General features: G+C 45.0%; 10 protein-coding genes, 2 non-coding genes and 4 pseudogenes across 19 annotated transcripts; 10 read left to right on the top strand and 6 right to left on the bottom strand.

Moving 5' to 3' along the window:
• The first annotated feature begins 18,828 nt into the window (after window positions 1-18,828).
• AQP2 (aquaporin 2) lies at window positions 18,829-23,663 on the top strand. The gene is made up of 4 exons (XM_087813923.1): window positions 18,829-19,301; window positions 22,187-22,351; window positions 22,719-22,799; window positions 23,454-23,663. Exons 1-4 carry the CDS (start codon window positions 18,942-18,944, stop codon window positions 23,661-23,663), a joined length of 816 nt encoding a protein of 271 aa, XP_087670049.1. The 5' UTR covers window positions 18,829-18,941.
• A 7,626-nt stretch (window positions 23,664-31,289) lies between these two features.
• AQP5 (aquaporin 5) lies at window positions 31,290-34,610 on the top strand. The gene is made up of 4 exons (XM_016201079.2): window positions 31,290-31,670; window positions 32,741-32,905; window positions 33,312-33,395; window positions 34,425-34,610. Exons 1-4 carry the CDS (start codon window positions 31,308-31,310, stop codon window positions 34,608-34,610), a joined length of 798 nt encoding a protein of 265 aa, XP_016056565.1. The 5' UTR covers window positions 31,290-31,307.
• A 7,697-nt stretch (window positions 34,611-42,307) lies between these two features.
• Window positions 42,308-44,847, top strand: AQP6 (aquaporin 6). The gene is made up of 4 exons (XM_016201037.2): window positions 42,308-42,810; window positions 43,548-43,706; window positions 43,932-44,012; window positions 44,635-44,847. The coding sequence occupies exons 1-4, from the start codon at window positions 42,469-42,471 to the stop codon at window positions 44,845-44,847; spliced, it is 795 nt and encodes a 264-aa protein (XP_016056523.2). The 5' UTR covers window positions 42,308-42,468.
• A 10,791-nt stretch (window positions 44,848-55,638) lies between these two features.
• RACGAP1 (Rac GTPase activating protein 1) lies at window positions 55,639-79,957 on the bottom strand. 2 transcript variants are annotated; one of them, XM_016201260.2, is made up of 17 exons: window positions 79,846-79,957; window positions 73,003-73,091; window positions 67,474-67,676; window positions 66,037-66,173; window positions 64,997-65,066; window positions 63,289-63,342; window positions 62,569-62,649; window positions 62,109-62,226; window positions 61,418-61,548; window positions 60,581-60,745; window positions 59,234-59,329; window positions 58,953-59,151; window positions 57,580-57,685; window positions 57,287-57,419; window positions 57,010-57,145; window positions 56,209-56,317; window positions 55,639-55,878 (listed from the first exon to the last, which is right to left on the bottom strand). In XM_016201260.2, the coding sequence occupies exons 2-17, from the start codon at window positions 73,085-73,087 to the stop codon at window positions 55,803-55,805; spliced, it is 1,899 nt and encodes a 632-aa protein (XP_016056746.1). In that variant the 5' UTR covers window positions 73,088-73,091; window positions 79,846-79,957; the 3' UTR covers window positions 55,639-55,802. The 2 variants fall into 2 exon arrangements, with proteins under 2 accessions (XP_016056746.1, XP_016056747.1); XM_016201261.2 differs by having other exon boundaries at window positions 73,003-73,087.
• A 2,303-nt stretch (window positions 79,958-82,260) lies between these two features.
• On the top strand, window positions 82,261-82,458 carry LOC107528154 (ATP synthase F(0) complex subunit k, mitochondrial pseudogene; annotated as a pseudogene).
• A 22,495-nt stretch (window positions 82,459-104,953) lies between these two features.
• Window positions 104,954-126,672, top strand: ASIC1 (acid sensing ion channel subunit 1). 3 transcript variants are annotated; one of them, XM_016201080.2, is made up of 11 exons: window positions 104,954-105,315; window positions 105,930-106,125; window positions 122,754-122,904; window positions 123,540-123,667; window positions 123,957-124,107; window positions 124,474-124,530; window positions 124,995-125,148; window positions 125,556-125,647; window positions 126,152-126,231; window positions 126,320-126,424; window positions 126,568-126,672. In XM_016201080.2, exons 1-11 carry the CDS (start codon window positions 104,954-104,956, stop codon window positions 126,670-126,672), a joined length of 1,581 nt encoding a protein of 526 aa, XP_016056566.1. The 3 variants fall into 3 exon arrangements, with proteins under 3 accessions (XP_016056566.1, XP_016056567.2, XP_087670047.1); XM_016201081.2 differs by lacking the exons at window positions 104,954-105,315; window positions 105,930-106,125 and adding an exon at window positions 119,604-120,278; XM_087813921.1 differs by lacking the exons at window positions 104,954-105,315; window positions 105,930-106,125 and adding an exon at window positions 119,604-120,278 and having other exon boundaries at window positions 123,954-124,107.
• Window positions 126,673-129,596: 2,924 nt separating this feature from the next.
• SMARCD1 (SWI/SNF related BAF chromatin remodeling complex subunit D1) lies at window positions 129,597-141,191 on the top strand. 2 transcript variants are annotated; one of them, XM_087814676.1, is made up of 13 exons: window positions 129,597-129,773; window positions 130,441-130,628; window positions 130,901-130,943; window positions 131,038-131,160; window positions 131,637-131,759; window positions 132,811-132,927; window positions 134,181-134,282; window positions 134,566-134,727; window positions 134,822-134,919; window positions 136,316-136,451; window positions 138,045-138,167; window positions 139,255-139,356; window positions 139,488-141,191. In XM_087814676.1, the coding sequence occupies exons 1-13, from the start codon at window positions 129,597-129,599 to the stop codon at window positions 139,539-139,541; spliced, it is 1,548 nt and encodes a 515-aa protein (XP_087670802.1). In that variant the 3' UTR covers window positions 139,542-141,191. The 2 variants fall into 2 exon arrangements, with proteins under 2 accessions (XP_087670802.1, XP_087670803.1); XM_087814677.1 differs by lacking the exon at window positions 131,637-131,759.
• Window positions 141,192-143,898: 2,707 nt separating this feature from the next.
• Window positions 143,899-150,010, top strand: GPD1 (glycerol-3-phosphate dehydrogenase 1). Its single transcript, XM_087814678.1, has 8 exons — window positions 143,899-144,152; window positions 144,555-144,732; window positions 145,521-145,661; window positions 146,244-146,382; window positions 146,633-146,745; window positions 147,413-147,646; window positions 147,864-147,970; window positions 148,910-150,010. Exons 1-8 carry the CDS (start codon window positions 144,112-144,114, stop codon window positions 149,004-149,006), a joined length of 1,050 nt encoding a protein of 349 aa, XP_087670804.1. The 5' UTR covers window positions 143,899-144,111; the 3' UTR covers window positions 149,007-150,010.
• A 1,802-nt stretch (window positions 150,011-151,812) lies between these two features.
• On the top strand, window positions 151,813-154,802 carry COX14 (cytochrome c oxidase assembly factor COX14). The gene is made up of 2 exons (XM_016201082.2): window positions 151,813-151,957; window positions 154,390-154,802. Exon 2 carries the CDS (start codon window positions 154,398-154,400, stop codon window positions 154,569-154,571), a length of 174 nt encoding a protein of 57 aa, XP_016056568.1. The 5' UTR covers window positions 151,813-151,957; window positions 154,390-154,397; the 3' UTR covers window positions 154,572-154,802.
• A 4,877-nt stretch (window positions 154,803-159,679) lies between these two features.
• LOC107528157 (protein odr-4 homolog) lies at window positions 159,680-161,615 on the bottom strand (annotated as a pseudogene).
• Window positions 161,616-167,627: 6,012 nt separating this feature from the next.
• CERS5 (ceramide synthase 5) lies at window positions 167,628-196,799 on the bottom strand. Of its 3 annotated transcripts, none has more exons than XM_087814675.1 (10): window positions 196,577-196,788; window positions 181,247-181,352; window positions 180,054-180,184; window positions 179,321-179,378; window positions 177,296-177,346; window positions 176,533-176,625; window positions 175,112-175,240; window positions 174,907-175,013; window positions 170,852-171,008; window positions 167,628-168,548 (listed from the first exon to the last, which is right to left on the bottom strand). In XM_087814675.1, exons 1-10 carry the CDS (start codon window positions 196,771-196,773, stop codon window positions 168,399-168,401), a joined length of 1,179 nt encoding a protein of 392 aa, XP_087670801.1. In that variant the 5' UTR covers window positions 196,774-196,788; the 3' UTR covers window positions 167,628-168,398. The 3 variants fall into 3 exon arrangements, with proteins under 3 accessions (XP_087670801.1, XP_087670800.1, XP_087670799.1); XM_087814673.1 differs by lacking the exon at window positions 167,628-168,548 and adding an exon at window positions 169,819-169,974 and having other exon boundaries at window positions 196,577-196,799; XM_087814674.1 differs by lacking the exon at window positions 176,533-176,625 and having other exon boundaries at window positions 196,577-196,799.
• Window positions 178,458-178,589, bottom strand: LOC148093860 (small nucleolar RNA SNORA51). The gene has a single exon (XR_015714151.1). It is a non-coding gene; the product is annotated as a small nucleolar RNA SNORA51 (small nucleolar RNA).
• A 2,665-nt stretch (window positions 196,800-199,464) lies between the features above and the next one.
• Window positions 199,465-275,686, bottom strand: LIMA1 (LIM domain and actin binding 1). Of its 2 annotated transcripts, XM_016201267.2 has the most exons (11): window positions 275,652-275,686; window positions 251,699-251,840; window positions 237,755-237,800; window positions 230,459-230,926; window positions 220,771-220,855; window positions 219,027-219,175; window positions 216,014-216,121; window positions 212,567-212,624; window positions 210,631-210,740; window positions 203,290-203,423; window positions 199,465-201,740 (listed from the first exon to the last, which is right to left on the bottom strand). In XM_016201267.2, exons 2-11 carry the CDS (start codon window positions 251,815-251,817, stop codon window positions 200,726-200,728), a joined length of 2,292 nt encoding a protein of 763 aa, XP_016056753.1. In that variant the 5' UTR covers window positions 251,818-251,840; window positions 275,652-275,686; the 3' UTR covers window positions 199,465-200,725. The 2 variants fall into 2 exon arrangements, with proteins under 2 accessions (XP_016056753.1, XP_016056752.1); XM_016201266.2 differs by lacking the exon at window positions 275,652-275,686 and having other exon boundaries at window positions 210,631-210,743; window positions 251,699-251,833.
• On the top strand, window positions 245,447-245,939 carry LOC107528264 (large ribosomal subunit protein uL30m pseudogene; annotated as a pseudogene).
• A 1,200-nt stretch (window positions 275,687-276,886) lies between the features above and the next one.
• LOC148093858 (E3 SUMO-protein ligase KIAA1586-like) lies at window positions 276,887-279,338 on the top strand (annotated as a pseudogene).
• Window positions 277,555-277,662, bottom strand: LOC148093859 (U6 spliceosomal RNA). The gene has a single exon (XR_015714095.1). It is a non-coding gene; the product is annotated as a U6 spliceosomal RNA (small nuclear RNA).
• Window positions 279,339-284,401: the final 5,063 nt, after the last annotated feature.

Genomic DNA, 284,401 nt, shown 5'->3' with positions numbered 1-284,401 from the left:
AGGGATTCCCCCATCATAGTAAATGCCAGAACTGCTAATGCCAAAATTGTGTTATTTGTATAGGTGTACATTTTGTATTTTACCTCCTTAATCTTAAGTGTCTCCAACCCCTCTTAGGCCTCTGTTCCTCCCAGGTATTGGCCTTTCCTTTCTTACTCCTTCCAGGGCCTCCAGGTCTTGGTAGCCTGGAGGGAAGGGGAGGAGAGCAGCTAGAGAGCTGGTGGCCAGGGATGCAGTGGCTTAGAGTACAGCATCCAGGGGGGAGGGGGGGAATAGGACCCCCATGAATAACTGTCCCTGGAATCCATATTGTTGACCACTCCTTCTGAGCTTCTCGCTGGGACTCCCAAGGTAAATGAGACTGTCTCTGCTCTCTGGGGATCCCAGCCAGAGATGAGGTGCAAGGGGTGGAGTTGGGTACACATACACAGAAAATTCTAACACATGTACAATGTATTATTTGAAATTTTTCAGTGGCTGACGTTGTGAGAAGGTGGAAAGGTTCATAACCCCCAGGGATACAGAGTTCAGCTGGTCACTAGCTACCAGTTGGAGACTCTGTGCAAATCAGTTAATCTGTCCTTTCAGGCCCTGGAAAGCACTGGGATCAATACATTTCTTTTTTTATTCTCACCCAAGGATATTTTTTCCATTGCTTTTCAGAGAGAGTGGAAGGGAGAGATAGAGAGATAGATAGAGAGATAGAGAGAGAGAGAGAGAGAGAGAGAGAGACATCGATGTGAGAGAGACACATCGATTGGTTGCTTCCTGAATGCACTGTGAAAAAGGCATAGAATGGATGGACTGCACTATGTTTATCTGTTCATCTATTGATGGACACTTGGGTTGTTTCCACCTTTTGGCTACTGTGAATAATGTTATAAATATTAGCATACAATTGTATGTTTGAGTCCCCATTTTCAATTCTATTGGGAATGGAATCGGAGTGGAATTGCTGGGTCATATGGTAATTCTGTTTACTTTTTGAGAAAGCATCACACTGTTGTCTATAGTATGAGAGTAACATTGCCATGTATGAGGGTTTCAGTGTCTTCACATCCTTGCCAACATTCGTTATTGTCTGTGTTTTTTATTACAGTCAACTGCATGGGTATGAAGTGGTATCTCATTGTGGTTTCTATGTGCATTTTTCTGATGACTAATGATGTTGAGCATCTTTTCAAGTGCTTGTTGGCCATTTGTATGTATGTATGTACAGGATGTCCCAAAAAATATCTATTCAAATCCTTTGCCAATTTTTAAATTAGGTTGCTTTTTTATTGAGTTAAAAATATTCTTTATATATTTTGGATATTAGACTTTATCAGAAACATGATTTGCAAATATTGCCTTATTATATTGGTTGTTTATTTCCTGTTCTTGATGGTGTCCTTTGAAGCACAACATTTTTAAGTTTTGATGACTTCTAATTTTTTTTTTTTTTTTGGTTGCTTGTGCTTTAGATGTCATATCTAAGAAACCATTGCCTAACCCAACGTTAAAGAGACTCCTGTTTTCTTCTGAGAGTTTTATAGTTTTACCCTGTACATTTAAGTCTTTGATCATTTTGACTTAATTTTAGTATAAGGGTCCAAATTCATTCTGTTGCATGTACATATCCAATTGTCCCAGCATCATTTGTTGAAAAGATTATTTCCTCATTGATTTGTCCTGGCACCTTTGCTGAAAAGCAATTGCCCATAAACATATGGGTTTATTTCTGGACTGTCAGTCTGCTCCATTGATCTGTTATATCTGTCCTATGCCAACACCATGCAGTCCTGATACTTGATACAGACTGCACTGCGGCTTTATAGTAAGTGTAAGTCAGGAAGTGTGATTCTTCCAACTTTGTTCTTTTTTAAAAAAAGATTTGTTTTGACCATTCTGAGGCATGAATTACTTTTATCAAAGGGAAAAAAATATATTACTATGAACAAAATCTTACATATTCAGTTCATTACCATCCAAATACTACCTACTCTAGGGAACTTCCTCAGACTCTCCATTCAGGATCTGCCTTCCTCTGACTGGCTTGTTAGTATTTCTCTTAGAGCATTTTGTATTCTCATGGAGTTGCTGGGATCACCAATCTCACTGGAAGACAAGTTCTTTGGAAGCAGGGGTCTTGTCTTATTTACCTGAAAATATTTCACAGGGCTCCTGGCATAGAGCCTAATGTTGTGAAGGGGCTGAGTATGTGCTGAATGAATGAATGGGTCAATAAATGAATGCTGTCAAGTCAATCATATAGTTCACATTCTTATCAGAACCTGGGCAAACATTCACACAAAAAAAGGGCTTAGGAAATGCATTCATGAAATTCATGGCTATACCTCTATAGACAAGTGTAGTCATGTGTTGTTTCACCTGAGATTTCCTTAGTTTATTATAGTTATTATAACACTTGTCAGTAAGAGAGAAAAAAATGTGCCTGAATTACTGGAGAATTATGTGTGAATTGCATACTCAGGCAATTCCACAGCCAGGGCCTAGCCTCAATCAATACTGTAACGCAATCACAGACAGGTCTTATCAAAGCATCAGATCTTGCTTAATCAAAAAGATTATTAGCCTTTGAATTAGCACTCCAAACAGGGCTCTTAATTAATCTGCTAATGGTTTTTGTTGTTTAAAGGGATTAACTCTAATCTCAGAGCTCCATGCACATATTTGTCCCTTAAACAATCAAGGGAGAGCTAGGGTTTGAGTTCCTGCCCTCAGTTCACACATGGAGACAGCACACACACCACCATTCTGAGTCTGGGGCCAGTGCAAGGTCACAGAGTGGGCCCAGAGCAGAAGAGTAGGAGTAATTCTGCCTGGGAGGCAGGGAGGTATCAGGCCACATGAGACCTTTGAACTGAGCCTGGAAGCCTACCCAGGATGTTGCCAGGTAGAGACAAGGATTGGAGAGTTTCAGGCAGGGTGGGCAAGGTTCCAGGCAGATGGACCACCTAGAGCATAGGCATGTTCCCAGGCATACACCTGCACCAACACGCACACGTACACTCAGATGCATCCTTGTCTGACAAGGGCCAGTCAGAAATTATCTGGAAGATGATGTCGTCATGTCTGCTCGAGTCAGACCACAGCTCAAACCCCCACCAGGCTCTGGGTTCTAGCTGTCCTTTTCTCAAGAGTGCATTTAATGTCTGCCATTCCTTGCTTTCCTTCCCATTGATAGAGGCCCTATCTTTGCGACCAAGCTGGGCACTCCCTTCAGGGTCCTTATTCACTGCAAACTGAAGCACTAATTCAGGAGGCTGTGTGTGAACTGGGCCAGAGGTTATTGGTCCAATGAAGCTCCTGCCGCCGCCGATGAAGCCTTTGGCTGACCAGCCAAGTGGTGGGGGCAGGGAGAGCTCTACAGCACTCAGACCACTGACCGGGTGTAGCTTTGTCCAATATTTAAAGCATTTCTTAGAAACATTCCCAATGTGCTTTCTTTCATCAATCAATGATAAGTACTTATTGATCATGTACTTTTAAAGTCTTTTAATTGGAGTAGTGTAAGCATACATTAAGATGTACATGTCATTAGTGTGCACAGTCGGAGAACATTTTCACACACTGAACACACCTGTGTAGCCAGAACCCCGATCAAGAGACAGGATGTGACCAGCACCCTAGACCTCTTCGCGTTGCCCCTCTCAGTCATCACCGCCCTCAAGGATAACTGCTGTCTTAGCTTGTGACAGCATAGATCAATTTTATCTGGTGTTGTACTTCATATAAATAGAATGCTATAGTATGAACTCTCTTGGCACTTATCCTTGATCAAATAGATTGGTCAAAGACTCAAGAGGGAAAGTGAGGGGTGTTTGAAAGACTAGTTCTCACCCTGGCCAGATAGCTCGGTTGGTTGGAGTGTCATCCGATTCGTCAAAGTTTCAGGTTCGATCTCTGGTCAGGGCACATACAAGAATCAACCAATGAATGCATAAATAAGTGAAACAACAAACTGATGTTTCTCTCTCTTTCTCTCTCTCTCTCTCCCTTCCTTCCTCTCTTCTTCTCTCTCTAAAATCAATCAATAAATAAAAATTTTAAAAAAGAAAAACTGGCTCTCATGAGGATTAAGGACCCACAAATGTAAAATGGAGTAAATTGTGTAGCTGAGGTACCCGGGACAATGAGGAGGGCAGGTTGCCTGGTGGAAAGTGTTCTGGTCTAGGAGTCAGACATTTTTGTGCAAATTTGATATCTGTTCACAGTTTGGTGCGCAACCTTGGAACATCTCTTTGCCTCTCTGGACCTCGATTGCATTCTCTGCAGGGCTGGAGTGGTTAATAGTTTCCTACCTTTTCACCAGCAAAAACACCTTCTGTTATCTATTCCCACCCCTACTGCTGCCATGGAGGTCATGCTTTGAAAAATGTTGCCGACTGAGCAGACTGCATGTAAGTAATGATTAATTTGTTTCCCCATTTCTTGTAAACGGAAGATGTATGAAGCCGACTCAGATCTGCAGCAGATAGGAGCAGTGCCACCCTGGGTTGATAGAATCCCAGGAAAGCAGAGGCTCTTTATGGCTGAGTTACTCGATTGCAGCCTCGTGTCGGAAATGTTCAGAGCCTGGTGCACCCGATGAATCATAACAAACAGCTTGAGAACCTCCATTCTAGCCTTCATGCAGCCCCATGCCCAGGAACCACTGACAGACAATCACTAACTTTCCTTCCAGCTCTGATAAACCAAGGATCTGGGGGTTGCCCAGTTACCCCTGGGACTGATTGCAGTTGTGGAATCTGGACCTCTCTCCTCTCAACCTGACCTCAACCCGCAAGCTTATTCTGTGTCTTTTACCCCAGGAGAGGGGACCCCTGCCTACACTGCTGGACAAGTCCTGGAGGTCCAGGGCTGTCTCCTGTTGCTCCATGAGACTATTTTGGAACCTGCTGATGGCACTTGAATACCTGCAACCACCATCCCCGAGAGAAGGCCAGTGTTCTCTTCAGGAAGGTGGCCCACCTCCTCCTCCAGGGCTGGCTGCTCAGAACTCAGACTCTGGTTCCTCACTTCCCTCTACACATCCCCACTAGCTCTCTACTTTCCAGCCCTGCCCCCATTTCTGTCTATGACCCAAAGGTGGGATGAAGTCTGCTTGAGAACAGGAATTGTGCTTGTTGGTGGGGGCAGAACCACAGCCAGAATAAGTCAGAATCTGTCTAGAGCTGAAGGCAGAGATGGATTTGGTCAAAGGGAACTTCTCGGCAACGGGGACTCAAGCATGGACATGGGAGTGTGGGCAGAGGTATACGGAACAAGGTGTTCTTGGGGCCGGGGCATTGTATCTGGGACAGTCTCCAGGTGGTATTCTAGGCAGAATGAGGGTGTGCAGGGCACCCCTTCTAGAGGAATGAAGTAACTGGAAATTGTCTAGGATGATAAATCAGGGAGGGGAGAGGGATGCAACTGGTGGAGGATGGGACAATGTGCAATGAGTTGAGTATTCTGAGAACTTGGAACTTGATATAAGACATCTAGAAGCCTTGGTTGGACATGTGAACATGCCTGGAGCAGATAGCTGGATGGCCAGTGTACATGACCCATTTCCACTGTCTTCAAGGCAAGCTGCTGGACCTTCGTACAGTGTGGTACAGAGGAAATTGAGAGGTGTAGCCTGAGGTGTCACCTTGGGGTAAAGAAGTGCTTGTCTACTAGTCCACCTGAGTAAGAGAAGTAATTTCTGGAACAGTGTAACAGATGAGACTGATGATCTGGTTATAGGAAATGCCATATGAGCATGTGCTCTGGCTGGCACAGCTCTAGAAAATAAAGGTGACGAGTTGTGATCCTTACCCTCAAGGAGCTGAGCTTGTGGTGGAGAAGGCAGATCATGGAAAACTGTAAAGATATAGAGCTTGAGAAAGGCTATGATGGTGGTGAGGTGGGCAGTGTCTAGAGTCCGTTGTGTCTGAATTGCATTTTGACATATGAAGAGTTCTCCAAGGGATGAAGTGGGCACATACGCAGAGGCTCAAAGACTCTGATGAAAGAATAAGTTAGAATGAGTTAGAATGAGAAAGAATTCTAACCCTGAGTTAGAATCTGATGGAAGTTATGGGCCCTTTCAGAAACACACACGCACACACACACACACACACACGCACAGCAATAATCAAGGACACTGAATTTTGGGGCAAAGCTAAATCTCAAGAACAAGGACCCCAGTCAGGGCACAGCCTGTCCATGGGTAGTGGTTAAGGGTGACTCTCGGACACGGCTGGACTGCTGGTGGAAGAGGGAGGCGAGCTTCGGCAGAAGTTGCTTCCCTGAGACTGAGCCGTGCTGAGGGTGTGGCTGAGGTGGCTATGGGAGGAGGAACCTGGCGAAGAAGGCAATGGTGGTGAACACCTGAGATGGTAGTTAGTGGTGGTTCAGATCACGAAAGTGGGGGTGGCAGTGGTGGTTGCGGTGAAGGCAGTGCAGTATGGAGGTCAAGGGCATTGGTTTCCGAGTCCAGCAGACCTTGATTTGAGCTCCAGGGGTGGCTGTTATCACCTTAGAGATGACCTGGAACTCGGCCTTCAACAGTGGCTTCTGAGGGGCTGGGGCTGGTGAAGGTCAGCATTCCCCAGGGAGCTTTTTCAAAGTGAATGTGTCACCCTTCCCATTCTCACCCCTGCCTAACTCAGACAGTATGGCCTCCAGGGAGGTGGGCAATTGCATTATGAAAAGCCTTCCAGGTAATTCTGATCCATCCTGGTACTTTGTCTTTCTCCCCCAGAACAACTGCCCAGAATGGTCATTGAAAAAGGAACAGGATACTGTTCCTCTGAACTAATTCGACCACTATCATCTCAACCCAGCCCAACTCAACCAACTAGCTCATTCATTCAACACATTTTTAGTGAGGTTCAGTAATGGGCCTGGCCGTGGGCCAGGTGTTGGAGACACACACCCAGCTCTATATCATCCATGGCAGGGGAGGCAGGTCAGAGCAGAGACATGGCAGCACTTTGTCAGCTCTGTGACAAGGATAGTCCTAGTACTAGTGCTCTAGGAGCCCCCAGGAAGGGCAGTCTTGGGTCATCAGGGAAGGTTTCCCAAAGGAAGAGTAGGTCGGGGCAAGGAGCCAGCCAGTAAGGTAGAGAAGGCCTTTCAGGAAGAAGAAGCCACCTGTACACAGCCTGGAGACACGAAAGAACAGACAGTTCAGGGAAGGGCAAGTAATCCAATTGTGGCCTGTGTGGAAAGAGAGGTGGCTGGGGAGGTCAGGGGGTCAGAGTTCATCCTACGGGCAGGAGTGGGGGCGTCTGAGTCTGAGGGAGTTGTCCGGTGAGATGTGGTTACTCTGGAGACTAGATGGTCCTGGAGAGAGGGGTCCCTGGGGTCAGGTTGTGGATCAGTTGGCTATTCTGGGGATCTCAGCAAGAGATTCTAAAGCCTGAATGAAGAGAGTGTCCAGGGCACTGGATTCCCCAGAACTGCAGCCCCAGTATGCTGACCCCTCTTTAGGGGCCCGCAGAGGGGATTGTTTGGGAAACCTTGTGTCCAGCCTGCACCATCTGAGCTGTGAGTTCGTGTGGCCATCCGGCTTTCCCCCACTTTTCGTCCTCTGCTTCGTCTTCCCTCTTTCCCTCCCCAGTCTTCCCAGTGCCCTCTGACAAGCCTTCCTATTTCCTCAGCATCATCCTCAAACCTCCTCCCTCCCTCCTCACCGCCCTGGAAGTCCAGCTCTCCTGCTGGGCGCTGATGGTCCACATCTGCTCTGTTCATTAACGTTCTCAATTCCAAAAGCCTTCCCATCTCCAGTTTAGTCTCCCACCCACAGCCACACCCTGGAGCTTGTCTTTCCTAAAACACCTGCTCTTCTCAAAGCTTAAATGAAATGTCCTACTCAGTGGACACATCCCTCTGTGCTTCTGGTTCTGACTCCCTCATTCCCACCTGCCTGTCCCAGAGTCTCACTCGCATAGACCTCCAGCCCCCTATTACCCACACCCCAAGACCCTCTGGCCTTCACAACCTTCCCTGCTTGCCACCCCTGCCCAGTTGCCCCTTGTACCCACCCAACACCCCTGGACTGATGGAGCTGCTATCTTGGTTTCCACCCCCAGGCTGCTGCACCCAACAGAGAGCAGCAAGCCACTGGACATCCTGGCCTCTTCCCTCAAAAGGCTCTTCCACCCCTCCTGTTGGCCCCTTTCTGTGCTTCACTGCAGCTCTTTCAATCCCTCTCCAGTGCCCCCAGCCCACCTCTCCCAGTCTCTCCAAGCAGCTGATCTTGCTCCTTATTTGCAAAGAAAACAGGAGCCATTAGATGGAAATGCCCTCAAGTTCCTGCCACCCACCTTTACATTTTCACATCATCGGTACCCCACCTTCCTTCCTTCTGTAACATGGCCCTCCTCCTGACCAGGACCAGCTTGGGGTCTGGACCCCAACTCCTCCCTCTTCCTTGGACGTGGAGCACCATCTGTTCTCCCCTCCTCACACCCCTGTCTCCAACACATTCTTCCCCAGCTCCTCCCATAATCATTGAAAGCCCCCTGTCCTCCCCCCCGCCTTACCCCCCACCCACTGCCTCTGGCTTCTGCAGCTCCCCAAAACCTGCTCTTACCCAGCCAGAAGCACCTCACCATCAGAACATCAGAACTCATCTCATCATTCCCCCCAGCCTGCTCCTCCTCCAGGGCTCCCCATCTCGGTAAAGGGCAGCAGGGTCCAACTACATACCAGAGTCATTCTGTACTCCCCCCTCCCTCAATTTCCACATCCCACCACCCACCACATCCCCAAGGCTTCTCTTTGACATCCCCAGGATCCATCATTATGCTTGTTATGTGCCTGGCACTGACCCTGCACCTTCTTGGCATGTTACTCTTCCAGGTATTTGACAAGCGTTCCTTACAAAGCCCAACCAGGCAGCCCTGGTTTGACTCACACTCACGATTCCAACTCAGGTCATTGCGCCACTTTGCACTTGACTTCTCTCATCCTAATACCAATAATTGACCTGAAGTTCACCCTTCTTGTCCAACTCTGTCTCACCACCTAAGGTGCCTGGGAGTTTGGTTCTTCCTCCTCAGGGCCATCTCTGGCTTCTGTTGGCTTCATGCTGACCTGTTGTTGACAATTATGACGAGGAGTCATGGCAGCTATGAAGGCTCAATTGTGGCAGTGGCAGTAACAGGGAAACCTTCTGAGATGGGGCTGGTGGAGGTAGTGAATCTATTAGAATTCCCTTAGGAATTTATTAATTTATGCACTCAATAAATATTTATTGAGTGCCTATGTCAGGCATTGAGGTAGATTCTAAGGATACATCAAGGATGAAAAAATATACAGGTTCCCCTTTCTCTCCAGGAGCTTATAGTTTTTGGGGGGAGCATTCATCATATAAATGTAATTATGACCAACACAAGTGTTCCACTGGAATGGCACATGGTATTTAAGCATGTGATAGGGAGACTTGGTTCTCTCTGAGAAAGTGATGGTTAAGCTGAGGTCCAAAGACTAAAGATGTGTTAAGTATGAGAAGAGAGGAGAGACAAGCATCCCAGGTAGAAGGACCAGCATGTGTAAAGGCCCTGGGGGAAGCAGAGGAAATACATGGGACAGGAAGTCCAGTGTGAGTAGGACCGCACAGCACATACTTCTTAAAACTGTAAAATAAGATAACACAAAATTCACCAGTTCACCCATCTCAAAACATTTTAACTCCATGGTGTTTAATAAATTCAGTGCTGTGCAACCACTACCACTATCTAGTTCCAGAACATTTCATCACCCCCAAAGGAAGCCCTGTACCCACTGAGCAGTCACTCCCCATTCCTCTCTTTTCCCAACCCCTGGCAACCACTCCTCTATTTACTGTCTCTATGGATGTGTCCATTCTGGACATTTCATATAAATGAAATCACACAACTTGCGGCCTTTGCGACTGGCGTGTTTCACTCCACGTGTTTTCGAGGTGATTAGTGTGGAGCATGTATCTGTACTGCATTCCTTTTGGAGGCTGAATAATAGTCCATCACATGGACATACTGCATTTCGTTTATTCTTCACTAGTTGGTTGGGACTTGGGTTTTCTCCACCTTCTGTCCACTGTGAAGAGCGCTGCTGCGAACACGTGTGTACTAGTTTTCGTTCGAACACCTGATTTAAGCTCTTCGGATATGCACCTACGAGTAGAATCGCAAGGTCGTGTGGTAGCTCTGTGTTTAGCGTTTTGAGGAACGGCACTCCCTTTTCATGGCACTCGTTTGACATAACTTCATGCCGTGGTGATAAGAAAGGGCTAAAGATGACATCTGCAAGTAAACACTATTTTCTAAAATTTACCATTTCTTTTCATCTCTTTTCATTCAGGTGGTTTAGAGTGGAGGAGGCCAGGCTGAGAAGGGTCATTTAATAAGCTTCCCACAGACTGAAGTCACTGCCCACACCACCAGCCCTGCCAGGCCAGGGATCTTTGTCAGTTTTGTTCCCTGATATAGCTAATGGCCTAGGACAGTACTTGGCACACAGCTGGTGCTCAATAATATTTGTTCCATGAATAGAAAAATAGAGTGAACTATTTCAAGTGTCCTAAAATCCCAAGAAAGCAGACATTCCGCACATAGAACCAGAGAGAATGGGCCACCATTGCAGCCAGAAGGGAGGTGGTTAGAGAAAGCAAGGATTTCCCAGAGCCACTGCCTTCAGCCCTTGGGGAAGCCTGGGCTCATATTTCTGAGCACTCGCCACCTGCAGGTCCTCTTACATTTGTTCACCCGGAAGCCTGGAGAGCCTGAGTGGCTTTGGATTCCACAGCCTGGAAGCCTAAGAGGTGGCAGCAAGGTCGTCCCCCAGCCTCCTGGACGTCCAGGTCTTGCTCCCTTGGTGGGCACAGCAGTCCCTCCATACCAGGCCCTGGGGGCAAAGTCAACCGAGGGATCCCAGGGTCCCTCAGAAGCGCTGTGGAGAGCTCCCTGTTCTCCCTTCCCCCAGCAGAGGCCGGAGGGAGGAGGGACGGATGGCAGCAGAGCGTGCAAATTGGAGGCTGATATTGAATTGCAGCAAAATGAGCAGAGGATCAGGTGCCCCACCTGGACCCACCCCAGAGAATACCAAGGCCTGGGCTGGTTCTCGTGAGAAGCTAGCAGGCCCAGGCCCAGGCCCAGGCCCAGGCGGAATCACGGTCGGATGAGCAGGGGTCATGAGGCAGGTGGCTGGGCCCAGGGGCAGGAGACACCATTGGTCTGACTGAGGCCTTCGCTACCTGGGCCCTCCATCCCTGGCCTGGGCATCTCACATTCCACAGAGCTCCTCCTGGGTTCTGGGGGCAGAGCTGGCCAGATTGGGGGGATCAGAACCAGGCCAAGACCGTTTTGCAGACCCTGCTTTCAGGGAGGGGTGGATGGGAACACACCCAAACACCCAGGATTCTGAGAAAGTCGGGGAAGGCTTCCTGGAGGAGGCTGAAGGGTGTGGGGCTGGCTTGGGATCAGGAAGATCTGAGTTTGAATTATTACTTAGGTAATTCTTAGCTGTTGGACCTTCGGCAAACAGTTCATTCTACAAATATATTTTTGAGCATCTACTCCATGCCAATCATGTGTTAAGTTTGGAACTGCAAAGTTGAATTCAATACAGTTCCTGTCCTCCAAGCTTAAACAAATCATCCAGGGCAGCATGATCCATGCTGCCATGGAGGTGAAGCGGGGTGCTGTGGCATAGGGGGCAGAGGAGATGGTGGCCAGCTTAATGCCCTTTAGCCTCCCTTAGCCTAATCCATGAAATGGGGTTGTTTTATACCTGCTTCACCACAGAGTTGAGATGACTGGTGGAGAAAAGGAGAGGGAACCTTGCTCAGTGCCTCACACAATTAATGGGCAGGAAGAGGCACTAGGCTGTCAGGGGCGGAGGACAGGGAAGGTCAGGAGGGGGCTCCAGGGTGGGAGGAAGGTGAGCGGGGTGGTTTGGGAGGAAGAGAGAGATCCTGTGCAGAGTCTGAAGAGGGTCCTGCAGGCCATCCAGTTTCAAGAGCCCATGGATGCTGGAGGTAGACGCTGGGGAGCCAGGGTGGTTCCGCTGCAGCTGTTCTGAGTGGGGAGTCAAACAGGTTTGGGTGACCTTTGCGAGAAAGATGGTGGATTGCTGCCCACAACCCTTCCAGTTTGTTGCCACCCTTTCTCTGGTATGACCCTGGGTTGGCCTGGCCCTGGTGTTCACAGCTCCTCTTTCTCCCTATAGGGTGGAGATGCCAGCTCTCCTGGGCCAGCTGGCAAACACTTTCCTCTCTGCCTCCAGCCCTGCTTCCAGGGTGAGTGGAAGCCCAGGGGGCCACCAACTCACCCTCAGCTCCTCAGGGCCTCCAGCCTGGTCAACCTCCCTCAAATGTGATGGGGGAGCAAGCCAGGGACAAGAAGTAGCTCAGTTAAGGGTGAAGCAGTATGCCCTCCTGAACCTCTTCCTCCCACCTGGTCTCCTCTCCTGCTAGATTCCACAATACTCCCAGTTGCCCTCCTGTAAGGAGGCTTTATTAACCTGCAGCCCGGTCTTCTCCATGCTGCAGAGCTATACGGGACTCCATTAGTCAGCTTGTCCAACCCTCTCTCTGTGCACAGACTCCTGCCACAGCTTCCCCAGTGCTTGCACAGCCGTTTTTGGACTCCTCCAAGCAACTGGGAACTCAGTATGCACAAGGCAGGGTTATTAGAAAGGTGTCCCTGCCCCCACCCCCTTACCCACACCTAATCCTTTCCAAATGAGGACAAACTTGTTTCTGACCCCTCCTCACCCACCAATGCACAAATGCACACTCCCTCTCTCTGCCCAAGCTCTGAAAATCAACTTCTCTCCTGAATCAGGTCCCTGAAGAATGATGTCATGTGGCTGCAACCTGGAAATTGCAGGGCAGGGTGGAGGTAAGCTTGGGGGCACAAGCGCTGGTGGTTTTGCTCATTTATTCACTTGACAAACATTTACTGAGCATCTATAATGTGCGAGGTCCTGTGCGAGGCATGGGGGTGGGGGTGCAATGGTGAGCAAACTCAGATATGGTCCCTGCTCTCTGATCACAGTCCACAGGAGGAGTAAGACACTGAAGAGATAATTACCAGCCTCTGAGTGATACAAAAAGTCAGGGCACACCATTGGTGATATTCCTGGGAGGGTGTGATATTGAGGCTGCAGGAAGTCCTCTCCAATGAGAAAGCAAATTTTTAAAAAATTGTTTAGTGTCTTAATCCTCTAGAAGCCATAAGTAGAGAAGCAATTTTTAAGACAGGATTGAAAGTGTTTTTCAAGCTGTGAGTGGCAACCCATTAATGAGTCATGAAATCAGTTTAGTAGTTGTGACCTGAATAACTTTTTTAGTGAAACAGAGTAGAGGAATTTAAAACATCACATTTAGGAAATACTAGTTTGTGAAATGTTAGTTTTGGTTATATCTCTAGCTCTATCTTTCTATCCAGATAATGTTATGAATTAGGATATTAAATGTATTTCCTCTTGCAGGTCTTGATCCAAAAGGTTTGAAAGTCAGTGGCCTGGAGTTTGAGGAAGAATTAGTCATGAGAAAATAGTGGTGACACATATACCAAGCTGAGGGAACAACACATTTCAGGGCCCAAAGGTGAAGGGGATGGAAGAAGGACATGCCAAGCACAAGGCCCGCCTTGTCCTGTGGTCAGTGGGGAGCTATGGGAGGTTAGGTGGGCTTTCATCCTCTTCGTCCCCGGGCCCCACCCCATGGGTAGTAGGGAGACTGCAAGAAGCTGTCTTTGTGTCCCCTAGGAGCCTGGACCTTCAACCTTCCCTGCCCTCACCTGGCCTCCACTGTCAGAACTGCCTGTCCTTTGAGCTGGGTTTAGAGAACAAAGTCAGCCAGTCACTGGGGGGAAAGCCTGAATGTCTGGATGAGACCTGTACTCACAGCTTGTCTCTGCTACTTACCAGCCCTGTGGTCTTGGGAAACCTTTATAACCTCTCTGTGCCTCAGTTTCCTCCTGTGTAAAATGGAGCTTAGACAACTCATCCCCAAAAGTTCCTGTGAGGATTTAGTTTGGAACCCAGATGTCCCCAGGCCTTCAGTCGCCTGGGTTCTCCTTTGTTTTCACATAGAATAGAGTTGCCAGATTTAGCAAATAAAAATACAGGACATCCACTCAAATTTCAATCTCAAATAACAAATTGTTTTCTAGCACAAGCATGTCCCGCAATTGCTTGGAATTACTTATGCTAAAAATTTTATCATTTTTCTGAAATTCACATTTACCTGGTAATCCTGTATTTTATCTGGCCACCTTACATCGAAATACAATGGCTTGCGCTCTGTCCCAGAGCTGCACGGATCCGACACCCTACAATGCTTCGCAGGCTCCCGGCGGGCCTGAGCCCCGGCCTCCCACCTCTCCCGCCAGCTGCCGCCGGGGTCTGCTCCTTCACACCGTCCCACTTCGCCCGACTGTGGATCTGCCCCGTCCCTTCTCCCTCCTTCCCCTCAGTCCAGCCTCCAGGCTGTGATGCGTGACCCACTTTTACCGACCTTGTGGGGAGAATGGAGGGCATCCGCGTCTCAGCTCAGAGCAGGAAACACACCTCACATCAGCCTCAGACAGGCCGGGTCCTGAACTCTGTCACTGCGCTCCCACGTGCGGCATCCTCGCTGACACAGCTCCCCACACGCACCTCTTTCTGCTTCCACTTTTCCAGGGGCTCAGCCCCCTCCTTCAAGCCACCAGTAAACATCACCCAACTCCTTGGTGTGTGTTTTTGTTGTTGTTGTTGTTTTTAGTCAGAGGTCCTTTAGCATTCTTTCTCACTTCTTTCCCGTCTTGATCATTTCAAGAGGCGAGGTAGTGATTCATTTTCACAATCTAAAAGTCCTCTTGAAGCCAGACTTCTGGGGTTCTAATTCTGCCTCCCCACTCATAGCTGTGTGACCTCCAGAAAGTTACCTAACCTCTCTCTGCCTCATTTTCCTCATTTATAAAAAATGGGATGTTTAGCCCCAGCTGGTTTGGCTCAGTGGTTAGAGCGTTGGCCTGGGGACTGAAGAGTCTCAGGTTCGATTCCTGGTCAAGGGCACGTACCTCGGTCGCAGGCTCGATCCCTGGCTCTGGTCTGGTGCGTGCAGGAGGTAACCAATCTATGTGTCTCTCTAAAAGCAATGGAAAAAACATATATATATCCTCGGGTGAGGATTAAAAAAAAAAAAAAGGATGTTTAGCTCATAGGATTGCTGTGAAGATTAAGAGAATTAATATGTGTACAAATATCTAGAGCATTTAATGACAGAGTGAGCTCTAAATGTGTGTTTAATATTATAACTGCTATACTTAATCAATCCTAAGGTGTTCTCTTTTTTTTCTCATTTTAATGTATCTTACAATTGTGTTGTCTTACAGCACCTGGGAGTGGTTGTCACTCCCTGTTCATACTTAAGTGGTCAGGTAAGTTCCGTACCTTCTCATTCCTACATCCGTTCAGTTTAATTGCTATTTACATGTCTTCAGGGAGGCTACACTGTGGTTTCACAGTTAAACACAGAGTTATTGTGCATGCACAAAGACAAGAAAATAGAGGAGCACAGCAAGAATTTAATGTTAGTGAAGCAAATAGTTAGCGTTGAAGGACAATTCCATATTTTCTTGCAAAACAACAGCCAAGTGTTTCATGAAACCTAAGAAAGGAAGAGCCCGTAAGTAGATGAAACTGGTGTTTTATTACTGACAAAGGGCAACATGATTGCCAGTCAAATGTGAAGCAAGAAAACACATGCGATAGAATTTACAGAAGGAATATCCCACGCTTGGAAAGAAATTCTGGAAACAACAGTGGATGATCTCATAAAAAATGGCGCATAACTACACTGCTGATGGCACAGAGGTGACACTGCAGAAGAACACTGGGGACTCTGAATCAAAATGGGATTTAGGGAAGTTGGACTCTGAATGTGAAGAAGACTTAGGACTGCAGTTGACCCTTGAACAACGTGAGGATTGGGGATGCCAACCCCCTGTGCAGTTGAAAATCCAAGAACAAATTTTTACTCTCCCCAAACTTAACTATAAATACCCTACTATTGACAGAAGCCTTACTGACAACATAGTCAATTAACACGTTTTGTATGTTATATGTATTATATACTATATTCTTACAATAAAGTAAACTAGAGAAAAGAAAATGTTATTAAGAAAATCATAAGGAAGAGAAAAATATTTACAGCATTTATTGAAAAAAATCCACATGTAAGTGGACCCGTGCAGTTCAAACCGGTGCTGTTCAAGGGTCAATTGCAGTTCAGCTGATTTATTTTGCCTATAATTTCCTTTTCTATGCATGCACAAGACAGATTTTGACTTAAAAACTGTTATCTAAATAAATATATAAAAACTTCTTTTAATAAACACAAAATAAAGATTGTTTTTTAAAAAAGCATTTTCCTTTCCTCACTTTTTGAAATTATTTTTAATTGCTATAAAGCACCATCCTAGTAATTTTTAAGTGCACCGTTTGATTGTATTAAGCACATTTACATTGTTGTGCAACCACTATCACCATCCATCTCCAAAAAAGCCTTCTGTCATACTCTAATTAGCAGTGCATCACACAATCGATGGCCCCTCGGACCTCTTAAAGATACCACATAGTGGTCACTGGAGACAAAATGGAGCTCTCCCCTTGGGGGTGCTCCACTGCCTGCCAGGAAGCAAGGCTTGAACCCCGCGGCTTTGACAGGACACCTTTCTCCCTGGCCCAAAGGCACAGAGTAAGGACCCAGTCACGATTGGCATACTCCTCCTCCCAGACTTGGGCCCAGAAATGACGTGGCAAGTCACAGTCTTTTCCTCCCTCTGCATCTCTTCCCAGAGCATTAGGAATGCCTGAGGCTGGGAAGGGATGGCTGAGAGCAGAGAATGAGGTGCCAAGTAAGAGCTGTGCCCTGGAAAAGGAAAGGGGGCCGGGCAAGTCGAGAGAGGAGCTTTACCTGGAGTCACTGGAAAACTCCTGGGTACTGGACTCAGAGTGGGTAGGCGGACATGGGGAGCGTGGGGTTCATGTCCACCCCAGACCCCAGTCCCTCTGGGTTCCTCTCAGCCAGAGGCAGGGGTAGGGAGAGGTTATCTTCATTCAGGATATAGTTGAGCATCTACCTGTGTGTCAGACACCATTCTAGGCACTGGAAACACACCAGAGAACAAACCCCACAAGAATTCCTGATTTTTTGGCCCTTCTGTATTGTGTGGTCATTTTCTTCTTTCTGCCTTCCTCTTCTCCTCCTCTCTAGCAGGATTCACTAGTCCCTATATTTGGGTGACACATTTTCAATTGCAAAATATTTCCCATTCATTATCTTGCTCCATTCTCAAAATAACTTTGTGGGGTGGGCTTCCTTACTCCCATTTTGCAAACAAGGAAACTGAGGCTCAGGGTGTGACTGGCAATGTAGGGTGTGGAATACTCTCCAGATCAGGTTCCAGTCCCAGATTAGCCACTAACTTGCTGGACCACCTTAGATGAGTCACTTGCCCTCCCTGGACCTCAATGTCCCCCCGTGATACAACACAAGGGACTCTACTTTACAGTCTCCAACCTGCCCAGATTTCCATTCCTGGGACTGGGACTTGCATAGGGACCTGCTGTTCAGGAGGTAGAGCAGGGTCCAAAAGCTAGTCCTCCTGATGGCACTCTGAGCCTGACCCTACCTTTTGGTCTCTGGGAAAGGGAGCAGGGATGGAGGGATTAGGGAAGAGTGGGGTGTCAGCCCAGGGACTCCCAGGCCTAAATGCATCCTAGACTCTGGGCTGGAGCAGCATTGGTGGCAGAAAGTGGCATTGCCTGATGCTGGGCTGAGTGGGCACGGAGGCTGGAGAGTTGCTCCATGAGCCTGCACAGCTCACTGCCTCACAGAAATGCCCTCCCCCAGAGCTCTGTGTGGCTCTGAGCTCCAGGGGGTGCCTAGAGTCTCACAGCTTCTGGAACCCTAAGGTGTAAGTTTGGGGAGACTTATTCTCCTCCTCGGAGTATAAATAATACTATTAATAACAGCTGATATTGATAGCTTACTGTGGGTCAGGCACGGCTTTGAGCACCTTATATACATTATTTTATTTAATCCAAACAGCTATCCAATAAGGTAGTTATAATCCCCTTTTTACAGAGATGAACGAGAAGCGGCTCACAAAGATGGACGGGGGTGCTGCTAGAATGGAAGCCTGCAGGTGGCTCCGTCAACCCCAGGTTGACTCCATCACCCAGGGCCAGGGTCCCAATGCCACTGAAACTCCCTGTCTCTAGGCTGTGGGAGCCGCTGTTTGGCTGGGGTTCCAGGGAGTGGTGCAGCTTAATAACTTGTGGGTGACTGACTGTAAGAAAACAAGCACAGAAGAGACAAAACCTTTGTGCCTTGGAAGGTTCATTTCACAACCAACCAGTTGTTTTCCTTCCCCTTCAAGAAGAAACAACTGGAGGTCAGACAGCAGGGAAAGCTTCCCAGTCAATAGAAGGGGTAGCGTTGGCATCCTCTCCCCTGGTCAGTTTTGGGTGAGCTGTTGCCCCTGCCTTGGCCAACAGTTTGTGTCAGAGAGACGGGTTTTGACAAATCTACAGAATCCCCAACACAGAGCCTATGGGGGCCTGGGGAGGCCCTGGGGCAACAGCCCTGGGGTAACGGAGGGGACAAACACGGAAAACCGGGGGACGTCAGTCCTTATCTGGAGCTATTAATGGGGAACATTAGTCAGCTGTGAAGGCCAAGATGGGGTGATAGGCATGTGGTGGGCAGGGGTGGGGAGTGGGGGCAGGGGGTAGCCAGAGAGGAGACGAGGTATTGGTCTAAACTCCACCTCCGCCCCACGTGTCCAAGTGGAGGATGGAAGGATCCTGTAAATGCCCATGACCCAGCCTCCCCAGAAACCCTGAGAGAGAGGGAGGGAGAGAGGGAGACAGCCACAGCCTCCTGCCCCTGATACAGCTGGGCCAGCCACGAAAGTCTCCACAGCATGTGGGAACTCCGGTCCATAGCCTTCTCCAGGGCCGTGTTTGCAGAGTTCCTGGCCACACTCATTTTTGTCTTCTTTGGCCTGGGCTCAGCCCTCAACTGGCCTCGGGCCCTGCCCTCTGTGCTGGAGATCGCCATGGCCTTCGGCTTGGCTATTGGCACCTTGGTGCAGGCCCTGGGCCACGTCAGCGGCGCCCACATCAACCCTGCGGTGACTGTGGCCTGCCTGGTGGGCTGCCACGTCTCCTTTCTCCGAGCTGCCTTCTACGTGGCTGCCCAGCTGCTGGGGGCCGTGGCAGGAGCTGCTCTGCTCCATGAGATTACACCAGCAGACATCCGAGGGGACCTGGCTATCAATGCAGTGAGTAGCTGGAGCTTCATCTCTTCCACAAGGGGCAGATGAGATGGGAGGGAACAGGTCTGGGTGAGGGTCTGGGTGGGGAGAGAGAGATGGAGGGAGGCTGCAGGGGTGGTGCGTAGAGGTGCTGGAACCAGGTACACGGCTGCCATAGTAGAACCAGGGCGGGAAGGCGCAATAGTGCCGGAGCTGAAGCAGATACCCACGGTTCTGCTGGTACCTTCTGCCCCTCCTCATGGAGGAAGACGCCTGCATTACAGTGAGAACTGGGCTAGAACGCAGCCGAGGACAGGGTCCCAAGGTAGACGTGCTTTCTGAGCTGGGAGGAACCTCAGAATGTGAGCCCCGAGGGTCTTCTAGAGGGAAGAAGGACCCAACTTTTCTTCAGCATGTACTGTGTGTAGGCCTCATGGTAGGGGCTGCTCACAATCCTCCAGTTGAAATCTCGCAACAGCCCTGTGAAGTAGAGATGGGTAAATCCTTTCTTAAGAATACGGAAACTATGGCTGAGAGGGAAAGTGCCAGAGCCAGACTTCAAACCCAGGCTTGACTGCAAAACCCATGATCTTTCGACCTGATCCATCACCTAAGCCTTGTTTTGCAAACAAGGAAACTGAGGCTCAGAGGAGGGAGGTACAGGCCAAAAGTTCTACAGTGTGTCAATACCAAAGAAAGTACCAGAGCCCAGGGGAAAGCTGAAGGGGCAATGTCTCTCCAGACCCTGGAGCACGTGAGCTAAATGCTGATTTTATGAACAGTGGCTAACCGGGCACCTTGGGTGCTTTGGGAGCTGAGGGCGATGCTGCAGCCCCCCTCCATGCTCCCACCCTCCCCTCTCATGGGTCTGTGCCCCTTCAGCAGAATCCTCACTCCACCCCCCATCCAAGCCCAGACAGCAAGTGCCTCTTTCGTGTCTTAGTTTCCTGCATATCTTGGCCTGCTCTGTCCCTGAGCCACTAGATAAGAGCTCTGGTTTCTCTGAAGAGCCCTGCACAGTCTCTGTGGCCACCCTCTCCTCTGCATGGGCGGCCCTTTCTCATACAAAGGGCAGAGGTATCCCAATTGGGTACTTCTCTCTTCTTCCAAATGGAAAACGTAATGAGGCTGGGGGCTCAAGACTGAGAAAAGGTTAGAGTGACCATGGCACAGGACAAACTGAAGAGTGTGACCATTTTCATCAAGGACAAAATTAGTTTAGCTGGCAACAAGGAGAGGTTCAGTTAGACCGAAAGAGGAACTTCCTGAGAACACGGTCAAGAAAGTCTCAGCATGTGACTGGGGGATCTCCTCTAATAGCAGGGCAATGGGATTGCTAAGAGGACATGGGGACTCTCAGTCCTGCTCCTCCATCATTTCACAGTTGACTGAACCCCTCATAGTCAGCATTTACTATCTTGAGGAACTAAGAACCCTGCTGGCTGGAAGGGGCAGCAGTGGGGCTGAATTACCCTGAAGCTAGAGGGAACCAGATGACCTTAAGGTTGTCCCAGGTGTTTTCTGAGCTCCCTAGAAAGGCCAGTTGGCCACCAGGACGTTACCATTGATGGGTACCTGCTTTGTGCCAGGCCAGCCATCATCTCACTCTGTATAATGCTGTAAGGTGAATTCTGTGATCCCTCTACCATGAGTGGTAAAAATTTAGGCGCAGCGTTCAACTGATTCAAGTCAAACCAGTAAGTGTCAGCACCTGGAAATGGACCCAGAGATCTGACACCAAACCCACATCCACACTGTCCCAGAGCAACCATTTACCAGCAAGAACAGGGCTAGGGCTCTGCCCTTGTCATTTCCAGTCCTCACACAGGCCTCCAGAATTTTGTTATCCCTATTTTAGAGAAGGACAAACTGAGACTGAAGTAAACAAGGCCCATGGTAAGTCAGAGGCTTCCAAAGTGTCTGCCTTCAAAGCTCTTTTCACTGTTCTCCACTAGAGGCTCTGACATTGGATCACAGGGGATTGAGATTAGACCCTAGAGAGACCCAAGAGTGACAGCCCAATGGCTAGCACCCAAGGGTGGGGGTTCAGGGCCTGAAGAAAGAGCATGGGAGGTGAGTGCTGTCACAACTCCACCCAGTTCAGAGCCCAGCCCCAGAGGGCAGGGTGTAAGGCACAAAATGACAAAACCCAGAGAGAAATCCAGTCCTGGGTGTGGTCCAATTATGAAATTACCTCTTTGCTTGGCCCCAAGTTCTCTCATTATCCAAGGCAGGGTCCACTGGGACCGTGGGCACCCCACATGGGTATGGAGGCATCATAATGTAGGGCTTCTACACCCCTACCTCAGCCTCCTTTGCAGGGAGCAAATCCACAGGGCAAAATTGAGGCCTGAAAAGCAGTGGGGAACAGGCAAAGTCAAGGAGAACAGGCAAAGGTTAGAAGAAAGAGTCACATGCTAGACTTGTGGGGGAAGGGTATGCGCTAGGACCATCCCCAGGCCCAAGTCCCTGTTTCTGGGAGTCCTTTGACCACAAGAAGAAAGACGATAGGGCCCTGGTTATACCATTATCTTATGGAATAGGGAGAGAGGAAGGCCTTCCTGTTACCTGGTCTAAAGCTTCCTGCTGTATTCAAAACCCCTTCTCTTCTTGCTCTTCAAGAAACAGAAATTCTGAACTCAGCATAATTTTCCACTCACATGGTAGGCAGATAAAATCTAATGGGCTATGGAGTCATTTTTCCTACCTCTGGCTGGGGAATCACTGGCAGTCTCTGGGTCCATCCCTCTGCCTTTGAGCCACTGGCCCAGGAAGAAGCCATCAGTGGTTTGGACTAACGTGTCTGGCTGCCAGCCAGCCCAGAAGCCTCTCTGGAATCTTGACTGCAGGTGGGCAGGAAGATGGAGCCAGTGCTGGGAGCATGTTCACTGTTTCCTCCTCTCTGTCCCCAGCTCAACAACAACACAACAGGTGGCCAGGCCGTTACTGTGGAGCTTTTCCTGACCCTGCAGCTGGTGCTCTGCATCTTTGCCTCTACAGATGAGCGTCGTGGAGACAACCTGGGCACCCCTGCCCTATCCATTGGCTTATCTGTGGCCCTGGGTCACCTCCTTGGGGTAGGTCATGGCCACTGGTTCCAGCCTCGCCAGACACACAGACTTTCCCCCAAAGAAACAGACCCACAGACCACTCTAGAGACAGATACACAGAGTCACCCAAAATGGCACACACAAAGGTCCCCAGAGGGACAGATACAGATTCCCAAGAGGGACAGACACAACCCAGAGGGTTTGACTGCCAGATACCTGAAAAGGACAGTATCACTCCAGCCACAAAGGAATAGAGCCCTGTAAATATAACATGAACTTAGTTGCCGGTGGTGCGGACTTCCTTTAGGTTGAGGTCAAGCCCTGGAGAGGGGGGCAGGGACTCCCCGCCCAGTCCCCCCTCCCTTCTCTCCCTCACTCCTGCCTCCCATTGTAGATCCACTACACTGGCTGCTCCATGAATCCTGCCCGCTCCCTGGCTCCAGCCGTTGTCACCGGCAAATTTGATGATCACTGGGTAATGCATGAAACCTCCCTGCTTTTCCTCCCCTCCCCCAGAAGCCCTTCTCAGCGAGGGCTGGAGCAGAGTGGGGTGGGGGCCCAGCAAACCCTCCTGGGCCCCGGGGTCCCACCCTGCGGGCCTGCTGCGGACAGACTCAGTGTCCCCGCCTGTGGGTGAGGAGATTCGCAGTTCTGGCCTCGCTGGCTTCTGGGGAGGATTAGGTGAGGCTACTGATGTAAAACACATCACTCAGTGCCTTCGACCTCGAAAAACGGCAATATTTATGTTCACACGTATTTTTATTTAGCACTTTACTAGTGCTGTATGTGCCAGGTCCTTTTCTAAGTGCTTTGCAAATATTAACTCGTTTAGTTTTCACAACAAGCCTAGGCGGTAAGTATTATAATGAAAAGAGACGGTAAATAACGTGTCCAAGTTCACGCACACGGTCGGCTTGGGAATTCGCACCCTTAACCAACTCACAAGTCATTTCAATTACAAGATACGCACTTTATAACCGTGCGAGGCCCCGTCTCCACGCGAGGCGGGAGAGGGGCAGGTCCCGGCCCGGCGCGCGGGGAGCCGCGGAGCCCGCACTGGGGGGGGGGGGGGGGGCGCCCCGCTGCCCGCACCCCGCGCGCCCTGCCAGCCGCCCTCCCGCTCCCACAGGTCTTCTGGATCGGACCCCTGGTCGGCGCCATCTTGGGCTCCCTCCTCTACAACTACGTCCTGTTCCCGTCCCCCAAGAGCCTGTCGGAGCGCCTGGCCGTGCTCAAGGGGCTGGAGCCCGACGCCGACTGGGAGGAGCGCGAGGTGCGGCGGCGGCAGTCGGTGGAGCTGCACTCGCCGCAGAGCGTCCCGCGGGGCAGCAAGGCCTAGGCGCCCGACCGGCCCCACGGCCGCACCCCAGGCTCGGGGAGCTCAGAGCGGCCGCCTGCGGGCCCAGGTCGTGCCTGGGCTCCGGGGGCACCCGCCGCCCCCCCATCGGCCCCTGCCCAAAAAGAAGGGCCCACCCACCCCGCCGCGCCCCTCGCCTCCCGGGGTCCAAAGTTGGCCCCCACGGCAGAGTAGCTGCTTCCAGGACGCGCATGGCCTCGCCGGGGCTGCGGGGGTAGTGGACAGCCTGCCAGACCCCTGTCTAGAGACTGCCGGCTGGAGAGTAGTCGACCCTCTAGCTTCTTGCAGGGAGCTGGGGACTTGGGGACCGAGCTGGGAAAGGAGGGCCGGTGAGCGGGCGGGGGAAGATTCTGGAGAACCTGCCCCCAGTAGTGGGTGGGGTTGAGGGGGGAAGTATACAGACCCCCGCCTTGGGGTGTCTGGGAATGGGATTTTGCTAGTGTGCAAGTGTGTGTTCATTCTCGAGTGCCTCTCTGTCCCCAGATGCAGGGTTGTGCATGCTCCTGAGTGTGAGCAGGTGTGCCCGTGGTGGTGCAAGTGTGCAATGGCTGGCGGCCTCTCACTTCCCCCTTGACCCCTTCCTCCCCCGCTGCAATAAATCCACTTCCTCTGCAGTGGATGAGTCCTTGCCAGTGATGGTCCCCAGGAGTTGTAAGAGCCGCTCCTGGAAAATTCCCCCAAGCTGCAGCACTGGGCCACAAGACTTGTCAAGACCCATTGCTAGAGGCAGAGAGGTATCAACCAGAGACCGGCTCCCTCAGAAGTGGCCTCTGGAAAAAAGGAAAATTGGGAGGCCAAGGACCTCCTTTCTGCCCTGAGGGTGGATCTCTCCAAGGGAGAAAGCAGGTGTGTGCAGGTGACCCCAGACCTAGAGATTAGCCTACCACTGTGACAGAGAAATCAAAAGCTTTTTGTGGGCCCCTGGCTTTTGTCTTGGGAGAGGGGGGAATTTGCAATTAGACACTTCTTGAAAGGAGACACTTCATTTTGCAAATGAGCTCTCTCATCCTGCACACATCTACGGCTGGCTGGGCAAGGCACTTAGGCACGAAACCACAGGCACCAGGCAATAGCCCTCCATCACCCATCCCACCGCAGGTCCCCCTCCCCAAGCAGCAGCTGTTCGTCCCCAGGAAGCTCTCCTCCCTTCTTCAGCCCCAGTGGTCCCTTCCTTCCATCCCCCACCGCAGGACAGTTGTGGAGAGAGCAGCCTAGCACTCTCAGAACCAGAGAAGGGAAATGACTTGTCCAGGCAGAGGCAGGTCTGTGTCTAGAGCCTGGGCTTCTAACTTTCTAGGCCAGTGCATTGGCTCTCAAATGAGATTAACTGGGGTTAAGTGAGATGATGCATGTAAAGATGCTGTGTGAACTGCAATTCCTCATACCATTTTCACTCATTATTGAAATCATTTCATTATTTCTGCCTCCTGCAGCTAAAATAAAGAAGGAGTCTGACCCTCCTCCTCTTTTACCTCCTTTAGTTGGTAGTCAGAGCAAAGGAGAGCCCTGGGAACCCCAAGGTGCAGGTGGGAGAGAGGCTTGGTCCAGCCTTTTAACCTCTACTGATCTGAGTGCACCCTGACCTCTCCTTCCTTTCCTCCCACCACCCAAACCATCCATTCGCTCCTCCCACTCCAGCCTGCTGCATAGCTAACCTAAGAATCATACCCTGAGCCCCTTCTGCATGCTCTCTGTTGCCTTCATGTTTTCAAGGCTTTTGTCTATATCTGTCCCACACTGCACCAAGCACCCACTGTGCCCTGGAGCCTCCAGCCCCTTCCTGCCCTCCTCTCTCTTCAGAGATGGACTGAGTACAAGGAGCATTTCTGTAATGGTGCCCACCTCTGCATCTGTCATTTTTGTCTTCCTTGACCAGAGCTCTCTTTGGGGTCAGAAAAAGGCTGCCCTGGGTCATAGGTGCTATGGAGATGATTCTCCCAAACTCCCTGGAGAGCTGGTGACAGCCGCCTGGCCTCACTACTGGAGGAGGGGTCGAGTCAGAGACCAAAGTGACCTCCAAGGCTGTACTCCTCATAGCTGAGTGTCCTTGCTCTGGAATTTCAAAGACAGCAGGGCACTGAGCTGTGAGCCAAGGCTGGATGTGTCTCAGGCACCCCATCCTCACCCCACCTCTCCTCAACATATCCCTTTAGAAGTTGCCAAGAATTTCTTTCTATGTCTGTTCCCCTTCCAGGATTTTATCTCCCCCAGAACTAAATCTAAGATTCCACCACATCTATCCCTGATTGCCCAGAGTGAGTTCACTAAAGTCAGAGGTCAAAGCAGAATTCAAAGTGGTGGGGATGGAGGACTGACGCCTATTGAGTATCTCTTGTGTGTCAGCCTCTGTGCTTGGGTGCTTTATATGCATTTTCTCACTTAATCCTCCAAAAACTTCAGGCAGGTTAGGGAAGGACAACGGCCCTCAGTCATGCAAGGTTTTATTTCCAAAGCACTCCCTTATCTCAACCCTGTGAGACAAGCAGAGCAAATACAGTCATGTACCGCATAGTGACATTTAGGTCAACAACTTACCACATATGCAGTGGTGGTCCCATAAGATTATAATGAAGCTGAAAATTCCTATCATCTAGTGACAATCGTAGCCGTCATAACATCGTAACATCACAGCACAACACATTACTCACACATTTGTGGTGATGCTGGTGTAAACAAACCTACTGTGCTGCCAGTCATATAAACGTTTAGCGCACACACAGTTACTGGATTTATACCATCTGGATTTGTGTGAATTCACTCTGTGATGTTCACACAAGGACAAAATTGCCTAACAATGCATTTCTCAGAATGTATCCCCATCGTTAAGTGGCACATGACTGTACTATTCTTCCTCTTTTATAAATTAATAAACCGAAGCCAAGAAACTGGTCTAAAGTCACTATGTAGTGACTTTATGTAGCAGAGACAAGAACTGAGACCTTTTATTCAAAACCCCATGATCTTTTCACTCAGAAGTCAGAGACCAGGTCTGGTCTGAGGCAAGTTATAGGCCCCCCTTGGAAGCCCCTGGCAGAAACCAGAGCACACAACTGAGCCTGTTCAGCCCAGCCCACAACTTGTGGTGGATACAGGGCCTTGGGGAGGGCTGTGGCAGGGCAGGAATAAAATGACAAAGAACAGAGGGATGGTCCCCACCCTTGAAGAGCACCCAGTGTGGAGGCAAATGGAAATCAGACACATCTCAAACCAGCATAGAGGCAGGTGGAGAGGTCCCTAAGCTAGGGACAGAGAAGGCTCTGAGCTGAGGGTAGGAGGCAGCTGACCACTGGGCCCAGCAGCATCCATTCCCATACTCCAACTTTGTGCCAGATAAAGACTTTGCACCTGCAAATGTTGCTTGGATCTTGATTTGTATCTTTAAGCTGTGATTCTGTATATATGCAATGTTTCCCAACTAGACTGTAAGCCCTTTGGGGGCAGGGCTCCTATCAGTTCTTGGATGGCATTCTCCTGTCTATCTTTCCTCATCCGTCTTGTCTGGCACAGTGCTCTGCATATAGTAAGCTCAATAAATGCTCATTTGCAAATAAGTGCTGTCTCTTCCACAACTTAGAAATGGTCAGTATGGTCCAAAGCATGGGAAGAGAGACTGGGGTCTCTGGCATGTCCTGAGCTCCCCAGAGCTGCTGTTAGGAATGGCACAGAGGGGATTTCAATGCTCAACTAATTCGTGGCAAATTTCTACTGCCAACCTGGCCAGACGGGCATCCCAGGCTTTGTGACCCAGGTGGTACCATGGAGAGGACACCAAGGCATGGGTAGGCTGTGTGGCCTGAAGACAGAGCAAAGAAAAGCCCCTTTGGTCCCTTCATGCTGGCTGTAGCACTGTGCTGTGAAATCAGGGCAGGACCTCCAGGATCTGGGACAACACCCAATATTCAATATGTTCAAAACTGACCACCTGCTCTTCTCTCCAAACCTACTCTTCCCATCTGTCCTTTCATCTCAACTGATAACTACTCCATTTTTCCAGCTGCTCAAGCCACAAAGCTCATTATCCTTAGCTCCTGGTTCTCACACGCCACATGAGCTTCGTCAGAGAATCCTGTCGGTTCTACCTTCACAAGGGATCCAGAATCCAATCACCCTCACCTTAGGTCCAGGCCACCATCATCTCTCCCCGGATAGGTCCCTATCTATCTCCCTACTCCCATTCCTGCTCCTCCAGTCTCTTCTCAACACTACAGCAGAGAGGTTGTGTTAAGAACTTTGTCAGATGACACCAGTCCTCAACTCAGTGATCTTCACTTGATCTTCACTTGATCTCTCGAGTGAAGCCTGCAGTTCCTTTGGTGGTGCACAGGTCTGCCCACCTCCACCACCTCTGTCCTCACCTCCTTAAGCTCTCTCTTGCTCCCTCTGTTCCAGCAACACTGGCAGCTCCCTCTGCCTGGAATGTTCTTCCCTCCAATAAGTGCATGGTTCTCTCCCTCTTTCAAGTCTTTGCTCAGATGTTACCTTCTCAGTAAGACCTACACTGACACCCCTTTAAAATTTCAAAGAAACTCCACTTCTGCACCAGCACATATCCTATTTTTCCACAGCACTTACCAGATTCTACTGTACTATATAGTCTACATATGTCCATTATTTGTTTTCTGTCTCCTTTCACTAGATTATTAGCTTCACAAGGCAGAGATGTTGTCTGCTAGCTCATAGCTAGATCCCCAATGTCTAGAACAAAACCTGGTACATAATAAATGCTCAATAACTCTTTGTGGAACGATTGAATGACTATTCCCCAACACTGGGGATATATGGAGCCCCAGGGTCATCACCTCCTGCCAGTTACCTTACCATTTATACCCCTAGCCCTCCCAGAGAGTACAGGGGTCCCTATGTCAGGAAAGGAGGGAAGGAGCCCTCCCTGGGAGATTCTAACTCTCCCTGTCACAAATAAGAGACCCATGTCCCAGCCCACAAAGGTCCCAGGGCAGCAGTCCTCTGGCACTAATAGGTTGGGGGCGCAAGTGCTCAGAGAAAAGACAATTCCAGGATGTAGGAGCTCCAATAGTTTTTTGTGACAACCTGGGGACAGAGTGACCCTGATAGAGAGTTGGAAGAGATGGAAGGATTTCCAGCACAGGCCTAGGAAACATAACCAGTTGCCCTATCTGAGTAATCTTGACAGACCAGGTCTCCTTCAGCCACACCAGGCCCATTCCTGATGACACTGCAGGTCCCATCTTCAGGTCACTGTGTGACTGACTCTGGACCTCTGAGTCTAGGTTTCCTCACAGGTAGTTCAGAATTGAATCACACAGTGGAGGCCAAAGACCTTGGTAAGATGTAAAGGATTGGGGCCAAATCCTCAAACAGGAGGTTCCCCTGGTGACCCAGCCTCCCATGAGCACTTCTGAGTCCTTCCCACTCCAAGACAATGGGAGTATGAGGCCTGTGGATTCATGAAGACAGTGCCCAGAGAGAAAAGGTAAGAAAGAAGGTGGAAGGGTGCAGACTGGAGGCAAGTTCAACAGCCAAGGGGCCTGGCCCTCAAAGCCTGTGGGGTTATCAGGGTCCTTGTTCCAGTCTGGGCCAGGCCCACAACAAGCCCTGAGCCCCAAACCCAGATGAAAATCCTGTATATAGCTGCCATGCTCTGCCAGGAGCAAGGCCCCAGGACCCATGGCAGAAAGGACAGACAGACCTCCTGCCTTAAGAGGAGAGATGTGGGGGAGGAGCTGCTCCAGCAGGAAACACCAAACAGAGCAGGAACAATAGCAGGGTTTCTTTGGTCCCTGTTTTCCTTGGCCTCTTAGCTGCCAAGGAACCCAGACACTGAACCTCTAGGCCCTTGGCTTTCCTCCCGGTCCCTCCCCTTAGCCCCTGCCTGACAAACTGCTAGAGAAGCACCCGTTCTTTCCCTCTGCTGCACCCTCCACCGTAGCTCCACACAGAGCCTTGAGGGGGCTTTTAAATTATAGTTGCAACACGAGGAAACTTTACTTAGCCTTACTCTGCACCAGGCACTGCCCTTCTTCCCAAGGACACACTTAATGGGGGGGAGGGGGAAAGGGGAGGGGGTCTTTAGTGCAGCTCCTCTCCTGGGATCCTGAGGGTAATTCCCTGCCCCTCCTCCAAGCCCTGGAGGGCCCTCCAGTCCCATTCCTCGCGAGCCTGGCCTGGAGACAGGAAGAGGGAGAGGTAGGAGGAAAGGTGGATAGCAGCTGGGAGCTCAGAGAAGGGGCCAAGACAGGAGGAGGGGCGATGGGAACAGGGAGAAAGTGTCACCCAGTCCAGGGGTGGGAGGACCTGACTTTGGGAGCACCAAAGAAGACCACATGTAAGAGAGACAGATATGGAAATGAGGTAGAGACAGACAGAAACCAAAAAAGTCACAGAAATTGAGGGGCAGAGGAAAGGTGAAATAGACGATAGAGGGGCTGGGACAGAGAGTAAGGCTAAGACTGTCAAAGGAACGGGGGAAGCAGAAATGGAAAGGGAGAGAGAGGGGGAGAGACCGAAGGGCAGGGAGACTGAGGAGAAAAGCAAAAAGCCTGAAAAAGAACAGGCAGTCTTTGGAGAAACAGACTGAAGGAGAAAGCCCGTGGAGGGGCGGAGAGATTGCAAGAGGGAGAGAAATCAAGGCCGAGTGAGGGCTTGAAAGACAAGGAGACTAAAGAGACTGAGAGGAGGGGAGCAGAAGGCGGAGGGGAAGGAAACCCTGAGATCTAGAGCGCGGGCGCTTCTGAGGAAGGTGGGAGAGCTCAAGGCCGGGCGTGGGAGGTCAGGGGTGCCCTGCATCCCCACACGCACACCCCGCTCCGACCCGACTCCCAGAGCCTCTCCCCTGACGTAGCACCGACCGGCCACGCGCCCGCCCGGACCATGTGGAAAGTGAACCCCTGGCCCCCAAGAGAGCCGTGCTGGAGGGGTTGGGACCGTTACTGAGCAGAGGGCGCTTCCCGGGGTCCCTTGCCTCCTTCCAGGGCTGCGGGGGGTCCCGGATGGCCGGGGGCCCGGCAGGCTGGCACGGCGCCCGCTTTTCCCAAAACGCCCCCCTTCTGCCCCCAAGGCCCTCCGGGAATCTCATCGCTCCAACCCCGCCGGGGTGAGGCTGCGTGAGGATGCCGGGGTCGCAGGAGGAAGAGGAGGAGCTGGACCCAGGGCCCGAAGAGGAGAAAAGGGAAGACCGCGGCCGGAGATAAAGCCCGGTGGAGGCAGCCGGCCGGAGGTCCGCAGGACGGGAGAGCCGGGCAGAGTGTCCGCAGGAATCCCCGCCAAACCGAGCGGAGCGGAGCGTGGGAGCCGCCGGAGCGCACCACGCGCGGGTCCCGGGCCGCGGGGCCGGTCTACACCGCCGCCTGGGCCAGGTGGCCCGGGCAGGTCGCACGCTGCTCCCGCGGGAGAGCGCGCGGGGCCCGGGGCGGTGGCGAGCCCGGGGCGGCCGCGACGTGCGGTCCCTGAGAGCGGCGCTGGCTCCGGAGCGCGGGAGCCGCCCACCCGCGCCCCCGCCCCCGCCCCCACCCCCGCCCCCGCCCCCCCCCGGCCCGGCCCGGGGCGCCCGCCCTCTATATAGCGCACCCGCGGGGCGCGCGCCGGGCCGCCAGCCGCGCACAAGCCCGGGAAGCGCTCCACGCCTGCCGCTCGGCCCCCACGGCCACCATGAAGAAGGAGGTGTGCTCTGTGGCCTTCGTCAAGGCTGTGTTCACTGAGTTCCTGGCCACCCTCATCTTCGTCTTCTTCGGCCTCGGCTCGGCCCTTCCGTGGCCGTCAGCGCTGCCCAGCACCCTCCAGATCTCGCTGGCCTTTGGCCTAGCCATAGGCACCCTGGCCCAGGCCCTGGGGCCCGTGAGCGGCGGCCACATCAACCCGGCCATCACACTGGCCCTCTTGGTGGGCAACCAGATCTCCCTGCTCAGGGCTGTCTTCTACGTGGTGGCCCAGCTGGTGGGCGCCATTGCTGGGGCTGGCATACTCTATGGGCTGGCACCAGTCCGTGCCCGGGGCTCTCTGTCCATCAATTCGGTGAGTGCCCACGGGGCTGGGGGTGGGGCAGGGGCCCTGGGGTGGCCTCCGGACCAGGCCCCTATACCCCATCTCAAGAATGGACGCCACTGAGTGGGCCGGTGCACACTCTTGAAGGGAAGGTGGCCTCCCAAGGCCAGGAAGGTGAATGCCCAGGCTGGTGTGTGTCCCTGCCCAGCCTCCCTGGTTCACACCCACCTCCTCTGCCTGCTCCCCTCCTGCTGCCCCTTCCTAGCCTGTATCGTGGTGCCTACTGCGCCTCCTTTCTTGCTGAAACTTCTGCCTTTTCTCCTGTCTCTCCCCTGAGTCCTGCCTTCCTCTTGTGCCCCTCACAGCTCCCCTCTGTTCCTCAGTTGAGTGGTTTCATGGAACCATCAGAGAGATGGGCTGCAGTCTTGGCTTCTGCTGACCCTGGCCCCTCTGGGTCTCGTTTTCCTCGGCCATTACATGGGGATGGCCATCACAACAGATGTCACGGGATCCCATTTAGAGACCGTTCGTGTGAATTCCTAATTCTGTTCCAATTCGAGGATCTCTGTTGAATATTGGTTCCTGTTCCTGGCCCCCTGATGCCTCCCCCCCCCCCCCCGAAGCCCCAGAAGCCCCAGACTCAGCCCTCATGTCCCATGCAAACTGGGTTCATTAATCAAACATAGAGGAGGATTTTCTCGGCCATTGTCAAGCCATGAGTCAGCGGCACTGGAGAGACGGGTTTGAGGTTGGCTCTGGCAGTGGATCAGGCACCGGCGGAAGATGGGCTGGGGGTGCAGTAGACAAACTGGGCAGCTGCCCACAGGAGGGAGTGTAAATGCCAGTTTGTGGGGGTTGGAGACTGGGCAGAATCCTTGACAGGACTGTGTCCAGGAAAAGCTCCCCTCATTCCACTCTTGGGCCACAGGCCTGCACTCCAAGCTTTGCACACTGTGATATATGTAGTCTCTCTAGCACATGACCTCCCTGACTTGGCGTGCACTGGGTTGTAGGTGTCCTTGGAGGCCCTAAACCCATCTCTCCAAGCCCCAGGCCATAGAGGCAGAAGAAGGCGGGTCCTAACTCACATTTCCTTGCAGCTCAACAACAAGACAACACCTGGCCAGGCCGTGGTGGTGGAGATGATTCTGACCTTCCAGCTGGCTCTCTGCATCTTCTCCTCTACCGACTCCCGCCGCACCAGCCCTGTGGGCTCCCCAGCCCTGTCCATTGGCCTGTCTGTCACCTTGGGCCACCTTTTGGGGGTGAGCAGAACTGCCACATGGCTGGGATTGTGGGGAGCCCCTTAGGGCAAATAATGAGCCTGAGAGCAGTACCACCCCAGACCAATGAGCCCTGCAGTTTGGGCCTGGAGTGGGGTTGCTGTACTCTGTCCCAGACTTGAGGCCCCCAAACCTTCTCTAGCCTGAGGGAAGATAGGAATAAGTGGGAGTTGGGGTGGGGGCAGGAAACTAAGCCCAAGTTCAGAACAGAGAAGAGAGGAGCAGTGTGTAGGAACCTGTGGAGGGAGAGGTCACCAGCCTAGGAACTGGAGACCTTGAGTTGGAGATCTGGCTGAGCCCTGGACTGTTGGGTGACCCTGAAAGAGCTGGGGGACCTGTGGGAATAGACATGCAGTTTGCCCTCCTCACCACCTCCCTCTCTGTCTAGATCTATTTCACCGGCTGTTCCATGAACCCAGCCCGCTCTTTCGGCCCCGCAGTGGTCATGAAGCAGTTCAACCCTGCACACTGGGTGAGTCTGGGCATCTCCTTGGGTCTCTGGCAGTGAGGGCCTGGACACCCAGCTGTGGCTATCTGGACTTTCTGGGTGCTGTGGACCCAGAACTTGGGGGTGGGCCTGGGGAGAGAAGGGATAGGGGAACAGGATGCAGCCAGAACACCAGCAGAAGTAGATTTATATGGACACGGAGACCCTGGGTGGGGTGGCAGTGGGGACTATGTGTGTCTGTCCCTCTGGGTAAGGGAGGGGATCTCTACCTCTAGGTTGATCTCTGAGGATTTTGTCTGTCCCTCTGGGAGTTTGTGTGTCTGTCCTATCTGATGTTTTATTTATCTGTCTCTGTTGAGGGGTTGGGATAGTCTTCCTTCCTGTGGGTCTGTCCCTCTGGACAATCTGAAACCTCCTTTGAGAGCTCATGGTCTCCCTCCAGAGTCTGTCTCTATCCCCATGCGAAAGGGAGAAGAGTTCTGTTCATCTCTCTGAGGATCCATGTGTCTGTTACCTCTGAAGGTTCATTTTTCTTCCTTTTTTTTCTTTTTTAAAAAATATATCTTTATTGATTTCAGAGAGAGGAAGGGAGAGGGAGAGAGAGAGATAGAAACATCAATGATGAGAGAGTCATTGATCGGCTGCCTCCTGCATGCCCCCAGCTGGGGATCGAGCCCGCAACCCGGGCATGTGCCCTGACCAGGAATCGAACCCCGATCGCCTGGATCCTAGGTTGACTCTCAACCACTGAGCCACACCTGGCTGGGCGGGTTCATTTTTCTTTAGGGTGGGATTCGAGGGGGCCTGGCCTCTGGGGATCTGGTCTATCTCCTTTAAGGATGTGGGTGTCTGTGGTCCATGTCTGTATCATTGGGGAGAGGGGTGTCGGTACATCTGTCCCTGAGGTGGGAGGAAGTCTTTCCTTCTGGGGGTCTGGAAGTATGTCTGTCCATCTTCCCTGAGGGTCCATGAGTCTGTTTGCTGGAGGAGAGGGGAGTTGTTGGTCTCTGAGGCCTAGGGCTCAGCCCCCTGATGCTGTCCTGTCTCCACCAGGTATTCTGGGTGGGGCCCATCGTGGGGGCTGCCCTGGCTGCCATCCTCTACTTCTACCTGCTCTTCCCCAACTCCCTGAGCCTGAGTGAGCGTGTGGCCGTCGTCAAGGGCACGTATGAGCCTGAGGAGGACTGGGAGGAGCAGCGGGAGGAAAGGAAGAAGACCATGGAGCTGACCGCTCACTGACCAGCGTCAGACAGAGGCCAGCCCCTCATCCTGAACTGCAGGGGGGGGAAACACACAAAAACAAACAAAAAAACATGACAGCAAAGCTTCCTTCCCCCACAGGCTGGGTCCTCTGGGCTTGGGGAGGAGGTACTGGCTTCCCAGGCTGCAGTTAGAAATGGGAGCAGGAACCCATGATGGAACTCTAGGGGTGGGGGCCCGGTGCTGGGGTCTGACAGGGAGGAGTGTCTCCCTGTGACAGGGCAGGCTGCTGTCATGAGGTCAGACCTCAGAGATTGTGAACAGAGCACCAAGCTCACAGGGCGCCCCAGGGGCAGGCCAGGAAGGGGTGGCCTGCATTCTTCATCCCCCACTCACCCCAGCCCCTCCTCAAGAGCCAGAGGGATCCCAGCCCCTAGGATGGCAGAGGCTGACTCTCTCCAGAGCTCCTTAGGAGGGAGACAGTCTGGTTCATTAAATACTGCCTTATTTATTTCTGCTTATAGATGCATGGGCTAGGGCTGCTGGTGTTTGGAGTGGGGGCTTCCCAATAAACCACTGACGTTCATGTTCAGCTTCATCTCTTCCCAGAAGCCTCTCCTTGGGACACTCTGGTTCATTACCTCTCTCCTCTTCATCACCCCACACCCTCCCCTAGGCCCCACAGTCCTCTGGGCAAAGACAAGAAAGATGAGGTCAGGGGAGGCCTAGAGTCAGATATAGGGGCGGAAGACCAAGAGAGGGGGATGGGGGGAGGGAGAGAGACCAAATATAGAAAGAGAGCTACAGGTCAGGAAGAGGCAGTGGGAGCAGAGAAGGAGGCATTCTCTTCACTCAGCCTCTCGCCTGCACATCCCTCCCACCTCAGGTATGTCAAGTCCCTGCCACTTGAGGAGAGTGTGCCAGGCAGGGTAGAGAAGAAGTGAACCAGCCTGCAGCCCCTTGAGATGCCAAGGGGGTGACCCACTGTGTCATCGGGGAGGAGGCACAGCCCTGGACTTCCCTCTTTACACTTCAGTGTTCCGAAAAAGAGCTATGTTGGAAGCCTGTGCTTAGAGACAGGAGCATGCCCCTGCCCTCACCACACACACACACACACACACACACACACACACACACACACACACTCACACAGAAGCTGCACCTGGCACAGCTCTTTTCTGGTCTCCTCTTCCCTGTCTCTTCAGGCCGGTGTCCGAGCAATCTTCCCCTCTGGGCCCGCAGCTCTGCCCTCGCTGACTCTTGTCTCCTTGCCACTGACACTCCTTAGGAAACTTCCTTAGCTCACCAAGCCTCCATCTATTAAGCTATAAAATGAGGATTAAAACTGCTTCCCTCACAGGTTGTTGTAAGGATCAGATGGGATCAGGGAGTGAGATTTCTAGGACTGCTGCTCTCCGTGGGGAAAGGATGGAATGCAGATGAGCAGTTCAGGATACAGCCCTGCATGGGGTCCACCTCTTTTTTTTAAAAAAAAATATGTTTTTATTGATTTTAGAGAGGAAGGGAGAGGAAGAGAAACATGATTGGCTGCCTCCTGCACACCCCGTACTGGGTATGGAGCCCAAAACTTGGGCATTGGGGTGACACTCAACCACTGAGCCACACCGGCTGGGCTGGGGTCCAAGTCTTGATGCTCATCTTTGGGTAACATAAACTCTCTGACTTTTAATTGCCTCATCTGTAAAATGGGGTTACTTGTACTTATAGGTGGTTGTAGGATAAAACGAGACAATGGATGGAAATGAACCCTTGTACAAACAGGGCCGGGCACTTCAGGGCGAGTGCTCAGTGAACAAGTGTGAAGAGAAACCAGCATGTACGCACCTAGGACCCTGGCCACGACCTGGTTCTGGGCCTCTGCTCTCGTGAGAGTGTTTGAACCTGGGCTCCAGTTTTTCTCTTGCGTGGGAACCTTGCCCCACAGCCTTACAGTCTTCAGTTTTGCCTCAGAAGAGGAGGGATAAGAGATGGAGCAGAGAAGAGGTGGAAGAGTCTATACACCCTGCTGGCAAGGGTCAGTCCCAGGGGGTTGGGGTGAGGGTACCAGCTCCCCAGCCCTCCTCCACACTTCGGTCTAGTATCTGTGAGTGGGAGCTGCAACCGCCCTGCCCTGCCCTGCCCTGCCCGCCTCATCAGCATGCAGTTAACACAGAAAGGCAGTATGCGTGGGAGAACCTGTGGAAAGGAGCAGAGCCTCCCCCCCCCCCCCCCCCCCCCCGCAGCTCGGGCCTCCACCCAGTCCCGGCCGCAACTGCAAGCTCCGACCAGAAGGGGGGGACCTCCTCCACCGAATGCACAACTGCTGCGAGTCTTTCGCGAATCCTGGGTCTGGGCTCCAGCCTGATGGGGCGTCGGGGTGGAGGACACGGGGAGTCTCTCAGGCCTGGGTTCCCTAGGGCCACCAGGAAACAGCTATTCTCAGCGAACTCCCACCCCACTATCCCACACGGGGTGCAGAAGAGAGGGAATCCCTTTCTCAGTTTCCACAAGACTTAGATGCAGGCACAGCCATGACTGGGAGGCTGGCCTCTCACCCCCCTCCCCCCCCCCCAAGCCCAGCAACTAGCGTACTAGCGTTCCTTTCTCTGACAGGTGGGCCGGTGGGGGACAGACCTTCGGGGGTGGGTGAGGCACCCAGTCCGAGGGAGTTACCGGCTCCACAAGAGGGAGAGGGTCACCTAGGGTTTTGGACGGACAAGTTGAGGCAGCCGGGCTTTGTGGCCAGCAGAGGGCGCTGTGCTCCGCGGTGGCTGATCCTCCACGTGCTGCTAGCTCCGGGCCCACAAAGACCTGCGCGCAGCGGAGCGCGCACACCCAACCCCGCACATCCACACCGACCTTCAGGCGCCCAGGGGCTGCGTTTTCTCGGCATGCGCTGCTCACTCCGTGCGTTTGACAGCCACGCCAACCCCCATTCGTGCTTGGGCTCCATGTGCTCTCCGAGAGGCACACGTGTGTGTCACACCCGAGCGTACATGCTCAGTCACCCCTCTAACCTCCGCTCCACCTGGAGATGGGGCCCAGGAAGAGCCTTGATTCTCCTCCAGGAGGCTTCCTGCCCCTCCCGCTCCCCCTCTGCCCAGGAGCCGCCAGTTTTCACCAGGTAGGAAAGTAGACATGGCGACATGGTGGAGAGATGGAGAAGGACTGGGGTAAAGGCAGAGAATGGTCAGAAGGTTGGCTTTCTAGAGGGATGGAAAGGAGGGGTTGCTGGAGGGCCAGCTCTCTCGGCCCCTCTCTGAGTCTCAGTTCCCTCCCTGTGCGGAAGAGATCAGACTTCCTTACCTGTCACGCTTTGTGGGGTTGGTAAGATGATGTGAGGGACGCTGTCTCGAATTCCCTTTCTGTCATGCGCTTATTGTCTCCCCTCCTCTCTTCTGATACCTTCATCCTTCTTGCCCCCCCACCTCCCCCAAGCCCTGGTCCTCAGTCAGAGCTCACAGTGCCCCTTGTGTGTGCCCACATGTGTGTGTGTGACATGTGTGTGCGTGCACACGAACACCCTTCCCACGGAGATGCCCACCCCATCAGCCTGGGGAGCCCAGAGACAGGCCTCCGGGAGGTTACGAGCACACAGCCGCCAGACAGGCAGCCAGCCAGGTGTGGGGCCTCAGCGAAAGGCCTTTGAGCATGAGTGACCTCAAAGTGTGGCGCTAGAGCCCAGGACAGGCTGGGCCTGGCAAAGTGCTGGCTGGAACTGGACCAAGCCCTGGCCAATGCCTGGCTGGCCCCAGGGGGTGAAAGACCTTGTCCCAGGCCAGGCAGGGCCCCAAGAGGCTCTGTTCTAGGCCAGCCAGAAACAAGGGTGACCACTGCTCTTAATGCTCTCAGCCTCCAGGGTCCAGAGCAGGGGCCACAGGGGCTGCTTGTCCTGGAGCTGCCACAGCAACCAAGACCTTCCCACCCCAGCCCAGTCCTCACAGCTGTCTCACCAGAGAGGAGAGGAGAGTGGCAATTCTAATAACCAACATTTTCTGACTCAGAGACACTCTCCTAGGTACTGACACATGGGGAGGTGGGAATTTTAATCTCCATTTTATAAGGGGAGAAACAGAAGTTAAGCATCGGTTAGGGGTGCAATGTGCATGGCAATGTTCAAATGCTTTCTCTTGTGTCTTATCAAAGGTCTCAGCAGAGAGACTTTCCTGTCATGTGGTGCCTGGTATACAGGCACAGAAACTGAGGCTAGGTAAGATGTAGGGACTGGTGTCTGTCCCCAATCCCTGTATGGCCCTGTCCAAGGGGATGGAAGAAGAGAGATGCCCTAGAGGTTCTTTGGGACAGCCCCTAGGCAGGGAACCAACCCACTGTGTCAGGGAGGAATGTCACCCACACTGCCCATTCCTTCATTCCTCGAGTATTTTTTGAAAGAATCCTCTAAGCCAGGAAAGCACGGGAGCCTGTGCTGGAACAGTGGTGGCAGTGAGGACCAAAGCCAGAAGTAGCCTCTGGCTTTCTTTGCTCAAGCCCAACTTCTCCACACAGCTTGCCCTGATTCTGCTGGAACGGAATATCAGGACAGACTTCATGGAGGAATTGGACTTGAACAAAGTCTTAAAAGAGAGACAAAGAGGAAAGGCATTCCAAATTCATGGTCTCTCCACTATTTCAGGATTACCTGGCATGTTATAAGAAGAAGCCAGGAGAGGGAGAAGTGCAAACCACAGATGATACTAGGGATGGCTAAGAGATGGCCCCCATTGCTCAGAGAGCCAAGAACACCGGGAGGGGCCCTGGACTCAACAAGAGAGAAGGGCTGCCGCTTCTCCAGGGGCACAGGGAAGCTGGTGAGGGCATGGGGCAGCTACCAGTGAGTGTGTGGCTGGGAGGAAGGGTGGGAAGAAGTATTACTTGCTAGCTTGGCTTTCCAGGTGGGACAGGAAGCAAGCTGATCTGCTAGAGGAAAGCCAGAGAGAGTAGGGAAAGTTGAAGTAGGCCTTAAAGAATGGGGAGGGAGACGCCGAGGGATGGCATGAAGATTGTGGAACAGAGCTGCGATCCCTGCTGAGGCCAGAGACCGTGGACTTGTCATGGCAGCAGTCTGCGTGGCCGGGCGAGCGTCCCCAGCAGTGCTCAGCAGGGCCCACGGTAGGCAGAGGGGTGCGAGGAGAATGAGAACGGAGAGATGCAGGTGTGTGGTGGGGGTGGGAAGAAAAGGGAGGTAGGACAGTGGGACACCAGGTGGGACGCCAGGGCACCTGGCTGGAGGAGGTAGCATCAAGCCAGGGGCCTGGGAGAACAGAAAGGGGATGGGGGAGGAATTTTACTGTGACTGAATGGCGGAGTGTGGGTGGACAGAGCCTGTGATCAGAGCTGGGATGTTGCACTGGAAGATTTCAGAGGGCCCGGTCCCAGGTGAGAGTGGGTCTAAGACCATAAGAATAGCCAGCTGAAAGGAAGCAGATATGAAAGTCACCTGCCTCCAGGAGGTCAAGAAGCCGCTGAAGCACAGCCAGCCCAACATCGGGCCACCCACTCCTCCTGCTTCATCGCTCTCCAATAAAAGCACAGGCTTAGCTAAAAAAGAAAAAAAAGGAAAGGAAAGAAACTTTTATTCACTCATTCATTCGTTCGACAATTACTTATTGAGCACCTACTATGACCAATCCCTGTGCAAGACACTACATGTAGGGATGAGAAAAACTTGGCTCCTGCTCCCTCAGGAGTTCACCGCCTCACTGGGGAGACACAGTGACACCTTGACAACATCCCATGGTGAATGGAGTGCGGGAAAATGCCCAGGTGTGGTGGGAGCACACATAGGGGCCTCACCCAGGAGGGGGGTAGGTGACATCAGAGCTGAGCCTTAGGGATGGGTTAGAAGTTACCCGAGCAAAGGAAATGGGAAGGGCTCCCCAAGAAGAAGAGAGAGCATCCTCCAAGAAGTGACCTGTTTGGAGTGTTCCAGAACCGCTGGCCTTTTGGTAAGGCCAGAGGATCAAGAGCAAGGCAAGGTGTGGGGAGAGGTGAGGTAGGAGGAGCAGGATCCCAGAGGGCCTTGGAGGCTGCACGGAGCTCACCGAGGGGACAGAGGCTTTGAAGGGGTTTTAGCAGAGGAGCAGCAGGATCAGATTTGCATTTTAGAAAGATCACTGTGGCTGCAGTGTGGATAATTGATTGGAGCAGAGCAAGGGAGCAGACAGAGAGAATGGTTAAAGGCTGCAGGGCAGCAGGGATGGCAAGAAGAGAGCGCAGTCAAGAAATATTCAGGGCTCAAAATCAGCAGGACTCGGCGCCTTTAGTGGACGAGGCAGGAGGGCGAGAGGGGTCAAGGGTGCTTCCCGGGTGCCTCCAACTGAGCTGGAGGAAACAGGAGTGCGTTTGGGGGAAAGGGAGAGAGGAGGATCTCATTTTGAGACAGGTTGCATTTGAGGGGCCTGAGGACAACCAGGGACATCCACTGGGCAGGTAGATATGTCCAGGGGTGAGGTCCTGGCACCCAGATGTGGTTAACAGGTGAAGATGTTATTTTAACAGCTCAGCAGATTCTTCTTAGGTGGGGAATACCTTTGTTGGAGTAAATACCTTGATATACTTCTAAAGATAAAAGGACAGAGCCTAGCCCTAGCCGGTTTATTTCAGTGGTTAGAGCATGGGCCTAAGAACTGAAGAGTCCTGGGTTTGATTTCAGCCAAGGGCTTGTACCTCAGTTTCAGGCTAGATTCCTGGCCCTGGTCAGGGCTCATACAGGGGGAAACCAACTGATGTGTCTCTCTCACATCAGTCTCCCTCCCTCCCTCCCCTCTCTCTGAAAAGCAATGGAAAAAATATCCTTGAGTGAAGATTCAAAAATAAAAAAAGGAAATTGGAAAAAAAAAAAAAAAGACAGAGCCTAGGGCATGGTGCCCTTAGGGCCTTAGGGCCAGCATAGCCACAAAAATGGCTCAGCTGCCCTGTGCAAGACCTAAGAAGTATTGTTTTGGCCCCTGAAGAGAAGGGGGGGGGGGGCTGAGGAGGGAGAGAGAGTGAGGAAAACAGAAAGAGACAGAGAAGTAGGTGCATGACCAGTGGAAATTTCCGTGGGCACGCAGCAGGGGTGCCCACAGCCATGTGTGGCATCTGAGGAGCTGTGGAATAAACCCGTCTTCCATCTGCCCCCTCTGCGTCCCCACAGACCCACGTCCTTAGTAAACTCTATTCACATCTGCCTCTTGTGAGTGGGGTTTTAGGTGGGAATGGAGGAGAAAGCTTCATTTCACATCTGGATTTATGGGGTACAGATAGTGTGAGCCCATCTGGAGGCAGAGCTTACAGGCAGAGGGGCCAGGAGAACAGGAACCCCCCTTTCCTCCCCTCCCCCCCCACCAGAATGCACAGGACCCTCTGGAGCAGGCCTTGGACTTGGGAATGGGAGTGATCTTGCTTTACCTAAGCTCCCATCAGGGATGTGAACACCCTGGAATCCCATGCACCTGTGGCTCACAGGCTGGGCCTCCATGCACAACACAGTCGAGCTTGGAAACCTCCCTGGAGGTTCCAGACCAGCGACCCAAGACGCCCCCCCCCCACACCCCCCGCTGTCAGGTGAGCTCAGGGGAAAACAGGCATGTGAGCGCCACCCCTCATGCCACCTCCACCCCTCCTACCCACCCAGACGCACATAACCCCTCCATCTCCATCCTTGCCAGTCTGCCCAGCGCAGTCCTGGGGCCGCAGTGCAGTGGAGGAGCTACAGGTGGGGCCAGCGAAGCCTCTGCACAGCGAGATGGCCAGAGCAGGCCAGAGACAAGAGACCAGAGGAGGCAGAGGAGACCAGAGGCAAGGCAAACAGGGAGAGCCCTGTGAGCAGAGGCGGCAGCAGGCAAAACTCCAGGACCTGCACACAGTGGAGCCAGGAGGGTGCAGCTTGGCCAGGGTACTGGGGTGCCGGCTGTGGATGGCCATCAGCAAGGCGCTGTTTGCCGAGTTCCTGGCCACAGGGCTGTACGTGTTCTTCGGCGTGGGCTCGGCTATGCGCTGGTCCTCAGCGCTTCCCTCTGTGCTACAGATCGCTATCACCTTCAACCTGGCCACGGCCATGGTGGTGCAGGTCACCTGGAAGGCCAGTGGGGCCCACGTCAACCCTGCGGTGACACTGGCCTTCCTCGTGGGCTCCCAAATCTCCCTGCCCCGCGCTGTGGCCTATGTGGCTGCCCAACTGGCAGGGGCCATTGTGGGGGCTGCTTTGCTTTACAGGGTCACACCAGGGGACATCCGAGAGACCCTTGGGGTCAACATGGTAGGTGCAGGGGGGCACCTGGCAGGGCCAGGGAGGGAGTTGTCTAAATAGGTGGTAAGGGTGGAGGCAGGGCGGAGGAGAGTGGCAGGGAGGTGCTATGCGGGGCCCTGGGACCCAGGGGAATTGGACCGTGTGTGGCTTTAGCACAGGCAGAGCAGAATAGGATTGTGGCTTGAGGAACAGCCACACTAAGGGGCAGGAGTCGAAGGACCAGGCAGATAAGGGTTGAGGGAGCCAAGGAAGGCTGAGGCTGGGGGCTAGGGGGGCGGCAGGGACCCTGCAGGCACTTCATCTCCCCACTCCCCCCCCCTTCCTGTGTTCCCTGCTCCTCTGCTTTCCCATGTTCCTCCCTCTCCAGCACCCTAAGGCCTGTTTCACCACCCCCTACCAGATTCCCCTAATCATCTCTGTTTCACCCACTTCCCCAAATCTCCTCCTTCCCAGGTCTCCCACCCAGGTCTCCTCCCAATCAGCTCACAAACATGCACCCCAGCTTCTCTGCGCCTCCCCTTTCCCACTAGTTCTGAGCCCCTGATGCTCCCCTAAATCACTGGCCCCAGTTAACCTTTGGGGTAGGAAGGGTAACACTACTTCTGCAGGGCTGGCCCCGACCCCGCTGCACAGTTCTCCTTAAGTCCTGTCACTGGCAGTGGTGAGGTCTCCCCCTTACAGTGAGGACATGGAGGGGGGTGTCCCTGGCAGAGCCCCTGTGGACTCCAGATAACCCTCTCACCCAGGTCCAGAGCAGTGTCTCAGCTGGCCAGGCGGTGGCAGTGGAGCTGGTTCTGACCCTGCAGCTGGTGCTCTGTGTCTTTGCTTCCACCGACAGCCGGCAGACAGCGGCTTCCCCGGCCGCCATGATTGGGATCTCCGTGGCACTGGGCCACCTCGTCGGGGTAAGGGGCCAAGGGCACGCCACGCATATGCACACATTGCTCCTTCCTGGGGGGGGGGGGGGGGGGGGGCGGTCTGCAGGGGCCCCAAAGGCCAGGAAATGCCCCTCCCTGAATCCCTCATGCCTTGGGCCGAGGCTGTGCCCCACACTCCAGGCCCAGGCTGCGGTGCTGCAGAGGCCAAGGCTGGAGCTGGGTCTGCACCCTGAACCCGCAATCACTCCCCAGATCTACTTCACCGGCTGTTCCATGAACCCAGCCCGCTCCTTTGGTCCTGCTGTCATCATTGGGAAGTTCGAAGTCCACTGGGTGAGACCCTCAACTGGCAGCCATGGCAGGGGAGGGGGGCCGAGAAGGGACAACCCGGACAGGCAGACAGGTCTCTCTGCCACAGGCCACCTTGACCCCTGAGGGAGGTTTCCCTGAGCTCAGAAGACTAGGGCGAGGATCCTGGCTTCTCCTTCCTTTCTTCCCAGCATCAACAGCCCGGGCACCCAGTACATTGGCTAGAAATGGGCCAGGCGGGAACCGCAGCCCCAGCCTCAAGCCCTGGCTGTTTCCTTATTCACTTTCTCCAGCTGGACCGATTTCCAAACTTGGATAAAGAGAAAGGCACCCAGAAATAGAAACGCACAGTAGCAAAGGCAGGAACAGCTTTAGCCAGGGCTCTGGGATGGTACAGGGGAGGCGAGAGGAGGGACAAAGGGCGGTGAGGAGACTGGGCCTGCCCTGGAGGAGGCAAGATTCCCTCACTTTCAGGGACTCGGGGTGGGGCGGGCAGGACTTGTGCTTCTCAAATTTGTCACCTTTTAGACAGCTCCAGGCTTCCTGGGAGACCAATTCAACACTGGGGAAGCAAGCAGGGGGCCCAAAGCCACCCGGTGATCCTGATAGCTCACAAGCCCCATGCCACTTCTCTCTGCCTCTTCAGATCTTCTGGGTGGGACCCCTGACAGGGGCTGTCCTGGCTTCGCTGATCTACAACTTTATCCTGTTCCCTGACACCAAGACCCTGGCCCAGCGGCTGGCCATCCTCAAAGGCACCTCAGAGGTGGAGAAAGTGGTAGGAGTGGAGCCCCAGGAAAACGAATCCCAGTCCAATCCAGGGGACACCAAAATAGAGACTGTGTGTCAGATCGCATAGAACTTGGCCCCTGCCCCCAGCTTCTGAGAAGAGCCCTGTATGTGGGCAGCATGCCTTGTATGACCGGATTTCAGGTTTTCTGAGGGGAAACGGGTTTTTTAAGGGTGTGTAGGAAGGCTTGGCCTCTTGTCCTAATAGGTTGGGCAGGGGATGCCAATCCCTCTCCCAGGTATTACATTTCTAGATAGAATATGGGGAGCAAATCTGTTCAGTTTCCTCCTCCTACATCTCTAAATGGGACAGGGCAGAAGGAGGCAGGGGAATTTATGACTGCCCTCCCCCTAGCTCACCCATCTGGACTCCAGATCTCCAGGTCTTGGAAAAAAAGGAATTAGAGCCCAGATAGCCAGTCTGCTTAGATAGAGGGCTAAAGGGACCTCAGGGAACCCCAGCTTCTTACCCTCCTCTTGGGAAGGAGGGGCCAAACCTGTCAGAAGACTCAGAGCTCCTCAGAGGGATCTCTGCTCTTTGGTGTGGTTTGGGGGGCTATGGCTACCCCTTCAGACTGGGGGCTTCCTGAGGACAGTGATTACCCTCCCAATAGATGTTCACTCCTCGCTCCTCCAAATGCTCAGGAGAGGTCCCCATCCTTGGGGAGGGCTGGCACAGAGAGGAAACTTTTCTTGGGTTAGCAGAGGGGCAGGCTGTAGGCAAGGGTGGTTTGAGCCAGAAGGGCCTTTTCCAGGGCAAGCTCTTCTAGGTGCTTGCCCTCCTCCCACCCCACAGTCCCATTCATAGGAACAATTCTGAGGGGGGAAAGCCCCAGCCCAGCCCTTGGTCCATGTCCTGGGCCACAGAAGCTGTCTCCAGCCTCATTTTCAGATCTGCCAGGACCCCCCAAAAGCTGTTGAATAAGTCCCAAGGATGGTGGGAATGACCCAGGAAACCAAGATTTTGAGTTCAGTGCCTCTGAAGTACTACCTGAGTCTCAGCTGGTTTGTTAGTTAGTATTTCCAAGGTGCTAAATCGACTGTGCCCATGACCTGTGGTCCTATCTGGATTTCAGCTTCCTCAACTATTAAATGGGCACAAGCCTCCCCCAGAGACTGCTGTGAAGACAAACAAGAAATTGGAAAATGTATTTGGAAGTTACAATGTTAGAAAAACAAAGCCAATAAATGATTATTGTTGCTATTACTGTAATTATTGGGTTTGAATACAATTGCTGTTGGTAATGGGAGGGAAGAAGGGAGAGAAGGAGATAATTGAGAGGAAGGAAAAGAGTTTTTCTCATTTCATCTGCTCCCGTTATGGGGGCCCTGCCTCCTTCTCTGCTGGACCTACTGACCTGGGAGTGTTGTATGTGCCAGGTGAGTGTGTGTGGAGCTTTGTGAGGAGGAGGGGGGTTGTTGGGGGAGGACCCTGGAATGAAGAGACAAGCCAATAAAAGTCAGTTCTTCTCATCTCTATGGCGCCCATCACCATGGTATCCTGAGATGCAGCAACCAAATCCATAAAGTAGATAGGTCCTTTTCCATGATGTCTCCAAAGGGGCTGGGGGTTGGGGAGGGGCTGCCAAAGTCTTCCAAGGGCTTGGGTGGCAGGGCCCAGCCTGTGACCAGCACAGTAACAGTCCCCAGCACTCGTGGTCACAGCAGCCGTGCTCACAGTTCTCTGATACTGTCAGTGCAGAGTACTGTTCACATCTCTCTGAGCTGGGCCACACTCATCCATCTTCATGATCTTTCCAAGCCCAGGGCTTCTTGTGCCCTTTTATGAGCAGGGACAGTTGGGCCTGTGTGTGTGTGTGTGTAGGATGTGATTGACTTGCTAAAGGTCACCCAGCTTAGTACCACAGCCCCCTAAGGTCTCCCCAGCTCCCAGCTTAGAATTTCCCAAAATAGCGCTCCAGGGGCCCTTATACAAGCTGCAGCCAGAGGATGGAAGGAGGCAAGAACTAGAAGGTAGAAGGGCTGGGGGGGGGGATCCTGCTGCAGGCCCTTAGGCTCCTAGACAAATGATCTCTGCATTCCCAGAGCCCGGCACACACTGGGTGCTCAATAAAAGTCTGATGAATGAATGACTGAGGCTGGGCGACTGGGAGGGAGGGGAGGTAGTGATTGATCAAGAAGGGGGGAATTCAGGAGTCACAGCTCCAAATGAGCCAAGATGACAGCAGCTGGGGAGCCTGTGCTTGCGGGCAGTGGTAGCTGGGAAGAGGGCGCAGTCACACTTGAGTCCCCACCCTTACTCCAGAGCCAACTGTCCCAGGAATTTTGGGCCAAAAGGGTAAGGGTGATTGGCTGAAGAGAAAGCTGGGAGCTATTTTCACAAATAGTTCTTTGAAGCTATGCTGTCAGAATAGACTAGAACAAGGAGACAAGCTTTCGAGAAGTGAGGAATTAGGTTAGAATCTGAAGAGCATCCAAAGTTAGACAGGAGTGAGTAACCAAAGGTGAGCTTCTCCTCTGCAGCCTTTAATAGGACAGCCGGCCATCTGTTTGGATGAGGGAAGGTCTGGTCTTCAGGGAGCCAAATCTCAGTTGTTCTAGCCAGGGGCAATGGGCTCCACAGTCACAGCCCCTGGCCTTGGGTGGGAGGTGGGGAGCACAGGGAGGACAGAGACCCAATCAGGCAGACCCTTGGTGTGCACTCCCTTCCTCCCATTTGTCAGGGGAAGTTTTTAATTAATGGTGTGTAATCTGATCTGGCCCTTCTCCCTGCTGAGCACTGCTTTCAATCAGCAGAGCCATCTGCAATTGCAATTCATAATTCTCCTCAAAGGGAGGGGGACTCCGGACGGGTGCCTTGGTGATTAATACAATTAGCCTTTTATGTTGATGATTGTCTTAGCAGGAGCAGATGATGCCGGCGCAGAGCCTAGGCTGTTGCTTCCCCATTGGCTGGCAGGAAGCCCCTCTCCGCTTCCCACCCCCACTGCTACCTCGGGTATAAAGAGGACAGATCTAATCTGGGACTACACTGGGAAAGGGGGAGAGCCCACGAAGGGGGCAGGTTCTGGGACACATTTTGGGCCCCTCAGACTGAGGGGAGAGGAGGAGCTAGATGATGATCCAGAGACTTACTTTGCAAAGAAAATCATTTTGACCTAAAGGATTCTGTACACCAAGGTTAAAAGGCTACAAAACGGTACACTAAGGGTTGAAAGGGTTGAAAGAGTTTAAATACAGGCTCAGGCACTTAAGAGCTGTGTGCACTTGAGCAAGTTACTTAAGGATCCTGAGCCTCACTTTTCTCATCTGGAAAATGGAGTCTGTTCCCAAGAGGCCGGAAGAACTACGTGGGGAGGTGTTCCGCACCAAGCCTGGCACAGTCAGGTCGCAATCAGCGGTGGTGGATTTCATCCGTCGCAGTAGGCTGCCATGCCCTCTGCCAGCGAGTCTGGCTGTTTTTCCTGTGGTTTCTAACACAGCCCAGCTATCAGTAAAGAAGGAATCACTTCCTCTCCACAACCCAGGCTTAGCTTGAGCAAAGGAGAGAGTATGTGAGTATGAGTGTGTTTGGGAGTGGAGGACCCCGAGGAAAGAGTCAAGAATCAAACCCAAGAAAGAGAAATAAGGACTCCTCAGAACAGAGACCTGGAGCACTGCAGTGCTGGGAGCTGGTTCGGGGAAGATGCAGGGAATGAGGGTAAGGAAGCTAGGCGGGTATAAAGGGCTAAAAAGAAGTAGGGCTTGGAGCATCTGGAATCTCATATGGCAGCTAAGTAAACAAAAAAGGAGCAGTCATGAGCTAAGGGTTTAAGGGGCAGCACAGATTAAAATCTGTGATCTCTGATTTGTAGTAAGGTCAAGTGATCAGGAACAAGCTTTTTTTTTTTTCAAAGAATAGTTTATTAGATTTTTAGAGAGAGAAGATGGAGGGAGAGGGAGAGAAACATCGATGTGAGAGTGTAACATCAATCAGCTGCCTCCTACATGCCCCTTCCCAGGGATCAAGCCACAACCCAGGTATGTGCTGACTGGGAATCAAACCAGCCACTTTTCTGTGCATGGGATGACGCCCGACCAACTGAGCCACACTGGCCAGGGCCTGACTGGGGTTTTGATGGGAGACTCCACTGGGTCAGGAGAGGGGATCATCTCAGTCTCCCTGGGCCCCCAAGTGCTGTTCTCCAAGATCTGGAGCTGCATGAGAGGAGAGCTCCTTATCAAAAGAAATGTTAACCTGCAGCCAGTGCCAGGCCTGGCAATGTTGGTGGGGAGGGGAAGGGGGGGCTAATCAAGATGAAGCATTGGGCCAAGCTGTGGGCACTCAAGCAGCTGGGGCAGGGGGTCCACACAGCCAAGATCTGTAATCACGTCTCAGGGAGGGGCAGCTACACCGAGGAGCAGTCACATATTTAGCAAAAGCTACAGAGAGGAGGAATGGTTCCTGAAGGGGACTTGAGGGTGGGGAGCCCAATGGCACTAATTAATAAGCAGCAGTTAATGGGCAGAAAAGAGCTCTGTTTCAGAGCTCTGATTAAGTCAGATAAAGGGGCAGTTGCTGCCAGAGCTGGAGGCCAGAGAGGCAGGGCCCAGCCCAGCCCGCAGTCAGAGGAGTCTGGTGTCTGGTTATGGAACACCAGGCTGGAGGTCCTTCCTTGGCCTGGAATATGCTCCCGGGCCCTCTAGCTGCCTCTCCATCCTGAGATCCAGCTTTAATGCCATCACCTTGCAGGCTCTTAAGCCTCCAGTTCCCTCCCTTCTCTGAGCTCCCACAGCACTCAGCACCCATTCTCCATCCTGGCACCCGACACGTTACTTCACCTCTCTCTCTACCAAATAGAAAGACCTTCTTAAACAAAATTCTACTTTTAGTCTACTTCTCATCTCAGGGCAACAGTTTCCTTAACTTCTGTCCTTTTCTTGTCTTGGTTCCCAAACCATGGCCTTCCAGTTTCAAGAGAGGAAAAGCCCTCCTCTGGTATTGTGGATTTGGTGAGCAAATTGGACAAAGGATTGCAATAAGCACTCCCAACTCTCTGCCCAGAGTATCTAACACCTCTGATGTCTTGTGTTGCAGCACCCTGAATGTTTCAGTCCTATATGGTGATTTCAGAACTCCACCAGGATGTTATTATTTTGGTCTTGGCCTTACTGATTCACAATGGCTTCCCCCTCTTTCCTGACTCAGGGGTCATATGTAATGGCTCTGGGGGTCGTGACTGGGACAGATGTTGATCCTATCTTGCACATGCTTTGTGCCAGATGTCCTGGGACTGAGCCTTGCTTTTCCTATACCTCAGCTTCTCTCAGACCTGAGAACTCCCTGTTTTAATCTCTCCACAGCTAAGTAGCAGGTTCCCTGGCCTTCACATCTGGAGTAGCCAATAGCCTATCTCCCACAAGCAGCTAACACTTCCAACCCAAACAACATTGACAATAAGATGCAAAACCATTTTATGAGCTACTAAGAAAGAAAAATCACTGCATTATATTTGTAAGATGCCATTGATTATAGGATAGCCCAATTCTCAGAGATACTAAAGTATATATTTTAAGTGCATCTTATGAGCAGGAAAATGATCATTTCTCTCTCAAATCTTGGCTCTTTAAGTTAGATTTTAAAGAAAAGGGGAATGGAAGGCCAAAAGGGTACCACACTGGAGGGTTTCAAGTCTTCTTCCTCTAAGGGGATGGATACTATTGCCCTCATATGCTGTCAACTCATCTGCACATCTGTTGGAGCCCAGCTTTTAAAGACCCAGACCACCCCTCACTGTGAACATCTCCTCTCCCTTAGTGCCAGGGAATCTGCTAAAGAGAAGCTAAAGAGAACCCCACTCTTCTCATGGAGACAAAACAAAGCACAAGCCATGCCAAGCCAGGATCACCATTTTTGAGATCATCGCCTAGCACTCCAACACCATTTATCCAACCACTTCCCACCATACTGGGTTATCTGCCCCAGAGCCTCCAGGCCATTGCCATGAGAAGATGCTAAGATTAGTCATTTCCTCCTAATCTGGCCAAGACAGCTCTGTTAAGCTGCTGACTGCAGGCAGTTCCCGTTAAAGCAAAGCAGCTGGAAAGGGGCTTAGCCCTTTAATGCCAGCAGCTGTATCTCCACAGTGTTGCTGCTCTGCTGAGGGGCTGGACACTGTCCAGAAGCATCAGGCATTTAGCCCCAGTCAATGTATATTAACCTAGGAGGAGAGAGCAGTGAGCTGCCTGGGAGTAGGGGAGGTGGTTCGTTTAAGCACCTCCACCCCCAGGCTTTGCTTTCCAATGAGGAAGAAAAATTCCAGCCCCTTTGTCTCTGTCGCTCTACTAAAATCTGAACAAACTATCATCTTGCAGGCAGAAAGAGCTTTCTCTGTGGCAGGAGCAACTCCATTTCAAAAACTCACCTAAGGACAGATTCACTTGTTAGTTTTGACATTAACCACAAAGTCAGTCTCCTTTAAGCTGATTTTTTTCTCTGAGGTCTTAAGTATTCTTTTGATCTCAGGTATGCATACATGTGGACACAACAGACTGACTACCTCTTCTTGGAGAGCACCAGGCCCCAGGGTTGAAGAAGAAAGCTGAACAGCTCTCAGAAAGCCCTGGCACAGAGCAGGCTGCTGAAGAGAGATCACTCAAAGACTTCTCACTCAAAGCCAGATGGTGAACATGAGACGGGGTGAGAGCTAACGCCACTCAGGGGAAAAGCCAATAAGCTAATCCGCTGACACGTTTCTACAAGCAGGCTGATGGCTTTGGTTCAGAGACTTGCCTGTTCTTGGCTCTGAGCTTCAGAGCACACAAGATGCACATGAATGGCCTGAAAACACACTCCCATAAGGAGCAACCTCAGGCACCCACACCGGCTCTTCCCCCTTCTTCCACACAGAAAACAGCCCTGGATCACCAAGCACAGGTCTCCCATGCTACCAGACAATAACCCTAACCATTAAGACACTCCCCTGTCCCCAGTGCTTTCCCCAGAGATCTGGGCCTCCCTGCTCTGAGTTCTGTTGAGAGTACATAAGCAGATCCACATACAGCCCTGGGTAGAATAATTTACATATCTAATACTATATTAACAAACCCAGATGTTGAAGAAGTCTGAAACAACAAGCACCACAACTGACCTCCAGAGTGGGACTGCAATCCCCAGGTTCTAATCCCAGCCAAGCTACAGATGTGGGAATTTGAGCCAAATTCTCTCTGAATTTGTCAATTGAGATGACATCACCAATACTGCACACTGCACATGGGCGTGGTGAGATCGAGAAGATGATAAATGAAAGCAATCTGCATACTGTAAACCACATTATTTTTCCTAGAGGCTCTGTGGGGAATCGACTCCTAAATCCATCTTCACTGATGACCAGAGAAGGTATGAACTGGCAAGTGCTTGATTAGAAGTCTTAACTATTCACGTACATGTGCCTGAGCCTAGCACACAGATGGTACCCAACTGTGTGAGATGTGAGAGTACTGACTGCTATATAAAAACGATGCAACTAAATGCAGCTGGGCAAGAGTTACAGAGAAGGTAGACAAAAGGGAAAATTCCTGCTTCCAACTCAGTCCCTGAAAAGTGGCCTCCTTTCCCATCCCACATGACTGCAGAGGAGAAGGCTCCCACACACTACAAGGTTATTCCTGGTGATGTCAAGCTGTCTTCCGCCTGACTTCGTGAACAGAAACCATCAACAAATACAGACTCAGAACCGGAGTCTAATAAATTATACAAGGACATCCTGGACTAGTGCCTTCACTTATTTACAAAACATACCAGCTACAGGGAGTAGATTGTTAAAATTAAACTTAGGTTAAGTGGCCATTCTCCAAATCCTGTTTATACTAAAAGCACAATGACTACCATGCCCCAACCCTGCATGCTTAAAAAGCTTTGTGCATCATTGGCTTCAACTTCAACCTGAGTCATGACCAAGACTAACATCCAAGCACATTAATCAAGAACCTACTGTGTGAGCAATGGCAACTTGAACACCGAACTCTGCTATCCTTGCTCCTCACATCTGGAAGACAAAACAGCTTTCTCCCTGCTCATGCTGAGAGTCTGGGAAAAGGTGACGCATGATTATGCAAACTGTTTGGTGTACCAGGCACAGCAGTGGATCTCCCAAATGCTTTTCCAATAGGAAATCATATACCATATGTATATGCATATGTACCTGTCTATCTGAAGCTGAGGTGGGTAGGGAGGCCCTACTGTAACAAAAATTAAAAACCAGCAAGCCTGGTATCTGTGTTCCTTGTACTCACCCAGCACTACTTGTCACTTTGTGCTATCCAATAATTTAACCATGAATATAAGAATTCGAGACCCCTTTAGCCCTGGCCAGTGTGGGTAAGCGGTTAGAGCATCGGCTCATGTAATGAAGGGTTCCGGGTTTGATTCCCAGTCAAGGGCACATACCTGTGTTGTAGGTTTGATCCCCGGCCCCGGTTAGGGTACATGCAGCAGACAACCAATTGATGTTTCTCTCTGCCCCCCCAATATATCTAAAATCTATGGGAAAATATCCTTGGGTAAGAATTAACAAAACAAAAAGAATTCAGGACCCCTTTCAATGGCCATAGGTTCAGTGCAGTCAAAAAGTGACTATTTTTGCCACAGTAAATCAATTGAGCACCCTATAGTCCTCCAATTGAAACCCAGATGCCTTTTTGCCTTCTATTTCTGAAAGCAATGAATTCACCTTTGTGAGGAAGAAGTCATTAAACACCCAGTAATAAATGCAAATTGTTGCTGCTGAATCAAACCATGTAATGCTTTCCCAGTTAAATAAACATCAAACTTAGGAGTCATACATAGACTGATGGAGAACAGATTTAAAGATTCTGGTTATTAGCAAGTGGGACAGCCAAGTTCAACTACATTAAAGGAGCAAGAGGCAGCAGCAGAAAGGGTTCAGAGCAGGAGACAGAGGTGACAGCCACTCCAAAGCACTGAACCCTTTCCACAGATCTCACCCAAGGAAGTATAATTTAATTAAGAAAGCCCTTGAAAGTGGAAAGTCAAGCTGTTCCGCATGAAGTGCTGTTAAAGAAGTTGAAGGTGGGTACATATTTCCCTTTGCTAATATCAGAATTATTTCCACGGCTAAGGTCTCCTGGCCTAGCCCAAAACTGAGCAACTGGCTGCCAGTATTTGACACACAGGGCCATTTCCTTTTTCCTTAATGGGCCATCAGTTCCTGCATAGGGAAGCCTTGCCTTCACTAACATTATACAATCCATTTACTTCCTCTGCATTAGTGACTTAAAATGCACCTTGGGGAGATACTACAGAACAGCAAATATGGAGCCGGGCCAACACTAGGCTTGCAGACATGTAAGAAAAGGGATGGCACTTAGGACAAAGTTTAAAAAAACAAAACCTAACAGGCATGTGCATGCAAAGGTGGGGAAAGGGGAGAAGGGACTCATCCTCGTCAATTTGCTGAGGCAGATGGGCCCTGCTGTGAGAGCTGCCACCTCCTGGGAAAAAAGCCAGTAGGTTGCCTCCTCTCTCCGCAGTTACATATTAAGCCTGCAACTGTTTACGTTCAATCTCAGACACATTCTGTTCACCAGCTCAGAGTTCCGAGTGCAGGTGCCCTCAGTTAATCATCCCAGCTCACTCCAGAGTCACTCCCAGCAGTGAAGGATGTTCCTTCAAGGCAGCCAGCCAGCCAGAGTCGTGGTTTTTTTTAAATCTGCACCATTCTGGTCTCTAAAGACTTGTTTAAAAATTTGTTTGTTTTTGTTTAAAGTAGTTTCTTCAAATTAGAGGATAACAGTCACAGGGACAATTCTAGGACTTCAATCTGGACAACGATAGAGACAATGAGAAACAAAGAAACAAATTCCTGCTTGTAGTAAAGTTTGAGTGGGGGAGGGAATGGAGATGAACAGACTCAAAACACTTTGAGGGAAAAATATTTTCTTAAAAAAGGTGTTAACGGTTCCTTTCCAGGACAAGAAAACCAACCTCACATTCATTTTGAAAAAACTATTTACTTTTTTCCAAATATTATTTCAAATATGTGTTTTACAGACAAGGGTCAATATGGATCATAAATGTTCTATAGAAGAAAGCGTTTTTATAGACATGAAAATAATTTTAATAAAAGAAAATACTCATATTTATCTAGATGTGGCTATGTTACACAGGAAGGTTTCAACATCCAAAGTGCAAAGACAAAATGACTGTGGCTTTTCTTGCCACACAAAATATTGACAATCTCCCCTGTAGCCTACTCTCAATTGTTAGTGGGATGCCAAGTAGACAGCATACTGACCTCTAGGGCTCCAAAAGACAGGCTGGGCTCAAACATCAGAATAAATTCAACTCATGAACAAACTGGCCTTGACCCCAACCAAACCCAAAGTCCAGCCAGAGGCCCATTAGAGATAAATACAACAAGTGTCACTTTTACAAAGTTGTGCCACTTAACACTATTAAACCTAATCCATCCAAATTAAAGCTAAGTATACACCCACCACTAGTTCTGTCCTCACCCTATCCATTTTTATGAAGGCTCCATGTTATAGCTCCAGTTCATCATGGGGAAAGGGCAACGTTCAAGTTCTCAGGAGCCATCCTAAATCCTCTGTCCAAACCTGTTTTTACCCTGCCCTCCCACCTCCCACTGAGGAAAGTCAATTTTACTAAAGAGGTAGGGCTTCTGTCATTGTCTCGTGGAAATAAGTTCTAAATAACACCAGAGAAAGGTCATTCTGTGAGCAGCATTTAGCTTTAAGCCAAAGGGACGAGACCTCCACTCCACGGCCCCCCCAAATCACAATGAATTTCATGCTACCCCTCTACCCCATAAAGAGCTCCCATCTAAAAGCTCCCAATGACAGCACAAGGTGTTGATGTTACATTACTTGAGAAGAAGAGGAAGATATATATAGTTTTAATAAAACCCCCATGCACAATTAAACTTGATTAAAAGCCTGGAGAATGCTAAAAGTAGTAACGAGTACAGGAGGCTGCAGAGCAGAGAGTACAGGTGTGCCGTTCCTTGCAGTCAGTAAACGCTGGTAGTAACAGGAAACATGACTTCACTTGAGCATTGGAGAAGCAAAAAAGTTGCCTTGTCGTCCTAGGTTGGTGGCAGACTTGCTTTTGCTCCCAAATCTAAAGAAAAAGAGAATAAACTGGAAAAAGTAGTCTATAAAAAAATGGTAAAGGAATAACTATAATATGAGGATGTAATCAACTAAAAGGAGAAACCCCTCAAAAACTACTCTGTAAGCTACTCAGTTATCTGAAATGTGAGGGGAAACAGTAAAGACCATTAGACAGACCCTATGAAAAAGGGGGATCCTTATGGCTCCAGGTTTCCTTTTAGTCTGTTGCTAGCTAAGATCTAATTCAATCTTTCTTTCAATTAGCTTCAGTATAATGGGAAAGAAATCTAAGGGAGCAGAAATTTTTTATTCTCCTAAGCAGGCCAATTCTGCATACCTGGGTGTGTTCCTGGTGAGGGTGGAACGGACTCTCTGCGACAGGGAGCTGGACGAAGGAGTCTTGAGAAGCTGATGCTCAGGAGTGGTCACAGGCCCCAGTAAACTCACTTCAATTAAAGTTAAGACATATTTTTAAAGGAGGGGGGGAAAAGAAAGCACCCATGTAGATGGCCAGTTTTAAGCTGAAATCCCTGTGAAGCACATAAGACCGAAGGCTAGAGACCTAGCAAAGTCCCAGAGATCATTTCTGTCATCATGTAATACACCAGTGCATCTTTTGAACTATGGAGGCAACTGCTCAATGAATTGCTGACATTCACTTCCTGATTTAGGCATTCTCAAACTTTACTTCACAAATCTAACATCTGACCACTTGATTTTTACCCATATTAGAAAAATTAATCTGCTACCTTATAATGAAAGAACAGATCTCCAATGCCAGTGGGGATGGAATGAAACCACCTCATACACTTTTGGTGGCAATACAAACTGGCAAAGCTTTTAAACAATCAAGTTGGTAAAACATATCAAGAAACATAAGAATAAATTATATATAAATTAATATTATATCTATGTGTTTAAAAATTTCCATATGGGTAACAAAAAATATAAAAGAATTTTAAAAAATCAGGATAGTAGAACTGTATAAATTCTCCTTTAATGTTAGAATTCTCAAAATGAATTTAATTTTTATTGAAAAATAGGAATTTCAAACAACTCTAGCAAAGGCAGGGAGAGAGCACATGACCAAAACTGGAGAGGGAATAAGGTCCTTTAAAAAGCACAACTTAAGCCTTACCTTTAATATCTGGTGTCTGCGGTGTTGAAAAGGCATTTGAGTTTTCAATGACATGCATGGGGTCAATGTTCTCTTGTTCCACCATCATGAACTGACTCCAGTATTCCAGGGGCAGTGAGAGCAAGCGTTCTAGCACCTGAAAGCCACCAAATATGTTAGTAAACTTCCAAATCTCAGGGTTTACCTCTCACCGGTCTCTCATGTTATCAGGTCACACAAGTTCATATATATATATATGTACACACACACACATATATATGTATATATGCTTGCCTACCTTGGGCTGACGCTTGATATCCTGTAACATTGTCACTGGGTCTGGATTGGGCACAGCATGGGCAACTATTGTAGGGCCAAAGACTTTAGCCAGATTGGCAACATCCATTTTAGTGTTTGGACTCTGAGCCACTCTAAGAAAAAGGGCATTAAGTTAGAAGACTTGCTCCTCCACTTAAACACAGACGAAGATATAAGTGCTACAAGAAAACAATTCACCTCCCTGACACAAACCCAGCTGTCTTCCCTTGGAAAATTCCCTAACTCCCAGAAACAACTTTCTGCTGTACTCACCTCTGCAAGTGAATCATGAGGAAAGCTAATGTGTCTCTGTTGGCCTGGGGCAGCTCACCAACAGCCTGGTACATGGCAGCTATGCTGTTGTCCTCATCTGTGATTTCTGTAAATGAAAAGAAAGCACCAAGAGGCCTAAGACTGCTTTCCCTTGACAGCAGGCTTCCAAGTTATCGACCACAAAGTCTCATCTATACAGTAAGCTTCTGAAACTTCTGATTAGGTTCATGACTACATCAGACTCTAGTTTCATTAACAAGCAGGATACTGGCCAACAGGTCAATATTAGAAATCAGAACTTTTAAAAAACCCGGTCTTGCAGTTAGGGAAAGCAGCTAGCAACCCATGTGTCAGGAAGGCAGACATACAACTGCTATGACTACAATGAACAAGAAGGTATTGGTTCATAAAACATGCTTATGAGCCTACTATGTGCCAGGTACTATTGGAGGAGTTGGTCAAAAAGCAAATATCTATCAGGTAGTAATACATGTAATAAAATAAAGCAGGCAAGAAGCTAGAAAGTAACGGGAGCTGTTAATTTAGACAAGGTGGTCAGGAAAGGGGTTTCTGAGGACAAGATATCCAAAAAGAAACCTGAAAGAAATAAAGAAGCAAATCATGCAAATATCACTTCAAGCTGAGACAACTAATTTGAAGGCCTCAAGGAGGGTTGTTACGTTCTAAGAATTGCAAGATTTACACTGTAATTGGAGAGGAAAGAAAGAAGGGAAGGGTATAAAAGGAAATGATGTTGGAGACATAACCAGGAGCCAAATTATGTAGGACCTTTGGGCCATGCAAAGGACTGGGTTTTATTCTGCGAATGAAGGGAAGTCATTGGAAGACAATGAGGACAGAAGGGACATCATGTAATTTAAATGTTAAAAGAACCACTCTAGCTACTCTACGAGGATCATACCATAGAGGGCAAGAGTAGAAATAGGAAAAACAGGAGATTCTTACATCACTCCAGAGCGAGGGATGTTAAGAGTGGTAGTAGCAGGAGGCGTGACAAATTTCGAATTTAACCTACATTTTACAAGACCTTTGCAGACAAGATTTGCCAATGGATTAAATGTGGAGTGTTAGGATAAGGAATTAAAGATGGTTCTAAGTTCAAAAGGCCAACCTAAAACTTGACCATACAACAACAAAAAGCAACAATAACAAAAACCTGTAAGAGCTCTATACAGTTTAGACAGGAAGAAAACAGGCAAAGGCAACATGATATAGTTATTTATCCATCAAAGTACCTGAATATATACTACGTTTCAGGCACTTTACTAAATGGGGATAAAACTGCAAAGAAAAGAGGCAAAAATTCCTGCCCCTTGTGGGACTCACACTCAAGTGTTGAGATCTGTCCTTACCTGCTGCTTCCATAAAGGTCTTGTTCAGCCGAAAGGTCAGAAGGGGTTCTTTGAGGTTCCGAAGGAAGTCTTTCAGGAAGCTACAGATAGCATGGATGTCATCCACTTTGCTGAGGAGGGGTACAGTTTTCACTCTGAGAAATTTCTCTTTCAGTTCTTTTACTGTGCGGTCACAGCCTGAGACCCGATACAGACCTGTCTATTATTGAGATGACACTCTCAGTTAAGAAACTCCTGTTAACACAAGTAACAAACTCACCCTCTCCTAGATTCACACTTACCTCGGTCAGCCCCCTCTGCTCAATCTCATTTACACAGTGGACAATAATGGAGGGGATCATTGGAGAAGTCTGGGACACATAATCTGCCAGTATTCCCTGAAAAGGGAAAGTTTTAAGTTATCATTTTGACCATTTAGACCAGCAGATCTAGACCAGTGGACAGAACCATCTCCAGACTAATAACTCAGGCTAGGACATCATGTCTACTTTAAAATTCCTATTCCCAATGCATATATTAGAACAGAGACACTCAATTATTTTTCCTACCTCCACACCAGGACTGATTTATGGTCACAGATACCACACTCTTCATGAACAAGCAATAAAACCACTAGCTACAACTGCGTCCTTGCTTCTCTTCTACTCAAGGGCATCAGAAAACAAGCAATGAGATTACAGGTATGGCCTTTAATATAAACTAATTTGTTACTTTAAAAAAGAAAACCTTTTAAATTATTCTTAGTAAGGAAAATAAACACAACTCAATTGCTTGTGACACAACCCTACTTATAGGGAAGAACTCCATGGTACTATATCAGAGTACAGAAAATTTGTACTAAAAAATCTTTGCACAAAAAATCTTTGCACAGATAAGATTTCTTAAGATTAGGGGAAAATAGCATTTAATTAGCTGGGGGTTGGGTAGTAGCTAACTCACTTTGCTTTGACTTGCTAATGTTGCTTGTACAATAAATGCTTTCTTAATGGATTGAACTGATTTTTCAAAATAAGCAACCTAATCTTAATATCCTAGTGTGGAGTATCTCTAACGTAAGAGAAAGGATATTCACAAATGAAATTATATGTTGGCTAGGATTTGATTCAAAATAATTCACTGGACAGGGCCAAGAGGAAGAGATGGAAATATTGATAAATCAAGACTGGACATGAATTAGTAATTATGGAATTTGAATGACAGAAACCAGGGATTAGTTATACTAATCTTTCTATTTTTGTATATATTTCAAATTTTACAAAATAGGATAGGATGAGGAGGGGAGGGAAAGGAAGGAGAGGGAAGAGGAAAGAGGAGAAAAGGAAGGGGAGGGAGGGAAGGAGAGGATGGAAACAGGGGAGGGAGGAAGTGTGAGGAGGGAAGAAGGGAAGGGGAAAGGGGATGGGAGGGTGGGGAGGGAGGGCAGGTAAGGAAAGAGGAGTGTGATCTAGAAAGGTTATGAGACAGACAAACCCAAACAGGACTCAAATGCAAGTTAACATTTTATAATTTCTATTCATTATTCATGGAAGAAAACATACTTGGCATCATTAATTTTAGAACAAAAATTGACATTCAGCTTTGGAAAAGCTAAGAAGCCATAACACAATGATGCTTCCCATAGGTCGTACCTCTCCAATCTTAACAGGTGTTCCTATCAGGGTAGGAATGCAGGGAAGGGGACAGCGGTCCCGACATTCTGGATGAGAGACAACACGACAGTCTCGACACTTCAGAGACAGCTTGCCAAATTTTATTCGCTTTCCACACGGAACACAAGATTCAGGTTTAATAACCTGAGAATGAAACAGGCAGAAGGAAAAGAGTGGTGTGAATTAGAAAATTATCAACATCATCAACCAACGTTAAGCACTTAGCATGTGATGAATAACTTTCTAGTCCTTTTACGCATATCTGATTAATTCTCATAATAACCTTAAAAAATAGGTATGGTTTTGTTTAACAAATAGAAGCAAAAAGAGGCTAACCTGCATAAGGTCATCCAGCTGGAAGGGAACAGTGAGTGTACAGTAATGGAAAGAACTTGTTTACAAGGAGTCAGAAAATCTCCAAGTTAACTATGCCACTTACTGTCATGTGGCCCAAACAAATCAGTCAACTCCTCTGAGCCTGTCCATTTGCTTGGGTTTTTATGAGGAGATCAAATGGGACAAAGTTAAAATGTGCTATTTATTTAATAAGCATAAAACATAAATGTATATCACTAAGAAGCACAAACTGCTTCTCAAAAGTTGCTTCCTTTGAATTTAGTATTCCTCCCAGCATGGAAAGCTACACATCTTTTGTAATTCAGCAGTGGCCCCTGCAGAGTGGGACTGGAAGGAAGAAGGAAATTAGACATTTAACTTTATAACACTAGAGTAATGAAATTTGTTCCTGGTATAGATTACTCTCACAATTAAAACATTAAAGGTGCTCAAAAGAAAAAGGAGCAATCACAGATTTACCGTCTTAGAGACAAAGTCATGCAGACGCATTCCCCCGTTACTCTGGGGAGTGCTGGAACCGTCTGTCTCAGTTCTTGGCTCCAGCGGCCTGCTGCTCAAGGTGGAGTCACTATTCCAAGGCTGTAAAGTACCTAGAAAATAACCAACTTTAACCTTAAGTCTTAAGTATTTTGTTCCTTCTAAATTTTAAGCTCAATTTTAATATAATTGGTAGATAACCAAAAATCTGTAACCATAATCAGAAGTGAATAGCCTTTTATTTCATTGCCCTGGCTGGTGTGGCTCAGTGGGAGCATAATCCCAAACACCAAAAGGTTGTAGGTTTGATTGCCAGTCAGGGAACATACCCAGGTTGAGGGTTCAATTCCTGAGTTGGGGTGTGTACAAGAGGCAACCACTTGGTAATTCTCTATCACACCAATGTTTTTCTCTCTCCCCTCTCTCTCGCTCCCTTCCTCTATTAAAAAAAAATCAATAAAAAAATTTTTAAAAAAAGAAGTGAATATAATGGCTACACACACAAAGTATCAGGAATAACAAGTTACGCACTAGTGGCATAGGCCAGGCTAGAATTCTAAGGTAGAGCTTGACACAGTGTTCTGGCCATCAGTAAGCAGCAGTAAGAAATTACCCAATACATCCAATCCCAGCCAGTTGTTTATATAGACAATTCAGCCACAACCCGGCAGACCTGTTTTCCTTCGGCTTCTCGTCCAATATGGAACAGTTTCTATAGTGGATGTAGCTTCAATGGGCCCACCATCATTGGGAACAGTCACTGTAGTTTTTGCAACTATGGATTCATTCCCCTGAAACAAAAGTTGCAATGAGGGAAGGACGAACATTTGAATCTAATTTCTCCTCCACTACAGGGTTTTGGAACACTTGAAAAATTCCTGAGTCTTTGTCAGAACTTAAGGCCCAAATCACTATTAAGTCGAAATCTCATACTTTAGAACAGAAATATGGGCCACATACAAGCAACTAAGTTGTTTACTTAATCAGACTTATTCCACTCATATGGATGATAAGGATCCTATTATATAAAAAACTCTCACCAACATTTCTCTTAAAATAATACTTGCAATGCTGAGGGCCACTAATATTTCATGTGTTCAAGACCACAACTCTCTTGGCCTGACTATTCTTACCTGGTCTGCTGTGGAGCCAATGGAACGAGTTTTCTTTATAGGTCCAGGGGGACCATCAATGAACTGTCGGCTATTGGAGCGCTAAAGGGGGGGCAAACACCAATAACTTTAGTGCCAAGCAGATCTGAAGCACAGAAGATAAACTTATTCCATTAAACAAACTGGATCCAAGTCCTAGGTTCCAGGGTTATGGTAAATAACAAACAATGTGCTCTCCTTCATTGCCTATTTCCATATGAAGCTTAAATTGTACCACCAAAAAAAATGTCTTCAGTTCCCTTGAAGTTTGTAAGCTTTGGAAAAATTAAGATCACAGCACCAGAGAAAGTAGAGCTGTAATCCTTTTTAAGGACATGAAATCTTTGGAAACATATTAAGTACCCTAAACAAGCACACAAAGACAGATCTCTGCATATCCTGTTATACATACATTTCACCTGAAGCTTTCATTAGAAAACAAAAGTCCTGCGTAAAAATTCATATCACAACTCAAAACAAACTTAAGTACATCCTTTTCCACATGATGACTGAAGTGCAAGCAGCCCAGAACAGTAAAATGGGACAGGATTCTGTCCTGAGTTACCACCCCCAGCACGGATTTATTTGGAACATGTTTAACAATGGGTAGAGCAACATGTCAGAAATGCAGTATTGTGGCAGAATTTCCAGACAAAACTCTTTTATTATTGTTACTTTATTAAAAGAAAAAGAAATACATACCCTCTTTTCTCTCTTCTTCAGTTTGAAAGTCTTTACCAAAGAAGAATCCCAATCCTGTTGACAATTACACTGTATTAATTTCTTTCTTTAGTTAGGCCTCCCCTAAACCCTGTACAAATAAATTTACAGAGAACTTTAAAGGCTTCTTGAGTCAGACTCCCTAACTTACAAGTCGAGGAAAGGGAGAAGAGGGGTAGTGTCTCAAGTTCTGTAGCTATAAAGCTGTAGTAAGTTAATATGTTTTCTTTCCAAAATTGAAGCTATTATAATAGAATCAGGAATCAATACCACTGAGGCAAGAAAAGGTTAAAGAATCAACCTCTGCCGTGATTATCTCCAGTTCCTGGTCCTTTGTTTCTGATTATTTTTGTAATTGGTTTTAGAACTTAGAGAATGTTAGGCACTATACTGATCCTGTTAGATGTGATCCTTCCTCTTAAGGGACAGCTGTTGTCTAATCAGATGTTCTGTACAATATAGCTACTTAAAAAGTTCTAGTTTAGGTTTCACTTCTCTCAATCAGCTCTTTCGTGGGCCTAAAAGATATTCACCACTGAAGAATTATTTGTCTTTTACTGTGGTCTAGCTTCCCTTCCTTATTTTAACCGTGTGCATTCATATTTAGCAGCTACCTGTGAGACTTCCTTACTCCTGATAATCCCTGAAAACACAAAACCCAGAAACAGTTGTATATAGCAAATTGTAGCTTAGCTAAATAAATTTAACCTCATGGTCAAATAATTTAACTACTAGTTGCTTGATTCAGCTTCAGTTATGACAGATATCATAGCATAGGTCTAGCTCCAAAATTATCTATTAGTATGTTTTAGTTTTATTATACATCCCAGACCTATTATTATTCCTTATTTCAAAAAGGTGATACCAAATATTTATATCTATAAAATGGCAATTATTTCCCTAGTCAAACACTTAATATGGACAGAAAACTCCTAGCCCATGTAACAAGTAGTTGTCACTTGTTTGGCTATCATCAGAAAACCAACCTCCAATAGCCTCCTGATTTAGTTTTGTTTGCTAGCTTTCAGTCAGTAAAACAGGAAAACTAATGAACTACGAGTTCCCTGAACATCAAAGATTGAAATATCAGGAGATGACCTTTCATGCAGAAACACCATCAGAAGTTAAGAGAATAGTGTTGTCCTACAAAAGCAGGGTAACAAAGAGTTTAGACACGCTATCCATTGTTGATCAAAACATTATATAGCCCCTGGAAGCTGTCATCAGTCTTCTGGCTGAAGCTCCAGAGCACTGGTCTTCCTTGTAATTGTGAAGTATAACTAATTTTCCCTCAAGAACCAAACTAATTCAGAAATAAGGCACAAGTCTATTCTCCCTAAGAGCAACCAATAAGCCCTGACTGAACAGAATTTTGCTAATTTTTTTTATTGCTAGCTGGGGCTTTAATAAGTCAAGATATAACCAATTAAGAGGACATGCAGCTCACAAATCCATTAAACAAATTTAACCTCATGCCAAATCCTGAATTCTATATTCTCACTTCCAGAAACTAAAAAAATATATAAGCTGGTCTCTTATACTTTGTGTGGATTTATATTTTAAAATGCTAGCTCAGTATCTCTAACACATCAATTAATAACACAGTAATAAAGGAATTCCAGGAGGACAGCAGAGATATTCCTGAGGGAGCAGAAATATAAATAATTCTCAGAGATCAAATGTTCATTACCAGAGATTCATCAGTCTTGTCAAAGCTGATATCTGATAAAATGGAACCAGATTCGTCAATGGTTGACAGTCTATTGAGTGAAACAATACAAAGTTAGACACAGAAGACTATGGAAAGTAAAATCCACCAATACCCAGAACAAGTTACCGAACAAGTTACCTAACAGGTCAGGCAATGTCAGCAATTTCACAGCAATGCCTTCCTTCTGGAGATATCTCAAAGCCCAGACCTTAGTGTGGCGGGTTGCTTTTTATGGTTTTGTGAAAGAGTGTGTGTGCATGAACAAGTTCACATGCAGCACAGTTGCTTTTTCAGCAAAGGCCTTATAACTACAGCTGAAAATTACAGTCAGGGGTATGAGTTCTATTCCCTACTGAGTTTGTAATACAGGCTACTAAAAATTCACAAGGCAGAAGAGTGAAGTTTAATTTGATCCCAATTGTGGTTGCTTTCTACAAGAGAGAGTATTACCCAGCATTAGCTTTTTAAGAAATTAAGCCCGTACATCTTCTTAGTTATAAAGATTCCCCATAAAACAACCAGGCAACAAAATAAATAGCTCTAAGAGTGCTGACCTTTCCCTACATATTGTATTGGGGGTGTTAAATTCAAAGCCTAGTTGAGACTACTTTTAAAAAAGATGCAGTGGAACCAAAATTACTGTCTGGTGTTGGCTCACAGAAGGACTCTCTAAACCAGAAGAGCTACAAGCGCTCTCTGGAGAGTAAACACTGAAAGTATTGCTGAACTGCCACTTTCACCTTTAGGTTTCTTGGCAATCTGTAGGATTAGTTATTGATGTGCAATTTAGCACCAACATCAAAATTTTACCCATGGTGAAACATCTTAAGGAAAGATTAAAAAAACAAAAGAAATAGGGAGGCCCCTGTGCCTTTATTTCCCACCCACCCTTCCTCCAAAGTCTTTTCTGCTTTATTCAGCACATATTCCAGAAACAGTTTATTTAAGAGTTCAGATAACAAGAACTTCTGACAGCTGTATTGCTTGTGATCAGATAACAACAGCTGCAGTTCCCCCACCTTTTGTTCCCAGCATTGCCGATGGATGCTTGGCCTCTGTTGAGAAAAGCCAGAGCTGATTTTTGCTCCTCGCTTAGCTGAATGCTGCCAGATGTGTCACACATGAGCATCTCTCGGATCAGCTGAATCTGTCTTTCCTACAGACCAAAGCAGAGTAAAACATCCTAACTAACCAGGGGAGAAAGCTTCACCTCAAATTTATGGGATGGGCAGACCAGAAGACATTAAAATACAGCATTATGCAAATGAGCCTTCAGGAAGGCTGCTACACCAATAGCATATTAATTCACGTCAAGCCCAGACTGTGTCTCTGATTTCTGACTAGTAAAATGAACTCCATCTAGAATAGTGGGGTTTCTGCTACAAGACATTTAGATCAAACTGCTAATCCAAGAGGACAGAGTATTGCAAAATGAGCATCCCAAAATAGATTTTGCATAGCAAAAACACTTTAGTGTCATTTTATCAGGACAATTATTGGCTTCTTCTACAGATCAAAGCAGCCACCCACCTCTCTAAATGGTGGAGCAAAATGTATTAAAATGGATACAAAGCTGTGACACACTAGAACCAGACAATCTGAGCTTACTGAGGCATCTAACACTGTACCAAGGTGGATTAGTGCCTCCTAGTAAAGGGTTTTCTTTGTACCATGACCCACCTTGGTATATCAAAATGAAAGTGTTCTATGTTAGCCACACTGCTCAACTTGTTGAATATGTCTAGCCCTTTACCTTGAATCAGGAGCAGTGGTGAAGGAAAGACTTAGAGCTGCCTTAACTGTATCAATGACAAATACTAGCTATTGATATAAGCTATAGTTATATCAATACTAGTTATATCAATACTAGTTATAACTATATTGATATAGTTATATCAATACTAGCTATTGATATAAGGATGAGGATATTCTGGGTGGCATGAGAAGTGGCCAATTGTCTTGTGACTGATCAAGTATGATAGAATTTCCCTCCTCTTCCCCCTAATTTTAATTCTTTAAATTCTCATTTGAAATCTGTCTATTAAGTAATAGTTTTAAATCTAAAAAAGGAAAAAATTTAATTTTCAACCTATGGAGAACAGGATTATTAAGCTGCAATTTCAGCTTCAAACACAAGTTACTAATGGACAGGTTGCTTTTAGTTCTTTAATATGGAATAAGAAGCTGGATATTTCTGGTAAGCGGAAACATTATCAGACCCTGGTCGGGTAGCTCAGTTGGTTAGAGCATTGTCCCGATATGCCAAGGTTGTGTATTCGATCCATCAGGGCATGTAAGAATCAACCAATGAATGCATAAATCGGTGGAACAACAAATCAAAGTTTCTTCCCCCCACTACCACTTCTCTCTCTCTAAAATATCAATTAAAAAAACAACATGATCAGATGCTGCGTCTCCCTCCCCCATGGTAACAGTTCTAAAAAATCAATACACACCATCTTTTCACAGTCGGCCTCAGCTCGCTGTCTCCGTTTGATCTCTACATCCACCTGATTGCGTGCATGCTTGAGCTTAACATCCAGAGCACTACGCTCAGTCTCTGCTTTCATCAAAAGATCCTTGTATTTCCCCAGCTCGTGGTCTGTTCTCTGCCACTTTTTACGGAAATCCTCAAAGTCCTTTGCCAACTGGATGAATTCTAAAGAAAGGGGGGAAACTTTAATAATTCAAGCACCAAACAGTATAAACGCTCTCATAAATTGAGTCCTCTGGTTAGTTTTACTCCAAATACATAATTAAGGGACCAACTAAACTGTGGGTAAACCCAGAGCAGATCTTGGATATACGTTCATCACTCTAGATGAGAGCTTTGTGGGGAGCAATTCCTGTTTCAATAGGCCACTTGCTTTGGTTTAGCCAGTGGCATCTGCTATGGAATAAGTAACTCATTAGTCACCTGGCTCCAGATGCAACACCAACACTGAAAGCTCCTTAACAGAAGGCAATCAAAGGGGGATACCTTTGGGGCAGCTGTCACGCACCAGGACAGTTACAGCTATAAAACAAAATCGGTCTCCTTTAGAGTCATCTATTGCTGTGCCAGAGAGACCTTAAACAACAAACTCAAATGTAACTGTTGTGGTATGCTCCAGTAGATATAGATTAATATTACAGATGTCTAGGCCTGCAATTCCATTCAGCTATAAAGTTATACAAATATTGATTTGAAAGTAAAGAGCCAATTTGTTTTTTAACACTGCCCTGAAGGGTATATAAACATCCCAGTTAGAAAGATATAGGAAAAAAGACCATTCTAGCTTTGGGTGGATCACTGATAGAATAGGACTCTCTTCCAAGGTCTGCAATGACCGTATCACTTCCAGGGCAGTACCTCAAAGCATGAAAACCCTAGTGGCATTCATTCTTATCATCCGCTATTGGCAAAGACTTTTCTTTACAATGCCTTACTATTTCTCTTTAACCTCAATCTATCTCTAATCATCACCTTTCACCAGTATCATGGAGGACGTTTCAAAGGTGTACATCTGCTGTTGGTCAAACTAACCCAGTTTACAGCTGAAACTAGGTCAAATTCACACAAGGCTAGCAGATTCTTAGGTAGTAAGGGCACTTTTTTTATTTGAATTTAACCTAAGAGCACAGAAACAATATAGTCCCTTTTAAAGCAACTTTAATAATTTGACTAAATTTCATACTTACAAATTAAAATTAGGGTACCAATTCAATCTACAGAAACCAAGTCTTACACATAAGGAAACTTTAGTTTTTAGCAAAAAAAGGTTTTAGCAAAACAAGAATGACCGGCCAGCTAGTGTTGCTCAGTGGTTGAGTGTCAACCCTGGGACCAAGAGGTCACCGGTCCAATTCCTGGTCATGGCACATGCCCGGGTTGCTGGCTCTCCCCCAGTAGGGGGCATGCAGGAGGCAGCCAATCAACATTTTTCTTTCTCTCGCTCACTCTCTCTCCCCCCCTCTCCCTTCCTCTCTCTAAAATCAATAAAAATATTATATATACATGTGTGTGTGTATATATATATATATATGTATATGTATATGTATATATGTATATATATGTGTATATATATATACACACACATACACACACATACACACACACACATAGTGCTATATGCACACACAAATATTTAGGACATTGAAAAATAATTTGAGAATGAAAAGATTTCCATTTCACCTAATTTTGTTGGCTTTTTTGTTCTTTAGGATACTCCTTGATAAGTTTTATTAAATTTAGGTTTTCATTCCTGTTCAGTTGATTGGAATACATTACAGGTCTCACTGAATTGGATGATGGAACTCAAACCAAATAAAGTATCAGTTAATTTCAAGGAAAAAGTTCCTATTTTAATAGTACAAATTATTAAATTACCAGCAGTTAAACTTAGTTTATTAGATTGAAACCAGAACATTTGCATACATGACTGTTATTACGTGTGCTTTTTAATCCTCACTGAGAACATGCTTAGAGAGAAGAAGGGAGTGAGAAAGAGAAAGAAAGAGAGAAACATCGATTGGCTGCCTTCCGTACATGCCCCAACTGTGGATCAAACCCCCAACCCAGTTATGTGCCCTGACCAGGAACTGAACCAGCAATCTTTGGGTGCACAGCACAATGCTCAACCAACTGAGACACTCTGGCCGGGCTAAGTTATTACTGTTTACATACAATTCTGTTATGAACTAAGTTTGGTATGAAGGGTCAAAAGGCCCTTTAGACCACAGAACAGGAAAAACTCTGATGTTGGAGATGAACACACCTGGGCCTTTTTTTGGCCAGTTTGTGGACAACAATTCGACTTGGTACTAGCCCATCGCATAGTACACATTCAAAAGAGTTATTAAATTCAAACTATCTCCTTATAAATTATGAAGTGCAGCGTGGCGGGCATCGCTCAGTGGTTGAGCAATGACCTATGAACCAGGAGGTCACAGTCCAATTCCCTGTCAGGGCACATGCCCAGGTTTCGGGCTCGATCCCCAGGGCAGGGCTTGCAGGAGGCAGCTTATCAATGACTCTCTCATAATTGATATTTCTATCTCTCTCCCTTTCCCTTCCTCTTTCTGAAATCAATAAACACTTATATATTTATTTTAATTCTAAAATGTGATTAACAAAAAGGAGAAAGGAGAAGGGACTTTTCCTTCACACAAATTGAGGATAATCTTTGATTCATTAAAAAAAAAAATCAGGATTTGGTTTGTATTTCAGCAAAGATTAAAGCAGTTAAGAAATCTTGTTTTCTCAGTTTACTCCTCCTGGGGCCTTTGTTCTTGGGCCCTATATCCTCCCCACTACCCTCAACGCTTCTTAAGAGCAATTACCATGTGTCTCTTTTGCTCTTTTGTTGCTAGTGCCTTACACTCTGCCTAGTACATAGTATGCATTTAAATATTCATTGAACGAATGAATGAAGAATTTCTGTTCAGATCAAATTTAAACTCCAGGGACCAAGCCCGCCTTACCAATCTAATCAAGCTTACCTCCAACCAACACACAATACTCTCTAGTTAATGCAGTTTGTCCCTGCCCCAGTACAGACCCATGCTCATTTCTGCCTTTTCTCACTTGTGATGAAGCTATGCACTCCAAATGGAATGCCCTACCTACTCTTCATGTACCCATTTTTCTAGTCCCATCTGCTCTATGAATCCTTTCCTAATTTGTTTGTTCCACATTAAATTCTTCTCTACTTCCCACAAGCATATATTTTGATACTTGTATTATCTTCTGTTTCATGAGAAAGAATCCTGTCTCTGAAACTTAAATACTGTAATCTTCTTGAAGATAGGCACCATATCACACACACTTCAGTATCGCCTAATGTGAAGCATAGCATAAACCTAGCATGGTGTTGGTATACAATAGGCACCTGATAAATACTATTATATTTATTCCTAATTTATACACCAACATCAAAAAATTCAGGCAGCTTGTAATAAAATAAAGATAAAAACCATGTAGACTGGGGAAAACAAAGATAACAAAATACCTAGGATATTAAAATCATTTTATTTGAATATTAACCTTCACTCTGATCTTTCTTGGACTTAGCTTGGAAAAAGACTGTACAAAAAGGAGAAATTTGAAGTTATGATGAAACTCAAGAGTAAAGAGTCGGGATACTTGGGCATGGGAGGAATTCTTAGGATCAAAGAAAAGGACAGAGACTGGGGTGGTTGCAGAAAGAAGACTCTAGAGTCTAGAAAACACTAAGTCACTTTAGTTCCTCAAAAGCCAACATTCCAAGTTAGGGATTTAAGAGGAAGACAAAACCTCCATTTTATAACAGAAATCAATGGGAAGATATACATTTGCTTATAAAATATGGGTATCTGTAAAAATAAATATCTTGCATATTTTTTGGCATAGTTACTTCCAAAGTATTTTCACAACTAGTATCTCACTTTATGCCCAATCCTCACAGTATTCCCACAAAGAAGATAAAGACATTTAAGTTCCTATTTTACAGATAAACAGACACAGCAATAACCATTAAAAGCCAGCACTAGTTACTGAGACTCCAAACCTCAGATTCCTCTCTCTGCCCCCACATCCTACCAGCTGCCTCTTCCTAAAGATCTTATTCTCACAATTTCTCCTACTCATTTCTCCTTATTTCCATCTTCATAACCACCATCCCAGTCAGAACTCCTATGGCGTCTTTCCTGAGCAATGGCAACCATGTCCTCCTCGCCTCCACCTCTAATGCAACCTCCAACTCTACAGGGTAATCTTCCAACTGCATAGCTCTGAGTATGTCACTCCCTCTTACTCCTAGTCCCCTCAAACCCCACACCCTCTTGCCTCCACTCAGGGTGTTCCCCTGACCCTAAATCTCTTTCATCTCTGTCTTTTGGTATCCTACCCTATATCTAAGGATCAACTCGAACCCTACTTTTCTCCATGAAGCCGTTTAGTCACCCCATTCTCTCAGCTCGACATGTGCTAGAGGCTGTGATAGGTTCTCACTAAATATTTGCTGAATGAACCTGAATTTTAAGAGCCCTTATTCAATACTCTTCCCCACCAAACTCCAAAGTAATCCATCGTCTGAGATGATGTGATCTCAAAAAGAAGCCTAATTAGTATGCCATGATGGTTACTGAGCTGGTACCAGATGATAGGGTCATGCAACAGCTATTAGAGAAAATAGAATATTGTTTTGAAAGGCCTGTAAGTGGATAAGAGCTATTAAAAACATCAATCAAATTAAAGGAAATACTGAATGGCCTAAGCAAGATGCCATATTAAATACTGTAGGGATTTTTTTTTAAGTTTAAGACATAGTTCTTACATTACTTTTATATCAATGAGGCTGACTTAAGAGCAACACTTATTAAGTATTAATAAAAACCTGAAATAGGCGAGGATGGCAACACAAAGAGAAGATGGTACAGAATAATTCCCACAGATCACTTAAGTCAGTGCTACCAGCCCCCCTTCCTTTCTCACTAATCTACTTCACTGATGACTGTTTATCACCACCTTCTTTTTCTCCCTAGCTCTCTACCCAAGCTCAATCCTTTATTACTAGGCATCAAATATATGAAGTAGGTCAAAATGAATAATCCCTCCTTCAAAAAAGAGTTGTAACATTTTTCTCCTCTTCAATTGAAAATGTTCTATAGAACACAGGGAAAGCCCAGGATAAAAAAATGTAGACAACTACTCTCTAAAAAAAAAACAACATCCTTGAAAATTCAGTAGATTTTGCCAAAAATGAAATTGGTAAGTGTTTAGTGAAAAAAGAATCTTGATTAAAAAAAAAAAGTCTGGATAAAACCCACTTAAGAACTATAGAAAAAAGTGGCCATTTAGAATGAGTATCCCTTAAGCTTTAACCATGGATAAGTGACCATCACTTTCTTTTTAGGTAACCCAAATGGAAAACAATTTTCAGATTGGAACACACTTCAGCTTTGTAGAAAATCCAAGTCTGAAATCTGTTTTCTCCCTTCACACAGGCCAGCTCAGAATGACTTACGGAGTTCATTTCCTTCACTGAGAATCTCCACCCGGCGTACAAGCTGCTCAAACAGATTCCGCAAATTCAGCATCGTAGTATCCATCTTTCTGCCAAGAAATCAAATATACATTAGGGGTCCTGCCTTCTCCCCAAGACAAAAGATTCAGTCACAATCCAGTACAGTCATCAGTGACTAACATCTGGTCTCTTTCATTTGTAGCTACTGTTGTAAGAATCACAAGTCAACAACTTGTGTAATCCTTATTATAAAAACAAAGTTGGAATGTTTAATACTCATTTGAAAATTAGAAAAGCATTTCAGACCTCTGAATATAATACCCCCTTCCTGCCTACTGCTTTTCCTCCACTCTGCAATCACTACATAGAGCTGAGAGGAAAGCAATTAAGGACAAGCAGCTCAGTTGATTACTAGGTGACCAAATACAAAATGTGGTTCTTAGTCAAGCATATTGATTAATAACATTTCTGCCACTTTAATCCTTCTGGACATTGAAGACCTTTAAGATAACTTAAAGATTTATTTTTAATTTCATTTTTAGCTAGTACCCCTGTTGCATCTGCCTTTAAAATGCAGGACACGGTCAGCACATTTCCTACCAACAGCACAGATGACGTCACACGAGTGATTAAGTGGGGAAATCGCCAGCTCAGCAGCACAAGAATTATTTCTGTAATGCAGGGCTCTCTGCTGGACTGCGTGCAGGGACTATGTCTAATAAATTTATACTAAGTATAGGCAAAGGCTTATGTTATACCACATTCTGGCATCAAGGAGACAATACACCACCTTCACAGTTAGAAGGGCAAACGAAAAATCATTTGCTACTGTGTTCTGTATAGTGAATTTCAGGCTTTGTATCCCCCCCCCCCCCAAAGACCTGCTGATATTATATTAAAAATGGTGTCCTTACTAGCAGTTCTGCTCCGAATAGGCTTTAACTGGGAACACTGAGAAAATAAGGCCTTCATTTAACAGTCAAGAAAGAAAGACATCAACTGGATATTACATAAACTACCAAGGAAATAAAATAAAAAATCAAATTTCATTTAAAAACTTAATGTCCTCAGAAATGCCTTCTTATGTTTTGCCTAATCACCCCTTCAACTTTCTAGTCCAAGTCCTTATTTCATGCTCTAAATAAAATTTGAAGAACTCTTTTATGAAAGTTTAGTGATTTTAAAATGTTTATAAAATTATACCATATGCTGTGAGGGCACAAAAGAAACACACACAAAGGACAAAAGGAATATATAAACATAAAGGTATTTTCTATTAAATGCTACAGAATTATTCATTTGTACTTGTATGATGATTGCTCTAATAGCAAAAAAAGCTTTCAATTCCAAGCTTAGATGCAATATATACCTGAATCAGGGCAGGAAACCAAGATTTTCAAATGGCAATGTATCTGTTCCAAGCCACATAATCACAGCAAGCTGCTAAGCAACCGACCAACAAGTTTATTACAAAGATCTTTCTCTAAACTAAGAACAAAACTAAAATAATAGCATTGAAACTGGCAGGAAGAGATCTGGAAGTTATGGAGAAGCCCATGGATTTAACCATATGACAAAACAGGCAAATATACTCAAATGCTAGGAGACAGAAGCAGGAATGGGGCATTTAGAAGCCTACTCAAATGATTTCCTTTGGCTCCCAGTAAAAATGGAAGGCACTGATCACTTTTTTTTAATATATCTTTATTGATTTCAGAGAGGAAGGGAGAGGGAGAGAAAGACATAGAAACATCAATGATGAGAGAGTCACTGATGGGCTGCCTCCTGCACGCCCTTTGCTAGGGATTGAGCCAGCAACCTGGGCATGTGCCCTGACCGGGAATCGAACCTCAACCTCCTATATCATGGGTCGATGCTCAACCACTGAGCCACATCCAGCCGGCAGACACTGATCACTTTTAATACAGGACATTGATTTCTTATCTCAGCATTCATCTGTATATTCTGAGACTATAAGACAGTAAACTCAGTACCTAGAAAAACTTCTAAGAATGCAGACAAGAAAAATTTCAGTGCAACTAGTATACTGAAAACTGGTTGTTAAAAAATTTTTTATCAGGAAGTTTTTATGTCTTAAATGACAATACAACAACCTGATCCTTTTCTCCTTTAAAAGAAAACCTCACATTTTCTCAAGTTCCTCTAGTCCATTATTCTTCTTCCCTATGTTTTTTGTGCATACCACTCCCTAGAGTGAGGGTTTGGAGGAGGTACTCTGTCTTTGTTAATCCTCACCTGAAGATTTTTTTTTTCCATCGCTTTTCAGAGATAATGGAAGGGGGAAGAGGAGAGAGAAACATCAATGTGAGAGACACATTGACTGGTTGCCTCCCTCAGGAGCCCCGGCTGGGGGTGAGGAACGAACCTGCAACCGAGGTACCTGCTGGTCACCTTTCAGTGTGTGCATGGGTGGAGGAAGGCACTTGCTGTAAACACGGAGTCACACTGGTCAGGGAGGGAGGTATTCTCTTGAAAACACAACCTGATTCCTGAAAAGCCTAAGGACACAGAGAACCTACCTGTGGACATCTCATCATAGTAACTGTTATCACACATAACTACACTATTCTCCTAATATGATGCCTAGTGCCTAGGAAATAGTTGTTTAACTGAACTCCAGTGCTATACTGTAAAACAGCAAAGAGGTAACCCTAACTCTTTCAGACCGCCATTGTCTCCAAATTTAGAATTTTACAGTTACAAGTAGTTTGATTATGGATTTTTCTCTATTATTCTCTCTCAACACCAGACATTCCTACAGTTCAATCTTCCAACCTCTCAAGAAATATATCAAACTATCCCACTTTAATCATTAACATCTCTACAGACTACTCACCCATTTATCTCACCAGCCCTAGCCTCTACTCTCCTAACGCCAATTATGGAGCTCTCAATTTGCTCAGGATGCCCCAGATGCTGGGCTTGATTTTGAGATATTAGTCTATTTTTCCCCTCATATATATAAAGTAAAAAACATAACATTACAGTAAGCTAAAGCTATTATTGAAAACAAAATTATAAATTTAGTGTAGCCTAAGTGTATAGTATTTATAAAGTTTACAGTAGTGCACAGTAATGTCCTAGACCTTCACATGCACTCACCACTCACTCACTGACTCACCCAGAGCAACTTCCAGTCCTGTCAGCTCCATTCATGATAAGTGCCCTACATGGCTGTACCATTTTTATCTTTTACACCATATTTTTACTGTATCTTTTCTGTTTAGATACACAAATATTTACCATTGTGTTATAACTGCCTACAGTATTCAGTACAGTACCATGTGGTACAGGCTTGTAGCCTAAGAGCAATATACATATAGTCTAGATGTGTAAGTAGGCTATACCATCTAGGTTTGTTTAATTGCACTCTATGATGTTCGTGCAATGAAAACCACATAAGGACATATTTCTCAGAACATATCCCTGTTGTGAAACGACATAGGACTTTATTATCAATTCCCCTATCCACTGACCTAAGCTACCTTACTGACTCCCAATTTCGATTCCTTAATTTTATCATTCTCCCAGTCACTCAGTTCTAAACCTCAGAATCACCTAAAGTTAGTCCCTTTCTTACAAGTATAATCACCAAACCTTGTGTATTATTACCATCCCCTCATCACTTGCAGGTCATCATCACTCACTTCAATAGCTTTGCTCAGTTGGCACTCAGGCACATACACCTTGCACTCTAACTTTACCATGTTTCTACCCTATGTCTCAGATAAACTATAAATTTGAGAAGAGAAACATTACATTTGGCACTACTGTACTATGCATACATATAACTTTGGGTGAGTCAATTTCTGAGACACATCGATAAACAGGAACAATAACAGATGTTCTAGTTACCTCACAGAATATTATCAATTAATGTAGTTAAAAGTTTTATAATATACAAATTGAACTTTATCATAAAAATATAGGGTATTATAGTAAGTATGAAATTTTTGTTTTTCCTTTGGTCTGACAGTTGTTATTTACACTATAGAATAGTGATTACCAAATCATAGCTGAAACTCAGACCAAGAAGAATGGGGGATAGCAAAATTTGACCAGGTCTAGGCTCTTAAACAAGCTGTTCTACATGAGGCTTGTCGTGTCTGAAGAGTTAGTTTTTCCTCTAAAATAGGTTTACTTAGGGTAACCAAAAAATAGCACTAGGAAAATATAATCCTCTTTTCTTTAGACACTAGGGGACTATCATTCATTTTTACTAACATTCTATAGAAGTGACTCTCAGGAATTAAAAATTTTTATAGAAGACAAAAGTATCTTTTTGCATCAGTACTAACTGTGATATCACAGCCAAACTGTAACTCGAAAAGTTAAAACTTACTCATCCTATTCAATGTCGATTGAAAATGGTTTTAATTTTCCTGCTGGGTGACATTTTCACCCTCATGAATACTTCTTTATTTCTCCCCCTTTATTATTTAGCTCCATAGCTAGGAGATACACTAATGTGAAAGGAAACAAAAACAATGTCATATTGCTTTGCAGCTGTAAAACAGCTGTCACTTTTCACTACCGAGGCGGTTGCCTTTTGGGAAAGCTGAAATGACCCGTGTGGAGCAAGGAAATCAGTTTGTACAGCACTTTAAGCAAAAAGGTGCTAGAAAATCTCAGCTGTTATTGATAAGCCCCAGAGGTGGAGAAGTCACTGTTACAGGTTCCCAATCTGTGAGTATCCCTAAGGGAGCAATTTTGCATCACCGGGAAACAGTCTCAGCTTGATATGATTGCTTTGAGTCCCCAATTTAATTTCAATCACCCAGCCAAGAGACAGACATCTTCCGTCCTTCAGAATAACAGACTACTACAGATCTTTACTGTAGAGTATCCTGGGGGAAGTCTCTATTCTCTTCCTCCCCCTACAAACAACATTACTAAGAGACCTATACATCATAGATTTTAGATGCATCAAGGGTGTTAAATATTGTAAGACAAAGCAATGGAAGATTGCCTGAATTTTTCAGGAAGAGCTTTAATGAAAAACATCCTCACAAACATTACTAAATTTGGAAATCCCCAAGAAATCAACAATATAGGTTCTCTGCTACCAAGGAAAACCATTCCCCAAGACAGTCTAAATACTACAGGATTCTTTTATATGAAAGCATTTCAGAACAGTTCTTTTCCCCAAATGTCCAGCTTTTGCTTCACCATATAGAAAGCCCCTATATAACTGGCAGACAGAAGGAATATCTTGAAGGGGAAAAAATGTTCTTATGAGCAAATCAATTGCACAGAGAATAAATAGACTGTCCTGGGTCCAACAGGAATGGAAACTAAAAGAAAAGGACGAGTTGAATTATTATTTTTCAGAAAATTATTACCAGTTCAGTATATTAAGTTCTCCTTTTCTTCTGTGAATTCCCTTTATGAAGTGATCCATTCTTCAACATCTAGTATAAGTCTTTACCAACTCACGGAAGCATTCCCTAACCATTTCTCCAAAATGATCTCGTCTTTACATTTATTTAGCAAATATAAAACATTGCCTCATACTGTGAATTTTCTATGTTCAAAAAAATTAATTTTAATGGTGAAACTAAAACCTCACCACCCTAAATAACTATATGCACCTCCTTATCTGATCTTTGCCCATTATGCACTCATTTATTTCATAGAATTACAATCATAAATTGTACATAATTTTGTTTTGCTTTCTTCTATCATGTTTCCATTAAGTTCCAAAAAGTTGATGAACAATTATTCGTTTTGCTGGTCTATTCTTTGGATATTTAGGTAATTTCCAGTTTTTTTAGTTACATCTGCCTGGAACTTCCTGCATAGTCACTCCTCACCTCCTTCAAGTATTTATTCAAATGTCATTTCTCAGTGAGGTCTTTCCTAGACGTCCTATTTTAATCCTCATCAGAGGATATGTTTGTTTTTGGATTTTTTTACTGATTTTTAGAGAGAGAGAGAGGAAGGGAGAGAAACATCGATGAGAAATATTGAACAGTTGCCTCCAGTGTGCGCCCTGGGGATCGAACCTGCAACCTTTTGGTGTTTGGAATGATCCACCAACTGATCCACCAGGCCAGGCCTAGCCACCCTATTTTAAACTGCAGGCTTCCCTCCAACACTTTTCTGCTTTATTTTGCTCCAAAGCACTTATCTCCATCTAACATACTTACTTACATATTAACTTACTTTGTTTATTGTCTGTCTCCCCAAAAGTTTAAGTTCTAAGAAAACAGAGATTTTTGTCTGTTTTGTTCATGGCTGAGCCCCTAGTACCCAGAACAGTACTTGACACTTCGCAAACGATTAATAAATATTCGTTGAATGAATGAATTGAATATCACCGTAGACAGTGTTTTTCTTCAGGTGGCTGTGTTCCTTAGATTTCCAAGGCTGGGATTACTATATCAGAGGGTAAAAACATCTTATGGCTCTTAATAAATACTGCCAAAATATTTTCTAAAAGGGTTGTACTAATGTACAGTACTTTCAGCAGTGTGCAGGCCTACTAGATTCACCAGTTACCTTTTTAAGTTCTATCACCCCCAAATAAACCGCAAGCCCCTTTAAGACCAAATAAGACTGTCTTGTACTTCACATTTTGCACTTAATAAATACTTGTTGAATGATTAAGCTACAGAAAAGGCGCCTTCTCATTAAAGAGAAGGATAATCACATTTCTTTAAAAGGGGAGGCGGCTTATCTTCCCACCCACCCCACATTCTGCCTACGAATGAAATCCTGTGAAGAGAAATGTACGTGAAAATATAAATGTAAGGCCTCGCTGTTACTACGGCTAAGAATTAGGATGAGAAGGGCAAGACGTCATTGCCTCGGTCAGCTTACCTAGACACAAGTCCACAAGGGAAAGGAACTCCACTTTCAGCCGCCGCGGCCTCTCACATACCAGGGTCCTTCTTTCGAAAAAGCCCTGTTCCTCCGAAAACGATGGGAGTACTACCCCCCAAACTCCCAAACTCTTATCTAGGTGACAGCCACGTCTTTGGGGTGGCCCCTGCCCCGTGCAAGCCACCACCTTTTCAAAAAGACGCCGCGGCTTTCTACAAAACACGGCACCAGGAGAGAAGCCCCCACTCCTCAGCCACCACCCATTTAGGCCGCTCGGGCTCCCGGCCCCGCTAGAGTCCCAGGGGAGGGGTTGTAGGTGCCGCCTTCTCCCCGCCACCCGCGGTGGCCACGGCTCACCGCTGTCGACGCTCTCCCTCCTACCACAAACTCCGCGCCAGACCAACCTCTTCTCGCAGACCCCTGAACCCCCTTAGCCGGGTCCGCCAGGCCCCTCCTGGGTTGGTTGCCTTCCGCTTCCCTCCGCGCCGCACCCAACGGCAGAGCGGCACCGCGCCGCCAGCTCTAGTTTGAAATCCTGCACCAACCAATCACAGAGAAATTTATTCCTCCCGCGCTGCAACGCACGCGCATCGGGGCCACGGAAGGGGCGGGGACAGAATTAAGCATGCGCATTACCACAGAGAGACGCCAAAGGTAGTCATTTTGACTAAGGTCAAGAGTTTTGGCTTTCTCCTCCCTCCCCCGCCCCTCTATGCCCCGCCCCCCACGCTCTTCCCTGAAGCCGTTGGGGAAGCCATGCTGACTATGGGCCGGTGGTAGCTCTTGAGTACAAATTCTTGGCCTCACTGTTTTCTCCAGGCAGGGACAGGGCTTTTAGAAACTATCAACTTAGTGTCCGGTCTGGCTGTTGAATAGGAAGAAATCTGGAAGGAGATAGAACAGCAGTCACTAGCAGCCGTATTTACTGAGCTATATAATGCCTTCGTTCACTGAGGCATTCATCCAGGTTTTAATTTGACACCCGCTTATTAAGTGCACCAAAGTTGTAACAAGCGCTCGACTAGCTGGGAATTGGAAAAATAAAGATGATGTGATCTCTGCTTTCCAGTATCCACGAATGAAGGAGACAGCTCCCGGGTAAACAAAAATAAATACAAAATGAAAGTGCTATAATTCCATTTAATAAATGTTCATGTAGAACTTGGCATTGTGCTAGGTCGGGGCTTTCACACTTTCTTTTCTTCTAGGACCCACGGTGAGAAATCATTCTACATTACAACCAGGTATCACAGAACTCTGCTTAACCTGAACTTTTCTATCCTCTTTTCCCCTCCCGTGTTAGTTGTTCTTACTTCATTGAATTTATTAGTCAATAATGATTGGCTACCCACAATTTGAAAAAATACTGGCTGCAGCTTAGAAGCAGCGGTGTGCTTTAATGGAAAGATCACAGATTTTATAACGGGAAAACTTGATTCCAGCTAAACAAATACTGATGGAGCACTTTTGTGTGGCAAGCATATCCCTGAACCATCTACATTATCACTTTTTCCCCTTCTGTACTTCACTTTCTGCAACTATAAAACAAATAATAATACCATCCCTATCTCACCTCACAGGTTTATTCTCAGATAAAACAAGAGATTGTATGGAACACAATTAAAGTTTATACTTTGTAAATTGTAATACAGATTGTTATCACTATTATTAGGAAAGAGATGAAGAAAAGGAAATATTAACTGTACATATATTATCCCATTTAAACCTCCCAACAACCCTTTCAGGTCAGGAGCACTCAATTGCATTAGCCTGTGTCTTCTTAGATACCTATAGTAATACAATGAAATAAGCACTAGGACTGAATTGTGTAAAGTGCTTTAGAAGCACAGATGAGGAAGCATTTAATCCTATCTTGGGAGTGGGAGTGTTAGAAAAGCCTACATAGACTTGATATCTGAGCTGAGTCTTGATGTGTGAATTCCAGGAATTTACCAGATGGAAAGAGGTAGCAAATTCCTGGCAATGGGGAAGATCCTGTGACCTCTCAGGAATGAGTCACATGTATACTTAATAAATACACAAGCAAACAATTTACAAAGCTTTAGGGCTGTGAGGGAACGTTTGCCTCAGCATCAGGTGACATTGAGAGCTCAGTGGGTGTGATGCCTCTTGGACAGCTTTGGCTTGAGGAAGGAAAGGAGAAGTTAGAAAAATATGTTGGGAACAGACTAGGAAGGGATTGGACTATATCCTGTAAAAGGCACAATGACAAGACAACAGGGCTTGGACTGACTATAACTAGTTCTGTATTTTACAGAGATAATATGCTCAGATGGCATGGAGGATGGTATAGAGAGTGAAAAACCTAAGGATAGTGGATAAAAAAGTTGTGGTACATGGTGGGCCAAGGGGTAGCTGCATATGTTGAAGGACACAGCCTGTGGAATTCGTGCTTTTTGCAAGATTGAAGTCATGGCAGGTCCAGAAACTGACATCCAATTCCATTTCACTGGTATCAAAATATATTTCAACTCTTATACTCTCATAGGTAAAATAAATTGTATACTGGCCACATATGGAGGCATTGCTTTGCTAGTTTTATACTTTAAGTTAAGATCTAAATAAACTCCAGCTGTGAAAGCAACATAAAAGGATTCTAAACTGTACCTCATTTGTTAATTTCCATGCCTAGATTAGCTAATGTCAACTCATCATGTGATATTCAATTTGTACAATAAATTATGAGCCTGGGGGGGGGGGAATTTGGCACATATATACAATGGAATATTACTCAGCTATAAAAAAGAATGAAATCTTACCATTTGCGCCTAGAGGGTATTATGCTAAGTGCAATAAGTCACTCAGAGAAAGGCAAATACCAGATGACTTCACTTATATGTGGAACCTAAAGAACAAAATAGGCCGGCCAGGCATGGTTCAGCAGTTGAGCATGGACCTATGATCCAGGAGATTGCTGTTCAATTCCCAGTCAGGGCACATGCAGGGTTTCGGGCTCAATCCCCAGTAGGGGGCGTGCAGGAGGCAGCCAATCAAAGACTCTCATCATTGATGTTTCAACTCTCTCTCTCCCCCTCTCCCTTCCTCTCTCTGAAATCAATAAAGATATATTTTTTTAAAAAAATAACAAAATAAACGAACAAACAAAATAGAAACTGACTCATAGCTACAGAGAACAGACTGATGGTTGCCAGAGGGGAGAGGGTTGGAGGACTGGGTGAAAAAGGTAAAAGGATTAAGAAGTACAAATTGGCAGTTATAAAATAGCCAAGGGATGTCACGTATACCATAGGGAATATAGTCAATAATATTGTAATAACTATGTATGGGGTCAGGTGAGTACTGAGAATATCAGGGTGAGGGGGGTCTCTTTGTAAAGTATATGATTGTCTAGCCACTATACTGTACACCTGAAACTGTGGTAGGCAGTTTGACAGACATGAGCAGAACAAGGATGATAGGCTGGGTACAGAAAGTCACGGGGGGGGGGGGGGGAGCCCTGGGTGCACAGCAACAGGCAAAACTGGGAAAACAAGGACCTCGCCCCCAGGGTAACCTTTCCTCCCCTAGCATATATATATAGCTGGTCATGCAGTTTAGACCCCCTGACCTTTCTTATCGTTAGCTGGTCTTGTGGCTTGGACCCTCTCTGACTTTTCTTCCCCCAGTGTGTTGCTAGTCCTGCAGTAAACCCCTTGGAGGAGGAACAAGGGGCTTCAAGTGACTCTCATGTGGGCCCTTGCTCAAACCACCCCCTTAAGCATTAACACCTAGAGATAACATCTAGGACTCAAAGTTTTTCAGCTCCAGGCCCAAGAAAACAACAAAACTGGGCAAACGACTGGACTGCTGACCTCAGGACCAGCTGTGTTGACTAATGATCTCCCCTTGTCCTGGCGACAACCAATCAGTGGAGACCATGATCCTGAAAGGACACACCTGGAAAGCTGATGAATATTCTAATTGAGAATTGGGACTGCCTCTAAAATTTCCACCTTAAAAGACCATAGGACGGAGGATCCAGCAGGCTCTCCCTCTTGGGCACCTTTCCTGTTTCCCTCCTCTTCCCCCCAGGTGCATTTTTACTTTTCTATCTTTCTCCTAAGTGCCAAGGGCCCTTCTTTTACCTCTATAACTTGTTTCCTGAACCCAGTTCTTCTACAGCTCTCTTCTACCTCTGTGACTTTCTAAATAAACTTTTGCTTCTATTTGAGTCTTGGGTCTGAATTCTTTCTTAGGCAGAACTCAAATACAAGGTTACTGAACTGAGGTCTGGTCTGACACCTGGTGCCTTTCTTGCTGGCGACAAAACTAACACAAAATAATATTATCAACTGTAATTGAAAAATAAAATTTAAATTTAAAAAAAGGTTCTTGTTTTATCATTCGGGAGAGAGGACACAAGCTGAATTAGGCCAGTGGCAGTAGGGATGGAAAGGAGGGGATAGGTGGGAAAGATAGTCATGAAATTAAATGGGCTTATTAAATTATTGGACCTGGGGATGAGAGAGAGAGAAGGGGGTGTAAAATGACTCAGCTTTCTCCCTCTCCCTTTCACTCCTTATCCAATTACTGAGTGCAACTTCTAAGTATTTCTTGTATGTGCCCACTTTTTTCCTTCCTAGCGGCACCACCCTTGTCCAATTCGGTAGTCCAAGGCACCAATGAAACTGTTGACCTCACTTGCATTTACACCTTGAGTAATCTTTTCTTAAAATGCAATTTTGTTTATTTTTTAAATGTTTTTATTGATTTTAGAGAAAGACAGAGAGAGAGAGAAGCATCTATTGGCTACCTCTGGAAGGCACCCCAACGGGGGGGGGGGTAGCCCACAACCTGGGCATGTGCCCTGACCAGAAATCAACCAGCGACCTTCCAGTGCATAGACCTATGCTCAATCAACTGAGCCACACCAGCCAGGCCAAAAAATGCAATTTTAATCATGCCTCTCCTTGTTTAAAACCATTAATGACTTCAACTTCCTCCTCAATAAAGACCCAACTCCTTAACAATGCTCCTCTAATCCCGCCCGTGCTTGCACCTGGGGCTGCACTTCCTGACCCTCTGGCCTCTGCAGTTCCCCACCCCCACTGCCTCTTCCCCAGGCTAAGTTCTACTCAACCTTCTAGGCAGCTTAACTGTTTTCTGCCTCGTCCAGAGAGGTCTCAAGTTTGGAGCCATGCCTCTGCTATAAGCTTCCCTAGCACGCTGTTCCACCCCTTTCACACATGTCAAAACAAAACTATTTGTTTCATCTTCCCTGCTCGGCTCTTCCAGTTACCAGTTATACGGCCTTGCACAAGTCATCTGTGCCTTTGCTCACACGCCTCTAGGCGGAAAGCAGATATAATACCTATTTCATAAAGTTGTTGAGAGGAAGAAATGAGATATCCATGTAAAGAACTTAGCACAGTTGCTGGCACACAGTAAGTGCCCAGTAAATATTCCTGATTTTCTTACTGAACTATAAACTTCCAAAGAACAAAAGAGGGTACTCCTCTTGTTTACTGCTATATTCTCTTGCTTTTGCAGCCCCAGTAAATGGCCATTAAAGTAAGGAGAAGAGAGTTCAATGGTATGGTGGTAGCATTCCATCCCACCTCCCAAGCCCTGCCTTCCAGAAGATAACAGAGGGTTGTAAGCGCTCTTCCCCCTCGCCCCCTCCACCCAAAGCGCCACCACACCCCTCCCATTCGGCGCAGCCCTCCTGCCGGCTGCACCGGCCCCGCGAGAAATAAGTACAGAAAAGGTAAGGCGGGGGGGCGCGGGAGGCGGGGGATTCCTAACCCCACTTCTTCCCAAACGATAGTTCTCTCGGCAGGGAGGCATCCTGGGGCTGCCCCAGTAACGGGAAAAGCATGAGCGCCGGTGCCAGAAAACGCAGGTTCGATTCCCGGCTCTGCCACTTAGTAGAGGCGCGCTCGCGGCCCGGTTACTCAGTCTCCCGCGCCTGGGGAGCTCGGCTCGCGGGTGGCTCTGAGGCGCCAGCGAGGTAATGGCTGCAAAAGGGCTTCTCGCCACTGGAGCGCGCCGTCGGGGGGCGCGACAGGCAATTACCCGGCCCGCGCGCGCCGGGGGTGCCAGCCGCCCACCCCGCGCCCGCTGCTCGCCCGCGCCCGCAGCCGCTAATGGCATTTATGCTAATGAGGGGGACGCGGGGGACCGCGGGGGACCTGCCTCCCAGGGACCCCCGCCTGCGCAGAAGTCGCGACAGGTTCGCCCTCGGTCGCTGGGCACGGGAGGGTTGCAGACTCCGTCCCTGGCTGCGGTCCGCCCGGTCACCCCCTCAAGTTTGACCCCTTCCTGTCCCACTCCCCCGTGGTTTCTGCCTCCCAGTTCCTTCCTATTTATCTCCATCTCCGGAGAGCTCACGCCCTGCCTCCTTTCGAGAATTATTCTTTCCTCTGTCCATTAATCCAAGATGTTTGGAGCACTTCTGCGTCCCAGGCAGTGTGCTAAACACGAAGGGCGTGGAGTGGGGACTGTGCTCGGGGGTTCAGGGAGAGAGAGCCCGCTCTGGCTGGGAATCTGAAGCGCCTACCTGGAAGAGGAGGCGTTTGAGCTGAGCGGTGAAGGATGGATAGGGTTCCAGTGGGGAGGGAAGTGAGAAATGAAGTAGTCAGGAGGTAAAATGGAGAAAATCCAGGGTGGCTGCAGGGCAGGATCCTGATTAGAGGGGAAGGGTAAGGCTGGAAGGAATTTTGAGACCACAGTGTGAGACCAGTAGTGAGCCATTGGCAGCAAATGACAGGCCTGTATTCTTCCCATTTCTCTAAGAAAAGCAGCTAAAGCATGGTGGGTAACTGCATGGGCTCTGGAGTTACATGGGCCCTGGTTCACGGCCTACTTCCATCACTTAGGACCTGCGTGATGGGCATCCTGAGTTCTCTATGCCTTTATTTCCCTGTTACATGGGGGTGATAATTATAGTGTAAAGGGCTGTTGGGAAGATTAAGTGAGACAGTGCCTGGCACACAGTAAGTGCTGCATAAGTAGTAGTTATTACTTTGTGTCTCTCTGCCTTCCTGTCTGTTCCTTTCCTCTTTTTCTTCTTCTTTTTAAAAATTGATTTTAGAGAGAAAGAGAAATATTGATTTGTTGTTTCATTACTTATGCATTCATTGGTTGATTCTTGTATGTGCCCTGACTAGAGATCGAACCCACAAACTTGTTATATCGGGATGACACTCTAACCAACTGAGCTCCCCGGCCAGGGCCCTCTCTTTCTTCTGATGATCTTTTCCCCTCTCCTCAGAAAACAAAAACTTCCCAAATCCATGATTTCCTTGCTTCATGCCTATGAACCACCCTCTTACAATGAACAAAGTGCTGAAATAAATCAGACACTAACAGAACCAAGTCCCCTTCAGAAACACACCTGTGCCTCTCCCAGGTGCCCAGGCTCCCAGGAGCCTTGCTGGAGGGAGAGGGTGTAGTTACTGAGGTACTGAACTCATCTCCACCAGATTCCAGCCTCTTTCAAAACAGAGGCCACGGCTCATGCACCCCCACCTCGACCCATCTCTATCAACATGCCTGGCCTTTAATAGGTCCCTGCTCCTTACCAGTAGTCCTGAAACATTAGTGTGGACCAGAATCCCTTAAGGGCTCTTGCTAAAACACAGATTGGTGGACCCCAGCTTTAGAGTTTTTGATTCAGTAGATCTTTGGTGGGGCCTGAGAATTTGCATTTCTAACACATTTCTAGGTGATGCTAATGCTACTGATCTGGGTGGGGACCGCACTCTAAAACCACTGCTCTCTAATAGCTACTGAAAGACTACATCCAAGAAGGTAAGATATTTTCGCCATCCCTTTCCCAAGCCCTGTTGGTCATGTGCATCCAAAATATGGATCCAAGGCTTAGACTCATGAAGAGTGAGACTCAGGGACTTTCTAAAAATTTCCCAGGCCCCCTGGCCAGTGTTGCTCAGTGGTTAGAGTGTTGGCCCTCACACCAAAGGATGTTGGGTTTGTTTCTGGTCAAGGGCACATACCTGGGTTACAGGTTCAATCCCTGGCCCAGTCAGGGCACATGTGGGAGGCAACTAATCAATGTGTCTCTCTCACATCGATGTTTCTCTCTCTCTCTTTCCCTCCCTCTCTCTTCCCCTCTCTAAAAGTCAATGGAAAAAACTCAGTTGAGTATTAACAAAAAAATAATAATAATTAAAAAATTAAAACTTTCCAGGTGATTCTGAGGTGCAAACAGGTTTGGGATCCACTAGCCTTCTATTGTCCCCTCTGTCCCCCACACAGTCCTGTGTTCCCTCCGCATCGTGCCCACCTCAGCTAACCCTGCTCTACGCCTGTCTGCCTGCATTTTACTCAGAGGACACTCGGCTACTCTGGGTTCAAGGTGACTGGAACTGAGGGAGATAGGCTGAGAGGAGGGAGAGGGAAGTAGCTCATTCTAAAAAAGGACCAGAGATTTATGTAAATTGTAAAAAGTAACATTTCCACTAACTGTTAATCCTAAAACTCAAGCCAAGAACCAGTTTTCAGAGGTGTCAGACCTAGAGTCAAATCTGGGCTCTCCCCTCTCTGTTCAACTTCTGTTCCTCCTGTGCCAAATGAAAATAATGGAACCTACAAGTCACAGGGCTGATTTAAGGATTAAAAAGGAGATAATGGATGCCAAGTTCCCTTCCTCATTCACTTTGCAATTTACCCAGAACTTCCACACACATTTCATTTGATTCTCCCCCCAGTCCTGTGGGGTAAGAAAAACATTATTCCCAAAGGGAGGAGAATGTTCAGCTGTTAATTTCCTCCCATTTTACAGAGGAGAAAGCTGAGTCTCAGAGAAGTTAAATGACTTGCCTTGAGTCTGTGCAGCCTGGACATAAGTGGCAAAGGGCTCGAAACAGAGCTGGCTGCTCTCCCCTCATGCCTCTGTTCTTTTGCCATTTCCTCCCTTAGGTTCCTTTCGCAGCTCCTCTAGGTGTGTTTTACCTGAATCTGAATGATAAGAATACAGGATGGGGGCTCCTCTCAGAGATGGTCCTGTTCTCCTGCCCACCCCCAGCACTGCCTACAGCTTCATCCCTATTTAGGCTCCTGTCGGATTGATGGCAGTCCCTGTGGCAAATATCCCTAGAATTCAAATTTTGGCCCTGGCCTGTGTGGCTCGGTTGGTTGGGCGTCGTCCTGTGCACCACAAGGTTGCCTGTTTGAGTCCCAGTCAGGACATAGGTCTGTGACATGAGTGGTTTAAATCTATGATTCCCAAATTGTAGCAGCCTTGGGGTAATCACCAGAGATTCAGCCCCTGGCTCCATAAAGACTATGTGTAACTGTGATTGCTGGGGGAATGACTAAAATACAAATGTTAATGATGTGATCCAGAATATAGTCATTATGCATTTTCTCTATCAACAGCTATCAAAATTTTTTTTTTGGAATTGAAAAGTTTGAAAATCTCTGGTGTAAATGTCCTCTGAAGCCTCTTACAGCGGCCATCCTACACAGCTATGCGGGAGAAGGGGTGTCAGGCCACCAGGGGGCGCTGCAGCCCTGTGCAATGTGGAAACTGAGGCCCATGGGCAAGAACGCTGCTCCTCACTGCGAGAGGGTGAGGACAAGGCTCCAGTTCTGGGTCTGTTGACCACACCTGAGGCCTGTTACACATAAGGCTCTCTAAGGGAGATGTATCTCCAGAGTTGGAGGAGATCACTCAGCACTGTGCATACACCTATGTGCATGTGGTAGTGAGTGATAATTCCTTTCTGGTTGGGCCTTGAGCTCCAGTTCCTGGCCTGCCCTATAGAAAGTTTCTCACACTTCACCTCAGCTATCCACAGGCAAAGCTCGATGGCCATCCCAATGAGTGGCCTTGGCACAAACCCTGGGAGTGGAGGGAAGGGATGGAGACCTGTGGAGGAAGGGAGGCTATTCTGAGAGTGGAGTTGGTGACAATCAGAAAGAAGCAGGAAGGTCAGTCCAGGCAGGGGGTTCTGTCCAGAAAGGGAATAATTATGAGAAGATCTATGCTAAGATGTGGTCTGCCTTGCCTGACAGTAGGAGGCAGCAGCTGATGGCCAGAGCGGAGGCAAGAGAGGACACACCCTCTCTCTACGCTTTCACTCCCTCCCCCACCCCACTCTAACCCTGCTGAACCCTGGGTGGAGCTCTGACCCGGTTTGGCCTCTTCAGTCATGAGTTTCTCCCTGGCAAGAGCCAGGGAAGCTCAAGGAGAGAAGCTGCTCCCACACACATGCTCTAGAGGCCGAGGCCCCATCGCATTCACATTCATAAACTGTCAGGATCCAGAAAACCTGCCAGCCCAACCTGAAGGTGCACCCAGACAGACAGGTGCTCATCCTGATGGGACACTGCAACCCTAGGACAGACAGACAGACAAACACACACACACACCAGCCTCCTCAGAGGAAAGCACTGCCCCCCCACACACACACTGCTCCAGGTGTGCCACACCCTTCTCCTCCTGCCTGAGCTCCACTCATCTGCTGGTCCCTTCTCACGGGCCCCTGCTGTCTCTGAGCGGCACATTCCTTCCCTCAATCACTCTCCCCTACCCAGCCCCTATCCCCTCTGCCCTGGTTCTGGGCACCAGCCCTGACTCCCCAAATGTGTCCCTCCCAAACCCTGCTCCTCTCACACCCCTACACCTCTCTGGCACTTCCATGATGCCTTTCGGAGGTTTGCCAAGCCTGAGGGCTCACCTCAGCTGGGAAGACCAGAAGGAGAGGCAGCCAGAGGAGCAGGAGGCATTCATATTGGGGAGGCTGGGGGGCCTCTCTGGGCAGCAGAGTGGATAGCAGGACAGGCTGGGCAGGCCAATCACTCTGGAGAGGGTGAACACACTGCCTCCCTCATCTCAACAGGACCATCTCCCAAGCTTAGAATTTTGACTCTCACACACACACACACACACACACACACACACACACACACACACACACACACACCCCCCAGGTCTGTCTGCTCTGCAGAAGTCTGTTTCCCTGGGGCCCCAGGCCAGCTCCTTCATTGCCCACTAAGCCTTTCCCATCTGCTTTCACAGGGGAATCCTCACTCATGGGTTCCCCAGAGATCTCCAAGTGCTCCAGTTTCTTTTAGCCTTCTAGAGACGAGGCCATATCAAATCCAGCTGCCCCATTTACAGCCCAACCCCTGCACTTCCCTCCTACCTTGGTGCATCCCTCCCGCCTCTGTGAAGCCTTCAAGGCTGGGAGGGAGGTCAGAATGGAGCCCATTCTGGCAAAATGAGAAAAGATTAGAGCAATACATTTGCTGTCAGAGGCAATAAGGTTGCCTGAGCAGGGGAGAAGGAATATTTGATTTCAGGCTCTAGGGGGTCTTGATGGAGGAGCACTAGCAGCCTGCAGCCCCAGGCCTGACGGAGTGGGGAGGGTTGATCCCAGCTCCGGCCAACCAGGGACCCTGGTGTCCCAGCCCTCCCATCTCCATATCGACCCCATCCTCCACAGTCACCGCAGGGTTCCAGCTCCCTCCTCCCTCCCCTGCCATCATTCCTCCCTTTCCACTGCCAAACTTGTTTCCCAGAAGCAGTTTTTCTACCCGGTGCAGGGTGATGGAGCAGAAAGAACACTGCTCTAGGGGCTGGAGGGGAGGCCTGGGTTCTAACCCCCCTACTGCGTCCAAGCCGAGGGACTTCATGCAAGTCACTGAGCCTCTCCGCAGCCTTAGAGCAGTGTGGGCTGGGGGGAAAACATGGCATTTGGCATCCTGAGACCTGGGGTTAGCTCAGCCAGTCACCACATCAGTGGTCTTGGACAACATCACTTAACCTCTCCGAGTTCCATTTATCTATCTATAAAGTGGGGTGAAACGATAAGGAGGCCTATGTCCTAGGGTGGTGGTGACTATGAGCAAAGCTTCGGATATGAACGCTGTAAACAATTGTCAGGATGGCATTGTCTTGTTGTTACACGGGATTCGTGGCATGTTCCCTGGCTGGAAGATGAGCCTAAGCTTCATCCAGAAGCTGCAAAGGGTTCCTTCTGGCCCTTGGATCCTGGCTCTGGGCTCTGCCCTCCCCAACTGGTAGAGAACATAGTCTCTAGGAAAAGCAGATGAGGTGATCTTTTGGTCACACAGGGCTGAACTGAGGAGTCAACTCTCCTGGACCAATCCTGGTCAACAGTGTCTCCTTCCTAACTCCTCCTACCCTCATGTCCATGTGTGAATGGTGCTCCCAGGAGCTGGGCAGCATGGCAGGTCTGTCTGCCTGGATGAATTGCCCAGCCTCCAGGTGAATGACAAGGTGCTGGGTGGGGGAGGTGCAGGGAGGATAGAGGATAGAATTAACATTGTTTCCAAGCTGCCCTGTGCCTGGAAACACATGCAATGTTTCTCACATGATATCTGGTCTATACAACAGCCTGAGAGGTAGGTATAATTGACAGAGAGCCTGAATAATTTTCCTGTGATTAGCAGCTGGATCCCATCACTCCACACCGCCTCCCACTGGAGCAGAAGGTTCAAGACTTCAGTCCTAGACCTGGCTCCCTATGGCTGAGCTGGGAAACAGGGCAGATCTTCAAGAGGATGTCACTACTTCACCAACTCAGCACAGAGAATGCTTTGGAAATTGTAGAGCCCTGAACAAATGCATTAAACCTCCATGTGCTGCTTTTCTGGTTCCAACCTCATTTCCTGCCGTTCCCCTGCATATTCCTCCCCTCTGGTCAGATCTCCTTACTCCATTTTCAAGCTGATTCATGTCTTCCCCTCCCCCTCTGCCTATCCAGATCTCACCGACCCTCTGAGGCCTAGATTGGGGCCCCCTCTTTCATGAAGTCTTCCTTACTACCCAAGTGGCAATAAGCGTAGACTTCCTGGACTTGCTACTCACTTTTTATGAACGTGTCCTGATTCTGCAAGGAAGTTTCCAATTGATTCTCTGAGGGCACAGACTGTGTCTCCCACCTCTTTGTAATCTTGCATAGAGCCTGGTACAGATTGGGTGTTAGACTTTTGCAGCTGGAGGTGATGATTGTGGTGCTGGTGCTCAGGAGAGAATCTACACTTGAGTTTAAAGTAGAGGTGGGGATGATGGGAACAGTGGTGATGGCTGTCATGGCAGTTATGGTGGGCGTTTGAGAGCTTGGTGGTGTTGGTAGTGATGGTGGTGATGATGGCTGTATTAATTATGTATTGTGCATAACAAATTACCCCCAAAACTTAATGGTTCGAAACAACACACACTTATTATCTCATGTTTCTGTGGGCCAGGGATCTAGGCACAACTTAGCTGGGTGCCTCTGGCTCAATGTCTCTTACAAGGCTGCAGCCAAGGTGTCAGCTAGGGCTGCAATCTCGCCTGTAGTCTCCACAGAAGGAGCATCTACTTCCAGGCTCACATACATAGTTGTTGGCAGGATTCAGTCCTCCTGGGCTCTTGGACCTTGCTGGGTATTGTTCCTTGCCATGTGGGCCTCTCCATAGGGTGGCTGACAACACTGGCAGCTGACTTTCCTCAGTGCAGATGAGAGAATATCCAAGATGGAAGCCATAGTCTTTGTGTAGCCTAACCTTGAATAACATCCCATCACCTCTGCTGAATTATATTTGCTAGAGGTGAGTCATTAAATACAGCCCACACCTGAAGGCATAGAGTTACACAGGGCATGAATGTTAGGAGGCAGGAGTCGCCTTAGAGGCTACCTACCCCAAGGGTGATGGTGGTGTGATGATGGTGAAGGAGGAAAGTTGGAGAGTACGACTGGATCAGGGATGGGAGGGTATCTGAGGATGAAGATACTGGTGTCCATATTAGAACTGAAAAGTGATTTCTCCAGACTAGATCTGAGCAGAGCCATCCAGCTGACTAGAGTCAGATATATACAAGACCCACCCTCCTCCACCACACTCCAGCCCCCATTTCAGGTCCAGGTCCATATCCATTCCCCTGGAGTTCTCCCTCCCCATTACTTTCTTTGCCAATCACCCCTACCCTAGGCTGATACTCTCCTTTAGGCAATTAATGAGCTAAGTAATTGCCAAATGGAGAGCAATTACCACCAGCAATCAAGGGAGAAGGGAGAAGAAATGGTCAGATGCCCAGGGGAGACAAAGAGGTGCTGCCAGTTTGGGGGCTGGGCTCTGATTCTTTCAAGTTGATAAAGACACCCACCCTATCCTATACTGAGTCCTCATGCCCTTGGTCTCCAGCTACACATCCCCAGAGGACACAGCCACTTTATGTTTCCTCTCTCAATTATTCGCATAGGCTTTAGGCCAGAGCTTCATTGAGCCCAAGGGATCCCATCTTCTAGTGTCCCCCTGCCTCCATCTCCTGCCTCTAATTTCTGCCTACTTCTGACAACCTGTTATTCCCTAAAATCTCCCAAGCATCATCCCAAGGATTCATCTTTTCTGATGCCTTACACCTTCAGTGGCCATCACCAAGCCCCCTAATCCTACCCCAGTGCCAGGGATTTTAGGTCTGGCAAGCCAAAATAAAGCCTACTTATCTGGAAAAGTCTCTTTAGGGTGTCATGGTCCAAGTCCTCCGGCAGTAGGACCACCAGGTTGAGTGACAGGGGTAATATATATTAGATTGGATGTCAGGAGACCAGGATTCTATCCCAGCTTTGTCACTCACTCATCATGCACTTCTGCTCTCTAGCCTCATCTGTTCAGTGGTGGTAGCTGAAGGTGGAGAGTGGATGAGAGGACCTCTAGAGACCCTGCCAGTTCTATACTTCTCTGATTCTGATTGCCATGAGAAGGCAGAGATTGAGTGAAAGGTAATAGCTATGCTAGAAGGCTGAGGGCCACATGGCTGAGAAAATAGCTTCTGTTGGCAAAGGATAGTCAAACCTGGTCACAGTGGGAAGCCTCTGTTCTGTGACTTGTAGGAACCCAGATCCACCCCCACCTTCCTTTCCTGCATCTGTCCAGGCCCTCCACCCCCAGGTACAGACCCTTAGAGTCACCAGCATCCCCTCTGGCCCCCATCAGCACACCAGGCAGTCACCATCTGCCAATTCTTTCTCTAGGATATCACACACCTCTTTTGTTTCCTTTTTCCCCTCCCAATACAGCCATACTGACTCTACTGGGCTTTACCTCCTCTCTCTCGGACCTCCTCCGTAAAACTCACCTAACTGTCCTCATCCCTCCCACCCCCTTGGTCTACATGTCCCCCAGGTTCCTCTTGTTGACAATCTCAGTTCCATTTGTCTTTTGACCTCCTTTCCTGCCTCCTCTCCTTTGGGTGAACTCTCTGGGTTATGTCCTTGGCCATCTCATAAGAACAAAAGCAAAACAGCCAGGATTTAATGGTGCTTATACGGTACAAAGGACCTGCACATGTATTTTCATTTGATTCTACGAGGTAAACTATTCTCTCCCATTCAATAGAAGTCAATTTTGCCTTCTTGGAGTCTCTGAAAACTGTCCTTTCCTTTTCTATTTCCATCGCCACTGCCCTAATTCAGGCCCTAATGCCTCATGCTAGACACTTGCTTGGGCGCCCCAGCTGACAATAGCGCAGGTCTTAGCCGCCGCCGAGGAGGAAAGGATGTACGTAGTTCCAGTTAACCAATTGACCAAGGGCTTTAGATTTAACTGAACCAGACCAGGCCCCGCTCAGAACACAGTGGGCTGTACTGTAAAGATAAGGTACTCAGGACTGGAATCATTTTGGGGAAAAGATTAGGGTCACACACAAAAATTCAGAATCTATGATTGGCCCAAGTGTGAAGAGCAGAGTTCCTGATGAATAGGTGAAGGGCTGCATAATGAAGTCGGGGAGACTCTCCCTGGAAGCCCCACCCTGCCAGGACCTTTGTGCCCCGTCCCAAATTATCTCCAGTCACCCCAGTCTTCGGCCTCAGTCTGCTGGAGTAAACTCAACTCTCCAGTTTAAGTCAGAAAAATACTATCCTAGGAAGAAAAGAAAGTAAGAATAAGGAAAATTATACTGGAGCCCAGCTGGTGTGGCTCAGCAGTTGAGCTTCGACCTAGGATCCAGGAGGTGGAGGTTGGGTTCCAGGTCAGGGCATATGTGGGGCTTCCAGCTCAGTCCCCAGCAGGGGGCGTGCAGGAGGCAGCTGACTCATCATTGATGTTTCTCTCTCTTTCCATGGCCCTTCCTCTCTCTGAAATCCATAAAAATATATTTTTTTAAAAAAAGAAAATAAAAACATATTGGAAATGTGGAACAGAGACATTTAAATCTATGACATTGTTTTTATAATGGGCTTTTTGGGGCAGTCATTGTAATATTGTTTGTTTTGTCTGCTTTTCAGGATGTTTAAAGCTTTTAAGAAAACCTGATTTTGGGTTTTGTTGATTTCATTTGCAATCAATGTTTAAATATTTGGGGAGATACTATTTGCTAAATTCATAAGTTTTTGATTTATTGGCTGTATAAATAGTATGAGAATATTTAGGGGAATGTTAATAATTAAATAAAGGTTAATAAATTGGACATCAAAGTAGGAAACATGAGTATTTCTCTCCATGCCCAGAAGTACCTGAGACATTAAAGAATTTATTATCCTAAACTTGCCATTGGTGGTTTCTGCTGTCTTTAATTAATTCCCCTTCTATTTCCAACACCTCTGGGACCCCATCTATAAAATGGGGTGATATTACCTACTAAGAGTGTGGTTGTGAGCATTTAATGAGAGAATTCTTTCCATAGCACTTAGAACAATGCCCAGCACACAAATGCTTAATAATGTTGGCTGTCTTTATCTTCCCCCAGTACCACTTTGATCATGCCACCTCAGGCTCAAAGTCCTTCAGCTGCTTCCCAGTAATTCTGGACAGATGCAAGCTCATCTACACGAAGTCAGGACCCTTTGTGTCCTCGCCTCTGCTTGCCTCCCAGCCGTGACCCTCGCTACTCCCATCACCCGCCAGGCAGACAAAATTACTATCTCCTTGTTTCGCATCGGTCTCATATTACCATTTCTCCTGAAATGCCTTGCCTCTCTCCCATGTCATTACAGGCCAATTCAAACTCCTCCCTGTCCTTCAAACCCATCTTAAACGCTACATCCTGCAAGATGCCTTCCCCTCACCATCAACTTCCTCCCTCCCTGGAGCGCTGTATTGGTAGCTCTTTCCTGGCAAACACCTCATTCCGTCAGGCACCAGAGTCAGTTACCTATGTGTCTGGTCATCCCAGTTGGGCCCTAAGCTCCTTGAAGGCAAGACTCACTTCTTCTTTTTTTAAAAAAAAACAACCTCACCCAAGGATATTTTTCCCCCATTGCTTTTCAGAGAGAGTGGAAGGGAGGGAGAGGGAGAGAGAGAGAGAGAGAGACAGAGACATCGATTGGTTGCGGCTCAGGGCCAGGGACTGGGCCTGCAGCTGAGGTAGGTGCCCTTGGCTGGAATCGAACCCCGGACCTTCAGTCCGCGGGGCCCACGCTCTACCCACTGAGCCAACGGGCGAGGGAGAGACTCCCTTCTCATTGATCTTGGGGACCCCACAGGGCTGCCCTGCCCACATCCTGCTGCATAACGGGCGCTCAGCTAGCAGGTGGAAGGTCCTCCAGCCCTAGGCGGTTGTGCCATCCACGCAGAAGCTCCAGGGGCCTGCAGGCTCCCGGGCCAGTGACCCTCCCCCTCGCTGGCCGAGGAAGCCGCGGGAGCCGGCGGTCTGCGGGTGCCCGGGCCCAGGCAGCAGACGCAGAGGTGGCAGCGCCAGGTTCCAGGAGCGTGGGGAGCTGTCTGCTCAGCTCACCAGCGTCCCCCCGACATTCGGCCCCGCAGTCAGTGGACATTTTTTTAGACTCTCCCGGGCCAGGCCCTGTGAGGGGTGGCAGGCGCCGAGGTCGGCCGGGGTGCCCCGCGTCCACGCGCCCGGCCTTCCCCCCCGCGGCCCCGGCCCCCGCGAGCCCGGGCTGGGGGCCGCCTTCCCCGTTTCCAAACAGCCCCCCTTTCCGCGCCAGCGCCGCCGCCTCCCTCCGCGGGGCTGCCGCCGAGGGTGAAATTTGGCTGGCGGCACCCCCTCCTCCCCTTCTGCGCGCCCCGGAGAGGATTAAGCCGCTGGAGTCTGAAATCGGCAAGATCCCAGCCTCTGCTCCCCGGCACCTCCCCGCGCCCCCTCCCCCGCCCATGCAAAACCAGAAAATTAATCTCCCCTCTGCCTGTGATATGGCGGCTGCATTACAAGCTGGGCGTCGAGATAAAGCGGGGAGCCGCGGGACAGCAGCCCAGCGCGGGGCCCCGGGTGGGGCCGGCCTGGGAGATAAGGGCCTCCCGGCCCCATGAATTATTCACCGGCGCGGCCTCCTCCGCTCGGAGGCCGCCGAGATTGTGCCTTCCGGAGGGGCCCGGCTGCTCGCGAGGAGGGCCCCGCGGGGAGGCACCGGCCGTGGAGGGGTCCAGAGGGGGAGCGTTGGGAGGGGGCAGGACTGCGCTTAGCCGAGGGACAGCTCAGAGACACAAGCGCCCTGCAGGGCCAATGATGCAGAGGAAGGACGGTGTCCCCAAGCCTAGGGAACCCCCAGCCCCAGCCCTGCCCACCAGGGGCGCTTCTCATTTAGGCAACGCACTGAACACCACTGAGCGGCTTCCACGGCCAGGCTTGGGCCAGGTCCTGACGTCCTGGAGCTGGAGACGCTGTCCCTGACCTCAGGATGCCCAGGGCCCAGGGCCCCGACGGAGTGGGGGAGGGCTCAGCCCGGGGGGGGGGGGGGGGTCCTGCAGTGTCCACAGCACTTCGGCTCTGCCTCCTCTAGAGGTCAAGACAGCTACTGCCTACTCTGGGGGAGCAACCTGCCTTGGGGTGGGCAGGGGACGGACCTACTCCCAGGGCAGCCAGAGCCTGCGAAACAGGGAGGGAACCGGAGGTCAGCGCGAGGGTAAGGGCTTCCCCAGGGAAGTTCCTCGGAAAGGAAAAGCCCCAGGCACTCTGTGGGCCTCTCGTTTCTCCTTTGTTCCCTCTTCTCAAAGACCCAGAGTTTTAAAGCAGATCTCCAAGTCTCTACTCCCGATCTCCAAGTCTCTACTCCCGATCTCCAAGTCTCTACTCCCGATCTCCAAGTCTCTATTTCTACATCTCTCTCATCCTCCCCCCGCCCCCCAGACTTCTGCCCCTTTAATCTCTGCCTTGGCCCCAATTTCTCCACCTCTCTCTTGCTCTGTGCCTTTCTGTCTCTCAATCTATGTTTTTCTCTTTAACCATCCCTTCCTTCTAAAGCTGTGACTCTCCAAATGACATGACGACACACAAATTGGGACATGTGAGGGAAGAAAGGTGGCCATCCACCGGCTCCTGGACAGGAAGGAAAAAGAAGGGTCCAGCACGATCCTGGAGGTGCAGACGAACTGCCAAGACCCTGAGAGAGGCAGCAGTAGCGGTACCGGGTGGGGCCCCCCGAGATGCACCCACCCCCCATGCACTGGCAGAGGAGACCCCAGAGAGCCAGGAGGGGGCCGGGCCGGGAGAGGGTGAGGACCAGGGGCCCTTTCAGGACTGCAGAGGTGGGGGCCCAGCCTGGCAGGCAACCTGGACCCTGCTGCCTCCTGTAGCAAATAGTGAACCCCGTACTCGCCAACCAGCGAACAAGGCACATTTTCTGAGGCTCCCCATTGAAGATGGAGAAGGAGAGGTGATGGGGGGGAGAGGAAGGGTGGGGAGTGAGAGGGACCGGAATGAGAAGGGAAAGTGGGGAGGAGGGAAGGGTTAGCCCCCTTAAAGATGGAAAGGCAGTGACTTGGATGGGGGGGCTAAGGGAGGAGAGAGAGAGATGAGAGAGGAATGGGGAAGAAGGGGGGAGGCCAGCACAAGGTTGGAGGGAAGGGCAAGGGTAGCAAAAGAATTAGGGAGGAGGGGAGGAGGAGCATTTGGACCAGAGAAGAGAAAAGGGGGGAGAAGACGAGGGTCACAGTTTCAACCTGAGCCTGGAGGGGTGGGGAGGGGAGGAGGAGTGTGCTGATGGGTCCCATCAGCCTCAGGTCCACAGCCCTTCCCTCCCGCCTGCTAATTAACTCCTTAATTGTCTGCATTTGCTGAGCTAGCAGATGAAGTGGATGCAGACAGATTGGGGCGCCTGTGATTTCACGCATGGGGGAGCGGAGAAGAGCTGCCTGGGAGTCCCAGGGGACCTCGCCCCCCTCTTTGCCCTCCTTCTTCCTTCCTGTCTCTGGGAGGCTGCAGGGTGCTTCTGAACCTAGAGCAGATGGGACCATCTGCAAGGGAAGTGTCCATGGGGAATTTGCCCCCACCGGCCTTTCAGGGATGAAAATAATACTTGCCACTATTGATGGGACACCTACTGTTTACTAGGCGCACATGTTTCATCACTGTAAACATTAGCCAGATTTTATGGTTTGTGGAGAAAGTGAGGCTCAGACAAGTTAAGTAACTTGCACAGGATCACACAGTGATGGCGTGACAGAGGTGGAATTTGAATCTGGGTCAGCACAATGCCAAAGCCCTGGGTGGGTCCTGGCCAGGAGCCTCAAGCCAGTGGAGGGAGGGATATCCCCAGGCCTGTTTCTCTCTCAGCGCCAGGAGAGAAAGGGTACCAAGGCGTAGGAACTGCAGGGGCCAGAGAGGAGGGAAATGTGAACAAGAAGCTGGGGGGAAGCTAAAGGAGCTAGAATCTGTCAGTGTCTGAACAAGAGGTAAGCGGGCCCAAAGTAACAGAAAGGAGCAGTGGGACACAAATCACCATCCTTGGATCTCTCAAGTGCCATCTTTCTGAAGCTAATTTCCCCTTTCCTCATCCCCTGACTTGCCCCTCTGCCACTCTATGTTGGCAGCCCTCTCCCATTCCTCAATTTCACTCTTGGCCTTTGCACTAGACTCACTTGTCAACACTCCTTTGACACTAGGAAATTTTGAAGGCAGAGACTATGCCACTCCTTACCACATCCTGAGGCCAATCCTGGGGCCTGACAGGAAAAACCTCAGTGGAGGTTTGCTGAAATGTACAGGGCAGGGATGAGGGAATGTTCAGGGATTCAGCTCACCTCAAATGAAGAGGAAGTAACAGCATGAGGGACTTAGGTTTTTTATAAGAAAGAACTTTGAGCCCTGGCCAGGTAGCTCAGTTGGTTAGAGCGTTGTCCTTATACCCCAAGGCACTGGGTTCGATCTGGTCAGGGTACATACAAGAATCAACCAATGGCCCAGCCAGGCGTGGCTCAGCAGTTGAGCCTCCACCTAGGATCCAGGCGATCGGGGTTCGATTCCCAGTCAGGGCACATGCCCGGGTTACAGGCTTGAGGCAGCCGATCAATGACTCTCTCATCATTGATGTTTCTATCTCTCCCTCTCCTTTCCTCTCTCTGAAATCAATAAAGATATATTTTTTTAAAAAAGTAAATAAATAGAACGCCATTAAAAAAAAAAAGAAGAATCAACCAATGGATGCATAAATAAGTGGAACAACAAATCTATCCGTCTCTCAAATAATAAAATAAAGACCTCTGAAGCCTGAGGAATCATGCTGAAGCCTTGATTCAGACCCATGGATTCTGAAGATCAAGTTTTCTCCAGATTGGCTGCTGTATATTAAAGATCTTGAAAAGTTGGGAAATCTGGGTGCCACCCCCAGATTCTGATTTAATTGGTCTCAGATGGGGCCACAACATCAACAGTTAAAAAAGCTCCCCAGTTGATTCAAATGTGCAGTCTGGGTTGAGTCATTGTCAGATTCTGCCCTGATTTTAGCTGCACTGGTGATTTTGCCACTGGCCCCAAACACTAATGTTAATAATAATAGTGCCCGGCTGGGCGTGGCTCAGTGGTTGAGCATAGACCTAGGATCCAGGTGATCAGTGTTCGATTCCCAGTCAGGGCACATGCCCGGGTTGCGGGCTCGATCCCTAGTCGGGGGCGTGCAGAAGACAGCCGGTCAATGACTCTCTCATCATTGATGTTTCTATCTCTCTATCCCTCTCCTTTCCTCTCTATGAAATCAATAGAGATATATTTAAAAATAAATAAATAATAATAGTTATTACTTGTTGAGACCATACTAAGCACAAGCTAATGTGCCAAGCACTTTCTATGCATTGTCTCATGTAATCCTCAGAAACTTCTGTGAAATAAATATTATTCCTGGAACCTTACAGATGAGGAAACTGAGCTCAGACAGGTTAAGGGACCTGCCCATGCTAATGAATGGCAGGACCAGGTCTAGAAGCTCAGGTTCCCTGATTCACATCTCCTGTCTTCTGCCAGACTCCTCCTGAGGCTGCTCGTTGGCCTCGATCAGTCCTCGCCTGCCTCCACCTCACCTCATCACCTTCCTTCCACCCCCGCTGCTCCCTCAGTAACATCCCAGGTGACTGAAGCAATTTGCAGCCATTTCAAGGAGCTCCATGTGTCACTCAGCCTGCGGGGGTGGGAAGTTAGGGGAATTACAGATGCTTCAAGATGGTCCTCCCATCCTCCCTGAGGACACTTGGAATTCAGGAATCAGTCTGTCCCAATTCTTTGGGCCCCTTTTTAGGGCCCTCCCAAGAGGAATTCCCACTCCCAAATGCCTCCTTGGGTTGATTCTGAGTACGGGTGTATCTGGGAGAGTGCTGCCACCCAGTGGCTGCCCAGGGGCATGGCAGTCCTCTGGGGCCGCCTGGTGCTGCTGGACAGCTCCCCAACTCAAGACAAGAACCCAAAATCCTCCCTTCCTTTGGTAGCGCCAAATCCAGGCCCCTAGTAAACGGATCCCATTCTTCCTCCTCCATAGTCCTAAACCCACACTTCCTCTAGGGATCTCCATTTCCCTCCCTGGCTTCCCATGTGCCCCCTGCCCCCAACCCCTCACAACTTCTTATGCGCTGTACCAGCCCTTTCTCTGTTCTTAAAGCCCTGAGAACACACCTCTCACCTTCCTTCTCCCAGAGCTGAGCCAGCTTACAAGGGGAGTGAAGGAGTTGCTAGAGATAGAATTCTGGTCTCCTCCACCCCCTCCTTCTCATCTGACACCATCAGACCTCAACAGTCTCTGTGCTAAGAGCCCCTAATGAGCATCAGCAAATTAACAACTTCCCTTTGATTGCTCCTTCTCTGTTAATTGGATAGGGAGGCCCCCCCAAGGCCTCTCGGAGAGGAAGAGGGAGGGAGAGAAGGAAAGAGGTAAGAGCTACAGGAGCAGCCCCCAGGCCTGGGCTCAGTGCCCCAGAATTATGCTCCATCCCGAGTACAGCCCCCCCTTCCATCCCTTCCTTATCCTGTCCACCCCCACCCACCTAACCCTCCCCCCTCCCCACCCCACCCCCTCTCTTCTCTTCCCTTGTTTCTTGACTTCTGTCCAAATTCCCTTAACCTCTGATTTCTCTTTCCTTCTCTCTACTCCTTTAGAGGTTTGGCATTGAGGGGCTGCAAACACGCCCCCCAAGGCTATAAGGATGGGGTTTTGGTGGCCCAAGCTGTGTGTTTGTTTATATATCTGTAAGTGTGTACATGTCACATGTAGGTGGGGAGCAGGGATAGGAACAGGTGAATATGTGTAAGCTCCTGAGTGCCTGTTCTGTGCGCCAGGCCTCTAGGATGTGTGGGTGTGAGCGGTGTGCTGTGACTCTTGTCTGTATGTGTGTCTGTGTCTCCACACGGGTAAGTGCTTGAATCAGTCAAGTGTGACTCAGGGCTGGTGTATGTGTGTGTGTGTGTGTGTGTGTGTGTGTGTGTGCACGCGCGTGTGTGCCACCAGAGGAGGCAGCAGCAAGAGGCAGGAGCATCGATCCGAAGGAGACAGAGGGGGAGAGGGACGCTGGGGCAGACACCCTCCCTCTCTCCCGCGCGCGCGCTCTAGAGCGCGCGCGCACACACACACCACACACCACACACAATCACACACAAGCCATAGGGCCTCGCGGGAAGGGAACCGGCTCCGGGACCGGAGGGAGGCAGCGTCGCCGAGAGTGGCCGGGAGGAGAGGGCGAAGCAGCCGGGAAGCCCTGGGCCTCGCTCCCAGGTCCGGGGTCCCTGCGCGCACACCAGCCCAGAGACACCCTCGCAGACACTCGTAGGCGCGCACGCGCACCCTCTCCCCTCCCCCTCCCCTCTCCTCCCGCCGCCTCCCGGCCGGACGATGGATCCCTGCAGATCCCGGGGCTGAGAGCACCGCGCATCGCGCACCGCGCACCGCGCCGAGCCCGGGCGGACCGAGCCGAGCGAGCGAGCGGGTGCGCGCGGCCGGGCGGGCGAACCGAGCCGAGCCGAGCGGGCCGGGCGGGCCGCTCCCTGCAGGGCTCTGCGCGGCTTGCGGCGGCGGCCGCCGGCTCCCGCTCCCGGCCATGCGCCCCTCCGCGGCTCGGCGCTGAGCCCGCCGCCGGCCCCGCGCCCCAGGACCCGCCGCCGGTTGCCGGGATCCGAAGCCACCTCAGGTGGGTCTCTGATCTCCCTGCCTTTGGCCCACGAAGCCGGACTTTGCTCCTTTCTCGCTTTCCCCAGCTCCTGGGGCAGCTCGGCGGCTGGGGAAGGGGGGCGGGGGCCGAGTAGGGGATCTGGCTGCAATGAGAGCTGGACCGGAGGAGGGGGGGTGTTGCGTCCGGGCGGGGACAGCTCGCTGTCGTAGGGACCCCCTCCAAGCCCCAATGTATCCACCTCGGGCTGCCTTCACCCCCACCCCAAACATACACACATACAGCCTGCGGGTTGTGAGAACTAGAGACGTCCTCAGGTGAGCGCTCAGACTGGGTCCCTCCCCACCTCCCTGGGGGTTTATGGCCCTGGTTTAGCTCTGGGAGTGGGGGAAGCCCAGCCCGGGGGACACCCTTCACCAGGAGCTCCCGACCCCGGTTCAGCCCATCTGGGGGAGTCTTCATTTCTAGGATGGGGTGGACATTCCTGTCCCAGAGTGACCCCACATCTGGAGGGAACTCCCGTGCCTGCCTGTGGGAACATTGGGACTTCCCTCTTGCCCTGGTATGACTGTATCTGGGGTCTTCCCTGGCCTGGGAAGCTTCCCTGGGAGAACATTCTCCTGGCCTGAGCTGACCCCCTTGCATTTGGAGGAGCCCTCTTCTGGGAGTGAGTGTGTCTCTTGGCCAGCCATCTCTGGGCTGGCACACCAGGGAAAGTCTGCTGCCCCAGAGGCAGTGACCTCTGGAGAAAGAAATTTCAGATGGACACATTTGGAGGGACCCTATGTGTACTCTCATCCCAGGACAATGACAGACTCCCTCCCTCCCCCTCCCTCAGATCCCCTTGGCCAGGATGGAACTGAAGGCTGAGGAGGAAGAGGTGGGTGGCGTCCAGCCGGTGAGCATCCAGGCCTTCGCCAGCAGCTCCACGCTGCATGGCCTGGCCCACATCTTCTCCTACGAGCGGCTGTCACTAAAGCGGGCGCTCTGGGCCCTGTGCTTCCTGGGCTCCCTGGCCGTGCTGCTGTGTGTGTGCACCGAGCGTGTGCAGTACTACTTCAACTACCACCACGTCACCAAGCTCGACGAGGTGGCTGCCTCCCAGCTCACCTTTCCTGCTGTCACGCTGTGCAACCTCAATGAGTTCCGTTTTAGCCAAGTCTCCAAGAATGACCTGTACCATGCTGGGGAGCTCCTGGCCCTGCTCAACAACAGGTGGGTGGCTCCCACCCATCCCCCAGCCGGACTCAGAGTTGCATGCATCCCAGCTCCCAGATACCCCATCTCTAACTCCATAAAACCCAGACAACCTCTCCAGCGCCCTCCAGTCCCTGCCAAGCCTGCCACTCACTGCAAAGGAATTGGGGTACTGCTGAGCACTCAATTAAGGGTACCCAATCTCTGATCCCAGCATAGTCCAGAACAGCTGTGCCTCTACCCAGCTTGAGCTATGAGACATCACTGTTGCCCACCCTCCTGCTACTATGTCTTGATCTTCTTACTTGGGGGATGAGGGCAGACCATCTTTAGAGGGTAGAGAATAAAAGCCATAGCTCCTGCCTTGATCTCTTTGTCACCCCACCCTTCCCCCCGTGCTGAGATGCCCAGCCTCTGGGCAGCCACTGCAGATCCTTCTGTCTTCTCAGATCCTATGGGGCAGGTCCTCTGGACACGCCCTGCTCTCTTCTGTGCCTGTGCCCAGACCTGATCCCCAGGGCTGGATGGTGCCTCCCCCACCCCCTCAAGGTTGGGTCTGGGACACTGGAGGCCAAACGGAGGCAGGAACGGAAGGTCATGCTGATCCATGCGCTGCTCACCCCCGGCTCCAGGTATGAGATACCGGACACACAGATGGCAGATGAAAAGCAGCTGGAGATACTGCAGGACAAGGCTAACTTCCGCAGCTTCAAGCCCAAGCCCTTCAACATGCGCGAGTTCTACGACCGCGCCGGGCACGACATTCGAGACATGCTGCTCTCCTGCCAGTTCCGGGGGGAGGTCTGCAGCGCAGAAGACTTCAAGGTGGTGAGTGAGTCCCCTGGTGCAGAATGTGAGTCAGCCAGGCCCCCAGAGGAGGAGGAGACTAAGAGCAGGTGGGCCTATCATCCTGCTTGCTGCTCTGGGAGAGGAAGCTGTGGGTCTCGGGCTCCGAGGGGATTTTGTTCAGCATAGGGGTGCATTTGCTCTGTATGAGGGCTGGAGCCTCAGCCTTGTGTCTATGATATGGCAACAAAGAGAGTCCACAGCAGACAATACACACACACACACAGAACCTGGCATAGCCCTGACCCCACCAAGCTTACCTTCTGGGCCACAGGTGTCAGAGCTGGGGGGAGGGTCCAAGGACCATCACCTGGGAGCTGGAAAGAAATGCAGATTTGACTACCCCACCTACTGAGTCAGAATCTGCATTAAATGTTAAAATGATTTGAATTAAAGTTTGAGAAGCACTGTGAAACATGAAAAGCAAGGGAAGCTTTCTCTTAAATAGCCAGACAGGTAATTCTCTCTGTGCCACTCCACCTCACACACACACACACTGTTCAATTGGGTCACCCCCTTGCAGTCAAGAGCCACAGAGTCAGGGTCTGAGGAAGGAGAGATAATTTGGGGTACACAGTCATGGAGGAACTGGAAGCTCCCTTTGCTTCTTAAAACGGAGATGTCCCCCAGACACCCTCCATAGATGGGGCTGCTTCAAAGCCAGCACCCAGAGACGGTTAGGGAAAGTAACTGGCACCTCGTGTACCAGGTGATCCTAAGCAAGTCATACAGTTTCCTGAGGGGGTAGAATCAGACAGAGGCTGGAAAGGGACCAGAGGACCTGGAGGTGTGTATGAAAAATAACATCAAGCGAGAGGACAATGTTTGTAACTCTTCAGAGTGCTTCTAGACCTTCCTTCAATGCCCTGGATAAACAGCCATATCATCTCTATTTTACAAATGTACAAACTGAGAGGTAGAATGAGCTGCCCCGAGCTCACATAGCTGGTTAGTGACAGATTCGGGATCAGAACGCACGTCTCATTAAGTCCCAATGCAGTGTGCTCTTTTCGTTAACACTGCTGACCCTGGAGTCTGCGTATCTACTTCCAATTCTGGCCGCTGCTCTTCGAAAACCCAGCCTCTCCTAGGGCCCCTTGCTCTGCATGCCTGCTCTCAGTCGTCCACTCGCAGAACCTCCCCTCTCCCTGCCCATTCTCTCCCCTGCTTGCTCGCTTCCTCCCAGCACCATGGGAGCATGGACTGCATTCGTTTGTGTAGCAAGGCTGGAGCCGTGGTCATGCTTGCTATTTCCTGCTGAGGTTACACAGGACTTCCCAATCTTTTAGAGCCCTGCTCTGCAGACTGGCTTCATGAGCCTTTGTCAGTCCTACCAGACAAAGGTTATAGGACCACGCTACTTGCTGAGCCAAGCTGATGGGAAGCTTAATATGATGCAAGAACCACTTTCTTCCCTCTTTTCCCTCCTCAAAACAGGAAAGTCCTGGATTCCCCAGAGCCCAAGACCAAAGGGTTCCCAGGCTCACCAACTCTGCTCCCAAGAGGAGGAGTAGAATCATAGGTGAAGGTGGAAGTGAAGGCAAAGGCCCTCCTCCTCTCCCACATGCCCAATACACAGGCAGAAGAGACCACCACGAAAGAGAAAACCCACCAGCTTGGATGGTTTATAGCGCTGGAGGAGGGAGGACATTGCTTGGCGCAACCTGAGAAGGTGCTAAGGAACAAAATGTGGGTACGATTAGTCCATAGAGTGTTCAGTTGCTCCATCTGACTCATGTCTAGAGGGATTCCAACTGGTGAAGCTAAGTCATGTTTGGTTTGTGGAAATGAAGATGCTGGAACGTGATCATTCCATGTTGTCTAAGGAGCAATTCTAAGCTGTCAGATGGAGACATGACTAGTTCAGAAAGTTCTGGAGCAATCTGAGCTCTTCCTCTTGCTGGGAGAGAGATACGGGCTAGGAGCCTGCAGGACCAACACGGGCCCTTCCTGGTCTGGGCTGTCAGGGAAGAATAGGTTTTTTGTTTCCGAGCCAGACCCTGAATCTGGCTGAATCCAAACTTTTCAGCCCCTCCTTCCTTCTCTGGTTGACCTCGTTGCCGAGCCCTTCCCATGTCAGGAACTCTACCACTGCTGCCCACAGGGATGCTCCTGCATGGGTGGGATCGGTGTTGTGAGTCCATGTGTGACATCACCCTGGTGGAGAAGGGTCTGGCACTCCTCCAGCTCCCCGGCTCTAAGGGGCGCAGGCGCTCCCTGCCTGAGGCTCTGCTTCCCCTCTTCTCTCCTTGGTCTTAGTGAGCATCTGCCTCTTCGTCCTTGCCATTCTCTGCTAGATCAAAAGACATGTATCCAGCCACTATACAGATGCGCACTGACAGAAAACATCTGTATCGGGTCAGAGCTCAGGGAAGACCATTTTAGCATCTTGTACCACCTCAAGAGCAGAGGTTCTTAACTGGGGGTCCAAGCCCTGGCTCACAGAGTGTGCAAAATATGGTGTTTATGGGCACCATGGGAACTCCTTTGCAAGTTTCAAAAGACAACCCTCATCTAACCTGTAAGAGGTTGTGTGTGAGGGTGAGACTGTGTGTGAAGGTCTGTGTTTGTGAGGGTCTCTGTGAGTGTGTGAGGATCTGTGTGAGTGTGTGCGTGAGAGTGTATGTGAGGGTCTGTGAGAGAGTGTGTGTAAGGATCTGTGAGAGTGCATGTGAGAGCCTGTGTGTGACTGTGTGTGAGGGTCTGTGTCAGTGTGTGTGTGAGGGTCTGTGTGTGTCGGTGAAGGTCTGTGAGGGTGTGTGAGTGTGTATGCGGGTCTGTGTGTGTGTGTAAGGATCTGTGAGAGCGTATGTGAGCATCTGTATGTGTGTGTGAGTGTGTGTGAGGGTCTATGTGAGTGTGTATGTTAGGGTCTGTGTGTGTGTGAAGATCTGTGAGGGTGTGTGTGTGTGTGTAAGGGTCTCTGTGAGTGTGCATGTGAGGGCCTGTGAAGGTGTGTGTGCCCCTGGAGGATGGTTTAGGGGGCATAGGAATGGCATATTCTGCTCCCTCAAAGACCCCATCTCCCCTGATGGGACAAGCATCCCCCCAGATGTCTGAGCCCAGCTGAACCTTCTCAGGGGATAGAGTGCTTGGCAGGTCCATCCCCAGGCATGGCTGAGCCAGCTTGGGAGAGTGGGGCTGAATAATGGGAAACGTGGACTAAACCAGGGAGGAACTGGTTGGAAACTCTTGGACACTGAAGAGGGGGAGGGCAGTGGAGAGAGTATCCCCACAGCGGCCGGTTGGGTAGACCTTGGGAGCTCTCTCCTGAGCTATCAAAAGAGCCACCAGAGACCTACCCAGAAGACTCCCTCTGCCCAGGCCACCTCTTTCCCTTCATGGTGTGGTGCTTGGTTGCCAGGGCAACAGGGTCTGAGGTTCCACTCTCCCACCCTACCTCCATGCTACCCAGGCCAAAGCAGGGCAGGGGTTCCATGGAGGGGCCTGGGGGCGCAGCTGTCTGCTGGTTGTCTGGGTGGGGGCTGGGGGAGTGAGCACAGTTGCAGCTGGTGCCAGCCTCCAGCTGCACCTTATCTGTCCCTGGCAGTGGGAGCGCCGATGTGGCTGGAATGCTGAGCAGCACCAAGGGGAGAGGGCTGGCAGATGGTTGCCCAGTCTGCCCTATGCCACCCCCTCCTCCAGCTGAGACCCAGAGCCTCTGCCTGGGAGAGAGAGAAGCAGAATTCATTTCTGGACCCTGGAAAAGAAGGAAGGGGAGGGAGAGACTGGAAATCCTAGGAATGGATGTGTAGAGGGGACAGGATTCTCCCTCAGGAGGGGATGGAATTGCGGGACAAGGGGACAGAAACCCCTGAGGGGCCCACAGGAGTCCCCCAGGCCTCTGGAGTGGGGACAGTAATCCCCCAGAGGCGAGGTGGAGTGGGGAGGGTCCCCCTGGGGTTCTGGAGGAGAGAATCTTCTGGAGCACCTTGTAGGGGTGAGATGCTGACAAGAGGTGGGTGGAGGTGGGTGATTCTGGGACCCAGAGGGGAAGGAGAGGCCATCTTAAAGTAAGCAGAGCTGGGATGGCAGGTCCCAGGGAGAGCCAGGACTAACAGGGAGCTACCTCATTCCCAGGGTCGGCCCTGTCCCTTCACTGACACCCCTCACTCCCACACACCCTACCCATAGCACCTCAGACCAGGAGTCCCTGGGAGGACCCAACCTTACTACCTGGGTCTGTTCCCTCCAGCTAGGTAGGGAGCGGAGGGGCTCCTGAGGGGAAAGGCTGCCAGACTGCCACACACAGAGAAAGGAGGGTTATGGGCAACTCTACCCGGAGGCCTGGTGGTCTTCATGAGTGAAGGGGGGGCACATGCACCGATTGCAGAGGGACAGGAGAGCCTGCAGTAAAGAGGTTAACTTTGGAGGAGAGGTGCTCCAGACCTAGGGGTTCTTGGCTACTTCCTCCAGCCTTGTCCTTCCCTCCCTGAGAAGAGCCTCAGGTTGGAAGGAAGAGAGAGACTGGAGTAGAGTCAGTTGGAAGAATCCAGGGGACCCTAGATAGGGGTCTCTCTCTCTCTCTCTCTCTCTCTCTCTCTCTCTCTCTCTCTCTCTCTGCCTCTGCCTTTCCCCCTCTCTCCTACACTTACACACACACCCTTTGACTTAGTTGCCCCTCTCACCTCCTCCCTCCCCTGTCATTTCTGACTCCAGCCCTCTCTGAGACTACAGTCAGCTAAAAGGCTACTCTCAGTTAATTGATCTCCTGGCTGTTGGCTAAAGTAATAGGGAATTGATGTGAGTTACTAAGTGCCTCTGGGGGCAGAGCAGGAAGAGGGGTTGGGAGGAGGAGCACCTGTGAGCCTTGTGCCTTTCTCCCGCCCCAGCCTTTGGGCAACTAAAAGGTTTGGTCCTGCTGCACGTGGTGCGTCCAGGAAGCAGAGGGGAGGCCTACAGACAGGGGTGATGGTTCTGCTGTGGGTGGGAGTTGTTCTGAGCATGATTCAACTTCGTGGAAGACAGTTTTAAGTCTGGGGGAATGGTGAGGGAGGCTGACTATTAGGCAGGAGGTGTGTCAGTCTCCATTTGATTTATCCTGTGACAAAGCCCCTTCTGAGTGCCAGGCTCATGCTGAGTGGTGAGTGGGCAGACCCTGTCCCTGCCCTCTGGGAGCTTGGAGTGAAGGGCAGTACCCAGGCGAGCTCAGAGCTGAGAGGGTGGGCGGTAATAACAGAAGCCTTGGGAGTAAGGAGTGACACGCTAGGGATGAGAGGGTCCTCTGCGTCTAGGTGGAGCCCTCCAATCTTCCCAGCCTAGCTCAGCTATTCAAAAACTCCAGTTTAGCCTGGCCGGTGTGGCTCAGTGGATTGAGCAAGGTCCCATGCACCAAGAGGTTGCCGGTTCCATTTTGGGTCAGGGCACATGCTGGGGTTGTGGGCTCCATCCCCAGTAGGGGGTGTGCAGGAGGCAGATGATTGATGTTTCTATCTCTCTCCCTCCCTGCCTCCCTCCCTTTCTCTCTCCCCCTAAAAAATCAATTGAAAACATTAAAACAAACAAACAAACAAAAACTCCAGTTAGTAGAATGTGTGGTTTCTGCCCTGCCCCAACCTCCCCCAGCTGAGGACCAGCCCAGTCCTCCCCAGCAAGGGTCATTGCCTGCCTTTGGCCAGGCCCCTTAGGCACAAGCCTTCCCTCACTGTAGGTCTGAGGTGGCTGCTCCAGGAGCCTCTACCCTCCAGCAGAGAACCTTCCAGTGAGGACCCTGCGTGGGACCCTTCGGGGGGCGGAACCGGGAAGCAGACGGCAAGAATGAGCAGTGGTACCTAGTTTGGGTGGAGGGTGAGGCTGGGTGTTGGCACTCCTGGGTTCTATTTGGGGCATAGTTTCATCTGCTCCATTTCGGAGCTTCCAAGTCCAATTTCCTGTGAGGAGAGGGGGCTCTGTGAGGACTGTTAAATGATTCTTTGCCAAGGGGCAGCCCCTCCTGCAGCTTCTGGGACTCCGGCAAAGCCCACGCCAGCCCATGGATGTGCGGTACTGACTGTCCTGGACACATGGAACAGATATCTTCCTCATGGGAAAATTTTAAATGAGCATGAAACTGCTGTATATTCACCTTGAGGGGACGTTCCCTTAAGAAACTGTAAGGACAACCCTAGCCGATTTGGCTCAGTGGTTAGAGCATCGGTCCTTGGACTGAAGGGTCCCAGGTTCGATTCCGGCCAAGGGCACGTACCTCGGTTGCAGGCTCGATCCCCGGCCCCCGCCAGGGTGTGCGCGGGAGGCAGCCAATGGATGTGTCTCTCTCACACTGATGTCCCTCTCTCTCTCTCTCTCTTTCTCCCCGCCCTTCCACTCTCTCTGAAAAGCAATGGAAAAAATATCCTCGAGTGAGGATTAAAAAAAAAAAAAAGGAACTGTAAGGACAGAGTCTCTGCCACCCCAGGCTCTCCAAGACCATTCCCGAGGTAGAGGGAGGCAAGTTGTGATTTTTCTGAATTCCTATGAGTTCTTAGAAAGAAAAGCCTTTCCCACCCCTCTCATCTGCATCCTCTCGGTACCTCTGATAGTCCTGGGGGCCTGCGGGCACGGGGGTCGGGCTGTGCAGCTTCGTGTGTGCGTGTCTCCAGCTGGTGTGTCACATCATCATGGCGGGCTGGGAGCATTCCTAGGGGAGAGACTGCTGCAGTGGCCGTGACCATGGACAGCAGCCAACTCAGACTCCCTGCATGTGTGCCCCAAGTGTGCAAGCTCCCATGTGCACCTCCGTGGGCACATCTGAGTGGGAGAATGTGGGTGTAGACTAGGTTGTGAAGTGGCCGTGTGCGGATATGCAGGGGGCTGTGCAGCTCGCACTGTGTGGCTGTGGGAGAGAGCGTGTGTGCGGGCAAACCCCTGGTCGCATGCAGAGCACACACCAGCAAAATTAATCATCTTTTAGTCTCGCTTCGCAATTTACAAATTCCCTTTACTTTAGCTCATGTGATCCTCGTAATTCTGGGAGGCGGGAAGATGTTAATATCTTCCTTTGAAAGATGAGGAAACTGAGGCTCAGAGGTGTTGGGTGACTTGCCTGAGGTCACACAGCCAGTAAATGACAGAGCAGGACCTTGACTTCTCATCTTCTAAGTCCAGGTTCTTTGTGTGTGACTATAGGAGCGAGAGTGAGGTGTGTGGTGCAGGGTGCTCGGGCTCTCCAGCTGCGCATGCTCTGTAAAGAAGCAGTGTGGTGAGGCAGGAAGGGAAAGAAAGGGTGCAGAGGAGAAGGAATCCCAGCCTCAGGTTGGGCTCACCAAGTCTTTTCACTCCTCTGCCTTTTCACCACACCATTTGGCCAAGTCCCAACCTTAGATGAACCCACGGCTGCCTTCCTCAGGGTGGCTCCAGGACAGCCAGTCTCCACCAGAGGAAGTCACACAACAGACTAGCATGGAATCACATTGGTTCATGATCAACATCCTAAAATGGGCTGCAGTGCTGCCTGGCAACCTCACTGTGTTTTCCAGGTCGACTTGCTCTTCCCAGTGATTCCTGCAAACTTCTCCACTCCTCTCAAATAGCCACCCTTCCAGCCCCCTTCTCACCCTCAGCAGATGACCTTGGCTCCCACTTCACAGAGAGGATAGAAGCCTCGGACAAGGTCTCCTACTTCCTCTGGGAACCAGCCCCCCTCATCTAGGCTGAAATCTCAACCAGTTCTTTCCATCTGATCTCCTTCTGCCTTTATAGGAATTTTACTGTAAAGATCCTGCCTCTCCCTCCTCTACAGGCAGTCTCTCCCCCCACCAGCGAAACCTTCCCATGGACACCGAAACATGTTTAAGATTCTCCCATCTTGAATTTATAGCTATCATGACAGTTAACATTTATGAACACTTACTGTGCATCAGGTTTTAGGTTAATATAAAAACCCAAATACCAACGTCTGAACTCCACAGCCCCTTCCAACTCCCACACGCACTATGTCTCTGCTTCCTTTCACGGACAGAATTCTTAAAAGTGATGTATATATTCCACTGTCTTCATTTTTCCATCTCTAACTCACTCTCTGATCCTACTCCAGGCTGCCTTTTCCCGCCCCAAGCACTTCACCCAAATGGTTCCAGCCGAGTGACCTTCATGTTGCCAGACCCCACATTTTTTTTAACTTTTGTCTTTCAGTAACATTCAAAATCGTTGCCCACCACCTCTTCTTCCAACCGCCCTTTCCTGACAACCATACTCTGTCAGCCTTCGTCCTTTGTCTAGCCGATCCTTCTGTCCCTTTGCCAGTTCATTCTCTTCTGTTTGACCATTAAATGTTGGCACTACTCAAGTCTCAGTCCAAGCCTTCCTCTTCTTTGAAATCATAGGGTATGATTTAATGGTATAAAATGATGAATTTTTCATTAGTATATTTTTTATGTTGGTGTATCTTACAATTTAATACTTTACATATTACATTGGTATGTATTTGCATTGGTTTAAAAGTATAAAACACTTCCAGCCCCTCAGGAAGTTCCTCCGGACCCTTTCCTAGTCAATACTATCACATAAAAATCAACCGTTATTCTGACTTCTGTCAGGATAGAGAAGTGTCACCTGTTCTTGAACCTCCTAGAGTATATGTATCTTCCACAAGGTATATTCACTTCTGTGTCTGTTTTTTTTGTTTGCTTTCTTTGCTCATAATTGTGTCTGTGACATCCAGTCTCACCATTGTGTGTTGCAGTTCTCTTTCAGTGCCGTGTAGCATCTCATTATATAAATATACCAATTTATTTATCCATCTACTCTTGTTGGACATTTGGGTTGTTACTAGTTTGGGGCTATTATGACTAAAGCTACTACGAACATTCTAGTTCATGTCTTGGTTGACGTATGCACTCATTTCTCTTGAGTATATAACTAGGAGCTGTGGTTAAGTCATAGGTCAGGATTCTGTTTAGCTTTAGTGGATATTACAAAATCAGGCCTTTTTTCTGTCTATCATCATCTATCTATCATCTTTTTTTAAACTTTATACTCTATTCTTGGGCAGTCTGATCGTCACGCGTGACTTCAGTTGCCATCTACACGCTGACAACTGCCAAATGTATGTCTCAGCCCAGCTCTCTCCTCTTAGCATCAGTCCCTGTGGCCAACTTCCCACTTAACATCTCACATGGATGCCCCCAAGTCTCCAAAAAACCCAGCATGTACAAAGCCAAATTCATCATCTTACCTCCCAAACTAGTCCTTTACTTGTGTTTCTGATCTAGAGAGAGACCCCATCATTCACCCACTTATGCAAACTAGAAGTCGTCTCTGACACTCCATCTCCCTCACCTCTCGGTAAGATCTGCCAATGTTGCTTCCTAAACATCTCCACTCTGTTGCCCTGTTCAATCCACCCCACCACTCCTTGTCTCGCCTAAACCTGGCTTCCTAACAGGCTTTCTGGCAACCCCTCTGGCTCTTCCCGAGTGATCTCTTCAAAACACTTCTCGATCCCTTGAAATCCTTCCATAGGGAGTCTCTCATTGTCGTTGGACCAGAATCCTTACCCGCAGCCTTCAAGGCCTGAGGGGTCTGGGTCCTGCCTGCTTTTCCAGCCAGTTCTTACCCTCCTCTCAGGTCTCTTCCCTCAGGGCCTTTGCACAAACTCTGGTCTCTGGAGTACTCCCCCCGACACATGCAGACCTTCACCTAATTATTCCTTATTCTTTAGGAATTCAAGCATCACTTCTTCAGAGAAAAAAGACCTTTCTTGAGTCCCCAGTCTGGGTCAGACTCTCTGTCACTCACCCCCCAAAAAACGTAGTTTTTCATAACACTTACCAAAGTGTTTTGTGATTTTTAAAAACTGATGTCTATCTCCCCATTAGACGTTAAGCTCACTGAGGGCAGGATCCTGGTCCTTTATCTGTTCCCCATGTGTCCTCAGCACACAGACACTCAGAGAACATTTGATGAGTAAACGAAAGGATAAAGAAGCCTGGCCGGCGTGGCTCAGTGGTTGAGCGTCGGTCGACCTAGGATCCAGGAGACCACGGTTTGATTCCCCTGTCAGGGCACATGCCTGGATTGCAGGCTCAACTCGGGGGGGGGGGGCACAGGAGGCAGCGGATCAATGACTCTCTCATCATTGATGTTTCTCTCTCTCTCACTCTCCCTTCCTTTTTCTGAAATCAACAAAAATATATTTTAAAAAAGAAAAGAAAGAAAGGATAAAGAAAAAGAGAGGGATTTGGAGAATAACCTAATTCTAGTCTCAAGCTCTCTACTGCTCTCCATGAGACTTGAAGAGGTCACTATGCCTCAGTTTCCTCATTTGTCAAAGGAGGGTGAAATTACTCAACCTGCTTACTTCTCTGGGTTGTATAAGGATCCCATGAGCTATCATTTGAAGAGCATGAAACATACCACAGATGTGAGGGGTGGTTGGAGTTCAGAGAAAGATGTAGAGAAAGGCAAACCCCACTAAGTGACCACACACAGCTTAGGAGAGGTCCTGGCTAGGGAGCAAGGTGGGGAAGGGTCTCTCCTTGGACAGAGCGTTCAGAAGTGCTGTTCTGTATGTGTGGCTGCTTGGGCACTTCTGGGGCCCTCTGTGTATGCTCGAGGGTCTGTGTGTGCTGCTTGCCTCACCTCCCCATTACTGCGAAAAACCTGGATTTGTCTACTGGAACGAGCTGAGATAGGAGAGAAAGTTAGAAGATGGACAAGGAAGTGCAATTAGGGTGTGTGTTGTGTTTGTTGCCCCACAAGAGAGTGGTGTGTCTGTGCAAAGATGTGTAGGTGTGCTCTGTGGGTCTTTGTACTGGTGTGGGAAAGAAGTGTCCACCATACCAGATTTGCTGTCCTCTAAAGCTGCCGTGTGGGCACGCCCTTCTCCGTGGTGAGCCCCCCCCCCCCCCCCCCCCCCCCCGGAAGCTTCCCCTGCCTTAGTTTCTTCCTTCTGGAAGTCCAATCTACTTCCCCTGCCAGGAAGTCTGAAGGAGGGGGACAATGCCCTCTAGCGGGTGTGGAAGGTATGGCCAGCCCAAGCCTCAACCTAGGCTGCCCCACCCCAGCCCAAGTCTGGAACCCACCTCTGAAACATATCCTGAGGACATGCAAAGCGCCACAGCTGAGGTCTGGTAGGCAGGATGAAAATGCACATGGGAAAGGAACCCATGGATGCATACAGGGGAAGCAGGAGGACAACAGCTGGAGGTGAGGTCTCTCTCTCATCTCCTCATCTCCTTATCTCTGGTTGCCCAGGGTGTTCCTGGTCTTTCTTGGTTCCTGTTCCTCCACTTGGTCCTTGGGTCCTGCTCTTTCATTCCCACAGTCCCTGTCCTCAAGGAGCTACTGGTCATTACTCATGTCTGAAGGGCCTTGAGCAAAACTGGACCTTTCAGTCTGTTCCCTGTGGAGTCAGGGAAGGCTTCTTGGTAGAGGTAATGTATGAGTAGGGTCTTGAAATATGAGTAGAAGTTCTCCAGATGGAGTCCAGGGAAAGCATGAAACCATGGATAAGCCTGGTGTATCTGCAGAGTGGGAGAAGGGCATGGCGGCCGGACAATGGGGTGAAGGGGAGGTGAGGCTGGAAGGTAAATTACAAAGGCCAATGGGGTTGGGGTTGAATTTTACCAAGAGGCACTAGGGAATGAGAGGTCTTTAAGCAGGAGGATGGTCAGAATTGCATAGCATGCACTGAAGATGGGGAGAAACTGCAGGGATGGGGGGAATTGGGGAGACCCTTTGAAAGGCTGTTGTTTGGGCAAAAGAGGTAGAGGCCAGTCTGAGGGCAATGGTGTAAGGATGGAGAGAGGCCAGATCTCAAAGGCTGCTCTTCTCTGGGGCCTCTGTGTCCCTGGCAGCAAAGCTGAGGCCAAAGGTCCCACATCAGTCAGTCGGTTCTGCTAGAACCTGGCACCCTGCCTCCCATACCCAACACACTCCAGGGTCTCTGCATGCAAATAGAGCGGGGAAGGAGGGGAGAGGAGGGGGAGGGGAGAGGAGGGGGAGGGGAGAGGAGGGGGAGGGGAATAGGACGTGGGCTGTGGAGGGTTAAGATGTGGTAAGGCCCAAGTAGACCTGCCTGACCTCCACTGCTCTTCCTCTGGCCCTGCAGAGGAAGGGTTAATATGCTTCACCTCCCTCCCTCCCCTCCTTAGGTCACCTTCTAGGCCCTGGAGACTTGGCTGGTGGCTCAAGTTCCTCAACCAGTGGCCCTGAGTAATCAGAGCCCACAGAGGGGCCAGGGGCCTGGGGGAAGGGAATGAGAAATTGGGGACAAGGGGAGCCTCAGAGACTGAGGGGCTGGGGGCATTTGTGAGGCTGAGGGTTTTGGGGGTACTCAGGTAGGTTCCCAACACTCTCCACCTGACCCAGGACTGGGTCTCTGCTCTGATCTCAGTTTCTTCCACCCACTAGGAGAGAATTCCTCGAACTCCTCTCCTGCACTGTTGGGCAGTGGGCAAGCCAGGAAGGGGAGTGGTGATCGTTCAGGAAGCTTTTCAGCTGCAAGAGACAGGGTCCCTCCCCCCAGTGCCAGGAACTGGCCATAAATGAGTCTGTGGTCAGTGAGAGACCTGTGCTAATGGAACCTGGGCTGCCCCCCAAGCCACAGAGGGAATGGAGGAGGGGAAAGTGGCCTAAGCACAGCTCAGCATGGGGGAGGGTGCTGTCCCCAAGTGGAGGTGGGTGAGGGGACCTAGAGTAGGAGGAGTGAGATCAGGGACCAGCTGGAGGCAAAGTGGAAGGCAAGGAAGCCCGAGTACAGGAGAATCAGGGGTCCAGGAAATAACTGAAAGTAGACGAGGGTCAGGACAGTGACTGAAAGAAAACTGAGAATCAAAAGGCATAGTTAGAAGAGAGCTGGGGTGTAATGGGGTATTGGGAGAGCTGGGAGTCAGTGAAACAATTTGGGGGTGATGAATCAGGGGGCGCTGGCGAGGAGCTAGAGGTCTGAGGCAGAGCCATGAGAGCACGGGGCCCAGGTCTCAGAGGCGGGGCTGGGCCAGGTGAGAAGTGGGGAGAGGACCCTGGACTGGGATGGGAAGGCGAGGGGGTTGCTGAGGAACAGATTGGAGGAGAGGGAGCTTGAGGGTGTGTGTGATGGGGAGGAGCAGAGGCTGTTGCTGGCTTGGCAGAGGGAGTAAAGGACTCTGGTAGGTCCCATTTCACCTGGAGAGGTGAGCACCAGGAGCCCCTAGGACTTCCCAGTGTTCCATTCTGTTTTCAACCCTCTCCTTCCTGCTGGAGCTGGTGACAGAGAAGGGTCTCCAACCCCTGTCCTCTCCATCAGCCTCCCTTTCCCACTGCCATCAATTATTCATCAGCCCGGACACCGCCCTCCCTGGCAGGGCAGGCTGGTCCTCCCCTCCACGCCCCGCCCCGTCTCAGCCACACCGACACGGAGGCCCTGGCGAAGCAGGACACGGCAGCCAGCGGCAGAGACCTGGCAGAAGGGCTGGGTGGCTGGCCCTGCCAGGTCCCCTGGGATCACATCTCCTTTCTCCTGCTCCTGCCACCCCCTGGGTGCCAGGAAGCCCCTGGTGAAGATGCCAATTCAGATCTTCTGCTCCGTGTCATTCTCCTCTGGAAAGGAGGCCCCAGGGCCCTTGGGAGATGTCCAGAGTCCCCACCAGCAGGAGCAGCAGCAGCAGCAGCAGCCGAGAGACAGCTCAGAATCAGAAGAAGAGGAGGAAGAGAAGGAAGAAGAGCCAGCCAGGAGGGAGGTCAGAGAGGGGGACTTTTCGGAGGATTTGGTGGCCTTCGCCAACAGCTGCACCCTCCATGGCGCCAGCCACATCTTCGTGGAAGGGGGTCCAGGGCCGAGGCAGGCCCTGTGGGCAGTGGCCTTTGTCCTGGCACTGGGTGCCTTCCTGTGCCAGGTAGGAGACCGAGTCGCCTATTACCTCAGCTACCCGCACGTGACTCTGCTAAACGAGGTGGCCACCACGGAGCTGGCCTTCCCAGCGGTCACCCTCTGCAACACCAATGCCGTGCGGCTGTCCCAGCTCAGCTACCCTGACTTGCTCTACCTGGCCCCCATGCTGGGCATGGATGAAAGTGATGACCCTGGGGTGCCCCTCGCCCCCCCAGGGCCCGAGGCTTTCTCTGGGGAGCCCTTTAACCTGCACCGCTTCTACAACCGCTCCTGCCACCGGCTGGAGGACATGCTGCTCTATTGCTCCTACTGTGGGGGGCCCTGCGGCCCCCACAACTTCTCGGTGGTGAGTGGGGGCCCATGCCTGCCATGGCACCCCGAGAGTGTTTGTCATGGCTCACCCTAACCATCACTTGCTGGGGCAGGGGCTGGGGCTGGCGGGTCCTGCTCCTCCCCCACCTTACCTGGACCACCCACCCTCTGTGACATGTCCCAGAGAGGCCAGGGTCTGAAGCTGGGCTGCTATACCCAGCACCACTCTTCCTGTTAAAATCTTGAAAGGTATCTGTGCTAGTTGGTAATTAGCTGCTGCCCAGGGGCCCTGGTGTCTCGAATATCCTCTAGTGTGTCCAGATTTCCCTGTGATCCGGCAGGACCCTACCTTACTTCATCTCTGAGGTCAGCCTCTGACCTGATGGTGGGTGCCTGTTCCCGGCAGTAACAGTGTTGACTGTCGTCCCTGGATGGGAGCTGGGGCAGGTGCCACTGGTTTCTGGAGGTGGAAGAGTGTGGAAGGGAGGCGGAGGGGTGGGCACAGCCCTCATCTCCATCTCACCACACCCTCGTCCTGCTCCCAGAGCAGGGACTTCAATGCATCTTCCCCTGGTCTTCCTATGCTCCTCCTACTGTGTGTGCGTGTGTGTGTGTGTGTGTGCATGTGTGTGTGTGCGTGCCGTGCCTGCATGTGCCTGTGCCTGTGCCTGTGCCTGTGCCTGTGTGTTATTCTGAGGGAGAATAACAGGCATCCTCTAAGTCCTTCCTCCTCCCCTCCAGCTCTAAGTGGCCAGGGACTCTCTTCCCAGGGAAGCCCTCACTGGGAGTCAGCCTCCTGGTTGCCTTGCCACTCCGGAGTCTAAAGCCTTTCCTGCTGAGGGATCGCGTGGCACCCCACCCCTTCCCCAGTTCAGCGCCCAGTTCTGTCTGACCAGGTGCCAGAGGCCAAGCCTTCCCTCCCCACACACCTATCCCTCAGGCCCCAGCCTCCTTCCTAGTGCGGGAGCAGGTGGGCATCGTCATAGCAGTGCATCACAGATGGGCTGCAGGCAGACGGGGACCTGGAGGTCTGGTCCACTGGGCCTCAGGCCAGGAGGTATAGGAACACCCGACAAGGAAGGGATCAGCCTGGCTTCCTTCCTCTGACCTGTGTAGAGCAGACACTTCTCACCCACCACCACAAGATGGCAGCAGCAGTCTGCCAGCCAGCAGCATAGCTGAGCCAGGGCACCGCTGGCGCTCCCAGAGCCTCAGCCACCTGCAGCCCACATCCCCAGGTGGAGGGTAGCTTGGGTGTGTGTCCAGCCTGGAACCTACAGCTGAATGCCACAAAACCTAAGAGTGGGCTGTGGGGGATTAGGAGCAGAGTTCTCTCTCTACCTCGTCTCAGGACCTGGCCCCTCCAAATGGGGGACAGCATGCTTTCTTTTCTGGAGCGAGGAGGAGGCTGTTCTAGGAAGGTGAAGGGGGCAAGGACACTATTTCCTAGTGACCAACCCACTCTCCCCCTGCTGCTTCGGTCTGGTTGGACACTGTCTCTCTCATTCTCTGGGCTGTGTCTGTACTCACCTGTGACTTGCTCTGTGGACTTTGTCACCATCCAGTAGTAGTAAAACACACTCACTCTGTTTGTGGGAACCTGGAGGCATTTAGGGAAGCTGTGGAGAAAAGGCCATAACAAATTGGTTTATTCTTCTCTCTGTGGGGATAAGGGCTGCTCTGGGGCATGGAGTGGGGAGAATGCCCCAGGGCAGAGATCTGTTCGGAGGCCCTGACAGTTGTGCATGAGCATTGCCAGACGTGCCATGCCCTGGGTGCTCAGTACCCAGTGCTGACAAAAGAGCTGCTGGTGCTTGGGTGAGCGTGGCCCTTGGCATGGCAACTGGGTCTACTTTCAAGTTCTGGTGATAATGGGACAGTGATGGATGTAAGGGCTAATGGCTGGGGGAAACTAAAAAGCTTAACTTGGTTTGGAGGAGGGTCTTGGGGAGAGAAGAATTCAGATGCCTGGGGTATGGCAGTGATGGGATCCTGATGACGGAGGTGTATTTGTCAGGGTCCCAGAAAGAAAAAGATTGCCACTCAGTTTAATTGAAAAGAATTTAACAAAGGGGCTGTTTACAGAGCTGTGGGCAGGTCTGAGGAAACCAATAAGGGGGCCTGAGGCACCTGACAGCAGTGGGAAATTGGTACACACAGGCTGAAGGAGCAGGGGAGCCCTCCTGGAAGGATTTGCTGTCACCGAAGGTCTAAGCCACTGCCAGAACACTCTCAGAGAAGTGTCCTATCTCTCCCCTAATCCCTTACTGATACCTCCCATTAGCCAAACCCAGGTAGCAAAGGAGGACCCCACAGGGATCAGCTTTCCAGTGCACACAGCAGGGCAAAGAAGGACAGAGGATGGGTGGGCAAGAAGACAAATGGGCTGCACAGGAGGAATCAATCCTAAGGGGTTGCGATTTCAGCAGTTGGGGGGCAGTCTGGGACAGCCCTTGGTGGGTAAGGGATGCTGACAGGACGCTCAGGCTCTTCACTCTGCCCCTGCCAGGTCTTCACACGGTATGGAAAGTGCTACACGTTCAACTCTGGCCGAGATGGGCGTCCACTGCTGAAGACCATGAAGGGTGGGACGGGCAATGGGCTGGAGATCATGCTAGACATCCAGCAGGATGAGTACCTGCCTGTATGGGGGGAGACTGGTATGTCATCTCTCAGGGGCCCCTCCCCATGGTTCCAGGCCTCAACCTCTGCCAGAGGACTCCTGGGCTCCACTGTGGGACCTGAGGCAGGCCTTGGGCTCTCCTCCCTTCCTCCCAGCATCTCACCATCTCCTTCTCTGACTCTACCTGACTGCCACACTCACATTTCTCCAGCTCCCCCTTCCTGGCTCAGTTACTCTCCAAGGTAACCAGCCATCCCTTTCTATCTGTGGCTGCCACTCACTCTATAAATAACTCCCTCTCTTGGGCTGCCTTCTGTCTGTCTGGTCTCAGGGGCCTTGGGGCAGGGAGAGATGGGGGGAGGGAGAAAAGGAGGGGGAGAGATGGAGATCATCTGAGAGAAAGAATCTGAAACACCAAGATGCATAGCCGAAGCCAGGTAAGAAGTGTGTAGGCTGCGGGGGTCATCTGGGCAGCATGGGGCTGGTGAACCCAGAAGGAAGCTAGGGATGGGCTGGGGTCCCATAAACAAATCCCCCCAGTCCCAGTGTATGCTGTGCTTATTTCCAGGAGAGGCAGGATGTCCCCAGCTCTGGGGGAGGTTAGGGAGTCAGAAACCCTCCCAACAACACCCTCCCCCACACCCCCCCACTCCGCCCCGCTCATTCTCATAGACGAGACGTCCTTCGAAGCTGGTATCAAAGTGCAGATCCACAGTCAAGACGAACCTCCCTTCATCGACCAGCTGGGCTTTGGCGTGGCCCCAGGGTTCCAGACCTTTGTGGCCTGCCAGGAGCAGCGGGTGAGAAGGCCACAGGAGGACAGTCCCGGGGTGGGGTGTTGAGGGGTCAAGATAGAGTGATGGGCCATTCCTAATGGGAGGAACAGATGAGCCAGAGCCTGGGTAGCAACCTGACAAGTAAGAAGCATGAATGAGCTAACAAACCAGGATGTCCCCTAAACTCTGAGACGCTCAGAGGCTGCGGAGGGAAAGGGGCAGGGCTCCTGAGTTCTGCATCTTGTTAGAGAAGTCCATCAAGGTGCCTGGGGAGAAGTCCCCACACCCCCCAGCTCCCTGGCTCTCCCAGCAGCTCATCTACCTTCCCCCTCCCTGGGGCACCTGCAAAGCTGTTACCATGGACTCGGATTTCTTCGACTCCTACAGCATTACCGCCTGCCGCATCGACTGTGAGACCCGCTACCTGGTGGAGAACTGCAACTGCCGCATGGTGCACATGCCAGGTCAGGCCCCAAAGCTCCAAACACAGTCCTGGGGCCCCTCAGCCCGCACTGCCCCTCACCAGCTCCCCATGCTTATCAACCTCCTGCCCACGTGGAAGCAGGACCATCTGGCTTCTCCCCACCCAGTTCCTGCCCCATCCCACACCCCTGTCTCTGATCTCATTTCCTACCTGTACCCAGAGGGATGGGTGGGAAGGGTCCAGGAGGAATGGGCTGTGGGGTGGGTCGCCTCCAGGACAGACTGGGGGCTAGCTAGTCCTACTGTCTCCTTCTCTTTCAGCTTTCAGCTTCTAGACCTTTGTAAAAATCACTGTCCCAAGAGCCCTTTAATCTCCATCCTGCACCACTGTCTTTTCTCCTCTGTAGGGGACGCCCCATACTGCACTCCAGAGCAGTACAAGGAGTGTGCGGATCCTGCTCTGGGTGAGCGCCCCTGTCTGGGGGGAGGAGAGGAGGGACTACCAGCCATATGCACAGGGGTTTCAGATCAAGCTCCCAGAAACTTCAAATAACTCCTGGAACAGGCTTCACCTGAACTGTCCTGTGTCTGACTTTAGCAGGGCTGGAAATAGCATCTCCAGAGGCCTCTGTGAAAAAAGGACAAGGGTCACCTGGGAGGGGCCCTCATCCTCTGTCTCCTCAGCACCTCAGCTGGTTGACTCCCAAGGACTCTGAGGGAATGAGATGCAGGGCTAGGAAATACCCACGGGGGGGGGGAGAGGGGGACTGGGTGAGGTTCAACACAGGGCAGGCACACGGCCAAGGTGAAGGGCAGGTCAGAAAGAGAAGGGGGCCCGGGGTTCCTTTGGGCAAGGCCAGGATGCGCGTGGGAAGGTGCTGGCGGAAGGGCACCACTCAACTGGTGCCTCTCACCTGGCTGGGCACAGACTTCCTGGTGGAGAAGGACCAGGAGTACTGTGTGTGTGAAATGCCCTGCAATCTGACCCGCTATGCCAAGGAGCTGTCCATGGTCAAGATCCCCAGCAAAGCATCAGCCAAGTACCTGGCCAAGAAGTTCAACAAGTCTGAGCAGTACATAGGGTAAGCGCTCTGGCTGTGCAGGGCGGGGCCCTTGGGCCGGGACTGTGAGGGGTGTCAGCAGGCTTTGGTGGGGCCAGCAGACAAGAGGAGGTTGACTCTGGGGTGAGGAAAGATCCAGTCCAAGTAAGCAAGGAAAGCGCCTCTCTCCTTCCTCCTCGCCTCACCGTCCATTTTCATTCTTGCTGTAACTGGGCCACCTCACACTTGCTAGTGTGCGGAGCGTCTTTTCATATATGCCATCGCATCCGATTCTCACAACAACCCTAAAAGGCAGGTATCCCCATCAGCATCTCATTTGATGGATCTGGAGACTGAGACTCAGAGAGGATAACTTGCTAAAGTCACCTAGCTAGCAAGGGACAGAGATGTGACTTGAACCTAGGTCTCCTCCCCCAACCCCTTTACAGGGAGAACATCCTGGTGCTGGACATTTTCTTTGAAGTCCTCAACTATGAGACCATTGAACAGAAGAAGGCCTATGAGATTGCAGGGCTCCTGGGTGAGCTGCTGATGGCACCTGTCCCCTTCCCATGTCATGGGCACGGTGTGACACCCTACCACCCAAAGCAGGCTGCTCACTCTGTCCCATGAGCTCTTCCTCCTTAGCCATCACCAGGGGCTTTTCCCCAAATTGTGCTGTCTTGGTATGTTGTGGAGGGAGGGGCTGAGCCTCCTCTCAGAGCAAAGCGGAGGAGATATGCCTGTGGTCATGAACGGGGGACTATTTCATGCGCCCTTGAATATTTTCCTAGAGAGTAAGAGTGTTGGGGTTTCATAAACAATTATTTTTTTCTGAATAACACCTATTCATTTTAGAAAAGTAGGGGAAAACACACAGAAAGGCATGGAGAAGGAAACAAAGACCCCATCAGAATCACTTTGTGCTCCTTCTGGGCAAAGGCTCTGGATCCTTTGCACTTGTGACTTGCCTGCCCCTGTCCCAGTGGGCTCTGCGGCTCCGACGGGGTCTTGATCCTACTGACGTCCCTGTGCCCCCCTACAGGTGACATTGGGGGCCAGATGGGGCTGTTCATCGGGGCCAGCATCCTCACAGTGCTGGAGCTCTTTGACTACGCCTACGAGGTAAGCGGGGGTGGGGTGCCAGGGCGGGGCCGTGGAAGGGGGGGTGCTAGGCCGCCCACACACCCACCCACCGCCCCGCGTGTGCCAGGTCATTAAGCACAAGCTGTGCAGACGAGGGAAGTGCCAGAAGGAGGCCAAAAGGAGCAGCGCAGACAAGGGCGTGGCCCTCAGCCTGGATGACGTCAAACGACACGTGAGGAAGCCAGAGACCGGTGCCCCCGGGCCCCGCCCCTCCCCCGTCACCCCTGGACCACGCCCCTGCCGCCTTTTCCCCTTTGCCCCCCACGCCCTCCGCTAGCCCTGGATAACCAGTCCCCGTCCCGTGCGTTCCCCCAGAACCCGTGCGAGAGCCTGCGGGGCCATCCTGCCGGGATGACGTACGCTGCCAACATCCTACCTCACCATCCGGCCCGAGGCACTTTTGAGGACTTTACCTGCTGAGCCCCGCAGGCCACTGTACCAAAGGCCTAGACGAGGAGGGCTAGAAGAGCAAAGGGCCCCCAGCTGCCCCCCACATCTGCCCTGGGGCCCCCCTCCCCCCTCCCAAGGTAGCCCCCACTCCTGGGCAGTCCTTTCCTCTTGTCTGCGGTGAGGAAGGAGTCTTGACCATAGAGTACTCTCCCTGTCTCTATCCCATTCTTTTTATTTTTAACAAAACTAATCTAAAAAAGAAACTAAAAAGAGAGAACTGGGCAAGTGACCTCAGGCTGCCCCTCTCTGCTCCATGCTGCCTCCCCCAGCTCCCAGCCTGAATTCTGTCTGTCTGGTTGTCTGTCATCTGAGTGTCCACCTACATTCTGCTGCCACCAGTCACCCCCCTACTGGGGGGTGGAGGGGATCATTCAGATCTGGAATTTGGCCCTAAACCAGAGAATGTATCTTGAAGGGGAGGGATAGTGGTGGTGGTGGGGGCTTCCCCAGCCTTAAGAGACCCTCTCAGCCCAGTGACCACCTCCCAACCCCAAGCCTCCAGGCAGAAACTAAGACCTTAGTCCCCTCCATACACACACCGTGTGAAGTCACTAGGGAGGTGGGGGTAGGGATCCCCTGAAGAGGTGGAAATGGGGACAAGATGTGGCCCTGGTGCTGTAGGCCACATCCTGATATCTACAAGTTCACCCCCACTCCAGAGATGCTGGAGAGAATTCCCAAGAGGCAGCCCTGCTCTACCATCCCATAAAAGATCCAGCTGGTTGGCTTCCAGCTCAGGGAGAGGGGCACTGGTGCCTAACTTCACTGGTCCCGCTCCCAGGGGCCCCTGCAGAGGGCCACATCCATAAATTTTCTTATGGAATCCTCCCAAATCCTCTTCCCCAATGTCATTTGCTTCTCTCAACAACCTCATCTGCATTTTCTATTTCTATATGATACAGACTCTATATTGCTATATCTCTGTATATACTTTCCCCTAACTCTGTCTGTCTCTCCCCATCCCCTCTTGTTTCTAAGAACCATCCTCCCACCCCAAGTACCCCTTCCCATGTTTCTGCCCCCTTCCTGGTCTCTGAATGCCTTCACCTGTATAAAGAGTTGGACTCTCTCCCCTGGTGTCTGTACTGTGTACACACATCCCTCTGAGAAGCACAAGGAGACGACACGCGCATTGTAACCTTCGCACTGTCTCGGTGGCGACATAAAGGAAGCTGTGAATCACAAGCTCTGCCTCTTTCTGGCTCACCCTCTCCCCTAACCTGGGCATCCTCTGTCCTCCCTGTAGCCTTAATGTTCTCTCCCCTGCTCTCCCCCCCCCCCCCCCGTGCCCTTTATAAGGCTGCCTGTGGCCTCCCAAGGGAAGGGACTGGTACAGACAGAGCCCCCACCTTCGGAATGGAGGCACAGTCTGCACACCAAACCAAGGGCTTCAAAGACAGAGGAAGCTATGGATTAGTGACTCCTATAGGTGGAGCAGTGGGGTGCTGACAGGCAGAAACTGAGGTCCTCATTCAGTGGCCTTTCCCTCCTCCTGGGTGCCCAGTCCCCTTTCCTCACCTGATACCCAAGCCCATCACTTATATTTTGTGGTGAGGTATGGTTTGGTAGTGGGAGGAAAGGGGGGGAAGTTGAAAGCTATTTCTACCTTAGAGAGAAATGGGGGAGGTAGAGGGCCTGCTGTGCCCCTTCTATCAGGTGGTCCTCCCAGACCAGAGCCCTGCCCCTTCCTAGGCCTTCTCTGCCCAGCTATCTCTTGGTCTTCAACCTCAGAACAGGACCTGTGGCAGGTCACCTGTGCACTGGCCGGGAGATGGAGAGTGAGGCTATAGGATCTTTGGGAACTTTTAGTTCCTAGTAGTTTCTTAGAGAGCAGACCTCTCCAGAGGGAAGCAGGAGCAAGGCCAGGGGGTGTGCACAGGATGAAAAGCAGGCAGGGCTATGGGTGACGCATGCCTCTGGTCTAATAAACTGGGTTTCAACCATCTCTTCAGTGTCTTCTTCTCTATCTGAATAGTACTAGGCCTGCCCATTAAGTGTGTAGAGCTAAGCTTAGCTTGGGACCAAACAATCGGGGGAGGAATAAGGAGGCTTGAGCTGGGAGACCCTGGTCTTCCCAGGATGAAACTGGCTGGCGATCACACCAGGAATAGTTTGAACCACTGGGCAGGGAAAGAGAGAGGGGTCAAAGGCAACAAGGATCCCAAAGAGAAGTCCTAGTACAAAGATTCTTTGGAGAGGAGGAAGGGTCAAAATTCATAGGAAACTTAAAATTTGGAAGCAGGTTAGGTTAAAAGTCAGGTAATAAGTTGGGATGAAGTTCTAGTAAGGTCATTACTGATGTACTTCATCTGTGGAATGAGTCCCGGGCAATGTACGAGCCAGAAATCTGGATTCTAGGCTTTGGCTTTACTGCTTACCTAATGACGTTTGCCAAGTCACTTACTTTCTGAGTTCAGCTTTCCCGTTTGTAAAGTGGAATAAACAGTGTGTTCTCTTCTTCAGTCCCTTGGACTTTTATAACAGTAAGAGAAAGAAACGAAAAACAAAGCACTTTGGAAAGTTCAACGCACTGCGCCAAGAGGCAGCAATTACACCATCACCCTCTTTATCAGAGCATTGGGGCTGGGGCTGGGGCCGTGGTCCCTCTTTCCGGGGCCTGTCATCCTCCCGTCGGCCTGGGGGCGCCCGCTCACAGGGCCTCTCTATCCCAGAGCTCTTCTCTATGGTTCTGCCTCCCGGCCGCGAAGACGGGAGGGCGTGGTCAACACGCCTTTTCCGCTAGTTGGCCCCTCTAGCCCACAGTCTCGCTGCCCTGAGCCTTCCGTGCCGGCCGGCCGGCCGGGCGGACAGGAGGGCTTGCGGGGGGCGCACGAGGGGCGGGGGGAGTTCCGGTTCCGGTTCTTTGTGCAGCTGCAGCAGCGGCTCCGGGGAAGATGGCGGCCCGGGCGGGTTTCCAGTCTGTGGCTCCGAGTGGCGGCGCCGGAGCCTCAGGAGGGGCGGGCGCGGCGGCTGCCCTGGGCCCGGGCGGGACTCCGGGACCGCCGGTGCGAATGGGCCCGGCGCCGGGTCAAGGGCTGTACCGCTCTCCGATGCCCGGAGCGGCCTATCCGGTGAGTGGGGCAGGAGGAGGGGCGCGCGGGCCGGGGGCGGGGCCGAGCGGGGGCCGGGGAGTGATTGCGGTGGGAAGAGAAGTAGGAGGGGCTCCCCAGGGAGGAATTTGGGCCCTGAGTGAGGGTGGGGGAGGCAGTGCGGAGAAAGGCAGAGGAGGCTGTTAGCATCTCCACCTGCTCCTACGGGCATTGTTTCCATGGGGAGGAGTCAGGATATAGAATCAGGATTGATGAAGTGGGGCCTAGGGTGGGCAGATGAGGCCTGGAGCGCATAAGGGCTTGGGCAGTTCCAGTGCCCAGAGTAACCAGAAGGTAGCTGGCAAATTGAGATCAGCTTCCAAGGAGATAGTAGCTGACAGTGTACTATCTGAGTAGATGTGGAACTAGAGATGTCCGTGTCAGATACAAAGTAGACTAGGGAGAATTTTAGTATAATGTGATTCTTTAGCTTTTGGGCTATATTCTCTTATGAATCATGACTGAAACAGATGAAGCTCCAGTTACCTATATTTCAAACAGGCAGAGGGCTCTCCTCCCATTGTGCCCCATCTCCTACCTTCCCCTGCAGCCTGTTTCATTCAAAGAACTCAAGAATCACCCACTTTTCCTTTCTTGGTGGCATTAGTAGGGGAAACCATGACATCTCTGGGTCCTCTCCCCTCTGTAGAGACCAGGTATGCTGCCAGGCAGCCGAATGACACCTCAGGGACCTTCCATGGGACCCCCTGGCTATGGGGGGAACCCTTCAGTCCGACCTGGCCTGGCTCAGTCAGGGATGGACCAGTCTCGCAAGAGACCTGCGCCTCAGCAGATCCAGCAGGTCCAGCAGCAGGCGGTCCAAAATCGAAATCACAAGTAAGATGAACATGGGGAGGAGGGAGGGAGGAAGGGAGGGGGCTTGTGACAACTCAGGTAGTGGGAGTGTCTGAAACAAGAATTGGTGGTGTTTTGTCAGCAGATGGTGCTTATTCTTGAGAATGCCTCATGTTGGGTGGTTGAGGGAATGTCTTTGATTTGAGAGAAGCTTTGCAATCCATTCACTTTACTGTAAATGGAGGTGCTGCCAACCTGTCTTCATGTTTTGGTTAGTTCCATCTCAATCTGATAACAGTATTTATTTTGAACAGTGCAAAGAAAAAGAAGATGGCTGACAAAATTCTACCTCAAAGGGTGAGTCCAGGCTGTAGGTCTTCTTGAGGGTGTGGTGAGTTTGAGAATAGAGATGGTCAGCTCTATATCCCTGTGATATTTTTCTGTTTCTAAGATTCGTGAACTGGTACCAGAATCCCAGGCCTATATGGATCTCTTGGCTTTTGAAAGGAAACTGGACCAGACTATCATGAGGAAACGGCTAGATATACAGGAGGCCTTGAAACGTCCTATCAAGGTAACACAGGAGCATGCTAGGCAGAGAGCCAAAGGAGAGGATTTGGGAACCTTCAACAGGCTTAGGATAGAACTCAAAGATGCAGCACAGCTCTCCTTGGCATTTAAATTACATCTTTCCCTTCTGCCTACGAACTGAGAATTACATTAGAAGCATAAAAACAGAACAGCAAAAGGGGAGGGGCTTTTGATATCTCTTGCACCAGAAATATACCCTGTCCATGCTTTTGCTTCAAGTGCTCTGCCGCCTTAGGAACCTGGCACCTTGCATGACTTTGTCCACTTGGCATCTCAGTGTATACTCTTGCACTCAGGCCAATGGCCTGTACTCCTAGATGGAATCTCTGTCCACCCACCCTAGGAACTGGGTAGACACTAAGCCAGTCTGTTAAGAATAATTTTGAGGTTTGGGGAGACCCTGTCTTCAACATCAAACCCCTGAAGCCCCACCATCAATCCTGTTTCTGCCTTCCTCAGCAAAAACGGAAGCTGCGAATTTTCATTTCTAACACTTTCAATCCGGCTAAGTCAGATGCCGAGGATGGGGAAGGGACCGTGGCTTCCTGGGAGCTTCGGGTAGAAGGACGGCTCCTGGAGGATGTGAGTTCAAGGTCCACCGCGGTCGGCATCTAGGGTGGGAGCTGCTGGGAACAAGCAGTGTTGTCTGGTTGGCAGGAAGCCTGACTGGTGCTCACAGCTCCTGCTGGGAACAGCAGGAGAAGGGTCACTGTGTTCCCTGTACTAAAAGACAATGGTTCTTTGTGTTGGCTCCCACAGCTTGGCCCTCACTGTGGTATCATATCGAGAACCTTACTGTCCTGGGATTTGATTTGTTGTTTACCTTCCTCCTGATGCTGCTGGCCATTGCATTTAGCAGTATGTGCAAATTATTCTGTGGGGCGTGTGTATGTGTTTTCAAGTGGGTTTGCACTTTGTATTTGAGGCCATGTTTTCCTCTCTGAGTTCTTGAGGTCCTTGATTCCCATTGTGAATGGGAATCACAACTTTCATTGGAGACATCTCATAGTTTAAGTGGAATAGATTTATCTGACAGGACCTTGGTTGCTTCATGGGGAGCATCAGCTGACAGGTGATAGCCCCCAAACTTCCCAGAAGCTCCTTGGGGAAGCTCACTTTTCCCTTATACTCTCTTACTCTCTATTTTTAGCTATTCACAGGCAAGCTAATGTGAATGCATTTTTGTAGGAGAACCAGGGCTCAGTGTCAGAGCCTCCTTCTCTATATAGGTCCAGTCCATGTGCTGGTGGTGTCATTCTATCCAAATAAAGCTGTTTTTGTTCTGGCTGCTCATTGCCTGTGATTCATTTCCCCTCTGGAGTCAGACTTTTCTCTGTTTAAACTAGCTTTGTTATGTGCAATGGTTTGGCTTAACTTGCCTTATTTCCCTTGGGAAAATGAGGTGGGTAAGTCAGTGACCCTCTATACACGTTATAGGCTGCTTCTTTAGGGTTCTGTCGCTACTGTGACTTGTTTAATACACACAGACATTTACCTTGCCATCTCCTAAGACATATTCAAAAGACATTTTTGAGTTTTTTCCCATTGCTGTTGTGGGTTCCTTTTTTTATGGGACTTTGTCTTGAGGAATTTCTTCTGGGCTTTTCTAACATGACCTTTTCTTTCTCTCTAGTCAGCCTTGTCCAAATATGATGCCACCAAGCAAAAGAGGAAGTTTTCTTCCTTTTTTAAGTCCTTGGTGATCGAACTGGACAAAGACCTGTATGGGCCAGACAACCATCTGGTAGAAGTGAGTAGTTCTGCCCTCTAGACTTTGACTCTAAGACTGAAAGATGATGGACTTGGGAGCCAAACTTTAACATCTAGGGAGAGGGGGAGGTATAAATAAAGATTGACCCCTGGTGAACAGTACCACCATTGTAGTTTGCACATTGACCTCCAGGTGGCACTAGCTGTTTGGACCCAGTTGCTCTTGCAGCCTGACTTGTACCACCTTTTTAATGTTACTATCCTGGTTGCTGCCTCCACTTTCAAATGAAAGTCTAATGGAGACCTTTTATACATGCCAGGCCATCTCTGCAGCTTGCTTATTAATAAGAGACATAGTTAACCATACACCATTCATACTTTTTCATGGTAGCAGATTCTATAAATAAGGGGGCTGACTGATAGGGTTCTAGTGTTTGCCAAGGTTACTCTTATAGTTCTAGGACTTCCTTTTGATCCCTGTTCTGTTTAGATTCACATTCCAAATCATCAAGAATCTGTTACAGTGCTTGATTATGCAATGTTCTGAAAACCATGTCAGCGACAGTGTTCTTTGGGATACAGTCAAAACCAGAATTAGTCCAACATTCCAAGTGAACTTAACCGGCTCCTTTTTTTTTTGCCAGTGTAGCTACAGCCCCTTAACCTCAACCACTAAGAGACATGGGGAGGTCTTTACCATCTACTAAGGGAAGTCAGTCATATAATCAATAGAAATTTGTAAATATATTTAACAACCTTATAGCAGTAAAGCATGGTGGTTAAGAAGGTGGACTCTCGAGTCAGACACAGAGTCAACCAGAGCTCCACTCCTTACTGGCTGTTTGACCTTAGGCAAGTTTCTTCATTCTTCTAAGCATTAGTTTTCTCATCTGCAAAATAGGCTTAATTGTGCCTATCTGCTGTGGATGTTGTGGGAAGTAATGAGATAATCCAAGTAAATGTCTTAGAATACTCTCACACATTGTAAGTACTCAGTTAATGATAGCTTTTATTTTACTATACACATGTATTACCCATTGTGTGGATAAAATTATCATTGGAAATGTAGGCTAATTTAAACATGATCCTGAACAGTCAGAATTAAAAGGTTAATCTACTTAAACAGACAATAATCTCAAAGCCATAAGCAATTAAAAAGACAACTCTTATGCTATTGCTCTTTTCCAATAGCCTCAGTAATCAAAGTTGAATATTCAGTCATTACAGAAGCTCTTCCCTCCCACCCCAGCTCTTCCTCTGGGAGAGCACCCCCTGACATCTTCCTCTCTGTAGTGGCACAGGACCGCCACTACCCAGGAAACGGATGGCTTCCAGGTGAAGCGGCCAGGAGATGTGAATGTACGGTGTACTGTCCTACTGATGCTGGATTACCAGGTATGCTGTGGTGAAGTGAGGGGGTTGGCTTTCACAGCTTTTCACAGTATGACATTTTAAGGTTTAAGTCTAGTTGTGGATAATTGCCGCCAGACTTTAAGTTCCCTAAATACAGGGATAGGATTTTAGTCATTTCTGAGTTTCTCCTAGTGGTTTTCTGTCCCAGAGAAAGCACTACATTACTGCTTATTGAATGACTTGAGTGTATGATCATGCTAAGCACCCCAAAATGCATATTGACCAGCTCGCTAGCTTCATCTTTATGTTCTCTGGTTTTCTGCAGCCTCCCCAGTTTAAACTAGACCCTCGCCTGGCTCGGCTCCTGGGCATCCACACCCAGACCCGTCCAGTGATCATTCAAGCACTGTGGCAATATATTAAGACACATAAGCTCCAGGACCCTCATGAGCGAGAGTTTGTCATCTGTGACAAGTACCTCCAGCAGGTAAGAAAATAACTCATTCTTTTGCTAGAGTCCACTGGAGCAGTAGTTGTACCCGACATGCCAACTTCTTATCTGATTCCCTTCTTTTCCACAGATCTTTGAGTCGCAGCGTATGAAGTTTTCAGAGATCCCCCAAAGGCTCCATGCCTTGCTTATGCCACCAGAGCCCATCATCATTAATCATGTCATCAGGTAAGCATGTGTATGGGAGGTAGTGGTGTACTGGAGCTGGCTTGTACCAGCTTGCATAAGCCAACTGTCAAATTTTCAGGAATTTTGCAAGCAGGTTGTTAAACATAGCTTTTACTTAAAATTAAATTATATAAACTTACAATTAAATACATTGTTAAAAATGAGGGTAATACATACTCAAAATTTCATCATTTCCTAGTTATTTTATTAGTACTTACGTTTTTAAGGTTACTTATGTCATTTGTATCTGTATAGTGGAAATCTTATATAATGATCTGTAACTGCACATCTCTTCCCAACTCCTTGATCAGTGATATAATGTTGGTGGCTTGAAATTGACCATGTTAGGAATATTTAAACCACAGAAATTGGCAGATGCTACAAATTAGGGCTTTTTTCACCATCCTCTTTTGGAGAATCAGTTGTTAGACATTGACCAGCTCATCACTGATGAGCTACCATCTTTTCTCTGGATGGTAGAACATTTCAGTCTGAGACTCCACCTCCATTACCTTCATCTACTTTTTTGTTCAGAAAATGGATGAGCAAGGCATCTCTAGGCAGATAGAGCATGAAAGAAGGCACTTCTTCCTCAAAGCAGTGTGTCTCTGTGGTTGGATATAGTCTCTCTGCCTTACCCTTCTATGTGAATTCCAATAAAGGCCTTCCTTTCTTTAGACCATGAACCATCACTCAGCCAATAGTAACTCCTATTACCTATACATTGGGTTAATGGAAGTTGGTTATGTTCTACACTCCTGTTCTTAAAGTTAGAACACTTATTATCTTGTGTGGTGTGTGTTTTATTTGAATTTATTTTCAGGGTCAATTTTAGTTTAATAGGGAGGAAGATACATAAGATACTACAGTAGTGGTTTTCTTTAGGGAGGCATAAACTTTTCAGTGGATATCTTTTGTACCATTCGAATTTTTACCATTGACTTTTTAAACAAATCATCTTTATTGAGATTTATATACAATAAGTTGCACTTGTTTAAAGTATAGTGTGATGACTTTTGAGAAATGTATATATCCTTTTGCTACTACCGCAAGAAAGGTACAGAACATTTCTGTCACACCCGAAAGGATTTTTATAATCAACTCCTTTCATTCTTTTTTTTTTTTTTAAATATATCTTTATTGATTTCAGAGAGCGGAAAGGAGAGGGAGAGAGAGAGAAACATCAATGATGAGAGAATCATTGATTGAGCCCGCAACTGGGCATGTGCCCTGACCAGGAATCGAACCCGGATCGCCTGGATCCTAGGTCAACGCTCAACTGCTGAGCCACGCCCGGCCGGGCAACTCCTTTCATTCTTGAGCCATCTTTTTGACCCTATGTAATTAGTTCTTAGGGGACAAGCCCTTTACCAGGTCCCTTTGATTTCCTCCCCAGTGTTGACCCAAATGATCAGAAAAAGACGGCTTGTTATGACATTGATGTGGAAGTGGATGATACCTTGAAGACACAGATGAATTCTTTTCTACTGTCTACTGCCAGCCAGCAGGAGATTGCTACTCTAGACAACAAGGTAAGTGCCTCTGTCCTAGATAGTTTGGGTGCTGCCAGCCCACTATCATGGCTTCTAGTCTGCCTTTTGATTCTTGGTATTCCTTCAAAATATACTGCACCAGTATAGGCCAGGCACTGTGTGTGGTGCTGGTTGGAGCCAGACATACTTGAGTTCTGATTCTGGCTATACCATTTAATAGCTTTGAGCCTCAGTTTTTGGTCTGTGAAATAAAGGCTATATTTATAAGCTTGCTGTGAGAATTAAATGAGGCAGCACATGTAGAGGCATGACATTGTGTTGGCATGTAAAACAAATAACTGCTGCTACTATTGTTATTATCTCATTGTTATTTTTAACATTATTAGACGTAGTCCCTACAAGTAAAACCAAAAAGAGAACAGGGAGGCTTTCCTGGAAGAGTTGATGCCCCAAATAAATCTTGAAGGACAGAGTGGGAGTTAACAGATGGTGAGAAAGGAGAGTGGTGCTTAGGGGTGTGGGAGGCAGAGGACATCCCAGAAAGAGAGAACAGGGTGTGTAAAGGTCCAAAGATGAGCCTGGTATTTTCAAGATGTACAAGTCATTTGTGTGCTAGATACAGCACAGGGTGCCTGGGATGGGATGTTTTGAGAAAGGAAATGGCATAGGAAAGCAGAGCTTAATCATGAAGCAGTTTTGGTGCAGGGAACACCTGTTAATACTTTGTCCTGAAGACTGGAGGGGCTCATGCTGTTTGCATTTCAAAGGAACACCTGCAGGAAGGTGGAGAGCAGATTTTAAGGGGCAGATTTGGAGGCAGGAAGTCCAGTTAGGAGGCTGGTGCAGTAATGCATGTGAAATATGTGGAAGGCCTAAACTTAGGGTACTGACAGTGAGGATGGAAATAAGTAGATGAAAATAGAGATGTGTCCAAGTGGGGTTGAAGGGATCTGGACTCTGTTTAGATGGGGATGGTGGGGTGAGGTGTGAGGGAGAAGGAGGCATTAGGATGACTCCCAGGTTTCTAGTTTGGGTGGGTAGTAGAATTCACTCAGACTGGGAACAGGAGGAGAAGCAAGTGTTGGGGGAAAGGTAATGAATTTAGTTTTACAGAGTTGAGGGTGTATGGAGATGGCAAGTAGTTAGATTGGTTGGAGTTTAGAAAATGGACTATGGTTTGCAGATTGGGGACTCATTACCCTGTCAGTGGTAATGGAAGACATGCAAGTAGATGAAATAGCAGGAAGAGTATGGAGATTGAGAAGAGGGCAGAGAAAAAAAATCCATGGGCCCTGGCTTTTGAGACAGCTCTCTATATTGCTTTTCTACCCACGAGTGTTTTTAGACCCATGTGTGCTGTGGATTAAGTATTCACCATGTAACATCCCCCAGAATGGACATTGGAGACTAAAAGGAAAACTTTTCTCACATTAGGTGTATAGAGTTACATTGCAAGTTACCTCCTAAAAGAAAGCTGAGTGCTGGAGCAGTTGGAGCTCTGGCCAGTAGTGCCATTTCTGGGCAGCATTCTGTACAAGTTGGGAGTGGCAGAGGGAGGTGTTCATACTGCCTTCCATTTAACTTTGCATTTCCCCAGTTTGAAAATGTTATGAGCTTCCTTCTTCCTTTCAGATCCATGAAACAATAGAAACTATCAATCAGCTGAAGACCCAGAGGGAGTTCATGCTGAGCTTTGCCAGAGACCCTCAGGGTTTCATTAATGATTGGCTTCAGTCCCAGTGCCGGGACCTTAAGGTAAAAATGTCTAGGAAAGGGGCAAAGGGATATAGTTTGATGAGGCACATATTTACTTTATTTCTGTGATACAGCCAGAGGGGGAAGTGAGGGACCAGATTATCTTTAGCACGGTCCAGGGTCTGTTTTACGATTAAGTAGGGAAATGGACGTAGAACCATCAAGTATTTATCTAGCACTTACTTTGCTGTCACTGCAACATATTGTAGGGGGTGGAGAGTGGAAAATGATCTCTGCTTCAAAGCAGCATGCATTTGGTGGGAAAATTAGTCTATGATTTAAAATGGAATAAACCATATCAGACATTATTGGAACTCACCAGTATCAATAAGAGAATTCAGAGGAGAAGGGAGATTGATGAGGCTCAGAAGGTGCAGGTTTCATGAAGAATTTGGTAGTTGAGGTATTTCCCAGAGAGGGGAGCACCAGAGGCTCAGGCAAGAAAGTAGGAGTGAGCAGAGAATGTGTGGAATGTTCCTTATTTCCCATCTACCCTGAGCAGAGGAGCAAGGGACCAAGAGTGCCAGAAGGGATCCCTGAACCAGGCAACGACTTGCTGATAGCAGGGGTGACTTGTGGGTGTTATATTAATTCGTAGTTTGCTAGGACTGCTTAGTAAAGTACCACAGGTTGGTGGTGTAAACAGAAATGTATTGTTTCACAGTTCTGGAGACTAGAAGTTTGAAATCAAGATGGTGTCTGTAGGGCAGGGGTTGGTTCTTTCAGAGGGCTATGAGGGAGGGTCTCTTCCAGGCCTCACCTAACTTGTGGTAGCCTCAGGCATTCCTTGGTTTGCAGGTGGTGGTCTCCATTTGTCTTCACTTCATCTTCCCTCTGTACATGTCTGTCTTTGTGTCCAAATTTCCCCTTTTTATAAGGATACCAGTTAAATTGGATTAGGCCCACCCTAATGACCATCTTAACTTGATCATCTGCAGAGACCCTATTTCCAAATAAAGTCACATTCACAGGTACTGGCGGGCTAGGATTTCAACATGTTTTGGGGGAATACAATTCAATCCATAACAGGTGTGAAGGAAGGAAACAATTCTATTCTCCTCTCTCTACCCTCTGCCATCTCCCTCAGACCATGACAGATGTGGTGGGTAACCCAGAGGAAGAGCGCCGAGCTGAGTTCTACTTCCAGCCTTGGGCTCAGGAGGCCGTGTGCCGATACTTCTACTCCAAGGTAGGTGCCTGGGCTGCACAGGGTAAACTGACAAAAGGCAAGGGGTCTGCACCCCTGGTTGGGGTCAGTGGTATTAGCTGTCTACTCCTGGTTTGCCTCATCTTCCACTCCTTCCACTGTTTTCTCCTTAGGTGCAGCAGAGACGACAAGAATTAGAACAAGCCCTGGGAATCCGAAATACATAGGGCCTCTCCCACAGCCCTGATTTGGCTGCACCAATTCTTTATTTGGGCCCCGTGCTGCCTGCCTCATAGCACCTGCCTTGGTCTTGCTTGGGGCCTTCCAGGGGATGCTGTTGGTTCAAGGACGACACCAGAACGAAGAGGGTCTCACATTTCTGTATTACAAGACACCTATTACCCTCTTCTCCCACCCTATCTCTTCCCACCCCCCAGCTTCCCTTTGCCCCACAAAGTTCCCAGGTGCCTCTACCCTCCCCTGGTCTACATAGGACCTTTAGATAGTATTAGAGAGAGAACCTGTAGTGGTAATCAGTGCATTGAATGGATTGGGCCTAAGGCCAGGCGGTCTTCAAGGGGACCAGCAACACTGATCTTGCCCTTCAGAGACTGAGGAGTTGGGAGCCTCATTCCCTTCTCCAAGACTCAGGCCTAGGGGCACTCTATAAGCTAGTTGATCTTGGCTCTCCTGATAACAGAATCCAATTTCCTTCCTTCCCTCCACAGGTTTGGAACAAACTTCCTTCACTTGTTGCCCTCTAGTACTAAAGGAACCCTGGCTCTTGGGCTCCACTGAGCCCCAGGTCACTCTGCAGCCTCTGGATTGGTCTGCTGTCTCAGTGCTTCTCTGACTCCCTCCTAGGGGGTCCACATCAGTATTGGAATTTGTTCTTTAACGATTGCTCCCTCCCAGCGTACTCCTTGTAGCTGCTCTTTTTAGGATTTCCTCCTACATGTCCTAACCCAGGGTATTTGAACGGGGGAATCTTGCCTTTCCTTGTCAGAGCCCCAGGGGTCTAACCTGGGGTACTGTCATTGCTAGCGGAGGCTTCTTTCTGTTGTTACTTGGAGGTGTGCTTCATTCACTCCACCCTGCCTCCCCCCATCACTTCATGGAGAAACAGGCCTAAAATCAAACGGGTAAAAGCCCTGGGCCACCCTGTCTTCCTGTCTCTTATCTGCCCAGTTGACACCCACTGGTGACTTCTAGGGCTCTGAGGAGTGAAAGCGCCTAGGGCTGGAGAATAGCTCTGAGTTGGGTTTGTGCCTCCTTCCTCTCCCTGCCTCACAGGATTGTGACTCCCCAGCCCCTGCCCTCAAAGCTTCAGACCCCTCAGGTAGCAGCAGGACCTTGTGATCTTGGCCCCTTGGAACTGAGATGGTTTTGCATCTTTCCACGAGAGCCTCAGATTCTTCCAGGCTGTATCACCCCAAGTTAGCATATCCCAGGCTCGCAGACTCAACACAGCAGGGTGGGAGACAGCTGGGCACAGAGGGGGAATTCCGTTCAGCATGGGCTCTAAACCCACAGAACTGACAAAGCCCCTGCTTCCCCACCCCCTCCTCAGGCTCCTGCGAGCATATTCCCCCAGCCTGGTATCCCTGCCTGTTCCACACTCGGGACAGCAGAATTCTCCCCATCTTCCTCTTCCTGCTATTATCCCACCCTCTCTCCTGAAAGCGTCTCCCCAGTGACACTGGACAACCTCTGTTCTTGGGGCTGGAACCATGAGAAGGAAGCTCAGCACTCCTACACAGTGTCCCTGTTGAAGATAACTTTTTATTAACTGAATTATGTTTTTTTCATGGACCAAAATTTTTTTTGTACTGTTCCCTTATCGATGTCACCCAGTTTTAATAAAAGAATCTTCTGAAGGATGGGTCCCCTTACCTACTGAGGGAGAGCTCTTCCCTGAGCTTTTCTCTCCAGTGCCTTTAGTCATGCTTATAGTGTTTATTCATTTTATTTGACAACTATTTATAGAGCACCTGCTGTGTGCCCGTGGCAGTGCTAGTGCTGGGGATATGGTGGAAAACGAGGTTTCTACCCTGTGGACCTCAGGTCCTCACCTTGGAGATCACTGTCAGCCCCAGTGGTCCAGGCAGGCCAGAGGCTGGTGGGATTACTGGGTTTCATTACTGCCTACAGCTCCCCTGTTGGAAAGGTACTAGACTGGCCCTTCCATCTTCTCCCTTTTCCTTTTGAGCTCCCAGGGCTGGAGTGTGCTGGCTCAAGTGCACTGCCCATGGGTGCCTGTGATCCCTTAGGCTTGATGAACCTGAGCTTCCTCTAAGGAAGTGCACTTCTCACTGCCACAATCTAGATCTGGAACAGGGCCTGCACAGCTAAAGTCTGTTTGTTCTCTGTGCCTGCCATTCTTTAAGGCCACTTGCATGGCCCCAAGTAAGATTTCCGTTTTTAAGACCAGCATGGAAGTGCCTGCTCTGTTGTTACTCTCACACTATAGACAAATCCCTCACTGGCAGAGTTGGGAGGATTTTGCTCAAGATTGATATTCCCATTAGCAGAGCAGTTTCCATCAAAATAATGTGCTTGCCTCCCATCTGATGGCTCATTACTCTCCTCCTCTGTGCCATTATCTAGCTTGGTTCTAGCCAAGAAGGGGGTTTAGAACATAGAGTGCAAGTACATTCCAAAGTTGTAGTTAAAAGATTATCCTTTGCCTCCGAAGATGGGAACACTCAAGTATTGCCTGTTGGACATCAAACCCACCAAGGATAAAACCTCTTCCCAATCTGGAACTTGGAGGGTTATCAGACTTCAGTAGGGAAAGCAGAGAGAGGAGTGTGGGTGATAACTAGGAGTGGAAAAATTGATGTCAAGGACATGGAAACACCATCTGTTTTTACCCAGGCTAATTACATGTGTAATGAATAACTGATGAACCCTTGTTAATTTCAAGCAAATAATCTACAGTTTGCTTCTGGGAAAAGAGCCTAGCAGTACAAATAACTTCCTATGATAAACCAATTCTGGACCTCAGCACACACTTTATTCCTATATAAATGAACAAATTGTCTCCACACTACTTTAAAATTATTGTAGGAACATAAGAGATGGAAGCATTCAGGGAAAAACAAGGGTGTTATTTTATGCATAGATAGCCATTCTTTGGGGTTCCCATCATGTGTTAGGGACATAAGCATTCTTTCTCTTCCATTACCCGTAATCAGTGCTCCCAGCTGACAGCCTGGCACTGGTGCCTGTCTCATTGCCAGTGCAATACTACAGTGATTTGTGGGAGGCTGGCTCTGTAGTAGGTACAACTTTGTTCCCAAGGGAAACAACTACTGATTCCATGTATGTTCTCTCCAATGGGAACTCTGGTCATGGAAGGAGAATATGGGGGGCTTTTCCTGGGCAGTCCTTAGAACTTAGGAAACCATTGCTCTTGACCTCGTGCCCACTTACCCTTACCCAGTGGTTGCACACAGACTCCCCTCTGGCCCAGTGCTTATCACTGTTGCTGGCCAACAGTGGCCCTGGGGATTGGAAACACCCACTTAGGAGTCTGCCAGGCCAGGAGGTCAGCGTGTGAGCACACAATGGTCTGTGCCCTCTAGGCCAGGGTACACAGATGGCTGGAGTGTTAGGGCCCTTTGCCTCACTTCAGATCAGCCTAGAAACCAGAGCTCCCCTTAGTGAAACAGATGGCTGTGGGCGATTTCAGAGAACTGCTGTTGAAAGCTGCTTCCATTCTCTCCCTTCTCACCAAAATCACACACCCCACTTACTCTCAATTACAGCATCTGAGACCACCAAGCTCCAGAGGTCACAGCTACTCCTGATCCTGCCTCCTTTCCCCTTTCTGGCTTCTGCAAACTAGCCACTAACCAGAGGGAGCCCCTAGTGTGGTAGTTTAAATCCCCAAGGAAGAACTGAAGGATGCTGAAAGCCTCTCAAGGACAGTGAACACTTCAGTGCCGTTTCTCTCCTGTCCTTCCTTGAGGCCAGAGTCTGCAAAAGGAGACTTGTGGGCATCAGAGCCTCTTTGACCTTTTCCACCCTCCCTTCCTGGAAGACATTCAGGTGGAGATACTGTGAGGTGAGGAGAGACCCACTGGTGAATCCCTGAGATGACTACTGTGGGTAACTAAGATGACCTCATCTGTCAGGGTCCTGGGGTTTCTTCTTATCCTTGGGCTAGGCTGTCCCCAAAGCAGGCCTTTACCTCTTATGTGGTCTTAGCTATAAATGTGGTTCGTCACCCACCCACTGCACTCAGCCACAGCCCTGCAATGCAGCTAGTATGGGACCAGTGGTGTGTACCCTGTCACTGCTAGAGGACAAAACTGCAGAGCACTTTTTGGAGTCCTGGGAGGATATGCAAGGCATATACCTTGGGAAGAAAGCATTCCTGTACCTGCTACTAGGCCTCGTACAATGTATTCCAGTGCTGGGAGACAGAAGGGAGTGAGGGGGCCAGTAACTTGCTCCTTATCTGGGCTATTTCTTGGCAGACCTCAAAATTAGACCATTGCAGGGGGGTAAGGGGGACTGGGCTGGGGCCAAGGGAAGAAGCCTGCCAACACAGTCAGTTGGCAAACCTAAGAGAAGTGGGGCCTGGTCTGTGCCCCATTCTTGTTCCCCACCTGTCTCTTTTCTCCCCCCTCCCTGGCTCTGCCAGACTGTCTCCCTGGGCGCCCGCCTCCCCACACACCCCTGGGGGGCGGAGCTTGGCTGCACCCACGTGTGGCGGAGTTATATGCTCCTAGTGGAGAGAGAGGAGCTGGGGAGTGTGGAACCAGCTGGCTCAGGCAGAAAAGCGGCACCATGACGGGCAAGAAAGTCTGCATTTTAGGCTCTGGAAACTGGTAAGTGGCTCTATCAAAGGGTGTGGGGAAGAAGGGGGATTCCCCCAAGTACACAGGGGCATAGGTGGGCAGGAGGCAGACAGTGCGTAGGAAATACCCTCTGGTTCCTCTTCTACCCCTGCTGCTATCTTCTGTGCCTACCCCATAGGACAGATGGTGCCCAAACCTCTCCTGGCCCCTGCCTGGCCCTGCACCTGCACCTGTTTGCCACAGAAAAGGAGCCTTGAATGCTCCCTGCTTGAAAAGCTGCTTGGGTTTGGGGGTGGGGGGACAAGGAAGGTGGCTAGTAAATAATCTGGTGGGCTGCTGTGATATCCTGAGGTGGGACACTGACCCCTCCCCTTTCACCACTCCTCCCTCATACCTCCACTCCTCCATTTTCTGTGCTCCTCCTCCCACCAGGGGTTCAGCCATTGCCAAGATTGTGGGTGGCAATGCAGCCCGGCTGGCACACTTTGACCCACGGGTGACCATGTGGGTGTTTGAGGAAGACATCGGGGGCAGAAAGCTGACAGAGATCATCAATACACAGCATGAAAACATCAAATACCTGCCAGGGCGCAAGCTTCCCCCCAACGTGGTGAGCCCCAGTACCCTACAGGAAGGGAGAGGGAAGTGGAGGGGTGCCTCCTGCTAAGGGGGAGCCATTTCAGGTGCCACCTGGAGTTGGTAAGTGTCTCAGGAGGACAGCTCCAGGCACTGGGCGCTCCTATGCACAGCCCCCAGACTGCTTCCCTGAGTACTTTCTGGAACTGAGGAGAACCTGAATGTGCTTCCTCCCCACCCCACCCCCATTTATGGCCTCCCAGGCTTTTAAGACAAGACAAGGAAGTTGGTTTCTGTGGCAACCAAGACAGGATCTCTAGCTCCCAGACCTGGGATTCAGGTAGTACCTGCCTCAGCTTCTAATCCAGTTACTTATTCACTGGGTTATTAGCAAACGTGGATGTTGCTCCTTGGACTTACGGTCTTTGGTCAAATCCATGTGGCTCACTTCCCAGAGAAGATAGAAGGAAAACTGATGCTTTCCCTTCCCAGTTAGGACCCTAAGGAGCAGGGTGATGAAATTACTTGGCCTCTTCCTCCTGCCAAGCTCAGGCCTCCTTTGGCTTCCTAAAGGCTAGGAGGGTGCTGGGAGGAGGTTTCCAGGAGTCGAAAGCCCACGAAAGCTGGAGCAGAGGGAATGATGGCTAGGGGAATGGAATTGAGTGTCTACTTCCTCCAAGTTCAGCCCTTCCAGACAGTCCCCAAACTGATCTTCCTTTCCCCTCACAATCCTCACTCTCTGGCTTTTCGATCTTCTCACCTGAATGGGGTTTCATAGAGGCTAGAAGTCTGTCAGGACCATGAATATTGGTCACTCCACAGGTGGCTGTCCCAAATGTGGTCCAGGCTGCAGTGGATGCTGACATCCTGGTCTTTGTGGTGCCCCATCAGTTCATCAAGAAGATCTGTGATCAGCTCAAGGGCCACCTGAAGGCAAACGCCATCGGGATATCTCTTATTAAGGTGCCAGGGACACCATGTGCATGGAGGCTCAGCTAACTGTGGTGGGGCTCAGGGTGGTTGAAGTGACAAGAAGAGAAAGTGGCAAAAGTAGGCCAAGAGTTTTCTAGATAGAAGTTAGCTCTGGGGAGGCATGAGAAACAGATGCTGGGGGCCGCTGGGAAGGGGAGGTTGGTTGAGTAGACAAGAGATTGGTTTGGAGGCAGATGTTTTGGGGAGTTTAGGAGATGTACAAGGGATGCCTGGGGGGTATGAGTAGTAAGCTGGTTTGAGGAATGTGAAAGAGAAGTTGGTTTGGAGCAGTGGCTAGGAGGGAAGCTGGTTTAAGGAACTTGGAAGTAGGTTATATAGGAATGTGGAGGAGATACATTGCCTTGGAGAGGTAGGCTGATTTGAGGGTATGTGGAAGGAGAATTTTCAGATGCCATCTGCCTTCCTAACAAAGCTTTGGCTGGGTTGGAGTGGGGCGGGACCTTTGGGAAGGGACACTGATGAACAGCAGATTTGGAAAGGGCAGGATTTCTGGGTGGGAAGCCCTCAGTTGGGCATAAAGGGCACCTGGCCTGAGCTCCATCCTGTGCCCAGGGTATAGACGAGGGCCCCAATGGGCTGAAGCTCATCTCTGAACTAATTGGGGAGCAGCTGGGCATCTCCATGAATGTGCTGATGGGTGCCAACATTGCCAACGAGGTGGCTGATGAAAAGTTTTGTGAGACAACCATTGGTGAGAGCCCCACCACAACCCACATGCATAAAGCAGCTCCAGTTGCATCGCTTCCCCAGTCTCCCTTCCTCCACTCCACTTAGCCTAGCCATCTTCTCCCCATAAGGCAGGCAAAGGAAGAAGACCCAAGCATCAGAGGTGAAGGAGGGTTGGGAACCCCTAGGGAAAGGGTTGCACGTCCTATTTAGGGCAAGTGTGCAAAGAACACCCAAGAGTCCCCTCCCTAAAGCCTTGCCCCTCCCCACTTTAGGCTGCAAGGACCTGGCCCATGGACAGCTTCTGAAAGAGCTGATGCAGACACCCAATTTCCGCATCAGGGTGGTGCAAGAGGTGGACACAGTAGAGATCTGTGGGGCCTTAAAGGTGAGAGGGGTGTAGAGGCAGCTAGGAGGTGGGGAGGAGATCCTGAAAGAGGGCCTGTCTTAGCTCTACAAGGTTACTGGTACTCCAGGCTCCCACTCATACGTAGTTGCTCCTGTTCCCCACCAAATCCCATATACATAGTAAGAACTGAAGAAGCAAAGCCAAAGTCATTTAGGCCTGCTGATTATTCACCATCAGATGCTGGACCCTCTTCTTCCTTTCTCCCTATAGCTTCTTGTGGGACATCCCTATCACTGGCTCCAGGGGGTCATCCAGGGAGGAAGAGGAGATGCCCCAGGGGAGAGCCCAAGCTAATGGGAGACAAGATGTCCAGGACACCCAGACAGATTGATGGCCAGAACTGTGGATATCAGGAATAGTCATAGATGGGAGGGCCAGCTGGATGGAAGACTTTTTCAGTAAATGTCCTCAGAATGGAGTATGGAGTAGAGTTAGGGAGCTTGGATGTATAAGCCCAGGCTAAAAGAAGGGAGTACAGCAAGTGGGAAAAGCAAGAGGTAGAAATAGTCAAGGAGCCACCCACTATACTTCACTTATTCAGAGGGAGTATCATAGCTGATGGAAGCAGCATAAGGCAGGTGGTGAAAGCACCAAGTGGGGCCTGCAGGAGGGGATCCTTTCTCACTGTGACTTCCATTCTCCAAAGAATATAGTGGCTGTGGGGGCTGGCTTCTGTGATGGGCTGGGCTTTGGAGACAACACCAAGGCAGCGGTGATCCGATTGGGGCTCATGGAAATGATCACCTTCGCCAAGCTCTTCTGCAGTGGCCCTGTGTCCTCTGCCACCTTCTTGGAGAGCTGTGGTATCGCTGACCTCATCACTACCTGCTACGGAGGGCGGAACCGCAAGGTGGCTGAGGCCTTTGCCCGCACAGGAAAGGTAGGCCCCCTAGAGAATGCAGAACGGAGGGTGGGGCCTGTAGGTGTCAAGGTAGAGGAAACTGGCTTGAGGTGTCTCTTGAGCACAAACATTAAGCTTGTTGTAAACATTCCGAACCTTCCTCCTAAGACCTTCCACCTCTTATTTGAGCCCTAGACTCTCCACCTCACACTGACAATCCTCCCATTTCCATCCACCCCTCCTGTTTTCTTCACAGTCCATTGAGCAGCTGGAGAAAGAAATGCTGAATGGGCAGAAGCTGCAGGGGCCCCAGACATCCCGGGAGCTACACAGCATCCTCAAACAAAAGGGCCTGGTGGATAAGTAAGTATCTACCACAGCCCCACTGGTGGAGGGAACCACAGCCAGAACTGCTCTCCCCATTCTTTATCTTCCTGAACCCTTCTCAATCTGTGAAGTGGGCAGACAGGGAAATGTAATCTTCTGTTAACAGACACAGAGACCAGAGCTTAGAGAGAGTGAGTCTGGTATGCCCACTGCCCCCCAACAAGGAGTTCATGTTCTGAACTCCTTCTGGTCTAGTGATCTTTATACCACAGTGCTTCAACCCCTCTGCATAGCCTTCCTCAATCCTTTCCTCATCACCTGCTATGGGGGCCAGGGCTCTGGGGCAGCAGGAATAAGCTCACCTGATTGCCCCACTTTTCTGTCCATCATCCCCAGTCTAAGCTGCTCTCCTGAAGCCAACCCTCTGCCCCTGAATGTTGTACTGGGTGCTGAGGTGTGAGCACAAAGGCAGAGGGGAGTGATGGATGACCAAAGCAGAGCTCTGTTGGCTGAGAAAGAATCCTTGTATAAGAGTATGAAACAGGTTCAAAAGATCAGCTTATGGCTGGTCAAGCAAGCAGCCTGGGCACGAGGATGTGAAGGAAACTGGCCTTTATTGAGCTCCTTCATAGAATACATAATCACTTCACTACTTTGTTACGTTGGCTCCATGGCTTGGTATCAGTTGATGATACTGAGGCTCACAGAGGTCAAGTGGTTTGCCCACCTGGAATAAAACAATTCCAGGGAATCATGCTGGCAAGTTCAATATGATAGGGAGCAAGGCAATGAACAACCTGACCCTAAAACTCACAGCTAGGAAGTTCAAATTCTTAGCGACTGGAAATTGAGAGGCAGGGTCTGCCTGAACTCAAAGGTGAGAGAGTAGGAGAGTGGAGGGTTAGGAGGGGATGGGGAGTAGAGAGTAAAGGACATACAAGGAATTTGAACTGGGTCTCTCCTTCCCTCTTCTAGGTTCCCTCTGTTCGTAGCTGTGTACAGAACATGCTATGAGAGCCAGCCAGTGGGTGAATTCATCCAGTGCCTGCAGAATCATCCAGAACATCTGTGATTAGGGCTGTGGCCCAGGCCAGGCAGCTTCTTTACCCCAGTGGAGACAGACAGAAGCTTGTGTACCTGGCCACCAGGATCTCTGGGACTCCCCACAGAGCAGCCTCTTCTCTGTTTTTCACCGGAGGACAGGAGGCTGTGGGGCCCAGCAACCTGTCTGGAGACCCTGAACCACCAAGCAGCCTGCAGCTTCTTGCCACATCTCCAGATGTGGGGCTTTCTCCCGTCCTCTGGGAAGCTTGGGTGTGTGTGGTAGGGCAGAGGGTGGAGGGAGAGAGAGGTAAGGCAATGGCTGCCCGCTGCTGCTTCACACAGAACAGGAATCCTGTCCCCAATCCCAGTTAAGTGGCTAAAGAACAATTTTAGCCACATGAGGGATAAGGCAAGGGCTGTCAGGGAGAGGTCTGGGCTTTTGAGCTGACATAGGGACTCCTTTGCTTTGTCTGACCTCTGCCAGGCCCTGCACAGCATCAATGGATCTCAGTGTTTGTTAACAAAATACAAAGATCTCAACCCCCTTCTAACTTCTCCTAGCAACATCTGTGTCCTCAGAAATCTCTGGTTATTCCCTTTCCCCTCCCCCAGGCTGCCCTGGCACCAGAGTTGCTGCCATGCTGGCATCTCTGGCCCTGGGGCTTGTCATTCTCCCCATGGACTTCCTGGTTCCTAGTTCTTTGCCAGCTCCTCCCCACTATGCGTGACCTTTCCAAGCCTTCTCTCACTCTCCCGCCAGCACCCTCTTTGGGGAGCAAGAACTTAATCTGCTGACAGAGCTACACCTTTTCACAGCAGGCTCAGATCACTCTGCTCCCAGTGACCTTTGGATTTGCCCTGCCTCCCTTCTCCGGAGCTCCAGTGGCAGGGGAGGTTTCAGCTGCGTCCCTCCTGCTGTCTCCCCAGAACATCCTTGGCTCCACCTCTTTTCTTCTCCCAAACCCTGTACCTATTTATTACCTGCCTCCAGAGCAGCCAGGGCAGCTTACCAGCACCTGCATTTAGAGGGCAGATGGCCAGAGAGTGGCCTAAAGGCTGATCAGGGGCAGGGGAGGATGACTATGTCCCCATGTTGGTGGGTCCTGACATTCCAAGGCCAGCTCTCCTGTCATCTGCCTTGTCATAAAGTATATATCAGCACCTCAAGAGCTAGGCAACTCAAGGAGGAGGAAAAAAGTTAAAACCACCCTATCTCCTAAAGCAGTGATTTTCAACTTTTTTCATCCCATGGCATGCATAAACTAATTACTAAAATTCTGTGGCATAACAGAAAATATATTTTTTGCCGATCTGACAAAAAAAATAGGTATACTTTTGATTCATTCACACCAGACAGCTATTGTGTTGACTGCTGTCATTTTTTTATTTGCCAGTCTAAGGGAAAAGAGGTCAGTGCCCCTGACTAAATAGTCAGGTACTGAATGTTTTAAAAATTCTTGCGGCGCACCAGTGTGCCTGCTGCTGCACACTGGCTGCCCTAGGGTAAGGGAAGAACAGGAAGAGGAGGAGAGAGAGGAGCGTGCTTTGCACTGGCCTAGCTCCAGGATAGGGTGGCAGCGGGGAATGTCACAGGTCAGCAGCCTAGGCTCCTGGCTATAAATAGTCCCTGAGGGCCTAAGAGCTCCTAGCATCCAGCAAAGGGTCTCAGCTTCCTATGTGGCAGCACTTGGCACACTATGGCTCTGGCCAGCATTATGTTAACCCTCCCTTATTCCCGGCCTAACCAGGGAGGCAGGGTCCTCCCAGCTTCCAGCTCTTGAGAATTCACTTTCTTTCCAGTGAAGGGTAGAGCTGCCTCAATCAGGCAGCGGCGTGAGGTGCATGGTCACCCCAGATCCGGCTGGGCCCAGTTAGGGGCACTGGCAGAATACAGGAGGTCAAAGTGGGGGCAGAAGGACAACTCCCTTCCCTCAGTAGCAACTGCGACCTTATTAGTGAAACACTTTTGCCTACTGTTGTTCACTCCACAGTTAACTGAATCTAAGGCCTTCAAATCAGGCCTATTTGTCTATCCAATAAAGCCTGGATTTTCCAGAAACGAGTTGGGAAGGGCGCTTCAGTGCATGTGGCAGTTCGTATGTTGTGGTGTATCACTGCATGTATACGTTTTCATACCGTAGGAAAAGGGGGGAAAAAGGCCCTCCTCCATAACCCCAGCCGCTCTCTGCCCCTAGCCTGGTGCCCACGAAGTTCTCCTCCCCCAAGTAGAACCCTCCTCCCATCCCCTTCCCGGCGCTTCTTTGGGGCTTTATCACGCCGCTTGTGTGCGGAGAGGTCACACACGAGACAGAAACATCCCCTGAGCCCACGCCGTGGCCAAGGCCAGATTTGCCTCCTCGGCGGTCTAAGCCTCGCAGCGCAGGTCGGTTTCCTACCTGAGCTTGACCCAAGCCCGGCCGCGGGCAGCTCCAGGCTCTAGGGGGCGCGCGGTCCACCTCCGGAGGGTTGAGTGGGAGAGAATCTGCCTAGCTACCGGAGACGTCACCGCGCCGTAGGCTGGGGATTGGCTCGGCTGAGTCGGGGAGAAAGATCGCCTTTTCTATAGTACCTGAGTATCCATCCTAAAAGTTCCGGTTCCAGAGTTTGAGTCACCAAAGGCTCTCTCTCTACGGAAAACGACTACAACCTCCGGAATTCAACGGGCTCTCGGAAAGGAAGGCTCGTCTGAGGATGCGTAGTAAGGGTGACTGGGCCGGAAGCCGGAAGTTCAAGGTCGGCCACTCAGTGGGTGGAGTTGTACTGCGTCCGGCGTGCGGTGCACTCTCTCGCGTGGGGAGCCGGATCCTAGAGGGTAATTAGAGCGGGTGGGAGGGAGAAAGGGTGGCTTTCCTGACCACTAGCGCCTCAGCGTCTAGGGTTGTACCTGGGCCGCTACCCTCACGTTTCAGGTGCTGCATCAGGCTGCGCAGACTGTGGCGGCGAGCCGCTGGCTTGGGCGCGAGGGAGCCGCACCTCCAGGTACGCCGTCTGCTGGCGCGAGCCGCAGCGCGCAAGTTTGGGCCGGCCTTTGCTTCCCGCATGCTCCCATATCCTCCCGTGACCCAGTCTTCAGGCCTCCGTGCCCTTGAAGTCACCCACGTATCCTGCACCGCTAAGCTGCGGTTTGCATGCTTCCAACCCAACCAGCTCCTTGCAGCTGTAGGTTCCTGTCAGACCTTGACTGCAGCCGGGCGGTCTCGGCCCTCCACGCTCTGACTCCAGTAGCTCTGACCTTGGGGGTCAGGGGTCAGGCTAAGAATTGGGGCCTTGGCTGAGAATTTGCTTTTTACTTAGTGCCTCTTCCAGTTCAGTGCACTAAATTAGCTTTCACTCAAGGTTTACCCGTGACCTAGTCATCTATTTCGATGAGACCAGCCTTCGTGGCACATACCTTTGCAGTAGTGGTTCCCATTTTTTCATTCTTGTGCAACACACCTGGAAGATACAGTACACCTCCATCAGTGGCAGTGACTTGATACAGCAGTGACTTTCAACTGGCAAGAGGGATGTAGTTAAATGAAAAAGCCCTCCAGAAAATTTTGGAATTTCCGACCTGCTTTCTTTCCTTAATTATTTTGCTTCCCTTGGCCTCTCTCTCTGGTCTTATCCTCTGCTTTGGTGTCACTTGTTACCTCCATCTGTATCTCTCCCAGGCTCTATCCAGATTTGTATATCCATCTGCCTGATAGACATCATCGCCTGAATGTTGTGTTCAGCATCTTAAAGATGTCCAAAACTGAGTTCATAACCTTGACTGACAGTGCCACCAGTACCCTGGTATACACACCTGTTTCTTCTTGTTTCTTATTTCTATTAAGTGTCCCAACCGACAACGTTTCCTAACTTGGAGATATTTTCAGCTGTGACTTATTCCGTTCAGTTAATAAATCTTGTTTGAACTTCCGTATCTGTCTTCTACAGCCCTGTCTTAGCTCAGGGTATGTGAAGAGTTTTTTAAAATTTGAAAATAGGGGAAATCTTAGGTTGGATTAGACAGGAGAAGGAAGTGGGGTTCTAGACGCCAAAATTATGTCTACTGTCTTCTGACATTCTTCTAGCCAAGCTGTACCATCCTGTTTCTTGGCTAGTGAAAGCTTCCAGCCTTCTTCCTTCAGCTCCTCAAAGAAGTGGCCCTATGATTGGTTAGCATCTGGTCAGGGTAATGGGGAATATGAGGGGAAAGAAGAAGTGAGGAGGAGGTTGAATGTTTGGAAGTCTCTTTGCTGGGAGCTTGTTTACTACTTCAGCATCCTGCTCTGTGTGTGTGTTTTTTCTTCACTGCCTCACAGCTTGGGGTCCTTTCAAAGCTCAGATAACCTCATCTTGAGCCTGTGCCATTTGGTTTTCTTCCTCTGACCTTATTTAAAGTCACTTGGAATTACAATTCAAGGAAACTATCCCTCAGCTCAGCTTGGGGTCCACCTGCAAAGACTAGTTCTAAGGAAATGTTCAGCCCATAGGACTCACTCGGAAAAGCACTTATATCTCACCCTCCTTCTGACTCCCTAAGCCAGCTAATCCTGAGCTTCTTCCAAATCCTTGACTTTTAAGAAACATATTCTCACTAATTTCAGTCAGTCTTTTAATTTCAATTCCTTCAACAAAGAGGAGTCTAAGAACATATTCACAGTCCCAAATTGAGGAACATTTTGTTCAGGATGAGAGATTGTCATGCTAGACTTTCTCTTGTTCTCTAGCTCAGAATATCCAGGGAACAGTTAAATTAGAAGTCATTTATCTCAGGCAAATGTGAGTTTAACAGTTTGCTAGGGACTCGGGTTTTTTTTTTAGCCCTTGGGATAGGTACTTGGTGTTGTGTTTAGAACTTAGAATCAATGCTGTAGAAGGTTAAGTACAATTGAAATAACATAAGTGTACTGTTGGTACTATTTCAGGAATATTATGGCTTAAACAGATACTTGAGGGCTAACCTGGGAACCTAACCACTGTGAATAAGATCGTTTTTATGGGAAAATAAATTGGATATTGCTTAGAAGGTTCTCATTTGATCTCCTACGGAGAATAATTTACTGCTAATGTTTAATCCTTGGCTACCTCCATTAATTGTCTGCTAGCCAGAAAAACAGATGCATGTTTAAAATAATGTACCAATTAACATTTCTAGGTGGTCCATACCAGTCACTTCTTTCCAAAACCATTGGAGGGCAAGGTGATGCCATTCAGATTCACCTAGTTCCAGCTGTATCTCATGCAGATTTTACTTGCTCTTACAAATCTTACAATTCCCAAATATTGTCTTCCACTATAAGACTCTGCATACGTGTAGGGGCCATTCAGAATAGAGTACATAGACTAAGCAGGATGTAGAAGTTATGGAATGGCTTTAAACAAGGAAGTGGGCTGGGCACATGAGGCCTATCCTGGTATCTAAATTCAGTCTGTCTTTGTAGGGGACAACATGCCAACTGCCAAGCAACTAGCTGACATTGGTTACAAGACCTTCTCCACCTCCATGATGCTCCTCACTGTGTATGGGGGCTACCTCTGCAGCGTCCGCGCCTACCACTATTTCCAGCGGCGCAGCTCCCGGCGCCAGGCTGCAGAAGAACAGAAGACCTCAGGAGTCTTGTAGAACTGGGGGGCTTTTCTCCTTGATTAGAGAGGCCTGAGGCATGCTGTGAAAAGAGCTCACCTACAGTCATATCCAAGTCAAGAGAACTAAGGCCTTAATGGTTTTCAAACCCTGATGGGGATAAGTGCCCATGATTTCTCTGGAACTGCCAGTTTGGGGAGGCTGTCAAATCATAACAGGAATTGGGGGAGGGGGAGGCACATCTACAGACATTAAATATTTTGCCATGTCTGTCTGTGACTTGTGTTTTTGTTTACTTAAAAAGGGTATGGACCACAGAGGTGGGGCCTTAACTACTAATTTTCTAGTCACAGACTGGATTTCCATATCTTGAGCTCTTAGTACCCATGAAGTAGGGGATATACAGTTTTAGGTGTAGTAATATCAACTTTCATGACCTCAGAGAAAAGGCTGTCCCAGCAGCTGTATAAATCCCCTGAAAAGACTAAAGACCAGAGCTCTTTGGTCAGTGACCATTCCTGAACTAATTACTGTGTCCAGATAATGGGGTACTCTGGCCAGCAGTTAAGGAAGGCAGAGACCCTTGTTTAACAGCCTTCTCAAAATTGCACCAAATAGAGGAGACACAGTTCCCAAAAGGAAGGGTTGTCGGGCAGCCTGTAGTAACGCGGTTCACCTCCTTAAGCTCACTGGGTATAGTATTAGCATAAGGGTCGATTTCTCACTGTGTCACCGTGCGGGAATCTACCTGCAGGTCTTATTACAGAGTTGTGAAGAGGATTTGAAAGAAAACTCTATTCCAGGTAAAACCCAATTATGAAGCGAGGTATTGCCACCATTTCTTTTTGAGTGTTGAGGCTTGCTAGTTCATGTCCTTCTTGGTGATCACCCCAAATATTAACCTCCTTGGACACCTGGCCTCTCTCATGCTCTTTGTGCATACTGCTCTGTCCTTTGTCCCCTTACTTCTAAACCTTTCACCTGAAACCCCTCTTCCATGATGAAAAACCCCAGCTGTAGCCCTGGCCAGGTAGCTCAGTTGGTTAGAGCATCCATCGTCCCATATGCCTTGGTTGCAGGTTCAATTCAGGGCACATACAAGAATCAAGTGATGAATGCATAAATAAGTGGAACAACAAATCGGTGCTTCTCCCTCTCGTTAAGATCAATAACAACCCCCCCACCCCCCGAACAACACAGCTTTCCTATATCCTCAACCCTTTTGCTATTATCCTCTCTTGGCGTATTAACCAAGGACTCTGCTGCCTCCTCTGCTTTCTCACCTGTACTGTTAGGGTCACCATTCTCCCAGTGCCACTTTCAAATGGCATAAAATCAGTCGTTTTTTGAGGAGCTTTCTTACATTCTCATTTCGACTCTATTCTAGAACTTGGAGACTTCAGATCGTTTGACTCCTATTTTATTCCAATCTGTCAGTCTTTTATTGGCCTAAACTGCTCCCCTGTCCAGCCTATGCCCATAGCTGATGCCCCGAACAACTGCCCTGCAGTCTCTGCCTCCATCCTTACCCTCCTCAACCCTAGTCCTTGCTCCATTAGTTATCTCTTCTCAGTATATAAACTTGCTTACGGCCCTCCACCCCCTACCAAAACAAACTACTCCAGATTATTTAAGAAGTCTCACATGATAGCCCTTCCTGGGACTTCAAGTTCCTTCCACCTCCACCACTGCGTTGAAATTCCCGGTTGACATCCCCTCCCACTGTGGCATATCCCCTGATGACTTGTCCTCCCCTTGCTGTTTCCTGAGGCACTGAAGCTCTACTTTGGCTGCAGGGAGGGACCACTGTCTTGTTCCCTTGTACCACTTAGATTTTTTTCTTCTGATTTCCTCTGTCCACTTTAATGTGTTGCAGCTGTGTTTTTGGCCTATTGCTCTTATTCTGTATGTTCTCAATCTAAGTAATTAATGGTTCTAATATAACAAAATGTAGTTAAGTACTCAGTGTTGGTATCCTGGCTTCACCATTACAGCTATATTGCAATAAGCCAGTTATTAACTCTTAACTCCTCAGTTAACCTTTGTCAAATGGGGATACAATTTTCCCAATTTAAAAGATTAGATTGAATATTAAATTAGATAATTCATGAAGTATTTAATCTGTCTGGTCCATGATAAGCACTCAGTGTCAGCTATTAATGCCTGCTGCTGACCTCCAAATCTGTATCTTCCAGATTGAGTTTCAGGTGCAGTAATATCCAAGTGCTTGATAGATCCACGTGAATGTCCTGTAGTCCTCTTTAACTTGACATGCCCACAACTAACAGCATTCCTTCTCATCTCCAGGACTTATTCACATTTTCCTCGTTTTAGTTAATGACACCATCATCCAAGTCAGAAATGTGGGAGATTTATTAGACTATTCCCTGTATGCTACTCCCAAATAATTCTTATTTTTACCATTTAAACATCCATTTAATCAGTTCCACTCTTATAATTTCTTGCTTATACTTTGTCTTTTTTTGAGAGAGGGGAGGAGAGAGAAATATCAATTTGTTGTTCCACTTATTTATTCATTCATTAGTTGATTCTGGTATGTGTCCTGACTGGGGATCGAACCTCTAACCTTGGAGTATTGGAACGATGCTCTACCAACTGAGCTACCTGGCCAGAGCTAAAAATCTTTTTTTTTTTTTTAAATATATCTTTATTGATTTCAGAGAGAGGAAGGGAGAGGGAGAGAGAGAAATAGAAACATCAATGATGAGAGAGTCATTGATCGGCTGCACGCCCCCAACTGGGGATCGAGCCCACAACCCAAGCATGTGCCCTGACCGGGAATCAAACTGCGATTTCCTGGATCATAGGTCAATGCTCAACCACTGAGCCACGCCGACTAGGCTAAAAAAATCTTTAAAAGCACATGTGGCTAAGGCAGTTTTGAAAAGGAACAAAGAAGATGGGTTGGGCTACCAGATATCAAGACATAGTAGAAAGCTAATAGTAATCTAAATGTTGGGGTATTAGTGCAGGAGTAGAGAAAGAGACCAGTGGCATAGAATAATAAACTCAAACAGATTAATGTATATGTTAGAAGTTGACTGTGATAGAGGATACATCACAAATCCATGGTGAAAATCATTACAGAATGTAGTTATTCATACTCTAAGTTATAGATACATGTGTGACTGTTGAAAGTATAAAAAGTATGTACAAAAAATGGATTGAAAGGACACACCAAACTTACAATAGTAGTTGTTATATTGGGGGTGAGGTGAGGTAGAGTAGGGCAGAGGTTAAAGGGGTCTTAAATGAAAACTGTTTACTCACAACACTTCTGATACCAAATGTGTGAGTTTTCCCAACACCAAACAACTCTCCACCTCTGGACACCAACTGAGTATCCTATAATTCAGTTCTGCCACTAACTACCCCGGGGTTAGTGCAGATCCCACAAGTTAAGGGCTCAGTCCCACAAGACTGCCCTCCACTTCAGATGCCTATGATTAGTGGATCCCCAGGTTATCCATACTTCTGCCTGACTTGGCTACACATTGGTGCCTACAGCCACCTCCTTAGGTTTTATAATTTGCAGCAATGGTTCACAAACCTGAACTCAGGGAAATACTTCATTTACTCTTACTGGTTTATTATAAAGGATACCGACCGCTCAGGAACAGCCTAATGGAAGAGAGGCATAGGGCAAGGTATAGGGCACATCGCCCTATCAGTACCTCAATGTATTAAATCCAGAAGCTCTCTGAATCCCTTTGTTTAGGGGTTTTATGGAGGTTCCATCACATAAGCATGATTGATTAAATCATTGACCATTGGTGATTAACTCAATCCTTAGCTCCTCTCCCTTCCCTGGAGGTCAGATGGGGTTGAAAATCCCAGCCCTTAAATCATGCCTTGGTCTGGTTCCTCTGGCATCCAGCTCCCATTCAGAAATTATCTAGGGGCCCACCAAGAGTCACCTCATTAGCATACAAAGCCAATTATCACTGGAGATTCCAAGGCTCTTAGAAGCTCTTTGCCAAAAACCTAAGATAAAGACCAAACACATATCTGCAGACTTTGAGTAAAGCAAGTTATTTTCTGTAATGTGAATGGAACTTATCCAATCAGTTGAAGGCCTTAAGAGCAAAGACTAAGAGTTCCCAACAAAGGAATTATGCATCAAAATTAACACAGAAACCCTGCCTGAATTTCTAGCAGGTAGATCTTGGGCTGCAAATCAACTCCCCCCCCCCCCCCCTCACTTGAGATTTCTTCCATTGCTTTTCAGAGAGAGTGGAAGGGAGAGAGAGAGAAACATCAATGTGAGAGAGACACATCAATTGGTTGCCTCCCGCATGTGCCCCACCAAGGCCTGGGATTGAGCCTGCATCCGAGGTACGTGCCCTTGGCTGGAATTGAACCCAGGACCCTTTAGTCTGCTGGCCGGTGCTCTAACCATTGAGCCAAACCAGCTAGGGCTGCAACATCAACTCTTACCTGAACTTCCAGCCTGCTATCTGCTCTATACATTTCAGACTTGCTAGTCCCTACAATTGTATAAGCCAATTCCTTAAATCAGTCTCATTCTTGCTTTCTAAGCTATTGGCTCTGTTGTCTGGAGAACGCTGACTAATACAGCAGATGATGCCAGTGTGTCTCTGTCCAGTCTTGTTTCCTGGACTAGATTCCAGTCCGTTCCCACCTCCAATTGTTTAACAGTCATTTTCACTTGGAGCACTTACAGTCATTTCAAATACAGCTTGTGAAAACCTAAATTCAAGCAGTTGTTTCATATTTACTGAGCATGAACTGTATCTAGTAAGAAAGAATAGACATATTGGCTGTCAAATTATAATGAACATAATCAAGTTCTTCAGTTAAATATCAATGAACTGAATTCTCCCATTAAAAGACAAAGACTAGTAATAGATGGGCTAAAAAAATAAAACAAATCCAAATCATGTGTAGTTTCTAATAAACACCAAAGAAATCATGCTCAGACAGCAGAGCCGTGACGCTGCCAAAAAGTTTAGTATTGTTTCCTAAGTGGCTTTCGTAGACCAGTCATTTGAATGAAGGCAGATTCCAAATCTGCTTTTTCTGTAGGCCTCCAGCTGTGACTAAACTCTTGGAGAGGCCTGCACTAGGAGAGACCTTAATGGACTAGAAGAAAATTAATTATGCAAATGACTGAGGTGAAGGTGGTACAGATAACTTACCATGTATTCTTACTACATATTGGCCCATGCCAACTCATAGCCCCTCCCCCCTTTATTCCATCTAGATAAATAACTTTACTTTTGGAAGTCTGAGCCAATAGAAGCAGGGCTAAACAAGGCAGCTGATGATTTCATTTTACAGAAACACACCTAATGGGAGTTTGGCAGCAGGTCTGGCTGCTGTTGTCTTAAGTGCAGACGGCTTGTTTGCAGCTATATTATTCATAATTGTTGGCCAGTGTTCTCTGGATGATCAGCAAGCTCTTTGTGCCTCACCCTAATCCCTGAAGTAGTGAAAGGAGGTTCCTGCAAGGACTGCAACTGCAAATGCTGCTGCAGTCATACCCATGTTTTGTTGAAGTTTCACTACTACTGTAGTTTTAACTGGGTTTTTTGGTTGTTTATCATCTGTGTTGTCCAATGAAGCGTCATTATTCATAGAGAAACTCAGAAAAGGCGTGTTTATTTCCTCTGCAATTTCCAAATCTTCTGTTTGAATCCTCTGATCTAACATCTCTATAAAATGGTCTCTGATTTCTTCAGCTGACTCATTGCCAAATTTATAATCTTAACATTACTGTGGGTCCCAGAATGGGGACAAAAACTCGGTGAGGAAGGATGTGAAACTCTTTTTCAGAACCTTTTTTTCTGGAATTTCATTCAAAATCAGATCCTCAGAGAGTATTTCACAACGACCAGCAACTGTATTCTATATATCTCTCTTCATTGCCTGCACAGCATCTTTAACCTTGGGTTTAGTGCTGTGAATATACGCTCTGCATTTCACAGCACCCTTAAGGTTTTCAGAGCCGCTGCAGATCTGGACGGTGGCTGTGAATCTGTGGTCTGAATTCAGAAGCAACTGCCTTAACACTCTGACATCAAAAGAATGGCTAATTGCTTGAGCATTTCCTCTAGATTTTTTTCTGTCCTTCTAGTAGGTCACAATCTTCAGCTTTAACTTGTCCATTAATCAAATAAACACCATTTTCTATTTGCTTGGCCCAGCGTGCAAGTGCATTCTTTGTATTTTTCTCCAGAGTATAGCTGACAGAAGTAGTAGACAGTGGGATGTGAATATTAATATGAACCATACAGTCTAAAGAAAGCCATGAAGTTGACAGTCCATTTTGATGTTCCAATCTGCTGGTTTTGCTGAAGTCTTTGGAACCTGGATATCATAAGTTCGACAAAATATTTTTTTTGTAGAAGAGCAAATGTGAAGTGTCACTTGCTCTGAGACTTACTCCTCTGTGCAATTCCACTGACTCTTTTTATTCACAGATTTTTCCACAGCAAATACTAGTCTGCGCAGGGTGTTTTGAAAATCATTTCCCATTTCTAACGTTGTAATAATAAATACTCCAAGAACTCCCCAGGTAGCATTCTTGATACCTGGTTAGCCTGCTCCGTGGCCCATTCTTCATCCAAGTTATCTCCGGATGATCAGCAAGCTTTGTGCCTCACCCTAATCACTGAAGTAGTGAAAGGAGGTACTCGCAACAAGGGCTGCAACTGCAAATGCGGCAGTCATACCCATGTTTGAGGTTTGGGATGTTTGAGGTTCTTATTTTTTTCCTCTTTGGGTGGTGTTCTGTCCTATTAAAAGACCGGAGACCAAAGACTTTCCTTGGAGATTGAGGTTTGAAAGGTACTGGCCAACAACATTCTTCTACAATGTAGGTTCTCCCCATTATTAAGAACTAATTCAATCTCCTGTCCCCGTGGCAGACAAACCTGTCGGTCCTCATGGGAAGAGAGTTCAGGGTTCAAGTACCAGCCTCCAGGGGCCAGATTCCCCTCCGGTCACCCCCCCTTTTTTTAATAAACCCATTTCTGGTACCTCTGTAAGGTCAAGTCCCAAGTCCTATTATAGCCCTCTTTATGACTGTTTTTACAAGACTAATAATATTGCTGCTTTAAACCTCTAGGGGCTCCCACAACCTAACATCTAAAATTTAATTCTTCAGCATGATAGTCAATGTTCACAATCTGGCCCCAAACTACTTTTTTTTTTTTTTTTTTTAAATCCTCACCTAAGGATATTTTTTCCATTGCTTTTCAGAGAGAATGGAAGGGAGGGAGAGAGAAACATCAATGTGAGAGAGACACATTGATTGGTTGCCTCCCACATGCACTCTGGTAGGCTGGGGATCGAGCCTGCAACTGAGGTATGCGCCCTTGGCTGCAATCGAACCCGGGACCCTTCAGTCTAAGGGCTGACGCTCTAACCACTAAGCAAACCGGCTAAAGTCCAACCCACCTTCTTAATGTCATCTCCTGCCACTTTGATACCACTCCAACAGATTAGTTCCCTGAAAATGCCATGTGCTTGTTATATTTTTAAAAAATTATGAATTATTCCAAACTTATTGAAGAGCACCAAAAATAAACACACCTTACTTACATCTTCCCTCCCCAAAGATAAGCACTATCTATCCTTCAGTAGCTGTATGTTTCTGTACTGTTGCTATAGAAGCACCCTTAATATTTTTTGGGGGTTAAAAAGGTAATATTAATTGCATCAACTGAGACATACTCTTTTGTAAGTTGACTTTTTCACTCAATATTATGTTTTTTATATTTATGCATTGTGCTGGTTAATTTTGCATTCACTGGGCACTGAGTGCCCAGATAGTGGTTAAACAGTATTCCTCGTGCATCTGTGAGGGTGTTTCTGGATGAGAATAACAGTGAATCTGTAGACTGAATAAAGCCAGTTGCCCTCCCCACCGTCGTTGGGCCTCATCCAATCCATGGACAGCCTGAACAGGGCAAAAAGTGGAGGAACGGAGAGTTCTTTCTCTCCACTTGACTGTCTTTGAGCTGGTACACTGGTCTTCCCTGCCTTCGGACTTGATTGGAACTATATATTCAGCCCTTCTGGGTCTCCAGCTTGCTGACAACAGATCCTGGGGTTTCTCAGTCTCCATAACCAAGTGAGCCAGTTCCTTACAATAAGTCTTTACAAAAAATTATATATATTTAAAACATGTATGTATATATACATCCTTTGGTTCAGACTAATACATCCATATTGACAGGAAAACTTGCTTCATTTAAATTTCTGTACAGTTGACCCTTGAACGAGGAGATTAGGGGTGCTAACTCCCCCAGTTGAAAATCCACATATAACTTTTGACTCCCCAAAACTTTAGTCATCCATGAAGGACTGGTTCTGGGACACCTCCCATACCCCTCCAGATACCCAAATCTGTGGATGCTCAAGTCTCACATTAAATGATGTAGAACAGTGTATGCAATCAGTCCTCTGCATCTGAGGATTGAAAATACTATTTTTGATCTGTGGTTGGTTGAATCCACGGATGTAAAACCTAGGGATATGGAGGGCCAACTGCATATTTATTGGAGAAAAAAAATGCGTATAAGTAGACTTGCACAGTTCAAACCTGTGTTGTTCAAGGGTCAACTGTGAGTTACAATTCTATGAGTAAATCAATTTACTCCATTCCTCTAGTGAAAGACCAATGGGTCATTTCCACTTTTTTCCCTCTTATACATAACAACGCAATGAGTATCCTTGTACATTTTCTTGGGCCCATGTGCTAGTTTCTCCAAAAGAGGATTTAGCTTTACTAGTTATTGTTGCTTTTCCAAAGGGGTTGTCAATTTCACTCTCACCAGCAACACTTCTGCATTCTGTTGGTGTGAAGTGGTTTCTATTCGTTTTAATTTACAGCACTGATTTCCAGTAAGGTCGAGCTCCTTTTTATTGACTCATCCATTAGCACACTCGTCCTCTAGTAACTGCCTATTCATATTCTTTGCTTCCCGCACCCACAGTTCCTCCTCCTTTTTTCTTGCTATTAGGTTGTCTTTGTTGTTTCATTAATTAGCTATATTCTGGATACTAGTTTTGGTTAGTTATACATGTTGCAGGTTTGTCTGAGATAATCTTTTGGACCTTTTTTATTTGGGGTGGTGGTGGTGATGGTGTAAGGATGCCATGTTGTCTAAACCATCATGTACATGTGTCTCCAGAGCAGTCCCATGGATGACTGATCTGAGACCAATTTTCATGCAAGTTCTTACCTGGGAATGGGGTGTGGGCTGAGGTGTTTCCCAGACCACACAGGAAGTGTACATTTAGGTTCCAAATTCACATGAAGTGTGGGCCCAGAATTTGAGAAAATTCTCATGAGTCTCCCGACCCCACAAGCCGAAGCATTCAAATTTCTTTGCTTTCTCATTTTGTCAACTGGAAGAATTTTTGCATTTCCTCCCTTTCACTAAGTCTGTTGCTCTTTCAGGGTCCTAGCCTTAACTGGAGGTCTCAGTTCCAGCTTCCTGCATGGGGCCAGTCTTGTCTCTTGTGGTCAACATTGAAACCCAAGTCCTTAAGTTATATGCCCATTATCCCTCCAATACTTGCATCAGCTGTTTGCCTTTTGCCCTAGCTTTCAATTCCTCTCTTTGTGGCCTTTGTGACTTTTTCTTGGAACCTCAGCTATGCATTAAAAAAACAAAACAAAACAAAAAAACACTTGCCCTGGACAGGTAGCTCAGTTGGTTAGAGTGTTGTACCAATGAGCCAGGTTGGGGCAAATACAGTAGTCAACCAATGAATGCATAAATAAGTGGAACAACTATTGATGTTTCTCTAAAAATGAATAACATTTTTTATATATAAAAAACTTGATCCACCATTTCTAGGTTTTTGTCTCAGGTTATTGCAGTAGGCATTAAGCCAGAACTGTTATATACTCTCACATCTCTTCTAAACATACCTTTTCATTCCTGTTTCCCAGGCTAACCTTTACTCATCTTTAATGGCCGGTGCCACTTTGAAGTTGTATCCCACTGAGAGGAATTCTGCCAAGAATAATTTAGGCTAGTTCTTATCACATTGTATTACCTTTTTTCCTTACTGGGGTAGGAGCTCTTTGAGGGTAGAAACCTGATCTTGTTCATCTTTGTGTCCCCAGCTTCTGCCACAGTGTCTATCGTGAAGTAGGCCCTTAAACGTTTTATTGAACTGAAAAGATCTCCCACATGGATACTGGATTTAAAGTCTGAAGAATTTGGTTTAAAATCAGCATACTATCACCCACTAACTAAACCCATTTGATTATTTTTAGGATTGCGATAATTTGAGAGTTCATGATACTCGATGAGCAATCTAAGTTTTTCGAAAAAATTAAATTTGTGCCTGGCCAGGTGGCTCAGTTGGCTGTCATCCCATACACCAAAAAGGCTGCAGGTTCGATTCCTGGTTAGGGCACACGCCTAAATTGTGGGTTCAATCCCTGGTTGGGGTGTGTAGGGGAGGAGGCCGATCGATGTTTCTCTTGCACATTGATGTTTCTCTCCTACTCTCTCTCCTTTCCTCTCTAAAATCAATAAAATAAAATAAAACCAATAAAAAAATCCTTGGGTGAGGATTAAAAAAAAATTAAATATGTCAGGGTGACATTGGTTAATAACATTTGTTTCAAGTATATAATTCTATAATACATCATCTGTATATTGCACTGTGTGCTCACTACCCTGTTTGTGTTTTTTAAATAACTCCTGAACCTCAGTTTCCTTATTGTGGCAGACTGAATTTTTCAAAGATGAATGCAACAGTCTCTCCCATTCCACATTCTCTTCTGCAATGACCATGCCACTCCATCAAGAGGCAGAGTCTATCCCACAATCCCCTTGAATCTAGGTGGTCCCCATGACTATTTTGATTAATATAATACAGTGGAAGTGATGTGTGCCAGTTCTGGACGACACTCTTAAATGGCTTAGGAACTTCTGCTTCCTGCTTCTTGGAACACAACCACTTGTGCAAAGCCCAAGGCATAGAGAGGTCATGCACAGGTACCTTAGTTGACAGCCCCGACTAAATTACTAGAGAACGGCTAGCACTAACTTCTAACAGGCTAGTAAATCGCCTTGGACACCCAGCCCAGTTGTTTTCAAATGACTATTCCCAGCTGCCATCTGACTGCAACCACGAGATATCTCCAGCTAAGCTCAACCAACCAAACCACGAAAAATAATAAATTACTCTTTTAAGCCACTGTATTTTAGGGTGGTTATAGACAACTATAATACTTGTTTATGGAATGGTATGGATAATCCTACCTGTACGGAAGTATTCTTAAGTTCACTTTCAAAAAAAAAAAAATCTTTATTGATTTCAGAGAAAGGAAGGGAGGAGAAAGAGAGATAGAAACATCAATGATGAGAGTCATCGATCGGCTGCCTCCCACACACCTCCGACTGGGGATTGAGCCCACAACCTGGGCGTGTGCCTTGACCGGGAATCGAACCTCCGTCTCCTGGATCATAGGTCAATGCTCAACTGCTGAGGCACGCCAGCTGGGCATTAAGTTCATGTTTTGATGTATGTAAAGTCATTTTCTAGTCAGTAAAGCACTACACAGACATGATGGGTTTTTTTTCCCCCCAAGAATAAAGTTAATACCCTTTTATATTCAACAGAAGAGAGGTAATACTTTGCTTCTCTCATGAATATCCCTAGTTCTCTGGTGGGGATGATGTGAGTCTGCATCTAACCAGCTCTCCACTGATTTGTGTCCTTCCTCTCAGGCATGAAAACTTCCCAGGGCGTCTATAAAACTAGCTTTATGACCGTCTTGTTGCCCCAATCACACTATTATCATCTAGTATTCAAACCCTCTAGCACCTTCTCACCCTCTTTATGCATAGTTCCTTCTCAGAACAACACTCTGTTCCTGTAATTGACCCTAATCTCAAGTCACTCATCCAAGGCCAACTCTGATCATCTATGACTCTGGCTAAAGGTTTCTTCAGCATCTAGTCTTCCTCATTTTGAAGTTTTGGGTAGTGGGAGAGTAATAGTAGTTAAAAATCGAGACACTGGGTTTGACTCTTTACTAGCTGATTGGCCTTAGGCAAGTTAACCTCTTTTTGCTTCATTTTTATCATATGTAAAGTGCTTTATCCAGTGCCTGGCATGTGATAAAAAGCTATGTGTTAGCTATTATTATTATACCGCTTGGCTGCATCTTTTGTCAGATTAACTGGGCCAACTAACCCAGACTGTAAACAGAGCAATTGTTTAAATTTCAGGAGGCAAAATATCCTCCCCCTTACCCCACACCAGGAAACAAAATACATATCTTGTCTGACTTTCAAAAGCATTTCATTCATATTTTACAATTACTAGTCTAATTAACAATATAGCAATTTGAGGAACTAAGTGTAAGACCTTAGTCTTTTAGTCTTACTGTCTAGCTCTGACAAAATTCGTAAGATATTTTTAGGACTTAATTTTCCCATGCCCCATAGTAAGTCTTTTTAAAATCCAGTCACTCAGTAAGCTAAGTTTAGTAGGGTCAGTATCACTATATTGTCAGTGAACATCAAGTATTTGATTCTTAGAACAGTAACTTACTTCTTCCAATCTACATCCATCTCCCTGACAATGAAGTACTCCATGTCTTAATGTACACAGAGCACCTGGAAATATTATGATATGAATATTCACTAAATAGAAAACTATCCTGAGACATGAATACTGTACTACTATTGGTAATTTTGACAAGACCTCAACTAGAGACAAGAGAAAACATCTGCTCAGACTCATTTGTCGTAATCTTAAAATGTTAACTGGCAGTTGTCTATATTCAATAAAATGGGAAATATAGGTATCTAACTAAAGGTGTCTTAGCTCTTCAACCAACGTCTGTTGGTTTGGTGATATACATGCTTTAATCTGCTCAGTATTTTTTCTTGCGACCACTATACATGTTTATTTTTTCTTAAAATACAAAATCCTAAAATGTAGGCACTCTCTTCCCAGCATGCACAGAAAGGAAAAATTTGGTGTCCAATGGCTTCTAGAATCAGGCCTGAAAATTCTTAATTAGCTTATGGATTCAGGGAATTAGGGATAGAGTCACTAAAGAGTTTGAGATAGCAGAGGGTTGAAGCACTTTTAATCACAGAAGAGTAAACAATAGTATAAACCGTTAACAGCTCACCCAGTGGCTGTTGTCCTCCTCCAGCCCTCAGCTCACCCTCTCCCACCCCCCACTCCCTGTGTACCATTGAGTAAAGAGCAGGGTATCAGCAGCTGTCCCTGTCACTGCCAGGTGGTAGGAAGGAGATCTAGCTAGGGTCACAGCAATCCTGGCCATCAATCCACGGTTGTCTGTTTCTACACAACTTCATGTCAAATATTCCAGCTCTGAAGGAAGAACAGTGCAGAAACCTGTAGCTGAACTTGGCTGTTCCATTCAGATGGCCAGAGCCTCAAGAGCCATGGGCAACAGGGAGGGGACAGTCCAGAGCCAGCATAATTCAAGATGCAGCTAAATCTGGGATTGAGGTGGGTTCAAAGGGGACCAGGCAAAGCCTAGTGGCCCCAGTTCAGAACTGTGCCCCAACCCAGACAATGAAACTCATGCATATGCATAAATGCACGTGTGCACACAAGTACACACATGCACGCGCGCGCACACACAAACACACTCACAGAGCAAATAATATTACTGAAAGAACCTGGAGGCTATTAAATATAAAATGGCAGAGTTTTAAAAAAAGTGAAAATGTTTGCTTCTTTGATTCTCCTCAGTGCCCTGTAGACCCCCTAGTCACAGGAATGTAGGTATGGGGAGGCCCAAGAGGAGTAGGTTGCCAGTGGCTCTACAAGTCCATGTGTGCTTAAGTCCCCATATCAACCATTTTACTCTTCAGCCCAGTAGCTGCCTCCCATGTGACCATTCACCCGATTGGCACCATTGCTGGAGCTGCTGCCACAGGGGCTTTTTGTGTTGGTGGTCACATCTTCTTCCTCTGAGCTGCTCTCCACATCACTGCGATCATCCTTAGACACCTAGGTGAGATGGGGTCAAAGGTAGGAAGGTGAGGACAGGAAACATAAGACAGACAAGGCCCACAGAGCCCATGTTTGGGCACTGTTCCCAATTTGGCCTACTTTCTGGTGGCCCCTGACTCAAAATATTATCTGGACCATGGCTACTGTTGTGAATATCCTTTGCCTCCTTCTTGGGTTTCTCTCTCATCATCTCTGTTTTTGTTCTCTATGGAATAAGTAGCTACTCTGGTTGAGTGTATCTTTCAGGACCAGCCTAAGAGAGCTGAAATCATTCACCATGTCCTGGTTTAGGTTTAAGGGACACTCCAGACACCCATTTTCCCCTTCCATCTCAAAAAATAGAAAAGGCCAACATAAACAGTGCATATGGCTGTCCATCATTGCATTTATCTTCTGGTGGTTGTGACCACTGAGTTATTCATATTGGTTATCCTGAATTTTGCTCTGACTCCAAAGCTGACCCACATTGGGCCTTTTTCAGTAGTTCTATTCTTTCTAGGCTCAACTATCAATATCCTATGACACTGTTTCTCCAATCTTCTCCCTTTTCCTAGTAGCAAGATCACTTCTCTTGTGCAGCTTTGGCATCCCCAAGATCTACATGGTGAAAAGTGGATTGGCAGTCAGGGGAAAAGAGTCCCAGTCCCAATCATGCTACTACTTGCGAATCTTTATTGCTTAACTTCAGTTTTTTTGTTTTATCCTTTTAAATGAAGACTTTGGATTAGAGCAGTGTTTTCCAATCTAAATTATCCTGCATATCAAGCAAAGTATTTAAAATTCTCTACAATGGCCCATAAAAGTAAAAGAGAGAAACCCAATGAGACGTATGTCAGACTTCTGACCTCCAAAACGGAAGGATAATAAATGTGTGCTGTTTTTAAACTAAATAAAGGTGAGAAGGAAACAAAACTACGATTCTTGTTTCCAAGAAGTGGGGCCCTTGCTTTGATTAACTCTAAGATTCTATGATTTATAATAGCTGTTGACCTCTGAACCCAGATAACGAATTGATTATCTGATCTTCAGGAAATTTCTACCAGAAAGCACAGTGTGTCTACATTTGAGGGAAAGGAGGCTCAAAAAAGTGGGGGTGGAGGGAAGAAAACCAGAAAGAAAAAAAAAAGAGTAGACTCTATTCTTGCCCCCATTTAGGAAAATCTGGCAGATTAAGTTCCAGTCAACAGTGGCCCACAAGGTCAGGAGAGGGGTCATGCTTTCAGACAACACAGGAACAGAAGGAAAGCAGGAAGGAAGAGAAATGCGTTCAGACAGACACACTTCACTGAATACCAGAAGCACAGATACACTTACATGCAAGAGGTGAAACTGTCCAGCTCCCACCAGGCACAGAAAAAAGGAAGGAGGTGAGAAAAGAGTGAGGAGAACAGAGTCTGGGTCTAATCCTTCCGGGATAAGTCACCTGGTCAGGAAAGAAAAGCAGGGGAGATAAGAGATGTCTAGTAGCTGTAGCAAGATGCGTAGGCACACTGAGCAAGTTCTGAAATCAATTGCAGCCATAAGGAACAGACATAAGAGGTCATATATGCCCAGGTAACATTCTATCCCTTTGTTTTAGAGTCAGTGTGTCCTTTAGCAGAGCCCCTCCCCCTTGGGATTCTGTATTACTGAAGACTGAATCCCCAGCCCTTGGGCTGATTAAAGCCTGACTACTTCAGAACTTGGGTTCACTTATGAAGGTTTTTATTAAATGACGCCCTTCTTTGTGCTTTCGGGCTCTGGGCATAAGATGGGTATTTAAAACCCTAAATACCCATCTCACTTAGGAGCTTTGCCTCATACAACAGTAGAGTGAGGCCAGTACTTAGTCTCTTATATAAGTCATATCTTTAACATCACAGTGTGGTCATCTTGGGGTGGCTTATGAACCAACACCACTCCTTAGGCAATCTCTGCTTTTAGTTTTTATCTTGGAGCTCTGCATATGATTTCCTTTGAAAAAGGTTCCCAGCTAAAAAACAAAAATATGAAATCCATTGAAATAGGTAGGTAAGGCGTAGGAAATGGCTGAGGCCATCTCTAAAATTTAATCCTGTTCATTATTTAACAACAGTCATTTCTAAAGAACAGGAAGAAGGAAGATCCTTCCTCTTACATCTAAGTCATGTCCTAAAATGCTAAACACTCATACTCATAGAAAAGGCGAAAACTCTGGGTCCCTAGGCTTTTTGCTGGGTTTTGTGTAGATGGGGCTCACCAGGCTAGATAGAAAGAGGTCTATTGAATAATACCTATCTTTCTACCCAGCCCCAAAGAAAGAAGCTGTCTTTCATCCTCACCTTTCCTCGGATCAAGGCTTTGAACGCAATTCGCGCAATTAGGTAGGACCAGATGACATGAAGAATCTGTAGGATCAGGAGAAGGCCATTGAAGAGCCACCAGGAAGGATAGGGCCCGATCATCTCCCAACTCTCAAAGAGGGTTGTGTTCAGAATCCTAGAAGAGGGAGACCAGCAGTCAGGTTCTAGAGTCAAAGCCAGGCAGGCAGGGCTGAGGCTGCATTCCCTGGGGAGCAGGACCTGTGTGTTTTCTCCCTATTGCTTCTCTCAGTTGAAGTTCCACGGATACTCATCCACAGTGAGAAAGGAATAAAGAAAGGGAGCCTATGAAGTTTTCTAACTTTAGGGATGGGGAAGGTACACACTCAAACATTGGTTCTTAAACATCTCTCATCTTGGACAATTCGGTTCTTGACAAGTTGTTCACGGAAAAAATGTCTCGGTTGTCAAACAAAACTTTGGTTCTCAACCTGACAACCCTTTCATGCGGATACCTGTAGGATGAGACACGCGTCTCTCAAGCGACCGACAAAGGAGCGAATGCGCGAGTATGAATCAGTTTACCACTGAACCTCGCATTGCTATCATTTCAGGAAATCTGTGCTGTGAATATTTTACTTTTTTTTTTGCTTTTGTTGCTGCTTATTATTATTAAATACGTACAGTAAGTCAGCATGGGTCCTAAGAAGGTTAGGATAGCAGCAAAGTGAAGGAAAGTTGTGAAAACAATAGAGCTTAAAAAAGAAATAATTGCAAAGTATGACAGAGGTGTTTGCATGTCTGATCTAGCTACGGAATATGGCGTGGCAAAATCAACGACTAGCACAATTCAAAACATAAAGAGGGAATCAAGAGTGCTGATGTTGCACCTGGCCAGCATGGCTCAGTGGTTGAGCATCAACCTATGATCCAGGAGATTGGGGTTCGATTCCATCAGGGCATATGCCCGGGTTGTGGGCTGGATCCCCATCAGGGGGCATGCAGGAGGCAGCCGATCAATGACTCTTTCATCACTGATGTTTCTCTCTCTCTCCTTTTCCTTTCCTCTCTCTGAAATAAAAAAATATATATACATATATAAAAAAGAGTGCAGATGTTGTTAAGGATGTGAAAGTGCTCATGAAACAATGATCACAGAAAACTGAAAAGGTAAAAAAATTGTTGATTTTGATAAACAAAAAGCAGTTAGCCAGTGATAACATTTCAGAGACAACGGTATGTGAAAAAACAAAGATGCTGCATGCTGACCTCCTGAAAGATACCCCTGAAATGAGTGCTGAAAATGATTCATTTAAGGCTACTAATGGGTGGTTTCATAAATTTAAGAAAATAGGTGGAATTCATAGTGTGGTGAGGCATGGGGAGGTTGCCAGCTCTAATAACAAAGTAGCTGCTGATAATTTTTTGATAGAATTTCAAGAATACGTAGAGGCCGAAGGGTGTGTTCTCCAACAAGTGTTTAATTGTTATGAGACAGGCCTCTTCTGGAAGAAAATGCCAAAGAGGACCTACAACACACAGGAGGAGAAGTCACTGCCAGGACACAAGCCAATGAAGGACAGGTTGATATTACTGTTGTGTGGGAATGCGATTGGGGACTTTATTTTTAAAATATTTTTATTCATATTTTAGAGAGAGAGGAAGGGAAAGGGAGAGAAACATCAATATGAGAGACAGCAATCAGTTGCCTCCTGCACACACCCTAACCAGGGTTGAACCGGAAACCTGGGTATGTGCCCTGACCAGGAATCAAACTGGCAACCTTTTGGTGTACAGGACAATGCTCAATCAACTGAGCCACACCGGCCAGAGTGTGAGTGGGGACTTTAAAGTGTCCACTTGTCTACTATTCTGAAAACCCTCAAGTTTTCAAGAAAAATAATGTCATGAAAAACAAGCTGAATGTGATGTGGAGGGCTAATAGCAAAGCTTGGGTAACCAGGCAATTATTTATTTATTTATTTTTAATTCTCATCTGAAGATATTTTTTCCATTGCTTTTCAGAGAGAGTGGAAGGGAGAGAGAGAGGAACATCAATGTGAGAGAGACACATCGATTGGTTGCCCCCAGTTCATGCAATGACTGGGGCTGGGGATTGAGCCTGCAACCAATTGGCCAGAATTGAGCCCCTGGCCAGAATCAAACCCTGGGACAGTTCAGTCAGCAGGCCGATGCTCTAATCACTGAGCAAAACAGGCTAGGGCACCAGGCAATTTTTTATTGAGTGGATTCATGAAGTGTTTGCCCCAAGTGTGAAGAAATACCTCTGGGAAAAACAACTGCCCCTCAGGGCACTCCTTGTAATGGACAGTGCTGCTGCCCACCCTCCGGGCTTGGAGGCCGAGTTGGTGGAGCACAGCTTCGTCGCTGTTAGGTACCTGCCACCCAACACAACTCCTCTCATCTAGCCCATGAACCAGCAGGTCATTTCTAATTTTAAGGAACTACACAAAGGCACTGTTTCAGAGGTGTTTTGAGGTGCCCTCTGAAACTAATTTAACTCTCAGGGAGCTCTGGAAGGAACATTTTAATATCCTCACTTCCTTGAGGCTCAAGGACAAAGCATGATGGGAGGTGTCTTCTAGAACCATGCAACCAGCCTGGAAAAACTGGCCTGACTCTGTTGCTGAAAGAGACTTTGGGGGCGTTGAGGATGAGCCTGTGTCTACTGTGGAGGATACTGTGTCTCTGGGCAAGTCCATGGGCTGGAAGGGGGAGGAGGATGACGTGAGGAGTTGGTGGAGGACCACAGCACTGAGCTGACCACCGGGGACTCCACACCTTCAAAGGGAGCAGCAACAGACAGCAGCTGAGAAGCTCTCTTCCAAGGAGGAGGGAAGAGAGGATACACCTACTTACTAATCAAGAAAATGCTTGGGAAATGGGGATAAATGCAAAGTTTTATTGAGAAATATCACACTGACCAAGAAGTAGCAAATTGTGCGATAAACCTGTTCAGTGACAGTGCAGTGTTTAACTTTCAGGCAAGTGTTAAAACAGGCGAAAACAAACATCACTAGATAGGTTTCTAGTGAGACAGAGGCCCAGTGAGCCTGAAGCAAGTTTTAGTGTAGCAGAGAGACAAAAGAGAGAAAGAGCCCAGGAGATCAGCAACCTGATGTTTTTATGGAGGGGGCTCCCCTTCCAAATATCCCTCCACCCCTCCTCTCCATATTTAGTCACCAATAGCTCTCAGCATTAAAGGTAAGTTCCAGGGTGTATATACATTTTCATTTTTTACTGTAGTACATTTGATTTCCCTTTTGTTAAATTTTCATTTACATTTCATGTCCTTTTTGTTTTAAAAGTATTTATAGATTAAACAGTATATTAGATATGTACTATATACAAAAAGGTTAAATGGAATAATTTGGGGTCTGGAGTGGATTAACTCAATCTATATTATTTCTAATGGGAAAAAATGATTTGTTTTTGAAATAAATTGCTTCTTGAACAGCCTTCCAGAATGAATTAAGTTCAAGAACTGAGGTTCTACTGTATAAATCTTAGGAATGATGGAGTAAGCCATTATTAATCATTTCAAATACGCAGAAATTGGTACAGCTGTTTTAATCATGATCCTAGGATTTACTCAGATCTTCAGGCACATATAGAATAGCAGGTAGCTGATTTCCTCAGAGTCACTCACTTTGTGCCATAAAGTAGTGAGTGTAGAAGTGAGAGGTGTGTGTGTGCGTGTGTGTGTGTGTGTTGGTCACGGTGGGGGAGAGGATATAGAGCAAGGAAAAAAGCAAGAAAGGCCTGAGAATATTGTAATCAGCACAAAAGAAAGCAAAGGAATTAGTTAGGCATAAAATGAGTAGTGTTCTCAGAGATCAGTCAGGAAGCCACAGCCAAATGAGTTGGGTGCTCTGAGTCTGGATCACGCCACACTAGAAATACTATGAAAGGGAACTGAGGTCCTGGAGAAACCATAAGGTCAGGCTAGGTCAAGGAAAAGCAGGGCAATCAGGTTCTTGGTGGTCTTCTCCCTAAACTGACAAAAGGTATCACTAGCTACATACCCACCACAGCTCCACAGCTCTAACACTTACCAGAATGGATAGATTCCTAGACGAGTGACCATAAAAACAGCACTGAAGAACACAAAAAGGACGTCACAGAGACGCTGATACTTGGCATAATTGGCCAACTTGGCTGCCTGGAGAAAGGAAGAATTGAGTTGAGGAGAAAGCCGGTTCTCAGGAACAAAAGGAGAGAAAGAGAGAAATAATGAGGAAAGAAGGGTTGGGGTCTTACCTCCAGCAAGAAGTCTGAAGCATCATGTAGACACATGACCAGAGTTCCTACCCGAACCATGTTGTTGATATACGAAAAGGTGATGAGCCCAATGGTGGCCAAGTGATGCACAAACATGATTAGGAAGTCCTATGAAGGGATGGAAATAGAAGCAACAGGTATAGGCAAAGCCATAGAGATGCTAGCCAACTCAATGCCCTTCATTGTCCTCTGAGGATCTTATCCCACCCTTAGAAGTTCCATCTGGTTTAAACTCTCCACTAGGAAGTTGCTTAGCATTTGACCCAAACTCTCTGCATCAGTGACTGACCCATAATCTATGTTAATATAGCTTAAAGCAGATTTAAAGCTCTAATTTATTCTTGGATTCCAATGCCAAAGTTAGACCTGAAGAAATCTCTTAAATACCTGAGTTATTAGACTTAGCTAATAAATACTTCTCAGCCCAGTGAGGGACAGAGGGTGGGAGACGGCAGGATAATCTGGGTCAGAGAAACAAGGATGAAAAGTTATGTTCTCCACACAAGATACAGTGATATATTCTAGTTCTGTAGTTGAAGATGGGTTCAGAAGTATACATTCTAGTATGTTTTCAAACCTACATATATATTACAACCCTTTTATATTTGTGTCATGTATTAAAATAAAATTTTAATAAGGGGACCTGTCTCTTGACCATGGGAGAGTGAAAGGCACCTGAATTGAATATCAAGTTTGTAGGTTATGCAACAACTAACAACCCAGATCAGTTTCAGTCCATTCCCATAAATGCTAACTTTGGTTTTTTCACCAAAGATAACCTTAAGATAGTAAGGGTTAGAGCTGCTAGAATTATATTATGTCAGGTGGACAACAATAAGAGGTAAAGATTCTGTCTGCTTATAAAAAACTTAAGTCATTTCCAACTTTGTCACTATGTGGACAGGTCAACTCACTTTTCTGAATCTTTGTTTCCTAAGTGATAGCAAGAAAAGGGTAAACAAAAATCATCTAAAACCCCTCCCAGTTGAAATTCTTTAAGTGGGGTCACCAAGAAGGGAAAGCAGAGAGAGAACAAGGGTCCCTAATGCCAAGCAAAAGCCAGATTTAGCCTTTATGGATTCAGGCCTGTCTTGGATCATGCCTTGCTATCCCTAAGTTCTGACTAGTTTCCTGAGCTTTATATATGTAAGAGCCTTGGAGAAAAGGAAAAGGGTATCTAGTTGGTTAACTGTTCTCATCTTGGCTACCCCGAATGCCTCAAATATACTTCTTCAGTAGTCAAGTCTCATTTCTGAGAATAGTACAAAGAGCTCAGAGTCCCATCAAGCCTACTTTCTCCCTCTTCTGTGGTCCCAGACAGGACACACAATGGCAGTCATGGTAGCTGCTAGGAAGGAGGGTGCAGTAAGTTAGGGAATCAAGGGAGCCAGTGTCCTTACCTTTCTTTTAATATCTGTAAACTGAGAAAACATCAGAGACCAATAAAAGGCCAATTCCATGATATAATAGTAATAAAGCCCACTTGTGAGAGGCTGAAAGAGAGAAAGCGGTAGTTAGAATACCAGCTAGTCAAAGATTCATTCTATCTCTGCAACTATCTCTGCCTTGGAGGACCAATACCCAAAAGTATTAGACATCTGTTCCCCCATCATCGTCCAAGAGCTGCAGTAGCTAATAGGCTTTGGGTTGGTATGGAGACTTAAACCTCTCCCTCTGCCCTTTCACATACATGTCTTCAGTTCTCATCTTTTAGAGATCAGATCAAGTTAATTCATACTCCAGCAAATCAAATTAGTGTATCTAAAATTCTGGGCAATTAATGCTTTTTAGGGGATTAAATACACTCAGGCCTTCCCTTCTTCCACCCCGTTAGCAGCCCCTTGACATTTTTCTAGTATAGATTAAGGGGACTCTAACTTACCCTTGATTCAAAAGGGATACCTGAACCAGAAAGCACCTCATTAAGAGCCAGGAGGCTGCTTTTGTTTCCAGCCCAATTAGGGTGAATACAATGGGGAACTGGAAAAAAAGATCACTGGATTTCACAGCTATGGGGGCCCCAGAAATAGATACCCTGACTATTTGGGTCAAAGAGACTTAGACCCTAATCCCTTAAGAATCCCAAGGAAATATGCCATCTGCCCTGGGACTGCACTGTCCCCCGCTCCACTTTACACACATACATAAGTGCTCAGATCCTACCTGATGTGGATAGCTATGCCAGCACTGTCGGGTGTCCCAAAACCAAGGTGACTAAGAGGAAACAGATAATACAGGTCAGTCTTCAGGATTCTCCCACGGCTCACCTATATAATCCTGTTCTCTCTATGCTATAGGGTGAAAGGGGGGGTGGGTGTTAATCCCTCTTGGCAGAATTTAGGGATCCTTAAAGGGTTAATAAATACCTAGATTTATCTTACAGGATTAAAGTGTTATTACAAATAGAAAAATCATGCTTTGAGGTAAATAAGAGCAGGGAGAGCTCTAGGATAGTTTTTGAAAGTATCACCACCTGGGATATAAGAGATAGGAAGGCAGGAAGACAATGATTCCATTTGAAAACCAAGAGAAAGATCTCCATGTCAAAGATTCAAAAGTCAAAAGTAATAACTTCTAATGGAGTTTCAATTATGTCCTTTAAGGAATCTGTCCATTTCATCTAAGTTGTTGAATTTATTACTATTAAATTGTTTATAAAGTTGTCTTATTATCCTTTCAATGTTTACAGGATTGGTAGTGATAATCCCTTTTTCTCTCTGATATAGATAATTTGTTTTCTCTTTTTTCTAGAGGTTTATAAATTTTAATCAAATGTTTCAAAGAACCAACTTTTGGCTTTATTAGTTTCCTCCATTGTTTGTCTAATGCCTATTTCATTTATCTTTACTTATTTTGTATTATTTCTTTTTAACTTATTTTGGGTTTACTTTGCTCTTCTTTTTCCAGATCTTAGAGTGGAAACTTAGGTCACTGATTTTAAAGCTCTATTTTTTTCTAACATAAACATTTAAAGTTGTAAATTTCCCTCTAAGCATACTTTAGTTGCATCCCACAAATTTTGGCATGTTGATGTACTTTCAGCGTCACTCAATGAAAAATATTTTAAAGTTTCCCTTCTGATTTCTTGTTTGATCCATGGATTACATAGCAGAATTAACTTCCAAGTATTTTCTGGATATCTCATTATTATTATTATTGATTTCTAATTTAATTCCATTATGATCAGAGAACACATTTTGTAAGATTTCAATATTTTAAAATTTACCAAGATTTATTTATTTATTTATTTATTTATTTATTTATTTATTTATTTATTTATTTTCATTCATTCATTCATTCATTCATTCATTCATTCATTCATTCTCCATGTTCTCCCATTCACAATACAGACCAAGCAAAGGGCCCAGGCTGGGGTATATATGGGGTGGGTTTCCTCTGCCTCCTCTTTCTATACTGTCAGTGTAAGAACACAGCTTGTGGTAAGCACCAGGAGGCAGAGATTTATTTTATGGCCAATCATATGGTCTTAGTTGATGTTCCATGTGCACTTGAAAATTATGTTCTTCAGCTGTTGATGTAGTGTTCTTCTACAAGTGTCAATTATGTCAAATTGGTTGATTGTGTTGTTCAAAACTATATCCTTAGTGATATTTTTAATTTAGTGACTTAGTCAATTACTGATAAGAGAGTATTAAAATCTTCAAGTACGGTTGTGTATTTGTCCATCTCCATGTTCTGCCTCTTTTTGCTTCATATGTCTTGAAACCGCAATTGTATCATTTAGAAAAATAGGGTGGTGCTGTGAAAAAAACCCCACCATGGAATCAGGAATCAAAAAGCCTGAAATTCTTTGACTCTGACAATTACCTGAAAAGCAGGAATTATACCTGTTTTACCCACTTTGAAGGGTTATTGACTCCATTTCTGTAACTGTCTCCTCCTTGGAAGAATAAGATTTTTGCCAAGTGCTTTGTAAACCACTGTGTATTGTGCTGACTTAATCAATACCAATTATTATTAGCATTATTTAGGGGAGAGAAAGTAGAGTTATGAGGTTACTGAAGTCAGGCCCCAGACAGAAGGCAACCACTTAGCATATAAATCTGGGCTATAGGCATCACAGAAGAAAAAAAGAGGAAAAATAAAGATCTAAAGGTATTTAACTCATCTCTAGAGATGTGGGTATGATTAGAACCCAACAGAAGACCAGAGGAAGTTCACACTCACCGACCAAAGAAATCTAATTCCGTAGCAGAATATACATAAATAAAAAGTGAATCTCCACCTGGGTGGGCAAAGAATAGAGGTTAGATGAATATTCACTGAAAAGAAAGTCTTTGAGGCTAAAGAAGACAGTAGGTTTGGGGGTAAGATAGTTACTGGTGAGAAAGGTGGTAAGTCCCCAGAATAGGGACAAATACTGTTATCTCAAAAGCCAAAAAGAGACATCTTCCAGCCTCTCTTTAAAATAGATTTCCACAAGTGTATACTGGCTTTAATCAACTTTTCTTCCATATCAGACTCGCTGATGATAGTGCCTAAGATTTTCTTTGCACAATGTTAAATACAATGCTCTGTGTCCAGAGGGGAATTAGTAAAAAGTATGTCCAGAAAAGGGATGCTGCCCACCAAAATGTCCATTTAGAGCAAGCTGGCACGATTGCTATCAAGGTGTGTAAGGGTGTGCATGTCTACCTACCTAAGTACAGTTACAGGAATTCACTCCCAATCTATTTGGGAAAGGGGAATAAAATGGAACTGTATCTAGCTGAGTGGCAGCATGTCCAAGAAACTAAGGGTGACCAGTCTTCCAGTGCTCTTCTTTCCTGTCTATAATAGAGTTAGCCCTTCACATTCATCGACCCTTGTCCTAACAATAGCAGTGATTTCCAAAAAGAAAACCTCAGTCCAGTCATATCCCACCCTTCTCCGCACTCCCCGCCTTCCTCTGCACACCTACATGCTTTCACAGAATTTAGTGAGCGTTGGGGGCTTGTCCTGATTCCTCCGATGTCGAAACCAGCACTGGATTTTTCGGACATCCCAGTCCAGTTGCTTTGACAGGCCCTCCAGCCTTTTTTCATCAGGATACTGTAGATATATGACCAGAGTAAGAACATCCCTTTTTCTTCAAACCTCTCATTAAATCCCTTGACTAGTTGAGTGGCAAAGGGGTGATAACTACAGTGGCTTAAGTAATGTTTATCTTTCCAGGTTTCATCTCAAAAGTCATTTTTAGTAAGAAGTACTATTTCACACAGCAAGGACCTTTACCACTCACCTATACATATCCTTATTTGGTCTTCTCCCTCCAGCCCAACTGAGTAAAAAAAGATATTAAAAACCCAAACTGCAAAGGTATCAGTCCCCATCTTTTTAAAAATATATATATCTTTACTGATTTTAGAGAGAGGAAGGGAAAGGGAGAGAGAGAGATAGAAACATCAATGATGAGACAGTCATTGATCGGCTGCCTCCTGAACGCCCCCCACTGGGGATCAAGCCCTCAACCCGGGCATGTACCCTGACTGGGAATCGAACCCTGATCTCCTGGAGCCCAGGTCGATGCTCAACCGCTGAGCCACACCTGGCTGGGCCCCATCTTAATTATGTAACTAGGTACTGACAAAAGCTGGAGCAGGGAAAAACAAAATAAAGATAATGATGTGTTTGGAGGACAAGAGGTGGTGGTGACTGCTAGGCCTAACTTAAATGTATGTAAACTTGACTTAGATCCTGGCCCAAAGGCATTTCTCTGAGGCGATAACGTTCTCCTCATAGCTATATGGGCTACCCAAATGGGAAAGATCATCCCATCCTATCCTTACCCTTGGGGATACTTGTTCTCTATCTTCCCTTGCCTTACGGGGCAACCCCTCATATGAATCTTCTCTTTTTTTTTAAATCCTCACCCGAGGATATATTTTCCATTGCTCTTCAGACTAGAAGGGGGAGGGGAGAGAAACATCAATGTGAGAGAGACACATTGGTCGGTTAACTCCCACATGTGCCCAACTGGGGCCAGGGATTGAGCCTGCAACCAAGGTACATGCCCTTGGCTGGAATCAAAGCCGGGACCCTTCAGTCTGAGGGTCCACGCTCTAACCACTGAGCCAAACTGGCTAGGCCTTCTCTGTTTTTTTGCCCACTTACCTTGGTAATAGATATGAACACCTTTTCAAGGATGGCATTGGGTTGGGGCTGATAAGGACAACTGTCCTGGATCCCAACATGGAGTGCACAGGGTTTGGCAATAAACCTGTAATGGAGAAAGCCCAAAAGCCAATTCTAAATATGATTTTCTAAGCATGAAGGAAAGATCCTGATTAGGGGACTGATGGGGAGGAAAAAGGTGAAACAGTTGACTGGGAGCCAGGACTTTTTTATTTCATCCTGGATTCTGCCATTGACTTACTTGAGAAGTAGCCTGTTTAAGAAATACTGGACAATAAGCTGTCTTTCCACTTTTCCCTGGCTTCCCGTATCACATCTAGAGCTTTAAAGTCAGAAAGACCTAGGTCAAATCACTAGTCTACCACTTACTGCCTGTATGAACTTGGACAGTTTATTTAATCTCTGTAAGCCTGTTTTTCATCTAGAAGATGAAGATAATATCAACCAACATCTTTGCTGTTCAACATAAGGTCCACAGACCAACAGCATTACTGGCTTTTCCTGGGAGCTTTTTAGAAATGCTGAATCTTGAACCCCATCCCAGACCTGCAAAGGCAGAATCTGCATTAACAAGATCCCCAGATGAATCAGGTGACCATTAAAATGTTAGAAGAATCTTGTAAGTATTCAATGAGAATAACGTATATGATGACCCTGGAACAAAGGTGTTTAATAAATGGTAGTTTTCCTTACATCAAAAGATCAGGAAGATCTTAATTGGAGGGAAAAGTAAAACTGAGGCTGAGCTCTTCCTAATTACAAATATCCTGGGTCATGGTCACCTTCCTGCCTAATAAAAAGATTATGGAAATACTTAAAAAAAAGAAATAAGGAAACTAAGAAAGGTGAGAAAGAAATTACCTATTAGTATTCAAACCCTGTCATACCACTAATAAGTCATATAGGTTTGGCCAAGTCACTTAATTCTTGAGTCTTGGTTTTATCATCTTAAAGAATGGTTATATGAGGTGATTTCTAAGATTTTTGTTCTATATCTAAGATTACATAGTGTTATCACTGATTGTAATTAATTCCTAACTTTTAGATCTTTGAGAATTGAGGAACTAGTGCTTGGAACTAGATCTTCAAGAAAGATCTCCTGCTTCTCCAAAACCATACATTTTTGTGAGCATCATTAAGCTCTAGGAAAAACTCTATGTAGTCATTTTGAGGATAAATCAAAACCACTTTTAGGTCTCTTAGCATCTTAGGGAGTCCCACAATAAAATTATGACTGGGCAGCCTCAGATGGAGTGCTCTTGACCTATTTTTTTGGTCTGCATTTGAATCCAGAATTTATCTCTAAGGGAGGAACTGAGAATACGAAACTTTGTTTATCTTCTATAAAAACTTTCTCCCTTATCACCAAAGTTCCTGAGCCATGGAGAAACATTTATTCAGAGTACAAAGTTAGCCATAGCTGTAACCCATTCTCTTGTCTCTTCTACACAGGTGGCACAAAAGTTTCATTCAAAGGCCAATGCTATCAGATACTTTAATTTATATTTCCTGGTATATTATTCTCTGTACAAATATTTTATTTTAAAAAATATGTCTTTATTGATTGCAGAGAGAGGGAGAGGGAGAGTGAGAGACTGAAATATCAATGATGAAAGTCATTGATTGGCTGCCTCCTGCACGCCCCCAACTGAGGAACAAGCCCGCAACCCAGGCATGTGCCCTGACCGGGAATCAAACCGCAGTCTCCTGGATCATAGGTCAATGCTCAACCACTTAGGAACACCGGCTGGGCTGTGTACAAATGTTTTTTTTGTTTTGTTTTTTGTTGTTTTTTTTTTTTTAATATATCTTTATTGATTTCAGAGAGAGGAAAGGAGAGGGAGAGACAGACAGAAACATCAATGATGAGAGAGTCATTGATCGGCTGCAGCCCGCAACCCGGGCATGTGCCCTGACCAGGAATTGAACCCGGATCTCCTGGATCCTAGGTCGATGCTCAACCGCTGAGCCATTCCCGGCCATGTACAAATGTTTTAAAATCCCACTCATGTTTAAACTTATTGTGAACACAGAATACACAAAGAATACTGTTTTTGTGTTTACCAAGTTTCTGTGCTCAGTAGTTTCTAGTAAATGACAGTGAGAGGTCCAGTGAATCCCACTCTTGCCCTATGAGCTCAGTTTGGACCCAGCATTGATCAGCATCCAAAAGAGTAATTAAGGTAGTCACTCCTTGCTTTTGAGTTGGTGCCATATCAGTGATAAAAGCACTGAGTCATCTATGTCTGTCTCTTCCATCTCCTCTCGTCTACATTAATGGGATGAAGAGGTAGATGCAAAAACAAAAAACAGCCTTTACAATTCCTACTCTTACCCCTTGATGTAGGTCGCTTCCTCAATGCAGAAGCAGTCAGGTGATGAAAGGCCCTGGAGTTAGGCAGATTGTAAGGGCTAAGAGACTTCATGAAAGTTCATTTTAAAGATGAAATATGCCTAGCACAGTACCTGACACTTAGTAAACATTCAATAAAAGGTGGCTGTTATTATTTTACTAGGAACTGATAGGTCAGTCTGGGTACCCTGATGGCACCTCTGGCAAAAATACTCTTTCATACAACAGGGACAGGTTTGTACCTGCTCACCTGGGTGAAGCCAAGATAATTTTTTTAATTATCTGGACCTTGCAGTGGACTTGATATCCTACAGTTGTCATTAGCTCACATCCTGCCCTCATTACTTCACAGAGTTCAATGAGAGACATATAGCTATTGGCATCCAGTCAGTTACAGCTGTACAGATCCTAAGAAAATTTATTTATCTGACAAATATTTATTGGGCATCTATTTTGTGCTATAGCACAAAGCCCAAAATCAAAAATAAGGACTTATGGTTGGAAAATAAATTAAATAAACAGATTTGTATATTTAATGAAATATCTGAATGAAGAAAATGAAATTATTTTAAGTTAGAACTTTAAAGAAGTTCAGACTTAATCACGTATTCATTCTATATCATCTACATGGTATTTAGTATAATTTATAAAATGGGCACATAGGTTAGTCAAACTCCAGATAAAGAGCTGGCATTCATTCTTTCTTCTAGATTGGCACATCTCTAAATGTGCTCTGGAGATTCCCAGGGGTCTCAGATACCCTTTCAGGAGGTCTGCAAGGTTAAAACTATTCTCATAATAATTCTATAATTTCATAATAGTTACTTTCTCTCTCATTCTCTCATGAGTAAAAAGTGGAATCGTCCACATGTTATATGACAAATTGCAACAGACTGAATGCAGAAGCTGGTATAAGAATACAGCTGCCAGATACTAAAGAGACTTGTAAAAATGTAAAATAATGCTATTCTTCTCACAGTTTTTTTGTTTTGGAAAATATTTTCCATAAAGTGTTATATTACCGGTATGATCAATTTACTGTTATTTGTAAATAAATTAATAATATATTAAATTATTTTCCATTTTAATTTCTAAAACAGTACATATTAATAGATATTATTCATATGAACAAAAACACTCTGAGGTCCTTGATAATTTTTAAGAGTATAAAGGATTCCTGACAAAATAGTTTGCAAACAAACTGCTGTGTTGGATGACACTGAGGTATCAAACTTCTCTTGTGATTTTTTTTCTTTTTATTTATTTATTGATTTTGGAGAGAGAGAGGAAGGGGGAGGGAGGGAAAGGCAGAGAGAGAGAGAAACATCGATTTGTTGTTCCACTTATTTATGCATTCATTGGACCTGGCCAAGGCCTCTTGTGATTTTCTGTCCTCTCCGGGATCAATTTGTTGCCCAAGTTTTAAAATAATTTGTAAGACTAGACTTCCCTTTGCCTTCAAGTTTGAATAAGTAGGCATTTAGTGATCTATAATGGAAGGTACTCCTTTCCATCTGCCATTCCAGGAACATGAGTCTAATGACCCAACCTGATTGTAATATATCTGTCCTGCTTTGTAGAGATCATTTCAATTTGCCTCTTCCCTGCCCTCCAGATACATGGCAGCAGTTGACCTAAGCCTGGGTTAATTAAGATAAAATTACTTACTACTTTGCTTGTTCATACCAAAGACAGAAGCTATACCAACATTGCTGTCTTTGACTCACTGCAACATCATTGATGGATATGAACTATACACAAGTATATTAGAAAGTCTAGATCAAGCTTCTCAACTGGTGTATCATGGCAAGTAACACAGATGGGCTATACTTATGCTGAGATGCTGCTCTTAGTTCTCAAGGTGGTCCACTGGGCCTGTGGAAGCTAGAAACCCTTAGCCTGTAGCCTTGGCCTCATATACCCTACTGTGCAGCACACATTTTATTTTCTATATGTGCAGCAACATAGTTGAGTTGGGAAGCATAAAGACTGAGATTAATTTCTGTAAAAATATAAAGTGTCAAAATTAACATATAAAAAGAAAAATAACATCAAAGAAACTGAAATAGGGAATGGGATGAAGGGAAAATACAATAAAAAGAGAAAGGTCTTATACAGACTGAGGATGGTGCATCATTGGTGAAGAACACTAAGTAACTAAATTCCCTAAGTACGTAAGCAGCATTTGAAAATCCTCCCCTGAAACACATGTACCCCTAAGAGGCAAATGCACAGTCCCTGAGAAAACAGGTTCAGAAAGTTCTTTCCCTTAACGGCTGAATTATTAATAAATCAATCACATTAAAAACTGGAGTGGCTTCTGCAGGGTGGAAAGAGGAGAGAGTAAAAAGGACACTCAGGCAAAGGGAACAGCACATACTAAAACAAAGATATAAGAAACAAAGACTATTTAGAGAACTATGCAATGTACTAGAGGTGCGGTTGCAGTGGTAACAGTGACAGGTGAAAAAAACTGTACAAGTAGTTAGGGGCCAGATCACAGTTGCTTTTATATGTTACGCTTAGCTTGAATTTTATCCTATAGTTTGATAGTCATTGAAAGGCTTTAGACCAGGGGCAGAGAAGAGATGACTGGATCTGTATATTAATAAAGAACTGTCGCCCGGCCGGGCGTGGCTCAGTGGTTGAGCATCGACCTGGGATCCAGGCGATCGGGGTTCAATTCCCGGTCAGAGCATATGCCCAGGTTGTGGGCTCTATCAATGACTCTCTCATCATTGATGTTTCTATCTCTCTCTCTCCCTCTCCTTTCCTCTCTCTGAAATCAATAAAGATATATTTTTTAAAAAAATAAATAAATAAATAAATAAAAGTTATTAAAAAAAAAATAAAGAACTGTCATCAGTTCAAGGCTATTGTAAAAAATTCATGCTATAAGTGACAAAGCATTGAAGTAAGGCTATAGGAATAGAAAGGATGGATTCAAGATACGCTGAGAACGTAAAACTGAGAGGACCTGGTGACTGAATAGATGTAAGGGGCAAAAGAAAAGGAAGAGTCAGGCACACCTTCCACGTTTCTGGCTTGGGATACTAAGTTGATCATGGTGCCTCAACCAACTAGACTAAGAGAAAAGCAAATTTGGGAGTGATCGATGAACTGTGTGTGTGCTGACTTGGAAAAGGGACTTGAGATACACACATGCACAGATCTGAGAAAGAAAAAGAGAGAAAAAGAGTGAGAGAATAAGAATATAGGTGGTAGCTAAAGTTGTGGGGGGTGGATGTGACTACATAAGGAATAGAAACTGAAGCGAACCAAGGTCAGAATCCTAGTTAACAAGCAGCATAAAAGGTGAACTGAGGGGACAGGAAGGTGAGAGGTGGAGTCCTATCAAATGAGGTAGAATTCCAGTATCCACTGGATTTGGCACTTTGGAGATCTTTGGTAATCTTTACCAAAGAAATTCCTGTAAGTAAAATGGAGGCTCTATAAGAAAGGAATGAGTTACAGCAGTGAGAGATATGAGGCAGAGCAAGAAAGAAGTGAAAATAGCCAAGACTCTCAAGAATCTGGGCTGAGAAGGGAATACCTTCAACTTCCTGCATCAGAACCACTCTATCTAAAACTAAAATTCCTGTGCTTTAAATACATTCTCTTACTGATCAGAAATTTCATTCTATTTATTCCTCTTTTTCCCCCTATTATCTTCAGCCTCACTCTCTACTTGCTGCTTCTCATCGGACCTTAAATATGCTGAAGTTTTCCCATCTTAAAAAGGCTCTCCCTGTCCCTCATACCCTCTGGCTTTCACTTACCTCACAACTAAAGTTCTTCAAGAAGTTCTCTCCTCCTGACTTCCCTTCTAACTCCCACTCACTCTTCAACCCTCCTCCCTCTCTCATCTGGCTTCTGTCCCTATACTCCTCTGAAGCTGCTCCTGCCAGAGTTGTCAATGATCTTCTTATTGTGAAATCAAATAGATGTTTTTCAGTCCTGTATCTTACTTGACCACTCAGCACCATTTTATATTATTGACCATGTCCTCCCACTTGAAATGCTATTTTTTTAGCTTCCTTACTGCCATACTCCTCCCAGTTTGTTTTTTTTTCCTCTCTCTCTGAGCTAGACTGCTTGGTATGCACTGTTAGTTGAGTCACCTTGGACAAGGTGACTTAAACTTTCTCTGTGCTTCAGGTTTTTCATCCATCTGTAAAATGAAGATAACAACAGTATCTACCTACCTCATAAAGTTACTATGTTTAGCACTTAGAACAGTGCCTGGGAAAAAGTTAAGTATTTATTAAATGCTAACTATGATCAAATACCATATGGCTGTCATACCTCATCTCCTTTTGGGTTTCTTTTTCCTTTGCCTCTTCCTAAAACAAGGTGTTTCCTCGGGGTTCTATGCACGTTCTTTTCTTACTCTAAATACCTTACGTGATATTACTCAGTTACAACAGAGGATGGTCCACAAACCCCTGAGGGTCCCTGAGATACTCTCAAAACTATTTTCATAGTTTTGAAATAATATTAAGACATTATTTGCCTTTGTTACGGTCTTGATATTTGCAACGATGGTACAAAGCAATGGTAGGTAAAACTAATGGCACCTGAGCACAAATCAAGGCAGTGGCACCAAACTGTACTAGTTATTATATTATTCCTTGCTGTGTCCTTTTAGCTAAAAAAGAAAAAAAAGAAAGCTAGTTTCACTTAAGAATGTCCTTGATGAAACAATACAAATGATTAATTTTATTAATCTCAACTATTGAGTACATTGTTAAAAAGTATTCTGTGATAAAATGGGAAGTACACAGAAAGCACTTTTGCTGCACACCAAAGTACATATATGGCTGTCTCAAGGAAATGTACTTGGTTGACTGAGTTGTGTGCTGAACTAAATCACTTTTTTCATTGAACACGAATTTTACCTGACAGAATGACCAATAGATAAACTAAGGTTATTCAGATCTAGGTATTTAGAAAACATTTCCTTGAAAATGAATGAAATAAGCCTGTCATTTAAGAAAACAAATATTGTTGCCAATGATAATATTCAAGCTTTCAAGTGAAAATTAGAATATTAGAGAACTTATATCCACCTTTGAACTTGACAATACTTCAAGACTTTTCTGATTATATTGGTTATAATGAGATTAACTAATATGATTTTAAAATATTGTATGATGACATTTGGGAGACCAATATAACTCAGTGAACCAGTATTTTTCAAATGAACAATACATGATATCCATTCAAAGTATGATGGATTAATAAATTTTAACATGAATAAAATGCTCATTGATATGGTTTCAGATTCTATAATACAACCAACCTTTAAGAAACCACTACTTGTTGTGTTTTGGTGTATTAAAGAAAAAAAATACTTTCTTTTTCCAATGACATATCTGTGTGAAGCTGGCATTTATGTACTTCAACTAAAGCAACATATCATAAGATACTGAATGCAGAAACCATGGAAGAAAATCCAGTTATCCTTTATTAAGCCAGACATTAAAGAGATTTTTGGAAATGTAAAAGCAATGCTGTTCTTCTCACTAAATATTTTTTCTTTTGGAGATAATTATTTTTAAAAAATGTTATTTGTTAACATGTAATAGGTTTACTATTGCTATTTTTAATGAAATAGTAAATACGGTTCTTAAATTTCTCAAATTTAATTTCAAATGTGAAAAATTGATGGGTATATGTAACCCATACATAAACAAAAGCTCCTCTGGGATCCTCAATAATTTATAAGAATGAAAAAGAATGCTGAGAACAAAAAAAAAATTTAAGAGTTTCTAAATTATACTAACACTATTTATTTATGTGCCAGTGACTCCCAGCCATTCATTTCCTTTTATATTCCATACACACATGCATCCATGTCAATGTATTTTTTGAGTAAATTCTTAAGAGGACAGGATTTTTGCTATGTACAATCAAATGTGTTGTACACTGTTGTACACATGTGTTTCCTGTGTACAAGGTGCTGCATTTGTCAAAGACACCTATACTACCAAGTCCAATATTTCTTGCATTGTTTGAGTGTAAGTAATATTTTACATTTTCTTTTGAAGACTATTTTTTTAAATTGTCAAATGTGTTCTTAAAGCATAAATAGACTAAAAAGAAAAGGACCTCTATGACATATATTATTCTAAACCATGAAAAGGCACAAATTGTGGATTTATACCAGATTATCCTTCACTCCTTATCCACTTGCAGCAAGGTTATCTTCACTTAGACCTATAACAGGGCCTTACAGCATTAAGATGATTAATACCTGTGTCATTTAATGTATCTACTGGTACTGTGATGAGAAAGAAGGATCAGCATCCTGCTTACATCTTACTGTATTATAAGGGAACAAAGTCTTGAGATAATTAGAGTATGTAAGTATGTTCAAATGCTTCAGATAGACACCAACTAATTTAAGACTAAGTTGTAGTTTTATTGCACAGTAGAGGGAATGGGAGGGAGGGAGACAGGAAGGGAGGGGAGGAGGAGGGGAGACAGAGAGGGGGGGGAGAGAGAGAGAGAGGGAGAGGGAGAGGGAGAAGGAGATGGAAAGAAATATCAATGTGAGAGAGACACATTGATTGGTTGCTTCCCATACATGCCTGACCAGGGCTGGAGATCGAACCTGCAACCCAGGTTCGTGCCTTTGACTGGGAGTCAAACCTGCAACCCTTCAGAGCGCAGCCAATGCTACAACCACTGAACCACACTGAATGACCAGGGTGACACATTTATTTCATTAAACATATTTATCTTTTTTAAATGGATGAGTGATTATACAACTTAATGCACGTGCTTAAAGTAGAAACACACAAACCCGGGTGTGCGAAATAAGAGGCGGGTTAGAGAAAAAGGTTAACAAAAAGCTCTTTCTCAAAAAGTTTTTACCATCCTTCATAGTCCAACAAACGTGTTTTTAGTGAGACATTAAGCCTATATTTTAGTTAACAACTGTTAAAAGGAATTGAATCCACTTTCTCCAAACTCCCATAATTTACCCTTGTGCATACATTTTTTCACTGTATTCTAACCCCTGATTTTCTTGCTCTCTTCCTGAATGTAGACATCATGACTTATTCACCTTTTATCCTTGGCACATAGTTTGATATCTGGCAATCTGATTTAGTTTGAGACCCTCTGTGCCTATAATTGAGAATTCTTACAAATGCTGACACTAAAAGCTAAAGACTACAAGGAATGCCCTTTTTCAGAAACTCCTTAATTTTGAGAAGAGATATAATAGTGCGATTATTCTCTGTCTTACTGAGGCTGTGCAGAGCCCATGTATACTTAACTACTTGACAAACTTGTTTGTTTACAGATCATTACTCAACTGAGAAGATGTATGCAGAAAAGCAAAACTACCAAGCAATGCTTGGCTAAAGGCACTGTCAACAGAAGATTATTCAAAATAGACAATAACTATTTAAGTCATTTAGGAAATTATTAACATTTTGGAAATCTCATTTTTATTACAATTTTTTTTTTTTAGAAATACCTAGTGTTTAAAGCAAAGTCTGATATACTTAGGATTGATTACCTTTTTGTCCTAAAAAACGAAATCAAATATGAATTTATATAATTATCTTCTTGGTTATTAATATTTGTTTGAGTCACCATAAGCAGTACTGCTGAATAGAAATATGTGAGCAACATACCTAATTTAAAATTTTCTAACAGCCACATTTTAAAAAGTAAAAAAGAGGTGAAATTAATTTTAATAATATACTTTGTTTAACCTGATAAGTCCAAAATACTATCATGTCAATACATAATCAATGTTAAAAATTAAGATACTTTTTTTCTTGCACCAAGCCTTCAAAATCTAGTATGTATTTTATACTTAGAATACATCGCAGTTCTGACTAGTCACATCTGAAACCCCAAAAGCTAGCAGCTACTGTACTAGCTAGTGGATATTGTACTTACAGCACAGTTCTAAGTAATTCAGAAAGAATTCTTCACATCTGGAAAAACTGCCCTCATATCTAAGGAAACTAGTTTCAGATTTTTTGTTTTAGTTAGAAGTGATTATGATTAACTCCTTTTGCAGTAACACCTCGATTAAGTAGGAGTGGACTCAGTACAAAGAGCTCAGAACTCAGTGAATTCTTTAGAAGGCAGCTTTTATCTGCCTAAAAATACCCCTGGAAAGGAAGCCAAAATAGGTATTACTTCTCCTTTCCCATTCTATAAGGAGGGTACAGATTTCACTTGCTGCCTCCTCTTTCATGAATTTCTTCTTTGCTCACCTAGGAAACGTTAGTTTTCTGACTCAGGAAATGGCTAAAGTAAAAATATCTGACATGTTTCTTTTCAGTGGCGAATATAGTGTCCCCAGGGATAAGCCAGGAACCTGACCTCAGGCATGACAGTATTCAGGGTTATCTGCAGAGCATCAACACTACTGCCCAGAAAGGGCTAGGGAAAGAAGTTTTCCCAGAGAGAGGAGGGACACATTAGGTTTCTGACCATCTGGAGCTTATTAAGAGGTGGATTCTTAGATAAGGGCAGGGTCATGTGATCATCCTTTTCAATCTCGCTCTGCTGGATCTGCAAACCTGATTTAATTCTGTGATTTACAATTCAATAACACCCAACAGAACATCTTTAGGGATGCACTGGAATGGGCAGTCTCCTGTATAGCCTAGTCAGCGGCCAAGTCCATTCTCAAAGCCTCTCTTCCCTGTGTGGAGGACCTACTCACACTGGGTCACAATGCTGTGACATGACATGGTTCTAGGAGGGGGAGAGCAGACCTGTCAGGAAGAGGGGGAAAAGTTTGTCCTCTTCTTAGGGGAAGTGGGGGAGAACAGGAAAACAAAAGGCAGTATACAGCGGAGGTAACAAGGTTTACAAGAGGAAGATGCAATGAGTGGTTAAGAAATGTACATCCACATACAAAAAGAGTCACTACTCTTGTCAGTTACATGACAGCCAGCAAATGAGTACGTTCAGTCCCGGTGAGAGAGAATGATACTGAGAAGGCTGTTTAGACACCCCAGTGAGGTTGCCTAGGAAGTAACAGGAGAGAAGAGGGGATTGGAATAATGAATGAGCAACAAGGAGAGTTCTAATCTATCTCCTGCATAATTCACAAAATTTTCTTCTGGCAACATAAAGCTCTTTACAATATATTCAAAATAACAAGCGTATATAGCTCTGATGGTGTCAATATTAAGACTCAAGCTCCTACTTAATCTCAAGGAACAAGTGTTCAAGGGACTAGATATTAAATCTCAAACAATTTATCTTTAAGACCAAATTTAAGTAAGATATAGCAGACCTAGCTTGAACCACCCTTTCCCTCAATCATCAACATCCATTAAAAGAAGTTTTAAAAAACAGTTGGAGGAGTTTCTCTCTTTTGATAGGTACAGGGTAGCATGAATTTGTGTATGGGGAGAGAGGAGAGAGAAGCTGTAAGAAGGTGCATAACATGCAAATATAGTATGGCGAAATTTAACAACAAAAACAAAGGAATTCTAGTTTTGCCTCTCTCAGTCAAGCCAAACATCTATTTCAGACTGAAGATTTAGATTCCAGTTACTCTGGGCAACTGAGTAGGCGAAGGTGGACCCTTCCCAAACTGTGAATAAGTATTTACCGACCACATGCTACATCCATGATATTTTTGCAAGGTGCAGGCCATCACAATGCAACCAGTCAGCAGAGGCCCACAAAGGAAAGCCTTCCATTCTTTGGTAGGTAATTCTCTATCTGTAGTTCTTTAGCAAATGGTTAGCTAGATATAAATACTTTATTTATATGGTCAAGTAGCTTTTCAAGTCATCCTTATCAGACGGGCTGCAGTTCACCAGGGAATGTGGGAACTTAAAAAAATTAAATGCTCATTGTGGTTCATGACAAGGAAGAGAAAGTGAGAACAAATTGAAAACTCTGTATTTATTCTTTGGGAGATTCTTAAAACAACACGAGTAGAACTTATCAGGGGGCATAGTGTAAGGTTCATTAAAATATGCATTACTACAATTAAAAAAAATTTGCAAAGTTCAAGTCAAACACATTATATTAAATAATCAAGAATAAGATGAGCATGAATTTGTTCTCCAAATACTAAAATAATAGGAACAGGAGGTTAAATCTTAACCCTTGAAAAGGGGGTAAGGAACAGGAAAAGATGGCCACATTATACACAGTGGCAAGAGCCGGGGGCTGGGGAAAATGATGTACATCTTGGTTCTAGCTCTTCCCTAGCAGAGTATGCAACCTCTGAAAAACGGCCTTTCTTCCTTTCTTTCTTCCTTTCTTCCTTTCTTCCTTTCTTCCTTTCTTCCTTCCTTCCTTCCTTCCTTCCTTCCTTCCTTCCTTCCTTCCTTCCTTCCTTCCTTCCTTCCTTTCTTTCTTTCTTTCTTTCTTTCTTTCTTTCTTTCTTTCTTTCTTCTTTCTTTCTTCTTTCTTTCTTTCTTTTTCTTCTTTTTCTTTCTTTTCTTTCTTTCTCTCTCTCTCTCTCTCTCTCTCTCTTTCTTTAGAATATTTTTTAAATTAAATTTATTGGGGTGTGGAGGTTTCTAAGCCTTACTTTGTCTGTAAAAGGAAATTGGAATTCTAGCTCTTATAGTCTATGATGACTACAAAATTGCTTCTAGAAATTAATAGGTAGAATTTGAGAAATGAGAAAATGTAAGAAAGACGACTCACTATCAATATTTCTGATATATCTTTTTCTATACTCGATAAGCATGGCTTCTATTTATTACCTTTATGGAACACCAGTGTAATAAGAGGAACTGGTAATCCAGCAGTCAATTTTATTGCTAACTAGAGTAGTAGGTCTTAAAGAGAAACAAAATAGCAAGGCTGCTTCTAGGGTTAAACTTTCCTAAGATCAAACATGAGATGAACAAGATACTGGTCTATACTAGCTAAGAAATATCATACTAGAATGCTTTCAGCTCAGTATTCCCATCCACCCCTACTCCCCTGACACTGGAGCACCATAGAAACATTCAGATAGAATTCCCACAGGTAAAGGATCTTTTCCAGTGGCCCTGCCAGGGGATACAGTCTTCAGCCACCTGGGAGAATGCTTTGGAAATCTGAAGATAATGTAAGTTTATATAAAATGGGTGTTTATAAGCAACAAGCTATTTCCTCTTGCCACTAATGTGGAGAGACTTCCATATTGGTATATATTTATTCGAGAAGCACAGAATCTTTTCCTAGGACAATAAACTTTTTGAGGGGGTTCTGAGTTGTGTATTTTCCTTTTTAGTCATTACATTGTCTTTCTCTTTTTTCAGCCCTCATATAGATGCTAAGGTAAAGAGTACTTGGATCAAGGTTACTCCTGAGAGAGATAAGTGGTTTGTGTCTCCACCCTGACATTTATACAATGACTATAATACTTTAAAAACTGTACCACTAAGTTCCTGAGGATCCATAAAAGGCAATTAGATATTTGGGTTTCATTTGCTACAATTAAAAGCATCATATTTTTGCACTTGAAGTCTGACAGAGCATTTTGATGATAATATACAAACACGTAAATAAATGGATGAATGACTAGCTAGCTACATATAACAAATATTTTTTGAAAGATTTTTGTGTCATAAATAGCAGGTAAATCAAACAAGTAATCCAAAACAGATAACACTAATTTTTCAGAAGGTAACACGTTATTTCTGGGCATTCCCAGAAAGGGCATTCATGCTCTATATAAAGGCCAAATGAACAAAAGATGTCAAAATGCCACCATTGCCTGAGACCTAGTGGAAAGTCTCCTTTCCAGAGTCTGAATAGACTTGGTCAAAATCACACACAGCTGTAAGTCCACATTATAAAAATCACCACATCAAGTCCTCATTCAATATCTTTTTTTAAAAAATATGTTTTTATTGATTTCAGAGAAAGGGAGAGGGAGAGAGAGATAGAAACATCAATGACGAAAGAGAATCACTGATCAGCATCCTCCTGCACTCCCCCTATGTGGGATGAGCCCACAACCTGGGCATGTGCCCTGACTGGGAATCGAACCGTGGTCTCCTGGATCATAGGTCCTGGATCATAGGTCCAGGATCAAACACTGAGCGACGCCAGTCGGGCTGAATATCTTAGTTAGATACAATCCAGTCACTCAAAAAAAGGTGAAATCACTTTTTCTAACACATGGCCTAATAAAGTATGCTGTGATTCTGCTAAACTCACTTAGAAATCTGGCTCAATACAGCAGTCTTCTCTCATAAACCCTAGGGCTCTCCATCCTTTCAAGATGACCACTCCCCCTTCCATCTCGGCCTCCAAGGCCCGTTCTGCAACTAATCTGACACCTTTCCATACTTTGGAAGCCTCAGGCTCCACCACACCCTACCCCTACCAGATTTCTACTCTTCTACAGGCTCTGGCGGAATTTTACTGAAACACACACACGTCTTTGAGCTGACAAACCAAGGTTTAGTGCTACCTAATCCTGTTCCCATCAACTCTCAGAAGCTAAAGCGTCCTCACAAATCTCAGATTCCCATGAACCCGCTCCTTTTGCTTGGAACGTCTGGCTCTTGCGTTGACCCTTCAGCTTCCATGGCCCCAATTAGCTCGGGTCCCCGTGGCCCCCTTCCTGTTCCTCACTTTGGGTTCTCGGCCGCAGCTCACACTCAACCTGTTTTCTCGTCTGTCGAATTCTTGGAGGTTAGGAGGAGGCCTTTAAGACCCCCTCAAGAGACCTCCGGGATCTAAAACTGAATGGGCCCAGCGTCCCCCTAGTCTCTCACTCTTGCATTGTCCACGCCCCAAACTCTCTCTTCGCCTGCGTTCGGAGACCACCTCGGCCACCCTCCGCGCATCCCGCGCGGCGGCCCAGGCTCCCCCGGCGCCCCCACCACCCCCCAGCCCCCTGCTTCCGGGCTTTCCCTACAGGGCTGCTTCCGGTCCTCGGCCTCGCCCCTGCGGCAGCTCCGCCGGCCCGCGTCCCCAGCCCTCCGCGCCGCATGCTCGCCGGCTCTCACCGCTCGAAGAGCAGCCTCACGGAGAACACGCCCGCCGCCAGCGGGAACACCGAGAGGATGTGCCGAGCCTGCGGGTAGCCGTAGCCGTCGCCCGGGCCCTCGAGGTCGGCCCAGCTCACGTTCTGGGGCATCCAGAAGCGTTCGCTCCACAGCCAGCCCCACAGCAGGCCCAGGGCTCCCGCCGCCGCTGTCGCCATCTTACGCCCGCCCCGCGGCCGCCACAAGCTCAGCTGCCGCCACAGCCAACGGAACCCGCCAGGAGGCGGCCCCGGGGCGGGGCCGAGCCCGCGGCCGCCCCCTTCCGGCCCCTTCTTGTTTCCCGCGCGTCTCGGCCCGCCTCCTCCCCTTAGCTCGGCCTCTTCAACGCCCCTCTCACCTCCCCGCCCACCTCGCTCTCTGCAGATTCCCCGAACCCTGTCTTGGGACCCCGCCCTCCAACTCTGGCCACACCCCTTCCCGAGCCTCCCACTCAACCCCAACGCGCCTTGGGGCCCCGCCCCCTTCCCGCCCCGCCCCCGCCCCCCTTGGCTCCACCTCCACAGGCCTCTCAACTCTGGTCCCGCCCTTTTCTGCTACAGGTTTCAGCCACGCTTCTCCTTCTCTTGCCTATCCAATTACCGCCACACCCCTCATTTCGGGCCTAGCTCCCTAATGGGGACATTCCTTTTTCTCAGCCCAGCCCACTCAAAGCTGTTCGCGTTGCCGGGCAGGCTATATATCCCGCTACCCATCTCTCTACTCCCAGCCCCCCTCTTCCTAGGGCTTACCTCGCCATCTCTGCTGGCCCCGCCTACTCCTCTCCACCAGCAGAGGCTAACTAGAATGGTCTTAAAACAGATTTTAAAATCTAAGTCTCTACCTCTTATCTAAGGACAGATAAAGTAACTGTAACTAGTATGGCAAGCTTACTCAAAGCTAAAAGGTTTCAAAGAGAAAGGAAGAAGGAAAAACAACAAAAAAACCCCAGCCATTCTAAGGAGTACACTAGATTTGCTTAAATTCATTGGTTCTCAAACTTTAGCTCAGGCATTAGCTTGTTCCATCTCTCACAAGGAGAGTTTGTTAAAAGTTTCCTAGGCCCCATTCAAAGAGATTGATTCAGGAGGTTCAGGGGAGGATCCATGAGTTTGCATTTCTCATTTCTAACAAATTCATAGGCGATGCCTTCGCTGCTGGTCTGAGAACCACTGCCTGAAACCATTTTTCTCCAAATTCAACAACAGCTTAATGGTAACAGCCCTATATTCAAGATACATTTTAAAAGAAATCCTCCCTGATCCCCTGGGAATTCAAATCAGTGCCCCAAGGAACAGAGAACATGCTAACTTGGTGTGCAGGAACCAGCACACAATGATCTTGGTCTCAAGATCTATTCCCAGCCATGGCTGGTGTGGCTCAGTTGATAGAGCGTCCTCCCATGCACTGAAGGGTCTCCTGTTCAATTCTCAGTCAGGGCACATGCCTGGGTTGCGGGTTTGATCCCCAGTGGGGGTGCATGTGTGAGGCAACTGGTCAATGTTCCTCACATCAATATTTCTCTCTCTTCCTCTCCCTTAAAAAAAAAAAAATCAATATATATGTTATCTGTCACCAGAAAAACACATTTGTATCATTTCTCAACCTCTTGGCTGTTACAAAACATATTGCTCATGAAATATGTAATATGAAATATGAAAGCTTTGGCAGAAGTGATCGCACCAGCAAGATGGTGGAACTAAGCTGGCTCTGTAGCAGTCATGAAGAGTCTCCTTAAGCATCTCAAATTCCAAGCTGGCTCCTTTTCCCACTTCACCAATGAGGAACATCCTATTGCCACCACTGACTATCAAGTCCAAACAAGTTGCTTTCATTCAGGAGAGCTGAGAGAATAAACAATAAACACTTTTTATTTGGCTGTCGTTTGTTTTTTTCTAAGAATGCTTATTGTTATCTGGCCATTCTCTTAAAATGATGTCCTTTTATTATACTGGTTATGGAGCTAGTCCTTGTATCTACTCTCTATACCTATATGCCTATCTTAGCTCTTGAAAGGCATAGAAAGGGGTTCTAAGTGTACCTGATACATGTACCTGATACATGGTGACATATTCAACTGATATCCATAAATGCCAGCCATAGGCACTCAGACTTTTTTGTATAAAGTCAGTAGATATTGTACCATGCAGAGCAGTGAGTCACACAGGGAGGGTAGCTAAACTGAAGCCAGGATTGGACATTTTATGAAAGTCAGCAGGAGCTTCAGGATAACTGTTCAGTGAATAAGGCTTTCTAACTGACTTTAGTTTGTGGTAGAACAAGAGCAGAAGGTAGTACCTGGTCATCCAGTTAGAAGACCCTCACACACACACTGTCCCTGGGGAACATAACAGGTGACTCAAAAAGCATGCCTATCTCCAAGAAAATCCACACTCTCATTAAAAAAAAAAAAAAAAGTACCTTAACAATTGGGTCAGTTGCCTGTATAGGCAAGGAAATCAAACAACCAACTATGCCTCTGCTCAGAGTGGAAAGCAAGTCCATTTTCAGCAGAGGCATTTGGAAATTCCATTTGGCATGTTAGGCATAATTGTAAGGTAAATTATTAAATGTCGAGTACAATTAACCATTTTAAAAAACCCACCATTGAATTCTGAATTGGTAAAACAAATGGCTCATTTTGAATGTACATATTAATTCTCTTGCCAAGTTGCTTTCAAGAAAAATTTGTCTTCTTTCAGGGAGGATGAAAGCCCCAAAACCATCCCAACACCACCACCTAGTGGTGAGATATATTCATAGCGCTTCACTTAAACAACATCAGATTTTTTTCTTTCCAAACTGTTATGGTAAAAGTAGGCCCTAAGAGACCGTAACAATGTAAAAAAATAATGGAATGGAACATTGAAAAATTCAAATGTAAATTTAAAGCTTTATTGAATAAAAATGTTTCAGATTAAGCAAGACTGTAAGAAAGCAGAATATTTTACACCTCCAAAAAATATTAGAGCTAAATCTCTAAAAATGCAGTACAAAGAAAAGCCTATAGGTTAAAACACCTCTTTTCCCCACATATAATTTGGAATATCAATTATGTACAACAAATGTACTCAAGTTTATAATGTTCCAAAGCCTTAATACTAGAAAGCCCCCTCCCCCCACACCCCATAAAGGCCTATAATTGGTTTAATTGTACCCTGGGAATACTGTCTGCCATAAAAATCAACATCTTTTTGAGCTGATACAAATTTAACAACTAGTGTCCCAGAAAGAGGATATCTGAAGTGAAATATAGTGTTTGGGGGTCTGAGCTCAAGTGGTTTAAGGCATTTTCCCCCATTACTCCTCCTTTAAACTCATTTTGCTCTAACATGAAACATGGCAAACAACAATAAAAAAGATTTCGTTAAAATACTGCATGTTTCAGCAAATTATGAGAAGCACAAATACCACCAGAGAAGAAAGCAACCCCTTGGGGTATAGTCAAACTCATTGGCAAATAATATAGTTTACTTGGGAGACAGTGGATCTCTCCAAGCACCAAAGGTGCTTCAGAAAGATAGCTGTGTTATATCTCAAGACTCCAGTTTAGGATGTGATTTAGAGAGCAGGATACAAAGCAATAAATTTCCCATATATATCTGAATAAGAAAATTAACCTAAAATTTTAAAAAAGACTAAATAGTTGATCTCTTAATAGTTGAATGCTAAATAATTAAATTGGTATTCATTTAAAAATATACAAACTGTGCCCTTTATACTAAAGTGCATTCAGTCATAATGTTTAGGCCTCTAAATCCCTCTGTATGATTGAATTTTTAGTGTACTAATCCTCTATCTATACTAATCATCTATCTATTTCATACTGCCTTTGGGAAATACAGCGGAATCTGGACTGTATCAGTTGGAACATTTCTCTCCTCCTTTATAAGACCTGAAAGCACTTATGAATATAATCATGCCTAAAATAGAGGATTTAGGTGATGTTATCTCTAGCATCTAGAGATAAGTGCAGTATAGGATTTTATTTTTGAAGCAAGAACTGTTTCCCAAAATTACTTCCACATAAATTACAGTTTGTGCTAAGATAACTGTTTGCATACATCACTCTGATAAAGGGCAGTGGCTCACTAACACTAGCACAAATATAAGGCCCAGCACCATTGCAATTTATCATTCCTCCTCCTCCTCCTCCTCATCATCATAGTACCGATTTCTCTTTATCTGCTCCTCTATGGACAGCTCTTTGACTATGTCTCCCTCCCAGAATCCCACATCCTGGGACTTCTGGTTCTGAGTAGTGAATTCTTTAGTGGTGGTGTCGTCTGCAAAGCGAGACCAATTTGGAGACTTGGGTTCTAGTGGAGACTGCTGTTTGAAAAGGTTTCTATCATCTTCATCTACGTTTGCACCATTTTCTACAAGATTCTCACTCTCCATCTCAAAGCCATAACCTTCCTTACTTCTCTCTGCCTCCCCTCCTTTAGATTCCTTGTTCTGCCAGGTTATTTTCCCCACACCCCCATTCTTCTCAGAGGCCTTGGCATTTTCCACGTGTTTCCTTCCTGCTGCTATTCCTCCTACAGGCTCCTCGCTCCGCTCGGACACGCTCCAGCCCTTCCTGAAGGGCGGGGACGAGGTCTTTGGGCTCTTGACGGAAGCGGTTCGAAATGAAGCTGCTACAGTGAATGGGCGGCTTCTTTCCTTCAGAGAGGAAGATCGCCTCAGCTTCTTCAGATCCAGGTCTACATCCTCGGCTGCTTCAGGCTTGCTGATTTCATCCTCGGGAGGCCATTTGGGCTTGGATACTTTGATCCCTTCCTCCAATGTACTTCCTGAACTGCCAAGTTCAGTGGGGGGCGGCCAGGCGATCCTTAGCTTCTTGGTTTCAGCTGGCCTGTCTTCCTTCTCAGGCTGAGAGGAGGAGGCCTTGGCTTCCATACTTGCCGTCAGCTCACCCACCTTAGCAATGGGGGCATCTTCTACCCCTGGGCTTTGAGGGGTCTCCCCTGCATTTGGAAGCTGGGCTGGTCTCTCCAATGTCTCTTCATTTTCACTTTTGCTTGCCCACAGATCCTTGTGCGGTCTGTGCCCAAAGCCCTCATCATAGTTGCCTTTAGATTTAAAGAGTTGATTGAAGTGAGGCTTGCAATAGATTCTCCCACGTAATGATGCGTATGTTCCTAGACTGTTGTTAAAAGAAAAAGAGCATAAAGTTAACAAATCTGTATATTCCTATTTACGCCAGCAGGCTGAAAACTGGCGATTCCAGTATTTTCAGAAGATGACAAGTGAGAAAAAATATACTTAAAAGCATATCAATCACCTAGGATACTCTACCCTTTTAAATCACAATTGTTTTATTATCCTTATAAAGAACATGTTCACTTCCAGACCTGAACCTTCACAAGACATCCTTCTACCTGGTACACGTTCCCATTTTCAAATGATTTCATTACCCTCTGTCAAGACTGATGTTTTTTTTAAAAAAACTTCATTCAGGAAGTCTTGCCTAGGTAATCCCACCTATCTCTGATCACTCATATATTTTCTAAGTATTTACAACCTATAAATACTTATAATGATATTCCTTTGTAACAAGCTGAATCTCCTTCCTCCTAGTTTCCCATTTGTGTTATAATTTAAAAGCATATCGCTACAGGAATGGGTACAATGTGCTGCAGACAGCTGGCAGGCAACAGATACTAGTGACTGACTACAAGTAAGCTACAGCTAATAGGAGACTGGTGAGCAGTAGCTGGGAAGTAAGTCTACCATAATGTCAGTGCTGGACAGGCCTTTAGGAGAGTTGTCTCTCACAGGATAACGAATTTTAAAGGGGGTATAAAAACAGAAGCATTTCCATAGGAGAAATATAAAAATTAAAATTCAGAAAAATGTGCTTTGGAGGAAAAAAAAAAATAGTGGGCAAAAAAGAACCAACAAGTGGAAGTTAGAAAAGCCCACTTTGGCTCAATAGAAGGGAATGTCGTCAAGTTAGAGCTACCTAACACTGGACCTGGCTGTCACCTAACACTGGAACTGGCTGTCGTGAGGCGTCAAGCCTGCAGATGTGTCATGAAGATACCAGGACATCTTTCAAGAGCATTTTAGAAGGGATGCTTGCTCTGGAAGGAAAGCTGGAGGAAGTGACATCTTGGCTTCTCCCTTCTCTAGACTCTATATAATTTACAACGAGTTAATATGGAATATTCCCCCAATTGGCCACATTTACATCCATACTTTGAGTTACTTGGAAGAAATGATACACATAAGGATTATTTTCTCAGAAAGAAAATGAAGCAACATACAGAAAAATACATGCTCTTCAGGGTCTATTATTATTGCCATTGTTACCATTTATACAGTGCTCAGGACACTGTGAAGGAAAGGCTTAGACATTTATTCTCTTGAGATTTCTTAACTTTATGATTCTATGACTCCAAGGGAAAACATTCTACTAAATTAGGTCACAGGGGGTTTTACCTGCAACCCTATTATTTAAGCTTCAGTCCTAACATGTAAATTAACATATCAATGTACCAAGAAGTTCCAAACACTGCTACCATTTGATATGAAATACCTGTCACTAAATGTTACTTTTTACTTTTTTCAGGGGCCTTCAACTAATAGTACACTATCAGCACAATAGCTGTTAGTACCAGCGCTCTAAAAGCCAAAGACTCCCTCCGGGGGTCTAACTATACAGAGAGATGGCTTGTTTTAGTCTGGCTTACCTAAGTTTGTTGTTGCAGTAGGAGCAACGGAAGCAGCTGATGTGAAACACCTGCTGGTTGGCCAAGAGGCGCTCCATGGGGTAGACTGTCTTCTGACATTCCACACAGGTCTCTCTTGCAGGTGCCTGAAATTTCTGGGAAAGGGAAAAGGACAGTTTTCACTTAGCAGAGGCAGTGATGAGTTAGTACTCTGCTGAGATGGGCCCTGAAATTTACTTCGTTATCTAAGGGCTCCCTAACCTGGACTGTCAGTTCTCACAAGAACACTGAGTCTGCTGTGATACTATCAGCTGACTCTGAAGCCAAGAGGCTGTCCTGAATACCCTTCCCAGACTGTCTGGCTGACCTAAGTGTAGCAGCCACTGAGGATGGGTGGGACTAGGGCTGGATTGTGGAGAAAGGCTTAGAAAGGCTACAATATACAAAATGTTTCCGCAGACAGGAAATTAGGAGAAAATATCACACACAAGAAGAAAGAAGTTTGATTGTTTCATTCAAGTGCCAAGGAAAAACAGGACAGACTTTTGTAAGAACAAATTCTGAAGGAAAAAAATTTCAAGGAGAGGAAGAGCATTTGGCTTTGGGAATTAGGAAAAGACACTTTGATAAAGCATCTTTTAGTTCCCTCTGCTTATAATATTGACTTGCTCAATTCATAAGCCATAATCTTATTTTATTTTAAAATTTGTATTATTATTTTTTTAATCCTCACCTGAGGATATTTTTTTCATTGCTTTTCAGAGATAGTGGTAGGGGGACAGAGAGAAACACTGATGTGAGAGAGACACACTGATTGGTTGTCTCCTGCACACGCCCTGACAGGGGCCAGGGATGGAGCCTGCAACTGAGGTACAATGCCCTTGGTCAGAATTGAAACCGGGACCCTTCAGGCCAGTGCTCTAACCATTGAGTCAAACCGGCTAGGGCCATAATCTTTTTAAAGTAAGTCAAAACTGACACATAAATGGAACAACTTATAAGAGAAAAACTATTTTATTAGGACTCTAGAAGAAAGCATAGCCCAGTAAAACTGTAAGTTCTGCCACCTTTAAAAAAAAACACACCAATGGAGAATAAAACTAACATAATGGGGAGTGGGAAGTCAGAACCCATTGTTTGTAAAGTGTGGGATAGGGTGGGGTGAGCACAGCTGTTCTAGCTGGTAAATCCAATCCTAAAGAACATAAAATACTTGGTATTCTAGCATTGATAAAAGCCAGAATTCCAAAACTGGTTACATGGCTACTACGGGTGGGGTTACCAAGTCCTTAGGTGTGTGTAACCCTTGACTTGCCCCAACAGAAACACCTCAACCAGTAAATGCAAAAGCAGCTTAGGTTAAGGTGGCCAGGAAGCTCTCACAGCACTTTGTTGCCAAGACCAGTTGGTGGTAAATAATGCAAATTAGTTCCAAGGTCCAGGACCTGAATGGTTAAGGTAAGCCTAAAATTAACCAGGTATGGGTAAGATAGAATTTAGATTTTTAAAAAATCTGAAAATAGACCAATAAAAAATTCACACTGCTGGTTCACTTGTCACATGATTCACTAGGAGGTAAGGCAAAAAATAGAAATGGTTTTCCAAGCAGATTTGGAAAGGAAATGAGAATTGAAAATGGGCATAAAATGGAAGTAAAGGGAAAGATCTGTAAAAAGGAGTTTAATAAAATTAGAATGAAATTCCCAAATAGCACCAAAGGATGTAAGAATAAAGGAGCAGAACTGAGTGAAAATGGTTCCTTAATATCAACCCCCTTCATTCCTAGGGGTACAGTCCTAAAAAGAAAAACTTAAAGAGTCAAAGACCACAGGCTACAACCTAGCTCACCAAGCATAAGGGAGATATTTAAATGTGATCAAATGTTACTATATTGAACGCTGTTGGAAGTAATTAAGGTATTATTTGGAGCTCTGAATTCTTTTTTTCTTATGAACACTTCTAACAAGATAGGACTTAAGTGGAGATGTCCTTGAATAGTTTAATTAGGTTTCTCTAAAAGGACTAGGCCCTTATCAAGCAAGCAGGAGGCACATTAAAATGCAGAATGATTGGATATAATGGCACAATTGAAGCCACTGGAGAGAGCTGGTACAAATCACAATTCACATAATGTAAAAGTAATAGGACAAATGTATTTATCAGATTGAAAACATTTTTCAGCTGCAGGGTGGATTCTGTATTTTTTTTTTAACACTTGACTTAGGAAAATAAGTATTCATTCTGGCCAGTAAAGACAGAGCAGGACACAATTTCACATGGTGGAGGAGGTATTGGGCAGGGAGGGTTAAAGAGCACCCCTCCCCTGTACACGCACACAGAGAACACGCTGTGGGAGAGGGGTGCAGCCCAGTGAGGAGAAGGGAGAACCTGAGAGAAAGCTGAGAGTTGAGCTCACATTAGGAGGAAAGTGGAAGGCAGGAGCAGAAATGAGGTGCCAGGAGCAGGAAGCAGAAGCTGGAAGAGACAAACAGGAACCTTCAATGAACACACAGCATTCAGTGCGCCCGGGGCGCTTCACTGCCGCTGAGCTCTAGCTCAGTCCGGGACCCAGATCCACGAATGAGAAGATCCCGGTTTCTTTCTTTTTCAACTATCTCTGCTAATCGTGGCAAAATCAGCCTCACTCACATCTACCTGAGGCTGGCACATGCCCCAGCTCAGGAGAGAAGGCTCTTATGAGCCTTCGCCCACACAAGGAGTCGTTCATTAACAATTCTTCAGTGTCTTACTACCTTCTACACCTGGCCCGCAATGGCTCCTTCTCTTTCACCCACACAAGCGAAAAACCATTCTTCCTTTTTAATATCAAAATCATACAGGCAGACCTTGTTTTATTGCACTTTGCTTTACTGAGCTTCACAGATGCTGTTGTTGTTTTTTTTACAAATTAAAGGCAAGACCCTCCATCAGCAAAAAATTACAACTCACTTTGTTGTGATGGTCTGGAACTGAACCCACAGTATCTCCCAGGTACGCCTATAAATTGTGGCTCAGATACCTGACTAACCACTAACTTCTGACTAGCCAGACCTACCAGATTCCCATGATTCCTATTCATTTTTTACATAAACCCCTTTTAATATTATTTAAGGTTTATGAGGCAGCTGCCCAAGGGCCCTTATAGTTTCATAAAGACAAGAGGATGCCAACATGGTACAATGCCAAGTCAGAGTGGCTGCGGCTGTGCCTTCGCTTTATTTCCTCTGTCCTGGGCTCTCAGCCATTTTTCTGTAATTGCCTCCATGTCTATTCAGACAACAGGAAGCATAGTCAATGCCCAAAAATCTCTACCATTATGGTAGGCCTGGCATATATCCTGTTCATGCCTTCATGGCATGCTCAGACTTGGCACAGACACATTAAAAACACTGCCAATATTAGAATGTTAGACATTTTTTAATCTTTACAATATATATTTTTTCAGTGTGTAAGATGTTTTTCCATCTCCTCTCCTTTTTCACGTGTAGAAACTAACGCACCAGGATGTCAGGTGCCTTATCAAAGTTCTCACAGTCAGTAAATTAAAACTCAGAACTACTGACTCACAAACCAATAGAGCATTTTCTAATTTTTCCTGGAATGTTAGATTTCCATAACTAAAGGAAACTCTTTGGGAGAAGAGCGCAGATGCTAACTCAAATGAAAATAACCTCACTACAGCACTTTGAATAAAGTACAGTCTTTGTTTCAAATTAAAATATACAGATAATAACTCTGAGATACTTAGGAATGAATGAGGTAACACATAAATAATGGATGTTCATAAACACTGTCATGTCTTTCTCATCTGAGGGATCTTACAGGGCCTCTGCTAATCAGTATCTACTTAAAGCTATTTTTCTAACAAATTGCATGAGTTCATCTATATTCTTTCACTCTCCTAAGTATATTTTCTAGTCTAATGAAGGTTCCAGTGGGGTACATATGTGTGTGTGGTGGGGGGAGGCAGCAGCTGGCAACGGGCAGTGAAGCTAACTAGCCTTTAGACAAAGCGAAATCAGAAGGGAATTCTGTATGGACAGAATTTCCCTCCTTCCAATTTGTGCAAAATACCTAGACAATTAAAATTAAAATTCTTCACCACACAGTAAATGATTGGGCCGGCTCTGTACAGCTTTAACCCTTCCTCTAGCTTTCTGTGAAACTTTTTGAAAGCGTTTCAGGGATATTCACATCTTAAACAGACTGCTCTACATGTTGAAGACAGGTTAGTGCTCTGAGAAAGCAGTAATGATGTAGGTAATGAGAAAAGACTCTGGATGCCCTTCTAGCGTAATTGTGATCACTCTGCAAAAGAGCATAAAACCTCCTACCCTGTCTGTACAGGGACAGCTGGCAGCGCACAGAGGGGGTGCCATGGCACACGTCCTCTCATGTAGTCTGCCGTGTTTTCTCTCCAGTCATCAGCAGGACCAGCAAGGAAGCCTGGGACTGGGCTGTCCTGGACACAGTTGGGGCAAACGGGTGTTCCCAGGGCCAGCTACATCTCCTTGTACTTCTTCCCTTACCTTCCCCTCTGGGAACATTCAGGGGAATACTTCTTTCAATGGGAGAACATAAAGCTTAAGAGACCTCTGGGTCTCTTGAGTCAAAAGGTTCTGATCCTTCTCACAGGGTCCACTGAGCTCTGCACCCAGAATAACACATTTTTGAGAAGGAATCTGCAACTTCGACTTTATTAGCACCAAGTCTCATCAACTAAGCTATTTGGCCAGTGTTCAAAATATACAAAGTCCTTACTTTTAAAGACCAGTATTGCGGTTTTTTAATTAAGCTAAAATTTGAAATGAGTTGAGTCTGGGCCTTAGGTGTCCTATTTTCAATAAATGACAAGGCACTAAGGAAAAGTTTCTCCAGGTTTCATGGGACCCAAAAATCTATTCTGAGTGAACAAGGTTATTCTTAGCTGTATGTAATTTCCCAAAATGGAGAAACAACTTGCTTCATGGTCTATAACCACGAGACCAGTTATGCCAGCAGGTCTTTCTGTAAATACTAAAGTATCTATACACTTGCCTGCAGAATGTAAATGGTACCTTTGAGGAAGAGAAAATAAACTGCCCTTAAACAAAAGTGGCGATGTGATTGGATCCCACCCCTCGCTCCGTACATCATAACCATCTGAGCTTTGCACCTCGGGCAAACATAGGCACCAGGCCAGTTTACTCCTGTCTTTAGGCAATGTTCAAAACCTGAGGTGTACGGCTGGTGAAAGCGGGCCTGTTTGCATTCTACTGCTGAGCGACCACGGCCAAAGAAACAGGCATGGGCCCGGGGAAGGTGCACAGGGAGCTTTACCTCCGTCTCCGCTCCGTAGTATGCCAGGCAGGCCTGAGTGAGACGTCTGTCGCTCACTGCTCATCAGCTCAGACCCTGGAGTTTGAATCAGGAAGGATCTTAAAGGTCCAACCAAGGCCTAGGAGGTCTGGTCTAGCAGTTCAGGGAGGGACTTAAGGCTGGATTGAGCCCAGCTGGGTGTGGCTCAGCGGTTGAGCGTCGACCTAGGATCCAGGAGATCCAGGTTCAATTCCCGGTCAGGGCACATGCCCGGGTTGCGGGCTGCAGCCAATCAATGACTCTCTCATCATTGATGTTTCTATCTCTCTCTCTCCCTCTCCCTTCCTCTCTCTGAAATCAATAAAGATATATTAAAAAAAAAAAGACTGGATTGAGACTTCAAAAATATTCAAGTACAGATTTCAGTTCTTAGATTAGCCATGGAATTTCCCTAGTCCCTTAGGCACACAGAACCCACTTGCTAGCTGTCCTTGATCCAGAACTATAACCCAAGGACTACATCTGGGCAGGGCTGCTCCTGAAGAGGAAATTAACCCCGTGGCATTTACTACTTTGTTGGACTCCAAATACTGAAAAGAGGAAAGTGCTGACGAGCACGAGCAGAAGGCCAGGACTGGAGAGGGGCATGTCGAATACACGTGCAGATTCAATCACTGTAAATAACTCAGCTCTTTCTCCCGATACTCATCTTCTCTTGCTACTTTCTTTACCTTTTGCTCCTTTTTCATAAAGTTTGCTCTCCTTATGAACTTCTGCTTCTTTTAAAATGTTTATGTTTACTTTCTTTACCCCTTTTTAAACCCACCCTTTAAAGCCTGCTCTCTCCCCTTTCCTCGCCTGTGTGCTCTTCTCTTCATTCTTTTTTCGCACTAGGGCTTCCATTAGGGCGCCGGGCATGCCCACGGTGCAGAGAGATGGGCATGGCGGGTGTGTGCATGAGGATGGGGCACTATGAACTGACTTATTTTCAATGTTGTGTTGCTCTCTTAAGTTTTGTTTCAAAACTTAACATTTGAGAGAAACTCAGCAGGCAGAAGAGAGCAACACAACATTGAAAATAAGTCAGTTTTAATAATAATCAGCCTACAACAGGTGTTGGATTTTTTTTTTTTAATCTTCGCTTATTTTTATGGGAATATATAGAAAGGGAAAAGATGGTTTTAAAAATTGGTGGATAAAACGAGACCATAGGTTGAATAGCCAAGTAAAATTTTCTTGGGGTACAAAAATTTCGTACATTCCTTAACATCTAATATTATATCAAAGCCTAAGTGTCAATTTGAATGTCAATTTTTACAGCAAATGGGCTGGCCAACCCCCACTGGAATGTATACATTCTTTTCTTTCTTTTTTTTAAAAAAAATATCTTTATTGATTTCAGAGAGAGGAAGGGAGAAGGAGAGAGAGAGTTGAAACATCAATATTAAGAGAAAGTCATTGATCGGCTGCCTCCTGCACACCCCCGACTGGGGATCGAGCCCACAACCCGGGCTTGAGCCCCGACCAGGAATCGAACCACGGTCTCTTGGATCCTAGGTTGATGCTCAACTGCTGAGCCACACCCGGCTGGGCCGCATTCTTTCTTTAAATATGCTGACCACTAATCATGTGATGGTCAAGTTCCCCAGACCAGGGAGCCACTCTCTTGAAGTTGACATTGCACATTCCTGTCCAATGGGCTGATTTTAGTTTAACGGATTTCTCATGTTTCCCACTTTGTGAGCTTTTACCCATTCACAGATTTATGGACTTGGACTTTAAAAAAATCAGGTTATTTTCTTTCACTTTAGGTTTTTTTTAAAACTTTTATGAGTTTTCCAGATTTCAAACTGAATGCTACTACCAGTAGGCCTGCGCACCCCCATCCAGACCCAACCATCTGAGCAGAAGCAGCGAGACTTCCAGGAAAAGTGACTGGCCTTAAGTGTGTCCTTATTTGGTATTTTTATCCCTAGGAAAGCAAAAACGGGTTATAATGAACATAATGATAGAGGCGCAATGAACTCCAGCGTCTAAAGGCTCAGAGAGAAATTGCCATCATACCTTTACTGCTTTGAGAGGAGAACTTTCAGAAAGGCTGGAGGCTCTGGAATCTGAACTTAGTGGCTTGGGATGGACAGGTTGCTGGATCTCACTCTTAACCTGGGAGTTACCTGCTTGAGTTACGAAAGGAAGACATTTTTTAATACCTCATGGGAAGTCTCAGAAAAGGTTCCTCCCCAAAGCCAAGTTTAGGTGCCTTCACTAATAACAGGTCCTTACGCCACCAGGAAAAACACTGCTTTTCTACTGCGGAAGAGTCTAATACGAAAAGCTACGCTCTTAGGTTCTCTCACAAATCAGGTTCTCAGCCAGGAGGCTTTCTCACCCTTTGTCACAAACAGCAAGAATTCAAACCGCCCTATATAAGGCACTTTCTGCCCTGTAGCTTTTGTCATTGATTAAAAAAAGATTATTTTATTTTATTTTTTTAGAGAAAGAGGAAGAGAAACATTGACGTGAGAGTGAGACATTGGCTGCCTCTTGCATGCCCCCTTGCGGGGATAGAGCCTGAAACCCTGACTGGGAATCAAACCAGCAACCTTTTGGTGCATGGGACAATGCCCAACTAAGCCACACCGGCCAAGGAACTTTTGTCATTTTTAAAGGCTGTTTTAGACTTTGATGACTTTTTGGTAGTTAGCACTCCCCGTAACTCCTTCTGGGGTGCTTGAGAGCAGAAATTCATAACACGTATGAGAGAGAGAAGGAGAGAGAGAAATTGACAGTCTTTTTGGTCAGTCCTATAGCAGATATCCATGGACAAAGATTATGGGATGAAATTCTTTTCATAATCACTGTGGTATCACCTGCATAAGTTAATTTCCTGCCAATACATTCATCGTGTGGAAAACTCGGAAGAGGCATAGAAAAGTCATTTACACAGCTACTAAGGAAACATAAAATAATTCCTTATAGTCTAGAGTTAACAAAGTACTAAAAGATTAAAGCCTATTTTTCAAAAAATGTTTTGCATGCCTAGTCAAAATTCAGAAAAAAATGTCTTTCTTTTCTTTTTATTTTTAGGATTTTTTATTGATATTTAGAGAGAGGGAAGGAGAGAGAGAAACATCATTGTAAGATTGAAACATCGATTGGCTGCCTCCTGCACCCCCCCCCCCCACTGGGGTTCCAGCCCACAGCCCAGGCATGTGCCCTGAGTGGGAATCAAACTGGCAGCCTTCTGGTGCACAGGAAGGTGCCCAGCCAACTGAGCCACACTGACCAGGGCCAGAAAAAGTTCTAGTCCAAGAAAAATGATTGCAAAAGGAATATTCTTAGATTCAAGCAGCAAAAGTTCCTCTCTGAATTTTTAAGGTAGGGTTTACTAGAGATTTGTTTAGCTCTACTTTAGTTGCTGAGTTTTCAGGGTCTAATAAACTAATTAACCAGGGAGAAGGGAGAAATCCAACTAATATATATAAAACACTGAGAAACGGAATCAAAGTGGATAGAGTAAAGGAAAAAACCAGAGGTTTTTATCTTTGGGAGCAGGAAGACTCAAAACCACTCCCAAATAGGATGAATAGGTGATGACATTCAACATCAACAGAAAAATCTCTAGAGTCTGGTAGCGGATGGACTATGTACACATTCAGACAAGTAGGGAAAGATATTTTCAATAGGTTACTCAAATACCAACTCTTTATCCCTGTAAGTTAATGAAATCCTTGGCTAACCTTTTATTAAAATGAAACTTCAAAATTAGTTTTTACAGCTTTAAACCTGAAAAGATTTGGTACAAAACGTAGGATAAGTTCAATGAAAGAAGCACCAAAAGTGTTCAGGTTGCCCCGCATTAATATAATTGAATTTAACCTCTCCCTAGCCATGAAATGTGGGAAGGGTATTTGAGCATCAGTCCTTAAAACCAAGCGAAAGATCTGATCGGCACTGACAGCAAGGGGGCCACCCTCCAGATCTAAGAACGAATGCTTACGGAAGTCCGCTTCAGCAGGGGTGGAACGGACTGCCAGGCTATTCTCAGTTGCAGAAACCTACAAAAAAAGAGCGGTGGGATTAAGAATCACATTAAAAATAAATGAACAAACTGCTGTTAATGCCATAGAAACCTGCTGACTCCAGTCAGTCACTGGCTGCCTGGGGGAAATAACGGGCCCCAGAACAGCTGAGCATTTAAACAAGAGGCAGCACAATGTCTTTTATGAGGATATTAACATGCCTCTCAATTACAGAGTAAGGCCAGAAACAGACTGCACTCCGCTGCCAAAACTGTGCATCATCTCCCTTTATAACAGAACTTCTAAACCATATCTTTTAATTCTCATAAAATAAAAAAGGCGAGGGAGCAGCAAACAAACCCTCTATCGGGGAGAACAAAGCCCCTCACCATAAACCCTAACTCACATAACCATAACTCGCTCCAAGGCAAAATAAAGTCCTTACATATAGAAACTATTCTTATTTTCCAACCAAATACATTCTACTGAAACAAGCTTACTAGTACAGAAGACTTTCTGATAGCTATAAAACAAATGTATCTAAAGCCAACCTCCAGTATTACCTTCAAGGTTGGTTTCCCTTTTTAATCCGTCCCAAAATAGCAGTGTTTAACAGATGGCAGATCTTATGTATAGGTGTATATTTTCCGCAGAAACCATCAAATTTAAATAAAGAACCTTCCACTAGCTTTCTCTCTCCTTTCTACTGGCCCCTAGGCCTTCCTGGTATCTTTCTCCACACTCAAATAATGAGGGGTGAGTAGGGACCGAATGTACACTCTTCATGCAATAATTTTTTCACTTAGATGTCAGGGATTTCTTATGAGTGATGCTGAGAGTTTATATCAGGCTGTCTAATGTACTGAATAAATTTAGATAAAATATTGGAGATTAAGTTGTTGCCTGACTGCACCTGAATATTTTTCCCCCACCACTCTCTTTTCATTACAGGAATTCTGACACAGTACAAAATGAACCAGTATAATAACAGCTGATATTTACTGAGTCTTTACTGTGATTACTGAAATGATCACCTTACATGCATTATTTCATTTAATGATACGAAATAAAATTTCTGAAAGTTGTGCATGGCCATAAAAAGCTCTTCAATTCTTGCTAATTAGTAGGTGCATCCATCCCAGGATGTTCTCTCACCTCTAATTTGGTCACCTTGAACCTAAAGGGTAAAGCTAATGCCAATCATGACATCATTGCACGTGTCCAACCCAGATGACTTCACTGCAGGAACAGCCAAGAGAGAGCACGTGAGATTCTGCTCAAACATTTCATTAAAGGAAAGTACAAGTTCATTCACAAGAGGAGAAAGGGAAGAACAATACCTTTACAAAATAGTCTATTTGAGGCAAGTTTGTCCTAGTATTAATGTCCTTTTGTAACAAATCGAAGTTCAAACAGATCTTAGGTATTGGTTAACAAAAGCTAGGCAAACAGCCAAAAGGACAGCTGAGGCTCTGAAAAAGTTTATGAATTTTAGGGCAGCCAAGTGCTTATGAACCTGCAGTGTGTGCTTAAAGACGGTACCCTATCTTTAACACCTTTCTTCCCGCCCACTCCCCAATTCATGATTCAGTTACACTGATGCTTTTTTAGGCTATAATTAAAATGTTCTGATCCTCCAGTTCAGCTCAGAGTTCAAGTTTCAAATCAGCACGAATTCAATCAAGAAGAAAACATGAAATTAGATACAGGGACAACCCAAGCAGTTTTTTCAGAGGATCATTTCTCAAACTATGCTCCTAGGGTACATTGGGGGATTTCAATACTAGGAATATTTTCCCCCTAAGTATCTTTTTTATAAGATATAAGGAAAAATCCCAACCATATTTACTTCGTTATTCTTAAGACATAATCTTCCACTTAAAAAATGGGAAACCCAGACAGTCTAATGAGAGAACTCACTTGATACACGACATGTGACCTATGCCACTGATGCCTGAGCCCACTGTTGCAAAGATGTATGTAATTTATTTGGTAATTTTGTGATTATGAAACATTACTGCCAAGTATTTTGTCTTGTTATTTCAACATCTATTTGTGATGTTTTTGTAAAGTAAAGTGATTTAATTTTTCTAAATTTTTTTCCTGTTCTAGTCTATGATTCAACTTGTGTAGTCATTAATCTGAGAGCATTCTTCTGTGTGCCTGCTTTGATCCAACCAAGTGTGTAGTGTATCTCATGAGTTCCTGTCAGTGTTAATACAGAAAAAATTTTAAAGTCTGTTAGAGTGACACAAGTTTGAGAACTATTGCTCTTAACCAATTTTTAATTATCTCTTCGTCTTTTGGGAGAATGGCTTCAAGGTGTCAATACGTATAACAGAAACAATGGTTTTTCTCCTAAGATTAATCACTGTAATAGATTTAAAAGCTCTTTCTCCTCATCTAACTTAACATTTGATTATCACATTGACCAAAAGACCAAAGAGATTGGTAATGGATTGGAAGAGAAAATGATAAATTCACCTGACAGTCATATTGTCACTTACTCCAACTAAGTCATTCATCTAACAATAAGCCCAAACAATACAAATCTCATTTGCTTAAAAATCTTACCCTGGCTTTCCACCACTGCAGGACTACATCCAAACTCTTAAGGGTAGCATACAAAGCTTCTCAAGACCCACTCTGGCCCTCTCCCTCCACCTGTCTCTCACCATTGCTTGTATTCACCTCCTGTTCCAGCCAAATCATCTTGGTTTAGATCTCCGACTTCCAAATCTCTGTTATGTCTGGAATACCCTTCTCTTGTTTTCACTCAAAGTTCTCCTTATTCACTTGGCCTATTTCCACACATTTTTCAGGACTTGGCTCAGACATCACCTTCTTGAGGAAGTCAGGGCAAGTGTCCTTAGTCTCAGCTTCCATGGCCCTGAATAGCACCTCTCACAGCACTGGTCACACTGCTTTATGATGGCCAACCTGTTACTCGCCTCCCTTCTATTGTTAGCTCCCTTGCAGATAAAGACCACATGGGATGGTATGTTCATACTTGGTTTTTAAGCTTAGCATTTCCTATGCTTAGCAGAGTGCCTAGCTTTCAAAATACTTTGAATGAAAGAATAAAATTTTCTTGCATAAAATGAGTTAAATTAATAATATACAGATACTTTGAAGATAATATTTCTAATCAAAACATAGTTTCAAAAAATCGCTTTAGCTCTACACCCTCTGAGCATTTGCTGAGCGAAAGAATTTTCCAGTGAAGGTTCATTATTTGGTCAGCTATAAGTTGCAGAGCTCCCCAACTGAAATTATGTGACCTGCAAAAACAACAATCTGTCCTGGCAGCTGTTACCAAATTCCCAGACACTCCACAGCCCAGAGTTAGAGTGGTTTCTAATTTTAAGCATCTAATTTAGAACACATGCTTCCTTGGCAACTGGACATCAGACTTTTCAACCCACCTTTTCTCCATCCTGATGGGAGATACAGACCTCAGGACCTGGGGGCACATTCTCCTTTTGCTCCAACTTATGAATTTTGATTTCACTGCCATTTGCTCTCAATTCATTCTAGAAAGTAAAAATAGTCTGTGAAATTTTAAAAAATTCTCAAAATAATAAAATAAAATAAATTCTCCCTATTATATTTTCTTCATAGCACATCTATTAAGTAAACTTGGAATGTGGAAAAAAAAATTCTTTTAAAAGGCCTCAGATAAAATCAATCCCCTAATTCTCACAAGCAAAACCCATTGATCTGTGAAATGACAAAAGCAGCTTTGTGGACACATACCTTAGAGTTAAATATTTGTACACTAGTCTAAAACCAGATGCTCATTAGATTACAGACACACCAACACAGACACACACACAGACCACCCCCAGCATACAATGTTCTTGTGATTCACTCTTCTAGCAGCAGAGCTTGTGGGAATGCAAAGCTTGTGAGTTTTATCAGAAAAGACCATTCTGGAGCAGGGAAAGGAGATGCCAAGTGCCAATAATTAAGAAAATATACTGACCATATATATATATATGCCCGGCCTGGAAAGAGAGACAGGGATGATGTATGCATATGAAAACAAATTATATTTAATGATACCATAAAACAACCTATTTTTAGTGAGACTTTCAAAAAACATATTTTTGCATAAATTCATACATTGTACTAAAGACATACCTTATTCTACTTCTCATAACAGAGCCTCAACATAAAAAGCAGGCATTAATAATGTCATAGGAATAAGCATATCAATTTTTTTCCCTTGCAAAGAACACTTGGGGCAAGATATTAAAATTAACTTTATCTATTAGACCCAAAATTAATATAGAGGTAGATGAATATGGGCATTTCCTACTGTTAATCTGCTAGTAATCTAGTACCTTTCTGTTCTCTGTGATTCTTTAGGCCTGGGGAGAAAACAAATAATTTATGGCCATAGGGCCAATGAAGGGAGCGTGAGTGAGACTGACTTAATCAGGTGTGGAATTCCAGATTAAGGCACACATTCTGGAGGTACCTCTACAGGGAGGAGCTGGCTGCGGGCACTGTGGAAGACAACCGTACCGACAGCCCAACCAATCATTCCTAATCCCATCTCAAAGTCCAGCCTCCAGAATCACTGCCACAGTTTATGCCTTGTTACAACCATCCTCTGTAAGGGGCCTGAGAAATTCTTTTGGTATGAGATAAAATGTACTTTTTACAAGAATTCCTAAAGCATTTCAACTCTTAAAATTTTCAGAGATGGCGAACTGCATTGCAGAAAGTATATGGAGTTAAAAAAAAAAGTCACCGAACAGGTTTTTCCACTCAGGAAGTCACCTGGTCAGAATGTTTATAGCAGGAGGGCCTGAGAAGCAGCAAAATCCTGCAACACGAGGGAATAAAGCTGAACAGTTCACCGATCTGGGGTATCTCCTGACCTGCCTTCCAAAAGAAGTCTAAGTTTGCTCATTTTTCACACTCACTGCTGATTTACACACCTCTTCTTAAAATTACAGGGAAAAATCAAGATGAAATTATTCATTGCCCAGAGACTTAGGCCACCAATAAATGCTGCTGGAAAAGGCACACTTAGTAATGTGGGAAAAAGAAGGCCCTACTGCTGAAATACACATTATAATTTCCAATAGGCACCAGTTTCAGACTGCTTGGGAAGAAATAAAATTCAGTACTAGTCTTCCACCTTGGTTAAAAAATAGGACATCAAGAGATTAATGGTTTGTAATTTGAAATCTTAGAAGAAACAAACATTTGAAAGATACATATAGAGGTATGTGTACGCGTGTGTGTACATATGAATAAGATGCATTTAAAAGGTAACTTCAATTAAGCAGTTCCATAGTGTCATCCCACAGGTTAAGCCTAGGTAAGTATAAAATGGAAAGATCTTCCACTTTATTTTATATTACTTTAGTTTTAAATATGTTTTTACTGATTTCAGAGAGAGGAAGGGTGAGGGGGGGAGAGAGAGAGAGAAACATCAGTGATGAGAGAGAGTCATTGATCGGCTGCCTCCTGCACGCCCCCTACTGGGGACTGAGCCCACAACCTGGGCAAGTGCCCTGACTGGGAATTGAACCCCGATCTCCTGGAGCTCAACTGCTGAGCCACACCAGCTGGGCAGAAAGACCTTCCATTTTATTTAGAAGACCTAATTTTTTGTTCTTACTAAGCATGTCATATCTTGTCATTTCTCTCCCCTTTTCTCATCTACTATTCTATTTTTTTAGAAAATCATTACATCACAAGGAGTAAAGATTAATAAGCCATATATTGTACAATTTCATTTATAAGAAATGTCTGGAATAGGCAAGTCCATTAAGACAGAAAGATTAGTGGTTGACAGGGGAATTGGGAGTGACTGCACAGGCATGGGGTCTCTTTTTGGAGTGATGGAAATGTTCTGGAATTAGTGATGATGGTTGCACCACCTTGTGAATATACTAAAAATTACTGAATTATATACTTTAAAATGGTGATTTTTATGTCATATAAATTATATATCAATAAAAAATTGCAAAAAACCCCACCCCATATTAATGTCAAATATATCTATTTCTCTCCACTATTTGCCCTTTCTTCCCTCAAAAACAAAAATAAAATAGATGTTTCTGTTAAAACTAATAAAATACTACTACTTTAACAACAACAAGATTAAGCAGAAGAGACAGGAAAACTCTCTATGACATTACTGAATGGTAACATCACACACACAAAAATGAGTGGGGTGAGGTCTAGGAAAGCAGAGACAGGATAGAACATGGTAAGGGTGAAAAATAAAGCTACAATAGGATCTCTGTCAAAAGGAAATGGGGGTGGGGGAAGAAAGAAGAAGCCAGGGCTCATAAGTCAGGGTCTGGTGACATTTCTAGTTCCTGTGCTCAGTGACCATTGGATGGATGGATGGATGGATGGATGGATGGATGGATGGATGGATGGATGGATGGATGGATGATGCAGAACACATACTGTATAGTTGGTGGAACTGCTTTGTTTGGACACAGCTGCCTGGTACTTGGCCATTCGATCCTTTATGGAGGTTTCTGACAGGCGAGGGAGCTCCAGATTTCGCCTAGTCTCACTTTTCTCCGAGTTGAATGCAGAAGTTGACACTTGACCTGGAAGCATGCAAGAACATGCTTTATTAGAAGATAAAATGTGATTTCAGTGGTTTCGAGAGAATCAATTTGGGGCTATTGTAATCTAATGGAATCAATTTCTTCTATTAAGAGTACAAAGAAGGAAAGCAGGAATATAACTGTCATTTACATGGTAATATTCACTCACTTTCCCAGTATTAAAAGGAGAACCTTTATCATAATTGAGTATTGTATACTTTAAAACTCTGGCTTATTTAACATGTGAAAAAAATTAGATCTCAATGTCATCTTATTTGCATTTCTTTGATTATTAGGAGGCTGATGATTTTATTATGTTTATTAATTTATTGCTTTTCTTTTGTGCAGTATCTTATATGCCATTCAAAACATAATAATTCCACCCTCAAGGTGTTTTGTTAATGTTGGTAGTGCAGATAACCAATCTGTGTGTTTTTTATTATTGATTTGGGGGGGCATCGATTTGTTGTTCCACTTATTTGTGCATTCATTGGTTGATTCTTGTATGTGCCCACAACCTCAGTGTCTCAGGATGACGCTCTAACCAATTGAGCTATCTGGCCAGGGCTTAGGATAACCAATCTTGGTAGGGGATACTGCCCATCCATGGGAGCCCCTCAAGCCTCAGATGACTAAGGAGCCAAAATTGTCGGAAGTACTTCCCTTGGAATCCTGCAAAGGTACCATATGTTTACCACAGGTTACCACTGACAAGGACGGATTAAAAATACAGAGAAGCTATTTGTGGAGAGCAATGAGATTTGGGAATGGCTTGTATTGATACTGTTGTATTTTAACCTAGTTGCTAATTAGCAAGAAAGGAGCAAAGGGAAGGACAAATATTATAGTCATTTGTGCAGCTTTGCCAGGAAGCTGCAGTTTAGACACATGCCCAGTAAAGACTGGGTGACAAAGGGAAGGTACTTGTCTGTCAGTCACACCTGGAACAGGTCATTGGCCAGAACAGTGTGGCTACTGCAACCTCCGGAAGATCTGAGATACTTAAGCTCCTAAACAAAGGAGTTCACTCTCTTGGTTCGCAGTCTTGCCTCTTGCTTGCCTGTGCTTGACTCCTGGCTTGCAGGACTCTCGTGTTCCTGCCTTGGCCCACATGGCCCACAGCCATGTGGACCCCACACAATGGACTGATGGACTGCAACTAGCTTGATGTTAATCCGGACCCAATTCCAATGTGGAAAGGAAACTTTGGGCACTGGCTTTGCTTCTAGCTCTACTGAACCTCAGCTGCACATCTTCCAGGACTGGATTAAGGGAAATGGGACTGGAAACCCAAGGATATAAATTCCAGGCAAATAAAAGTCACTCATCCTCCCGTACCAGTCTCGGAAAATTCTTTTTCTCAAGATATCACAAGGACCCGACCCCCAGCACCAGGTGGGGAAAGGGATACCTCACTCCCACTAGCAACGGAGAAAGACAATCCATGCATCTCTCCAGTAACAGTATCTAACAGACAGATTTTCCTTTAATTTGTGCCACTCTTCCTTCAAAAGCATTGACTTTGTGGCCAAAAGGTACTGTTTACTAATGAGTACTTCCCAGAGAACATCATGCACATGGAACTCTCTGCTTACCTGGCCCTATTTCCAAATCATCCAGAGAGTAGCTGTTTTCAGAGATCCTCCTTCCACCCGCACTCCGGCTTTGGGCCCGAAGAATCTGTTTGGAAAACAAAACCCAGAAATAAGTTTTGCATAGAAGATGGGAAATCTTGATGCAATGTTCAAAAAGGAGGACTGCAAATCTCCTTTATAAATAAAATACGGAAGAGATTAGACTTTATATTTGTTTTTATATTCCACAGAATGTATTTTTAGTATTATAAGTATCACCTTGGCCAGTATAGCTCAGTGGTTAGAGTGTCGGCCCGCACACTAGAGGGTCACGGGTTCCATTCCCAGTAAAGGGCACGTACCTGGGGTTGCAGGTTTGATCCCCAGCCCTGGTCGGGGCATTTTCAGGAAGCAAACAATAGATGTGTCTCTCTCACATCGATGTTTGTTTCTCTCTCTCTCTTCTCCCCTCCTTCTTTCCTCCCTTCCACTCTCTAATAAAATCAATGGAAAAAATATCCTCTGGTGAGGATTAACAAAAATAAACAAACAAAAATAAATAAGTATCAAGCACTACATATTCACAGGTGCCCAGAGAAAAATTAGCTACCTCTATCTAGGTTATGCTCTCTAATGACCACTACCTAATCAGCTTACCCAGAAAGCCTCATAATTTAAACAGTCATTGAGGGGAATCTTCATGTCCCAGATGACAAAGACATGTGTCTCCAAAGTGCCAAATCCTGATGGCAGTATCTGTTGTTTCCCTTCCCGCTCCTACCTTATCCCTGCTGCTGCCCTGGATGGACAACTCAACTACCTTTCTAATTGGTTCTTCTACCTTCCAATCAAGTCTCTATGATGCTGCCATTATCCCAAGTAATACAAAGTAGTTATCCCCAAAGTTACCATGTTATTCTCTTGTTTAAAATTCTTTAAGGATTCCTGATTACTCCTTGAATTAAATCTAAAGTGCTTAGTATGCCACAGACAACCAGTTCTAGATCGGGCCCTACCTACCCTCTATGGGTACATTGTCTTCTTCACCCTTTACCCTCCAGGAAAAGCAAACTGCTGTGAGGTTCATGATATTGTAAATGAGTCCCTGCTACCTGGATTACTGTTTTATCCTTCTGTTGTCTAACAAATGCTTGTTCCTGCAAGACTCAGTGTAGATTAAGCAACTTTCCCTCTGCGAAGTCTGTCCTACCAGTCCTACGTAAATCTACATAGTCCTTCCCCAGTACCCAAAGTACCTGGTTACACTTCCATGACAATGCTTATCAAACTGCTGTGTGTTCCTCTGCTGGACTGAAAGCTTACTGAGGGCAGAGACCATGCCTTTTTCAAAAAGTAGAAAAGTGAATGATACATATTTTTTTCCCATAGTACACAGATGTCATGTTTATTTGGATTGTAACGAGAGCCTTCAAACAGGTCCTATCATTTACATTTCAAGATAACATGAAGTAGAAAAGATAACTGAAATCTAGTATTAGTACCCTTTTGAATTCAACATTAGTAAATAGCTATTAGACCTAAATTCAGTGGATTAATCAACTCGACAGTAAAGTTTAAGACTGAACTATCACTTATTTTAAGTCCTGCCCCCTCGACCTCCCACAATAGAAAACATACCACTTCAGCCCAGCTGGCATGGCTCAGATGTTGAGAATCGACCTATGATCCAGGAGATCTCAGTTCGATTCCAGGTCAGGGCACATGCCCGGGTTTTGGGCTCAATCCCCAGTAGGGGGCATGCAGGAGGCAGTTGATCAATGACTCTCTTTATCGATGTTTCTATCTCTCTTTCCCTCTCCCTTCCTCTCTCTGAAATCAATAAAGATATATTAAAAAAGAAAAAGAAAAAAGAAAACATACCACTTCAGAAGTCAGAGCCAAGGATTGGTTTGCCTGTACCATACCAAAAAGAATATAGTTTCTTGCAAATTCAATATACATTTATCATAATTTATCTCCAGTCAGCTTTGCTATTTACATTACAAATGGAGTCTGTTTTTAATAAAAACCAAGATAAGCTGAAGCAAATCTAACCTTTCGACATTATACTCAGGTCAGCTGCACCATTAATCACGCCCATGTGACTCATATGATGCAACCTACTCTTGCTCCAGAGCAGCCCCTAATCTGAAAATGAAGATCACTGGCCAAAGAGAAAAGATAAATTTGGCAGGATACTCTCATCCACATTTTTTTGTTGTTTTAAAAACTTCTCTCATTTGCAGATAATCAAAGTAAAGGAAATTCCAAAGATTTATCCCAAATACTGCTGCTCTGTAAGATGATCGCTATAAAAATTAGAATTTTCAGGGCTCAAAAAGAGAGAAAGCTTGGAAATACACTTTTTTAAATTAACTGGAAGGGAACAGGTTCTGCATTCTTTTTTAAAAAATATATCTTTATTGACTTCAGAGAGAGGGAGGGAGAGGGAGAGAGAGGTAGAAATATCAATGATGAGAGAGTTATTGATCAGCTGCCTCCTGCACGCTCCAGAATGAAGATGGAGCCTGCAACCCGGGCATGTGCCCTGAACAGGAATCAAACCCTGATCTCCTGGATCCTAGGTCGATGTTCAACAGCTGAGCCACACCCGGCCGGGCAGGTTCTGCATTCTTAACACTACAGCAGTATTTCAAATATTTACATCCTGTCAAAGGTAAAGTTCAAGTATAATTCAAAGAGTATGTGTTACATTCGCAAACTGCGGAGAGTTCAGTTTTCTGTCTGTACTTATAGTCACGTGGGAAGACTCTGCACTGGTGTTATTGGGAGCAAGACCATTTAGAACCAGAACATAAGCCCTGCAGGGCAGAGACTTTTTTTGGTTTTAGATGCATAAAATTTCCAATCTTTGCTAGCTTTTCATTTAAACCTTTGGGTTAAATAAAGAGCCTTTTAAAAAAAGAAGAGCCTTCTGGCTCATGAGAGTATCAATACTCTGATTACCTTCTTTCAAGGACTAAAAAAGTGAACATGCAAAGCTATTTGGTCTTAGAGAAAAAGAGAGAAACATCTTTGGAAATCAAAGTTACACTGCCCCTGGCTCTGAGGAGGAAGATAGCTTGAGATGGCTTTTAATGAAATCCCAGGTGAAGCACTAAGCATTTTCTAAACACTTTTTCACCTCCAAACCACTCAAATATCCAAAATAACAAGATCTCAAACGCATTTACTATGAATGTTATGACCCTCATTTTACAAGTATTAATCTGAAGTACAGGAAGAAGGAGGGGTTTCCTACAATATTTCTCAAGGAACTAGAGGAGCACAGAAAGAAAAAAACACACAGGAATTCTAATACTAAAACACTCTTCTGGAACACATTTTGATTGCATTTCAGCCCTTTTTATTTCAGATGCTTGAGGGGGCCTTAATCATAATCTGTTAAAAAAAGAGAGAAAAGATAAGATACTTTTAAGACTTTCTGGAATTTCCTATGGCTTGACCTCACCCCACCCCACATGTCCTCCTTCCTGTCAGCTGACTGTAGTAACTCTATTGAGTGTGAACACCCCTTAAATATTCTCTGTGAATCCATAAACACATCAACATGTACAAATAACAGAATAAGAGTTTGGGGCTTTTAGCCAGTAGTACACAGAATTTCTTTTCTCTGGAAAATTTTTTTAAAGAAATAAAATAAGTTAGGTCCCAAATGTCAAGTAAAAAGTAGGATTTCCTGTCCCCTGTACCCCTATTTTCAGAAAAAATTCTCTTTAAAAGTTGATTTTCAACACTAATTTACTGAGAGGCTCCTACCTCTCTCAGCCACTTCCTTCAAAACCTTTCAACTCTGACCTTCCTGCAAACTCTTATCCCTCCACAGTCAAGGGTGGAGGAAGGAAAACTTTTAAGGAAAAATAAGACTTTGCTGAACTATGCATGGGTATCATAGGGTGTAGATAAAATCTGGCCTTAAATTCTCAGAGTGCTGCGAGATAAACATTTCCTTCTCCAAGAATCTTCTTAGAAAAAATAAGGCCTCATTTATGTAAAACGACACATATAGAAGAAGCACTGATCTCCAGTGGTGGGATTGCTCTACTTTTTCTATATTGTTAAGCATTCTACAAAAATGATGTGTTATTCTTACAATTAGGAAAAAAAGAGAAAAGTATGAAATACTTCATACTTATATTTTAATGTCTTTATTGATTTTAGAGAGAGAGGAAGGGAGAGGAGGCAGAGATAAACATCCACCGGCTGCCTCCCCCATGCACCCTGACCAGGCATCAAACTGGCAACCCTTTGGTACATGGGACAACGCCCAACCAACACCGGCCAGGGCAATACTTCGTACTTATTAAATTAATATAAACAGATAAAATGATAAAGCCAAATGCTGATGAGGTGCTGGAGAATTAACTATGTCCTTAGATTGTACTAGTAGTGTTATAAAATAGTATAATCCTTGAAAACAAGCTGAAAATATGTAAGAAGAATGTTTAATGTATTACATCTTTCAACCACGATAGCACCACGTCAGTAATATAGCCCCCCATCCCAAATAACTAAGAACGAAACGTTTCTGCCAAGATGCTTAGAGCTTTTTTATTAGGCTAAAAAAGGACCTAATTACTGGGGAATGATTAAACAGTATAATGAAATACCATGTGGCCATAAAAGGGTAACCACATGAACTAGGAAGATACACAGGAAGGTCTATATAAAAAAGACCAAACAAAAGATGAAGCATACAAAACAGTGAATACACAGTGACTAAAACCATGTAAAAACTAGTCATGCAATGATAAGGGCATCACCGCGCACAACTGTACGCAGCTGATGGTTACTCTTTTTTCCTGGTTTACTTGGCTTTTTCATCTCCTTTCTGGTTTACCGTGTGTGTGAGAGAGGGAGAGAGAGACAAAGAGAGAGAAGCTGTTTAGGTAATGATTTCATTTATGTAAGAAAAACAAACCTCCCAAAGCCATAAGCTTCTAACTCAAGAGTTTTAGTACAAATCTGCTGTATTACAATGTATTTCTTCTCCTCATTGCCCTGATGTGCTGCACTCAGTTAAGAGACTATACAATGTGGGAAGAAGAAAGATAGAGAGCTAAGTTCTTTGGAGAATACAGCTATTGATATGTTTTAATTTTCCCCCCATTTCCTTAGATTTCAAAGTTGTGTAAGGCCATGGCCAGTTGCTTTTCTCCAATAAACAGTTATAATATTCATGAAGATGATGTTATATGGTAGCAAGGGTGCTACACAATTTCAGTCCCTGTTCTGATATTAATTAGCCACACAACATTGGGTATATCAGTTAACTCCTCTGACATTGGCTGTTTCCATCTATAAAAATATAGATTTTAATATCTTAACTGCCTGAAGCAGTGAGCTGGATTAAATAACCTCTTACAATCCTTTATAGTTCTGGGATTTATGTCAACAATCTTCATGCCTTGTAACTCATTGATAGGTTAGAAGGATAGAGGAAATGACTAATACATTCATCTGGATACACACCTATGTTACCTAATCCAGGACTGAGTCCAATAGCAAGAAGACAAAGATGGTAAATGTTTGGGGGGGGTAAATGATGTCTTTCTGGACCCTCCAAACTCTAATGTAGCCAACATTGCTTAGAGAATGTTCCAGTCCCCTGCTATTACTTTCTAACATGTTTTATTGTAATGAAAACCAGTTAGAAACCAGTTAAGTAGTTAGTTGGCATAAAAGTAAGCAGAAAATAGATGACTGGTCTCCAGTTGGCGCATCAAGGACAGCTATTTAGGGCAAGAAACAGTGAGAAAGATGAGAATTCCTTGACTGGCACCTTTATACCTGGATCCATTATTATACCACAAAAGACTGAACAGTTACTCAAAGTTACTAATTAGGGGTGAATAAAACTTATTTATCTAGTATGAGGTCTTTATGAGAAATGATCCACTATAGAGATCAAGGGTTTTCTTATTTACATTTGAAATCATAGAAGAAGCTATAAACTATAGATGAATAAATCAGCAAAAAATTAGATTAAATAGGATATACGAGAAAACCAGCATTGATAGAAAAACAAAGATAACTTTTGTGTTTATTTAACAAAACTGGTTATCCATATTTAAAACACTAGCAATATATCTAATGGAGGTGCAGTGCTGGGTCAATTTAAGATTTATAATTCTCTGATAAGCAAGTTAAAGATACACTCCCCTACATTAGGATGACCACAGTGATGTTGACAGTTATTCAAGTCCCTTTCCTCTCTAAGCTTATCTTAAAATTATGATTTAAAAAAATGCAATTAAGTTAAAAAAAATGCAATTAATACCAATTATGAACATTCTCAGAATTGCATTCTTCTTGGAATTTAATTTCAAATAATTTATTTGAGACATTAAGAAAGCAGAAGAAGCCCTGGCTGGTGTGGTTCAGTTGGTTGAGTGTCATCCCGTGCACCAAAGGGTTGCAGGTTCGATTCCTGGTGGGGGCATGTGCCCCGGTTGCGGGTTTCCGGTCGGGTTGTGTGCAGGAGGCAACCAATCAATGTTTCTCTATCTCTCCCTCTCTCTAAAATCAATAAAAACATTAAAAAAAAAAAAGAAAGCAGAAGAAAAATCCTAGTAAAATAACATTAAGTAGACAGGGGAACACACGCAATTATTAACCATGAGAGGAGAAAATCAAATGTTATAAATAATTTTATAACAATGTAGAGATTCCCTATGGACACCTACCCATTCTTCAAGAAGGCAAATATAAAATGTTTCTCTGATGTAGATTATAGATTTGTGGGCTATGGATAAAATATCTGATGAACACAGATCAGACTTTAGCTTAGTTTCCTTATTTTCTCAAGGGTTTGCTCCACTACACCAACACATACACACTGTTATATACCAGTGTTATGTAAAGCTAACAGAATACCAAGTGTCATTTCCAGAAACTTACAAGAAGGAAAACCACAAAAATGTTGGACTATTTGAAGGAGGACAGTTGTACTCTCATTTTAACAAGTAAGGTTTTTGTTGGCATTTTGATGCTAGCCATTCATATACTGATCCTGATGATAAGAGGAACAAAAATTTTAAGGGAAATTCATAGGTTTAGAAGTTTAAGGGGAGAGAAGTGGCAAAGAAGTGAAAAGGGGATGGGACAAGGAATCTTCCATTTTTATTTCAGATACTTCTATTTTAGTCAAATGTACTGTTTTATCTTAGTAATATAAAACAAGTTAACACAATTAAAATATGGCTAGCTAGAAGCTTTAAAAGATACGAAGGAGCCCTAGCCCATCTGGCTCAGTGGTTAGAGCGTCAGCCTGTGGACTGAAGAGTCCTGGGTTCGATTCCAGCCAAGGGCACGTACCTCAGTTGCAGGCTCCATCCCCGGCCCCCGTTGGGGCTTGTGCGGGAGGCAACCAATCCATGTGTCTCTCTCACATTAATGTTTCTCTCTCTCTCTCTCTCTCTCTCTCTCTCTCTCTCTCTCTCGCTCTCTCTCCCTTCTACTCTCTCTGAAAAGCAATAGAAAAGGTATCCTCAGGTGAGGATTAAAAACGAAACAAAAAAACACACCATGAAGCCCTGGCCGGGTAGCTCAGTTAGTTAGAGTGTCCTTCTGCTATACCAAGTTTTTGGGTTTGAGCTCTGATCACAAACAAGAATCAATCAATGAATGCATAAATAAGTGGAAAAACAAATTGATCAAATTAATGATTAAAGCCTTATCCATGTTAAAGCTGAAATTATGTTAACAATAACCATAACCTAGTTTCAAACTGATTAGTTATTCCTTAGCCTAAAGTAGACAAAATTTTTAACAGTTTAACTGAAATAGTAGACAAAACTTTTTAAAGAAATCTATACTATTTCCAACATGGATAATGATACTTATTTAGAAACAGCTATAAAACCAAGGGCTGCTGTGTATTACACTCCCTAAGCAGTCCATTAAATGACAAATGACTATTTATTCAAGAAATTTTAAAAGGCATTTTAAAAAGCCCAATCATAGGACAACCATCCCCCACCACCAATCTTCCTAGACTGTAGCTGCCCAGTGCCTATGAAATTGGGTTGGGGACTCACAATTCTTTATATAAGGAGTCTTTCTCTCCACTCTGACCAGCCACAAAGAGATAGGCTTGTTCTGACCCATCTCTCACCAGGCATTTATGAGAAAAAAAGTCTCTCGCCAGATCCTTACACATAATCAGCATTTTTGTTTGCTGCAACCCCAGTCATTTCCTACCTTAGGCCAGTTTTGACATGCAGCAGCCTTTTGCACTGAACCTACATTGTATGTGCTGGCATGACATCAGCTGTCCTGCCCCTTAGCAGGGTCTGTGAGGAGGAGACTCACAATGGTGCTTTGAGTCACAACAAAGCCCCTTCCTCTCTATTTAGGATTTCTGACATTTTTTCTTCCATTTAAAATTCTTCTTCCCATTTACATTAATTTTTATTTTTTATTAAGACTATAAAGAAGAAAGAGGGAGTTGGCAGGCCTAGAAGACTAAAAGTTGGGAGGGATGAGAGTTTAATAAAAGTTGTAAAACTGCTTTGTGGTTACGTCTCTTGCCAACTGGTTTCAGTGTTAAAATAGAGCTAAAACTCATTCACAGAACAGGGTTCTAGGTTTGAAAACCTTTAAAAGTTCTTTCCACATTCTCAAATAGATGAGCCCTAAACACTCAAGAACGTTTCTAGGCAAGAAAGCTCCAGGAACTAAGTTATGGGAAGAGATTGATAAGTCACCCCAAATATAATTGAGGATTAGGATAGTTACTAATTTTTATCTCAGAAAGAACGCTTCATACCATTACTTCACAAATATAGGGATTTGGGCCAAATATTTAGCTTAAAAATTTCAGCTTTCCCATCTAGATGGAATCTAAAGTAAATGATGGCTTTGCTTCCCATCATATCTGTTTATTTCATTATAATGACTGCTGTAACAAACCATCCTCTTGTACAAAGCCAGATATGCAGGAAAGTATGAGAAAACTGGAAAAATTTACCAGTTCTGCAGCCCCTGGATTTTGTTATAAGTCACCAGCATATGTAACTCATTTTCTAGTTAAGTAATTCCCTCTGGGGACCTGGTCTGCAATCCACACGAAGGATCAAATTTCATTAGCAGTTGTAGGAAAATGCAACCCTGTGCATTTGCAAGTCAAAAATCCTGAAGGCTACAGCTAGTCTGGCTATCTTCATTGATTTTTCCTGGGAGAGGATTTTAGTTGATAGAAAACATTTGTTGGAAGGCACAGATGAGGAAGTTGAGAAGAAGAGAAGGGATTCAGCTAGCAGAGACAACTAAGCCTCAGTCTTAACGTTAAACTCTGGCCCTAACACTCAGCCCGCAGCTGTGTCCAAGAGAACGCTTCAGCAGTAATTCCACCCCCCACACCGACAAATGACAAAAGACACAGGAAGACAAATTAAAAGGGCAAGCTTACAAAAACACATAATCCTATTGGCATCAAACTCTCTTCATTTCCAGACATCAACCTGAAGCCCAGTGTGAGCTAGATTTCACGTGAAATTGGGTTAGGAGATTCACAAATCTTACCATCTATGCAAATAGTTCAAGATTTTTAATTAACTCACTTAACTTGATTCAAAAGACATGCTGACCACATGTTTGCCACCACTCAAAGTTCTGGGTTACAAAACCGGCTTTGTTTGTTTATGTGAATTGGCTTCGGCAAGTTTCAAACCCTCCCAATCCTTACCTTGGTTTGAGATGGTTCGCCTTTCTCAAACATCATCTTAAGTCTGTTCAGCGGAACATTATATTTCTCTATTTTGTTTGCAGCTTCTGTATTTTCACTGATTTCAGGCTTTCCTACTTCATGCCTGGATTCTCCTACTAGACAATTTTCCATTTTCTTATTTTCTGTTGAGTGGTCTTTTAGATGCTCACTGTCCTCAACACGGGGATACGGATCCCGAATATGGGCTTCAGCAGGTGATCCAAGTCTAGGTCTGGGGTGGACTCGTCCCTCTCGGTTAGCTTCGGCCGCAGAGACAGAGCTGCTCACCGCTTCAGCAGGAGGATGGTTGCCTCTGTGCCTGACCTCAGTGCCACTGTTTCGCAGAGAGTTCGTGTGCGACTCGGCTCCCGGCACTGGGTTCTCCCACTTCTTCTTTAACGCAGTCAGGATTCCCCTTCTAAAGTGCTGGGGGGGATTTTCAGTGTTCTAGAAAAACAAGAAGTAAGTGCCAGTTAAAACTTGCCTGCTGAAACATTCAAACATGATGTTCTTTGTAAAATGAAAGTTAAAACTCCAAGCTGCTCCAGGTCCACTGGCGTTTCAGACAGCTGTGAACAGTTACAGCCCTGCCACATGGAGAAAAAGCATCCACCCCAGGAGAGAGAGAGGGGAAGAGAGAAAAAGTCAGGAGCTGAAGCAGGAAGTGATAAAACAGGATAGCCTTATAAGGACAAAATGAGGAGAATGGAGAGCCCAGATCTAATGACAGTTACAATGGAGACCAGAGATTTTTATCCAAAGATTAATGGGGGAAACGAGAAAGAAAAAGCAAACGCCAGGTGCTTTAGACACTGTAAATATGCATTAATAAAAGTTCCTCATTACGTGCCACAAAATTACATGGTGTATCCTGCTTTTTTTGTTCTTATTTGAAAGACAAAGATGCAATATAGCTGAAACTACACAATACATTAATTGTGGATAGTAGCATCAGGATTGCTACTGTTTGTAGAAATCTAAAGAAGTCATCAGACTTTTACGTGTACCTGAACAAAGGATATTTCATCATATCTGACATACTTTACATGCATATGAACAAATTTTATTTTTATGTAAGAATCTAATTCTTCCCCCCCCCCCGCTCTTCTCTTTATGTTTGTCCATGTGTAAATTCTCAGTTATCAGAAAATTCACTATTTTACATATTCTTTCGCTAAAAAATATCCAGGCTTCATATGAAAACACCAATACCCACTCTCTTGATTGAAGGACAGACATTTAAATATCTCAGAAGAGTTCACTTTAATCTGGGTCAAAATGGAATTAATTTCAAAATATAAGATAGATCAAAAACAACCTGGAAGCTGTCAATGTAGTTCCACAGTAATAGAGGAAACACACTTGTTTAAATAACATTCAATGTTTCGTATCCTGAAAGAACTCCTAAATAGAGCAGCTCCACTTTCCCAACAAACCACAAATTCCAATACTACCTTCCTGCCCTCCATTCCTGTAGTCTGTGACTCACCAGTCTTTCAACTAAGAAAGAAAAGACAAACCACCTAAGACTGAAAGTCTTTGGGGGAATTAAACAGGATTAGCAGCTATATTGGGAATTAAGACTCTCAACCTATTACTCTTCTAAACACACTCTGACAGTCACTTCATCAAGTAGCTCCAAGGCTTGAAAACAAAAGTTACAGAAGAACAATTGCTTGATTTTAATGTTTAGATCTTAGCTGACAAGATTCACTGGGGGAAACATGTATGGTTCAGAGATATAAGAAGCATGAAAAGTTTTCTTGTTGGGCAAGAGAGAATTAAAAAAAAAAAAACAGCTCCGGAAGCTGGATCTACCTTAACTGCCAGCGGCACTCTTGGCTCTGTGCTACCTCCTGCTACACAATAGGTGAGTCATCTGGGTCTCTGACTTTACCTGCCTTGCCCTTGCCCTGCCCAAACAGGAGCCCTGAGAATCAAAGTGGCATTCTGCTTTGGTAACTGGACACTATTTTTTTCAGAGACAAGTCATGTGATCAATGTATATTTATTAACCTGGAAAGATGCTCATAAGATGCTTTTGCATGGAAAAAAGCAAATTATAAGACAGCATGATCCCATTTTATAATACACACATATATTTATAAATATAAGCATAGAAAAGTATTCTAGAAGAAAAAACATCAGGATATTAATGGGTTACCCTTGAATCATGGATTTGGGGCATTTGTATTTTCCTTTTGTAATAAATACGTATTCATTGTGTAATAAAATGAACACAAAAATAAAATTATACATCATCTTCATATCACAAGAAAGCTTCTATAGAATATTAAGTAATTTTGATGTTACTGTAAGTGGCTTGAAAACTGTCATTTCGCCCTAGCCAGTCTGGCTCAGTGGTGAGAGCTTGTGGACTGAAGGGTCCCAAGTTTGATTCCAGTCAAGGCCCATACTTCGGTTGTAGGCTCAATTCCCGGCCCCGGTTGGGGTGCATGTGGAGGCAACCAATTGATGTGTCTCTCTCAAACATCAATGTTTCTCTCTCTCTCCCTTCCACTCTCTCTGAAAAGCAATGGAAAAAATATCCTCAGGCGAGGATTTAAAGAGAAAAAAAGAAAAAAAATTGTTATTTCTACTTTACTTGTGATGACCAGACAGAGAGGGGTGTGTGAGAGAATACCAGCAGTGCCCCAAACAAGGGCCTGGGTGGAGAACATCCCTTACAGGGCATTTTAAGGAGGAGTAAATGTGCTCTTTTATTAAAAGGAGCATTTAAGGATACAAGTTCAAAAGTGCTAGAGTAGGGACAAAAAGGGGAAGGGCAGGGCTGTGTGGTCTGACAGCATTAAAGGCCGCACTTAAGTCATTCCTGGCAGCACTTCCCAGGCCATGCCGGTTGTCCAGGACTTTAGGACCCGAGGCAAGCAAAGATGGGGAAGAAGCAGAGGCCATAAAGAAGAAAGAGATGCAAGAAGGTACAGAACAAAAAGGACAGCCAAAGCAGTTTGGTCAGCAGAGTGAAAGGGTATTGGACTGAGATAGCCTGGGTTATCACTGGGTAATAGATTATGGATCATTTATATTTTCTTCTCTTTATCTTTATTTTCTACAATAAACATGTATTACTTATATAATCCAGCTCCACCCAGCCAAGTGACCTTGGACAAGTTCCTTAATTTCTAGAAACTACCATACAGGGCTATTGTGGAGAACAAATGAGAATACACTAAAGTAGGTAATGTAGCCCGGCCGGTGTGGCTCAGTGGTTGAGTGTCGACCTATGATCCAGGAGATCGTGGTTCGATTCCCGGTCAGGGCACATGCCCGGGTTTTGGGTTCAATCTCCAGCCGGGGGGGGGGGGGGTTCAGGAGGCAGCTGAAAAATTACTCTCTCTCATCACTGATGTTTCTCTCCATCTCTCTTCCTCTCTCTGAAATCAGTAAAAATATATATTTCTAAAAAGCATGTAATGTAGTATTTGACATAAATAGGCACCCAGTAAGTGGTGATAATTATTAAATGGGTGATCCTCCCTACTTCTTAAGCCATACCTCACAAAGGCAATCATCCATAGTACCCAGTTTTCTCCCAAATCCTGAATTTGGGATAAAGTCTCTTACTGTTCTTTCTACTCTCTTTATAGTCTCTACTGTTCTACACTTAAGGTGTGGGGCACAAAATAAGGTAAAATTGTAGTTGATGTCATTTGTATCAAGGCTTTAACTTTTTCCCAACTATTTTCCTAGAATAAGGCAGTGGGAAGTCAAGGATGCTGCAAGTTTTTAAGGGCCCCAATGGTTGCTACACCACCATAGCCTCCTTTTTCAAAGTGACATCCAACACACTGTTCATTCTACCCAGCAAGACTGAGAATCTTGGCAAATTTGCCTCTGGAACCACAACTGGCTGCCTGAATCCAGATCAGGAACACCATGGAGATGCAATACAGTGTCGTTTCTTCAGGAGCGTCTGGCTTGGAATCAGGATGACCCCCAGCTTTACTTCATTTGATCTCCCTGTGGCATTTAATATTCCGACTATTCCCGGCTTTAAAAAATGCATTCCTTCCATGGTATATGTGATACCCTCTTTTCCTAGATTTCTTCCCATTTTTTCTGACCACTACTCAGGTTTCTTTATAGGTTTGCTCTTCCTCTGTTCCTCCCTTCTATGGCAGGGTCCCTCAAGGCTCTGTCTTAGGTCCTCTTCTTTGCACACTTCTTTGTATATTCTCTGTAGATGATTTGGTTTTACCCACCTGCTGTCTGTTGATGACTCATAACCCATAACTGTAGCCAGATATCTCTCCCTACCTATTAAATCTCCTGGAAATTCTACAGGCATCTTACACTCATCCTTGTCTAAAGCCTTCATTCCTCACCCTTTAATCTGTTTCTTTTCCTGAATTCTCCATCTTGGTGAATGTGACAATGATCTTTTCAGCTGTCAAAGGTGCCTATTCTCTTACACCTCCACGGTGTGCATGTGCCGCTCCCTCTGCCACTGCTTTACCCACCTTTTAAAGCTGATTCCTATTTGTCCTTTGGGCTCAGTTGGGCACCACTTCTGGGAAGCCTTCCTTGACATGGCATAGTCCAAATTATGAGTTTCTCCTAAATTCAACCTAGCACCTTGAATATGTCTTTAATATGGTACTTATCACACTGGGATTATAAATTCTATTTTCCAAACTCTGAACAGTCCCTTGAAGGCAGGGACCACACCTTACTCCTCTGTGTCTTCAGTACCTGGTACTGAAGAGATGCTCCATAAATGTTTTTCTACACTCGTGGTGTCAACTTCTGTCATCCTACTGTCTTGAACCTGGTTCAATCAGGGCTTTGTCCTATCACTCCCAAATAGCACAAGATGACCAATGACCTTCATGCTGTTGAATCCAAGGGTGAATCATCAGCCTATCTGTGTGTTTGACTGTGCTGAGAACACTCTTTTAGAAAAACTTTATTCACTTTAATTCCTACATTCTCATTTCACTTCTATTTCACCAGTTGCTGTCTTTCAGTTTCCTTTGCTAGTTCCTCCTTATCTCTCCATCTTTTAAACACCAAGGTGCTCTTGAGCTCAGTCCTCAGGCCTTTTCTCTGGCTACACTCACTCCCTAGATAATCGCATGCATTTCACTTTAAATACCATGGACACTTTGATCTCTTCCAATTCTAGATTTGTGCATCCAAGTTTCTATTTGACATCTCCACTCAGATATCTTAGTAAAAATTTTTATATTTAATAAGCCCAAAGCTGAGCTTCTAATATTTCTCCTACTCTAAACCTGCTTTTACTACAGTCGTCCTCACCTCAATTAATGGCATTTCCCCAGGCGTTTGGTCCAAAAACAGCGTGGCCATTCTTTTTTTTTTTTAAAATATATCTTTATTGACTTCAGAGAGAGGAAGGGAGAAGGGGAGACAGAGAGATAGAAACATCAATGATAAGAGATTCATTGATCAGCTGCCTCCTGCACACCCCCTGCTGGGGATCAAGCCCACAACCCAGGCATGTGCCCTGACCAGATTTGAACCAGGATCTCCTGGATCATAGGTCGATGCTCAGCCACGGAGCCCTGCCAGCCAGGCAGTATTGCCATTCTTGATTCTTCTGTTTCTGTTTACCTTCAGTATAAATCCTGACCACGTCTCATCACCTGTGTGGCTACCACTCCAGTCCAATCCATTATCATCTCTTTCCTAAATCACTGCAATTATCTTGTAATTGCTTTCCACGCTTCTGCCATTGTAGCTCTTGCCTCTCCTCTTTTATTTTATTTATTTTATTTTAAATATGTCTTTATTGATTTCAGGAAGAGGAAGAGATGAAGAGAGACGAAGAGAGAGAGGAAGAAACATCAATGATGAGAGAGTCATTGATGGGCTGCTTCCTGCATAACCTCCATTGGGGATCAAGCCTGCAACCTGGGCATGTGCCCTGACCGGGAATTGAACCGGGATCTCTTAGATCAGAGGCTGATGTTCAATTGCTGAGCCACACCCGGCCAGGCTAGTCTCTCCTCTTTTAAAAATGTAAATCCGATCACTTCTTTGCACACAAACCCTCCAAAGGGTCAAAGTCTAGGTCCTCACAATGACCTTATATCACCTTGCTTTCCCTATTCCCCTAGCACACCAAGAATGTTTCTGCCTCGGGGCATTTGCATGTGCTCTTATCTTTTATCCTGAAACATTCTTCTCCCTGGCTCCAGTCCTCAGATCCTTGCTCAAAGGTCTCCTTATCAGAGGAGGCCACCCTATCTCTCTCACCTGCTGCATGTGTTTCATAGCTCCAATCATCACTGACACAATTTCTTTGTCTCTCTCACTAGAATGTAAACCCCATGGTGGCAGAGGGGTAGTCTATATGAATGCCTAAAACAGGTGATCTGTGAATACTTGCTAAATGAATGACTAGAAGGAAAGCAGGAGGGATGAACGAAGGGGGAAATAACAGAGGAATAAAGAAAAGAAACCAGCATTTGAAGGAAATGATGGTAGCTTTTTCTTACTATGCAACTGAGGGGATCCATTTTTTGAATTACAGGAAAATTAAGCTAAGGACCCATTTAGCATTATCCCACTTACAGTGAACAAACAGGGGCATGTTATATACTAATTTAAATAGGTTAGGTACTGAAAACTGCCAGGAGGATGTTTTTGTAATGCCAGCCAAATTAAAGCATTCTTGCCCAGATATGTGAGGGTTGGGTTTTTCCCCCTCATAAGATTAAATCAGTAAGATTTCAAAAGAAATACACCATAAAACACAGCTGGAAGTTAGCCTGGCAGGGAAAGGAAAGAATGGGTACAAGCAGAGAGTTTGTTCTGAGGATTTAGCCTTTGATGGGTCCTGCAGCTAAGAAACTTGCTAACTAGACTGGGTCAAGAAGTTTGTTTTAAACAAAGAACCCAGAGGATGACAGCTGCACAGCTGCTTCCACTTAAATGCAGAGATACAGAAAGTCTGGTTGTTTGATTTGGAAAAGAAGATGGCAGCCTAGGAATCCCTGTATCCTAATTTGAGCAGTAGTAAGCCATTTTACTAACCTCAGGCAAAGCACTGTCCTCCCGTCCTTAACTCAGGAAAGAAAAAGTAGTTCAAAAGGAGAATGTCTGTGAAAAAATAAGATTCCCTGCACCTAAGCCAAGTTCTCCTAAGCAAACGGCTCACAAATCAGAGCATTTGGCACAAATGCCTGGCTCAGCTGACACAGAGCCCAAGCCCCACAGAGGCTGCAGGTGGCTGGGCCACACAAGCTCTGCTCCTGAGGTTCCACATCCCCCGGCCTTCTGAGTACTTACATTTCTCTTCTTTTCTGCATTTGCTTCTTCAGCGGCTTTCTGGTACCTTCAGAGAAGGGGGGAAAAGAGAATGTTCTCAAATTAAACTCATATTTTTACTATTTCAATCTTTAAAAAAACTACTTCTGCAGACCTAGGTCGGATGACAACTGTCTTATCAGAAGACGCAGAGAGTCAGAGCAGTCCCACTTCCTACACTGTTCCTGTCATTTGCTCTGATACAGCAAATATTGAAGTTGTTGAGGCCAAATGCTAGGAAACAACTGCGTGGAGCAGAAAGTCTGGGGTTTTAGTTCCACTTTCATCACTTATTAACTATGACGTCTGGCAAGTCACTTAACCTCTCTAAGCCTCAGTTTTCTTATCTAGAAAATGATTTTATATAGCTACTTTCAGGGTTGCTGGAAGACTGAATGTGATCGTGTATGTAAAACTGCTCTGGGATTAGTCAAAGGATATAGCATGGCATTAATTCTAGGATGTCCATTCCTCACCCCCATCTCCCAATTAATGCCTTTGAAGTCTTTAATTCTTGTCAACCCAGAGGTAGTCACACTGCCTGCACATGTGTGAATTTGGTCTAAGTATTGGTATTGTCACTTTGGCTCAGTTAAATGGCTCAGTTGATGGTACTACACATGTTTATTTTTTAAATACAGTTTAAAATGTTTTAAAAGAGATTACACTATGATTTGGCATTGAAAGAAAAATTGTTTTACTTTTTTATATACATATAAGAGTGACATGTGAGAAAAGTTTATGTGTTAAGCAAGCACTGGTCCTTTTTTTTTTTTTTTTAAATATGTCTTTATTGATTTCAGAGAGAGGAAAGGAGAGAGAGAGAGAGAGAGATAGAAGCATCAATGAGGAGAGAGTCATTGATCAGCTGCCTAGTCCACAACCTGGGCATGTGCCCTGACCGGGAATCGAACCCTGATCGCCTAAAGGCATCTTAGATGTGATTATAAGACCTGATCCTAGGTCTATGCTCAACCGCTGAGCTATGCCCGGTCAGGCAGCACTGGTCCTTTTATTAGCAGTATTTTTTCATAGTGATGCATAAAATAGTGGCACAGCCTACAGTCAAAGGCATCTTAGATGTGATTATACAGACATATATAATTTATTATTCATTATTACTTTTATTACTTTATTTCATTTATTATTACATTTATTATTTTTTTATCACTTTATTTTATCATTTTTATTACTTGGCTCAGAAGATCCCTGAGAAATAAGTGAAGTCCCAGGGCTCTTCAAGGGGGATCAGGTTTTCTCTGTTTGAAGACAAAGGAGGCCTGGGAGGTCCAGGAGGCAGCAATGTCCAAGACCACCCAGAACAACCTCAATCTGGCTTCCTCAGAGCCTCTGAGTCAAGCACTGAAGGTGGCACCATTGCTTGGAGAATCCCCACCATGTGCCTCTCCTTGGCCTACATGTCTAGAACTCAGCACCAATCTAACCCCAGAAGAGGGCATGTTCAAAGGGCTACTTTTTCTCTGTCTTAAGGTAGAATTTCAGAATTCACAAGACATTTGGGGAAGGAAAAGGAGGCAAGAGAAAAAGACAAAGAGCAGAATGGGAAAGGGCCCATTTCTTTACCAAAACCAATTTTCAATTTATAAACACCTTCAGAAGCTCAGAACTTTCTTAGTATGTGTGTTAAATAGAATAAATTACCTCATATAAAATGGAAGCCAGAAAAAAAATCCTGATTCTGGCATCTGCTATATAACCTGGGTTATATCACTTCATTTACTGGCCTCATCTACAAAATTAAGTGACTACGTGAGAGGATTTCTAAGACCTCCTTCCATTCCTATCACTGTTTCAATTTTAACAAGCAGATATTAACAAGCATCTCATTCATCAGTTGGGTATTACTCTGCAACTGAGCAGAACTTTCTATAGGATAGGATAAAAAAAATTTCCAAAATTTTCTGGGATTTCATTGACCATAAATAGGTGATGAAGGAAAATGGAATTAGAAGTGCTGTAAATCAAGCAATAAGCTGAAAAGATATTTGCAAGTTATATTACACATAAATGGCTAATATCTCTAAAATACAAAAAACTCTTACAAATTAATAAGAAAATAACAAACAACTTAATAGAAAAAATTAAGGCATGAATACAAACATATAGTTCACAGAAAAGAATACCAGATGGTTCTTAAACAAATAAAAAGGATGTTCAATCTCAAAATGAAAATTCAAACACTAAAAATGTTTTTACCTATCAAGTAGAAAAAGCTTTTCTTTAAGAAAAAAAAAGAAAAAAGCTGCCCTGACCGGTCTGTCTGGCTCAGTTGGTTGGAGTGTTGCCTAGTACACTGAAAGTTGGTGGTTCAATCCCCTGTCCAGGTGCATGGCGGAGGCAAAGGATCGATGTCTCTCTCTCACCTCGATGTTTCTATTTCTCCCTCCCTCTCTCTAAAATCAATTTAAAAAAAAAAAAAGGAGCTCTAGTCTGTTTTGCTCAGTGGTTAGAGCATCGGCCTGCGGACTAAAGGGTCCTGGGGTTTGATTCCAACCAAGGGCACATACCTCCGTTGCAGGCTCGATCCCTGGCCCGTCAGGGCATGTGTGAGAGGCAACCAATCCATGTGTCTCTTTCACATCGATGTTTCTCTCTCTTCCCCCGTCACCCCCCCCTTCCCCTTCCACTCTGAAAAGCAACAGAAAAAATATCCTCCAGTGAGGATAAAAAAAAAAAAAAAGCTAATATACTGAGGGTAAATTAATAAAACCTCTATGAAAGAGGTTTTATTAATCAAATGTTATGATTCACCAATTCTGTCTCCAGAATTTGTTCTATTGATATACTTACATAGCGAAAATGACTTTTCTATAAGATTATTTGTGATAACATTACTTGTAATAGTAAAAGACTAAAAACCACCGGAGTGTCCATTCACAGAAGACTGGTAAATAAATTATAGTGCAGGTATGTAATAGGATAATATGACACTATAAAAAAGACAAGAGATGATGGTGGTGACGGTTGCACAACAATGTAAATGTTCTTAATGACACTGAATTGTACACTTAAAAATGGTTAAAATGGTAAATTATAGCACAGCCGGTGTGGCTCGGTTGGTTCATCATCATCCTGTGCACACAAAGGCTGCTGATTTGATTCCCAGTCCGGGCACATACTTGGGTTGCTGGTTTAATCCTTGGTCAGGGCACATATAGAGGGCAACTGATCCATGTTTCTCTCTCTCTCTCTCTCTCTCCCCCCCACCTTCCCTCTCTCTCATCCTCCCTCCCTTCTTCTCTCTAAGTATGTCTCAGGTGAGGATTTAAAAAAAAAAAATAGACATATAAATCAATGGAATCAAATAGAGAGCCCAGAAATAAATCCTCACATGTATAGTCAAAGGATTTTCAACAAGGGTGCCAAGACCATGTAAAGAGGAAAGGACAGACTTTTCAATAAATGATGCTGAGAAAACTATATATCCACAAGCAAAAAAATGAAGTTAGATCCTTACCTTATACTATACACAAAAATTAAGTTAAAAGGGGTTAAAAACCTAAGTGTAAAAGCTAAAACTACAAAAATTAAAAACAAAACATAACAGGGGCAGCCCAGCCAGTGTGGCTCAGTGTTTGAAAGTTGGTTGACCCAGGAACCAACAGGTCACCAGTTCGATTCCTGGTCAGGGCACATGCCTAGGTTGCAGGCTCGAACCCCAGTAGGGGGCGTGCAGGAGGCAGCTGGTTGATGTTTCTCTCTCATTGATGTTTCTATCTCTCTCCCTCTCCCTTCCTCTCTCTAGAAAAAATCGATAAAATAAAACAGTTAATAAAAACAAACAAACAGGGCAAAACTTCATGAGATTGGATTTGGCAATTTCTCAGAATGACACCAAGAGCACAGGCTACAGAAGAAAACACAGATAAATTAGACTTCAACAAAACTGTGCATCAAGGGACATTAGCAATAGAGTAAAAAGGCAACCCATGGAATAGAAGAAAATATTTGCAAATCACATATCTGATAAGGTATTAACATTTAAAACATACAAATTTAAAAATAATAACAAATATGGGATAATAGTGTACATACTATTCTGCATCTCCCTTTGTCCATTTTAGAACAGCTGAAATTTTCATTTAAGAAGTATATTCTAAGCACTAGAGAAAAAGTAGTGAAAGAAATAACCAAAAGAGGCATAGTTCCTGCTCTCAGACAGCTTCGTTTAGATATTAAACACATAAGCACACAAGTATATATATACACACATGTATATTTACACATATATATGCATATACACATACATACACATATATAGTGATAAATCCTTCAAAGGAAAAGTACAGAGTATTATTAAGTAACCTAACAAAGAAACCAAATTGAAAGGGCAGGGGGTAGTGTGTGTGCGTGTATGTGTGTGTGTGAAGGAAAACCTCGCTGGGGATATGACCTTTAGCCTGAAATCTAAAGTTTGACCAGAAGGAGTTAGCCAGGCAAAACGAGACAAGAAAAGCATTCCAGGCACAGAAAAATAGCACACGCAAAGGCCCCAAGGCAAGAAAGCATCACATGTGTATGAGGTGCACAAAGAACTCCAGTGTTGCTGAAGTGCACTGAGAAAGGGAGAGAGCAGGAGATGACTCTGGGAGGCAGGGCTTTGTAGGCCATGCTAAGGGTTTTTAACTTAATCCTAGGTACAATGAGGTCCTGGCTGGGTAGCTCAGTTGTTTAGAATGTCATCCTGACACGCCAAGGTTGCAGGCTCAATCTTTAGTCAGGCACATACAAGAAAACAACCAATGAATGCATAAATGAGTGGAACAACAAATTGATATTTCTCTCTCTCTGTCTCCCTCCTTTCTCCTCTATAAAATCAATCAGTAAAAAATTTTTTAAAAATCCTAGGTACAATGAATGGTCATTGATCTAATTCATGTTTTAAAAGAGCTCTCTGGATGCTGTGTGAAGAACAGACTGGAGGGGGCTGAGAATGGAGGTGGCATTAGTGAGAGATGATGACAGCTTGGCCCAGGGTCGTGGCATTGGAGACAAAGAGAAGTGAATAGATTTGAGATATATTTCAGAGGTAGAATCAACAGGACTGGTAATGAGAGGAGGGGGAAGAAGTTAAAATGATTCCCAGGTTTCTGGCAGCTGAGTCAATGGAATTACTGTTTACTGGAACGGGGACTTCTGAAGGAAGGGGGAATTTGCGGATAGGGAAGATCAAGAGGCCGGTGTTAGCCATGCTAACTAAAACATCCATTTGGTGGTGGCAGTAATTAGATACATGTGTCTAGAGCTCAGAAGAGAAATCTGAGCTAATACTATAAATTTAGGACTTGTCTGCCCACAGATGGTATTAAAGAACAGGAGTATATGATATCACCTACAGAGAGTGTGTAAAGTAAGAAAAGTCCCAGAACTCAGTCCTGAAGACCCTAACATTTAGCAGCCAGAAGAGGAAGAAGAGTTGATAGGAGAGAAAGGCCAGGAACAGACAGAGCCGTAGGAAGAAAACCAGGAGACTGCCAGCGAAGTCAAGAGAAGAAAAAAATGTGGGAAGGAAGAAGAGGTGAGAAGTCATGTAAGACAAAGGCTAACAGACATCTCGATTTAGCAACACAGAAGCCCTTGGTTACCCTGGCAATCTTCTTCCATTATAAATATAATTAATTTACCTAAAACTCCTTTTAATGGGCATTTGGATTGTTTCAAGTTTTCTACCATTATAAATAGTGCTTTGGTGAATGTCCTTGTGCATATGTTTTTCCCCATTTGTGCTAATATATCTGTCTGAGAGAGCCCTTAAAAATGGAAAGCAGAAACACAGGGGATTACAGCTAGAAAGGCATTTAGAGCTGGCCTTGAACTTGTGTTTCCGTACCCCTGGGTAATCATCTTCGGTGTATTACAGCAATAATACAATATATGAAAGCCAGAGCCAATTAGCAGATGGATTTATTCTTAGTCAACTGTCCTCCAAGGCAAGATATTTACACTGTGGTTAGCTGGGTGAATAAGCTCAGAAGTTCCCTTTACTGTCTTAACAGAAACACAGATTTAAAGAAAGGTCAAAATAATTTTCATCTTTAGTCCTGATCTTTTAGCACTGAGGCATCTGTAAGACACTGGTGTAAATACCGATGGTCGTCTTGAATTGTGTTTTGAAACTCCTACTCAAATGTCCCCACACTTTATTTGTATACAAATAATGAAGTACTTGCTAAACAGTAGATTCACAGGGAGACAGGTTCTACACCACTGCTTTCTTCCAAGCCAGGTTCTTGCTTTTACATTTTGTACCCTCAGAATGCTAAAAGATGGTAAGGCGTAATACTTCTGAATTTGATGTTAGACCAGGATTCTGGCCTCAGACTTTCCTCAAAGGCACTTAGAGCAATTAGCATTATTCTGACACAAATGTAAAGGTCATTGATTTGAGGCAGAGGCAGAGGCATTTTGAAGATCTAAAGCTGATGGGAAAATATTTGCAATGAGATTTCTATGATTAAAGGCTCATCCCTCTTCCCTTCCCAGATTTTTATTATTATTTTTTTCCCTTCAGTCTCCTCTTCTTCACATACTGAATTTAATCTTGCAACTGCTCATTAATGCTCAGCTGTGAGGCAGGCAGCTGATGGAGGATGCTAAAATTATCTGGGGAGTAATAACAGTGTCTCAAACTTTTCTAAAGCCAGAAAACAGAGTTCCTGAGCCATGACTCTTGCTTGTAGGCCCTCAAATAGAGAAAAGGGAACCCTGAGCCAAAAAGGGAAAATGGAAACTCCCAAGTTTTAGTCGATGCATTTTCTTCTGGAACAATTTCACCACTAAAATAATACAAAGAAGCAAAGAGGTTAACCAGGAAGATCTGAGGGTCAATTCTGTTCTTAATGAAGGAAGAACAGTTACAGAAAACTAAATATAAACCCTCTTCTTTCTTGGGACTATGGAACCGGTAACATTATAATAAGAGTGGGAAGAGCTGCGACATGGAGGAAGGCACCATGGGAGGGGGGAGGAATCTGTGCTGCGCTCTGCTACTATTTAGGGTGTGGTCTTCTGTTACAACTGTTGGACATCAAGTTCATAATCTGTCAAAGGAATGGGGTGAAGGTTAGCCAGATCAGTAGTTTTTAAACTCTTTTCGCTGCATAATACCCTGTTCAAATGATATCTTATTTAGAACCTAACCTATTAAAGGGATCAAAGCAGGAAGACTGGTTGACAGGGCTCAGGCTTGGCCCTTTAGATCCTCCCATTTCCCTAGAATTGTTCCCTGAAGCTCCTCTGAAGAACTTAGTTAAGAGAGTTTGAAAGCCACTGGGCCAGATTCCCATTAATTCCAAAAACTTACAAGTCAAAGAGGAACCATCTGCAGAAAAACCAACTTCCACCAAGAGTCAAATTTTAATCAAGCAAAAGACTATGTTACGTTGAAGTTAACGGTGAGTGAAATCAAAGCTAGCGATTCAAACTGACCCGTCAATAGGCCCTTCCTTACCTCAAATTTAATGATTTATACAGTATAGAAGTTTAGGAGAAGAAAACTCTGGAGCTATAAAGTACTCACAAGACACAAGCTCTGAAGCTAGAAAAATTACTCTTATGTACATATAAATGTAAAATGCATTGTTAAAAGCCCAGCCGTCTTTCCTCTACTCAACTTCCTGTTGGTGGCCCCTACAGAGAACAGTCACCACACTCATGGCTGGGATTTTATGCTCAATAGTTCAGAGGCCCCCAGGGAGACAACAAACTATGACAAAAGGTGTGGAATTCGTCACAAATTTACCAAGTCAGGAATTCTAGGTAAAGTGTTTCAGCCTTCACCTAGAGATCATGAAAAATATGGTGGGGATCCACAGTGCCCTCATAAACTGCATACTGTTATTAAATAAAAAGTACAAAAGACACCCATATTGGGAAAAAGATGTAACAGAGATGCTTGAATTAGAAAAAGCACGTATTCCTCAAATTCACAAGAACATTCCTTAGTCAATGCAAAACTGAAAGTGGTTAAACATTTGACAAGAATTAAGTCCCTGAGGGTTGCCAGAAGGACTTCCAACATAGAAGGACATGACACAGGTTTCTCAAGAGCACTGGGGAGTTAATAGTGCAGTGGCATCTAAGCCCTGTGGACCAGGATTTTAATCAAGCAAAATTAAGTCCTATTGCTAGAGCAGTTTCAGATTAAAAATTTCAGATTTGCCCTGGGCCGGTGGCTCAGTTGGCTGGAGTGTCATTCTGTATACAAAAGAGGTTGTGGGGTTTGATCCCAGTCAGGGCACATACCTACGTTTCGAGTTCAATCCCCAATCGGGGCACAAATGGGAGGCAACTGATAATGTCTCTCTCTCACACTGATTTTTTTTTTCTCTCCCTCTCTCCCTTCCTCTCTCTCTAAAATCAATAAAAACATATCCTCAGGTGAGGATTAAAAACTAATAATAAAATAAAAATTTCAGATTTGAGTTTTTATTTAAAGACAGCAAGAAAGTGTTCTCATTAAAATATACTTTAAATGCTAGTCATTTTCACTGACAAAAAAATAGTAAAGCCGAGATAAATCTACAAACATCAGCCAGATTAGGTTTCCTCCAAATTTTGTATTAGTCTCTGATCAGAAACCTCCTAAGGGTTCCTACAGTCTCTTGACTAGGCTTGTATAGGATTTACTAATTCCAAACCCCATAATAGAAAGTTTTCAAAAATAAGACAAAATTGCCCTAGCCAGTTTTGATCAGTGGTTAGAGAGTCGGCCCGTGGACTGAGGGGTCCCAGGTTCGATTCCGGCGAAGGACACATACCTCAGTTGTAGCCTCAATCCCCAGCCCTGCCCGGGACACGTGCAGGAGGCAACCAATTGATGTGTCTCTCTCACACTGATGTTTTTTTCTCTCTCTCTCTCTGAAAAGCATGGAAAAAATATCCTCAGGTGAGGATTTAAAAAAATAAAAATAAGAGGTTGTTGGAAGTAGAAAATCATATATGCCTTATAGAACACAGTTCTGCAATCTGCTTTGGGAACCTACAGTGAGTGAACCCTAAAACTCTTAAGCAATATCAGCAATACGTCTCCACTGAGTATGAAACTTGGAGAAGAAATCCCAGCTGATCTCTGATTTTCACGGTCTTAAGTGCTTATCATGCCCTGTCCTACTTCTGCACCTTACCTCCTGTAGTTCCCCTTCCTCTGCAATGTCGCCACTATCTTCCCAGACATCCAAATAAAATTCTATTCATCCTTCAAAACCAGTTCAATAGGTTAGGATATACGCATCAGAAAAAAAATACTAGACAGAAACAAGTTAAAATATTAACAAGGGCCAGTTACTCTCTACACCTGTTTTCTCAACTATGAAACAGGGATAATGTCCCTCCTGCGTACAATTTTTGTTAGGATTAGAAGTAGTACCTATTCTTATCAAGAGTCTAGCACAGTGCTTGGCACACTGATTCTGATTAACGAGTTCAGGATTTACAGTTTTGCATAACTGCCATTCGCCCTTATTACCTTCATGGAGAAAAGACAATTTACTATGCTATGAGGTGATCTCTAAAATCCCTCTGTACTTTCTCCCTAAGATGAACAGCTTTTTCCAACTTCCTAACTCTCATCAATGCTACTGCAAGACAAATTCTCTATCTTGAGAACTGGCTGGGCTGGAAGAAGACAGAATAAAAGAGTGAGAAGGGACCTGAGGAAGAAGTGAGAATTTCACTGATGCGACTGACCAAGTTAGGCAGGGAAGAAAGTGAAGCCAGGAAGGGGACTGACATCCATGGCCTGGGTGTCCTGGTGTGGCCAAAGAGCAGGATCAGTGGCAATAACATGTGGAAGCACAGGAGGCTCTAATCAGGGAGAAGTTTTTCCTAACGTACATTTCAGAGATAGATTCTTGGTGATGATGGGGTTGGGGTTGGATACAGGGGCCTAACAGACAATGTGCAGGTTGAAAAAGTAGGGAAGATCAAGAGAGTCCAGAATATCAGACAGGTCATTCATGTGGACCAGTGATTCTTTACTGGGGGGTACTACTGGCCCCAGGGGGCAACTGGAAAAATGTGGGAATCTTATTGGGGTTTCTCCTCTACCCCTTTTTTTTCTTTTCTTTCCTTTTTTAAAAAAATCCTCACCTAAGGGTATTTTTTCCATTGCTTTTTAGAGCGGAAGAGAGAGAGAGAAACTTCGATGTGAGAGAGATACATCTATTGGTTGCCTCTGGCACATACCCCGACCACGGCCTGGGATTGAGCCTGCAACCAAGGTACATGCCACTGGCTGGAATTGAACCTGGGACCCTTCAGTCTGCAGGCTGATGCTCTAACTACTGAGCCAAACTGTTCAGGGCTCCTCTACCCCTTTTTTATTTTTTGGTTGTCACAGTATCATGGCGTGCTACCAGCCTCTGGAGGAAGGCAAGGTGAGGAACATTCTGCAAAAGGAATATCTGCCTCATCCAAAATGCTAATAACACCCCCACTGAGAAACATTGAGAAGAGAATGGATCTGGAAGCTAGTGTCCCCAATGAAGGCAAGGAGCTTGACCCTGAGGCTGGCACCCCGCTGCAACAAATGGGAGGATAAGAGGAGTATAGTTAGTTGTGAGCCTCAAAGCACAGGTTAAGACTTTCAGAACAAGGCATAAAATACAAGGGATGGGAAGCAGCAATGGAGATGTAGGGGAGTAGCATCCCTAACTCTTGGCCTCAGAATATTTCAGAGGAACATGTGCAGAAAGAGCAGGCAGACACTACTCAGAGACAGAATGCATGTCAAAGGAAAGCCAAATTCATTGAAAAGAGGTGGGGCTAGAGAGGGTGAAAAGGGTAAGAATGCAAAGAAGTTTCTCTACAGAACAGGGAGTTTCCAAGTCCCATTAATCATATCTCAACACTGTTTCAAATCCTTCCCTTCCTTTCCTTACCTGCTACCCCCCACCCTCAATAGCTTTCACTTGGGTTCTCAAGAGAGCCTCATGACTTGTCTCTATGCTGTCAGTCTCTCACCTTTCCAGTATACCTTTTACACCTTTGCCAGAAACATCTTTCTAAAATGCAAGTCTGATCATGTCATTCTCCCTGCATGAAAACCTTCAATTGTTTCCATTGTTTATCTAACTAAATCCCCAAGTTAGCATGGCATTTCAGGTCTTCCATCATTTCGCCCTAAGTTAACTGTACCGGTCCCTTCTCCCCTCCGTATTTCTCCATGACAGGCTGCCTGCTTTCCTACTCCCTTTATTCATGCTCTGCTTCCACAATCCTTTGCTTGAACCTATCATTCTGCTTTATGGTCAAGTTTACTGCTTCAGGTTCACAAGTCCCTCTCTTCCACTACCAGTGCTTCCTAAATTTCCTTGAAGGTAAAAATCACCTGGGATACTTGTTAAAAACACTCCTGGGCCTCATCCCAGACATACTGAATCAGAATCTTTTTTGGGGGGATGGGACAGGGATTTAACACATGTCCAAAAAAAAAATCTTTGACATTTCTCCCATCAAAAAGTACAGTCAAACACCCCTCCCTCTGAATATGAGCCAACCTTAGTGACTCACTTCTAATGAAGAGAATGTGGCAAAAGTGTATAATTTCTGAGGCTAAGTCATAAAAGGCAATACATCCTTTGACCCTGACTCCTTTCCTCCTTTATTCCCTCCCTCCCTCTGTGTCTGGATGTTTGCCCTTGGCACGCAACCAATCAAGCCAAGCAGCCACATGGAAAAGTGTGTGTAGGTGTTCTGAACAGGGCCCCAGCTGAGAGCCCAGATGACTGCCAGCATCAACTGCCTCACTTGTGAGTTGAGTGAGCCTTTAAATAAAATTATGGCCCCTAGTCTTTGAGCCACCCTGGCTGATGCTGAGGGGTGCAGAGGCAAGCTCTGCCCAAATTAGAGATTTATATGCAAAATGTATGCTCTCATTATTTTAAACCACTAATCTTTGGAGATTTTTTTCATGCAGCATAGATAACTGCAACGCCACCTTATTAACATGTGATTCTTAAGATGCAGGAAGTTTGGGGACTTCCTCTACTATATAAACTATACTAAACATACTGTTAAGTTCCTTGAGGTCAGGGATTAAGTCTTAATAGGTTTCCAGATCTTGGTCCATTTTGTCTGTAATATCTTCATTAATTTTCTTTTTTTAAGTGGAATAATAATACATGTGTGACATAAAATTACAGCAATATAAAATGGACAGTGTAGAAGGTAAAAGGCTAGGAAGTCTCAAGCAACCTCCACTGTACCTTAAGTGATAATCAAGGTGAATAGTTTGAAAGGGCAGTGTTTTCCACAAAGCAGGTACTTGACGGATTTGTTTTTGAAGAAAAGATGACATTGTAGATTACAGAAACTTCTTATTGGTATTTAATTATATCCTAAATATAGCTCTCAGAATTAGTTTCTTCAAATCTTTACCTCCTTCCTTTAAATGCATTGTAGCTTCCTAATAATTAACAAACTCTACTAGTGAGTTACAACTACCATCTGCCCTAACCCCCCTGCCACTATGGGATCTCTATTTGAGCAAAGTCAACATATTTGCCATCGTGCTTTATTATTTACATATAGCATTTCTTCAACATTTGTTGAGTGTCTACTATGTTCATTCACCATGCTACACAATAGTGATACAAAATAAGCAGGAAAGGGGCCCTCATATCAAATCATGGTCCAAAGCAGGAGTCAGTGAACTTTTTCTACAAGGGGCAGATAGTAAATATTTGAGACTTTGAGGGCCATATGGTCTCTGCTGCAACTCTGCTGCTGTAGCATGAAAGGAGCCATAGACAATACACAAATGGACATGACTGTGTTCCAGTAAATCTTTATTTACTAAAATGTAGCCAGTGGGCAACAGTTTGCCTACATAGTTTGCAATAATCAACGGAACTTCATGCAATGATAAAATGTTTCTGTGATGTCCACTATGATAGCCGCCAGCTACATGTAGCTATTGGACACTTGAAATGTGGCCTGTGCAGCCGATGAACTGAATTTTAAATATTATTTAATTTTAATTCACTTTAATTTAAATGGTCATATATGTAGTAACTACCACACTGGACTATGCAGGTAGAGAGGTGCACCTTACACTCCATTCCCTTCAACTAAATCAAAACTTGCTTTAAAACTCATCTCAACCAGGAAGCCTTTGTGACCAGCCTCTGCCCATGACGGTCACCCTCTCCCTCTTATTCTGTATCTAGGCCTTACTCCTACTCATTTGGGACTTGCTGACACTTTGCTTCATAATTTTGTGTTTTACAATTATCTTTTGCATTTGTAACTTTTTCTTCCCCCAACTAAACAAAAATTCAAAGACAAAATGTGTCTCCTGATTATTATCATCCTCCTCCTTCTCCACAATGCCTGTATAGTGCTTAAGATCCAAAAGGAGCTCAATAAAACTATTCAGTCTGACCGGTGTGGCTCAGCGGCTGAGCATCGACCTAGGATCCAGGAGATCTGGTTCAATCCCAGTCAGGGCACATGCCTGGGTTGCGGGCTCCACCTCCAGTAGGGGACATGCAGGAGGCAGCCGATCAATGACTCTCCTCATTGATGTTTCTATCTCTCTCTCTTCCTCTCCCTCCCTCTCTCTGAAGTCAACAAAGACATTTTTTTTTAAACATATCTTTATTGATTTCAGAGAGAGGAAAAAAGGGGGAGAGAGAGAGATAGAAACACCAATGATGAGAGAGTCATTGATCGGCCGCCTAGCCTGCAACCTGGGCATGTGCCCTGATCGGGAATCAAACCCCAATCTCCTGGATCCTAGGTCGATGCTCAACTGCTGAGCCACGCCCAGCTGGGCAACAAAGACATATTTTTTTTAAAAAAATAAAGCTATTTTATATCATGTACTTCCTTCATGAATTTCCTTGACAGGTGGCAATGTGTGCTCAAGACAGATGGTCCTTTTGGACCAGAATCAGCACTTACTTGGAGAATATTTCTACAATAGCCGATGACTTGTTCTTGTTGACAAGAGAAAGTTCTTTGGCCGTTACCCTCAATGATAGTGAAGTCCACTGCCGCCGATTAAAAGGAGTTGATTCCATCTTGTCTACAGATACTGAAATATCTAATCAATAAAGAAAGTCAGAATATTAGACACATAAGAGAATTCTCCAGCATCCAAGCACTGGCAGCGGTGTGCTGAGAGAGAGCAGAGAGCCTTAGGCCAGCAGACCACACTCCTCTCCCAGTTCTCTCAAAAACCATAACCCTAGTCAAATGATTCAATATCTTTGGGTTGTAGTTTCCTGTAAAATGAGAAGGTTAGACCAGATGATCTCGAAGGTCTCTTCCAGTTCCATCATTTTATGACTGACCCTACTGTGCAACCATCGATTGGCCTTTACCTGAACTTAAGTCTGTTCCAAAGTCACATTTGGAGTGAAATGTTCTACTCTTCTGAGTTACATCCCAGGGGAGGTACAATCAGCATCTCTGTAGACTCAGATCCAATTAGGTTCTACCTACATCCAAGTTTCTTTTGGCTGCCCTCTCTCCCCAAGCTCTGCAGCACTGATCACTTGCTGTTGGGGAAAGAGCTAGGGACACAGCATGGATAATATAAGGAACAAGGGCTTTAAGGAGAGACAGACTACAGTTAAATCATAACTTTGTTACCTTACAAATTATATTATCTTTTCAGTTTTAGTTTCTTCAGCTGAAAAAATGAGAATAATACCTACCTTTATATGGCTTTTGATGTAGATTTAAGGAGATAATACATTGAAAATACCAGGAATGTTATAGTAGTATTAAGAACATTTTAAGTATAATAGATCAGTATTGGCTTTTGTTATAAGTCTTATTATTTTTAAGCGTTTTAACAACTGGGGAAATTATAATGATTTTAAATTCAGGAGACTAAAATCTCTATACTTAAATTCTCTCCTAAAATCCTTTCAAGTCAAAGACTGCATAAAGCCATGCCCTCGATATCACCTGGTCCCTACCCTGATTTGTTTGTTTGTTTTTTGCTCCAGTAATTACCAAAGGAGTTCCAACCTTTGTCCAGAAGAGGTGAGATTAGAAATGAGTCAATAGTTTCCTTATTTAAAGAGTGAAAAATATAGATGATAGTACTACTTGCAGCTCCCTTTATAGCCACAGAGCATAACTGATCTGACAGAATGTATGGCCCAGGTACTGCTTCCAACAGCCTTGACGACAGCAGAACACACAGCGCACTTACCTGGGCCACCTGGGCTCCATTTCACGCTAAAAGTCCTGCGATACAAAGTGAGTGAGAAGCAACCCTGAAAGGCTGTGCTGCTTTTTCACATGTAGCACTGGCTCTCCCAACTAAAGCCTTGTTTGAAAACAACACTAGTTTTGTTATTTTTGTTTACTGGTTTGTTTTAATCCCCAAGTTGGAAGGCAACATAGAACCCTCTAATGGTGAGGAGCTCTGGTGTTAGAGACAGATGCATCTAAATGGGTGCTGGCCCCATCACGTGTCCCTAAATCTTAAATTTCTCATCCATTATAACAGTGCTTACTTCATCGTATCCTTAGGAGGAATAAATAAGATAAAGACCCTGACATAGAATAAGTAAGCATTAAATGTTTGGTTTTTATATTATCTCTTCTTCCTGGATAAAATAACCTTTAATTCTATACATATTCTTTGAAATAAACCTTAATGTATCAAGTAATATATGATATTTCCCTATTTGTTTTCCAGTTTATCACTGATAAACCCACCAAACATTGTCAGTCTTTTCTCTAACAAGAAAAAGACACTGAAGCAACAAACAATTCAGCTAAACCTAACTATGAAAAACCACAGTAATAACTCTTTAAGCCAAGTTTAGGAAATACAGACCAACACTTTAAGACATGACTTGGTATAATTATGCTTCTAGCATAGGTGTGGGAATAAATATTGTCAGTTCTTCTACAGTAATCCATTCTGAATCAAAGAAAAAACAAAAGATATGTTCTCAAGTGTGTTTGTAAAAAAGAAAAAGCATAAATTATTTGAGGCACCGAGTGTGATTAAGAAAAGGAGTTTAATTCCCAAGTCTAATTCCACAGTTTTGATTACTCTTGTCCAGAAAGTTAAGAAAAGTCAGAGCATCTATTTTGGTATAAAGCTAGGGTAAGCACACTTCATACTCCAGGAGCAAGGTGGTTCACACCCTGACCACACTTGTCTTCACAGAAGCATACTGTTATTTCTTAGCAATGTGATTAGTACCCTATGAAACAGATAAAGGTAAGAATCACCTGGTATCAGGTTACTAAGTAACTACTTCCTACAGGTGTAGGGAGAGGGCCCTACCCAAACAGTGTGCATAATCTATAGGGCTTGCTAATGTGTGCATGAATAATTACAGCACAAAGCAGAGTGTGGTTAGAGGCAATGCATGGTTTGGACTACAGGACCTGATTTTCTGGCTTGGTGGGTGGGAAAGGAAGAGACATTGGATTGATTTGGGGTTTAGGAACAGCAGAATTTCAACAAGCGAGGGCAGGAGGAACAGCATTACACCACTGGGGAGTTGAAATAACACAGGAGACTTCAGTGGAGTTAGACTCTAGGTGCAAGAGAAGTTGAAGATAAGCTATGGAAAGACAGAGCGGGAAGAGCCTTGAAAACCATGCCATATTCCAATAGTGGAGAGAACTAGCCTGTGAGTGAGCTGAGATGAAGTATATTAATCTTAAGGTGCCACTCCCTATGTGACCTTCATGGAAAATTAAAAAATAATTTCCCTGAGCCTCATTATGTGTGTTTATAAGAGAATAACTCTGTAGTGATTCCTCACAATCTCTGTGGTGGAACAAAGGAAATTTCTGAAACAGTAAGTAATATAATAAGAGCCATGTTTTTGTTGTTGTTGCTTTTAAATTTTTCTTAATCTTCACCCAAGGATATGGTTTTTTAAAAATTGATATTAGAGAGAGAGGGGGAAGAGGGAGGGAGGGAGGGAGGGAGGGAGGGGGGGAGAGAGAGAGAGAGAAATATCAATGTGTGAGAGAAATCTGTATTGGTTGCCTCCCATATGTGCCCCAGCTGGGGATTGAACCCACAACCTAGGTAGGTGCCCTGACAGGAATCAAACCTGCAATCTTTTGGTGCACAGGACGACACTCCAAACAACTGGGCCACCTGACCAGGGCAAGAGCTATGTTTTAAAAGATGATTCTGTAGCAGTGTGTAACTTGAGAAGGGAAAAGATTGGAGTTTAAATTACTAGTCAAGGCAATTCTAAAACTCTAAGTGAGAGGTGATCAAGGTTTAGATTAGAATAGGTGGGAAGAGAAAGGTGGAAAGAGAGCATTGACAGGTCTTAGAATAAAATGGACTTAGGATAAAAGAAGGAATCAAAGTGGGCATCATCAAACTTGAATGTCATGTCAAATTTGATGCCATTAACAGAGAGAGTAATTATAGAAAGAGAGAGAATGATGTTTTGCTTTACACATGTTGAGATATATACATCAATAATAAAAATACTAGTGATACGCAACAGAAAGCTAAAACTTCAAGGCTAAGGTTAAAAATCAAACTCTTGGAAGGAAATAAACATTTTAAAACACCTACTTATGGGAAGTACATATCTCACTTAATCCTCACAACCACTTTACAAGATTGGTTTTATTATATTTATGATGAAGAAACTGAGATTCAGAGTCTTAAATAACTTTACAATGATCACTTAGCTATTAAAGTAGTAGGGCTGGGGATTCAAACCCATATTCTGTTTGATTCCAAAGTCAACTTTCTTTCCACTACAGTAATGAATCATGATTAAAACCATCTTTTTAGCCAAGGTAGAAAATTGGGTAGCAAAATCTCTGAACCCTCAGCTGCAAACTCATACAAATTATCTTTCAGTAAGAATATAGTGGCAAGTATCCCTCCAGACTGATAGCATCAGAGATCACCATTTGTTCTATCACAGATACTTAAAGTGACCTTTCGACTACTTGAAATTGTGACTATCTCAGTTTCACAGTTTACATTAAAGAAAGGTGTGGTATCTCCCCCACTTACTCTCACATGAGGGTCCCATTTTCAGACTTTAGAACAATTTTCTTAATTCTAGAAATTCTGTTGAGAGTGAAAAAGATATGTTCGAACACCTGGAAAAGCCCACTCAGGAGGTATTCAATCTGGGCTGCTACAATATCCTTGAATATTTTTTCCAAAGGCCCTGTGTACTTTAAAATCAAATCCATTGTACTGCCATATACAAATAATAACAGCAGCAGGGGATAAATGGTCATGGAAATAAGTAAAGTAACAAAACAAGGTAAATAATAAGAGCAGCTGTTACTTATTGGGCACTTACTAACTCAATCCCTACACAACCCTAGAGTACGATTTCCATTTTCAAAAATGTCGTTCATTGAGGTTGAATAATTTGCCTAAGGTCACACAGTTAATATATGTCCCAGGCAGAATCCAGTGTTTAAGACTGTGTACAAAAAAGGAGTTTTGCAGGAAGTAACCTCACAGGGTGATCTGATCATAAATTCCTAACTGGGCAGGTCATGGTAGATAATTATACCCCAGGCCTGTAACTTCTTTAGTGGAAGGTTTTTAAGCAAACCCTGTTCATTGTTCCTATGCATTTAGGTTTAACACCCCTTTGAAATGCCAGAAATAATACCCCTCCAAGGCATAACCACCCTCAAGAGAGCACAGAACCTTAACTATCCTGTAATCCAATCCCACCTGGTTTTCTCTCACCTTCATGTAATCTTTCTTATGTTCCCTCCTTAATTTCAAATGCATAAAAGAAACTGCAAAACTGTTCTTTTCCAAAGCATTTGAGATCTTGCTTCCTGGCCTTGTTGTCAGTTCAGCTCAAATAAACTCTTATAAAAATTCTCTGCAGGTTTGGACCTTTCTTATGTCAACAAAACTCCAAACCCAATCTCTTAGGTCATATGCATTCTACTACCATATCAATTGTGAACGAAGAACTGCTGGAATGGTTGACTGCTGTGTGCAAGAGTTAAAGGAAACAGATATAACAAAATTAACTCCAAGATTTTTAGCCTCAGAGACTATAAGGACAATGGTGTACCAAATAAAAAAGGATACATAGAAAGGGGAATCATTTGCTAAGAAGGAAGATGTCCTCAGCATGTATCTATGTGGCAGATTTTTACAAGAGAGCAGATTAGAAATCAAGCTATCAAATCCCCTTTTTTACAGTAAGGGAGCTAAGCTACATAAAGGTCCAATAATTTCCCAAACTCACCAGCTGGTTAGTATGAGAGCCAGAGTTCAAATTCCCAGTTCAAGTTCTTTTTTATCATACTAGGTAGGTTGAGGTGGAATAGTGAAGCATCCTATGGGCGAGCTCTAGCCTGGAAATAATAATCTCTGTACAAAGGTCCTTGAAAGTTTAAGGGTTGGGCAATGACTCACTGGGATATTTGGCCCCAGGTATGGCTTCCTCAAGCTATTGCTTAGGGTGAGGTCTCCAGCTGTTCTAGGAAACCTATTCTAATAATAAGATTTAAAACTTCTCTAATATAAACTTACCTAACCAAATGAATTGGCTCTCAGAAGTCAGGCTGGGACAAAAGCAAATGAGCTGCCACTAATTCCTGAATCCTGTTCTTATAAATCCAATCTAAGTCAACCCTCTCTCTCTCTTTTTTTTTTTTTTTCCTCCTGTGATGGCTTCTTGTGGAAGAGGCATAGTTGCCTGACTATAGCCTTGAAAAATTAAAGGAAACAAAGTACAGTTGACCTTTGAACAATATGGGTTTGAACTGTGGGAGTCCACTTATGGGCAGATTTTTTTCAATAAACACCGTTAACATATTTTCTCTTCCTTATGATGTTCTTTTTGTTGTTGTTAATCCCCACTCAAAGATATTTTTCCCATTCATTTTTCAGAGAGAGTGGAAGGGAGGGGGAAAGACAGAGAGAGAGAGAAACATCGATGTGAGAGAAACACATCCATTGGTTGCCTCCCGCACACATCCCTGACTCCAACTGAGGTGGGGGATCGAGCCTGCAACCAAAGTATGTGCCCTTGACCAGAATCGAATCTGCGACCCTTCAGTCTGCAGGCCAAAGCTCTAACCACTGAGCAAAACTGGCTACAGCGCTTATGATGTTCTTAGTAACATTTTTTTCTCTAGCTTACTGTATTGTAAGAATATAGTATATAATACATATGACATACTAAATATGTGTTAATTGATATTTTACGTTATTGAAAAGGCTTCGAGTTAACATTAGTAAAGTTTTGAGGGAGTCTAAACTTATACACAGATTTTTGACTGTGCATGTGTTGTTCAAGGGTCAACTGGACAACAAACTCCTTTGTTCAGCGGAAATCTTATTTTCTAGAAATAGATTGTAGAGTTTTAAAGTTGTTTGTTGTATTGTTGTTTTTTAACCAAGAACTCTTTCCAATTTAGATGTCAACAGATAAAATGGAGCAACTAATTAAAAGGGGGGAAAAAACTAAAAAACTTTAAGGTAAAAAGGAAAATTTTAAACAAAAGCAATGTGAAATATGTGCTCACATAATTCTTTTTCAGAATACAAACTACATTTATTTCTAAGGGTGTATTTTTCTATAAAAAGTAGCGACTAAATTCACATATTTGAAAAAATTTTTGAAGTTAATAGCTTTTTTAACCTTTTATTTTGAAATAACTTTAGATTTTCAAAGTTGCAAAGATAGTAAAAAAGTTCCCATATACTTTTCACCTAGCTTTATCTTATGTTACCACAATACAATTATTAAAAGTAAGAAATAAACATTAGTAAAATACTATTAACTAAACTACAGACTTTATTCAAGTCCTATCAGTTTTCCACTAATGTCTTTTTTCTGTTCCAGGATCCTACACTGTATTTAGTTGTCTTGTCTTCATAAGTCTCCTCCAATCTATGACAGTTCTGGGTTTTGTTTTTTGGTTTGTTTTTTAATCCTCACCTGAGGATATTTTTCCCACTGCTTTTCAGAGAGAGTGGAAGGAAGCGAGAGAAAGAGAGAGAAACATTGATGTGAGAGACACACATCGATTGGTTGCCTCCCACCCCCGCCCCACCCCGGCCTGGGATCGAACCTGCAACCGAGATACATGCCTTTGACCGGAATCAAACCTGGGACCTTTTAGTCCGAGGGCTGAGGTTCTAACCACTGAGCAAAACTGGCTAGGGTGACAGTTGTGTTTTTTCTTGTATTTCATGACCTTGACACTCATGAAAAATGCTGGGCAGGTATTATGTAGAATGTCTCTCAATTTGGATTTCTTGTTTTCTACAATAAAAAGAACCAGGGCTCCTTTCAGAAGTGGTTGGTTTCAGAGCTGGTGCAGAGCAAACAGAAGATGAGCCTGGAACATCTCACAATGCTCAAAAAAATGTTTTGTTTTGTTTTTTAAAATACGATGTCTTTTCAGACTAGATTGAGCTTATACAATTTTGAGAAAAATACTACAGAGCCGATGTGCCTTCCTCACTGCATCATATCAGAGGGTATATAATGTTGATGTCTTATTACTGGCAACGTTAACCCTGATTGCTTGGTAAAGGTGGTGTCTGTCAGGTTTCCCCACTGTAAAGTTACTATTTACTATTTTTTCCTCTTTATGATTCATAAATATTTGGGGAGAGATATTTTAATCTTGTTCCTTTTTAAACTTTTACTAATTTAGCATTCATGGGTAGATCTTGCCTTCAGCAATTATTACTATGGTCTTCTAGTAATGATTTTCTACTGCTCTCCTTCTGTCTACATCTATTAATTGGACTTCTATAAGGAAGAATTGTCCTTTCTCCCTCATTTATTTATTTTTTCAATCATTTTATTTACGTTAGTATAGACTCACGGATATTTATTTTATTCCCTGAGTTATTTTATTTTGTTGCTCAAATTGTTCCAGTTTTGGCCATTTGGAGCTCTTTCACCTCAACTCTGGTGTCCTTTCAACATATCACCATTTTTTTTAAAAAGCATTTCCTTACTTTCTAGTACTATAAGATGTTCCAGACTTATCTTGTATTTGCCCTGCCCCAGCCCTGGAATCAACCACTTCACCAAGATGCCCTGGTTCCTTTTACTGGAGGAACCAACAACTGGGCACTGGTGTGCTCATTACTACTGATATGTCACAGCTTCTAGGCTCTCTTTATTAACCCATGTATATACACATATCTATATTTCTATATTTATCTCTATATCTACCTGTGTGTGTGTGTGTGTGTATATATATATATACATATATATATTAAACTATAAATTCATAGTGATACTTCTGACTCCAATCTAGCATCACAAGATTCATTCTAGTACATATTCCCTTTTATTTATTCATAACTTCTTTCTCTGATAGTGAGAAGCCTAACTCCATAGAATTTTGACATAAAAATAAATCTAGAATCTCCAAAATTATGCCGTTACCAGGATCTACTCCCTTGATACACAATATATATATTTTTTCATTCCAGCTGGAATGCTATCCCTTCCTCAATCTATTTACCTTTCAAGACTCAGGTGAGAGACTACCTCCTCAAAGAACCCTTCCCTGAACTGCCCTTGCCCTATTCCCAATCAGCACAGGCCACTTCCTCTGCCTTATAATTTTATCAATCCTACTTGATAGAAAGATTCTTGAGATCAAAGGACAGATCTACTTTGCCTCTTGCCCTTCCAGTATCTAGTATATTGCTTTCTAAATAGAAGGGGCTCTATAAATTTGTCTTGAATAAAATTGCATGAAGGTTTAAATTTTATCCAAAACACTATCAATACTAAAAAAAATTGCTTATTTTGCAGTCCAAAACTAGACTTTGCAGTCAAGGAAGTACATATCATTTTTTTCAGAACTGTGGATTAGTAATTTTAGCTTATTTACACTCTGAGATAAACTCAAGGGATATAAAAACAATGGAACCAACAAATAACTTTAACTCTATTATTCAGCAACATGGTGACAGACAAGTCTGTAGGCATGTTAGAATAATCATTGCTACTGTTCTTGGAAGACCTTTAGCGAGCCCTCTGTAGAAACATGTATCCCAGACAATAGGAAAATTATAACAATGACCAAATTCCCAGGGGTCAACAAGGACATAGATGTTTGCATCCAGACAGATTCACTTTAATAACATTTTTTCTCTTTTTCTCTCCGTTAAGGATATTTTTTGTTCTTAAAAAACACTAAAATTTAGAGCAAGAGTAATGAAAAAGAGGTGGTAAAATGAGAAGCAATTTCACTTCTGGGAACTGCTCACCAAAGAATCAGAGCAACTTTCACTTGGTACTTACAAATATTCATTCACCCGTAGTGATTCACACTTTACCATTCCAAAGATAAAAGAAGAAGAAAAAAAGTACCCTCAAATAGTATCATCTTTCCCCCCACCTTGCCTATGTCAGAAGAAAAAAATAAGTGTTATGACAATCTATCTGAGCCCCTGATCTTTCCCTTCTGTCTTCCCAGAACCTCACTTCACCTCCATCTCTGACTTTGCCCTAAAAACATGCTCACACTTCTGATGTGTGTGTGTATACATATTTGAAATTTGTATATATGGATTAAATAAATACCCTTTTATCTGTTAACCTTTTTCCCCCTCAAACTACCTCCTCACCTTGCTCCTACCTACACAGCCAAACCTTTAGTCTCCAGATACTCACTGTTTCCACTTCTTCATCTTCCTTTCCTCCCTTTGTCTACTTGGGTCTGGCTTCTACTCCTACTATCCTACTGAAATTATTCTCCTGCAGTGGAAATTCTAGGACTGGAGGTGAGAAAGGTTAGGACTTATGATACAGCTTAGGGAGTCATCTGGTGTAAGTGACTTTTGATGACTTGAGAGTGGCTGAGCTGGCCCATAAAAAGGAGAGAAACTGACCCTTAACTAATGCCTAGGAACAGGGGTGAGTGGAGGGGGAGAGAAGGGATTCAGTGAGAAAATTGAGAATGATTTGAAAGATAGGAAAGGAATCAGGAGAGTTCCATTTAAGAAAAAAAAAAAAAAGGGAACACTGGTGTGGCTCAGTGATTGAGCACCTACCTATGAACCAGGAGGTCACTGTTCGATTCCTGGTCAGGGCACATGCCGGGGTTGCAGCCTCCATCCCCAGTAGGGGGCATGTAGGAGGCAGCCGATCAATGACTCTTTCTCATCATTGATGTTTCTATCTCTCTCTCTCCCTCCCCCTTCTTCTCTCTGAAATCAATAAAAACATATTTTTTTTAAAAAACTAGGCAGTGAAAGGAAAATGGCTGCCCTCTAAAGACAGGCTGGACAAAAATGAGTCTGGACACTGAACTGATATATTTGTTACCCATCATCTAGGTTCATCTCGAACTTTCCTGCCCAGAAGGCACAAAATCACTGTGTAGACCAATGACTCATGATAATAAAAAAGGGTTCTTTTATTATTTTATTTTTCCTAGTTTGGTTTGTTGCTGAATTTATTTTATTTATTTATTTATTTTTAATTTTTATTTTTAATGTATCTTTATTGATGTCAAAGAGAGGAAAGGAGATGGAGAGAGAGAGAGAGATGGAAACATCAATGATGAGAATCATTGATTGGCTGCAGCCCGCAACCCAGGCGTGTGCCCTGACCAGGATTTGAATGCCGATCGCCTGGATCCTAGGTTGCCGCTCAACTGCTGAGCCACACCTGGCCGGGCTGGTGCTGAATTTAAAAGGCTGCTTGACAAAAATCGACAAGGTCCAAAAAATGGTATTTGAATAGAAATTTCAAATTATTTTTATTATTGAATATGAAGGCAACTATAATTTATTGAGATGTCAAAGTTAAAGCAGGAAGCCAATAGGCTTGGGCTCTAATCTTTATTCTGCCACTAATTAGCAGTATCATCTGCTGAAAAAGTCATTTCTCAGGGCCTTCATTTCCTCTTGTGTAAAATTAAGGGGGTAAAATAGTCTAGAGCTTTTTTAACTGCAGGTCACAAAATTAGTGAGTTGTGAAATCAGTTTAGTGGGACAGAATCAGCATGTTTGTTTGTGTTAATGAAAAAGAATAGAATGGCCCTGGTCAGTGTGGCTCAGTTGGTTGAGTGTCATCCCGTGCACCAAAAGGTTGCTGGTTCGATTCCCAGTCAGGGTACATACCCAGAATGCTGGTTCAGTCCCCAGTCGGGGTGCGTACAGGAGGGAACCAACTGGTGTTTCTCTCTCTCTCCCCCTTCCTCTCTCTCTAAAATCAATAAAAACATATTTTAAAAAAAGAATAGAATGGAAATAGAAAATGCCAGAGTGCATCACACATAGTACAGGTATTCTTTTATAAAGCTTTTATATGTGTGTGTATAAACTGGGTAAGAATGTAAAATATTTTTTATTGTGGGATGTGGCTAAAAATTATTGAAAAAAATTATTGTTTGACAAGTGTTGGTGAGGACGTCGAGAAACTGAAACCCTCATACACCACTAATGGGAATGTAAAATGGTGTAGTTGCTTTGGAAAATAGTTGGCATTTCCTCGAAAGGTTAAACATGTAATTATCATGACTCACTATTTCCACTCCTAGATATATGTGGTGGTGGTGGTGGTGGTGGAAGTGTTATATCTCTAAGAGAAATGAAAACACATGTCCACATAAAAACTTATCCATGAATGTTCATAAAGTATTATTCACAACAGTCCCAAAGTGGAAACATTCCAAATGTTCATCAACTGATGAACGAATAAACCAAACATGGTCTATCCATATAAAGGTACATATATTATTTGGTCATGAAGAGAAAGGAAGTACTGATACATGCTACAGTTCTGGATGAAACTTGAAAAATTATGCCAAGTGGTCACTTTAAAACATTGAAATTTTTATTTTATAATTATTAGAAACACTACCTGACTCTTTTAAAATGTTAGTTCTGGTAGCTTTGAACAATTACTTTTTGTAGTTTTTAATTCAAAAGTCAAATTAAACATAAATCGCTTTTTAAGTAAAAATGTTACTAAATTCAAAAAGGATAAGTCCACATATAATTGCTGGGCATTCATAGGGCTCTTGTGCAATTAAAAATTTTTAATCCTTAAGTAGGTTAGTGGTTTTCAAAAGAACTTCAGCAGCCAAGGTGGAATCCATCAGCATCCCTCCTTTCTCCCCGCACCACCACCCTCCTTCACTCTCCTCCTTTCCTTTGGGGAACCTCTCCTTCTCCAACGGTCTCAACAAGCACTCCAAACCAGAGCTGTCATCTTGTTCACTGGCTAACTTCCTTGGTCAGCATGATTGATCAAGGGATGGGCCTGCTCATCATAACCAATAAGAAACAGGAGTCTACCTGCTCTTGTCCACCCCTTCCCCCAAGCCCATTCTACTTCCCAAAGGTAACCTATGTCACAGTTTAGAATATAAACTTCCTGATATTGCCTATATGTGATAACCATAATACCAAACACATAGCACTACGTGTCAGTCACTGTTCTAACTATTCTACATATATTATTTTATTTACTTTACAAATGAGAAAGCTCAAGCACAGAGCTGTTGACACACATCATGCATAAACACACACATTTTTAAAAAAATTACAATGGTTTTATGTTAATGTGCTTTACAGCAATTATTTATTTCCTCTTGGATATCTTCCCACATTAGGACATACAGATCTACCTCAACCTTTCAGGACCACTTATTATTTCACTCCAAAATAGTCTAAAACTCATTTAACCAGGCTCCTGTCAATGAACATTTAGGTGGCTTTAGATTCTTTATTATTAAGAACAAGGCTGCAATGAACATACCTCTACTATTGCCTACTTGGAGGTGTACATCTATGGTATAAATTCCTAGAGGTAGCACTTGTAGTTCAAAAGGTCTATGTATTAAAATTTTTAATAGCCTGGCCAGAGTTGCTCAGTTGTTGAGCATCGACCTATGAACCAGGAAGTCATGGTTCGATTCCCAGTCATGGCACATGCCCCAGTTGCTCGATCCCTATGCCTCCTGGTCAATGTCTCTCTCATCATTGATGTTTCTATCTCTCCCTCTCCATTCCTCTCTCTGAAATCAATAAAAATATATTTTAAAAAATTTTAATAGATAGTCCCAAATGTTCCTCAAAAAAAGTTTCATGAATTTATATATATTTTTGCATCAATTTATATTTGAACCATCAACTATATGAGAAAGCCTATTTTCCACATCCTTGTAAATATTAAGCATTATTAATTATTTTTATTTTTTCCAATCTGCTAGATGTGTGAAAAATAATACATGATTGCTTTAGTTTTCATTCTTTTAATCATGGGGAAGGTTGAGGATATTTTCAAATGTGTATTGGCCACTCAATACATTTACTTTTCAATTATAAATAGTTTATTATCTCTACAACTTAATTACTTTTTAAAATTGCACAAGGACTTTCTGAATATCATGTGTAACTCCTTGCACAATTCAAATTGCCTCTCACAGCAGCTGTCTTTTCCTGGTGTCTGATTCCTATCCAGATCTCATTAATATTCTTTCCAAGCAGAATTGTTGCTTGACTATACAGATGAGATCCTTGTTTCTGTAGAGTTCCCTTTAGTAGGGCATCTAACCCTTGATGGCTCATTAATATTCCCACTAGAGCACAGCCCTCTGAGAAGCCTGACTGAAACTACATGACAATCCAGACATTAAGATCACTGTTTTGGGTTGGGTTCTGGCTGCTACCCTCAACTAGCCAGTCTAATGCCTCTCAGTTGGGAGGGGTTGGGAGGGTTTGTGTGAAGGGAGGGTGCTCTGAATATCAGGATTATCTTTGGAATCTGACTATCTCATGTGGAGCTCAAAACACATCTAATTTTTCTGAAAAGGGTCCACTATGATTCCAATGTAAAAACAGCTTTGAGAGTTTATAGTTTTGGCTTGATCCGAGAGTTGTATTAGGCCACAGCAGGGAGGTAGACACAAACCCTAATCATCCACCATCTAGATGGACTGAGTCAGAATCAGGCGAAAGTTTGGGCCACCTTAGCATAAGCCTGGGGATCAGTTAGTGAGTACTGGTCATATGCAAGTGATTCATTCCAGATGATCTTACTCACTTAACCCTAAGACACCATGAAACAAATATTATTATTCTCATCTTACAGAGGGAGAAACTGAGGCTCAGAAGTTAAAATAGATTGCTCTAGGTCACACAACTAATAAGAGGCAGAGCCAGGATTTGAAACAATCTGATAGACCCTAATGTACATGCTCTACCAACTTATTGCAAACCACATCTTCCCAGAATCTGGGGGTAACCTGGGCCAGTCTTATCCCCCTAAGTGTCATGAAACTAGAAATGGTAATGTTCTGTATCTAGACCAACTATGCCCAGGTTCCTTTCAGCTTAAGTCTACATCTTCAGCCTACCACTTACTTATTGGGTAACATTAGGAAAAAAGCCTTGGCCTCATCATCTCTAAAATGTTCTTTTAGCTCAGTGCTAAAATAAATGCATAATAATAATGATTGTGGTAATAAAAATAGCTAACATTTATGGAACATTTACCATAAGTCAGATACTGTTCTAATTGTTTTGCACAGATAAACTTACTAACCCTCATAGTAAAACACTCAGAATATTATGCTCCCACTTTACAGATGTAGAAACTGAGACCCAGAGAGGTTAAGTAAATAAGAGGTTACCACTTATTCACTTTTTTTAAAAGTAGGTTTTTATTGATTTTAGAGAGGAAGAGAGAGGGAGAGAAACATCCATCAGCTGCCTCCTACACGCCCCCTACTGGGGATTGAGCCAGCAACAGGGGCATGTGCCCTGACTGGGAATGGAACTGGCGACCTTTTGATGCATGGGAAGACACTCAACCAACTGAGCCACACTGGCCAGGGCACCTCTTACTCATTTTTTAGGGGGCTGGCATGGAAAAAAAATCTCTAGCACAGAGAATAAAGTTTTAGTGTACACTGCATTTCAGGGTCAACTTATTTTTGTTAAATCGGCAATTTAAGAGAAAGTATCTCTAATGTCATCTCTGAGAAACTGGTAGTGACTACCAGGATCACCAGCTCTGCTCCAAACCCTGACACCATTACTCTGCACCCAGACGTCTAAACCTGTCAAATTATACCTTGTAAGAGCCAAATTTTAGGTGTTCTCAACACTTTTGAAAAAAGTTAAGTCAAAAATGATATAACTATCACCTTCCTACATGGCTTCTCTTACTTTATTCATTCACTTGAGTATCTTCTTGCACTTTTGAAACCCAAATTAGCTTTTTACATAATTGTGGTAATCTTCATATATCTTATTTAGACAGTTAAGAGTAACCTCCAATTACAGCCTTTAATAACTGACTTTGGTCTAAAATTTTTAGGTCATAAAGAATCATATCTTTTTTTATCTTTAAGTAATTACCAAATCTAATCCAAGTTTAATTCTACCTCTCTCTCAAATCTAATTTGTTATATATTCACTTTGTTCTTCCTCCCTTCCCCCCAGTTGATAATTAACTCATTGTAAGGGCAACATAATCCAAGTGAGGAAGGGTTCTTTTCATACACAGTAAGTAAAATCTCTTTCAGTAAGTAAAAAACCAGATAATTATGACAGTAACCTCAAATTTAAGGGGAAAAGTAGAGAAAAGCATAGTTAATTGGAAAAAGAACGTGGAGATTTAGAGTTGATTGAGGCCATAAAAGCACAGATTTACTCTGAACAGACTGTTTCTACTTTATCATCAGATGCATCAAATGACCGTGCCTGGTACTATGTAGGGGCTTAATAAATATCTGTTAAACAAATGAAAAACAGTACTATGCTAGTTCTCAGTTGCCATATAGCTTGACAAAGGCCCACCTACATAATCGAATATCTGTCTATAAAGTATATGCTTATAGGTCTTGCCAATTACACGCTTAATTAAGACAAAGTGGATAATTAAAGAGTCTTCTTTACAATGTCAAAGCAGAAGACATATAAACAATATTTTAAGAAGGCTGCTCTGTTAAAGATATAACCTCCTTATACAATCCTTTGTCCTTAATAATTAATCAAGTTTTCTCCAAATACAGGGCTTCTTAGTTTCACTCCTGGCCATTTCCAGGAAGGGCCTGGCTTCCATTCTTCTTATCTGAAATTTTAGATGATGTGTTTTTTTCAGGTCTTGCTCAATCTGAAAAGCCAACTCAGATCAATTTAACCAATCCCTTCAAGCAGGAGAATTAAAACAGGTTTACTGAAAAGTGACTCTTCTCTAGGCAAGTTCTCTAATCTTTCCTTTCTGTAAAAATCTGAGAAGCTAACACCGAACAATGCTTTAATCAAGGACAAGCACAGCTGAGGCTGGTCACATAAAGAATTACCAAATCACACAGCCACAGAAGTGATAAAATTCTGATATTATTTCTTAATAAGGACTGGTTACAAACATATTGTTAGTGTTTTAATTAAATTTTAATGTTTACCTTCTAAAAATTACATCAAATTATGGTGCTGTTTAAAAAAGCTATTAAGAGGAATTTATTGAGTAGTAGCCTTTTAGTTGTCATGGGAAAGTCAATCAGTTTCTTTGGGTCTCAGTTTCTTCATCTGAAAAACATAATTCACACAGAATGGCTACGAGGATTAAATTAGAGAATAAAAATAAAAGTACTTTGAAAAATTATAAATTGCTATAAAAACCATTATTATTTGAAATATAATTTCTGTTCAGTTTCAAGGGGAAAAAAGGAATTAAAAAAGAAGGCTACCCAATGAAGAGAAATAGGAAGATATTAGAACTAATTAGTTACACTATCTGGTTCAACTAGACATTAATAAGAAATCCCTTGTTTAAAGTTGTTGTTGACAATCTTTCTAATCAATATACTGTTCTCTTTCAGGGTGTATGGTAAGTATAATGAAAATATACTTTCCTTGAAGATTCTCTGTAGCTTTCTTATTTTTCTTCTATAAAGGAAAGCAGAAGAAAACTTCTGGTTGCGTGAGGATTCCAGTCAGTTGGGTTCTAGTTTTGCTAGGCCTGCTTTTAAAAATGTAATGAGTGTTAAAAGACTAGCAGTAGTAACCCTGGAAGGAGATGCTGACAGGTAGTAAAATAGTGGCCTGGATCCTGGGAACACCTCGGAAAACCTGCACTGAGATGGAACTGAATCCTGCCTATCACAGTATCCAGACCTTTGTCCAGCTTCCTTCAGAAATCCTCAGAGACTGCTACCTGATTTGAACTCTGATGGAACTACCTTAGCAGTTGTCCATTAAAATAAAAACAACAACAGCAAAGCTTTGGATTGCGAACCAAAACAAGAATTGTTATAATGAGAAGTCTATCTTCAAGGCTTATTAATCCATTCAACAAATATTTATTGAGCACTCACCATGTGCCAAGTAGGTCTCCATTTGCTAAAGATAAAACCTTAAAAGTGACAGACAAGGTCTCTACTCTCATGTAGCTTCCATTCTACTGTGGAAGCGAGACAATTAAATATTGTAATTAATGCTGCAAAGGAAGTACAAAAAGAGTAACAGGAGTGGTGGTAGGAAAGGGGGCAGATGCTTTAGATAATAGTCAGGGAAGGCCTCTTTGAGTAAATGACATTTGAGCTGAAACCTGAATGATGGGGAGGAGAGAGGCAGCCAGCCAGGTGAGAAGAAGAGATGAGGAAGTTTTCCAGGCAGAGAAAATAGCAAATGTAAACGTATTGAGGCAGAAAAAAATATGACTAGGGAGTAAATGAGAAGTATGAGATGATTACAGAGATGAATGGCAGCCAGACTGAATAAGGATTTATAAGCAATGGTAAAGATTTTAATTTTATTCTAGGTGTGATGTGAAGCCAAACATTGTTATATAATAATGTTTGCAAGATGAGATATATTTTATATACTGAGTATTTAATTGCTTATTATATGAATAATGGCTATGAAATGAAAAGGAAAGGAAAGGTTTTCACTTAGAAGGCCTATAATCTTTTAAGGAAGCAATAATTCATAGATAGTGACAGCATTAAGGTAAAAAAAAGAAGTAGAAATAAAGTGCTAAGTGAAGACTGAGGAGGGAGCCACTGATTCAAATAAGAGAAATTAGAAAAGGCTTTATATTTTTTAACTGGCATTTTATTTGAGCTCTTAAGGAAAAGGATTTCAGCAGGAGTGGGGGGAGGAGCATAAGGCTGTGGGAACTGCATGAGCAAAGGCACAGAGGCAGGAAAGGACAGGGTGGGTCCAGGAAACCGTGAACCATTGTGTAACTACAGTGCCAGGTGGGTGGGTAGTGATGTAGGAGATAAGCCTGGAAAAATAGGCTGTCAGGGTGTGGGAGTGGGGGTGGGGGTCTTGAATGGCATGCAGAGAAACTTAGACTTAACTGACTTGGGCATTGGTTCCCCTTAAGTGTGCAAATGAATCTCTTGAGGTACTTACTAAAACTGCAGATTTTCAGGCCCCATCCCACAGATATATTGATTTGTAGATTTAGGTAGGACCTGGGAATCTACCTTTTTAACCATTCACTGGGGATGATGGTGCTTTGTGGCATAGGTCAGCAGGGCTTTCCAGACTTACTTTACTAGGTTGCCAAGTGTCAATCTATGGGAGTGCAAATTCTATTGTCCTGAGGGCACAAACATATTAAATTGCCACCAGGCTCCATTAAGCCTTGCTATCCCAGTGGAAATTGTCTTTACTGTACCCAGTCTTTCCTCAGGTTCTGTATATCTAAAATGGGTGGAGTTAGGAATGGGAGATAAAATAATTTCAGAATGTATAGTGAGCAATGATCAAAAGTCATCCATTCAGCACAAAGATTGTATGGACTTTGGAATCAAGAACCCAACCTTCTCATTTTACAGATGAAGCTCAGAGAGAATGTTGGGAATCCTGACTCCCAAGCCAGCACCCTTTCAGTTTGCAGTGCTGCTTCAGCAATCATAAGCTCTGGCTTCTTATAATGATGGGCATTTAAAACACAACTTAAACTTCTTGTACACTTTCTACTTTGTCACTCCACTTACTGAGTTTGGCCTAATAGAAACCTATATAAACCTATACTCCCCTTCCCTCAAATAAATGAAAGAATCTCAAACAGAAAAACAACATAATTAAAATGTTAAGACCCAAATAAAAATGGGAGTGGATTAAATAAATTACAATTCACAGAAGAAGAAATTGAAAGGAATGTATGAAGAGTGTTCACTCTCACTAATAATTAAAGAAATACAAATTAAATCACTCTTGCTTATCAAATTAGTACAGATTTAAAAAATAATATTTGCCTGGCCAGCGTGGCTCAGAGGTTGAGCATCCACCTAGGATCCAGGAGACTGGGGTTTGATTTCCCGTCAGGGCACTTGCCCGGGTTGCGGGCATGATCCCCAGGAGGGGGCGTGCAGGAGGCAGCCTATCAGTGACTCTCATCATTGATGTTTCTATCTCTCTCTCCCTCTCCCTTCCTCTCTCTGAAATCAATAAAAACATTTAAAAAAAATAAAAATATTCAATGTTACGAAGAATGCACTAAGATTAGCACTCACAATTACTACAGGTGAGACTGCTAGTCTTTATGAAAAGCAATTTGGCAGCAGGTTTAGTATTTTTAAATTTTCATCCCCTTTGACCCAATAATTCAACTTCTTAGAATCTAACCTAAGGAAATAATGAGTGACTTATACAAAGATTTATGCATAAACTTATTCTCAATTTTTTCACTTGTTAATAAATCAAAACACCCAAGTGCACAAATTATGCAACATCAATGCAATATGGTATTAAACATCCACTAAAATTGTTTTCAAATGATTATGATGCCATGAAAAGTTATGACATAATGTAAAGTAAAAAAAGCAGACATAAAACAGTGTCTACTGTAATAGTATGAGTCCAATTAACTGTGTGTTTGTGAGTGTGTGTGTGTATCAAAGAAAAAAAAAGGCTGAAAGGAAATATACCAAATTATGCTTCTCTCTGGAATAGATTATGAAATACTTTATCTTTTTTATAATTAATTTTCCCAGTTTTTTATGAGTATATGTACTTATTTTCTAAACGTGTATGTATATTTGTATATGTGAAAATAAAAGTATATGTATATATATATACAATAAAAAATGTTTTTTAAAAGGATAAATTTGCAAGTCACTCATATGGAGGTGTTAAAGCAGATCAAATTGCACAGGGAGAGAATATACTGAGAATAAGATGCTGGACAGGGCCATGGCAAACACCCACATTTAAGGGGCAAAAAGACTGTGAGTTAATGAAGGAGCATGGGAGGAAGTGGTCTGATTAGAAGATGGAGAACCAGGTAGAGTCACATCAAGAAAGCCAAGTGAAAGAAAGAACCAGAAAAGTTGTCCTTTTGGTTAAATGTTGCCAAGTGGTAAGGGGGAGGGCAGTGACAGGGCCATTAGAGGGAAATCATTCAGTACTATGCATAGACAGACAGATTTCCTCTAGTGTTGGAGATGGGAGCCAAATCTGAGTAAATGCTACCTGTTCAGTAAAACTGGACTATGAGGAAAAGAAGTCCTGGGCCATTTGCTTGATTTCAGTTTATAGAAGAAAAAAATTGTAGAAATCTAAAACCAAGTAAAAGCATATCAGGACTACTGATCTGTGGGTAATGAAACAAAATTGGCAATACTTTGGCATGCAAGAGAAAACATGTTTGAGGGAATTGTAAGGTTTTTCAAATAGTAAGCTCTGTCATAGGATAAATAAGGGGGGGAAATAGCTCCGTACTTGTTATCAGAAGTACAAAAAAGTTGCATTTTTTCTAAATATGAAAGCTCTTAGTTTCAGAGTAGCATTGTTAAATTCTTTGAAAGAAAATAAAAAGAATGTAAATTTTCATGGTATCATGTTAACTTCTTATGACTGGACAGTGAAGTCTCTAGAAACGTTTTCAAGTTTAAAGAAATCATTTGACATGCTGAATAATGAATTGCTTTTTGGGTCAAACCTTCTCCTTTTTATGAAAAGAGGTCTGCATTAGCACAGTAACTTGACTGAGTCTCAAGGACTTTGCATCCAGCCACAGAATAAACATATCAGTATGGTCCTACCAAGAGTACCATTTACCATAGAATCTCAATTCCACAATCATTAAGTAGAAACTACTCAATTTACAACCACTCATTTGTTACTAAAGAACCTTGAGAGTCTGTGTTAAGTAATTTAACATCACCTGGAGATTACTGTACACAATCCAAAATAAAGTACTTTAACTTCCTATAAAAAAAATACAGTGAAAGACCATAGCAACCTTAAAAAAACCCCAACAGTCTTTTCTTATGGAAATTCCTGACTTCAGAACCAAGTTACACACTTTTCTATCTTCAGAAAGAATACAATTTCAAACTAAATGAAAGTCATCTATTTCTGAGTATATGGAATTAAGAATGCCTGAAAACTAGTTTCATGGTTAACATAAATCATGACAAATTCTCCCACTTTGTGGTTAGGTGGCCTTTTATAGCAAACATGTCTAATGATCTCCCATACTCTCAGCATTCTTTTTTGTCTGTGTTTCTTTGAAGAACCTTTGTACCTGAAAACATTGTAAGAATACAATGTAATCATTGTAGGTACCCAAATGACATGCAAATATACCTACTTCCCTTCTAAAAATTCCTGGTGGAGACCACTTTCCTAGAGTGTAAACAGAAAGAAAGGAGGTAAGCAATGTCAAAGAAATGTGTTCAGCAAGTACCGTGGCTCAGATTACCAAATGAAACAACCACCATCTGTATTATTGACTCACAATCTCTACTTGAAAAATGAAAAATATAGTCACAGAGAAGGGACCATATCATGTTCATCTTCTGTATACCAGAACACTGGCACACAGCAGGCAACTAATAAAAGCCTGCAGTTAGGTGAAGAGCACTCAAGACTACCATAGACTTCAGATCATCAAAACTCTATAAAGAATCTTTAAACACTTCTGACCCTTTCCTTCTCCACCCACCTACCCACCCTATCCCCACCTTCAAAGAAAAAAGAAAGAAAAAGACATTCTGAGGACACCTTAGCAAGAAAAAATATACTCTGTTACCAAGGTGCGCTAATAGAATTGTTTTCACTTCTGAAGCTTTCTCTTCTTAGAATTATTAGAAGGTTGAAATCTGGCCCACCTTTAACCAAATTCTGGAACAAAGTTTGAGCGTACCAAGTTAAACAAAGTTACACAATAGAGCAATTTTTACAAAATGGCACTGCTTTATTAATGTTGCCAATACTCTGTTCTCTTCCCAGTAGCTCTACAGTTCAGGGACTACCTGATAACAACACTACCAGGCCCATCACAGAACAGTGAAAATAGCTCCACCAACTATTTACTGAACTACTACAGCATTAACAACCGGAACTAATCCTATCTTCAAAAGGCCATAATGTTGATAGAACACAAGGTAAGAAATATGAATGATATGAATTCATGAATTGAAGAGAACCTTATTATTCAAAGGTTTTTACTATTGTGGTTGCTTACTTTTTGTTTTTAAGGAAATCTAAAAGACAGAATTAAAAAAAACACACAACAAACTATTCTCGCACAGCACTCTAGGCTGACCTCTAGTATACCATTGACCTCACTAATACTGTCAATCATATCCACTGATCTGCCTAACCCATTTGATTTTAAGCTCTTTTATAGTGGGGACATTTGGAACTTTGAATCCATAGTAGAACTGACAAAACAAAGGCACTCAATAAATGTTTTGTCCAAAAAAATGAAATAAGTTTCCAAAGTAATTACCTATTGCCATATTACGTGTTTTTTTATTGATGCAAAATAAGTAAGTATATATGCATGTACATACACCGCCTCCCTTTAAAACCTTCTCTCCTGCTGATTATGTAACTTCTTGAAGGTCTACTTAAAACATGATCATCCTTCATCCAGGCTCTAAATTGTACAGGAACTTAGAAATGTTCATTGAGGGTCATCTTCTTTTGTGTATACATCAGACCTCAGAAGAAAGTGTTATTTCGAGGTTCCTAAAATATTTATCATTTGTGAATAGTATTAGTAACTACGCAGATAGAAAGTATTCTATTTAACCACTTCAATCAAGAGTAAAAGAAAGATTATCTCCTGCAAAAAAAGACCTCTCCCCTAAAGGGGCATTGTCTAAAAGGCTGATAGCTCTCTAAGTACCTTGACTAACTTAAAAAGTCAAGTTGATAGAACCATCTGGATTAGGCAGGCTTTTGAAAGCTGGAATTAAGTGAAAGACAATAGTAGTTCAAATATCTCTCACCAGGATCAGCTAAACCCGTTGTAAGCACCAGAAGGAGGCAAGGACGAGCGCCAGATGGTTAGCTCCTAGCACCTACAACTTCAAGTTTAGTAGGTGTAGCCAGGGTGTACGGTTACCTTATATTAACACACCTACGTACGTTCGTGACAGGTGCCAGCAATATATACACGATAGCGATGGGGGGATGATATATCCGGCTGCAAGGACTGCTATATTCTCAACACACCTCGAAAGGATATAAGTGTCTTAAACAGAGTTGAACTGGTAGAGTGGGAGGGCAGAAAAACTGAAGAGGCTGAATGGCTGAAAATAAAGAAGGGAAAAGAGCAGTTGGATATCATAATACTCTTTTCCTGGGAGATTATTTTGAATTTAGATGAACTGCCACCTTCCTCCAGCACATCAAAAAATATATAGTTAGAAAGGGGTGCTCTTGATTGAAAAAGAGGGAGTTCCTATCAGCTCCCTCCCTCAGGCAGCAAAGGCTCAGCCGTATATAATGACTTCCTACCCCAGAGCAGTACCCCAAAGTGAGGAAAGAGCAGGGGATCCGCGGTTCCTCCACTCCCTCTTTTGAGGGTAAGGGGTTCACTCTCCCGGCGCCGCTCCCCGCCCCAGAAGTCGCGGGAGAAAGAAGGTGTGGAGGAAAGCCGAGGTCTCCGCGCACTCTCCGGCTGTGGAGGATGTTGAGAGAGGTGGCCCTTACCTGGCTAAAAGTGGCCTTTTCTCTGCACTGGTACCAGCCCTGCCACGGGTGCCAGGCGCTCTGCCTCGCGCACCTGTCGCGACCCAGCTGCTGCACCTACAGCTCCTGCGGCCCCGCCCCGCCCCGGTCCGGCTCGGAGGCCCGCCCTGAACCCCGCCCACCGCCGCGGGGGCGCGCACGCCAGCCCGCCTCCCTCGCGGCCCCGGGCGAGCGTGCGCGCCGCCGCCGGCTGCGTGCCCTGCCCTCTCGTTGCTCCGGGGCGCGCGTGGTTGGCCCTGGGAGAGGCTGGGCCGCTCTCCCAGCCGCGTCTCCTTGCCGCCCACCGAGGAATCCGCACGTCCGCCTCGGGCTTTGTGCTTCTCTGCTTTGACCTTAATTAACTCTGACTTAGAGTTACCGCAGTTTGCCTCCGGAGCGACTGCGAGGTGGGGCTAGGCTCAACTGTAGGCCGGTCCCCAGCCAGGTTCCTGGTGACCTCGGGGTAAGTTCTTTGGAGGAAGGGAATTTTAGAGGAAGCCGTGTTTTGTAGTGGAAAGAGCTATAAATTAATCCTGCCTCGGCGTTCCTCAAGTCGCTTCACCCTGCTAGAGCAGAATTTCCTCATATAAATGAAGGGGTGGACGAGGGCAGAGCTCCAAGTTCTCCAGCAGCTCTAACCTTTCACACAGCTCTTACAACAGGCGCTGCGGGAAAGGTTTAGAGAACTTTGAGAGGCCTAGCACTTGGTCGTCCTGTCCCCGAACTCTTGCCTCAGTTCCCTGGGACTGAAGAGTGCCCTTTGATAGTTAGTGTCTTTTCCTTTTCCTGCACTCCAAGTGTAGTAAGGTTTCAGACTACAAGTTTTCAGAAGCTTTTCGGAAGTCATTTAATACTCTAAGAGGCTGCTGGTGGAAAATACCTGTATTTACATTTCTTAAAGCAGTTAAGGTAATTTTTTAAGAAGAGAAATTTCCTACAGCAGATGATGGGTAGACCCCTCAGTTGTTCCCTCTTCCTTCAAGTATCCAGCTTAGACTGATTTCTGAATAGGTATCAAGCATCAAGACCCTAGCAAAACTGGGAGTCAGCATGGGAATGTAAGAGAGTATGTAATAACAATATAAGATGGTAGTCCAGAAAATGCATTCTTTGCATATACCTTAGTATATGCCCCACCCCCTGCAAATTAAAAAAAAAAAAAAATCAAGCAAAATAATGGCCCATATTCACCAAGAAACCTAACCTGTGTCAGAGTTTTGGACCTAGATTTGAATCTTGACTCAGCCACTTACCAACTTCGGCAAATTACTTGCTCTCCCAAAGCCTCCCATAGTCCCCTTTTGAAAATAGAGTTAGTAGTACACACAGTTGGCTTTCACCAGTTTGCAGGGCTGATTGCTAAATTTTCATGGATTCTGTGAGCCAATTATTAGCATAACCACAATTAAAAATCAAATTTTATAAATTTACAGTTAAATATGTGAAGAACAGGTAAATACTCAAAACTCATCTTTTTTTAACTTCATTTTACTAATAACTCTGCTCTTGAGGTTGTCTGTCTGTATGATAGAAATACAGTATAATATATACATCTCTTCCCAACTCTGTGTTCAGAGCAGTCACATTTGAAGCATGAAATTGCCTGCAAAAGGAGTGTTTTCAGAACAGTACAAATGGCTTGAAATAAAAGAATGGATGTAAGGATTGTTTGATAGTTCAGCATTTAGGAGTCACAGCAGAAAAGCATGTCCATTGGTCCAAGAAATGGAGGGCATACTTAGTAACCCGAAATGGTACTAATAAAACTAGTTGTCAAACTTCTGCCAAAAAAATAAATAAATTAGGGAACATGATTTTTTAAAAGGCTGTACCATAGTTCAAGATTTGTTAGATGCATCAACTAATGACTCAGTTTCTTTCTTTTTTAAATATGGAACACTTCACAAACTTGCATGTCATCCTTGTGCAGGAACTATGCTAATAATCTTCTCTATATTGTTCCAATTTTAGTATAGTGCTGCCGAAGTGAGTGCCTAATGACTCAGTTTCCAATTTATTGTATAAACTGAATAAAGACATTGATACTATCATAGAAGTTTTTAATACTCTGTAGTTTAGTAAAACACAATGGATCTTTGTCTGATAGTGAGGGGGCAATAGAGTTAAAAGAAAAATGGAGTAGATATAGGCAGTGGTTTACATACATGATACAGTGCAACAAGAACAGAATATATTGCAAAGAAATCATATGAAGATATTCAAGAATATCATAGAAGAAAATAACAGATATGTGCTATCACTGATTAGGCATCTAACTTTTATTTATTTTTTTAAATCCTCACCTGAGGATATTTTTTTCTTTACATTTCAAAGAGAATGGAAGGGAGAGACAGAAACATCAATGTGAAAGAGACACATGGATTGGTTGCCTCCCGCACATGCCTGGACCAGGGCCCTGACTGAGTCTGCAACCAGGACCCTTCAGTCCGCAGTCCAGTGCTCTAACTACTGAGCCAAACTGGCTAAGGCTAGGCATCTAACTTAAAGAAAAGCACTTAGTGATCAATCTTCAGTATGCAATTGAACCAGTTTCTGTACTGGTAATATTTGTTACTTCAAAAGAATTGGTATCTGCCACAACAGAGTATATTTCTAACTTATTATTGTCTACTTTAAATGATTATAGCTTTGATAATGAATATTTCAAAGTGAACTTAGTTGCGTTTTTGTTGTAATGGTGTTCCTACAGTAGAAGAAAGGAGTCTGGAGTAGCTACAATTTTGTTAAAAATTTCCCTGAAGTCATCATTTGGTACTATTTAAACCATTTATTGCAATTCAGTACCTAAAATAAGTCAATTGTTTAAAAATATTCTGAATAAAATTTATTCTATTTATCACCAGTCCAAAAAATAAAATTAAGCTAGAAACTGTAGCTAAAGAATTTGAAATTGAAATTATTAGAACTAGTCAAGTACTGTACTTTAGATGGGCAACATGTAGTTTATGAACTACCACTGCTCTATGTCAGGCATAAACTGCATTATACATGCATTTTTCTCATTGTTTAAATTCTGGTTTAGTAAAAGGATTAGCTAACATTGATTTCTTGCAAGACCTTGCTTTAATGATAACATTCTTGAAGAATTTTCATTATTTTCTTATTTTTAATTAAGAAATTTTAATGTTGACATAATTTCAATTGTATTGCAGTCAAGAGGAACTAGCATACAGAAGTAAAAAATTGAATCAAGTGCACCATAAAAGCTTTGAAAATTTTAAATTGGTGTTAGAAAGCATGAATCTCATGTTAAAGATTTAAGGCAGGTGAATTTAAAGACATTCAGTTTAATAAAAATAAATGTGAAGCTCTGCCCAGGAATATGTTAATAAAAAGTAATGAATTTATGTCTTTTATTAGAAACAAAGCATTTTTTATTATTTTGATTTATTAGAGCCATCTCCTTGGCCTTATGAAGAAACAACTTCACTCTGGATAGATGATGGAGACAAATTATATCATTTAAGTGAAATTTTAAAACATGAAATTAATCTGAATGATTTTCAGGATTTTGTAGATATTAATGTAGAATCAGTGTTACAATCCCAACAACTATACAAAAAGCTAAAAAGATAGCACTTTGCAGTCAGTACTGCTAAAGCCAAAAAAAGTTTTATTATTTTTTTAAATTTTATTTTTGTTTAAAATATTACAGATGTCCCTTTTTCTCCCCAAGACCCGGTCCACCCCATCCCATCCCCCTCCCCAGTCCGTCTCCCCACCATTGTCTGTGTCCTTGGGTTTTGCATGTATGCATATAAATTCTTTGGTTACTCTCTCCCCCTCCACCCACCCGGCTTCCTCCATCCCTCTGAGATTTGTCAGTCTGATCTATGCTTCCATGTCATTGAATCTGTTCTGTTCCTCAGTTTATTAAGTTCTTTAGATTCCACGTATAAGCGAGATTAAGTTTTATTTTAATGAATTTGTATGAGGCGAGAAATAATAGCTTAATAGTAGATTATGTATCAAACTTAATGACAAGAAATTTGTTGGAAAAATAGCAGATTAGGATCATCAAATGATAGTTATACCATTACGCTTTGCTTTTCTTCTGTGTTGGGTCCTTTGTTTTTTACTCCTGATTTCTCAACATTGGCACTATTGATGTTAATTCTTTATTCTTTATTGTGAGGGGCTATCCTTATTCATCCATGTAACTAATTTATTTTTAAATGCTCTGAAGTATTCCATTGACACATATGCCACTAATGATGGACATTTAGATTATTTCCATTTTTTAAAAAGCTATCTTAAAAGGACATCCTTATATTTATATTCTAGAGTTTCTAGGAATATACCTTCAGTTTACCCTCCCACCCCCAGTGTGAGATCCCATTTCTCTACATCCTTGCTAAAAGTTGGTATTTTCAGATTTATCTCTTTTCCAGTTTGATGGGTATGGAATAATAATAATAATATCATTGGTTAATTTGCATCTCTCTAGTTGATAATGAGAATAAATATCTTTTTTTATTCTTATTGGCTGTTTGGATTATTTTTTTGTTGTAAACTGTTTATTTAAATCCTTAGTTCGTTTTCTTCCTAGTTCATTTACTGTACTTATTTTTCTATAGTCCCTCCTGGCATATGTTCATTGGTATACATATTTTCCATTGCATAAATCAGTTTTTTTAGTCTGTTTCTCTTAACTGCATTCATACTTCTTCTAAGTAAAAGTCATTCATTTTTTTCATTCAATAAATTTTTATTGAGTGCCTGCTATATTATTCCAGGTACAGTTCTAAGCACTTGGAGATTCACTGGAGAACAAGACAGTGATTCAGTAGGACAAATAAATCAGTAGACTACTTTAGATAAATTCTGTGATAGGGGAAAATACAGAAGGCTATGGTAGCCTTTAGAAGGGGTACTTAACTCAGACTTGGAAATCTGTAGTCGTCCCAGAGGAATTGATGTCTAAACTGAATGGAAAATAGGAATTAGCAAGGCAGAAGGTTTTGTGTGTTTGGTTGGTTTATTTGCAGGGACGTGGAACCTTTATTCTGACAAGGGCCATTTGAGTATTTATAACATCTTTCAGGGGCCAAACAAAATTATCAACTTAAAAATTAGCCTGCTATATTTGATTAGCTCACCCCTAATGTGATGGCTGGAACTGCTTCTCTTTGATGAGGCCTTGGCAGGGCCAGACCAAATGATTTTACAGACCTTATATGGCCATGGGCTTGACGTTCCCCCTGGTTTATTGGAAGGGATAGATAGAAGGGATAGGATCAACAGGGGAGAACAGAACATAGTAGGGGTGTGCTTTCTTTAAAAATGGGGGGAAATTCAGTATAACTTAAGCCTAGGGTACAGGAGGTGATGGTCACTAATGAAGATGGAAAGGTATGCAGTGGCCAGATAGTACAATGCATTGGAAGACATGTTGAAGAGTTTGAACTCTATTGTAGGAGAACTGGGGAGCCATAAAACATTGTGCCTTAAAGTATGACTACCTACCTCAGAATCACCTAGGAGTCTTGTTAAAAATGTCCATTCCTACATTTTGCCCCAGATCTACTAAGTCAAAACAACTGAATTAAAGTTCCCAAATCTGTATTTATTTATTTTTTACAACACTGCCGACCAAGTCATTTCTTATGCACACTGAAGTCTGTACAGTATAGTAAAGTATTTGAGACCAGGGAATGAATTCAGCAGATACGTATTCTAGAGAGAGAACTGGTTGCAATGTGAAGAATTGTTTGAAAGGTGGCAAAATGAGGCTAGGAGACTCATTAGGTAGCTGTTGGAATAATCTAGGTGAAAGATGTTGATGGTCTTCCTAGGGCAAGAGAAACAAAGGAAAAAATAAATGGGACTACATCAAATTAAAAAGCTGCACGGCAAAAGAAACCATCAAAATGAAAAGGGAACCCGCTGTATGGGAGAACATATTTGCCAATGATGCATCTGATAAGGGGTTAATTTCCAAAATATACAAGGAATTCATAAAACTCAACACTAGGAAGATAACCCAATTAAAAAATAGGCAGAGGACCTGAATAAACCCTTCTCCAAAGAGGACTTACAGATGGCCAACAGACATATAAAAAAATGCTCAATATCAGTAATCATCAGAAAGATGCAAATTAAAACTACAATGAGGCTGGTTTGGCTCAGGGGTTAGAGCATCAGCCTGTGGACTGAAGGGTCCTGGGTTCAATTCCAGCCAAGGGCACGTACCTCGGTTACAGGCTTGATTCCCAGCTTGATTCGGGTGTGTGCGGGAGGCAACCAATTGATGTGACTCTCTCACGTTGATGCTTTCTCTCTCTCCCCCCCCACTCTCTCTCTGAAAAACAATGGAAAAAAGTATCCTCAGGTGAGGATTAAAAGAAAAAAGAAAAAAATACAATGAGGCATCACCTCACATCTGCCAGAATGGCTATCATCAATAAATCAAGTGCTGGCAAGGATGTGGAGAAAAGGGAACCCTAGTATACTGCTAGTGGGAATGCAGACTGCTAGAGCCACCGTAGAAAACAGTGTGGACTGGGGTGGGGGGTGGGGATGGGGTAGAAGGGGTCAAAGGGGAAAAAAGGGGACATTTGTAATACTTTCAACAATAAAGATAAATTTAAAAAAATTTTTTTAAAAACAGTATTGTTCCCTCAAAAAATTATAAATGGAACTACTGTTTGACCCAGCGATCCCACTTCTGGGAGTATATCGTAAGAATCCTGAAACATCAATCAGGAAGAATATATGCACCTCTATGTTCATAGCAGCATTATTTACAATAGCCAAGATCTGGAAACATCCCAAGTGCCCATCAGTAGAAGAATGGATAAAAAAAGCTGTGGTACATTCACACAATGGAGTACTATGCAGCTATAAAAAAAGGAGTTCTTACCCTTTGCTACAACATGGATGGATCTGGAGATTATTATGCTAAAGGAAATAAGCCAGTTAGAGAAAAACAAATATCACATGATCTCACTTATATGTGGAATCTAAGGAACAAAATAAACTGATGAATAAAATAGGTCCATAGGCATGGATGCATGGGACAGAATGACAGATTCAAAGGGGAGGGGGATAGAGGGGACGGGGTGAAGGGGACAGGAAGAGATTAACCAAGCAACATATATGCAGCTATGCATAGCCCATGGACACAGACAATAGTTTGGGGGAGTCCTGAGATGGGTTGGGGGCTGGGTGGAAGAGGGCAAAGGTATGGAAAATGGGGGACATCTGTAATACTATCAACAGTAAATTTTTAAAAAAGACGGTGGTGGTCTGAACTAGAGTAGGATTAGAGTTGGAGAAAAGTGAATGAAATACATAGATGTGAATGTCAAATTATTTGGAAAATGACTTGTCAAGATTTAATGTTTGCTTGGATATGGAAGTGACTTCTGCAACTGGATGAATGCTGATGCTATTTTCTGATCTGGAGAATGCAGGAAAACTGTCAAGTTCCTGGTGATAGTGGTGGAGTAGTAGGAAGGAGAGACACCAAGTTCAATTGTGGGCCTGTTAATTTTAAGGCGAACTTTAAAAAAGAAATATCCAGTAGGCAACTTGAAAGTAGTTTTGTAGTCACTAAGAAACATCTGGGTTTAAGATACAGCTGTAGCACAGAGGCAGATTTGCTGTGAAGCTGATGAAGTTAATCTTCAGGTCTCTTGCAAAGGCCCATTTCAAGGATCTGCGACAGGCCCTAACAATTCTATATTTAAACAGCTATATTAATTTTCTTAAGAGGATCTCCCAATTGTGTAAGCTTCATGCCTCAGAAAACCTTGGATCTGGCTCTAAGCTATAGGTAAAAATCATCAGTATACAGAGGGTAATGAAGGACCCTGGAAAGGATGAGATTGCCTTAGGAGAATTGATGTAGTTTCCCTGTATCTGTGGTTTCACTTTCTGTGGTTTCAGCTACCCACAGTCAACTGTGGTCTGAAAAATATTAAACAAAATATTCCAGAAATAAACAGTTCACAAATTTTATAGTGCATGGCATTTTGAGCAGTGCGGTGAAATCTCATACCGGGCTGCTTCGTCCAGCCTGGGATGTGAACCATCCCTCCGTCCAGCATATCCACACTGTATACACCACCTGCCCGCTAGTAGCCATCTTGCTTATGAGATTGACTCTCGTGATATCGCAGGGCTTGTGTTCAGCTAACCCATATTTTACTCGTTAATGGCCCCAAAGTTCAAGAGTAGTGATGTTGGCAATTTGAATATGCCAAAGAGAAGCCATAAAATGCTTCCTTAAGTGGAAAGGTGAAAGTTCTCCTTAATAAGGAAAGAAAAAAATATGCTGAGGTTGCTAAGATAAGAACAGTAAGAATGAATCTTGTATCTCTGAACTTGCCTAATTTCTAAACTTTATCATAGATATGAATTTACAGGAAAAAACAGTATAGATAGGGTTCAGTACTATGCCGTTTCAGGCATCGACTGGGAGTCTTGGAACATATGTCCTGCCGATAAGGAGGGAATTACTGTATAGAGTAAAAAACAACAGAGGTCTTATTATTTTACACATAGTTTTCTAGGCATGACTATTATTTTAAATTAGGTATAGGGAAAAGAATCATAAAAACAAGTTAAAGTTTGTGGTCATACAGTGCACTATGATTTAGTTGAACTTAAAAGCTATATGTTTATATTAAACTATTATGTACATTTGTCTTTTTGGGTACACTCATAAGGAGTCATTTTGATAACTATATATGAAAATATTAAACTTT

This window comes from Miniopterus natalensis, chromosome 2, assembly GCF_054644295.1.
Source record: "Miniopterus natalensis isolate mMinNat1 chromosome 2, mMinNat1.hap1, whole genome shotgun sequence".
In the NCBI taxonomy this organism is placed as follows: Eukaryota; Metazoa; Chordata; class Mammalia; order Chiroptera; family Miniopteridae; genus Miniopterus; species Miniopterus natalensis.
This window is presented reverse-complemented; position numbering and strand designations above follow the sequence as displayed.

Bases quoted from the DNA above. Each gene is read 5' to 3' on its own strand.
- GPD1 (XM_087814678.1), top strand. From the start codon at position 144,112: ATGACGGGCAAGAAAGTCTGCATTTTAGGCTCTGGAAACTG. The intron at 144,733-145,520 runs GTGAGCCCCAGT...GTCACTCCACAG, and splicing joins GCAAGCTTCCCCCCAACGTG to GTGGCTGTCCCAAATGTGGT. The intron at 147,647-147,863 runs GTAGGCCCCCTA...TTTTCTTCACAG, and splicing joins CCTTTGCCCGCACAGGAAAG to TCCATTGAGCAGCTGGAGAA.
- LIMA1 (XM_016201266.2), bottom strand. From the start codon at position 251,817: ATGGAATCAACTCCTTTTAATCGGCGGCAGTGGACTTCACTATCATTG. The intron at 210,744-212,566 runs GTAAGCATTCGT...TCGTAACTCAAG, and splicing joins CCCTGCTGAAGCGGACTTCC to CAGGTAACTCCCAGGTTAAG. The intron at 203,424-210,630 runs GTATGATGGCAA...TCCCTTTCCCAG, and splicing joins CTCCTCTCAAAGCAGTAAAG to AAATTTCAGGCACCTGCAAG.
- ASIC1 (XM_087813921.1), top strand. From the start codon at position 119,604: ATGCCAATTCAGATCTTCTGCTCCGTGTCATTCTCCTCTGGAAAGGAG. The intron at 122,905-123,539 runs GTATGTCATCTC...TCATTCTCATAG, and splicing joins GCCTGTATGGGGGGAGACTG to ACGAGACGTCCTTCGAAGCT. The intron at 124,531-124,994 runs GTGAGCGCCCCT...GGCTGGGCACAG, and splicing joins GTGTGCGGATCCTGCTCTGG to ACTTCCTGGTGGAGAAGGAC.
- RACGAP1 (XM_016201260.2), bottom strand. From the start codon at position 73,087: ATGGATACTACGATGCTGAATTTGCGGAATCTGTTTGAGCAGCTTGTA. The intron at 60,746-61,417 runs GTAAATCTGTGA...TTTCATTCTCAG, and splicing joins ATGACTTTGTCTCTAAGACG to GTTATTAAACCTGAATCTTG. The intron at 57,420-57,579 runs GTGAGTACAGCA...CCTTTTTCTTAG, and splicing joins CTCATGATTCACTTGCAGAG to AGTGGCTCAGAGTCCAAACA.
- AQP6 (XM_016201037.2), top strand. From the start codon at position 42,469: ATGGCCATCAGCAAGGCGCTGTTTGCCGAGTTCCTGGCCACAGGGCTG. The intron at 43,707-43,931 runs GTAAGGGGCCAA...ATCACTCCCCAG, and splicing joins CACTGGGCCACCTCGTCGGG to ATCTACTTCACCGGCTGTTC. The intron at 44,013-44,634 runs GTGAGACCCTCA...CTGCCTCTTCAG, and splicing joins GGAAGTTCGAAGTCCACTGG to ATCTTCTGGGTGGGACCCCT.
- COX14 (XM_016201082.2), top strand. From the start codon at position 154,398: ATGCCAACTGCCAAGCAACTAGCTGACATTGGTTACAAGACCTTCTCC.
- SMARCD1 (XM_087814676.1), top strand. From the start codon at position 129,597: ATGGCGGCCCGGGCGGGTTTCCAGTCTGTGGCTCCGAGTGGCGGCGCC. The intron at 130,629-130,900 runs GTAAGATGAACA...TATTTTGAACAG, and splicing joins GTCCAAAATCGAAATCACAA to TGCAAAGAAAAAGAAGATGG. The intron at 138,168-139,254 runs GTAAAAATGTCT...CATCTCCCTCAG, and splicing joins CCCAGTGCCGGGACCTTAAG to ACCATGACAGATGTGGTGGG.
- AQP5 (XM_016201079.2), top strand. From the start codon at position 31,308: ATGAAGAAGGAGGTGTGCTCTGTGGCCTTCGTCAAGGCTGTGTTCACT. The intron at 31,671-32,740 runs GTGAGTGCCCAC...ATTTCCTTGCAG, and splicing joins GCTCTCTGTCCATCAATTCG to CTCAACAACAAGACAACACC. The intron at 33,396-34,424 runs GTGAGTCTGGGC...TGTCTCCACCAG, and splicing joins AGTTCAACCCTGCACACTGG to GTATTCTGGGTGGGGCCCAT.
- CERS5 (XM_087814675.1), bottom strand. From the start codon at position 196,773: ATGGCGACAGCGGCGGCGGGAGCCCTGGGCCTGCTGTGGGGCTGGCTG. The intron at 179,379-180,053 runs GTAGGTGTGCAG...TTGCCCACCCAG, and splicing joins ACTAAATTCTGTGAAAGCAT to GTGGAGATTCACTTTTTATT. The intron at 176,626-177,295 runs GTAGGATCTGAG...TCTCTCTTTCAG, and splicing joins GGCATAGCTATCCACATCAG to CCTCTCACAAGTGGGCTTTA.
- AQP2 (XM_087813923.1), top strand. From the start codon at position 18,942: ATGTGGGAACTCCGGTCCATAGCCTTCTCCAGGGCCGTGTTTGCAGAG. The intron at 19,302-22,186 runs GTGAGTAGCTGG...CTCTGTCCCCAG, and splicing joins GGGACCTGGCTATCAATGCA to CTCAACAACAACACAACAGG. The intron at 22,800-23,453 runs GTAATGCATGAA...CCGCTCCCACAG, and splicing joins GCAAATTTGATGATCACTGG to GTCTTCTGGATCGGACCCCT.